Source organism: Urocitellus parryii, chromosome 6 (assembly GCF_045843805.1).
Source record: "Urocitellus parryii isolate mUroPar1 chromosome 6, mUroPar1.hap1, whole genome shotgun sequence".
Lineage (NCBI taxonomy): Eukaryota > Metazoa > Chordata > Mammalia > Rodentia > Sciuridae > Urocitellus > Urocitellus parryii.
The window spans coordinates 162,081,974-162,370,331 of NC_135536.1; the positions used below are offsets into that span (position 1 = coordinate 162,081,974).

The 288,358-nt window shown below is 37.6% G+C and overlaps 1 protein-coding gene across 1 annotated transcript; it reads right to left on the reverse strand.

The window, feature by feature from the left end:
• Positions 1 to 1,295: 1,295 nt before the first annotated feature.
• On the reverse strand, positions 1,296 to 138,187 carry Sptlc3 (serine palmitoyltransferase long chain base subunit 3). The gene is made up of 12 exons (XM_026397657.2): positions 138,041 to 138,187; positions 102,319 to 102,504; positions 84,130 to 84,284; positions 83,360 to 83,508; positions 68,819 to 68,943; positions 66,848 to 66,941; positions 52,325 to 52,430; positions 44,556 to 44,775; positions 36,766 to 36,892; positions 12,350 to 12,485; positions 6,985 to 7,114; positions 1,296 to 1,580 (listed from the first exon to the last, which is right to left on the reverse strand). The coding sequence occupies exons 1-12, from the start codon at positions 138,155 to 138,157 to the stop codon at positions 1,467 to 1,469; spliced, it is 1,659 nt and encodes a 552-aa protein (XP_026253442.1). The 5' UTR covers positions 138,158 to 138,187; the 3' UTR covers positions 1,296 to 1,466.
• Between the last annotated feature and the right edge of the window lie 150,171 nt (positions 138,188 to 288,358).

Genomic DNA, 288,358 nt, shown 5'->3' on the forward strand with positions numbered 1-288,358 from the left:
GCTTGAAAGCTTGGGCCCATCTGTGTCACACAAAGCCAGATCTCTCTTGAAGTGATTTGTTTACAGTGTCATTTGATGGAGTGGAATGTTCTGTAACTCATTCGAACTGTTACAGAAGCTTGGCTAAAAGGTCACCACTGCTCTTTAGAGTTTCCAAATCTGGGCACCATCTGGGAGCTTGTTAAAGATAAGGTTTTCCACTGGTTTTTTCCATACCAACTAGATCCAATTAGCAAAGGACTAATTTTTCAAAGAAGAATATGTTCATATTGTATGTGTGTGTGTGTAAGAGAGAGGGTAGAGAGAGAGAACGAGAGAGTAAACAAATAAATTACAGTTAGTTGCTTGAACTTGTGCAGGCCCACCTTGCATCCCATCTGAGTATATGTGCCAAATTTACAGTATTATTTAATAGGCCTGAAGGGGTGTGGCAGCCTTGAAGGGGATGAGAGAATTCAATGTTAAATGTCCTTCTTGAATCAATACATTGTTCAAGTGTAGTCTTGGGAGTCAGTTCTAAAGGAGATTGAATCTTACCTTTTACTCAGAATTCAACAGGAAAATGGCACGTTATTCCTTAAAGTAATAAAGGCTGTGCATGCTAAACATTCACTCTGTATGGCACAAGCAATATTGGAGTAGTTATAATTTTACAGTTCTAGTCTAGGCCTAAAGTTGGCTGTGCTTGCTTTCTGTGCCCTTCTTTATGATACAAGAGTCTTGAATTTTCCCAACCTCAAAAACTCAGCTGTAAAATCATAGAAGGGCAAGAGGAAAAGGAAAAGTTTCCTTTAAAGACGCCTCCAATTGCTGCAGGCCAATTCTGCTCTCTCCCTTAAAACGTTAACTGTGTCTTTTGACACTTGTCCTTGGAAAAAGTCCAAATGTGGCAAATGGTAGAAGCAACATTTCTTTACCCTCCTGCCTGGAGCTTCCCATGATGTGGATGAGTTGTAGCTAGAACTTTTATGGGTGGAATGAGGAAGTCAGCTACTCCAGCTACTCTCCACAACCCTTACCATTGTCTGTAGATGAAATACGTAAACATACAGTGAGATTGTGGAATTCACCATCAAAATCCTCTCATTTGATTGGAACTCCTGAAAGGTTCAGAACCAATCAGGCTGCACAGTAGCAGCTAAAGCAGACTCATTGCCATTAAAAATATTCTTAGAAATGTGCATGTGGGTATACGTGTATGTGTGTGTGTGTGTGTGTGTGTGTGTGTGTGTTTCTAGCAGATACTTGGGAGAGGAGGAGAAACTTAAATCTGGAACCATATTTTCATTTTTGTAGTCACATGTTGAGACATTGAAAACACAATGATGTCTCCCTCAGTTCAATTAAGCTGGTCTGAAAAACAAAATTGTCCTTAGGAAGGGGGAGAAATCCATTTATATTCCTTCTGAGGCAAGGAGGGAGGTCTTTCTGGCAAAGTCTTTATGTTCCATCCAGGACCAGGAAACTTAATCGTCAAGTTCAAAGCTCATTTCGTCATTGAGTACAGGGCGTGCTGACTTCCTGTGCCGGGAATATTTCAGGTGCAGGAGATCACCCATTTCATCAAGGGCTTCCAAAACCTGCAATGAGATTGCCTTCCGTCAGTTATCTTTAAACCCCTAAGTGGCTCTGCGTTGCAAAGCTCAGATTAATGACAAGCTTCACAAAGACTCAGTCTAATTTTGCCAGCTCCTTTGATTTTAAAGAAAAGGAGCAAGATCCATATCGTCAGGTTGTGGTTTGTAAGTCCTAGAGGAATGTTAGATGCTAATTCATTTTATTTAATGGCCTAACTCCACATTATGAATGTTTATTTTATTTGAGGAATGTGAGGAGAGGAATAAAAACAGCTGACCCATCTAAAACCTTTAAGGATTTATTTAAAATTTAATGACTTACATATAACCTTGTGGAAGAAAAAGATAAGGTTGCAGAATCCATTTGAGGTGTGTCTTCATGACACAATAAACTAATCTGGCCAAGAACAAAATGGAACATTGTGGGAGCTAATTAGCATCACCCTCAGTCCTCCCATGCTTTAACTCTCCCCCCAACCCCTGTTTTTAAAAACGCATCTCTTTCATTTCCACATTCCATGGAATAATGCAACTTAAACCCACAAGGATCCAACTCATTGGCTGTCTAGATATTTATAAATTTCTGTCTATCTATATTTATAATAATGGTATTGAGCACACCTTTCCAATCTTTCTGACTTATTTTATTTTATTTTTGGTGCTGGGGATCAAACCCAGGGCCTCAGGCATGCTAGGGAAGCCTTCTACCACTGAACCACATCCATAGCTCTAAGCCTGTATTTATTAACCTGCCAAATAAGGGAGAAAAAAAAAAACAATATTAGGATCTACTCTATAAAAGTGAGAGTGCAAATTATTAACATTAAAGTGAATGATTAATGAGGCTTATGAACTTTCCTGTTTGAGAAGTCTTTCAATAGCAGCTAAAGTATTCACTAACATGTTAAGAGAAATTTATTTCTTGTTGATAAGGTTATGTGGTTTAAAATGTTCTTTCCTATTTCTTCTAAATTTCTTACATCAAATATATATACTAAGAAAAAGCAGCAAAAGTTGTCTTTTAAATGACTTTTTATTTAGGGTAGTTTCTATTGATCTTTGCAGATGGTCATGGGATAGTTCAGAGATTTGTATAGAGGAGTACCTGTGCTCTTGTGGGATATATGTGACAATTTTGGAGAACATGGGACGAAAATATTAGGCGTTTCATTCATTTTTATCTTAATATTTTTAACTTCTATTTTTATATCTGTTAAATAATGTACATAATATATTGGGAATGCATACATAAACTATTTAAATAGCTTATGTTAAAGTTCTCTGATCCAAGACTATCTAAAATGCACCCTACTCAAAGACAGGTTTCTTCAGCTTGCTGCAGCATGGGAGAGCAAAGCTCCAGAGCCAAGGACAACTTAATGACCTGAAGTTTGGACGGGCTTCTTATTGCATTTGGTTTTGTGCGTGAGAAGATTTTAAAGCAGCAGAGACCAGCCCAGTTCTGGGTTGGATGCTGTGAAGTCGCAGGAGGAGTTCACCAGCTGGTTATTAATTTATAACCTTTATCAGGCAGGTGGAAGGATTAGGTGAAGCTAGAGCTGTCATCGGAAAAGGAGCAGCTTTCAGTCAGAAAGGGAGAGCGAAATCATTTTGTGTTTTGTCCTAAACATGGTCTCTGGCCTCACTTGGTTTCATATTTTCGATATTCTGTGATGTTTCAGTTGCTGCGTTAAATGCCCTGGCTCTTCAACAGGTCAAATTTCACTTTTTTTCTTAAACTTATATTAAAGAACTGCTCAACATTTTTATGAGATGGATGCATGATCTCAGGAGTTTAGAGCAGTCTGAATAGATGCTGGCTCATTGCTTCTTTCACACCACATATTCCACAGCAATGAAGAACTTTTGAAGAAAAATCACAAGGGTATACTTGAATACTTCAATGCCCTTTGGTCTGCAAGAAACACAAATTAATCTCCTGTTGTCCAATCCTTCCTGTCGCTTCTGGGAGCTTGCTTCCTGTCCATGTCCTCTTGTCTTCTGTACCTGTAGGATTCCCTCTTCACTCTCTTCATCCTTCTATGTGTAAACATGTACATGTCTTTCCCCATCTTCAAAGGCTTTTCTTAGTTCTAATTTCCTCTATACCTCTCTCCCTCCCCCCTTTCTCTTTCCCTCCCTTCCTTCCTTCTTTCCTTCCTTCCTTCTTTCCTTCCTTCCTTCCTTCCTTCCTTCCTTCCTTCCTTCCTTCCTTCCTTCCTTCCTTCCTTCCTTCTCTCTTTCTCTCTCTCTTCTCTTGGGATTGAACCCAGGAGTGCTTTATGCTAAGCCACATCTCTAGTCCTCTTTATTTATTTATTTTTATATTGAGGCAAGGCCTTGCTAAGTTGCTGAGCTCTCACTAAGTTGTTGGGCTGACCTCCAATTTGCCAATCTCCTGCCTCAACCTCCCAAGTTGCCTTAATTTTCTTGAATTTACAACCAAACTTTTTTTTAAATACTTGCCTGCTCCTTCTTATCACTGTCTCACTCCATTTAAAAGAAGCAATATATTAAAATTAAATTACTGGAAATATAGACTCGTTTGAGAGAACCTGGAAAATATAGAAGGATATAACTCTTGTTCATTGCTGGTGGGACTGCAAATTGGTGCAGCCAATTTGGAAAGCAGTATGGAGATTTCTTGGAAAGCTGGGAATGGAACCACCATTTGACCCAGCTATTCCCCTTCTCGGTCTATTCACAAAAGACCTAAAAAGAGCCTGCTACAGGGACACTGCTACATCGACGTTCATAGCAGTACAATTCACGATAGCAAGATTGTGGAATCAGCCTAGATGCCCTTCAATAGATGAATGGATAAAAAAAATGTGGCATTTATACACAATGGAGTATTACTCTGCATTAAAAAATGACAAAATCATAGAATTTGGAGGGAAATGGATGGCATTAGAGCAGATTATGCTAAGTGAAGCTAGTCAATCTTTAAAAAACAAATACCAAATGACTCCTTTGATATAAGGGGAATAAACAAGGACAGGGTAGGGACGAAGAGCTTGAGAAGAAGATTTACATTAAACAGGGATGAGAGGTGGGAGGGAAAGGGAGTGAGAAGGGAAATCGCATGGAAATGGAAGGTGATCCTCAGGGTTATACAAAATGACATATAAGAGGAAAGGAGGGGTAAGACAAGATAATACAAATGGAAGAAATGATTTACAGTAGAAGGGGTAGAGAGAGAAAAGGGGAGGGGAGGGGGGATAGTAGAGAATAGGACAGACAGCAGAATACATCAGACACGAGAAAGGCAATATGTCAATCAATGGAAGGGTAACTGATGTGATACAGCAATCTGTATATGGAGTAAAATTGGGAGTTCATAACCCACTTGAATCAAACTGCGAAATATGATGTATTAAGAACTATGTAATGTTTTGAACGATCAACAATAAAAAAAATAAAGACAAACAACAGAGTTTACCTATCACATCAAAACCTGGAGTTAGTTTGGTTATTAATGTGTCACTTAATCTGTTTTTATTGTGTATCTATTATGTACTGTACACTGATTTAGGTCCTGAGGGGATAAATGATAAAGAAGAAGGAGATGATCACTGGTGTGTGTGTGTGTGTGTGTGAGAGAGAGAGAGAGAGAGAGAGAGAGAGAGAGAGAGAGAGAGAGAGAGAAAGCTCAAGCTATCTCCTTCATCCTGTTATTCTTTGTACTATTTCTGTTCTTTACATTCCCCTAGAACTGTCCACTACAAGAAACACTGAGTTGCTATGAATTATTAACTCAAGATGTTCTTCTCATCCCTCACCCCACTTGAAGTTTCTTAAGTTTTGGGAGAATATTTTAATTCTCCTCTTCCTCCTCAAAACTCTTTCCTCTTACTGTGTTCAACACTATGCTAGCCCGTGTCTCTCCTGACTGCTCTAGCAGTGATCCTTGTGTCCTGGGATCATGTACTTCACAAGAATTTGCTTTTTGCCTGTTTACCCTTGTTTTTCCCTGGACAATTATATCTTCTACCTTGTGGAAGAAAAAGAATCCCCAATTCCTGAAACTACAACAGTTTCAGCTTTGCACACTCCTTTAAGTTCTAGAATTGATTTCCTCTTCCACAGACGGCCCATGGACACGTAATCTCAACAAGCGTATATATGAGTTTACTCCCATTGAAGACTTGCTGATCCTTACTGAATACCTTAGCTCATTTAACTAATTTACCATTCTGTTCACCAGGGTTAGAGACCTTGAATTACCTTTGCTCTTGTTTCTTCCCATACATGTTCTGCTCCAGTCATTTGACAGATATTGACAATTCCTGCTTTTGTAATGTCAGTTCATAGATCCATTGTCTTCCTGCTGTCACAGTCATTGTCATTTCTTGTTTTGTTCTAACCCCTCCATTTTAGATCCCTTCCTCTCGCCTCTTTCTTCTTCAACCCCTTTGTCACTTTTCTTTCATAGTGACATGATAATGCTGTTCCACTGGTCAGAAACCTTGAATCATGCCCCATAATCTTTATTAAAAAGACTCAGCTGAAAAGTCACTTTACCTGTAAATCTTCCCCCATTATTATAATTAATCCCCACCTTCAAGCTCCCACAGTGTTATTTACATATCTCATCTTTACAATTTATTCTGTCTGATGTTATCATTAGTTGTTTATTTGTATCTACTCCTAGACTTTTATTTTTGCTCCAGGGTTTGTTCATTGTAACTACATTGATATTATTAGATCATTCCACTAACCCAAACTGATTGAGATGGCTTAGTTCTCTGATATTACTCATTAATATAAAAACTGAAATCAAAGGACAAAAAAATGCAGTTTTGAAATTATTTCCACCTGACTTTTATCTGGCTGATGTCATATGCGTCTGTCCTTGTTTGTTTTCCAATGTATTGCTTAACTGGGTCCTGTTTTATGATGGAAGATTTAGTGGCTATGAAAATATCAGGATACAGGTAGTTAATGTTAAAACAGCATGGAAGGGGGCTGGGGTTGTGGCTCAGTGGTAGAGAGCTCACCTAGCATGGGCGAGGCCCTGGGTTCGATCCTCACACCACATAAAAATAAACAAATGAAATAAAAGTATTGTGTCTAACTACACCTAAAAAATAAACATTAAAAAAATAGCAAGGAAGGTCAGCTTTCACATTGCAGAACAAGTCTATAGCACATTTTGCCTATTTACTTGTCTGTTCTATGAAACCACAATACTGACTTGACTCACCTTTACTAAACTGATTTTTTTTCCTTCAACTGAGTTGATCACTTTGTTGGGTATTGTTGCCATACCCTAGGTTTTTAGCAGTGAGTTTCATCTGTCACTACCCAAGAAAAATTCAGAGAATCCCAATCTGGCTCAAGAAAACTACATGTTCAGAATCCAAGGTGCCACAAGTAGACTCCCATTGGCCTGTGGGGTACTTACTGTGTCCAACATCTCCTGAGTATGTGCTGCCGAAATGCAGAACCTAGCCCGAGCTTCTGCGAGTGGAGTAGCTGGAAATCCAACGACGACCACCCCGATTTTTCTTTCTAACATATGCCTTGCAAAAGCCCTTAGGAAAAGGGGGAACAGTTAACATAAAGGAGACAGAATTATCCTGATCCCCACTGCCCAAAAGGAACATGGAAAATTGATTTTTCTTTTTTATAATAACAAGTAGATTTAAAGTTATTAAGCTCTGTTAGATGCAACTGAAAAGAGGCGGGTGGTCATTTGATATCTCCCATAACTAAGTGTGTAGTATTATGGGGTTATTATGGGGTCTGACAAACACATTTGATAATTGTGAGCACTGAGTCTGTTGTGAGATTGAGCAGAAAATGTTGATGTATATGACTCTGGTTTAACAAGACTGAATTGATATAAAACCTTTAATCTGCTGGGTTCCTTGTATTAAAAACACCTAACACATTACAATTACATTAGAAAGAATATATATTAAAGGCAAATCTATATGTTTTAAAACACTTAATACCAGTAAGTTATATTTGTTTATTATCATTTGAAGATCAGGATCTCAGGGTTTGTAGAATCCAATCTCCAACCCAACATTCCCATTCCAGAGCCAAAGATCATATTTTACATAAAATCAGAAATAAGAAATAGCAAGGGTCTCATTTTTTTTAAGTGCATGAATGAACATATGCAGGTATGCTCTGGGATAATAAACCCATTGACTGGGATCAAGGAGAATCAGGCAGGAGGGATGCAGGGTAAGAAGTGAGCACACAGAGAAATTCATGGGCAGATAAAGCTCTTTGATGCAGGGTAAACCTTTATAAGCTCTGATTCCTTCCCTTCATCCTTCTAGCCTTCTTTTTTCCTAAAGCTAATCTCAGTAACAATTCTAGAATATTAAACTCAAAGTCTGTAAATTGCTTGTGCTGAGAGCCAAGGTCAGATAAAAAGGCACATACCCCCAAGTGAGTCTTTCCCTGCTTTGGGCTCTGTTGCTCTCTGCAGGAAACCTTAATTACTGAGTGGCTCTACCCATAAGTAAAGTAAAAGCCTCAGATCTGTTCTGAGCATTAAGAGTTTGCTGGTATATTATTTTAGGCTGGATACTGACAGAGCCACAAAAACCTACAGTCATAACTCAGGAAGAATTTAGAACCAGACATGGAGAGTAAGGCTGCTTGCCCATTCATCTGTCCTGCTGTTTAGAAGTCTGCCTTTTGGTTGCCTCATGCAGAAAGCAGGTTATCAAATGAAGCAGTGGAGATTGTGAGACCTACAGGACACACGGCCTCTCTGGCCCCCTGGCTTGGGCAAGGCAAGATTAGCCCTTTGATTTCTACTGTTCTGTCTCCTTCTTGATCACCCTATGGAAGGCTGCCCACGGAACTGCACAGGATGAGAGCTCATAATTGTCTGAGAAACAAGTCAAGTGCTTTTATTGCTAGAGTACAAACCACCTGACCCATGATCTCAGGCCAATTTTCGGGCCCCAGAAGACCATTTTCACTGTCTGCATGTTTCCCTTTGTACCGAAGGAAGCAAGTTTTGCCAAAAATGTAGAGCAAAATATATGACTCTATTGATTCATTAGGCTAATTCAGGGTCTCCCTGGAGCACTTTTGACTTGAAAACTTATACTACCACAGCTAATATCCTTATATTAATATATATGATTGCACTGAACATTTTATATAATGAGCTTCTGGGTTTTATTCCCCAAAGCAAATTAGAACTGGCATCTGCAGGAAAAAGCTAAACTGGGTGAAATAATAATGATGATGATGAAGATATGATGAACATTAGCATCTTACTACATGCAGCATGACCATGTCTTGTGTACCACATCTTGTGTTTCAAGTTCAAGACAAGAATTGTGGAAGGAAAATACAAATCCTCCCTATACCACATACCAAATATGAACATTCTTGATTATTGAAGTGCTCATATCATGGGTGACATCACTTTATTCTAGATGCCATAGATGATTCCAGTAGTAGAGTTGTAACAGCACTTTGTTCAAAAGGATAACTAGCTAGAGATTATCCTTTCATTTGACAGAAGTGGTAATATGGAGAAACCACAATGTTTTAATAACATGGAAGGTTTTTAAATGTGTAAATGAAAAAAGTGTTTTCTACACTGTCTGATACAATTAACTCTCTGTTTCTCTGCATATAAACCTTCAATGGAAGAAGTATCATAGAAAGGAACAAAGACAGCCAGTAAAATAAGCTCTTGCCAGCAACTCCTAGTTGCGATTATATTTTCTTTCTAACTTTTTCTCAGTTTCTGTAGGAAATCCAAACAGATATTTTTCTGTCACAGTGACTGATTTCTTTTGAATGACCGATGATGGCATTCAAGAGAGTTAAATTTATACTCTGTTTCTTTAATGAAATGTGCATTTTCTCTTATGGATTGAAGCTTGAATGGCTGTGTATTCAAAAGTGCTCAGGTTTAGGAGGCAAATTGAATTCTGAGCTTTGCTGCCTACAACCTGTGTGAGCCTTAGAAAGTGGTTTCTAAACAGTTTCAACTGACTGTTGTGTCAGTATCCCACCCTCAGTGGTTAAACTCATCCGTGATCACTGAGGTCAAATACCCTTGTTTGGCATATAATCAGAATTAAGCAATTTTAGCTTCTCCTGGAAAACAATCTTCAACTGGAATGAACACAACACTTCAACATATCATCCAGTGCCCAATATAGCATAATTGATGCAAGATCTTTACCTGCTAATTTTTCTGGGAGTTCCGTTTTTATTAATGTAACCAAAATTGCAATAAGCATTCTGGAGAGTCATGTAACCACAATGACTCATCATTGTACTCAATTGAAACTAATAATCATCATTATGATAAAAGAACAACAATCACAGCAGTAATGATGGCTATCATTGACTAAATGCTTATAGTAAAACAAGAACTATGTTAAGTGCATCATATACATTATTGATATTATTAATAACAGCTAACACTGTTATGTAAGAGTCAACATGCCAAATGCTGTAAAGAACTTACCTTGTTTAATCTTCATAATGATTTTAGGAAGCAGGTATTTTTATATCTCAATTTATACATAAGAAAACTAGGATTTCAGAATGTTGGACTACTTTTCCAAGATTCCACAGATTCCTAAGAGGCAGTCAAAACTCTTTTTTTGATTCAAAACCACTCACTATGCCATACAGCATAAGTTTTACATGAGGCATATTGTATTAGTGACTACTTGAACTGGAATGCATTTGAAGAGCTAGCTGGCTATTGTGCAATAGGGTGACTATAGACAATTATGTACTCTATATCTCAAATAGCTAGAAGAATTTTGAATGCTTTCACCAGAAAGAAATGATATTTGAGGAGGTAGATTTGTTTTTGTTTTCTGTTTTTTTTTTTTTTTGTACTGGGTATTGAACTCAGGGGCACTCAACCACCGAGCCACATCCCCAGCCCTATTTTGTATTTTATTTAGAGACAGGGTCTCACTGAGTTGCTTAGCACCTCGCCATTGCTGAGGCTGGCTTTGAACTCACTATCTTCCTGACACAGCTTCCCTAGACACTGGGATTATAGGCATGTGCCACTGTGCCCGACTGAGATAGATATTTTTAATCTGATTTAAACATTATATAATGTATATTCATATACTTAAACATCATGTGATACCCCATTAATATGTACATATGTACATTTTTAATATATATAACAGTTAAAATTATATTTTAATTAGTAGAAATGCTTTTCTTGCCACTTCCCCTTTTTTCCTATTCACAGACTCTTCTCTTTAGGTTGGTTCATTTGTCCAACATGTTGAGATCCTAATTCTGGCTTTCATGAAAGTGAGAACTACCTAGCACACTCCTTTATGCCGCCACTCCAGTATTGTGCACTGTATCCCCAAGCAAGTTTATTTTGGGTGCCTTCTTTTGTGCTAATGATCAAATATTAGTTACATAAGAGCTAAGTTTGGGATTTTCCTTCTAGAACATGCAATTCCCGAGCCACTTTGAGTGTTTTGTGTGTGTGTGTGTGTGTGTGTGTGTGTGTGCGCGCGCGCGCGCCTTCCAAAACCATCTGCTACTGGGAATTACTGTTGTCATCCTCCACCCCACTGCCGTAGAATGCCTTGGTGTGTAACATTTCTATAGCACTCTGTCTCCTTGGATGCTCCATGCATTGTCTTCCTGAACCAGATTCATGAAGAGAAGGACCAACTAGTGGTTCTGGTGTGGCATGCTAAACAACTGATCTTTGTGTTTTAACTGTTATTTCGTCATGGTGAAATGACACCAGAGCATGCTTCAAAGAATCAGTCTTTTGGGAACTTTGAACTCAACCCTGCTCTCCCTAGTTTTCAACACTGGTCCCCCACACCCTTTTCACTGGTACTTTTCTATTGCAAATGTCTGTCAGTCTGTCCAGACTGTTAGAGAGTCAAACAGAAATTTCCAGTAATGGCCTTATGTTGGAAGGGAATTTGGGCTCTTTAGAATCTAAGAAATATTATGTTGAATATTATTTTCTACCCTATGCTTGGTCAAAGACACCAATAAACATTTAGGAACATTTTAGGTTAACTTCTTTTTAACAGAGAGGTAATTAGTCTCACACAGGTTGAAGCATGGCTCCTGTATAAAATTGTCTAAGCCATAATGAGAAAAAGTAATTTTTTCCTCTAGGTAGTTGTTGCCAATGCTCAATATTTGGGTTGCGAACAGCAGAAAACAACCCCAAATAGGCTTACAGCAGAGGCATTAAGATTTGATGTTAGGAGAATGAGCTTTGTTGTGAATCTAGGTTTTGGATTTTGCTCTTAGTTTTACTACCATTTGATTTATATGACCTTGGGCAAGTTGTTGAACTTCCCTCAGCCTCGGCTTTCTCACACCTGAATGAGGATGCCCACTTCTGAGAATGGTCATGAGAGTTCAATGGGACAAGGTCTGATTTGTTTTGATATTGATATTGAGAGAACTAGGCTTTGCAAGTTCTCCCCAAGAAAGACCATGGATTAGAAGGAGGCTCAGGATCATTCTTAATTTATAGTGCAGATAAGTGACTTCCCCCAAATTTCTAGAGCTTGAAGATGGTAGCAGGGAGAGAGTTAGTTGGTCCTTAAGCATCTGACTCCTTTATTATAAGACATGTGGAAAAATCTCTGCTATGTCTGGCATGTGGGTTCTGAGAAGTTGTATAAGTGAGTTCTGAATTTAAGTACCTTTTTCAAATGCATAATCTAATAACTGCAGGAAAACTGCAGAGTGTCAATAGCACCATCTTAGGTCAGCTTGGGGTTCAGGTGTGACTCCAGGAGTCCTCAGATACTTACGCTACTTTACTAGGCATGTAAAGGAGCACAGGAACAACAGGAGACTTGTCATTGCCATAGATAATGAATCCCAGTTCCTTCAGCTTCTCTCGGAAGTATTTTGTGTTTTTTGCAAGTTGCTGTATTCTCTGCAATCCTAAAAGGAGACAGGTGTGAAATCCATCAACTTCCATTGAGAAGAGGGAAGCAAAGGTCAACTCAATTTGGCAAGCATTTCTAAGTCTTTCTGTAGGCATGGATATTAGTTGGGAGAGAAGGGTGGGGAAATATCTCCTGGTGAGCAGGTGTGGACAATTTTGTGTGTCTGGAAGACAGGATGAAGAAGAGGTGCTGCTAGGTATTGTAAGCAAGTAACGCTAAACAACTCATCTTTGTGTTTTAACTGTTATTTCATCATGGTGAAATATGGTTGGTGCAAAGATTAAATAAGTTACTAAGGCTAGACTTCAGGGCTAGTGGGGAAGAGGGGGAATATTTATTTGGTGTGAACTCTGTGCTAAGTGCTTTGAACACATTAACTTAGGAGAATCAAGTGTGATAAGAAGTACACACGCACACACCCACGCACACACACACTCATTGTTGGTAAATACATTCTAGCCAAATTGAGCTGGCTTATTAAATTACCCCTCATGTAAGTCTCTAATCAAAGGTTGCCTCAACCTGGTTTTGAAGAAGTAGTGTATCCCTGGACAAAGATTACTCCAGCTGATATCATGGTTGTTTTATGAAGTACTTGGTGGCAGTAGGAAAAAACAAAAAGAAAAAAAGAAAAAAAAGGTGGGGACCTCTCTTTTCCTAAGGCTGGGGGGGGGGTAGGGGGCGGTGGGTAGCAGGGAAAGACAACAAGAAGAGTATGTTTCCGCCATCCCTCCATATCAAGGTCTTTCAAGCTTTAGTTCAAAAGCTTATTCTCTGTCCCAAGTATGTGTCCCAAATCAGGGGTCAAACATGTAAGACGATAAAGGGAATTAAAGAGTAGGAGAAGTTCTGAAAACAACTGCCTACTCCAGTCCTGCCTCCAAGTGGTAGGTGAATAAAGCAGAAAGAATTAGAGAGTGTGTGCTCAATGAAAATGAAGAGGGTTGAACATTTGAGTCCCCTAGATTCAACCCAGTGTTTGCACTTGATGCAGTGTTGCTGGTCAGTGGGAATGTCCTTTGACAGTTGTGCTGGTTGCCGGTAGCTTTCCTCCATTCTGATTGTTCTGACGTTCATTCAGACTGAACCAGAGGTCACACTCTAGAAGTTTTCCAACAGTCTGAACGTTCAGTCATGGATGTTTTGAACTCTTTCGATGGAAAAAGGCTAAAAGTGTCAATAAACATGTCAATGGGCGTCATCTAGTCCCTCCTTAGAAAAAGTGGTCCCAGATTGTGCTTTCACAAAGGGTTGAGCAGTGAGTATCTTCTGCTGAGCATCTTTCCTCCAGGGGATCGTGATATTTGTATAGAGTTAGCCCTACCTGTCCCTTTGGCTACAAAGGTTAGCACGAGGTCCAGGATTGGTTGATGGAAATACTCCATCCCTCTGATTATGGGCTCAATGATGGAACAGAACCTGGGGCTATTAGGCTCTCTCTCGGGATCCATTGAGGAAGAAGTGAAAGGACAGAGTAGTCCTCAAGGTACATCTTTGTTACCATGCAAAGGAAGCTTGCTTGAGAATAGTGTTGGCTCCGATGAAAGCCAAGGCACAAGGCAGAGTTCTTGGGTGGCATCATTTGAATACTTGGGTTCAGCCACGATGAAGTTAGGCCATCCTTTGGATTTCCTTGTTGTGTGAGCCAATAAATCTCCTTTCTGTTACCTTCAAGCAAAATGTGTCCTAAGTGATACAGGTGGCCATTAATTGGATCAGGTGGCTTAAAGGACAATAATAATATAAACAACAATTATAGCCCACACACATCTAATGTCACCACTGTTGTAATCACTTGATATTTAGTAACTTATTTAATCTTTGCACCAACCATATTACACATGATGGGTAGCCAAGTAATTTACCTGAGTTCACATAGTTGGTAGATAGTCAAGCCAGAATTTAATCCAGAGTTTAACCCCAGGCAATCAAATTCTAGAATCTGTGCTATTAATCTCAACACTATAGTGCTCTGCCCAGGAAATGGATGGTGGCCATATCTTTTTAAGTTTAATAAAAATCTCATCTCTGCCAGCTGTTTAGGTCACAATTACATTTTTATTCATTTCTTCATTTTTGTAATAGAGACTGTTGAAGGATTGAATCTTGAAAAATTTTTTGACAACCTCAAGTTTTTAAGGGGTTGGGTAAAACATCAAGGATTAGAAGCCAGAGCTGCTAAAGGGGAGAACTAGTGAACCTCTTTCAGTTTGGGTGGGGGCCTGAAGCTCTGCACACAAGACGTAAAGATGGAACAGTAGAGTAGCCACTAAAGAGTACTTTATCCAATACTCTGACATGTGTTTAGTAGGTTCTGTCATTCCCCAAATACTTCAGATCCTCCTTTAAGACTTTTTCTTTGCTCATCAGACACAAATGGACTTAACCTGTGCATCTTAATGTGCTAACAACATATGCAGAGGAATGGAGATTTTGTTGAGCAGAACATCAACCAAGGAGCAGGATGTTGAATGCTACAATTTTCTGTGCTCCTTTTCTTTTCTTTTCTTTCTTTTTTTATTCATGGTCCAATTTCATCAAGTTCCAAGGTGAACAAGCACAACTTGGAAGCACACCAACGTTACAATGGATAATAAGAGCTGTCAAATTCATTTGTATGAACTTTTCTACAGTGGAATATGGAAAAAAATTATGGTTTGAAAGTCTTTCATGGTCAGGAAAGATATCATTCTGTTCTATTCTTTTCCATGCTTATTTTCTGTTTTATCCTTCCTACAACTTCAGTTTAAGGGAGATCCTTTCCCAATTTTGCTAGTTCCTACCAAGCAGACTGTAAAGAAGAATGTATCTGGTGTATTTTCTTTTTTTAAAAAAAAGTCTCAATTTTTAAAATATTTTTTTTAGTTGTAGTTGGGCACAATACCTTTATTTTACTTATTTTTTTTTTATATGGCGCTAAGGATCAAACCCAGGGCCTCGCATGTCCTAGTGAGCACTCTACTGCTGAGCCCAAACCCCAGCCCTGGTGTCTTGTATTTTCTCAGGGCATTTGGCCTTTCAATCCTACCATCCTGGCCACAAACAAAGGAAGGAGGATGACCTTGACCTGAGTGAAGTCCATTGAGCATTAGACAAGGAGCCATGAAGTAATCTGTCAAAGGAACCTTGATAAAGGCATGATAAATATGAAGTAGACCAACCAGGTCTCTAGCTAGTAGAGTGTGGATACAAAAAATTTAGTGAGAACTGACAGCTGGCAGTAAGAGTGGAAATTGAAAGACAGAGAGAAAAGCTTATTAGCAGAATCTGCAAAACAGAGTAAGCCATTGGTTGGCAAGAGCTATGGCAACCTATGAAGAAGAAAGGTGGGAGGTGCAAAGTTAGATGGTAGCAATAGAAAGAGAAGATACAGAAACAGAAAAGGCTTATAGTGTACTGGGGAAGGTAGACATGAATCAAAGAATCACACAAATAGATATAAAACTATAATTCTAATAAGTACTGTAAAGAAATGTTATGGGATGTTATAAAAGCTCACACTAGGGAGGTTGGAACAAATCTGATACATTCAAAAAATGATATGAGCTAGCAAGTGTTAATCAGAGCAAAACCCTGAAAAGAGTATGCTGGTATAAGAAATAAGTACAATGGTACCATGGTTTGTAGGAGAACAGAGTGGTTGAGAAACAAGCAAGATGTGGGATGTGATTGAGTGTGAAGAAAGATATGTCTGGAAACATGGAAGATTGTCTAAAAAAAAGGGAGGGGGCATCTGAGACTTTAGAGATCAAATAATCTCATGTTTAATGGTTGGGAAGAGGAGGCTGAACCTAAAAGGGAGACAAAACAGTAGCAATCAGAGAAGAAGATACATCAGAAGATGGAATCTATTGGATTCATCAGTACAGCAGTCATTGAAAACCTTTACTTTGGGATTCCCAAATGGCATGTAGGTTTACAGAAACAGTTGCAAGTATGGTTTCCTTCAATGCATGTTTTAGTCAATTTTTCTTTTTTTTGCTGCTGTGACCAAAAGACCTGACAAGAGCATTTTAGAGGAGGAAAAGTTTATTTGGCCCTCATGGTTTCTGAGTTCCTTAGATGGCAAACTCCATTGCTCTTTGCCCAAGATGAGGCGGAACGTCATGGCACAAGGGTGTGGCAGAGGAAAACAGCTCAGGACAGGACACCAGGAAGCAAAGAGTGACTCCTCTCACCAAGGACAAAATGTAAACCCTATATAGCCCAAAGGCATGTTCCAAAGACCTACCTCCTCCAGCCACAACCTACCTGCCTACACTTAACCACCCAGTTAATCCTGATCAGGTGATTAACACACTGATTAGGTTAAGACTCTCCTAACCCAATTTCCTCTCTAAACTTTCTAGCATTAAAAAAAAAAACCTTTGGGGGACATCTAATACCTAAACCATAACAATATATTTTCCCACTCACTTAACAAAATAATATAACATTCCCCCATCTTCCAATTCTAGACTTGTGAAGTAAACATAAAGGATCTGAAGAGGTGTACAAATTCGTACAAGTTCTGTTGCATAGAAACAGCCTCCTTGGTGTTTAAAAAAAAGAACAGTTTTGTAATATCTAAAGAGCCCCGTGGAAACTCATATGTGTATAGAGATCAGTCTGTTTGAAGATAAAAACTAAAAATTGGGAAGGAGAATATTTACTTAAAATGTTCATTCCTACATCAAAACTCTGTTTAGAGAGATAAGAACATGGGGCAGAGGGAAATACTACAGGCAGAAGGAAAAAAAAAAGAGGTAAGATTTGTTATAAAGGTGATTGAAATGAAGTCACAGAAATACATCCCAGCCACCAAAATTTATTCCATATGTCCTGTCCCCTTGTGTGTTCGGCTCTTTTGTTGATCCTTAGCTGCACAATGAATAGATGACTTCATCAGGCTGGGTCTGATGACTCCTAAATGTTCCCCCTCTAAGACTGGAAGGATTTCCTGGCCTGGAAGTGCCTGAATGACTTAAATTGCTTTTCCCAATGGCATTATCTTTGCACTTGCCTATAATGACTCATCTATCATTGGGCTGCTCAGCTACTTAATTGGCCCCGTCTGTCCCCTCTGCCTTGATTAACCCAAGTAACTGGATCATCAGCTAATGTCACCACTTCAGTGCTTCTAGATCCTTTGGAGGCTTGACCAAATAGATCATAATATTGGCTCCGGGGATATCTGACTTGTAAGAGCTGAATGTTTTTGTTCTCGCTCTGTCTTTGCTATCTTTGCATCAGTTATTAGCACAGCACGGTTGACAAGCCATTATGACACACTCTGTGGTCACCATGTTTCCTCACATAGGTCACTATAAATGCTTTTGGGGTCTTTGGAGTTGGCCAAGATACAACTCCTTTCTATTACCTATTATTGCTCACTCTTTAAAATTGGAAACATTTGCATTCTCTCTGAGGGCCTGGGGGCAGAGGAGAATTTGTACATATAAAACGCTACTCATCTAGACAGGATGTGGGTGATTTTATTAATTATTTTGTGCTTTGAGATCTTCACTTGAAGAGTGCTTTGCAAAAATGAAAGGAATATTTGGCACAAATCCTTTCCTATAGTATTGGCCACTGACAGGATGGTACCTGGGCACTCGGGAGAATGTGTACAACAATAAAATCCTCTTTGAAATGCCAAAAATTCCTAAGAGATTCTTCTTCCATATCTTACATGGAAGTTAGGAAAGGTCCTTACTCAGATAGGAGAATAAGAAGATTTCTTATGCAGACTTCTGGAGAATTTATGTGTTTATTTTACCTAATTCTAGGTTCTCTGAGGAGGCTGTTGAGTGAAAATGAACAGGCTTTGGAGTTAAATGGAATGGGAATCAAACTCTACCTCGAGAACATAAAGCCTTGAAATCTCAGTGCTATCTGTAAAATAGAGATAAGCTTATCTCATAGGAAGATTGGGAGAAATAAAGGGATTCATGAAGGAAAACTGCTCAGGACTGTATCCAGCAAGTGCTCAAAAAGTTAATTATATATTTTTTAAATAGAAGTAGCCCTCGGCCTCTTCAGTGGCACCTTGGAATCATCTGGAGTGGTTGGAAAAATCCCATTGCCCAAGCTGTACCCCAGGCCAATTGAATCAGGGTCTCTGTGGATGAGACTGGGCCATGAATTTTGGTTTTCAAAAGGTGAATTTTTGTGGGGGTGACCTGCTCCCCTGACAGCTACCTGCTCCCAAGTACTCAACATGGAATCAGCCCCCCCCCCCCGCCCTGCACTGTCAACCTCACCTCTTTCATGAGGGTGGATAAAATCAGGGAAGAACCCATTCCGGCTGATGACCTGTATGTTGCTGTTCTATCTGACCAGATCTCTAGCCCTGTTGGCTTGAGAGATGGGCTAGGTTAACAGAGGCCAAGAGTGCTTTAACCTTCCCTCCAATGCTGTTAAAACAAAAACAGCTGGGGCAGAGGAAGGAAAACAAATAAAACACAAAGCATCTTACTACAAAGCTTTGCAGTCCCCTAATAAAAACAATGGTCTGTGGTGTTTCCAAAACTATGTTTGGGACAACTCGGTCTCCCAGAGGGCCAGAAGGAATTATGGACAGTGGAAACTACCAGAATGACCTATCTTAAAAAAGGAAAATTTCTTCCCTGTAAAACCATTGGTATGCAAAAAAAAAAAAAAAAAGAGAGAGAGAAAGGCATTTCCCCCTATAAGTTAAAGAAGAGACGAATTTGATGAGCTTGTGGGCCAATACCAGTGCCATGCTCACTTTCTAATGGAGGAAACATATATGTACCCAGAATCCACAGGATGTATACTAGCTTATTATTTCCTAAGCTCAAAAATGGACAGAAATATACACGACTTATACCCTCCTTAAATTATTTATCACATCACTATTGTCGAAATACAGACTAAGACAATTCAAATATGCTGCTAGGCAGTATTGTTTGGAAAATGTACTCCTTGTCTCTGGAGATGGGAAAGTATCATTCCATAAAATATTTATCACCACTTAAGAAGTTCATATTTATGAAAAATTAAGCCAGAGAAAATCAAATTGATATTAAAGAATGCCTGCAGTGGTCTAAGAATGTTCTCTCCACTTCTCTGCCCATGGTGTCCTTGGCTGCTCCCCCTGGCATGGTGTTGGGGTACTGGGGAGAGATCTGGGAGTAAAATTTCAATGTGGCAGCAGGAACCCAGAGTCTGTTATTTTAAGTACTGGACACCAGACAGGACATTGTGTTTCCAACACACTTGGGGCAGAGAGATCTCGGTAAAGATCAAGAGGCTACAGAGCGGTGAGAATCATAAGAATCACATTAGCAGTGACAAGCTTCCCAGTGGGGTGGAGAAAACAGCATTTGGAGTGGTTTGCTGAGAGGAACGCACATTTTTATCAGGCACTGAAGCTCTCCCTTTTGATGTCGGGATTCCAAGGTTACGGCATGTTTTATAGTCCCATACACATGTTCCAAGGGCTCTCCAGGCTGCTCAGTCATGCCCCTGTGGAATGCATGCAGGAGCTGGCTGGTCATTAGAGTGGGTGGCTGGACGTCTGCATGGACAGATTTCAAGGGCCCTGAAGAAAACCCTGCTTTCACCTCCCCACCAGCTGCTCAACAACATCCTTAGGGGTTTAATCCACAAGGAGGGTTGAAGAAGGACATGACTTGCATACCTACTGTGAGCCAGCAAATGGTGTTTATGGGTCCCCATTACAGATGAGGAAACTGAGGCTTGGAGATGACGAAAGAATTACTCAGATGATCTGGAAAGGGGCTGTGCCTGAGACACAGTCTGTCCTTTGGAAAAGCTGGCTAATTCATTCAGTATGATCTATGAATCCCATGACTCATGGATACATACATTTCACATGTGAAAAGTTCTATGTACAGGAGCCAGGCCAGCTGCAGAGGTGGGAGTAGAAGCTGAAAAAATTCTGAAGACTGTTTGGAAAGAAATGCTCTGATAGAAGACAGTATAGATATCCAATAATATACCACTGAAAATAAGTACCCTATAACAGATATAGATATTCTCACTGCACTGTGTCATGAATACTTACTGAATGAATAATAGAGCCTAATATTAATTTGCATTTAAGCAGAGAACAATTTCTTAGCAAGTCACCAATTATGGAATTTTACACATTAAGGGAGGTAATTTGAGAGGAAAACCTTCTGGAAACCCTTGTAAATCAGTGATTCTTAAGTAGAGGGATACACCAAAGCCTTCTGGAATTTTTAAAATTTATTTTACTTAATTTTTAGAATATATATATTAGCCTCCCTCTGCATATATTCTGTTCTAGAAGGGATGTTTATAAAACAACTCTCTGGGCAATTGTGGGGTGTACCCCAATTAAGAACCATTGCTCAAAGTGAAAAATTATATCAAAGTGGTTGAATCTCTAAAAGTAATGGTTGATCATAACTGAAGACATTCTGTGATAAAGAATTTTTGCTGGGTTCCATCTGTCCCTTTTTCTATGAAGATGAGCAAGTCACTCATCATGTCTGAGCCTCAATTTACTATTAGATGGGGATGACAGTGATAGCTGCTTCATGTATTTCCTAGGACTTTGAGGAGGAGGATTAATTTAGCATCTGCTTATTTAGAACTTCTTATGTGCAGGTGGCTATTGTTTAGCAGACGACTGAAAGACGAACACATTCACTATTTACAAGAAGCTTATAAACTAGAAAATTTAATACATTCATAAGAGTAGGTGGAAAATCAAGTGCATCATGAAAGAAGTATTGAGAGTTTAGAGGTGGTTAGTTCATGTCTTGGACACATAAGTTTGGTGGGGGTTATAGCAGGAATGGTAACTCACTTGCCTAGAACATTTGGATTAGAGTCATGAAAAGATTACGGAGTCAGATGAGTGGGAGCTGCAATTTCCACCCTCAGAGTCAGAATTTGGGAATGGGTAGTGGGGAGCAAAGGCAGCATCATAAGCTGAAGACAGCATGTTCTGAGGGGGGTTAGGAAGATGAAGCTCATAGTGTATCAGGCATGGATTCAGAGAAGGGAAAACCTAAAGTACAAGCTGAACAGCCAGAGTGGTGCAAAAGTCCAAAGTAGGTGAGGAGATACATGTCAATGATTGCTTTGATTTGTGACACAAAGGCAAAGGACCCATCTTGGGCTAGGTAACCTGGTTAATCGGTCCCTTGAAAGAACTCTGAGAAGTCATGCAAATGAAGGCAGACCCTCTTTGGGGCATCCAACTACATAATTAAAAATTATGTTTCCAAAGCACTTGCTTGGGAGAAGTGCACTGTAGAAGCTCCCAGAGGGGTGGGCAAGGGGGAAATAGATGGAAAGAACTTCACTTTGGCTTTTAATAACACGACCACAGACAGATGATCAAGGATTGTGAACCCAGTTTCCTGGGTTCAAAATCAACACTATCCTTTTGGGCAAAGTACTATATCTTTCTGTAATTTGGGTTTCTCAGCTGAAAAATGGGAATGATGATGATGATAATTAATAATAATAACAATGCCCATTTAAGACTATTATGACTATTAATATTAAGCACTTAATAGAGTGAGGGGATTCGATTTCTAACTGGTCCTGTGGTCAATGTCACTACAGCCTATCAGGCTGCCTCTGTGCCCTCCTAGGTCTTTTTAGTGTGTGGACTATGTCCCCCAATACCTTTCTATCTCCCAGAGTTTAAGCGTTCATCAGAATCACTTTTGTTCTAGGTGCTCAGGTTGAATCTTATGATGATCACTGAGAATCTAACTATATAAAGTCGTCCCCCTTTATAATGGGGTGAAAGCTTTCGGAACATGAACCAATAGTTAGCACCTGTCACAGGAAGCCCTTAGAGGGGACTCGGCTCTTCCAGAAGGAAGAGATTTCAAAGAGAGACAGGAAGGGATTTAAAGGGAGGGAGACTCCATTACTGGTTTTGACAACGGTGGGGCCAAAGGTGAGGGATGAGAGAGGCCCTGGCTGACAGACAACAAGGACATGGGGACCTCAGTCCTACAACCCCAAGAATCGAATTCTGTCACAACCAGTTGATCTTGGAAGAGGATCTGAGTTTCAGATGATAGCATAGCTGCTGGCACCTTGATTTCAGCCTCATGAGAGTCTGAGCAGAGAACACTCTGTCCCCAGACTCCTGACACAAGGAGACTGATAATAAATGGTCATTGTTTTAAGCCTCTGTTTGTGGTCATTTGTTATGCAGAAATAGGAAGCTAATACATTCCCTCTATCCTAAACACACACACACACACACACACACACACACACACACACACACACACGAAGGGCTTTCTCAGGCAGGAGTCCACCTGCTAAATCCTCCCCATCTGTGGCAGTTGAGGTAGCTGGTTTTCATAACAAAAGTCTCCAAACCAACTTAGTTAAAACTGAGACCAGGTTGGGAAAAACAAAGAATCACATGCAACACCAGCTCTGGGAGATGCCACAGAGGGAATTGTGTTCTTTCCTTTTCCAGTTGCATTGAGGTAGCATGGAATTCCATGCACGTTACCTCACAACTCTCCCACCTCAGAGGCCATCCAGACAGAGGAGACAAATGAGAAGAGCAATCTTCAGTAGGAGTCATGATGTAAAAAGATCTTGTTTGTAAGATGGCTGGAAGGAAGTGGCCACACTATCCTTCGGCCCCCCATGCCATCTAAAAAACAAACAGGTGGGGCTGGGGATGTGACTCAAGCGGTAGCACACTTGCCTGGCATGTGTGTGGCCCGGGTTCGATCCTTAGCACCACATACAAAGATGTTGTGTCCGACAAAAACTAAAAAATAAACATTAAAAAAAAAGTTTAAAAGAATAAAATAAAATAAAAAACAAACAGATTTTCTTGACACTCTTGCTGGGGAAAATTTTTTAAAGGATTCCAAGCAAGTACAGAATTTCCTGGACTGCCATAAAATCCTACTCTTGGCTAACTTTTAGGATGAAGCCAATGAAGGGGTGGAAGGTTCTGGAACAGATTGCTAGCCATTTTTCTACAATCAGGCAAATGTCCCTTCCTAGCTAGGGTTCAGTTTGTTGGTGAATTTTGTGTTTATTGTAGAAACCCAAGTTGTCCTACGTGTATTTAAGAAGCAGTGGGACAGGGGGGCAATGCCTGTCACCTTGATGGCTAACCCTGACCTTAGGTTTTCACACACAAAAAGACCAGGTAGAACTTTTTTTTTTTTAACCCCCCAGCACAGGTGATTAATCATGGGTCCAGGCAGCCCCTCCGTTGAAAGCCAGTGGAGCATAGCACCTGACATCTGTTTTGTATTAGCTATTGCTGAAATGCCAGTGGCCTGAAACCATTTAGAAAACACAGCTTTCTGTGCCCTCTGTCTCTTTCTTAGCCTCTTTCGGTGTCTCCAGCTGGTTACCAAGTGGCAAATATATTTAGTAAGCAGCAGTTAGCGCCTTTCACAAAAATGCCAGGGGCCTTTGATGCCAAGGCCCTCAGATGGTGCATTTTAGGTGGAATTTTCTGTTGATGCCACTTGCATTCATCAAGGGACCTCAAAGAGACAGAACTAATCCTCCCTGGGAGGATTGTTGTGGCTGAGTTTGACAGAGAGCAAAAAAAGGGGGTGGAGGAGGAAGCCAATTTGGTATTCATAAACTCTTTGCTGTGATAAAAAATGAGAAATATGAAAAAAAAAACCCAAAACCTTTTAAAATTGGGTGTTTAATTATCATAGTTTTATTGCTTTGACCACAGTTCTTTTTGCTTCCTCAGAGGAGAGACTGAATTTCTACTGGAGAGTAAAATTGTGCAATAAATAACAGACACCAAGATCGGCTTGATGATGTGGGTGGATATGTGTAGTTTGCATCCCCCAAACAGCTGGTATTGAAGAAAAGCAGTGTTTGATGAGAGAAGTTTGTGACTGTATCTGATGTCAAAAATAAACAGTAGGAAAGCAAGAAAATTCCTCTCTTGAGAGCTAATTGCTGTCACCCAATGTACTCCTTTCTCCCTCCATCCTCCCAGTGCCCTAAATCTTCCCACTTAGTCACTCCTGGTTTTTAAACCTATCAAACTCAAGTGTAAAAATATGTGTGCCCTGTTCCAGGGACCAGAGCAAAGGTTGAAGGTCACAGCTGGAAGGGTCTGGTGCCACTTTCTCCAAGTCCACATTGGTTTAGAAGCAGGGTCAACATCTCATCTGCCAATCTCATGATAAACTTTCCCAAATGATCAGAATGAATGAAATCATCCTGACAAATTGAGTTTAAAATAAGGCATGTGTTTATTTTTTCAAAGTAAATACATTCTAAGTTATAACTCTTTTTCCCTTTGTCTTTTCTCTACAGAATTTACATAAAAGTGGTTGAGTTTTAAAATTAATGAAGTTACTTGAAAGACATTGGATTTTTATTCAATTCCTCCTTTTAATCATTGGATGAAACGCAGAAATTTAAACTTGAGGATATTTTTTTTTTGTTTAAAAAGTCCCACATATGGCACAACATGAATTATATAGCATGAATTTGTCTACCTAGACATAACAACAGAAGCACACAACCTCCAGTGCTTCTCAAAGTAGATGAAATGCTGAAAGTGATGTTGAACAGGATTGTACTTTTATATAGCTCAAGCTTGATATGGAATCTCCAATTTCATTTCTCTGTCTGGGGTCAGAATTCAATCTTTCCCTGTGTCTGGTTACCTTGGTTTGTCAAGAGCTAGGGCTAATGTGATCCACATCAGATGTTCAATACCCACTCCAGCCTGTTAGCTTCCTCTTGGTCTGCAGTCCCAAAAGAACTCAATGAAAGCTGAGTGAACCAGTTGGGGCTAACCCAAAATAAACCCATCCAATTCAGATAATTGGCCTATTATTAAAAACATCCAAAGTACAAATGTGTGTGTTCTTTAAATTGAAATTTATAATATTCTGACAATGATGCCATTTTCTGTTTTATCTTATTTTGACAATAATAATAAAAAAGTCTAAGGTTTACATGTTAATATTTCCAATATATACTTTCTCCCCTCTTCTGGCCCAAAACTTAGAGCTTTTGGAATTGTATGTCATTTTAATTCATTTTTGGGAAGTATTATCCTTGTAGGGATACACAGTACACAGCATTAATAACTTGGCAACATAATGATGTGAATACCTGCTATGTGGTGGGCAGAGTTCTGTCCCACAAGCAGAAAAAGAAACCAGAAGTGGATGTATTAAAAGTCAGACTAGTAACCCTCACGGTCCCTATAAAAGGAAGAGATCCAACTTTAGTCCTTTGGACTTTATTTGCTTTTGTTTTTTTATTACTTTTACTCTATTCCAGTTCAAGAGCTTATTTATTAAGTCAATATAAAAAAATTGGGAACAATCTAAATATATAATATATGTGTATCTTACAGTTAGAAAGCCTGAGGAAAGCAAGTCCAGGACTGAAGTTAACTACCGTGACAAAGGCTGGATACCGATTCATGGGACTCATTTTCTACTCCTAGACAGATAATTAACCTCATTTTCCCAGATTCCTTTGTGGTTAGGCAAAATCATGTGACAGAGCTATGGCCAATAGAATTTGGGCAGAAATGTGCTTCTCCAGTCATGGCCTATGAGAACAGTCCTCTATGCTCCTTACTTTTTTGGTGGAAAACGTGAAAGCCATATGTGACACTGGAGGAAACATAAAATGGGAGGAAGCTAACTAGATTCCTGGAGGAGAACAACTGGCTCAACAGGAACACCAATTTTGGATTTCAGATGAGGAGAAAGTGAATTTCTATTGTGTTAAGCCACTGATATGTTGGGTTTTCTATGTTTTAACAACCAATTGTAACTAATGCTGACCACACAAAGAAGGAGACTATGAAAAGCTACTAAGAATTCAAAACCCTAATGCTCTTTACCTTTTCTTTTTTTCCAGGGACTTGCACATACTAGGTAAGTAGTCTATCACTGAGCTACACCCACACCCCAGCCCATCTCTCTTTTATTAGCTGTTCATTGTGAAGTGTAATCTGCATTTTTCATGGGAATTTTAGTTTCTTAGCCTCTCATTACTAGTCACCAGATTAAGTCATGAAAACAAGTAGTTTCTTGATTGAAAAACATCCAAAGTACAAATCATCAAGAAGGGGGAGGAATTGGAGAGGGGAAGGAAAAGGCCATTTTGAATGGTTATGAATCAATCCAGTCTATTACATTGCAGAAATATACACATCTGGACAGAGAGGATTAAGCTGGTGCCCCCAGACCCTGCTGATTATTGTGCATAAAAAGCTCAAATGGACTTTTGAGTTTTAGGTAGTGTCTTCATAGGAAACCTTAAGTGAAGGATTCAGTGAACTACTTGGATAATTAAAGGAAGAACTCCATTTTTTTCCCTGCAATTTGGGCAGTATTAGCTTGAATTATCCATCTTACTCAACTCATTTCTCTATCTGATGGTATAGATAAACCCTTACTGTACACAATGTAAAATCATTCATTTAGCAAAATTATTGAAAAGTGAATTTAGATTTTGTTTCATGCATGTACCCATCTATGAAGTGATTCAATATTTGAACCAAAATGATTTATAGGCCACCTCTAAAATAAGTTGGAAATATCTATAAATGGTTTAAATTCCAAGACTTGTAGAGGAATTTTGCTTAGTCCAAAATCTAGCATTTGGTATCCATATTCATTCACATATTTAATTTTCAAAGCACAATTAAATAACAAATTACTGCCTATTTGGAGGGCTGGATTAGGGGTGTATATAACTAATAAGAAGAAAAACCTTCAGAAACTGGAGGGGCAGCAGAGGATTATTTTCTGACTGGGGTTATCAAGATAGTGTTCAAAAGGATTAAGAGGGGTTTAGGAGATGAAGAATGGGGGTAGCAGGTTGTGGGGACAGATGAGAGCCTACCAGATGGAGGACAAACCCTGAGCACACCCAGGGAGGTATAAATGCCTGGGGAATAGTTGATGAGATGTGGCCAACCTTACACTGAATAAGGTCATTCATTCAGCCAACACACGACTGTAAAGAAAAATAGTTTCGTTGTTTCCTCGATTTATCATGTAAGCATAGGAGATTTTATTAGCAATAATGCAGGTGTAGTCTGCTGAAATAAGATATTATACATTAGGAAAAAGAATTTTGTCTTCATTTTCTTTAGGAAGTAAATTTTCACTGCTCTTTTCCTTTCTACAGACATTAATGACCACTCAATTATAAACAAATTATTTCCATGCATGTGTTAGCAAAACTGATATCATGATTTAGAAAGTTGATAGTTATTCCATCAGTGTTAACACTGAAGTAACAGTTGAGACAGCTTTGATTAAATCGTAGACATTATGGTTTTTCCTGTAGCCATTTCTGTGAAATAAAGAATGAGCTAGTCAATGGAGTAATCCAAAATTAATCATTAGCCTGCTAATAATAGCTAGAATCATTCCAATTATTCCTGTCTCTGGTTAACTCTTTATTTAAAAAGATATTTTTTAATGCAAAATTCTAAAATATCCAAAGATTTACATCTTCAGATATATAGTTGTGCAGATTTTAAAAGATACACATTAACAAGGAAGCAAAATGCTTGCTAATATAGTAGCTATTTCAGGGATAATGAAATTGGAGGTATAACAAGAACTTAGTATCCTACATTTAGTAGGTGTATTAGGTGGAGCAGAACTTTCTTAAAACAGGCTCAGATCACTTCAACACCATGTCTTCAAAATTGTAATCATCATGGCAGGACAATGATCAGCCAGAAGGAGGGTGATAATTATAGTGCAAAGTCAAGCAGATCCCACATAATTATTGGAAAAGCCATTCTTTCCAAGTTACGGATATGAAATATCGGTCATAATTTATTCCCATAATAAAGCAACACTTAGCAGTGTTGCCTGTTAGGGATCTCCTTCCTCAAACATTCCCTTCTACCTATTGAAGATGCACTGACATGTTAACAATTTTAAATAACTAATGTGAATACCATTCTCTTTAACCCAAGGAACATGAGTTAGTGAAGAAATGGCAGCATCTCTGTGAGATTCCTACTATCAAATTGCATAATACAATCAACGTTGTGACCATGAAGGGTTATGACTTTACATACTTCAAAAAGTTGTATGAAAGCACAAGTTTTAGGGATGGCCTGTTGTAAGGAACATGCACTTCATGTGAGCAAAATCCTCTTTGTTAGTCTCGATGCCTAGATGGTCACAGGTATTGAGGAGGATAGGCGAGATTCCTGTAGCAACTGAGTGAACAGGGTTTATATTCTGATTGAAATAAGGGTTCAAAGATATGGATCAAAACATGTTTCATGCTTTCCTTTTTCTGTTCTAGCAATTTTATCCCCTGTATGTCCTCCCTATTCTATATCTGCTAGGCCTCCTACCTCTGCCTGCATTGGCCAAAATTCTATCTTCAGTTCTTGTTTCCTTCTGCAGACATACACTTATTTCTTTTCTTTTTTAAATATGGAAATGTGGTTCTTAAACATGAGCCTGCATCCCCTAGAGGGGATTCTGACCGTAGCCCTTGAGTTTCTGATTCAGAAATGCCTACTGTAGTTCTAACAAGCCCCAGGTGATGCTGATGATGCTAGTCTAGGGACCATCCTTTGAGATGGCTCCCTGCTATCAGGCACTCCTGTCATCATGAAACTTGAAGTGATGATTGGAGACACATAGGCAGCTGCATCCATGGGATTACAGTCTACATGTAAATATAATGAGCAAAACTAGTTATGGAAACGGGCAAGAATTATAAGTCAGAGGCTGACCTTGGTGAGCAAGTTTAGTTACTTAGGCATCTGATATTAAGTACTCAGTTTTTCTGAGGAAAAAAAAATGTCCCCAAGTCTTCTGAGGAAAAAGAAAAAAATGGCCTCAAGTATTTTATCAGCCTCTTCATCATGACACAATTTCTTCTTAATTCAACTTGACTCTATATTGAAAGCCTATTATGGGGCCAGGCACTGTGCTGAGGCTAATGATATAACCATGATGATTTGTATCCACAAGAAATTTACAACTTATTAGTGCCTGATGGGAAGGACAGAAGGAATCCAAGGTGATTAAGAAGCATTGGCTCTCAAAGAGTGGTCCTTAGACCAGCAGCATTTCCTGGGCCTTATTAGAACTACAATAAGTATTTCAGGCAGAAATCTCTGGGGGTGGGGTCTGTACCTCCACAGGTAATCTTGATGCAGAATCATATATTTATATATAAAACATTTTTTATACATATTTTTAAAACAAGGAAGGGTACTTGTGTAAAGGGAAATGCAAAGAGAACAGAGGCTGGGATTCTGGCAAATATCAACAGGAAAAAAAAAAAACCCTGCAGAAAAAGGGAGGGAGACAGAAAAATAAGAAAAATCTGATTGAAGAACATTTTTTAAAAGAGAACGATGCAGAGAGGTCAAGTACAATCCAGCAAAAGGAGCAGGAGTGAACTTTGAGATGGCAGAGTCCATGGGGCAGAGGGGCAGAGGACAAGCTGAGAGGACTGAAAACAGAGCAAGTGGACAGTTGTCTGTTTTGAGATTCTCTGCTATGGAAGGAAAAAGGGAACAAAGGGCAAAGGGAAGGCTTTTTAGGATAAGCAAAACCAACAGGTTTTTGGTTGTGAAAAGGGGCCAGTGCCTTCAGAAGGAATTAAGTAACAGAGACTTAAAGGAGATCAGAGTTGTTTATTTGCCGAGATAAGAGGGAGAGAAAAATGAAGAATGCTATCTTTCCATAAATATTTGTGGAGAATTGGTGCTTGCCAGGCACTGCTCTTGGTATAGTGAATGAATGACATAGACAAAGTGCTGCTTCTCTTAAAAAGAGAAAAATGACAATAGGCAGACATCTGTCTACCTATCATCTATCTGTATCAAATTTTCAGTCCCGCATAAAATGCCATAGAAATTAAAGCAAAGCAAGGAAAATGAGAGAGAAAAGGAGGGTGTACTATTTAGGATAGAGGTGTTCCCCTTGAAAGACTGATTCTGAGCAGTGATGTGAGGGAGAGGAGAGGAAAGAGTGAGGGAATGGACCACACAGATGCTGGTCAGAGGAGCAGTTCTGGGGGAACCAGCAAACATAAAGGCCTTCTGCAGGAGATGCTCCACATGATCCCAGAACTCCAAGGTTGTTGGCTGCCTGGCTGCCCAGAGGTCACTGAATAAAGGGAATTGTGGGAGGAAGTATGAAGGGGGCCAATCCACTGAAGGCATGAAGGCCAGTCTGCTTCTTATACTGGGTTACTGGGTTTTTTTTTTTTCTTCTTCTTTATTTGGAACTGGGGATTGAACCCAGGGGCCAGGGATCCTTTACCACTGAGTAACATCCCCAGCCTTTATTATTTTTTATTTTGAGACAGATTTTCACTAAGTAGCTTAGGGCCTGGCTAAATTGCTGAGACTGGCTTTGAACTTGTAATCCTCCTGCCTCAGTTGCATGCATCTGGACCTTATACTGAGTAAGCTGGGAAGCTGACAGAAAGTTCTGAGTCGGGGAGTGGCATGGTCTGAATTATGTTGTTTTCTTCTTTTAAAGTACCACATATTCTTTCTTGTATGGATTTTATAAAAAAAAAGTCAATTAGAATGTAGAATAGCAATTATGGAGCGAGAGAAAATAGAGGAAGGTTGGAGGATGGGTACCCAAACACAAATAGAAAGAACAAGCTCTAGTGTTCTATAGAAGAGTGGGTGGGGGAGACTACAGTCCATAATATTCTATTATTTTATGAATAACTAGAAGAGTGGAGCTCAAGGGCTTTAAACAAAAAGTAATGATATGGAGATAGAAATGTTCATTATCCTGATTTGATCAGCAATCTTGCATACAATGTATTGAGATATTATACTGAACTCCATAAATATGAAAAATTAAGTGTTAATAAGAAATTCGCAAAAGTTGAAGGATATATAAATGTTAACTACCCTGATTTGATCATTACCCACAGCGTATAGATATATTAAATTCTCACATTGGGCCCCCACAAATTTGTACATTGAAACTAATAATAACAGGGATGATTTTGCTCTTTTGAGAGCAAACCATAAAAAGGCAAAGGTAGAGTGGAGAGAATATTCAAGAGGCTTCTCCAGTAATCCAGGTGAGACATGATGGAAGGAGTGATGGAGAAGTGAGAAGTGACCAGATTCTGAAGATACATGTTAAAGGAAGTGCTGCAGTTTTGCTGATAGAGTAGGAATCAGGTGTGAGAGCAAGGGAGAATTCCAAGATGGGCAAAAGCTATTGGAAAATTTGTGAAAGGAAGGGGAAAACAGCAAACAAGTTAAAAATACTGGTAGCTTTATTGTTTACTATGTATCAAACATCACACTATGTTCCCTATATCACATCATTTGATCTTCCTGACAACCTCAACTCTCAATGCAGGACGGAGGTGAAGAGAGGGCAAGCAACGGTTATGAAGCAAATGGTAGGCCAGGCCCTGGGCCCAATGCAGTCTAGCACAGCGTGTACCCCTTTATTCATCTATGTGATTCAATCTGTACTTTTTATGAGAAGTGAAAGGTTATTCAGAATTGGGAAAAGTGGGTGTGGAGAGGAATGGTCAAGACTGGAAGCTGAAAAAAAAAATGTTGACTGATGAATTGAAAACCAGGCATCAAAGACTTAAACAAAAGAAGACAACTGTTGACAATGTTTTCTTTAGGGGAGAGGTCTGTAGTTTGTGACTCACCCTCCTATGGCTGCTTGTGCTATGTCTAGATGAAGAAAGATGCTGAGCTGCAATCTTTCTGGACCTCTCCAAGAGTAATCTCAACCACTGAGTGATCCCTTCAGCTGCCACAACTGATGTGGAACTGATTCCGGGCTCCTAGTCCTATGAGATAAACATCCCCACAATCTTATTTAGCATAAACACTGACCTGAAATCGAGCAGGCTGGCAAGATGGAAGTTGAGTCATGACATATTTATTAAGCTGAGCACTGAGTTTGACACTCAGAGGAACACCAAATTAATTCAAGACACATTTCTTGCCCTTAAGGGGTTTACAGCATGGGTTTGGCTGAGGGACCACCCAACATCCATTAGGATGGGGAAATCAAATCTCCACTTTGGGCTCATTGCATTGCACAGAGTGACAGGCCAGGAGATTAAACCGGTCTTGGTGCATATGGAATGCACACCCGGCCTGCAGCCCCTCAGCCTGTGTGCATTAACTCCACCAGCAGCCTGGCTGCAGAGTGAAGGTGGCTGTTTGTGCATAAACATTGTCATTTCACTGGGACTGCTATTTCATCTTTGAACCTTGGCATCAAAGGAACACTGACCTTATTCCTGTAGCTTGCCTTTCTTTGAAGCGTATGGCTTTGCATTGCAGATTAAAGTGAAGACATTCATCAAGGAACAGATCTGGCCAACCGCTCCCCAAACTCCACCAGAAACAAAGCCTTGAAAGGCTCCAATCACAGTTGCAGTGGAGTGGGCTGAAGATGAAGGCTTGGAGCCAGGCTCCTCTTTCTCAGATCCTGTAAGTCAGCTCTAGCATGACAGTGCATCCCTTTGAGTGTTGGGCAACTTTACCCTGAAAGGCAGTCTGTCTCTGTAGAAAGGGGTAAGCTAATGCAATATTCCCAACCTGTTTCTGTTCATTTTCTTTAAAGCAGGCATTGTTGTAAATGAGGCCAGTGTGATCATTCACTGTGTGCCTTTGAACTCTTCAAAAGATGTGCCAGGCAGAACCACCTGAAACTTGGCTGATGATTCTGTCAATTGAGTTTTCTATTGCTTTCCTTTGTTCATTTATTTGAAAGAAAACTTTCCTATCTGTCTTCCTATTTCTGCTATCTTGGCTCTAAGAAAATAGACTATACACACAGAATTCTCTGTTCTGTTTTTTTTCTCTTTCTTTCATTCTTTCTTTCTTTCTTTCTTTCTAAGATGGCAAGAGGAGTAAAGTGAGAAACTTCAACTATGAGGTTAAAAATAATAACCAAATAATTGCTTAATCATAAGATTGAGGGAAAGAACCAAGAGAAATAGTTCCCACCTCAGGGGAAGAAAAATTGATGATGGATGACTACTGAAGGGCAAATTATCATATCTTCAAATGAAATCTTTCTGCAGATCTTCAATTCTGATCAGATAAACAGTGAGTTCTGTCTGCAATGAAGGGGTAAAGCAATCCAGAGGAGGGAAGGAAATGATTGTAAAGTTGTATACATATAAATCAACTGATTCTAAGAACAAAGCACCAAAGAGTTTAAGAAATTAGTGAAAATCCCTGCTGAGACTTAGGCTAATTTTCAAAATAACGTTTTCCTAGTTAATCATCTTCAAAATAATACCAAAGGATAATTTTGATTATTATGAGACAAGTCACTTGCATTTTTGCTTAAATCTCAAATAATTGATTTTCCATTAAGAAGTGCTTGAAGTTCAAGAAAAAACTAATAGAGCTTTGTGGAAAGCCAATGGTTTCAGGCCAGCTTTTTAAAAAATTTGGTATTATTCATCTATTTATTTATTTTTGTGGTGCTGGGGATTGAACCCAGGGCCTTGAGCGTACTAGGTAAGTGCTCTATGACTGAGCCATACTCCCAGCCCCTGAAATGTTTTTTTAAGATAACTTGACACACATAGAAATGAATGTAACTCTAAATAGCTTTAGTTTTTAAAGGCTGAGAAATAACTACTTATACAATCACCATATCTCTTTTTTTTGGGGGGGGGTACTGGAAATTGAATTCAGGGATACTCAACCACTGAGCCACATCCCCAGCCCTATTTTGTATTTTATTTTAGAGATGGTCTCACTGAGTTGCTTAGCACCTCACTGTTGCTTTTAACTCAGGATCCTCCTGTCTCAGCCTCCTAAGTCACTGGGATTCAAGTATGCGCTACCACACCCTGGCCTAATCTCCATATCTCTTAATTTACCACCTCCTCTTTTTGGGGTATGACTATGTGACCAGTTTTTGCCAATGAACTATAAGCAAGGTGATAAGTATCACTTACAGACTGACCTCACTTTCTCTCTACTTTGGTCACCATAGAGGCCATGAGTCAAGATGGCCAAGCCTGAAAACGACCTGAATCACTGCTCTATAGACAAGAAGTGTGCCAAGAGTTGTCTGATTTTATTAGCTTTGTTTGGTGCAAGCAATAAATAAAACTTGATTTTGTTAATCCACTGAGATTTTCAGGGTTTATTTGTTATGGTGTGTAACTGAGTTTATCCTGATTAAGGGTCAGGATAGACATCTAGTCCTACTTTCCTCTGTAGTAAGAATTTTTCCTACGGCATCCTTGAAAAGTGTTCAAATACTTCTTGAACACTTCAGTAATAATAGCAAATAACAATAATACACAATTAGATAGGACTTATTATTGTTTCCAGACACATTTAAAATTATTCAACATGGATTAATGTACCAAATTCTTATGAAACCTAGACACATAAATGTTATTTGCCTTATTTTACAGCTGGAGGAACTGAAGCACAGAGAATCTAAGTAATTTTCTCAGGGTTGAAAAGATAAATCGCTTTCCTAAGGCCACACAACGCTAAGTAGATTCTAGGAAGTAGATTCAACTATCTTCAGCCTGTAAAATCAGGACTTCCTATACTGGGTTTGAATTTCCTTTTTGCAAAGAGCATTTAACAAGATGCAATCCCAGGGAAGACCTTAGAGATCAATCAACCACTAAATTTTATAGGAGGAAGAGAAATTATCAGAAACCATTCTTCAGGCCATTTTCCTGATTTAGGGGGAAAAATGTTTTACTTTGTGGTTTCCAGATAAGTATCCTGGGGAGAACTACAGCTTAATAGAAGGGCCGCAGTGGCTATAGGTCAGAATGTATGGAGACACCGCTTTAACCAGACCAGCCTTATTCTTCTCTGCTATAAATGAGGAACATAGATTTTTTCCTTATCTGAAATGCTGTGAGCAGCAGTGTTTTGGATCTCAGATTTTCTTGGATTTTGGAATATTTGCATATATATAACGGGATATGTCGAGGACAGAACTAAAGTCTAAACACAAAATTCATATATGTTTCACATACACCTTATACACCTAACCTAGAGGTAATTTTTTAAAAAATATTTTTTAGTTATAGATGGACACAGTATCTTTATATTGTTTATTTATTTTTATGTGGTGCTGAGGATCAAACCCAGTGCCTCACATGTGTGAGGAAAGTGCTCTGCCACTGAGCCACAACCCCAGCCCCCTAGAGGTAATTTTATAAAATATTTTTAATCACTTGCTTTGACTATGTCCTATCACATGAAGTCAGGTATGGAATTTTCCACTTGTGGTATCATGTCAGCTCTCAAAAATTTTGTTTCAGATTTTAGAGCATTTGAGATTTCAGAATTTCAGGTTGTGAATGGCCAACAGGTCCTAGGTTTCTGGTAAAACACATATCTGAGTAAGTATTCTGCTGCCTTTAATAATATTTAAAAAGGAGGGATATCACCATGTATCTACTGAAATAGGTTTGGAAGTTTGCACTAAACAACCCAGGGCTTTGGACCAGCTGGAAGGAGGGACAGAATACAAGAATTGCCTAGCCTAGTGGCCTGTTCTGGGATCAGTATGATTTGCTACTTCTATAAATGTGCTTACTAGCTTGCCTGGCAGGGAGAGTTGCTTTACTCATCATTGAAGTCCCCACTGGTATGTGACACATAGTAAAAACTCTATAAAAGAGGTCTGAAAGATAGAAGGACAGTTCCAAGAGGCTTTGATGAAACCATTCTTCAAAAAGAAATTCTTCAAAAAGAAGATTATATTCATTTGGGTTGAACAAAGTAGCCAAATTTTAGATGAGGTGACCCGATGACAACTAAATGACAAATAAATGACTGGAAAGCTATTGTGTGTGTGTTTCCCCATAGGTCCTCAAGTGGCCACTGGTGGCTTTCCCTTGCCTAACCTCTGCCGGAAAAAATACAAAAGCGTTTCAAGAAGTGAATATTAAATAGACTAATTTGGTCTCTGGGAAATACAGGAGACAGAGCTCAAACATATATAGGCAAACACACACACACACACACACACACACACACACCACAATGTTTACTTCATTTTAACATGGGTCACACAAAATTGTCCAAATTTGCTAATCATGTTAAAGGGTGAATTAGAAGATTTTCTTTGTTTAACAAAGGATTTGTGCGTGTACATGTGTGTATGTATGTGTGTACTGACAACAGCTATAGTATACTTGTCACCCAATTTGATTTACAAATTGGACTTCATAAGACAAGGATGTGTACTTGAGAAGGAGGCAGATTGACAGAGAGGTTTGAGAGAGGAGTTCAAGAGAACTGTGCTCTTTGAAGATGCTCTTACCTTGTGTGGTCCCGTCCAGGCCCATGATGAGTTTCAGGGATCTGATGATTTGCTCTGCAATCGGGGGGCTCATGGATGTTGCATAAACAGCACTATGTGAGTGAACCCGTAAATAATCCACAAGTTCCTTAAAGAAAAGAGGAAACCAAAAAAGAAGGCAAATAAATATCAGTACTGGTGGTGATTATCAAATCTAGTTCCATCCCCATTCATTGCAACAAAAGATATTTTGATTTTTTCAGCTCAAAAGATGAATGTGCTCTGGTTTCCAATGGGGATTGCCAATTGCTTATTTTTTCTATCCCTTTTTTCTTAGTCTTTCCTTCAAACACCTATGAACAGTATAAAGGGGAGGGTGCTACAAGTTTGAATTAAGATCTTCAATTTAAAACCAGATGTATGAAGGAAAAATGATTTCTGAAACACTTCTGAATGCCTACTACATATGAGCACCGCCTGCCTTAGTATTCAGGAGTATCCAAAGAATACAGGAAATAGTTCTTGCCCTTGAGAATATTACATATGATCATGCTTATGGAAGTGGAAGGGTACAAGAAATAATAGATATGCAAATACATGTATTTTACAGGGCTACAAGATGCATAGGAAAGAGAGAGGCTGCTGGTAGATAGTTGGAATAGATTGGGAAGCTTCCAGTGAGAAGATGGGATCGATTAAGCCTTGAAGAATGAAGATAAACAAGAAAAGAAAACTTGTAAGAAATGGGTGGCACAAGGGAGAAATCAAAGGTGCAGAGAGGCAAGAGAGCAGAAAGCACGTATATTTGATTTGTTAGCAAAGAAATTTTTGTAATTCTTTTACTCCCTGTACCCATACATCTTTGCAATCCAACTTGGTAGGCTCTGGGCTGGCCTTGTGAATTGCTTTGAGAAGTAGAATGTGGCAGAAGTGATGGTGAGCTAGTTCTGAGCCTATGCCTTAAGAGGAATTTTGTTCTTTCAGAACCTTCTTAAGCTGCCATGCAAAGGAAGTCTGAGCTAGCTGGCTGGGGGATGAGATCATGTGGAGTAGAGCAATGCCATTTCAGCAAAGGCCACTCCAGCCATCCAGTGATCAGTTGACCCAACAGCTGACTGTCACACAAGGACAAGTTCAGATGAGACCAAAAAGTAGCCCAGTCGAGCCTAGCCCATATTGTTTATATATAGAATTGTAAGCTAAATACACGTGGTGTTTTAGTCATTAAGTTTTGGGGTGGTTTGTTATTTAGAAAAGACTAACAGATACACATTTTTTGTAGGCTAGCAGAGAACTAGTTAGGTAGGGATAGTGGAAAATTAAACCAGGGTACAGGATAGGACCAGATAAATGCAGATTGTGCCTTAGGCCATAGAGACCTATTGGAATTTTTGTATAACAATCTTTGGAGTGCTGAACCATTACAGAATTTTGGTTTTCAGGGGTAGGAACAATATTTAACCCACATGCCTAACTTCTGGGGCCAATTATAAAGTCCCAGGAAAGTTTGCTGAGAGTCCTAAGAAGTTCCAAAAATCCAATGCCACAATGGGGAGGGATTCAGAGCTGGTATTTGCATGTGCTCAGCTTGACTTCACTAGCACATGGCCTGGGACTCTCTGGATGTCCTATAGAAAAACTAAGGCAGTTAGTGGTAACTATGAATTAAGAGTGAGGTCTTTAAAGGATACACCATTTTCTCTAGGATATCATCATAGCTTAAAATTCCCTTTAAGTCTCTAATTATTCCTTATGGCAGTGAACTGGGAAGAGCTCTTAGGAATGGAGATCTTTTGTTTTTGGGTAGGTCCATATCCTTCTAACCCTCCTTCACTGGTCATATAAATATTCCCCCCTCTGAGCCTGGGAATGGGCCCTGCCTCTCATTTTCTCATCTTTTTTTGGGGTATTTGTAGGCATTTTTTTTTTTTTAATTTACGAGTATTTTGAACATTTGAAGTTCATCTTCCTCAGTAAAGTGGCTGGTCAGCCTCACATGTGGTGTGTGAAGGTTAAATCAATAGGTGATGACTCTACCTGGCCTTTAGGGGGAGCCAAAAGCTCCATTCTGTCCTTCCTGCATCCTCCAAGGTCCTTCATTCTCTGCCTTCCTCTCTACTTTCTTCCTCCTTCTTCTGCACTTTAAATGGTTTATTCCTTTTGGTTGTTTCTTCTTTTCTTCCTAGGTTCTTTCTTTCTCTCTTCCTTGGACTAGGGTTACTTTCCCCCCTCTTTATTTATTTATTTTTTTCATTTCAATTTTTCCATTGAAATGTTTTTTCCTTAGTATTTTCTTCCTTCCTTCACTTTTTTTCATTCACTCTCTCTCTTCTCCCCTTTCTTCCTCTTCCCACTCCTTTCTTCCATCTTTCCTTCTAGACAGTGTTTGCCAAAGACTTGCTCTGACCTATGTGTGGCAGTCCAAGAGGGAAGGGAGGACAGATAGGGACCATACTCTGGTCCCTGGCATCTATTACCCATGTTTATGATGAAAGTTAACTTTACGTCTATTCTGTTCTTTTGTGAATCATATCAGTTTGGTGAAACTCTTTGGGAGAGTTTTCCTCTAGTCAAAGAGCATGTGTATGATGATGTCCTGACTTAAGGCATTAGCCAGGTAGCATTCAGGAAGTTCACTTTGGGGCATCTGGTATACCTCTAAAAGAAAGCAATCATTTTCCAGGTTGCTACAACCAGGCTGCCCTTCAAGTTCTGTGTCCAGCACCCCTAGGGAGAACCGGCAGGGATTTTCTTTCTCTGTTTAGAGCGAGTACCTTCTCACAGGATGCTGGAGGAACCAAGTAGGAGAGAGTGGGTGGGTCAAGCATGTAACATGGATGGGTAGAGGAGACAAAAAGATAAAACTTTGCAGATTGTCTTTATTTCAGCTCCATCATTTTGCAGGAGGTAATGTCCTAAGGTTATGTAACTACACACAGATAACCTCTCACCACAAGCCAACGATATTCAGCTCATGATCTTCTTTCATGATAAGAGGGGTGGTGCAACAGCAGTGAAAAGAAAGAAAAAGAGTGGCATTCTAAACAAAGGAATACTCAGACATGAAGACAGACTGAATGACTCTGAGGAGAAAATGGGGCTAAAAATTGATACCATCGATAATGTATATGCATTTCCTATGTGAGGCTCCATTTTAAGAACTTTGTAGGTGTTTAACTTATTTGAGCTCCACAATAACTCTATGAGATAGGTACTGCTTTTATCATCATTTTACAGATGGGACCACTGAGTCACAGAGAGGTTCAGAAAATTATTCACAACAGATGGCAGAATGAAGATTTGAATCCAAAGAATCTAGTGCTGGAGTCCACCCCATCCTTGGTATTAGACTCATTATCTCTCCAAATCAGACCAAGAGTGGGCTTAGTTTAAGGCGAAGGAGGGTCCAGGAGAGCACAAAGACCAATGAAACTTTTATTTATTCTGTGATACTCTCCTGATCCACAGAGATTGTCCCTTTCATGGGGGAGATGGGAAAGAATTCTGGATATACACCAGTCTACAGTGTCCTAAACCACAGCTTGAATTCTGTCTTTAAACCTTTCATGTCTATTACTATTGTTTCTTCAAAGGAAAGAAAAGCTTGTTGGGAATAGGGATAGAGCTAGTACACTTTCCTGAAATCCACAGAAGTGGGTATTTAGCAGGGGTCCAGCACATCCTAATTATCTAGTGGAAGGTAGAGGGATTTCAAAGATGCAAGAAGGATAGCAGGACTCCTTGATGTATAAAGGGAGTATAAGCTGCATTCTTAGGAACAAGTATAGCAAATGTTCCTGGTCTGAAGGGCACTGCTGACCAAGACCAGACAAGGAAACAAAGCCTCTTTTGCTTCCCACTGTCCCCAACTCCAATTTTCTTTCATAAACTGACAATTTCACAAGCATTCTCAGTTTGAGTAAGTAGCCCATCAATACAACACGAAGACCTTCCATATTACATTATTATTCCTTTGGACTGAGTTCACTTTCTCTCAGTCTGAGTTTGCTGATGAGGGTTAATTTGCTGTGCGGTTCAGAAAATGGGAGTCTTTAAGTAACTTCTGGAGAGTGTCAAGGAAAGCCTCAATTCTTGCTTACTGGTTCCCTTTCTTTCTTTCCACACCCCCCATTGGGCTCCTTGAGCCATGAATTAGGCGTTGGCTTTGGTCTTTTGTAAGGTTAGTCTGGGTAGTGTCTTTCTTCAGTGTGGGTTAGAGGTCTGCTCAGAATGAGGCTTCTAAGTCCATTTGTAAGTTCAAAACCCTGATTATTTTCTTTACCCATAGGCCTGGAGTTCAAGGACAAGGGTGGGTTTTCTGGAGGAAATCAGACAGGAGGCTCTTAGAATAAACATCTTGGTACTCATTCCATGACCCCTATTTACTTCAAAGGGCTGTTAAATACACCCAGGGCAGAGCTGGCTTCTGCAAGGGGCTTGCCTCCTTCTGGCATGCAGGCTGCTGGGGCTAATGATCACCCCAAACTCTGCTGCCCTATCCCACTCTCCTCTTTCAGAATTTCAGCCCTGCAACCTATCAGTCATGAGGACAACCTTTGCTTCATTCATTTGCCACTTTCTGGCCAGCCTTTGGAGGCTGTGGAAGCCAGTGAATAGCAAAGGCATGCAAGGAGTCTGCAGATCTATGCCTGGAGAAAAACTGAGGGTCTGCTGTGTGCAACACATCTTCCCAGCAACTGGATAAATAAAACTTAAAGAAAAAGAGAAAGAAAGAAACGAAAGCAGAAAGAAACCTAGCCCTATCACCTCAGGCTTTCTTCAAAGAAGTCATTCATAGCATGGAGCTCTGACATGGGGAGGGAAGGGATTATCTGACATTTCATCTAAAAGGTCTTAAAAGGACAGGGTCCTCCAAATGGACTGTTCACTCTGTATATATAGCAGCTCCAAACACCATGTGAACAAAATTAAAAACTCTTGCAAGCTTTTGAGAAATTGCTTTGACAGTTTACCTGAGGTAGGGAAAGCAAGCCACAGCCCAGAAACAATCTCCAATTAGCAGAGATAAATTTGTAGGACATTTGTGAGGGGAAGGCTGAGACCCAAACACAACCACTATTGTCTGTGGTCCTACCAGCACAAAGCCAATTTTTCTCAAACAAACAAGATATTGATTTCTTATATGATTTGTTCAGTTACTAATGTATAAAGCTGACCCTGACCCATTCTTCAAGGATTTCTAGAACTTCCCAAACACTGTTTTTGGGAATATCATCCTTCTACATGAGTAATGCCATTTAAAGAGATTTCAGAGCCATATATTTTTGTCTTTTTTCAAATATTTTTCTAGATTTTTGTATTTGCATGATTATTTTCCAATTTCAAGATTTACTAAGAACCCAATAACATTGAAATTTTTTAGAGTTTCAGAAAAATGTCAAGACTAAGAGTGTGCACTTAACTTTTTTATGGTTAATTTTGTAACCATTAGTTTTGAATCTTAGATTTATTTTGTAGTCCCCCCCCACCGCCTTGAAATATATACTTCCAAATATCCAAAGTTTCATAAACTTTGAAAACTGTGCACTAGTTATTTAAATAGATGAATAGAAATATTTTTTCAAATAAAAATTTTTACTATTTGCCCAATCCTATGCTCTTTTGATTCAAAAGCATAGTTTAAAACAGACTTTAAAATGAAATTGTTCACAAAATTATATAAAGTTTAGGGAAATAAAATATGTGACCTAAGTAAGAAGTACATATAATTTTAAATTAATATAATTAAAAATTATAAAGATATCAAGGAGCAGATACATAAATTGTATTCCTTCATGGGCTGTTTAGGTTGGAAGGAAATAAATTTATCTGGATTTATTACGGTCTCACCCAAACTGTTCCAGACAGATATGTGTCTGACTAAATTTAAAATCATCAGAGAATGATCCACACACGCAGTTTCTTAGGTGTCCTCTGCTCTCTCTCCAGGTCTTCCAAACTACCTTATGTATTCAAGATTTCATATCTTGCTGGTTTAGGGCCCTGGCGGATGAACCTCTGCCAAACACTCTCTAATTCCTGCTGCCATCTAGTGGTGAATTCAGAGACTGCATGTAACATGGAGTTTGGGGACAAAAGAGGAGGGGAAGGAGAGAAGGGGTGTGCATGAAGCAGCTTGCTGGATCCAAATATGGTGAACAAAATTGAATTTTCAAAGTGCAAAGATATGAACAAATGTAAAAACTTATTCTGCAATCCTAATTAATGTAAATAATTTTAACAGCTGCCTAGTCTCTATCCCCAAATGAATAGATGTCATGTAGGCAAGAGTACCTCCACTTTTAAATATGGCAACTGACTTCAGGATGGAAAGTGGGAGAAAATCATAGCAAGCTGGTCCTAACTGCAGCTAATCACAGGCCTTTGTTTAAAGTGGGTAACAAACGAAGACACTCAAAAGAGAAAAATGTGACATCTACCCAATTTGACAGCATTTCAAGGATCTGCTTGCTTCAATTTATTCAGGTGCCTTTGGCTCAGGAAACAGTTACGCTTGGTTACAAATTTTGTAGCTCAGACTGCTGCTAAAGTAATCACAAAACCACAACCTCACAAAGCAATGTAACCTGGATGAGGGAGCTTCTAAATTTGAGACCTTCTGATCCCACTGCTGTGACAGTTAGGGAGGGGATATTTAACCTTTCCCTAGATTTAGCTGACATTTGTAAGAATCTGAGCCTCTCCTATGTTTTTAGCATTAGTCTGCTAATTCCCACAGGCCAGTAGAGGAGGATGAAAAACCATGCTTCGAGCACCGGAAGAAAGCAGTACTTACTGAAGGGTAAAAGACCACTTTAAACTCTGAACATTTTAAAGCATCTGTACATCTCATGGCAGGGAGAGTGGCTAAAATGAAATTTGTTATTTTAAATCACAGACTTTCACTGCTCCTACCAAGAGGCTGAGCTTGTGTTCCTGCTGGTCATAGGGGAAGGGAATTGGGAATTTTAGACAAGCTATAGATGCCACCTGCATGCATTAGTTTGGGGCCTGTGGTGCCATGAATGCAAGGTAGAACCAAACTCCATGGTCACACAGTCAGGTGTAGGCTTGTGTGAGATGACCTGCAAGAGTTGGATAAGGCTGTATGTAAGGAGGTTGACAACTCACTCCCTGATCCGGGGAGTTTGAATATTTGATTTTCTTTTTGTCCCTCTTCTTTTAAAATTTCTTTCCAATATTTGTTGTTGTATGTTTACAAACGCCTTGGTGATATATGGGCACTCAAATATCAGGGTTAGAATTCATTTAATCATCTAATCACATCAAATCAGAACCTTTTTTTTAGTTATATAGATAAGAAATTAGAGAATGACAATATTTGGCCTATCACTTATCCAACAACATGAGTAAGTATAGTTTTGTAGACAAAGTGTCTTAAAAGTCTGTTCCTGATCCTGTCATTCTTTAGATCAACACTTTTAAAACCCATGGGGTCAGCCTCTTTAATATCTGTCTTCATTTAAAATTTAGATTTCAATTATAGATTGAAATTCACTCTAAAAGATCCCAGATCCTACCCTGGAGAATCTGGATCCTCTGTACCTTGTGCACACTGCTAGCATTTCTTTTTTTCTTATTATTATAATGTAATCATTCACCCCAGGTTTCTCTTTATCACTGGAGTGTGAGTTCTAGGATGTTCCAGGCCTTGCCTGGCTCTGAACAGGTTACAGAGATTAGACAAGACAAGGTGCATTGAATTGATACCTTCAAAGAATTCAGAGAAGCCCTGCTGACATGCTTCGGATGTTCAGGGTTTAAAAAGACATAAGGAATCCCTTCCTTACCTTTTTTCCAGCTATATAACCTCCAGAGGATCCAAAGCTTTTGGTGAAGGTGCCCATGTACACATCAACATCATCAGGGTTCATTCCAAAGAATTCTCTGACACCCCGGCCAGTTGGGCCCAAGGCCCCAATACTGTGAGCCTCATCCATGTAGAGGTAGGCCTTGTATTTCTTCTTCAGAGCCACAATCTGGGGCAGATTCACAATGGAACCTTCCATGCTAGGAATAAAATGCTCATAATCAAATGCTCATAATCAACAAATACTTTCCTGTGAAGCTCTATTCGTCTCTCTTCTAACCATCCTAGATAGCCTGTTCTGACACAACTAGGGGGTGTCAGGGACATATCATTCCTTTCTTCTCAAGGCATATATATATTTTTTAAAATAAGACAGTCCTCTCAATCTTGTAAGGGTGGTCTGGCACGTCTAAGCTACTTGAGTAAAATAATTTACATTCAATGAATTTGAACCACTTTGGGTTGTTACAGTTAATCTCCAAGCCAACAATTAACCCACCTTATTTTTGATCCAGTTTATTTGTAAAGCTGATTATTGTAACTAGACAGACCATTTTTGGCTTCTAGGTATTCTACTAGTTATAAATTGCTCTATGATGACCCACTTTTTATCCACCTGCTTTTGCCTGTTTGGCCAGGCCTGTCTGACCTAAATTAAGTGCGTGGATTTGCCAAAGATTAAAAGAAGGAATTAAAAACACACCAAAAACCGACTTAATACATCATGGCATTGATTATAGCATAGTAGACAATCCCTAGGACCTCTGTTCAGTACTCACTACCCATCAAAGTCTTATTGGAAGCATCCTGTGGAGTTCCTTCTTTCTGTTCCTTTTGGGCAATGAAACGATGTTGAGCAAGTGTCAGAATCCCCCGAAGGGTTTAAGTTGTGTTCCCTACCAGAGAGTTTCTGATTCAGTAGGTCTAGGGTGGGGCTTTGAATGTGCCTAAGCTCCCAGGAGAGCGGACACCAGTGGTTGGGGACAACACTTGGAAGACAAATGCTACAGAGGAATCCTTTTGCTTTAGACCTAAGTATTTTATTTTTCATGGGATTGTAAACTGCAAAAACACTTAAATCTTCCAACAAAGGGAAAAATATAATGTCAATCAATAAAATTAAAATTTATATTTACATGTTTTTTTTGTTGTTGTTTGTTTGTTTGTTTTTTAGAATTCCATGGGTTTAGAACTTTGGACTTTCATCCATTCTCAGAAAACTGTGGGCTGTATCTACACTGCACACAATTTCGATTGCCCTGACAGGCGAGTTTCACAAAAACACTCAAACTCAACATGCTCGCCACACAAAGGAGCTTGTCAAACAATGCTAGCACCCCTTTAATTTAGTTCAAGGACTAAATCAATTCAATCAAACAAAGTTGAACTACTGCTTCCTTTATAATCAGTTTATTAGATTAAATTTAGTGTATTTAAAAAAAATAAGCTTATATGTGAGGTTGATTGGATCACAGTAGTGCAGCTGGTTGCATAGTTATCCAGACCAAAGTAGGTGGGTTTGAGGAGAGTATGATTATCACTGAGCACAACATTTGTGTTTTTTGCAAAGTTACTTTGGATGTCTTCTCTTAGGTAAATTTGTGAGTTAATTCCAACATTTTCTTAGGTTGACTGCTTGTTGAAGCTGTCTGCATGGAAGGGGAGGCAGGATGGCCATCTGACTGCCGAAATTTAGACCATGGCCACTAGCTGGAAACTTGGGCAACTTATGTACCATTCTCTGCCTCAGTTTCTTCCTATGTAAAATAAGCATGACAATGGAGCCCTCCTCACAGGGTCTTTAGAATATAACTAGAAATCGTGCTTGTAAAGTGACACACAAGTGCTCAGTGAATTGTTATTGTTCCTGGGAGGAGGCATGTAGGAGGAAGTGGTTGCAATGAGGTCTAACTTGGAAAACTGGGAGCTCTTGACAATGCCCTGCATTGAATCTTCTAGGAATGAGGCACGTGGGTGTCATTGTGGGTGTCAAATATAATAAATGGCATTGGGCCTTTGGAATTCTAGAACTTTCTTCTCATCTTTAAAATGTTATAATTTGGTAACACAAATATGCTAAAAATATTTGACATGCCACAAATAGCAGTCCTTTGTTCTGGAACGGGATTTGACAGGAGGCAGTTAATGTTGAATAGTGTTTATAGACACTCTCGGCAGGTAATTAACCATCCTTCCATGGGGCTAGTCTAGTTGATGTTAGGAGCCTGCCCACCTGGTTTATATTTCTTCCTCTAAGATTAATGACTGTACAGTACTGCTGATTTCTGAAGTTAATGCGGGGCACACATAGAGTCCTAGGGAGAACTCAGCTGTTTTCATTTTCTCAGTGTGATCATATTTTAATTGAACCTTTTCTTTTAGTGGGATATTAAAATCTTGCATAAAAACTATCTTATTATCATGAATTATTGTAAAAAAAGCACCCAAAACAACAAAGAAGAAAGAACAGCATTTTGTTCTTTGTAAAGGAAAGATTATATTTTTAACTTCAATAGAAGAAAAAACAACTAAAGTGTAACTACAAGTAAAGATAATTCCATCAGTTAATTTGAAAGCTCTGTGCAGGGACTTGAATTATTCTTAAACCAGCAAGTCAGTGAATCATTTCTTTATATATTTTCTATTACATAGTGTGTATTAGCTAAGTGACAAGACTCCCTTTTGAAATCTCCCTCTCATCACCTTTCTCTCCACATATAAACCATATTATCCACTGGCAGGATTGGAAATTAAACCATTGGTTGGCCAATTTGCATGTGGAAAAATCACCCTGGTGGGTCCAAAGATGAGAGGAGGTGGGTAGGGAGAGAGTTATGATTAAAAATAACTATTCTTTCATTATTATTTGCTTTTACATGTTTAAACCATAGAGATATAGGATAGTGTTTTACCATTAAAGTTCTCAATTCTTAATTTATACTGTTTTGGAGAGCCAAATGGATTACTTAGTCTATTCTTAAATCAGATGGCATTCTGAGACTTCAGCATAAGTTTATATGTGCATTTTTTTGAAGTTTGGGCTCCTCCCATGCTAGTTTAGGTTCCAGGTTATTTGGGATATTTTCCTTATCTAGTATGTTTTTAAATAATTTTGAGATTTCTGAACCACCACGAGTTAATAAGAAATCTAGATTTCTCAGAGACAAAAAACCCTACAAAAATATGATTTTAAAACAATAGGAAAATGCAGATCAGAATACTAAAATAATACTATTGCATTATAATATGTACATAGGTATATGGAAATCATGGGATCATAAATCATAGATTTATTGAGACTTCAAGTTTCAATCTCCCCATTTTATAAAGAAACTAAAGTCTAGATAGACTAGTTGTAAAAGTTGAAATGAGTGATCTTGGGTTTCCATGGTTACTTCCTTGGATGTGGACAGATGGGCTGACTCTTGTGTTTCTATTGAGCCTTTGTCCTACCAAGGTCACCTGGGTTTAATCCTAGCTCTGCTTTATCTCATTTATCTGTCTTGGGGAGAGTTATCTAGGCTTCTCAGCCTCAGTGTCTTCATCTTCAAAATAACCTCAGGGGCACTGAGAGGATTATTCAAGACTGCATTTGTGAAATACATAGCAAGGAGCAGACACATGGTAAATTATGATTCCATCCTCTGACATCTGCTCTTGGTGTGAATGAAGTGCAAAGAGCTTTGCGGCCAATATATGTTGCAACTTACTCAATTGTAAACAAATATCATGAAGAAGACAGCCACTCTGTGTGGCCTTTCTATGGGACAGGCCTCTGACAAAGACCAACTTATATGATCTCATTTAATACTTTCAAAATAGCTCCTTTGAGGGTACATAGTTAAAGGCAGCCACATCAGGATTTGAACCCAGGTTCCAGACCTGCCTATAAATCCTGACTCTTCTATATTATATATAAAAATAAAATAACACGTACAGTTGGTGACATTAATCATAATTGATATAACTTAATAATTATTATTATATTACTTTTGTGGAGTTTTTTTGACTCTTTAGTCTTGGTACCTAGTCTTTTTAAATCTTTTATTTTTAAAATTTTATTTATTTATTTATTCTAAAAAATACATGACAATAGTGATACCTCTCAGGAACTTTCTGATTTGGCCGACTGATCTTTTTTGGCATTATGAAAAATATACGATATGTGAGCTCTTTGTGGTGGGGGTACTTTTTCCATGTTGACAGACCATGAGCAAGAGAAAAAAAGAAAATCCTAGAAGTTAAAATTCAAAGGAGGCTTTGAGAAGGCATCACCTAGATCCGTGTTCATAATACACCCCTCAAAAGTGGAAGTACAGTTGTAAACTATTGATTTTACATTTCTAACTTTGAAAAATCCTCTGGGAATGATTCCATGTTTTGGTGATAGCTGAAAATTAGAACCCCTGTATGAATACTTTCCCATTAAGGTTTGCTGAAGAACTCCCCTTAGGCTAGCCTTATTTTACAGATGAGGAAACTAAGGCTCCATGTGGTATTGGCATTTTCTAAGAGGTGCCCTGATTCCTGTCTATAAATAAGACCTTTCGGGCATCCTATCATGTGCAGATAGGATAGGAGCCTCTTTGTTAAGAATGTCTATGTCAAGGGGAGACTTCACTCTGCATAAATGCCAGGTTGATTGAGATGCTATGGTAAACTGCCTCCAACAAGTACAGCCTGCAAGTATTCCTATCCTTGTGTACTCAAGTTGATTCTCTTATCAAGAGACAAGGTCTAGGGCTGGGATTATAGCTCAGTGATAGAGCGCTTGCCTAGCATGTGAGAGGCACTGGGTTTGATCTGAAGCACCACATAAATATAAATAAATAATAAAGGTATTGTGTCCAACTACAACTAAAAAAAATTTAAAAATATATATAGGCAAGGTCTATTTCACCTTCTTGGAATCTGGGATGGCCTTATGATATGATTTGGCCAACAGGGCATGACAAAAGTGATGCTGTTTCAGTTCAAGGGGCAATCCCTTAAAATGATGGCAGCTTCTGCTTTTGCTCCTTTGGAAGCTAGTTGTTGTGTTGTAAGGAAGCTTTGGCTAAATAGTCAAACAGAAAGAGAATATATGCAGAAAAAGCCATGTGAAAGAGAATAAGGCACCCAAGTCAACAGCCAGTACCAAGGGTTAGAGGTGTAAATGACATAATTTTGGATATTCCAGTCCCAGCTGAACTCTCAGTTGAACACAGTCCCAGGAAGAATCCAACATAGAGCAGAAGTACTGCCCAGTTGGTTCAGATGACCCAGGTAGAATGGAGAATAATAAATCACTTCTGTGTAAACCATTGTGCTTTGGGGTGATTTGTCACATAGCAATGGACAACTGAGCAGTTACCATTGCTAATGCAACCTAAATTATAGGTTAATGCCACACTGGCTTGGAGCCAGAAGTCCACACCTGGCTTGCTTGTCCTTCTGATATCATGGTAGGACACAGGCCCACATACCATTAACAAATTCTTCAGCTGAAATGGTTTCTCTGTGTAACTAATGAGAATATTTGACATTAAAATGGTGGTGGTACTCTTAGTTTCAGCCATGGTTAAAATGCCTGAAACTTAATTATCCATCAGTAGAATCTAGTTCTGTTTATTTTAATCGATTTCAATTACTCTAGTTAAAGGAGATGCCTGGTGTGCTTTCCCTTGGCCCATATATACTCCCACTAGTCCAAGTCTGAATGACAGGTGTTTGATAAGGGCTGTCTTCTTCCTTTCCGAGGCTGGCACTGGCACACATGACACAAGGAGAAATAGCTATACTTGAGGTTATGACACAGAGTAAATATGAGATTGCTTGTTAAAATTAGCAAGTTTAGGATTAGTGAAGAGTTCATTATTCTTGAGCAGGGTTTCTCAAACTTGGCATTACTGCCATTTTGAGCTAGATAATTCTTTGTTGTGAGGGAAGATGTCTTGTGCATTGCAGAATGCTTAGCAGCTACCCTAGCCTCTCCCCACTAGATACCAGCGGCATCCTATTGCAAATGTAGTAACTGAAAATTGCCAAATATGCCTACATTGGGGACAGTTGAGGACCACTAGTTTAGAATCCCAAAGACTTCTGTATTAGTGCCACACTGCTGGGTAATGTGACCTTAGGAGGTAATGATAGGTGATGCAGGAAGTAGGCTATGAGAAATTTAAAAGCCTCCTTTGCAACCCCTCACTAGCTCTGGGAATATTCAGAACAGCAGTACTTTGGTAGGCAAGTACTAGAGTTAAATTTTTAAAAAAAGATATCATAATTATCATTATTATTTTAAATATGGGAGAATTTGCCTGTTTCTAAAATGGATGGTAGTGTATTTCTTTAGTTATTTGTTTCTCAGTTGTTATGGCTTGAATCTGAGGTGTCCTCCCAAAGCTTTTGTGTTAATAAGGAATATTCAAAGGTGAAATTATTATATTATGACAGTTGTAAACTAAACAGTCCATCCTGGTTTGAATGGATTAACTGGGTGGTTAAATGTTGGCAGCTAGTATACGCCTAGAGGAGGTGGCTCACTGGGGGTGTGTCATGGAAAGGTTTGTCTTCCCTGCAGCCCCTTCCCATCTCTCTCTGCGTCCTGGCCAGCATGAGGTAAGTAGCTTTCCTCTGCCACTTTCCTTCCACCATGATAATCTACCTCACCTCAGGTCCAAAGCAATGAGGGTGACCAACCATGGACTGAGCCTCTGAAACTGCGAGTCTCAAATACATTTTTCTCCTCTAAGTTGGTTTTGTCAGGTATTTTGGTCATAGCAACATAAAGCTGACTAACACATTACTTATGTAAGAGAAACACGTGCAGGGATTGATCAGACTAGCCAGCTGAAGGTAGCTAGTTCTTAAGCCTCCTTTGCAGTCATACTCCTCCTGGTTGGAAGGTTAAACAGCCTTTCTTTCCTTTTAACATTTTTCACTTCTCTATCATTATTTCATAGTAAATCTCTCCCTTGAATACTCTAACATTAAGATTATTTGAGAATTGATTTAGGTAGGAATTGGTACCTCCAAGATAATATTTCCTTGGCCTATGGATTAGGAAACCCAACAGCAAAAAAAAAATGCTTAGATGTGACTTTCATTTTAACAATGGTAATTCGTTTAGGTAGAGAATGAAGCGATTTATATCATAACCGGAAATATAAAAGTACAGCTATGAATGGCTTAGTGTTTGCCCAACTTAAAAGGAGACAGAAAAACTTGATCCTGAGCATATATTAAAATGTTAAGATCATCACACTGCCATCCTCCCTCCTCCCTTGGCTCTGGAGAAAGCTTTTTGTCTTCTGATGCCAGTCACTGAACGTGAAGTTGGCCAAATTCAGAAAGCAGCTGGTGGTTGAATGCACTGGCTAGTTAGCGGTATCAGGGGCCACTGATTGAAATTAATATTACAGAGGAAAGGCAAGGAACATTCTGATGTTGAGTAACTCAGTCACAAAAGATGTCTAAAACCCCAGGGCAGGTAAAGGTAGTGGAAAGAATCAACACAAATTAATTATGAGAACACTTTTGATGAAGGCTTCAAGAGCATGTGAACCTCCAAGGTGTTCCACCATATGCAAAATGTCACTGAAAAGATGGAGACCCAAGGACTGACAACTCCCATAAGTAACTCTGTTTCAGGTTTTTTTTCATAATATCCATACCTAATTTGTTTCTTCATTTACCTAGGAAAGGTCAGTTTTCCCCTATCGATCATCCCTTCTATGGGTGTTAAAATGGCTGTGGTTATTTACATACCTGTAGATGCCCTCTACCAGGATGAGAATCTTCTTCCAAGCTCTGCGAGTTCGAGGCTGACCATAGATGATAGCTTCTCTCAGGAGCTTCTCTAAGTCTTCTATATCTTTACATAATCAAAAAAATTAATAATAATAATAATAAGATAGATAGATAAAGAGAGAGAGAGAGAGAGAGAGAGAGAGAGAGAGAGAGAAATTGAGTCATGAGAGGGTTTTTCTTTCCCTTCCTCATTTTCTCTCCTAAGAAGGTGTCAGATAATTTAGGTTCACACTCAGACTTGAACTTTCAGAGAACTAAGTTAGAATCAGAGAACACCAGGGACGACAGAACTCTATTTCTTAGTAAAACTTAACTCTCTTGAGATGAATAGCTGGATTTGTATGAGTAGGCAGAGTCAACCCTTACTGAAGGTGCATGGTTTCCAAGGCTCTTAACGGTTTCTTCTGCTACATTAAAGAGCTTGAAATTCTACATTTAATGCATCTCTTAAGCTGAAGCTTGTTGTCAGGTTAAAATGACCTCTGAGAGATACAAGTAACTCCCACTCAGGTATTGTGCAGACTAGTATACTAGGATTTAGTTAAGTTTTCATGGTATGGCGACTTTGCTGGTAAGGGATCTCACTTCCTATGCTGTGGGACTTGATTTTTTTTTCTTGGTACCTGGGATTGAACCCAGGGGTGCTTAACCCCTGAAACACATCCCCAGCACTTTTTATTTACAGATGGATTCTCACTGAGTTACTTAGGGCCTTGTTAAGTTGCTGAAGCTAGCTTTGAACTAGGATCCTTCTGCCTCAGCCTCCTGAGCCACTGCGATTATAGACATGTGCCATCAAGCCTGGTGGGGCTTGATTTTTGACATCTTTCAATCTTAGAAATTTCAAAACTATAAGAGGGTAGGATAATTAGTCCTCCTTTGTAAAATATATTTGCAGATTCTGGACACATTAATAATAGCTCCTGATTATTGAGTCCTGTATGTGTGCATTCACCCTTCCAAGCCCATTCATTCTTTGTTAAAGTTCATTTAATCTGCATAAGAATCCTCTGAAGAAAGTACTAAAAATTTGTCCATTTTATGATTTAGGAAACTGAGGCACAGAGGGGTTTGGTAAACTACCCAAGGTCTAGATCATACATGGCAAAGTCAGGATTTGACCTCATAGTCTGTATTGTGATTCTCATTTGTGACTGCTACCCTTACTGCTTTATGTGAAAACTATGTGCTATCTTCTCAAACTCCATGATAATGTAGAAAGAAGGAGGAAAGTCCAGCAGATCATCCTTGTTAACATTTACTGACAAATATAATTAACAGTGCATTTCATTTATCTGCAATTTGATGTAGATGGCTGGGCTTGGGTTGAGAGATTATGATGAACTTGTCTATCAACTCAGCTATTCGGTGTGTGTGTGAGCGTGTGTTGGTGTGTGTGTGTGTGTGTGTGTGTGTGTGTGTGTGTGTGAGAGAGAGAGAGAGAGAGAGAGAGAGAGAGAGAGAGAGAGAGAATCATCAAGTACATTTGAGCAAAGTACATTCAATAAAGGTGCCTTCATCTGAATAGGAGTAGGCTTGGATAAATCAGATTTTGCTGGCTCAATTTCAGAACATTTTTGCAAAGGAAACCTTGGTTTCTTTGTGTCTCACAACCTGTCACCAGCACCAACATACTATCTTGAGCTCTGACATTCAGAAAAAGTATATGACATGTAACTAGGAGCATTATGTTCTAGAAAGCGCTCTTGGAAATCCAAGACTTAGCTCTAACACACTCTTTGACATCCTTTGATCTTCTTAAGAAAACTCATAATGTATTTTATGAAGTAATGAAGAAATGAAGAAATAATTCTTCATTCAAATAAATAAGGCCTTACATATTGGCAAGAGCCCCTTTTTAGTGTTTCATCAATCACATTTGGCATCATATGTGAACCAACAGATAAAAAAATGTCACTTTTATTTCTTTAATTATCCAGAGACTAACTTTCTGGGTGATACATCTGTGTAGTTACAGAATTAATCAATGGTAATGATAACATGGGAATCCGTGAAAAAAAGAAATGAAAGAGATGGTAGATTTTCATTTTATTTCATGCCACTTTTTTTTCCTTTTGTCTGCAAAACAGGTTTAATGATATGCCTGGCATCAGTATCGTTTCCTATGCATCAAGTACGTCCTAATTGCCAAATATATGGGGCTTTTACAATTATAGGCTTCTTTCCCCTCAATCCTGTCCTATTAGACATACGAGTGGCATTTGATATAATTCAGCCTGTACTTAGCTTTAAGTTTCTCTCCTCTAGTATTTGGACACCATTCTTCTTTGGTTTCTGTTATCCCTCTTCCCACTATTTCTAGTGTCCTTCATAGGAGCTATTTCTTCTTTCTACCACTGTTCTTTTTAATGTTCATCTCTTGTCTTTTACCTTGTCATTTATTTGCCAGTGGTCTCCACCCTCAGTGTGAACAGAATACAACATCTAGGGTTCTGATCAGTATGCAGACTCCTGATGTTTCTATTGAGATTGACTCTCTCCTGAGAGTTGGTGTGAGATGAGGCCCAGAAGTTTGCATGTTTGGGTTCTTAGAGCTCTTGGATGCTTAACTGCAAGCCAGATCTCTGTTCTGGGTTACAAACTGGTTTTCCAACTTTATAACTCTTTAGACAAATCCGTGGGTACCTCAAACCCAACATTTCCAAGATGGAACTCATGGCAGATTGCATTATTAGACTTATTTCTCACTTTCCCTTCATTTGAGTTTTTTGCTATATGACTTTGCCATTTTTTCCTACTAAAAAGGTAGACAACCTGCCTCTTGACTGGGGTTCAGCCAAGTGAATATCTTGGGTTAATCAAGTGTAAAGAGGAGACAGTTTGCTAGTTCCAAATACAGGTTGGAAAAAGGCCTCATATATTTCTATTCTTTCTCTTTAGCTTCTGCTAGTGTCTTGATAAAAAAAAAAAAAAAATCCCCAGGCTAGTCCACTAGTCCCGGGATGGTCCCATAAAAAAATAAAAGACAGGCAGGGTTTAGTTATCCCAACCCTCCTACAGTCTCAAGTGAGAAATAAGTGCTGATTTTTATGTGCTATTGAGGTTTTTAGGTTATTTGTTATAACAACAGGGACCTTATACAATCTCAAAAGGCCCTTTCTAGTTTAGCCTCTGCATATTTTTCCGACATAGTTTCTCAGTGTTCTCCGACACAGTCTCCAAGCTCTTCCTGTTGTCTATCTGAAGAGTTCCACTCATCATTCAAACATCAACTCAAAAGTTCCTGGTCAATAATGGGGCTTTCTCCTTAGTGCCCCTCACGACTCATCTATTCTTCTTTTAAGCACCCATTACAAGACTAATTATTGATTTTCATATCTCTCCTCCTTGGAAGACAGGGGCCTTCTCTTCTGTATCTTTCTAGCCAAAGTCCAAGTACAAATATTAGGGACACATCAATATTGGATTATTGGATCGATTCTCTTTTCATAAAAGTAAAGACCACTTTTAGATATAAGTAAAATTATTAGAAAGGATAATTGCCAACTGTCTGACAATTCTTTAATCATCTGTGCTTTTGTTTTTGTTTCAAAGACAGGTCTATCTCTTCTGAATGTTTTTTTTGGGTGCATGTTTTATCATTAACCACTAGATGGCAGCCAAGGAAACAAAAAGTAGCTCTGTCAAATTTTCAAGGGTCATCAACCCTCACTGGTGTTGTTGTTGTCATTTATGCTGTAGACTGAGTGTCTAAAATGTTGAAAGAACTCATGTGATTGGAGGAACTTGTGTCCCTTTTCTCCATCTACGGGAGGCTGTTAGCCTCTGAATGAATAAAGACATGCTCTATTTAAGGGATGTTTTTCCTTTCCGGACTTGAAATTTGGAAGTTTTGTATAGAAATGATACATGATGCGGATGACTCGAATGCCATCCTTATAAAACTCAGCTCAAGTGAACTACATTCACAGTCATTTTAAGATGGATATTGCAAGATTTTGAAAAAAATCTGTAAATCCACAGGCTTTTTCTTTCCCCTTGAAAACGTCATATACGCCCTCTACAGGGCTAGTTTTAAAATGAATGCCACTAGACCTACAGAGAAGTTTCTCTCTTCTTTTAATAACAAGCAGAACATGAAAATAAGCCATTAAGTGACATGATACATTTTATGCCTTTTTCCCAATGAAATAAAAAGGATTCCTAGTTCCTCCAAAACTGTGCCTCATCATTTGTCACTTGAATAGCAAATTCCATGAAGAGAGGCTTTTGGTGGACTTCACAAAACCCCCAGTGTGCACATAATGTATTATCTGCATACAAAAAAAAAAAAAATCAGAGATTTTTTTTTCCCTCCTGGTTTCCCCTGGGAGGGACAAAATCACTGACCTAGAATCACAGAAGTTGGACAGGGAAAGGGATGACTTCACTCAGCCTGAGTTCTGTACCCACGTCAGCCTCGCTTGGGCAGTTTCCTCTCCGGTTCTGCAAGTCTTGCTCTGCAAGTCTCTGTGTGTCAGTTTCAAACCCGTAGGATTCAGGGGATTGTGATTTATGTTCTGTAGACCTTGTGGGATTGTACCATTTCCCAAGCCACCTGCTAACATCTTCGAGGGATCTTTAAGTAGTAATACTTACTACGTCCCTTATTCTAGCATTATGTTAATCCTTACAACAACTCTGAGAAACAGGGAAGAATGACTAGGTGATTTTTTTTTTTTTGAGAGCAAACTAATGCCAAATTTGTTTAGAAAAAAAAAAAGTCCCCCAACAAGCCCATTTTTGTTGTTTTATAAAACTTGTAGTTCCAAGTGTTTCTTATAAGAAAACTCTGAGGTGTGGAAATTCAAATAAAGGAATGATTTTTGACACTATCAAGGCACATGACACTATTGTACAAAGTTGTTGTAAAGTCATAATGACATACTATGTGATTATGATCATTCTAAATTTGAGCATCAACAATGCTTTAGATGTTACTCACCACAAAATCTGACTCACCAGGGAGGTTTCTTTTGCTCTGTGAAGAACCAAGAGGATGGACCTGACAAGATGGTTGTGAATATTTAACTATCAAAAATGAAAACGTGGAGGCTATGGTCCATGGCTGGTACAACAGGCCTGGTCTTTCACAGATATGGTCAACTGGATTGCTGAATTACTACATATCTGGAATAATCCAAAGATGTGTTGAAAACTGCAATCAGGCTTGGATGACACATATACTTGGCAAGCCCGAGCCTGTACCTGTCCTTAAATTCAAAGCCCTGATAACATCAGCAAGACTGCTAGATGTGCGAAAGCTGTAGATATGATCTTGAGAAAAGAGAGCATCTGAAAGCATGGGCACCAGAATCTTCCAAGAGGGGCAGACTAGGTGTAGTTCCAAGTGTATCTTCCTGAGGATGAGAACTGGATGCTTATTTCTGTTCCTTTTTTACTGTAGAGTGACAACACCATTCCTCCTCCCATATTTTTGCCATTTGTCTCCTCTTGTGGATTTTCGCTTCCACTGAAAGCCTGGATTTTGTGTGAGGGCTTCCTTCATTGCCCATTTCTATGCCTTGTCTCTCTTTCAGAAGAAGGAGATCCCGGTTTCCTGCCTCCTCTTCCTCCCCTTTGTGTATGTTTCCTGGTGTGGCTGGTGGCTTATCTTTTATCACTCAGGGCTTCTCAAAACCTATCTCCAGCTGCATTAAGACATTTTTTTAGGAATGGCATGGGCATGGGGATTGAACACAGGAGAGCTTTACCACTGAGCTTCATCCCTACATCTCCAGTCTTTTTTTTTTTTTAAATTAATTTAATACAAGGTCTTGCTAATTTGTTGAGGCTGGCTTTGAACTTGTTATCCTCCGGCCTCAGCCTCCTGAGTCCCTGGGATTTCAGGCGTGCACCTCCTTGCCCAGATAGAGATAGATGCTTTTTGGTTCTTACTCCACGGGATACTGATCAAAAACATTTTCACATCTGCATAGGATAGGCACTCAACAGATATTTTATAAATTAAAAAATGGATAGATGATAATGAATGAATGCTACTCTTTAGTGTTTCTCCTCTCTTGCTCCTTGTTATTACTTTTTTTGTTCCCTTGGAGATTTGTCCAGTTTAATCCTTTAAGATTCAGCCTAAGTGTAGGATAATTATGAGTAGGTATTTAAATGTGAATGATAAAGAAATTATTCTTTTATGATGGTGATAAGGAAGATTGCCCCCCTCCCCCTTGTTTAGTCTTTTGGGGAAAAATCATAATGGCTAACTTTGACTAGCAAAACAAATATTTTTCTGAAAGTGATTTTTATGGAGTTTATTTTCTATGAAATCACTGCGAGTATTCTTGGTGCACAGAAAAGTTGGTGCCTTTACATTTTAAAACATATTGGGCAAATACGTTGGTACAGATTTTCTTAGCTCTGGATTGAACCAAAGTATTTGCCCAGGACAGATGTCTTGGGCTTAAATCCCAGCTCTGCCTCAAACTAGCTCTCTGTCTCTAAGCAAGTCACTTCACCACTTTGTGCCTCTGTCTCTTCTCCTATAATAAAGGGGAAATAACAGCAGATGCGATGTGGTATAGTTGTGAGACTAAAATTGTAGTGCATATAAAAGGCTCCTTGTAGCAAGCTTTCTATATTGTTAACTTATGTTAAAAGATTATCTAGTTGAGGATCCCAAGTCGGACCTGGAGATCTAAAAGGCCATGACTTGCAAAAGAGTGCAAGCAATGTTTATAGGTTTGACCTTTCACGCAAACAACTTCATGACCCCTCCTTATACAGAGGAGGCAGTGCTCAGAGTTTTCCAGCAAACACTAGACTCTTTGTTCTTCCTCCTCTTGGCCTTGAATTGCTGCTAGGTAGAATTTTGGTTCCTCTTCATTTTTTTTTTTAACCACTCCAATTCTTGGCTCACTTGGATTTCTGATCTCATGGCAACTCTCTTAGCAAAGAGACATCTTCTCTTCTGCAAGACTAGCTTAAGAAATCCTTTGTGACACACTTGAGAATAAAGGCTGCTTGCTCCAGGTGTGGTCCTGCACAACAGCATCAGACTCAGCAGGGAGCTCTTCAGAATGCAGAGTCTCAAGCCCCTGTCTAGGCCCATGAAATCAGAGCAGTGCTCTACCACTGAGCTATATCCCCAGCCCACAGTCTGCTTTTTAACAGGACCCCCAGATGCCTCATCTGCACACTAAAGCTTGAGAGACTTGTTCTTGACTCTAGATCATATGTAATTACCAGTAATGTGAGCAGGTTGAGGGAAGAAGTAACTTAGTCTTGACTTCTCCAAATATCAGAAGAACACGCTGCCCTTTCCAGGGAGTTAAAGCCTCTCCAGGGTTTGAGATCTTCAAATGCTCAGGGGGTTAATACATTCTGCCCAGAAAATGTGTTTCCCAAAGTTGCACAAGTGTCCCACAGAGGCTTTTGCTCATTTCTTCAAAATGCAGCAGAATCACAGTGGAAAACAAATGTGTTGGTTCCTGGGTAGATCTGGTTCCTTAGCTTAGGCTGCAAAATAGCTGCAGAGTGTTTTGGGGGACGCAGGGAGTCAATCTGAGGATGGGCTATTTCATTGAAGCTTCCTACAGTACAAAATGCAAGAAGATATTCCTAATATTTAGCTGGCAAGAATTCAAAGGCCAAACTGTAGCATTCTGAGTGGAAATTTAAGCAACCAATAGGATAGGACTCCAATAGCCATTACATTGGAATGGCTTTTTTTTTTTTTTTTACATAAGGGGATACAGTTTTCTGGGTCCTACAAGTGATCTAGCATTACTGGACTCAAGCAGAGTTAAGAAATGCTGTGGGTGTTCTAATGTTATCCTTCAATGTCAGCTCCTTTTTGCAAACACAGGCCATTCTTTGTACAAGAACACTTTTTTTTTTTTTTTTTTTTACTGTGGACACATACATACTTGGCCTGAGAAATGAACAGTCCTCAATTCATCCCAGATGGGAATTGGTGGATAAATACCCCAGCTCCCTCCCTTATCAGGTGGGATAACACTGAGGTATCTACACTGGTGCTCAGATCTCCCTGAGATCCTAGTAGGAATTGTCCACTGTGGTAATTTACTCCACAATGCACCCTGCATTTGCTGCCCTCTCTTCCCTGTCTCTGTCAGCAAACTTCCTTCAAAAAGCTAGATAGTAATATTTTAAGCTTTATGAACCCCATATGGTCTTCATCACACATTCTCCTCTGTTAACTATACAATGTAAAATTAAAATGTAAAAACTGTTGTACTTGGTGGTACACACATATAATCCTGGCTACTTGGGAAGCTGGGCAGGAAGACTGTAAAATCTATTCTAAACTTGCAGGGGTAGGTTATACAGACATCCCCTTCAGTATATTTAACAATGACATATTACTCTTACCTAATATTATCTAATATATTGTTCATCTTCCAATTTCGTGCATTGGCCTGGAAATCGCTTTTATAGCATTTATTCCCATCTCTTACAGAATGCATTCTAGGACCAGGAATTGCACTCAGTTGTCACAGCTCTTCAAGTAGACTCTATTCTGGAGCATTTCTTCAGCCTCTCTTTGTCTTTTATGCTATTGACACGTTTGGAGAATATAATTTTATTGTTTTAATAGAGCATTTCTAATTTGGGGTTGTCTAACAATAAGATTGTGTTCTGATCTGCATCCTTTGTATGTAAATGATGTTGAATCCTTCTCAGGTGTCACATCTGGAGACACACAATGCTCACCTGTCCCTCACTGATGAAGTCACTTTTTTCTTTTCTTTTCTTTTTTTTTTTTAGCTGTCCCTGTCTCCTTTGATTTCTCCCTGGTATAGTTACTATGTTCTCTCTTGAGAGTAATTTCAGTGGAACTGTTATCCTGGAATTGGAATCTAAAGGAGAAGATACTAAAATAGCTGCATGTCTGGCATGGGCTGGGTCAGGAGGAGCAGGTTGAACTACTTTGTATCACTGAATAATCGCTGAGCAGTTGAAACTGGCAGAAAGATAATCTGTGGCTAGATAAGATTTATTTAAATTTTTAAAATAAAGTTGCCTTGTAAGGCTCTGCTTAGAAATCTTCCCATTGCATGGCTTTTGTTAAATTCTTTGTTTTGCAGTTTTTGTTTTAATATTTTCTTTGGAAATTGATGTGTTTCCATTGTGGGCATCTACTTCATGTATCTGTGGACAAGAGAAGCCTTCTTCATAAACTTTGTGAGATGCGAAAGTGTTGGTCTTCTCTTCATATTTCAACCTTGGACAACAGTGCAAGAAGTACTTCAAGTTACCACCCCAAAGGCTCCCAAGGTCAAAGTCTACATTTCTTGGCCATGTTGCATTAGTTGGTAGGAAACTGTGTCTGAAGAAGTCAAAAAGTATTAGCCAAGCTGCATTTTACTTCCTGACCTATGTTTCACAGGCTCTCATGATTTCTGTCCTCATGCAGACTAGGAAAGGCTTGTCCTGATAGCTGAAGTTAGTCTCCAATCTGTTCCATTTGGGGTTCTTTGCCAGTGACTGTGTGGTGTGGATAACACAGTTCTATCTGCTCCATAGAACTTACTGGAGGAGGAAGTAAGAAGCCATACTTGAGTGTCTGACTTGTGCCTCAGCAATGGTGGCCAGAGAAACTGTGTTAGTTATCTATTGCCATGTAGTAATTTACTTCAATTCTATGTGTCTTAAAATTAATATTAATCATCTTATAGATTCTATGCATCAGAAATTTGGGATACGTGGTTGGGTGATTCTAGCTCAGGAAACTTATGAGGCTGCAATCAGATGTTGGCTGGAGTTAGAGTCATCTGGAGGCTCCAGAGGTCAGAGATCAGTTAGAATGCCCCATTCATAAGGTTATTAGTAAGGGTCCTCTCTTATTCTCCGTAGGCTGCCTAAATGTCCACACATGTCCACATAAGTGACCCAAAAGAGAATGAGAAAGGCAGAAGCTACATATTTGAATCTTAACCTTATTATTTTTATCTGTAGTCTATTGATCTCATTTGTCTACTTTGATACATTGCAGAAAAGGACCACAAAAAAAGAGTAAATAATAATAGATGGGGATCATTGGTGGCTGTCTTGGAAGACTGATACCTAAATAGCCTTGAGATGAGTAGAAATAATTTTGGAAGTTCTCAACCTAAGAATGTTAAGTGTCTGAGTTGATGGATATGCCAATTACCCTGATCTGATCATTGCACATTATATACATGTATTGAAATGTCATACTGAACCCCATAAATATGTACAATTAGTATGTATCAATTACAAATAAAAAATGAAAGCCTTAATCTGAAGACTAGGAATGTGTGATGAGGGCTTAATGAAGTTTGTGCTTAATCTTCCAGTTGGGTATGCATGTATATATATATATATATATATATATATATATATATGTATAATCTATCTATCCATTAATCAGTCACTTAAATTATTTATCAGCTATCTCTATAAAGCCTCCAAAAAAAAGACTAGAAATGACAGAATTTGGTATGAATTTTAAACAATAAGAAAATGCAGGGTAGAAAAAATATAGGATGATACTGTTTGGGGAACAAATAATCTTGATTTTTCTATTCAATGTTATTCAAAGCTTCAGCTTAATTCAAACTTGATCTCTGTTTCCACCTCTGAAATATGAGAAGGCACTGGACATATGGCAAGACAACTAAATGTCTTGAGAAAAACCAGTTCACCCATGGAAGAGCATAGCATGAAACAGAAATTCCCAGGCACCTGTTGTTGCTCCTTGAAGTACATACATCTTAGCTGGCATATGCACCTTAATGAGTCTACATTAACAGGCTGGATCTTAGTTTTTAGCTTCTTCTCTAATAGTTTGGCCCTGCACTCAGGTCACACTGGAAGTCTTGCACACACAAAATGGTTCCTCTGATTAGAATTCTCTTAATCCTTTAAAGACGATTGCAAAATGCAACCCATTTCATGCAATACAAGGTGAACTGACCTCAGCCTTTTCTATTGTCCCTTAGTGACATGATGACAACATGAGGATAAAAATACTAACAACAACACTGCAGCCTTAAATGATTTAGTAGTAGTTCCCATTGCCAGGCACTGTGTTCTGTGTTCTTCAACACATTTTGAATTAGTATCAATAATTATCCTCAATGTTTGAATAAATACATTGAGAACCAGGAGTTTAAGTAATCTGTTTAAGATCATAGGCTAATAAGCTGTAGAATGAGGACACTAATGCTTGGATCAAAGCTTATACTTAAAAAAATCAAATCAATCTTAATTTTTTATATACTACATGATATACACTATACTTTTAGGTACAATTTAGATAGGATACTTTTAGATACAATTTTCTCCTAGGAAATGTACAGATCTTAAGTTTGTAATTCAGAGTTTTAGTAAGAATATAACCATTACCCCAATCAAGATATCACATCTTTCCATCACTCCAGAAACTTTCTTTGTGCTTTTTCACATCAGTTCCCTCCCATACTACCAGAGATGGGCGTGTTATGATTTTGTCTCCATAGACTGGTTTTGTCAAGTCTTATATTTGCTATAAATACATTGACAGAGTATGTGTACTCCTTTAAAAAATTTTTTTGTAGTTGTAGATGTACATCATGCCTTCATTGAATTTGTTTATTTTTATGTGGTGCTAGGGATGGAACCCAGTGCTTCACACGTGCTAGGCAAGCACTCTGCCGTGAAACTGTAGCTCCAGCCCTGTACACACTTTTGTTTGATTTATTCCCTTAGAAATTATTTTTCCTGAGAGTCATCCAAGATGACAGTATCTTGTTTATTTTCTAATGTTTTCTATGTATGAATAAGTTAAAAAAAGTGTTCCTATTTTTCTGCCAAAAGACACTTGAGTTATTTCCAGTCATTAGTTATTATGAATAAAACTTCTATAAACATTCTTATACAAGTCTGTTTGTAGACATATGCTTTCATTTCTGATGGGTAAATAATTGGTATGGAATTTCTGGGTCATAGTATAGGGGTATGTTTAGCTTTGTAAGACTTTGTCAAAGAGTTTTTTGAAGACACTGTTCCATTTTATACTCCGCCAACAATGGGTGGGAATTCTAGTTGCTCCATATCTTTTCTAACAATTGGTGGTGTCATAATTTTATTTTAGCTGTTCTTGTGGGTGTGAAAATTACTGTGGTCGAAGCCTGTGCTTTTAGATGTTGCCTGATGCCATCCTGGTTCTTTTATATTTTGATCCACGGTATAGCTGCTTGTAAACATACCTGCCTGTCCTACTAGATCATATGCTCTCAGCTAAGATATTATCTAATTATTTTTATAGTCCTCCAAAGAACTCATATAGTATCTGAATCAAAATAGTTATTCAGTAAATGCTCATGGCATTTTAGGTTGGGACATTGTTTCTGTATTATTTTTACTCAGAATTTATATCAGAAGTGTAAAAGAGTGGTGAGAGGAAGAGTTAGTATGTGGTGAGTACCTGGTGATACTCCAAGGCACACTGGAAAGATCCAGCATCAACTCAAATAAACGGAAGTTTAGAAAATAAGATTGTAGGTCTTATGGTGCTCATTATGCATCATAATCATTTGTAGGTGCCTTGGTCCTAACCCAGATATTTGGATGTAGCTGATCTGAAGGTAGGTACAGTCATTAATCTTTCAAAAATATTCTCTAGGTTCTTATATTGTGCAAATAGGGTCATGGCCCACTGCTCTCAACAGAATGGAGTGAAGAAATGAGAGATTAACATTGGCCATGATATAGTTCATTTGTTCCATATAAATAACAATATGACTATTTCTCCTTCTGGAAGAGAGATTATCATGTTAAACATATACATGGATGAATCTGCAGTTAAATAATTATCAACAATACCCTTTATTTTCACAGTAAGGCAAAGCCTTTGATCACCAATTATCTGTCATGCTAAAGATTTCACAAGGGCCTAGTATACTTGAGCTATACTACCAAAAGAATTTGCTCTGGTCTCTTCACTTCTGGAGGCCCAAAACATGTGTGCCTCTGGAAAAAAAAAATCAATATTGTTATCACGAATTCCCAAAACTGCCAAAATAATTTGAGTCTGGATATAACAAATGATAATAAATCAAACAGAACTGAAGGGATTTAACTTGGCTTATTAAAGACTAAAGCCAAGTTTGAGTGTTTGATGCAAAGTTAAATCAACGAGGTCCGTGTATTTTGAATGGCATCTAGCTGGACATTGTAGATGAGCCATTAGGGCTCACCATCTGCTTCTTCTGGAGGGCCTGACCCTAAACTTCACTCCAAAGATTTACCTTCAACAGAAGCTGAAAGTGGTTCAGTAAGGCATAACCAGACCTCACTCCACGCCCCTAGTCAGTGAGAGCAGGAGCTTTTTAAATTTGAACAGCTCTACAAGGTGAAAAAAGAGGGCTTACTTGAGAATACTCCTATGCAGTTTCTTTCCTTTCTCATCAATTATTTTTTGGTTTGAGGTTGCTGTGGGGTGAGCAGAACAGAACTGGGAGCATTCTTTCTCTGCTTTCTATCAATTATCTTTGTTTTACTTCTTTCTATCAGTTATCTTTGTTTTACTTTTGCTACTTTCTTCAAGGAAGAAGTACCAAGCAAGAGAAACAAGGAAAAGTGGAGGGGAAAGGGAAGTGGTGGAGAAAGAGGGTTGGAAGGAAAAAAGAGAAAACCTTGTTTGTGTGGTGGTGGTGGTGGTGGTGGTGTGTGTGTGTGTGTGTGTCTGTGTATATGTATGTTGTGCACTCAAAAATAAAGGTCTCTGATGACAGTGCATTAGAATCCGAACCTTTGAACCAGGAGATCCTTGTTGATCACATAGTTCAACACCCTCAGTATACAGATAAGGAAACTGAATGGAAAGATTAAAGGATTTACACAAAGTGACCTAGCAAGTCAAGGGAAGAGCCTGAAGACATCTCAGGTGTCTACCACCACCTACCTTTTTTCAGAGTGTTTCCTAAGACTAGCCATGTCATCTCATCAGATCTTTAAAGAAGAAATAGCTCTTTGACTTCTGACCACTCAACCTCACAACCCAAACTGACCCTCAAAGGACATTTTAATGAAGTTGAATAGTTTATGGGGACAGTGTCTGAATATGGAAACTAGTTGTGGGTGGGAAGAGCGAAAGAAGGCATTACACTACAAAATAAGCTCACTTTTTACCTGGCTATAAATAACACGAAACTTAAATCTTCACACTTGCCCACGGCAGTTTCAGGAAGGGGAGATTTATAACTCTCTGCTAACCCACCATCCTAAGAGATCAATCATGTCTTCAAAGACCACATTGTAAGACCACTAACAGTGACACTAATGTGTTTGGGTTACACTTAGCAATCTGGATGTTTAATACACTCAGCCATTTGTTCCAGGTCACCAGAGGTTAACAATCCAGCTGTGAATATAAAGACAATTGCTCTTCATTAGGAAAATTTGCCAGTTTGAAGAGCAAGGACAAAGCTTTATCAATAATCTCTCCTTTCATCCAGGAGCAAACCAGTACAAGTTGAAGAAACACACAATACTCACTGTTATGTTTGAAGGGCCTTATGGTTGCACCAGAGAGTCGGGCCCCAAGGACAATAGAGGTGTGGTTTAACTCATCACTTAAAATGAGGCATCCCTATGCAGAAAACAAGCACATAGAATACAAGCCAGTATGTAAAATGAAGGGAACAAGAAGACACTCTAAAACCTATTACAAATTCCTAAAGCCTTCTTAAATTTTCAAAGGCCAAGAGATTAAGCTGGTATCTCTATGAATAAAATATTGATAGCAGTAAGCTCACAGAGAGGAGAATTGCTTTAAGAGATTACATCTTGATTGGAACATTTACACATAGTTTGCAACAGAGAAGTTCATCCAAGATCTTGGTTGAGCATCAGCTAAAGTCTAGAGGATTGACCTTCTGACAGGAAAACCTATCTGTTTTTCAGACGGTTGTGGACCTTCTGGGGTGGCTTAATCCATTCTAGATTATTTGAGATGGTCCTTGAAAATCAGGGCTCCTCCAGCAGGATGTTTCAAGCTCTCACGCTGTGATTCTCATTCTTCCACAGTGTTCACATGCATAGAGACAGAAACACCACTGCTCTGCAATTAAAAACCTTGAATTTGGAAACGTATGGGTGGCCATCTAGCCTGAGATAAGTGAGAAAATTCAGTCGAATTTACTGCTTATAAAATTACTGTTTGTAAATTTCTTTTTTAATTCAAAAAAATGTCTAAATTGTAGAACTGTTTAAGCATACCAATGACGCAGTGATGAATTATATTGGATCTTTGTCTTTGGTGGCTGCCTAGACCACAGAAATGTGTTCTCTCCTACATTTTGGTACTCTTACACACAATGTGCTTTAAGATTTTGAGGCAAAAGCCAACAGAATTCTCACATTTCCACACTGTGGGCATGTGTCTGAGACAAGTTAAATTTTTTTCCATCAAAACATTTGAAATTTATCATAATCCTCATCTCTATATCCTTTAGCCATCTTCCTACAAAATCAGAATGCAATTATCATACCCAAGACGTCCCACATTTACAGAGTACTATTATCTAATACATAATTCAGATTCAACTTCTCTAACTATTCTAATACTGTTCTAATATATTTTATAGACATTATCTTTTCTTTTATATTTTTTAAAGCTGAATCCAAATCTAAGGTCACACATTGCATTTAGTTATCATTAGATATCTTTAAAATATCAATATTGTTATCACACTTATTTATGTAAACTAACCAACTATTTCCCATTTGTCTTAGGAACAATTTCAAACATTCCAGGATGTTTTACACTATAAGAATTTTTGTGATTTGAAACCTGCCTTATATCTCTAGTGTCTTCTTTGGTAATTATTATTGTTCTATTTCCTCCAAATCTCTATAATTTGTACATGTTGTCCCTTCTTTCTTGACTTAAAGAAATAACTTATCTGATAAAATTCTGTTCTCATGCCACCACCTGCAGAGTTGACAGTCTTTCTCAAGAAGACTTTGAAACAACTCTGTAGTGTGTTACTTTTTATGGTATTCCCCGAATTTTACTTAGTGTATTGTTTCCCCACTAGACAGTCAAATATATAAATTTTCAAGGTGCAAGCTTTGTTCATCCCTCTATTGTATCTGGTCTCATTCCATGACACAGTAGATTTTCAATAAATGGCTCACTAAATGAATAAATGAATGGATTGTATAGGAAAAATATTTTGTCTAAATAAATGCTTAATAAATATTGCAAATAGGGATTCAAGAGTCTAAAATTTTGACCTTGCTGAGTCATCACTGATGTTGAAGCTTCACCCACTATTAGGTCTGCAATTCTATAACCAGGAACATCAAGGTGAAGAGATCTGCTGTACTAAGCTGGCAACCTACTAAAAAATATGAATCTCCCTAAGAAAAAGATCATTTCAGCCATACCTCTATCAAAGGACCTGCTCAGAATTACAATCCATAGGAATATAGTAGAAGTCATTTGTATTAACAGATTCTCACCTTTCCAACTAGTGCAGGAATATTCATTGAATTAGTTGCAAATCCCATCCCAAAGACCATTGCTGCTTCTACATTCAGAAACTTAGCCATAAGGTCCTCCAGCTCTTTGTGCTTATCCAAGGTACCTGCATATGGAATTAAATGAAAGTGATTTTTCTCTTTGCAACAAGCCCAAGAATGAGAAATCAAATTTCAGTCAATACACATTATCTGAAGACCTGTACAAGACTGTGCATTGCAGGGATATTTGTCACAGTTCCAATATAGAAAACAACCCAAATGTTCATCTACTGTAGCATGGATAAATATATTGTGGTGATATTTTTATAATGAAATATAACACCAAGCATAAACTACTGCTTCACATAACAATGTACAGAAATCTTTCACAAAACACATTGCTAATAAGTCAGACATTTAAAAGAGTGCAGGCTATGGAAATCCATTTATATAAAATGGATAAGCAGACAAAACAGACCTAGACTGGTAGATGTTTTTTTGTTTGGAATGGGAGAGGAGAGTTTTCGAGATTCCCTATTTCAAGGATTTGCGTGCTAACCACACAGATTTGTTGGTTTTGTGAAAATCCATTGTGATATATACTTATGATTGTTCCACTTTTCTGTATGTATTCTATACTGCAATAAATTTATAAAATGTACCACAATTCCCCCCATATCTGACAATTAATTAATTAAATTAAAACCTCCTCAGAGATTTCCTCCCACACCTAAATGCAAATAGATCCCATGATGTCTATAGATATAATATATATGTATAATTTATTGAACCTTTGGGATGTGCTATATACTATGCCAAACCTGTTATTTAGATTATCTTATTAAATCTTAGGAGCTCAGAAGTGTAGGCTTATTACTTTCCAGATTAAAAAACTGAAGTTTAATGATTTCATAGGTCAAAAGCAGAGACCATCTATATTAACTCCAAAATTCATGTTTTCACCTCTCTATAACTTTCTGTGTGCTTGCTGTCTGACAGCTTCTTAAACATGATTCCTTCCTGTCTTGCTGATAGCTAATGTTGATGCTACTCATAATTCCTACATGCCATAACTCATTCCACTGTTGCTGTACACCATCCAATGGAGTTGCCACAGGCTGCCTGTAGGTAGTGCAGCCGAGGAATTGAATTTTACATTTCGTTTAATTGTAATTAATTTAGTATTTAAACTGAAGCACTGTAAAATATTTTTCACTAAACAAAACTTTATTTATTTTGATAGGATTATTTTTCAGATTATTCATTCAAACGTTAGTGTATATATTGAGATGTTCTATAAATGTAAAAAAATATACTTTTTTGAAGTCTTAGTACAACAATGAGTATAAAATAGCTCATTCAGATATTTTATATTGATTACATGTTTAAATGATAAATTTTTGGACATAGTAGGTTAATTAAAATATGCTATTCAATTAATTTTAGTTTTTTGGGCTGGGGTTGTAACTCAGTGCTAGAGAGCTTGCCTATCACAACGTGTGAGGCACTGGGTTAGATCCTCAGCATCACATAAAAAGTAAATAAAAGTATTACATCCATCTACAACTAAAACTACGTTTTAAAGATTAGTTTTAGTATTTATTTATTTGTTTATTTATTTCTTTATTTTGGCAGTGATAAGTATGGAACCCATGCCTTTGAGCCATGCTAGGCAAGCACTCTGCCACTGACCTACCTCCCCAGCCTTTTGTTTTTTAGTTTTAATGTGACTATTAGAAAATTTAAAACTACAGGTTTTGCATTATATTTTTACTGGGCAGTATTTTATTTGGCAAAAGAGAAAAAACAGACATATGCCATAATTTTTTATCCACGGGCTGTAGGAAGCTATTGAGATTTTAAGTGACAGAAATATTGTTAACATACATAGTTCCTTCAACCTAAGGATAAAGATATTTACTATGCAGAGTGGAATATCAGAATTCTATTTAAATTGGTAAATTAACTTCTTTACTACAACTGCATCATTGTAAGTCCTTAGAATAGCCGAAATGTCCTGTTAAGCAATTAAACAGACAAGTAATTATGAGATATGGGTATGTCTAAGACCATCCTACCGCTAGTTCTGGTTTTAAAAAAAATGTGTGTGGGGGGAGGAAATGTAGTGGTTCATCTGTGGTCTCCAGATAAACCGGCTTTTTTTTTTTTTCTGGCTTTCCAGAAAAAATTGGCAGAGCATAGTGAAGTAATTTTAAATAGACCAATTTCTATGAACAGATGTCTAACAGCTGTGTTATGAGGGTCTTGCATCTAAAAATTCACCTTTGCTTATACAAAACAATATCCCCCAAATCCCACCATCATGGAATGTCTATTTAGTGTTCATAGCTCAGGTTTTATAAACAAATTTGAAAGAGTTCCAGGATGACTGGACATTTTCCACGTGAAGAAGACATGAAAGTTAGTCTGGGATGATCTGGGGTAAGGTCAAATTTGCTAAGAATAATAATAAAAAAATACAATTTTTTTTGTATTAAGTTAGTGCTGCTTTCTTCTCTTAATTCTTATTCAATAAATAAAAAGGCATTATGAGTAGAGCTTAGAAACAAAGTAGTCACTAGAAACTTGATTAGCTTCCTTTCCACACACATTGAAGCCATCCTCTATTTGAGTAAAGATGTGAAGCTGCAGTCCATAGTCCCAGCACTAAAGATGTTCCAGGAATTATATTCAAAATTTTGTCTTTGGTATACAAATATTGACTCTTTAAATATCCCAAGAGAGCTAACCTATAACCCTAGATGAAGGTACAAATAAACCCATAGTAGTGTTTATTTTTGTTTCTCTCAATGCCATTTTAGTTTGTGAAGGTCAATAAAAGCTATAAATTGGCTTATGACAATGCATCTCCAAATTGCTATGCTATGCATATATTGACTCTTATTCTGATGGTTTATTTATACAGTGTGATACTCATAACCTGCTTCATGAATAAACATATTCTCTTGCCAGTTCTCTAAGCAATATTTTAATGTGCCAAGCACTAGGTTCACTTCCATTAGTCAAATTGATCAAAATTAGATTCAGGATAAAATATCAACATTCTGTTGATGGACTGTACACTCCTGCGGGATTTTCACTGATACTAATGGGCTTACATGCATTAGATAGAACATGAAGATTGCTGGTCTTCATACTGACATATTACCATAGATTAGAAGGAAAGAATGTGGGTATAGTTAATAAGCTTGCTTCCCAAAATTACCAATTTTTCCTTTGTAGCATGTGTGAAGATATTTTCCAAATTGCGATCATAGTCATTTTGGTTCTGAATGTCCTATTTGTGACTGTTCCCACACTTGGCCTAAGAGCAGGCTGACATTTATTATGGGGACCTGCCAGTTGTCCCATCTAGCTGTTCCAATTATGCTATGGCCATGAGTCCACATCTGAGCCACTTTGCTTGAGCCAGGGATTCCTGCATTCAAGTCAGTATCAATCCTTCTGCCTAAAGGATTCTACCTTAAGACTTTGCTCCAAGGCTTTTGTGTACTCTGGTTTCTTCCTTCCCCACTGTGTTCAGTCTGATGGAGGTTATGGAGCCACGATGCCTCGTGAATGATTTGTTTCTCCTTTTCTTTTTGTGGTGCTGGAGATTGAACCCAGGGCTTCATGCATGGCCAGGCAAGCACTCTACCATGGAGCCATATCCCCAGCCCAGTGACTGTTTTTCTGGCCAACATTCAGAGAAAGAATGAAAGGAGTCAGATATGGTGTCTTTTAACTGTCACACTGAACATCAGACCACTGCTGCTGTGTTCAGAGACCTTCCTTTTAGACAAAGTCTGGTAAAAGAGCAGAAACAACTTGGAACTGCCAATTTATTTTATTTTAAACAAACCTCATCTCTTGGCAGGTTAACGTGTCAGGAGATAATCAGAATCAAATGTAAACAAGGATCAAAGGGAGATGTGGACATATAATTATGGTGAAACTATGGTAAATAATACTAAGGAGAGAAGAACTTTTAAGTAGAGAAAAAGATGACTTCTCCCTCACTTTCTTTTCTCATTTTTTAAATAGTTTTTAAACATTTATTTATTTATATTTTATATATGTGCTATATAAATGTGATGTTTGATAAACATGCAGATATTGAAAAGCCAACATTTACATATTCATAATCTAAAATAGTTATTCTTTTCATGTGTGTGTGTGTGTGTGTGTGTGTGTGTGTGACAAGAGCTCCTATAATCTACTTTTAGCAAAATTTCCAAGTATGGTATGATATTGTTAAATTTAATATACCATGGTGTATATTAGATTTGTAATTATGCTCATCCTGTATCTGCTACTTTGTATGCTTTGATCTTCGTCTTCCCTTTTTCTGTCCTTCTATAACCACTGTTTTATTTTCTACTATGTATTTGACTTTTAAAAATAGTCTACTTATGAGTGGAATCATACAATCTTTTTCTTTCTGTGACTGACCTATTTCACTTAGTGTGACTTCCAAATTATTTGATGTGGTTCAAACATACAGAAAAGTTGCAAGAATAGTAGCAAGAATTCCAACATACCCTCCACTCGGATTCAGCATGTTTGACATTACAGTGATGCCTACTTCATGGTCTTCTCAAAGCAAGAACTATTTTTTATTTAAATTTTTTTGATGTTGTTGTAGATGGACACAGATCTTTATTTATTTTTTTTTCTGTGGTGTTGAGAATTGAACCCAGTGCCTCACACATGCTAGGCAAGCGCTCTACCACTGAGCCACAACCCCAGCCCAAAGCAAGAACTCTTGATGGCTGCCAGCCTAAGGCATGCCAAGCATCTGTATAATTTTAGATAAAGAGTCATTGTTATGAATACTATAGGACAACCAATTACTAATATGTAGTAATTATTATATATTACATACACACATACATACGTGTACTTTCTTTGAACTATTTAATGAACTACAGTCATAATTTCTTAATTAGTCTAAATAGTTCAATGCATGCTTCCTGTAAACAAGAAATTCTCTTATATACCTATAGTACTGTTATCATTGATACTGTATATATTATCTATTTTACAGCCTTAACTCAGATTCGATTCTGTCACTATTAAAACCCATCACCAAAATAGAAAAGTAGAAGGAAATGGAATGAAGCAACTTGTAATGAGTGCTTACAAATGTGCTGTGATTAATTATTTTAATCCTTACACCTGCACACACTCTATAATCCTCACACCCACAGATGCTTTATTAAAGTAGGATATTGTTTCCTTACTTTACCAAAGAGTAAATAGGCACAGGGGTGCTGTTACTCACAAAGAAGCAGAGCTAATAATACAGGCCATCTACTTAACTATGTGCCAATTTACCATACTGAAACATTTCAAGGTTTACCTTGGTTAATTATCACAGAGCTATTTGAGGTTAGTACTAGAATTAGTCCCACATTACAGATGAGAACATAGAAGCTTGAAAGTTTAGTTCACTCTCAAGACTCCTTAGAAGCTCCAAGGTCACACAGTTGAAAATCTAGAGCAAAGATTCAAACTCAGCATCTTTGACTTTAGAGTGACACCTTCTTCATGTCTTCTCAAAGCAAGAACTCTTGATGGCCTAAGGTGTGCCAAGCATCTGTATGCTTTTAGATATATAAAGATTAATTGTTACAAACACTATGGGACAAATTATTGAAATACTAACTATGCATGTTCCCCTTAAATAACCTTTCCCTGCTTCTCTTTGAGTAGGTGGTCAGACACCACTTTTGCTTCTGGGGAGGTTCATAATATAGGATCCAAAGTGGAAAGTTTCCTTCATATCTTTAGAAAAGCTTACACAAGTTGAAAGGATTTCATTAGATGTACTAAAAAGAGAAAAATCAGAGTATCTGAAGCAGAAAGGGTAAGAGAGATTTGATCAAGGCTGGGATCAAGGGGTCCATGCACATCTCTTGGTGGTAGCTGCATGCAAATGGTTATAAGTTTCCTGAAAGTAACTTGAACAACAGACTCTGGTTTCTATTTTCACTAGACACTCCCAGAGCTCCACATGTGACAGAAACACTGGACTGCTAGACCACAAAGATTGTGTTGATAGAAACAGTGGACCATCAATGTTGAACAATGTCATCTTTGGTCCAAAGATTAGGAGACAACCCTGATGTTTGGGAGCTGCAATGATATCCTAGAATCTTCACTCCATCTTGAAAAATGAGAACCCCAAAATGACTAAAAATAAAAGAGCCAGATTGGGGCTTGTATTTAACTTGTTAAAAAAACAAACAAACAAACCTTAAACACTTCTTGCATACTTGAGTTTGTGATACACATGACCTCTTTATTCATTAGCTATATGACCTTGAGAAAGTTTAGTGAGACTTTCTGAACCTTGGATTTCTCTCTCACTAAATTAAACTAAACTCTATGGACATTGTGCAAAAACCCAGTTATCATTCTTTCTGTATTTTACTTCAATTTAGTGGCAGAGATATAAGTCTCAACATGGTATGTGACAAGATGGATATATTCTATGTTATACATTAGCTAGAGATTAATATATAGGCTCCTATGTGCTCTTCAGTTCATTGGAGAGTTTATTCTTCTCCTTCTTAACTCAGGAAAAGACATTCAAAGTATATATGGTGTCCAGTTTGTCCTGAAGGATGATGATTGACACATGAAATAGGTAAAAGAAAAAGAGAAGAACGGATAAGTTTTGCAATTCAAGATTTTTCAGATTTACTAGTCAACAAGTGAGAAGTGAAGTGAGGTCATACAATTAGGTTGTGTTCTTTGTATCAGAAGAAACATAGGTGTTAAATAATCAGAAGTGACCTCCATTATTACCAACATACATAATTCTTGCATTATCAGGAGGATACAAAATAAATGGATAGGCATTTCTATCAGGTTTTTCTTTTCTATCCTAATTGCTCCTCTTTCCACAGATGATTGCACCAATGTGAGAAATTAGTCTTGAAGATGTCTTTGGTCTCCCTCAGGTTGATAACAGTGACCTTAAAGGATGTACGCAGGTGCAGATGTTCATTAAAACTAATCTGCATTCTTAATGTCTTTGGAAGGAAGCTAAAGCTTAATGTATTGCTGATATGCACTAAATTTGGATATCTGGTCCATTGCTGTTAAATGTAGATTTTTCTCTCCAAATCACAATGATAGCAAGTACTAGCTTAAAGTACTAGCAAACATTTTATAGAGGTTCAGAGAGTTAATTATTGAGGCTTTGATGGCCATATGGTTGCTATTGCATCTAGTCAACTCTGCCACTGTAAAGTGACAGTAGTCATAGACAAAACATAAAAGAATGAGGGCGGTTGTGTTCCATGGAAACTATTTATGGACACTGAAATTTGAATTTCATATAATTTTCATGTGTCCCAAAGGATTATTCTTATTTTCATTTTCCCAGTGATTTAAAAATATAAAAACTCTTAACTGCAGGCATTGCAAAACCAGGGAGCACCTGGACTAGGTTAGCGACCCTTGATCTAGATGGCTTCTGGTTTTAGCTTGAACAGTAGAGAACAATACAAAGAGCTCTTCAGTGGGACTCAAGAGAACCCACGTCTAGTCTTGACTTTGCTACAGACAGACTGCAAGAACACTGATTGCTACATCATTAAAAAAAACCAAAAAACCAAAAAAACAACTCTGGACTTCAGGTGCCCCATCTTATGGTATTTTTTAGGGCAGGGAGGAAAGGAGGGCAATGATCTACAAATTCTGCAGTTCTAGGAGTCTCAACTTCTGTTGTCATCCAAGGTATTACCTTGTTGGCAAATATTATACTTACATAAAATTATTGGCACATCTCGTTGAATCGTGCTTGCTTGGCTTTGTCGAACCTGCAGAGCCAAATTCTACGCTTTTCTAAATACCCCAGCTAGTTGAAATTTGGCTGGACTGTAATTTCTATCACTGTCAAAACTCTACTAGGTCTCGGAAAATTGTCAAAAGGCTTTCAGAAACCAAGATATGCTTTCATTTTTCTACTCCTAAAAAAATTCCTCTGAGAGTCCCCATTTCCTTAGAAATATTATTAAAGGAAAATTAAGAGGCTTGAGAGAAATGTAGTAAAATCTCATTAATTAGAATGTACAACAATTTAGTCTGAGCAGAATTGGCGTTATTTATGAAGAAGGCTTTTGCTACGTAAATTAACTAATTGGAGTGGGGATGTTTATAGCTTATTTAATTTATTTAATTAAAGTGACTACTGCTTAAAAACACTTGTAGCATTTATTTTCATAAAAATGTGTCCATTAAATTGCTTTTCAAAGGAAGCAGGATCACTACTTGGTAGCAGTTTCTTAGAAACTTCTTAGTCATGAAGGAACTCAAAGGGCCTATGTTGCTATTTATTTAAAATATGCTTTAATTTAGACATTTTAAAAATTTAGCCTCGCCCTTTATTCAAATTTCAGGTTAATGAAACTGTACATTCCCTAGATTTAGCTACAAATCTCTGAGAAAGATATACGAGAAGAACCTTGATAATTGAATTAAATGATAGCAGAGAATGTGTTAGGAAGATTAAGTTGCAATAAGAATGAGTAAAGTCAGTGTTCTCAAACTGAAAAAATAAACATTTCAGTAAAGTTGTATATAATCACTCGTGTAAAAATCACACCTGAAACTCTATAGACAAGAATCTTCTATTACATCCAGTTGCATGGATGCCTAAGTCAACATGTAAATTTTGAGGTTTGGAACATGAAAGTATTAGAGGCTCCTTGAAAATCACAAAATTGCAATTACAGTTTGAAGGAATGTCCTCAAGGAGGCTATCTTTAGGCATGCCTACTATTCAGGCACCCCTCGTGAGAAGCAAGCGTGAGGTTTTCCTTTACAAGGGTAGAAATATCACAAGCTGGGATGAGCTTTCATTGTCATAAGAATTAGTCTTGTGGTTATTCCATGAGTTTGTTTTCTTAGAAGTGAACTTATGACTAACAGCCCTGGATGAAATGAAGGTAGCACAAAGGACTAAGAGATTATAAGAATGAAAATTATATGCTGTTACTTCACATCTGTTCCTCACCCTCAGGTGCTCAAGGAAAGAAAGTCTAAGAAACTATACACCCTGGTAGAGCAAAAGTGTGAAAGGAGGAAGAAGTGAAAGAAAAGCTTCTCTATGGTTTTCCTGAATTTAATCTTTCCTGGATTTGGAAATCTAGACCACAAGTATGTGTCCAGAGATGTTCTGTGATCAAAACTAACTTGCGGTGCTAACTTTTGGCGTGTTTATTAATCTACTTGCAATTTTTAGTTTGCAGACTCTGTTTCCCAGGCATACCTGGTGTTCATACAACACCAAGTGACTTTTGGAAAACTTTTGACCAATTGGGTAAAGAAAGTTAGCCATGCTATATCATTTCAGGTCCCCAGAGCAGCAGTGTCAACATGGAGGGGAATCTCATTAGAAATGCAAATTCATGGGTCCTATTCCAGATCTACTGAATTGGAAGCTGTGTTAAGTGGAACCAGAAACCTATCTTTTCTGAAGCCCTGCAGGTGATTTTCATGTGAGCTAAGGTTTGAGAGCCACTGTTTTAGGTGGAAGGAGACATACTCTCTGCTCCACAGCCCCTCAAATAGACAGCGAACTATGGTCTGATTCAATAGCAACATCTTGGAAGTGCAGGAACTCTCTTCATAAGACTGTGTCTAAACACTCAACTTCATTTAGGCTCCTGTTCTTTTTTTTTTTTTTTTTTTTTTAAATCTGGTGCTGGTGGTTGAACTCAGTGCTTCAGTCATACATATCCCTGAGTTACACTCCCAGCCTTCTTCTTCTCATTTTTTTGTGATAATTTTGAAAATAATTTGCCCAAAGAATATGGTATGCTTGTGAAAAAATGAGAAAATATTACAAAATAAATATAAATAAAATGATATCTCAATGTCTTAGTCTTTCTTCACTAATGGGCCAGAATATTTTTCATAGCTCACTGGCCACATTTTTTTCTGGTATTTTTCCTAAGTTGAGTAAACTTTATTCTTTAAAAAACTCTTCTACTACTTAACATATCAATTTCATAGGCTCACTGGCAACTTATGTACGTTCCACTTTGGGGAATTTAATGAGATTTCCTTTGTGGCATAATTTATAGTAAATTTTTGTGAAAATTTAATAACTGTTCAAAAAGATGAAGTACACAGATATTATGTTTTAAGGTTTAGCATTCAATACATAGTTATTAAATTAACATTAATCACTTGTAATTACAGGTCTTCATTTTCTATATCTTTTTTCTTGCAGTTTTTGGCTAATTCAATTTTTTCTTTTTTAGTTGTAGTTGGACACAATACCTTAATTTTGTTTATTTATTTATTTTATGTGGTGCTGAGGATCGAACTCAGTGCCTCGAACATGCTAGGCAAGCACTCTACCACTGAGTCACAACCCTAGCCCCTGGCTAAGCATTTTTAAGGATTGAGATTTATGATCTTCTATTACTCTTTCATGTTCTATTTTTTTCTTTTGTTTCTGTGGACTGAATATAAATTGACCTTATGCTTTTTGAAGGCTTCCACAATTTCTTATCCCTTTAATTGCTGGTTGTACACACACCCACACACATAAACAAAATCCACACATGTATCTGTTGTGTTATGTGATGCGTAAAGGAGGTGTATTTATCTTTATTATTATTTTTATGATGTGCATCTTTTATTCTGTTTAATGATTCATAAGTGAAGCTTATTTTGTGCTTTGTTTTCTGTTCATATTTACACCAGGCATTTAGTCCATTTGTTTATTTATTTTTTAAAGTTTCATCTTACTCTTTATTTGAAACTCAACTCATGTGAAGGAAGAACAAGCAATTATGCATTGTTTTTGCCTTAGGGGTTGCTGCGCTCTTTTCCATTGCTAAACCAATTTAGTCAAATATCTTCTAAGTAGAGAAGAATTAAGTTGTTTTTGAATACAAGGAAATTCAAAGATCAAATGTGGAAATGTCTTGCATAATAGATATTACTTATTGTTGTTTGATATTTAAAACTCAGACATTATGAACAATTTGCACAAAATTCTCAATCCCAGTGCTGAAAATCTAAAAGTCTATGTAATTTTAGAATCCTTTTGCAAATAGTTCTTCTAGTGACTTTCCAGCCACCATGAAAAGAGTAAATTGAGCCCAGTTTCTTAAAGCTTTGATAAGTTGTTAGGCCTAGAGTTCTCTATTGCACATCTTTGATGTCACTCACAAATTTCTAACCTTTCACAGCACTTGAGCAATATATTTAAGAGAAACTAGACTGTCTCTATGTAGCTACTATTAAACTTGCACATGTAGCACATAATTTGAAAAGGAGAGCCAAGATCCAGGAGCATCAGAGAAAAAAAATCACCAATAGAAGATATTAATAATTTTAAATATTTTAGATATTTTAAATACTGGATTATGACTCCAAAATACCATTCCAGTCTGTCTCATAGTTAGGATTTGAAAACTATGCATTTTCTTTTATCATCGTCCTGCACAATGTTAAATTGACTCACAAGAGAATTGAAATCTCCCTTAATTCTGTATTCCATTATTTTTTAAGGTGTATTTAAATAAAGAGCAGTACATTATTTCACATCTTGAAAATGGCATTTGCATTTCTCTATGTGTATTTGTGGGAATGTATCATTGCCAGCTTTATTTTTGGCCTTAGTTCTAACAGGTGTGGGTTTCAAAAGCAACTACTTTCTTTTTGGGCTTTCATCACTTTTTCCACTGGCCTGGCCTCCTCTTGGCCACTAGGGGTGTGGTGCTGGTGGTTATTGTTAGTTGCGGAGCAGGCTGAACAAATGTTGGCTGCAGGGTAGCCTGGCCACTCGACCCTCACCCGTCTGGTTTCTTATCGCTTGTTTGCCTCAAGTCTGAACACTCAACCCCACTCAAGGCTGAACACTGGACCCTCACCTGTCTGGCCCAACAGAAACCCACATCTAACCCCTGCCCTGTCTGCCTGAAGACAGAAGATGACATCCTTAGCAACTACTGTATGGTCCAATCACTGTACACCAACAAGACAGCTTGCAGACCCAAAGACCCCATTAGATTTGGGCTATAAAAACTCTCTTGGGGGGGGGCCCTCTCTTGCTTTCTCTTTCTTCTCTCATTTTGCGCTCTCTCTCACTCTCCCTCTTATTCTCTCTCTCTCTCTCTCACTTTGCTGCCCCTCCCCCCTGCATGCTACCCCCCCCTCTTTCTCCTCCTCTTCCTCCTCCTCCTTCCCTGTTAATCAGACACTGCCACAATAAAGATGTCTTGGTTGCTCTGAGTGTCATGGTCACTTTACTTTCAGTTATAGCAGGGAGGTAGAAACCAGGTATCTGGTTAAGACCTATCTTTATACTTTTCATCCTTTGTAATAACTTTAATTTAATAATATTTATTTTAATTTACAGCACATAGTTGAGTTTGGGTTTTGGGGCCAAATTTCAATTTTCCATTCAGTAGGCAAATCTGTTGTTAATCCATTTGTACAGTTAAATATTTTCTTTAGCACATGTTTTTCAAGAGTTACTTGAATTTCTTAGAATAAATGTCTTTTGGAGTTCTACTATTCCAAATTGTTGCATGCCATGTTAAGATTATTATTTATATTGCAGAATACTTTCAAAGTCCCCTCTTATTTACTCACTTCTTGACTGATTGCTTATCTTTATGTTTCAGTCCTTCTATTTGTCTAAAATTTGTGTGGGTGACTTCTCTTTTGGGTCTGTCATTATGCACACTTGGAAACTATTGAAATCTCTTCTTGGAACTTGAACTTGAGTGTTGCAAGAAGCAGGTAAATATAAAAGATTAACAATTCAAGATATTAGTAGGCAGAGAAAGAGTTTAGGCTGTGATCAGTAACAGATGGAAACTTCATTTCTGCATAGTTTCTCTGGGTTTGCTGAACCCATGGAATCAGGGATCCTTATTCTATATCTACTTTCCTTTGCAGGTAAACCATAGCCAGTGTCAAATGCCTTCCTTCAGATTCTGCCAGCTATAATGGCGGAGTGTTCTATCTCACTGAGTGGAGGGGTCATCATCTCTAGGACTCTACTTTTGCCTGGTCATTACGAACCTGATACTGGATGTCACCAGCACCAGAGGAAACATCCCTAAATGTTTCTTACTTGTGCCTCTTATGGCTGGGGTATTATTCCATTCTCTCTCCATCACCAAATGGGGCATCATGGGTGAGTTAGTACCAACCCTGTTCCCACAACCCACCAGCATCCTGTTACATCTCCAGCTCTCATGCTAAGAAAGCTTTTCTCTGAAGCTGTCTTTCTTAAGAAATCTGAGCAATCACATTAAAACTGGAGCTTTGGCTATTTGTCAAATGCTTGCTTGAATAAATAAAGTTACATTGTGCAATTTGAATTATTTGTTTTACTGTTCAAATAACTTTTGATCTTTAAGCCCTTATACTAATTATCTAAGAGGGGCATGTGATCCATTATTCATTAATGGTAAATCCCTTTCCATCAGACTTCTCACTGATTCTTGGGCAGGTTCGGACTAACCTGGTAAATTTTGCATTTGTCCTCATGATGGAGAATCATAATAGTAGAGAAAGCTGAACTACTGAAATATAGGGTGGTTAATGAACCACTTGGACACATCACTTAGATAACATGATATTCAGTTTGTTTTAGAAGATGGGAAAATACCACCCATGCTGCTTACAGTACAGGATGTTATTATTTATTTTTTAAGGGGGGTAACAGAGATTGAACTCAGGGGCACTCAACCACTGAGCCACATCCTCAGCCATATTTTGTATTTTATTTAGAGACAGGGTCTCACTGAGTTGCTTAGTGCCTCATTTTTGCAGAAGCTGACTTTCGAACTCTTGATCTTCTGGGATTATAGGTGTGCGCCACTGAATTTTATTTTTTAAGGAATAAGTGATATGATACATGAAAACAATCACCACCACAACATACCAGCTATTGCAAAGCATTCTCCAAGAGCAAGTTCACAGTATTTTTTCTCCCTGCCGTTGAGAGGAGTGGAAGTTTCCTTATTACAAATTTTATTCCTTTGAATAAGATTTTTATTTTTTATTTTTTTGCTAGAAGATAAATAAATAGGCAGTCTGTGCCATCTTGTCTATTCATTTATCATTCATTCATTCAACCCAACATTCCACAAGGCTAGTCCCTCTCCTTATGAAGCTTATGTTGGAGTAGCAGAGACAGGTTATATGTAAACATAAAAACAAGATTATTTGAATCAGTGATGAATGTTAATACTAAAAGTGAGAGAAAAGACAGAAAAGGATCTGTTGGAGGAGGCACAATAGTTGCTATTGTAGAAATATGATCAGAAAAGTTATATTTTCACTCACACGTGAAAATTAAAACACATTTAATAAACCACCTGGCAATAGCACAATGCTTGAAATTTTCAAAAAGACTTTTATATCCCTTTTGCTTTTTGAAGTTTATAATAGTGATTTGAGGCACATAGTCTAGATACAATCTCAACTTGAGAAGTAGTCACAAGGAATCTGAGACCGGACTGGATGAAATTCCAAAGTGGTGGATGCACATACCCATTTCATGTCTGGTGCTGGCCACACCTGAGCCATATGTTTCTAAAACATCCTTTATTGTCTTCATAGACTCATTGTATTTCACTGCAAGCCCAAGGAAGTTATAGGAACCCATGTTGATGACATCTTTGATGATTCTTCCAGTAAACCTATAGGGAAACAGGCAAGTGAACAAGGAGGACTATCTCATTTAATATTCTCCCAGTGCCCAAGAGACTGGGATTTGGGCCTGGCCCAAATTATATGTTTTCTTTTTCTTTTAAATTGACACTGTTTTCAGCATATCATGGCTTATCCTTAGAGGAAAGCAACCCATAATGAAGTGGAGATGAGCATTAGAGAAAGATATCCTGGGCCATGGTATACTACTCACTCCTGATTTCCCTTGGGCAATTGCTTTCATGAAAATCATGCTCTGGTTCAAAGTCCAAGAAGAATTTCTAAAGGAACAAGAGCTCTGTCACCACTGTCCCCATTAGGGAGAACAGAAGGGTACAATTTGACAGGAAAGCTGAAAAGGGTTTTTCAAGGCTGACTCTGTACTTCTGACACAGGGTTTCACTTTAATTACATTATAAATAAGCCACCTTTCCAACATAATTACTGTGACTTCCTCTATTGGCCTCATGAGAGCTGCCAAGGACTGGATGATGAAGACCCCAGCTACCTTTGTATTGGGGGTTTTTCAGATCTGTGATCTGGTGCCCATGCTAGAATTTCTTGAAGGGATTTTTATTTTTCCACCAAGCCCCTCCAGGTGTCTGCCTCACCTAAATGTCCAGTTATAGTCATCAGATACCCTTTCCACCACATCAAAATGAGGCCCTGGAGCACTGCAGATGGGCCGGTTCCAGTTGTCTCTGATTCTCATGTAAAGGTTCCGCGTGTAAAAATTCTCAAAGTCTTGATACAGGGGCACAAAATCCTGCAACAGAGGTAGACGGTTAGCTTTGGGCTCTGGGTTTTTAATTTAATTTTATTTCATTTGCAGTTGAGGGCTGAGAGAAGACCTGGGAGAGCCCTGCAAACCATCCATCTGTGGACTTCTGTTTTGTTCTGTTTTGAGCAAGAGTCAGTGGCTGAGGAAACGAATGGGGCCCGCAAATAAAACCGTAAGACCTCTCTTCCTAAAGAGCCTGTCCTTTAGTGGGGAAAGGGGTGTAAAAATGTGATAAATCAGGGTAACAAAGAGGACAGCACCATACAAAGCAAGTCCCAGAACAAGTGGTGGAGACAAGGAGTCCCTGCGGTGTTCCCAGAGAGAATCATGGCTGAAGGGGAACGGCAGGTATGTGTTTATGTCCAGACAGTTTAGTTCGGAAAAAAAAAATGGTTGAGATGATAATTTGGCTTTAACTGTTTTTGAATGTCTGTATTCCCCTTTACCATATTTTTAGATGAATGGATGGAATTGAATTATTGGGCCTATTGGCAAAACTGCTGATTGGCAGGTGGCTGGCTGTCATATTGCTGAGGGCCTGGAAACTGGGCTGAGAAACTTGTGGGACACCAGCCAAAGCTATAGCACTGTGTTCCTGTATAAAATGTAACTCATGGCTGGAGGGATCTGCAGACCAGCTGAAGACATGTCTGATTTTGTCATTTGACTTCTTCTAGTACATGCTAGGCAGAAAATGCAAAAGTCATGGCTGTGGTCTAAGCAGGCATTCATAGGATTAGACCAGGAGCAAGCATCCCATCTTGCTGAAGGAATCAGAGAAGCTGATTAAGTGGGAGGGACGCTGAGGTGGCACTAAGAAAGAATGAGGGTATTATGATTAGGAATATTTGGGGGAGATTCTCAGGGTGGATGAGTTTGTATGCTAAAATATGGAGAACATTTGAGAAGGATGAATAAGGAGAATACATCAGGTTTATCCTGCCACTCCTTGCTCTGAGCCTATATTGGCTCTTATCTTACTCCAAGTCAAAGCCAAGGCCCTGATTTATTTGGCTCTGGTTACCTCTCTTATCCCATCCCTTCACTATTCTCTGTTGCATGGATGAGGCTGAAAGGTTACTTTGGCAGAGAAAGCAGGAGCCTCAGGCTTCTGCATGAGGAGTTGAATTTTGTTCTCTAGGTAACAGGGAGTTACTAAATAATTGGGAGTGAGTGTCTCATTTGCTTTCCTATCCTCTTGAGTTCTTTGCGCTTCTTTCCCTTATGAGATGGACAGCAGATTTCCCAAGGGAACAAAGATCTGGATGATCTTCTTGTGCCACTAGCTAGCCCACTCATTTTCAGAGCTGTTCCATTCTGCAGGAGAATATAGAGAATACACAAGTCTTTTTTAAAGTCTTTAAATAAAAAATTAATTTTAAAATTCTGATTTGTTATATATGACATCAGAATGCATTATAATTCATATTACACATATAGAGCACAATTTTTCGTATCTCTGGTTGTATATAAAGTATATTCACACCATTTGTGTCTTCATACATATACTTAGGGTAATAATATCCATCTCATTCTACCATCTTTTTTACTCCCATGTCCCTTTCCTTTCCCTCCCACCCCTCTGTCCTATCTAGAGTTCATCTAATCCTCCCATGCTTCCCCTCCCAACCCCACTATGAATCAGCTTCTTTATATCAGAAGGAACATTTGGCATTTGTTTTTTGGGGATTGACTAACTTCACTTAGCATTATCTTTTCTAACCTCTTCCATTTACCTGTAAATGCCATGATTTTATTCTCTTTTATTGCTGAGTAATATTTCATTGTGTATATATACCACATTTTCTTTATCCATTCATCTACTGAAGGGCATCTAGGTTGGTTACACAATTTAACTATTGTCAATTATACTGCTATAAACATGATGGCGCTGTGTCCCTGTAGTATGCTGATTTTAAGTCCTTTGGGTATAGACTGAGGAGTGGGATAGCTGGGTCAAATGGTGGTTCCATTCCCAGTTTTCCAAGAAATCTTCATACTGCTTTCCATGTTGGCTGCACCAATTTGCAGTCCCACCAGCAATGTATGAGTGTACCTTTTCTCCCCACATCCTTACCAACACTTATTGTTGTTTGTATTCTTAAGAACGGCCATTCTCACTGGAGTGAGATGAAATCTTAGAGCAGTTTTGATTTGTATTTCTCTAATTGCTAGGGATGTTGAACATTTTTTCATATATTTGTAGATTGATTGTATATCATATTCTGAGGGGCATTTGTTCAGTTCCTTGGCCCATTTATTGATTGGACTGTTTGTTGTTGTTGTTGTTTTTGGTGTTTAGTTGTTGTTGTTGTTGTTTTTGGTGTTTAACTTATTGAGTTCTTTAAATACCCTAGAGATTAGTGCTCTATCTGATGTGTGAGTGGAAAAAATTTGCTCCCAAGATGCAGGCTTTCTATTCACCTCACTGATTTTTCTTTCATTGAGAAGAAGCTTTATAGTTTGAATCCATCCCATTTATTAATTCTTGATTTTAATTCTTGTGCTACCATGAAAACTACAGAAATTTTTTTTTCTAAGGAAAAAAATTAAAGAAGAGCTTAGAAGATGGAAAGATCTCCCTTGTTCTTGGATAGGCAGAATTAAAATTGTCAAAATGACCATATTATACAGATTTAATGCACTTCCAATCAAAAGCACTATACAGATTTAATGCAATTCCAATCAAAACCTCAATGACATTCCTCAAAGAAATAGAAAAAGCAGTCATGAAATTCATCTGGAAAAATAAGAGACCTAGAAGAACTAAAGCAATCATTACCAAGAAGAGTGAAGCAACAATCAGATATAAAAAACTGAATTGTGCTCTATATGTGTAATAAGAATTGTAATAAATTCTGCTGTTATTTAGTTTTGTTTTAAAAATCCATAATGTAAAAAAAAATTAAAAATTATAATGTGAAAAAAAAAGAAGAGTGAAGCAGGTAGCATCACTATACCAGACCTTAAACTATACTACAGAGCAATAGTAACAAAAACAGCGTGTTATTGGCACCAAAATAGACTGGTGGACCAATAGTACAGAAGAGAGGACACAGAGACTAACCCATATAATTACAGTTGTCTTATATTAGACAAAGGCACCAAAATGTACATTGGAGCAAAGATAGCCTCTTTAACAAATTGTGCTGGGAAAACTGGAAATCCACATGCAACAAAATGAAATTAAATCCCTATCTCTCACCATGAACAAAACTCAACTCAAAGTGGATCAAAGACCTAGGAATTAAACCAGAGACACTAAGCCTATTAGAAGAAAAAGTAGGCTCTAATCTCCATCATGTGGGATTAGGCCCAAACTTCCTTAATGAGAATATACAGGTCTTTTATGGAAGGTGGCCATAGTTAAGCCACAGTCCTTTGTGTCACATGACCCTTTGGTACTCAGTGATAATGACATCATTCCTAGGGTTCCCTATGGAAATCCCATTATGGTATTCTGTACAAAGAAATTTCATAAACGTACACGGTACTATTACATGTGAATTTGAAACTCTACTGGTTACATTTCAAAATTTCATACCAAATGCATTTTTTTCTAAATAGCTGTGGTTTAGGTTTTATTATCATTTTAAATGATGAGTTTATGGTAATTATATGATCCTTTTACATTCTCACGGGAAAAAAAGACATATTTTTGAGACAAGATTGCATACTCTGGAAAATTATTTGCAAACTATTTCCCCTTTGATTAAATATTTTTTTCAGACTATTTACTGTTGGTGGATTATTTCATGTCCCATATGTTATTTGTGTCCTTCTATTCATTTCAAGACTTATTTAAAATGTGCCATATAAACTTATTTTTTTATGAGGAGAAAAAGAGTAAAAGTAGGTCTGCAGGTAATATTTTTGGGATCTAAGTAGAATTACAGTTTGGAGTGTTTTGATAAATCTTACTCAAAATAAAGCAAAATTTGATTTTGGAGAGAAGGATAAAACCAAACCATTCTGTCTATAAAATCAAAACAGAACTAATTTCAGATTTGTCACCCCAGGATTCACAAGGCAGCAGGGATGGAGAGGACACGGATCACAGAACTCAAGTGCCTGCTTGACACATCAGGAAAATCAGACCCAGAAAGAGGAGTGGGTCATCCTCTGGCTTCACTCCCTCTCCCAGGAGAGACTGCAGAATGACCTCAGGATTATTCAGATTCTCTCTAGCGTACCACTGGTGACAGAAATATCTCACCGACAATATGTAAAACTCTGTCCAACATATTTCCAGTCTAGAGCAGGAGTGTCTACTAGTCACATGGAGCTCTGCATTGATGGGAGGAAACAATGTGTAGCTTCCCCATGTCCTGCTTTATGAAGCTACATCATCATTAGTTTCATTTTGTTGCATATGAATTTCCAGTTTTCCCAGCACCATTTGTTGAAGAGGCTATCTTGGCTCCAATGTACATCCTCCCACGATTTTCTCCCTTCTGACTCAGAGATGTAGAATCTGTACCATGTGGAAATGGGCAGTTACCTATTTATTGAAACACAGGCTTTGAGGACAAGTTAGAGGGATTCACACCTATTGTGTGGGGGGGTCAAGGAAGACTCCCTGCTGGGAATGATCTTCACATTCAATAACAATGTTACAGATTAGGTACTTGTGCCTTCCTTGTCACAAAAGATAGGTTTTTTTTTTTTTGTTTGTTTGTTTTTTTTATTACCACAGAGGTGTATTTTTGGGTATGATGTAAATACTAACCCAGATCTGACACACAAGTTCAGCAACCTACATAGTCCTGAGATGGACAATTGAGCCTTGGCAGCCTCCTTAGAATGGAAGATCTGGTCTGGGAACAAACTGGCTTGCTTTGGGGCATGTTCCTCTTCTCCCCACACATGTGGCTTCCTGCCTCTGCTTGGGTGTGTTTTCACTCCACCCCATTCCTGTGAGCAGCAGTGAATTTTCTTCAGGAACAGCCAACACCTCTAAAAGGTCAATGTCCTCTAGTCTCAGACAAGCTTCCCACAGCAATATAACTACACCAGAAAATGAAGCTAGACTTGATATTTCAAAGATAGAAACATGGCAACAGGACATATATTTATCTATACATTTAATTTATCATGGCTTACTCACTATCTTTGTTTATCTTTCTGACACAAATGGATAAATGTGATAGGTAATTCTAGGTCATCAAGACACAACCATTTTGTGGGGGGGTCAGGTGTAGGAAAGAATGAGTCCAACCTAAAAATATAGCCAAAAGAAGGGCTTTATTTCTTCCTCAAGGTGGCAATCATTGTTTTTTCTAACTTTAAACTTGGATGGTCATCTATCATTTTCCAAACACAGTAGATGTTTCCATCCAACTGTTGTGGATAAATAGTTGAAAAGTCAGAAAACACTGCAAAAATTGGAAGTTGGAATAAATTCTACTATCGATGCTTTATTCAATGAACAGGGCTTGGGGTTTATTAGGAAGTGAAAAGAAGAAATTCACGGTCCAAGTATTGTTGCTATATTTGGAAGCAAGTCTCTCTTAATTGATTTAATTACATGCCTGTTAAGTACCAAATAGAATCATAGCTTTTTAGAGAAAGAAGTTCATTATAAAACACCATTTATTAATTTATGTCTACATTGACACTTCTTTTCTCACCTAATATTTATTTTTATATCTTTACTTCCTTTTGAGAAATATTACCAGAAAGCTCAGAATAATAACAGAATATGCTTGTAATTTTCTTTTTGTTAGTAAGGTAATTTTAGTTCTTTGAAGCATGAGAAACTTAATTAATTAAAATAAATTAATTTTTATATTAAAGGAAGTAGGTGATATTATGGTTTGCATTTTAAATATCCTCCAAAGGCTCATGGGTTAAAGAGTTGGTTGCCAGACTGTGGTGCTATTGGTGGGTAGTGGAACCTTTCAGAGGAAGGGCCTCGTGGGAGGAAGTGATTGGGGTTATGCTCTTGAAAGAATATTTGGAACTGAGCCCCTTCTTCTATGTGTCTCTCTCTGTTTTTGCTTCCTAGTCACCATGAGGAGAACAACCTTGTATCATGTGCTCCCTGACATGTTTTTCTGTCTCGCCTCAGACTCAAAGCAATGGGACCAAGTGATCATGTGCTAAAATTTCTGAAACTGTGAGTCAGTTTACTTCTAAGTTGATTTTCTCAGGTATTTTGTCACAGCAATGGAAAGCTGACTAACACAGATGGGGACAGAATAAAGATGACAGACTCAGTACTTATATGGATCCTTTCACTCCTATAAAAGTTCTATAAAATGAGATAAAATTAAACATTTAATAAAGCCAAATGTAGTTACAAATGCCTAAAAGGATTATAAAAATATCATCAATAAATCAGAAGAATCACAAAGGACAGAACATAAATAAAATCTAGAGAAATAAAACCATAAGATACCATAGTTTGAAACATTTTGGGGAAGAATGGTATGAATATAAATTAACTTCAGGGTAACTCCAAGTTGAGAGTAAAGAGCTAGAATAAGTTGATATTCAGGGAAACTAACTGGGAAGCTAGATCCCTTTGCTGGCCTAATAAATAAGTAGCAGTAATATTGTCCGGAGGATGAAGCTTTGTGATGGGCAGTAGAAACTAAAAGGAAGAGCAGTGCCTCAATATATAGAGACATAACAGAACAGTGCATGTATTAAAAGGATAAAACAGTTCAAGAGTATAATGGCTATAGCCCAAAAGAAAATTAATAAGCTTCAATATTAAATTGACTAAGTTTCCTAGAACATAGTGGAAAAAGGGACAAAGAGAAAAGAAAATATGAAAAAAAAGTTAAGGGATATGATGGATTGATACAAAAGATTCAATGTCTCAGTAACTGGCATGACAAAATTCAAACCAGGCAATTAAGGAGATGAATAGAAGGATGAGGAAAAGAAGGTACAGTAGGAGAAGGAAGAAAGAGTGAAATTTTCTAGAGATGAAGAAAGGATTGAAAGGTAAGATATAAAGAGCCCATCAAGTACTGTTTAGAGAAAAGGAATAGTTTCACATCCAGATACATCCTACTTCAACTCCAAATCTCCAAGGGTAAAGAGAAAAGTCCCAAAAAGGTTTCCTATAGGAGGTAAAGCAGTTTTTACATAAGGGAATAAGAGTTAAATTGCTTTAGACTTTTCTTTGATGACAATGGTAGAAAAGATTTTGAGGACAAATTATTTTGAACTTAAAATCCTATACTCAGCCAAATCAATAATCAAATGATAGAAACATAGAAACACATTCCCTTATATGTACACTGTCATGGGTTTAATAACCACAGACTTTTCTGAATAACTGAGAGGATATTATACTGGGTTTCAAAATATACCACAAAGTAATAGTAATAGCAACAGCATGGTACTGTCATAAAAACAGACATATAGGCCAATGGAACAGAATAGAGAGCCCAGATATAAGTCTACACATTTATGACCCATTGACACAGGTGCCAAGAACACATAACGGGGAAAGACAATCTCTTCAATAAATGGTGGTGGGAAAACTAGATGTCCATAGGGAGAAGAATGAAACTGGAACCTCATCTCATGTCATAAACAATGAACTCAACAAGAGGTACTGGGGACTGAATTATAACAAGATATTCCTTGCTTTTATAATTATGTCATGAATAACTAAAAAGAACAAACAAAAAAAGAACTAAAACTGGATTAAAGAATTAAATTTAAATCCTGATACTATAGAACTACTGAAATAAAACAGGGGAAAAGTTTCTTGACATTGGTTTATAATATAAACTAACTTCAGGGTAACTCCAAGTTGAGAGTGAAGAGCGAGAATAAGTTGATATTCAGGGAGACTACCTGGGAAGCTAGATCCCTTTGCTGGCCTAATAAATAAGTAGCAGTAATATTGTCCAGAGGATGATTTTTTTTTTTTGGATATGACCCTAAAAGAACACCAAAAAAGAAAAAGAAAACATAAGATTATGTCAAACTAAAAATCCTCTGTTCAGCAGAAGAAATAATCAACAGGTGAAGAATCAACCAAAGGAATGCTAGAAAATATTTTCATACCATGTATCTGATAAGAGATTATTATCCAAAATATATAATAAACTCAACTCAATAGCAAGGTAACCCAATTAAAAATAACAACCCAACTAAAAAATAACCATAAAATGGGCAAATAAACCAAACAGATATTTCTCTGTGAAGACATACTAACTGACTAATACGTTTATGAAAAAAATATTTAGCATTATGAATCATCGAGGAAATAAAATTTACCACAGGAAGATACTACTTCACACTTGTTAAATTGACTGTTATTAAAAAGACAACAGATAGAAAGGGTTGATAAAGACTTTGAGAAAAAGGAAACTTATGCTTGGTGAGAATGTGAATTGATAACAGCTATTGTGCAAAACAACATGGAGTTATTAAAAAATTAAAAATACAACTACTATATAATCTAGCAATCTCGCTCATGGATAAAATTCCTAAAGAAATGAAATCAGTGTCTATAAGAAGTGTATGCATACTCATCTTCATATTGTCATTATTCACAATAGACAAGCTATGGAAATAATCCAAGTGTCCATCGCAGATAAATGGAAAAAGAAAATGTATATGTACATGATGGAATACCATGAAGTCTTAAAAAAGAAGAAAATCCTCTCATTTGCAACCACATGGATGAACCTGTAGGACATTACAATAAGTGAAATGATATTAAAATATAAATTAAAGAAAAACAAAGAAATGGACCATGGTATAAAGGGAGAAATATTTTTTTAAGAAAGACAACAATGTGTACATAAAACATAATGAAGGCAGAAATAAGTCTAAAATGAGTCAACAAAATGATAGGTTTAGTCATATGGAATTGCTAGTGTGAGACCATTTTTAGCCTATGAAAGCAGTGGTTTAATATACTTTAAGTAATATTTAATGTTATTATAATATAGAAGCTTTAGTATTTGTTTAAAATCAATATAGAGGCTGCTTATAAGAGGCAAACATTCTCTGAAAATTGTGAAGCATGGAAAGATAGGAATGGCTAGTGAAGAAAAAGTAGATGTATAACGATTAAAACCAGGCAACAGAGTATATCTTGAAAAGTAATGTATGAGGGAAAAATCCACCAAGAACTGGTAGAACCAGGAACTTTTATGTATATGAGAGTTAACACTAAAATACATATGAAAAAGGTATTAACACACATTTATTGAAAACGTTTGAGTAGACAAAAAGTAAAACTAGAGGACTTAACTAACACAATTAGCAAGTATCTTGTAATAATCACCTACTAGATAACCTACATTTTTTTTTGTGGGACACGAAAAATTTCAAGAAATTTTAATTCACCTATATGAGAAGCTATAAAGGAGAGAAATCATTAAAGTGGTACATTTGAGATTAAAATATGAAAATATCAATAGGCTTTCTACATGCTAGCAATAACTAATTAGAAGATGTTATGAAGAAAAAAAGATAATCTCAGTAATACCATAAAAAATTGTTCCAAAAAAAGAAATGGTGAAACTTTTATTAAAAAAATATAAAACATTTTTAAAAGAACATTAGAAAAACATAAAGAAATGGAAAGAATTTTTCCAAATGAGAAGACTAAATATTTTGAAGATTTACATGTTATAAAGTTAGCTTATAGATTTAATGAATTCCCAGTTAAAGTGACAAGCTCTTTTTCAAAATTCAATACTTGACTAGTTAATTCTCAAGCATACACAGAGGGAAAAAAATCTAATATTTACTTAAAAACTTACAGTTATCTAAGAAATAGACGGATTGATCAATATTTTTTGACAGTGGGTTAAAAATATATAGTTAATGATACTGGAACAACTAGAAATATCTTTAAAAATTAGTCCTTGTACTTTTCACAACACATAAAAATAAATCTAATGGATTTGTGCATACATATATAAAATAAATACCTGACATCATAAAAGTATTGACTGAAACTGTAGGAAAATTTATCAAGACTTTAGTTGAAAAAAGGACCTTCCTAAACATGACTAATCTCCCTCTTCTCAAAGATAAAAAACAATAACAACAAAGAGAACATAAAAGAAATGTTTGAATAGCCATTAGAGGTTTCGCTAGAGGTTTTGCACCACAGAGCCAGTTACTAAAAGAAATGTTTGATACAAATGAGCTTATAATTTGTATACAGCTAAATAAAATACAGGTCAAGAGCCAAGAAACAGAATTGGAAAAATATTTAAAATACTCTTAAAGAATAAATGATCCATATAAGGATAGAGAGAGTACTGCTAAATCAATAAGAAAATTTAATAATATTTTGAGCAAAGAATTTAAATAGACAATTCAGGAAAAATAAGTATGAATAAATAAAAATTATGTGAAAAGAAGCTTAGCCTCATTATTACTCAGGAAGATGTGAAATAAAATATGAATAAAAATGTTCTCCCATGATATTGGCAAAAATTTTTAAAATAATGTTGATAGTATCAATATACCAAATGTGGACAAGGAACTACACTCAGCTATTAATCACTTGAGTCTTGCTCTGCAAGCTTTTCTGAAAGACAACTTGTCAGTTTCTCACAGAAGTTAAAGCATGCATTCCTTTGAGGCAGAAAGCTACTACTAGGAACTATCCTAGAATGATGCAAATGTTACTCATTGACAAATTATTTACAATAATAAAAAGGGATCATAAATAAATTATGCTATATTCATATTATATAATACAACCATAAAGCTACTAAAAGGAATGAAGTAATCCTGTATTGGCCTGAAAAGATATCCAGATATATATTATAGTTAGGTTTTTAAAAAAGAAGTTAGTTATACAGCACAGCACTATGTGTAATACAATCTCATTTGTGTTAAGGAAAGGATAGGGTGAATGCAAAGGAAAATAAGTGTAGTGAGGTGCACTAAGGGACTGGGACACAGGAAGTGGTTGCTTTTACTCATTATTTCCATAATAAAAGGAAAAGGGAAAAAGAAAAAAGACCAGAATTTGATAAGTGGCTCTTTGTTAAGGCAGTCATAATCCACCTATTCCACTGCTTGGCTTTTGACCATTTAATGTAGTCCATCCTTCCCACTTTCCTATATTTCCTGTTGCTGAATAAAGCAGAGGGGTCTATACTGTAAAAGAAATAAAAAAACCTAATTTGACTAACTTTTGAAGGTGACATCAGAAATTATTTGTACATAGGTATCTTCTATATAACATTAATTATAATAAAAATATACTGTCAATTGCATTATAACTAATATATAGTATATACAATGTATTATATACATGATATATATATATTGTATGTGCATATTTTACATATATACATGTTTTATATATATGTATATGTACATACACATACATATATACATATGTGTATATACACACACATACATACACACATATATATCTCCAAGTCAATTCTGGATTCTGCATGTACTCATTGTGAGAGGTTGTGATCTCATTTAATTGATGATCCTAATGTGCAAAATATTTTTAGAACTTTAATATTTTGGAGTTGTCTTCCCAGCCTATGGGATCTGCTCTGATGGATGCACTAATAGAAAATCTCCACCCCTATGAGAGTGGATTTGATTTTAGGCCCGAACATATTTGGAACCAACCCTGGTAAGGGAGATGGGGGATTTCACTGGTCAGTGATTACTACTGCATTTAAAGGTATTTGATTCTTTTGTGATGCTTGAGTCAAGGAGTGAGGGAATACGCCACACAAATACCTGAGGGAGGATCACTCAAGGTAGAGGGAAATGGGAGTGAAAAATCTCCAAGGAAGGTATATGTAGGTGATGCTTGAAGAAGAGCAAGGAGGTCCTAGTGTTTGAAGTAGTGTAGAGTAGGGGAGAGTTGTAGAGGAAATGAAATTACAGACACGAGGGGGCTGTATTCTGCAGAGCCTCAACCTTCTGTGGCTCTTTGTCCACGTGAGTCGGAAAGGCATGAAAGGGTTCTGTATAGAGTTAGGTGTTAAAAGAATAACAGTGCTTGTCAGTTGAGAGAAGGTTGTAGAGTTCAAAAGTAGAAACTGGGTACATAAGAGAAGGTGCTAATGAACACAAACCTGGAGGCAGCAGTATGGCAAAATGTAGTCTGATAGATATATTTTAAACATAGAACTATTATTATTGCCTGTAGATTTGATAATATATAAAATGTATTATATACATGATGGGGTCAAAGAGAGAAGTCAGGGATGACTTCAGCCATTTTTGTCTAGAGCACCTGGACTGGTGGAGTCATCACTGACTAATCTGGGAGAGATTATGAAAGGCACAGGCTTGGAAGGGAAGCTTGAATGCAGAGTTTGATTGTGTCAAGGCTAAGGGATTGCTGATGAATGGGATCTAGTTCACAGGTGGAGGGCTGGCCTGGAAGGGAGTCCATCCACCTTCTCCGTGGAAAGGGAGTAGAAGGTGAAATATGTAAGCACAGGTGTCAGTAAGGAAGTGGTGGAGGAGAGTGTGCAGGTGGGAGTTCTGGCTTTCTTCTATTTTTTCAGTGAAGTAGGAAACATAATTATTTGCTGAATGTCAATAGGGCCAAGAGATGTTGGAGGCTTGAGGGGAAAGAAGGTAGTGACTAAATGTACAAGGCAAGGCAGAGTGATTGGCAGGAGGCACTGAGCCACCTTGGGCCTAGTGATGCTGAATTTAAAGGGTGATTGGTCATCTTAAGCAGGGATGTGCATCAAATTGAGGGTGTATCAAAGCTGTGGAATTTAAGCTGGATACAAGGAAGAAAAAGAGAACATGGGGGAGTTTAGAATAGAAAGAAACTAAAATCAAGGGACATAGACTCTAGGGATGAAGTAGGATAGAGCAATTTGGAGGTGATACTGAAGACAAAAGTTGGCAAAGACAAATTCCTGGGGCAGATGAATAGATAAGGTTGGCACTCATGGTTGAGAAGCTCTGAATCTGTATTTTCAACTGCTAATATGGATTGGTTGGCATCCAAAAAACTACCAAAATAAAGTATAGATGGGCTGGGACTCCATTTTACGGAAGTGACGGTAGAATAGCTGTACAAGTGAAAGGTGATGAGCACCTAGAGGCTTCGTGGGATGATGCTTTTTTTATCTGATCACAGGTGAACTTCAAATAAGGAATCTCTAGAATAGAAGTGCTCGTCAAACTTTAGTGCATGTCCACATCATCAATGATCATGTTAAAATAAAGGATCTGCTTCAGAAATGCTGGGCTGGGCCTGAGAGTTCTAACAAGCTGTCAGGTGATAGCACCAAATTGGATCAATATGTGGTCCCTGGACCAGCAGCATCACTTCTCTTGGGAGGTTATTTAGAGATACAGAATCTTGATGTGACAGAATCTGCATCTGAACATGACCATCAGATAATTTGTGTGCCTAGTAAAGTTTGAGAAGCATGGTACTAAAGTATTTGGCTGCATGTGAAAATCACCTGGGAAATTTGCCAATGATTGTTTTGTCTCGTCAGGCAATGCATTCTGCATTCTCAGCGACCAGTTTTTAAAATGTAATACTCCTTTCCACTAAAAAGAACCAGGGATGAATGGGAAAATAGCATATTTCCTGTTTTGAGCAAAAGACTTCAAGATGTGCCTCAGATAGTTCATTAACAGGAAGCAAGAAGACTATTCAAAGGATAAAGGGTCAGTCTGTAGGCATGATTGAGAATAATCAAGTCCCATCAGAAGGAATATAGTGATCACAGTTAGTCAGAACCTGTCACTCTAAAAGTCTCTGAATCATTTAAGGGTTTCAAATGGGAAAAATAATAAAAGATATACCATATAAAAATGTATGCCATCAATCAATGTGAGCATATTGATTGATGCTCTCAACCTTGTAAAGATCAAACAGGATGGAAACCATTTATTTTGTAAAGAAATGTAAATTATCAATTTATTTAAGGCAGGGCCTTCCCCATATAAAGTGGGTTAAGCAGTTCTTGTAGCAATTTGGAATGCTGTTAAAGCATAGGCTGCCCACAGTCCCTCCTTCAGGACTGACTTACCCATTCTCCTAGTTTGCTGAGGGCCATTGCCAAGTAGGAATGACGCATCGAAATTTCCTTGCCAGTGCACCCCATGTTAATTGTGGTAGTGCTGGCATATCTTTGCTGATGGTGTCACCAGTGATGCAATTTTTCCAAAGGAGCCATCAATTGTCTTGGTGTTGTGGCATTTCTGTATCCTCCTCCCTTCTACTAGTGATGGTCTAAAATTTGGGGGCCAACAGAGGTGAGGCAAAGAACCTCACCCCCCGACTGGCACCAAGGCTAAATTTGGGGGCCAACAGAGGTGAGGCAAGAATCTCACCCCCCCACTGGTGCATAGGCCTATCCACAAGTATGGCTGTATGCTGGACCAGTAGTCAGTGACAGGTTTGATCCGATTGCAGTGGTATCAACCTAAGACAGGAGGCTGACGCCTAGAGGTCAGTTTTTCCCATGACGGGTAAGAACCATATGTTGAATTGGACAACCTACCAGGCACGGTCCTTAAGCCACATTGCTTGTTGTTTAATTAATCAGAAGCGGGGAGATGCTGAGGGCCATTGCCAAGTAGGAATGACGCATCGAAATTTCCTTGCCAGCGTACCCCATGTTGCTTAGAGGAAGGACTCGTGGAAATGGACTTGCCTTGGAAATTTGCTGTGACATTGCATGTATGTTTGAGAAAGGTGACCCTGCTCAAGGACCAGGGTGGATCCAGGTTTAGGGTGTATCCTGCAGGTTTTAGGAAGTATCCCGCTCCTTGGGTTTAGGGCGTTCTTGATTTAGGACAATCTGGGTTTAGGGCAGTTCCAGGTTTAAGGTTATTCCTGCTGGGAATAGGGCGTATCCTGCTGCCTGAGTTCACGTTGAGTTCTCATGGAATTCAGAAGGTATTTGGGATAAAAAGCCTGGGGGAGTACGTGTATTTTGCGGCAGAACCTGAATTTCCCCAGAACGTGTTTGTACAGGGCCGGTGTGAGTTCGGGAATAAAGGATTGCTGTTTGAATCTACAAAGCTGTGAGTGGCTCTTGATTTTGTGCCCAGCAAAGACTGAGGCACTAGTTGTTGGAAGCATTGGAGGCTAAAAATTTCTCTGAGCATCACCTGGGCCTGAAGGGATCTTCCTCAGCCAGGATCCTTAGGAGCAACCCCTATCAATGCCAAAGTTCAAATGCCCAGCCTCCTTCCCACAGTTCAGAATGACTCTGAAGAGCCTTTTTTCTTCAGAGCTCCCTGTGGGGCCTTTCTTGGTTCTGTCACCATCGTTTGTCAATATAAGATGGATCTGACACTGCCATTCACATGTCAATCCAAGCAAGAAATCTGGAACCTCCCTGTATTCCTTCTCCTATCTTACCTTCCACACATTCAGCCACCAAGACTTGAAGACTTTCTAAATGTCTCTACAATGAGTTCCCTTTTGATTTGCTTCCTTTCTTCCCTATTTTAAGCACAATGACCTCTTTTCTAAGCTACCATTAGCTTTCTTTGTGGTTGCTTTGTTTCTAGTCCTGAATTGGAATTCCATCCCTGACATGTACTAAATTCTTGAAGTTCATTTTTTTTTTCATTCTCTCTCTCTCTCTCTCTCTCTCTCTCTCTCTCTCTCTTTTTTTCTTTTCAGACCTGCCCTGGGAGATCTTGTTGACTTCTCTGGCTTTGATTCATGTCAGTATGCTGAAGACACACTGAAGTTGCCATGGTGTCCATCTGAGACTTTTCTCTCATGGTCCAGATCTCTATTTTTAGTTGCCACCTCTTCTAATTCAACTTGGCAAAAAAGGAATTGACCAGTTTCCCCCTCCATCTGGATATTTATTCTCTATTTCTCATCTCATTAATGACACTACCTTGTGCCCATCTGCATAAATGTGAGTGTTGCCATTGATTTTGTCCATCTTCCTAAATTCCCAGGTCAAATTGACCATCTCTAGCTCCACTTCTTCTAGATCTCTTGGCCTAATCACCACCCCTACTATTACTACCTTGGTTTCAGTATAAGTTTCTTGCCCAGGTTTTCATTTCTATGTTGACTTTCTGCAACCTATTTCTCATAGTACAGTGAATGATCTTTTTACATATACCAATTTGCATTCTTCTGTCTGAAGTTGTTCAACACTTTCTCGCTGTTTCTACAATATATGTCCATGGCTTATAAAAACCCATTATACTCCAGCCCCTGCTTGCCTCTCAGTCTTCCTCCTCACATACTCTTGCTCCCACTCACAACACTCCAGTCATTGGAATTCCTTGAATACACAATACTTTCTCTTACCCTGGACCATCTTGTCCACATGCCTTCTCCCTAAAGAATCCTTGCCCCTCCCCACTGGGTCTTGCCTCACCCTTTGCCTTACTGCTTGCTCTTCAGTCTTCAGATCTCACTTCAACTTTCTGTCCCTCCCAGAAGGCTTCACTGAGCAGAAGGTTCAAGTTAGGCATGTCTCTTTCCTCCCCTAATGCTGTTGCTTTTTTATAATTTAGTCTCTGAGTGCAGGAACTATGCCCGACTTGGTTATTCTGGTATCCCCAGATTGTAGCACAGTCCACAGCACAAAAACCCATGCTCAAAAAGAAACTGGCTTGATTAATGAGTGGACACACACCTTGGCATAAGCAATGCCCTCTTTTGAGAATGTTTTCCTTTGCATCCTTGCTTACTTGGCAAACTCCTGCTCCTCAGTCAGGCCTCAGCATCAAGACTTCCTCATTTCCTAAGAGAGTCACAGGGTAAAGATCCCTGTGAGCCACATCTCTGTTCCCTAGCATCACTTTTGAGCAAATGGATTACTTGTTTGTATACTGGAATTCAAATTTTCTGATGGCATGCCCTATATTTTCTTCTATGTAGATCACCCCTAACATGTGCTAAAATATTTGTAAAGGTCAACAGGGATTATAATCATGGAACTGAGTCTGATTTTCTTCTGAAGTGATACACTTCGCTTAAGGAAATTCCAAAAGAAGTGATCCATATGATTTATTCATGGGTGTGTTAGTGTGATAAATGTTTATCTTACCAATGGTAGTACTTGATAAATCACATGAGTTGAGAGTCTCTTGTTACACTGACATTCATGTCTCACCTATGTTCATGGCAATATTCACAATATCCAAAAGCAAGTTTTGGAAAAAAGAGATTCATGGCATCATAAATATTTTGAACCAATTTGAAAAATGTATTAACACAATGCAGGGTTTTTTGTAGAGCTCTGAATATTTTCCAGGTTGTTCTCTAACTCTTTGCAAACACCAGATGATGTAGGCTTTTATAGGTTAATTATAAAGAGTGACTACATCAGTGGTTCTAAATCATGGCTGATTTTGTATCCCATGAGACATTTGGTACTGTCAGGAGGAAGTTTTGATGATCAAATGTGTGTGTGTGTGTGTGTGAGAGAGTGTGTGTGTGTGTGTGTGTGTGTGTGTTGTGGAGGGCAGTGATTAATCTAGTGTGTGAAGGCAGGTATGCTGTTAAAATTCTTACAATGCACAGGGGAGCCTCTCACATCAAAGAATTATCTAGTGCAAAGCATCAATAGTGGGAAAGTTGAGAAACTGATGAGATGAAATTAAAATATTATATTTCATTCAGATATACTTTCCTATTTCAGGATAGGGTGTAACTATTCAATCTATAGTTAGAAGATGAGAGTATGATCTCAGGTGTCCTTACTCTTATATTTTGATGTTTTTATCTTTCAAGTGATATCTTTTTCCTGACATATATACATATATAAATTAAACATTTAAATGGATAGAAGAGCTTACATTCAGTGTCTGGCAATTAGCAGTTGCTAAAAAAATGTTTGTAAAAACAAATCTATCAATTTCTATGCATGTATGAGCTTGTAAAGAACCTACTGTATAAATATAAAGCTCTAATTAAAAAAAATCCATGAACACACAGAGAGTGAGGTTTAGGGAAAAGAAATTAGTAGAATTTACCCTGAATAGTTCCAGACCATCTAGGTCTTGTCTCTGCATCACCATTTCTGAGAGCATTTCGGAGCAGACAAGGACACAGATCCAGGGAGATGCATATACATACCTTTTGTTCTTCTCGCTCTACGGCTGCATTGCATTTTTCTATTCCCCAGTTTCTCAAAAAGTCTCTGAAATAGCCAAATAAGGTTCCAATTCCATATCCCATGTAGGTGAAAACCAGAACATGAAGAGGTGCTTCCTCAAAAGATTCAACAATGAGATTTTCATAAAAATGTGGCTTCCCATTTTGCTGAAAACACAAGAAAAAACCCAAAGATGAGTAAGTCTCCGTTACAAATATCCCGTCATACTTAAAAATTTGGGTTTTTGACCTTTTATATTTTAAATAACATATTTAAGATGAAAAACTGCTTGGGAAAACTGGAAATTGATCATTGAAGAGGAGAAACAGAAATATAAAGTTTACTTCATAAAGTCTAATGAAATAATTGATTCAAGAAAAAAAAAACTCAACCAATGAAATGAAAACCACTAAATGAAAAGTTAGCAGAATAGGGTGTTCACAAGATGCCAAAGCACAATCCCTTAAATTATTCCTTAATCGCAAACCTGGGGTTAGTTCTTTAACCATGTAATTAAAACACATCACAAATATTGTAACAACCAGATACTCTGTACTCTTTTTTTTGATGTAATAATGAACACACAACATCACCTATGAAATTTGATGTAATAATCAACACACAACATCACTTATGAAATATTTAACCTGAATTTAGTCACGCTCTTATATCTAATGTCTTTTACAAGAAATTATAATTATACAATAAATGACATTATAAGAAAACAATGAGATAACCCAGGATGTGAAACTTTCTATATGATAATTGGCCTGGTCTATTCAGAAAGTCAATTCTCATTAAAAGAAAAAAAAAAACAGGTAGAGAGGGTAGACTTAAGACAAAGAACAACCAAATTGGATTCTATTTTTAAATTATTATTATTTTTTTGCATGTGTGTGTGGATAAAAAGGTGAAAATGCTATGTTTTGAACAACTGTGGGAAAATTCAATATGAACTATAGGCATTGTTAATTTTGTTAGAAATGGTTGCAATATTATAATATTTTAATCCTGTAGATGCATGCTGAAGTATTAAGGGGGAAAGTGTTATGACAACTATAATTTTCTTTCAAATTGTTCATTCAAATTGCATGTACACATGGAGCAATTCTAGAAAAATGTTAATAATTGTTGACTCTGGATGGAGGTTATATGGGTATCCTTTATATTATTTTCCTACTTTTCTATATGTTTCCAATTTTTTATAGTAATAAGCTAAAAAACCTTTTTCTTCTATTTTAACATTTCTATGGACTGTTAGCACTAGACCATTCTGATTATTATTTGCTTAGCAGACAGTAACATAATCAATAGTTGTTCAATGTATGAGTGAGCAAATGATTTCTAATGCTGATATTTAATTAATTTTTAGTCCTTCATAAATATTTATATATTCATTTATTATTTCCTTCAGTCTATATTAGTCTATTTGAAGATTCCCTATTTCTTAAGGAAATGATCCATGAAAAAGCCATTTGACCACTTGGAATGTTAGTCTTCAGAGATTTACAAGCATCAAATATCTACTAATATTTAATGTATTAATTTAGTTTACATATGCAAACTAAATTAACACATTAATTTAGAATGATGTATTATATTAAGTAGTATTAAATAGAAATGCTGTGTGATTTAGTCTCTTGGAGTATTTTTTGCAAGGCATACAATAGATGAAAAAAATCTTGTAGATAAACATTTTGATCTCTACATTACTTTTTTTTGAAATTGGAACTTTTTTTTTTTTAACTAGAAATGTACTAGAAATGAGTTCTAAACTCAATTGTAACATATGAAACTATAAAATTTCTTGAAAAAAAAGCTTCACAACATTGTTTTTGGTGATTATATTTTGTGATATGAAAGCAAAAGCACAGGTAATAAAAGCAAAACCAGACAAATGGTAAAAATCAAACAAAAGGGTTTCTTCATATCAAAGGGAACCATCAAAAAAGTATAAAGGAAACTTACAGAACAGGAAAACATATTTGAAAAGGGCTAAAAGTAAAAACATAGATGGAACTCACACAATTTAAAAGCAAGACAACAAAGGCAACAAAAATAAATAAATAACCTAATTAAAAAATGTGCAAAGGTCCTCAAAAGTATTTTTCCAAAGAGAACATGCAAATGCCCAACAGACGTGAAATTTTGTTCAGCATCACTAATCATCAGAGAAATGTAAAGGAAAACCATATCTCATATTTGGTAATGTAGCTGTTTTCAAAAGAGTATGAGATAACATATTTGGCAACAGTGTAGGAAAAAAATTCCTGCATACTATTGATTATGAATTGGTATAATTAATATGGAAAACAGTATGTACATTTCTCAAAAAAATATTAAAAATAGACCTAATATATAATCCATCAATCCCATTTCTGAGTGCAAGAAAATGAAGTCTGTGCTTAGAAGATACATCTGGATCCCCATATTCATGGAAGTAATTTATAACAGCCAGTATATGGAAATAACTTGTATCAAACAATGAATGGTTGAATAAATAGATCATGATACACCTGTTCAACCAATTTTCTACAATGAAGCATAATTCCTCTTGTGCTTGAAGGTCAATGTGATAAGGGACAAATTACAAAGAGCAAACAAAGAGTGACAGTCTTGGAACAGAATTTTGGGTCACAGTTCTTTTATGGGCACTACTCAGAACCTTATTGTAACCTGCTCACAAATAACCCTTTTTGGCTGATCTAGAGGATGGCTAAGTTATATAAGTGCTTGTAGGGCAATAAACATGTAGGATGTTCAAGGTCGGCCTCTGAGGGTCAGCAGATTTTCTCTTTCTCCTTTCCTGCCCACATTTCATCTCTAAACTCCGCATATGCCCAAATAAAATAGAGCATTTCCCATGAAATCCATGGGTACTTTCTGCTTGAATAGGCTCTGAGGCAAGCTTCCTCTCTCTTAGTTGAACAGATAGTTCAACTAGATGTAAATAAGGCCCTCCGTTGGTTGCACAGGCTGGGCCTGGGAAACTTTGTTCTTTATTCTCCCTTGACATGTTTTATAACAAAGGAGAAGTTTTCAAAGTTTATCAGCCCCAAATAATGTCTATTTTCCTGTCTTATTTAATTTAAATTTTATTTCACAGCAAGAACATGAGAGACCTTCATAGAGAACAAAAAATTTTCTTGGTGTTTTCCTTAACAGATGGAAAGTGACTCATTTACCACATTCCTTTATTTAGAGTTGAAGTCAGTCACACCTCTTGGAAAGGATTTCTCAATGTGAGATTGGATAGTTATTTTGAAATACGGGATTTTTGTCCTATTAAAGTAGATGAAGCATAACATCTTGCTTAATAAGTTTGTATTAATTAAGCATGCATCATTGCTGCAGACACAGCACTATGATCTGTAATACATGGTGGTTTGTTCTACCTTTCCTTACACATCTTTCAAAATAAACAGAGCTTAAGCCACCTTGCCCAGAGTGATTAGTCACTTGGAGCCTGGTGACACCTTGAAGTTTGTTTTCTTCTTGCACTCTTATCACATCTGGATATAAATAGGTGCTTGGACCTACTGGGAGAAGCAGATGATTTATCTTCCACTCAATTTGTCAGTTCCTTTGCCAGTTGTCATAGGCTAACATGAAAGGTGATATGAAATCAGTAAATACAATCTTTCTCCCAGAGTCAATGGTGCAATGGGGTGTCCAAAGTCCTATTAAAGTGTGTGTGTGTGCAAATGACCATGATGTACTGATAATGTAAATGACATATGGAAGACACAAATGCGATCCTATCACATTAAGTGATCAGGAGTGCCTTTCGGAAGGAGGTTGAATTAGAGTCCAGCCTTGATGGAGCATAATGATGGAGAAGATGTGCACAGGTGTCAGGCTGCCTGGGCTTAAATCCAGGCACTGATTTCATTTGCTGACTATGTGACCTTGTGCAAATCACTTAGTTTCCCTGGATGTTAAATGTATCAAGGATAAAATGGGACCAACAAATGTTACTTTGAAAATTAAATAAGATATACATGTGCAACATATTTACTTGTTGCAAATCTCATTAAATATTAGAATTTTCATGATATCTTCTGACTAGAGATGACTGTTGAAGCTGTTAGAATGGATAGTGCTACTTTTAGAGAAACCTTTTGGGAAGGAGAAAAGAGAAGAGAATATATGCACACACACACACACACACACACACACACAGTCTTGTTCAATACCTATACATAGGGGGCATTAGAAGACTGAGGGTCCAGTAACAAGACAGAAAGTGTAAGAAAGAAGAGAGACATGCAGGGGCTCAATAGTTATTGAGGGTTGAAATAGATCACTGTGTATGGGGAGTCTCACAAGACAACTTGAGCAAGTGGTTTTTATCAGCCTATTATAACTGCCATTTTATTAGGCCAACAGGATTTAAGAAGAGAGAGGCTGGGGAGGTGATAGGGCTGAGAGTTGTTACTAATCATCAAAGAAATGTAGTGGTGGAGAACGAGACAAAGAAAATGTGGTGGCTTTGGATACTAGTAGTGATGGGAGATACTTATTTTGGAATAAAAAAAAATAGTGTCTTTTGGAGCTGAGAAAAACATTTCATAGATCAAGGTTAATTGGAGAGAAAGGTAAGAGATACTGTAAGTTCTAGAATGAGATCTCCTAAGGAAGATGGAATGAGGAGCCCACATGACTATCCTAACCATAACAACACACCATCTCAGCACTTTGGGGAACTTGGGTTGCAGACTCTGGTTCTGCTCTAGGTTCTTGGGTATATAACAAAAAAATGAAAAGGGTTGGGGATATAGCTTAGTGGTAGAGTGCATGCTTCAAAATAAATTCAAAAGACTGAGAAAACCAAGAGAATTCTGTTGATTTACCACCCATTCACAAGTAACCTATTGTTGTCAGAATGAGGTATCCCATGTAACATGCACATTCATTCCATCATGCTGCTGGGTCATTCCTTGGAAAGGAAAGTCCAGATGAGGAGGCTTTCAGGCCTTGGTCACTCTACAAGAGCAGAAAGTTCAGCATGATGTTGAAATGCCAAAGGAACCCCAGAGCACTGGAAATAAGGAGATCATGTTCCTTTCTGAAGTGGACTACATACAGAGTTTTCCACATTATGATCAAGAATTAACATATAGGTGCTCCTCTGAGAACACAAACTTTCAAAGATACTGGCATTTGGGGAATGAATCTCCACTTACATTGTACAAGTGAAGTTTTTACAGGGATGCAAAACTACTGCAAAATATGTGGAATAAGAGATTTATTTTAAATATTGTACTGTATCAAGATACAGAAGCTGATTTAAAAAAAAATAGTGGCAGGAGAGACCATTTCCCTAATGGTCACATAAAGAACTCCATAGATGCTTTTTAAAAATTAAAAAAAAAAATCTGATAAAATAATCAAAATGAAACTTTTTAAAGTGTCTGGAAATTGCTTTAAGGGCATATAGCAAATGAAGAAAGGTCTGTTCAAGATGACCTACTGAATAACCTAAAAGAGACTGTGAAAATAATGAGAGGCTGTGAAAACAGTGAGAGACTGTGGCACCAAGCCGTGACCCATTCTCTCCCTCCACTCCTCCACCTTCCAGCTCAGCATGAAAAAATTTCCCTTCTGAGCAGGTATAGCTAAGTGGATGGGGCTTCCTCTCCCCTGATCCAGTCCAGGACTATGATACATTCCCTGAGAGAAGCATGCCTTTCTTATCACCCCAGGTCTATTTTGCAGAGGCTAAATTCCTTGCAAGTATGTCTGAGAGATTGGGAGTTCCCTTCTTCCTCTGAACACCCACTCTTAAAGTGGAACCTCTTCACTAGGCTTGGCATGCTGGAAATACTGCAGCCCCAGTTGTCCTTACCCCAGCTCACTAGCAGGATATGGTTTCTGTGGAGGAAGAGGAAAACCGGAAGCTACTGTCCCACCCACATCCCTGCTCATAAAACTCTGCTCATGTCCCATCTAGAGAGTGAGGCCACATTCTGCACCCAGCTCAGAAACAGTAGCTTATTGGCTTTGCCCAGGAAGAAGGATTGATCATAAAAACACAGATTAGTAAAGGATTCACTAAGGGAATTGATTGTATTTGGAATGGAGAGCAGGAAAGTGTAAGGCTTCAGGATACCTTTGGAAACCATGGAGATTTTGCTGGTAAACAATTCAGAGGGGATTGGTTCTTCACAAAAACAAGCTAAACGGTGGGCAGTTGTCAGTTCATTAAAGAGAACCAGGGAAATAAGCTAAGAAGAGTCCTCTTGGGGTCAGAACCTCAAAAAACTGGCCTCAAAACACTACTTATGTCAAGGATCATGAATTTGATTGGATCAAATTGTGGAACAACTTGTGCCCCAGGGTACTGTCAAAACCAATAGAGCCAATAAATAGTGGAGACCAGCTGCTGGGACTGATACCAATAAAAGCAGATAGCTTAACAGATTAGGGAAAAAGATAGTAAGAGACTTGCTACAGCCACTGTCATTCCAGGGTAGATAGTAAAGGCTGCATTCTCTAAGGAGAGACTCTGTACTGTGAGTTAAATAGATGAGAACAGCTCAGCTATATCTCACTGAATTTAAGTTTGTATAAATCTGAAACAATTTTGAAAAGTTAACACACACACACACACACACACACTATTTATGTTAAGCCCTAGAATCATCACAAAGAAAACATTAAAAAATATGAAAATCATTGAAATATATCCATTGTAGAAAATTGCCACACTAGAAAATATACATGTCATGGAAAAGAAAGCACTAAATGAAAATAGGGGAACAAAAAGGACATGAGTGAGACATACAAAAAGTAAAAGTTAAAGTGGCAGACACAAATCCAACTCCTTTAATCACAACTGTAAAATTATGGATCAACCAATTCAATCAAGTGGCAGAGTAACAAGCTAAATAAAAACAAAATTAAATCCACCCATATGTTGTCCACTGGAGACATACTTCATAGTCACAGATCCAAGTAAGTTAAATTGGAAAGAATGGAAAAAGATCATAAAAACAGCAATCAAGGGCTTGGTACGTAGCTCAGTGGCAGAGTGTTCACATAGCATGTGTGAGGCCTTGGGCTCAATCCCTGTACCACTAAAAAGAAGAATAAAATTTAAAAAAGTAAACAGTAGCCCTAAGAAAGCTGGATTGGCTGTATTAATAAACTTTAAACCAAACTGTAATCAGAAGTAAAAAGGGGCATTTTATAATGATAAAATGGTTAAGCCACTAGGAAGATGTGATAATGATAACAGATATGGGATATTTAAGTTTATCTGAAAGGTTTGTTTTTATTGTTATTTAACTTTTTAAAAAAAATTTTGGATTTTAACCTAAACCAAGCCTCAATGGGTTGCCTGTGTTAGCTAATGCTCTGCCAGAAGACACAAGGTGCTCACAATAGACTGCAAACTGACTATCCATTAGAAAGAGAGATGTATTATAGAGAGATGTCCAGAGTACTGTGGGAATTGGGAGGAAGATGTACCTAACACTGGCTAGAACATGGAGAAAATGTTTTATGAATCAGGGGATAATTGACCAAAGGCTTGGGGGATGAGAGTAGGGAAGATAAGGGCAGTGGCAATGGATAGAAAGATCCTTAAGATATAATTGAGAGCTTCAGGAGAGATATTCATCACCTTTCTCTTGGACCACTGCATTTACCTTCTGTGTGGTTTGTTTATTCTATACTGACTTCTCAATTCTGCATTTGCTAGATAATTTTATCCCTAGCTATTTCCAAAGTGTTCCCTAGATAGAGATGACCATCAACACAAAGGATGGTCATCCTAATACTGACCTCTGCCGCCTCTGGAGGATTTGCAGTATACAGAAGCTGGGTTGTAAGAGCCAGAGGAGAGAACTTTCTTGTTCATTACTGCATCCCCCTGTGTGCCTCTGGGCTTATGCATGATGCTGAACAAATATTTATTGAATCAACAAATATTTGCTTATATGACATATATGATATACTTGGTAGACATCATTATCCAAAGTACATGTATGAAGACATGAATTGGCGTGAACATACTTTATATACAAACAGAGATATGAGAAATTGTGGTCTATATGTGTAATAAGAATTGGAATGCATTCCACTGTCCTGTATTTAAAAAATAAAATCAATTAAATATTAAAAAATAAAAAAATTAATGTTTAATAAAAATACTGAAGTGAAAAACAAACTTTGGATAGCCTAGTATGTGTATCAAATGTGTTTTCCACCTTTTATATAAATTTACCTATGCCATGGCAAAAGCTTTCTTTGGAAAGTGTTAGTTTCAACATAAAGCTAAGTTGCTTAAAGCAGAAGATAATGCCCAGCCTGATTCCCATCTTCCATTTGTTGTATGCATCATTAAACTATGTCCACTTCATACCCTGCTTTTTATACTTTCCTAATTTTTTTGTGTGCTGTCACTTTTCTGTAATTTCTGCAATTTTTTCCTAGCTGTACTTCCTGCTTTTTATCTATCTATATATCTATTTATTTTTGCCTGCTTTATTACCAGCTCTGCTTAAGACCCAGCTCTGGCTTCACTAAAAAGATCCAGGCTAAATATTCTTGCTGCATGACACCATCAGTACAGTTAACTTATTGTTTTATAAAACTATTTTGACAACATATTAAAAGACAAGTCATTAAATAAATATTTTCTATTCATTAGAAAGAGAACAGAAAATAAAAGATAACTTGCAAAAATAGTAGCTTTCATTATCTCACACAAAGGACCTTCAAGTATTTTAACACTACTGTTCAGTGTGGCAAAGATTTTGGTTATTCACCAAATCCATTTTTTTTTCTCTTTTCTCACAGCGAGGCTACATTTTCCACATCCCTTCTATACAAATGTAACCATGTGGCTTAGTTCTAGCTAATTAGAAATGGGTAGATGTGAAATGTGCCACTTCTGCACCTGGACAATAAGTCTCTCTGTTCTATTGTCATCTGAATATTGACAGCCAAGGTGACCTTGGAAGCTACACATTAAAAATTGTAGGGCCTTTGTTTGCTGATCCCCTGAAAAGTTTTGCAGAGCAGAGTCTTCTCCACCTTTCTCAACTTTCTATTACTGACAATTTGACTTAATATGAGTGAGGTAGATATTTCTATTGAGTTATGCCATTGAGATTTGGTAGTTTACACATTATAAAACTTAGTACCTTAATACATACATACAATACAAATATTGTTAAAATTCTTGTACTCCAGAGGATAGGAGAGTAGTGTGTGCTTAGCAAGCTGAGGTCCTGGATTTAGTTCCCGCACAAATTGATTTTTTCCTCATTTTTAATCCTTGCTTAAAAGGGTTTAGAAGAAGTCTGAGAAGAAAGTCACCTCTTCAAAGAAACTTCTGCCTCAGGACTCACCTGAGCTGACCAAAATTCTAGTTTGAGTCTGGGAAAATGTAAGCCAGAAAACTCAAAAGATTCAATTCTTGATTTAATAAGCATCTCTTGGTATTAAGTAGTACATGTTGGAAAATGGTACATTGCAAGTTTGAGGCTTCAGTGACACTAGAAGTTGGAGATAAAGAGACAGGTTATAAACAGAACTTTCTATATTAGCTACTCCAACCCTTTCTTTTTATTGATGAGCCAATTCAGTATTTGAGAGGTGAAGTTGGTTTCTCGTCATCACTACTTTTAGTTTCATTCACCTGATAAGTTGGCTAGTAACCAGGGCAGTCCATGAGGAGAGCCACAGACTTCAATAGGTACAACCAGAATGGTGAGTTGAGAAATTCACAGGAGCAACATGATTGTACTAAGTGGGTCTAAATGGAGCCTTAGTAAGATGACCAGTGAATATCTTCTGAAGGAATGTGTGAATGAGGAAGAGCCAAGACTGGGAAACTTGGGAGAGGAGAGGAGGAAGGAAATTCCAGGAGAGGAGACCTGGCTTGAACATTCATTGGTTTGAAATGAGGTCCTAGGACCTTGAAGAGACCTCTAGCTGGATCTCCCATCATACATACTTGAAGATGAGATGCATACAACCCCTTGGAATTGAATATGAGAAAGTTTTCCCATGGCAAGGTAAGATAGACATTCTCTTTTAGGTACTGTGTAAGAAAGTTGTGCCATCATTGGAATGCCACCTTATCATAACTGCAGAAGGAATGCAAGGCACAAAGATCTGTAAACTAGAACCTACCTGGGGAGGCAGCTAGGGTGGAGGTGCCAAAGTTTATTGGACATGATTCAACTTTGGAGCTGAGTGGCTGTCATTCACCACCTTGTAAGGTTGCATTCTTTTGACCTGGCTTACAATCACCTGGCTCACTTGAGGAACAGAGAGCTTTTATTAAGTTGGGCTGATTAACCAGAAAAAACAATGCAACAGTTAAATATCTCTGAGAATAAATACCACATTTTTGACCAATTATAATGTGCTATTTGAGAATAATGTTTATCTGTAAGGTGCTCAAAAGCTTTTATGGACAGTACATGGTATTCTTAAGAATTTATTTATTTATTTGCATGATATCCCTAAGAATTATCTTCACTTAGTAAAAATGATACAAGGGTGTTAAGCAACTTGGTCAAGATTATAAAGCAGAAAAAGCCAAGACTTTGAATCTGTTATCTCCACAACTTGAGAATTGAAGCCAGAAGGAAGTATGAATTTAGACCTCTGAGACAAGACAGATTGGAACATATTTCAGAAATAAAGTAACCATGGGCTGAATCTTTTGTTTTCCCACTAATAGCTGCAAACACTCTTTGGGAAGATTGACTGTTCTGTGCATGAGAAGGCATGAGGAGATTACTCAGGTAGTCTCACTAAAGATTGCATCCTCATCAAGCTCATATGTAGTGGAGAGATAAAAATGCACACACCGATTATGACTAGAAAGCAAAAAGTATCCCAACATCTAATCAAGTACCATAGTGGTAGCTAAAAGGAAATAAGAGTTCCGTTATCATTTCATATTTCAGCACTTTTTCATTGATTGATTCATTCACCCATTCATTCAACACACACATAGAGTAAGATTGAATACCTACTCTGTGCCAGCTTTTGTGCTGGGTCCAGGTGACACAGAAGTGAGCAAAAGGACACAGCTCCTGACCTCATGGTCTAGACCTGTGCTGTCCAATACAGAAATCATTATCCACACGTGGCTAAGTTTCTTTTAAACTTAACTAATTAAAATTAAATACATTTAGAAATTTAGATCCTCTCTTGCACTAGCCACATGTCAAGTGTTCAACAGCCACATGTGGTTTGTGGTTACTATACTGGAGAGGACTTAGTAGAACATTTCCATCATTGTAGGAAATTCTGTTGTTCAGATGTTTGAGAATTATGGCCCAGAGGCCAGATTTTGCCCACAGCCTGATTTGGTAAACAAAACTTTATCAGAACACGGCTATAAACATTTGTTCATGTTTTTTTCCAAGGCTGCTCTTGTGATATGATGGCAGTGTTGAGTAACTGTGATAGACTGAATGGCCTACAGAGTTAAAAATATTTACTATCTGCCCCTTAGCAAAAAAAAAAAAAAAAAAAATTGGGCAATGTCTGGTATAGATAGAAATACAAATGTAAAACAATACTTACAAAAAGAGAGATGGTGATTAAGTAAGGATGCTGTGGAATAGATAGCATACGGATCTGACCTAATTCACACAAAGGGAAAGGCCTCCCCAAAGAAGATGTTATTTAAAATGAAATATAAAGAATTAGTAGGAGTTTAACAGGAGTAGAAAGTCTCTCCAAAAGAAAACGGAGCTTGGGGAAGTGGAAGAAGGAAGTGAGGGATAGGTGTGGCTGAATGTCAGTTCCACGACAAGGGACTCTCCACTTTGTCCATTGATAGTACTCTAGCACCGAAAGCAGCCTCTAACAGGTAGAAAGTGTTCAGTAAATATTTGATGAATAAATGGATATGTAAATGAGCAGTCTGAGGTTATGCAGGACAGGTAAATCAAGTTATGAATTGCTGCCTTGATCCTAATAAGAGAAGCCACTGATGAATTAAAATAAATGATGGCCTGATCAGATATGCACTCTCAAAAGTGCCCTAAGAAGGTGGCATGGAAAAGGATATTCATGCAGATTTCACATGCAGTGATTCATGGCAATTGGTGGAAGAAAAAGACAACAAAGCCAACTTGCTCAGTTGACTCTGGAATTTTGACCCTCTGACTAAAAATCAAAAGAAGAGAGTCTCCAAACTGTACAGAAATGAACCAACCGAGGAGGTTTTGAACATCACAGTGTGGCATGCACTGTGGCATTTCTTCATGGTGCTGCTGGGCAGCCATGACTCATAGATGAGTTATAAGGAGGGTGGGGCTCCTGAGTCATTTGGCTGAGTTCAGTGAACTGAACTTGTATTAGGAACAATGTTTTTTTCCCCACTCTTTGAATCAAAATGAACCAATTTCTTCTTGTTCCTAGTTGATGCTGAGCTGCGGTTTTTGGTTCCCACCCCAAACTTCCCATCCCCTGGGGCTAGACCAAACAAGGTCTGCCATTCAGCAGCACGCAGAAGCACAAATCCTTCTGACCCAGAAAGTCAGAAACTTGCCAGGGAGTCAGCTGCTGCTTCTTTCTCTGTGTTGGTTAGGAACTGACTCTTTGTTGCACATACCTCTTGCTTTCTCTACCCTCCTTCACTGCCTGTCACTCCATATAATCTGGATCATCATTTGAAGAGATAATGCCAAGTTGAGTGTACATAGATTCACTTTGTTATTCACAGAAAGCAGCACATGTTGTTTTATTTTCCTTAAAAACCTTTCAAGTCCATGAAAAATAAGTATAATGTCTCCAAACAGCCAATTCACTAAGAATAAAGCACTATGATTTATTTTGCTGCTTCCAAGAAATCTGGTATCGATGGCAAATAATAGAAAAAAAGATAACATCTCCCAGAACAAGCCTAACCTTGACTAGTCTTTACCTGTACTCCAGGATCAACTACTTTAGCAGATACATGCATTTTTTTTAGCCTTATTAGTTTTTGAGCCTGAAGTAATGGCTGGGTGCAAGGCCTAAGTCATTTGATTGAGGTACTCAGACCTGGGACCTAAGGATAGCATGCAATGTTATACTTAGTGAAATAAAACTGATATTTGTGACTTATTTTGATGGATTAATAATTACTGGCCAATTATTTTGGCCAGTAGATCATTTTTTACAGATTATCATGTTCAGTACTTTTATTTCTGAGTATAATACTGAGTCAGTAGACATTTTATTCCGTTGCATTGGTTAAAAAATTAACCAATAGGAGGCATGACCCCTTAGAGAACAGGCATCCTCTCTTGTCATAAACTCGCAATCCTGCTGTGGGATTTTCCTAAGCACCCTAAATCATTCCCACAAGCTGACAAAAAGTGTTAGTGCCAAAGGCCCCAAGAGGGTTTGTTCTTGGATCTGTGATGTCCAAGGATATATTGTGTAGAGGTTATTTTGAGAACTTGGGCAAAAGACTACACCTGTTTGAGTCTCTGTTGCTTCATATTTAAAATAAAATCAAATAGCTCTACCAATAGTAAAAAGATATGAGTGTTAAAGATTGGGTCCCGGGTATGAATTTCATATTCTAGTGAAGACTAAAAGCAAAAGGGATTCAGTTTTAAAGGAAAAGGAAACTGTAACTGTGGTGAATTTTGACTTGGGGGTTTGTGTTAGTCAGCTTTTTAACACAATGACCAAAATACCTGACAAGAGCAACTTAGGAGAGAAAAACTTTATTTGGGGCTCACAGTTTCAGAGATTTCAATGCATGGTCAACTGATTCCATTGCTCTGGGCCTAAGGTGAGGCCGAGCATCAGAGGTGGAAGAGCATAGCAGAGAACTGTTCTGCTTGTGGTGGTCTGGAAGCAGAAAGAGACAAGGAAAGGGGCTGCAGGAAAGATGAACCCTTCCAGAGCATGCTTCCAGTGACCCACCTCCTCCAGCCATGCCCCACCTGCCTCCAGTTACCACCCAGTCAGTCACTCAAGCTAGGATAACTGATTAGGTTACAGCTCTCATCATCTAATCATTTCACTGCTGAATATTCCTGCATTAACACAAGAGCTCTTGGGAGATTTGTATATCCAAACTATAACATTCTGCCCTGACCCTCAAAAGCTCATGTTCATCTCACAGTGAAAAATGCATTTAGTTCATGTCCAAGAGTCCCCATAATCTTACAGTTACAGCACTGCCCCAAAGTCTAAGTTCAGTGCCTCCTCTGAGGCTCTTAGCTGTGGCCCATATAAAAATTAAAAGCAAGTTACATTTATTCAATATACAGTGACACAGAGTAAACCTTTCTATTCTAAAAGGGAGGAATAGAGGCATTGAAAGAAGGGATAGGACAAAAACAAGACTGGAAACCCAGCTGGGCAGAGTCCGATGGCTACAACTCCCACTTCTTGGCACATGGTGGCAAGATGCCATCTTTACAAGGCTCATGCAGCCCCATCCCTTTGGTCTTGCTTGTTGCAGTTCTCTTCCCTTTTTCTAAGCCTGGTTCTCTCTGTACCTAGCAGCTGTCCTTTGCAGACAGTTCACTTTACTCGTATCTCTTAATTCTTGGGGTCTCCATTTCAGCTTGGGCCTCAACCTCATAGCTTCACGCATCACCCTGTCAGAGGCAGCCTGCAGGGATTCCAATCCTGCTACATTTTTTTTCCAGGCCTCCCAGGCTTCCTTTGAAATATTGGTGGACATCTTTAGGAACCTCCTAACTTTAGCATCCTGCATTCCTGCAGAACCACCACCACATGGTCTGCCACCAACTCAGGCAGCAGCTGAGCTCCCTAGGATCATGATTGCAGTAGCCTCTGAGTGTCTGGATGGATAGACATGATGAAAACACCTTCTAGGTCACCCTGTGCAGGAAGGGTGCCCCATGAACTCTTCTCAAAGGAATTTTTACTTTAACACCCTTGAGCCTGAGATAGGAGTCGTATTGTCAATTTTTGAGATGCTTTTCCATTGTTTCTGTGGAAAAAAATACTTAAAATTTCTTTAGTGCTGATAATTTGTTCAACCAACATATCTTCCTTGCCCTCAGTTTTACATACACTTTTCTAGCCAAACTGAAAGTTTAAAAAATCCTTCTGCTCTGCTTTTCACTCTTGATTCTCACAGTAAACTTGGCTAAATGCTGCCAACAATTTTCAAGCCACCTCTTGAATTCTGTACTACCTTGGAATTTCTTCCACCAGGTTAAGTAGTCCATCACCTTTACATTCAACCTCACAGAAAGTCTCAAGACATGGGCAAAATTTCGACAACTTTTTTGCCATAATGTAACATGAATGGATGGCCTCCAGTCCAAATCCCACTTGAGTTCTCATTCCTCTCTAAAATCTCACAAGCACGGTGTTTATTGTTCAAATTCCTATCTGCATTCTGGTTTTCTGAGTGCCCACCAGACTCACCCATTAAGCTCTGCTGATGACATTCTAAGGCTTCTCTAGCCTGCATCCCCAAACTTTTAAGAACTCTTACCACAAACCACTTCCAAAAGCTTCTGAACCACATAGTCAGGTTAATCACAGCCATGATCAATTTCTGCGTTAGCCAACTTTTCATTGCTGAGACCAAAACCTGACAAGAATAACCTAGAGGAGGAAAAGTTTATTTTGGGCCCATGGTTTCAGAGGTTTCAGTCCATGATCAGCCAACTCCATTGCTCTAGATCTGAAATGAGGCCGAGTACCATGGCAGGAAAATGTAGCAGAGAACAGGATCTTTGCTTGTGCCAGCCAGGAAGCAAGGAGAAAGACAGGAAGGGGATACAGGAAAGATGGACCCTTCTAAGGCATGCTTCTAGCGACCACCCCCTCTAGCCAGGCTCCACCTGCCTGCAGTTACCACCCAGTCAGTCCACTCAAAGTTAGGATGGATTGATTGGGTTAAAGTTCTAGTAGTTTTAATCATTTCCCCTTGAATATTCCTGCATTAACACAAGAACTTTGGGGGAACACCTCATAACCAAACCATAATAGGATTTGACAAAACATAGAACCAATGAGGAAAAACAACCCACTCCTATTTTTGTATCCTTCTGTCAGTTATTATAATCATTCCCAAATGTTCATCTGCAGCTCTATGAAGATATTTGCTAAAATTTTTGCTGATTCATGGGAACATTAGAAAATAATATATATGCACTTATTTATATAGTATATTATACATACATATAAATTATATATATATGCACATATATGCATGCATACACATTATTTTTCTTAAGGACTATCCATTAATCAGATATGATGTCATCATTAATTTTTTGGTTGACAAACCATTTTTTTGTGTGGATGTATAGTTGATGATGATAGCAGATCATGGGTTATAATTTTTCAAATCATGGTTAAAAAAAAAGTTGGCACACTAAAATTCATTTTAAAAAAATCTGACAGTTTTCTAAAGTCTGAATTCCACTGGGCTGAATCACTAGACATCAGCCTTCTGAGTTTTGACACTTTATGAATAGAAACTTCTGGTCCTATTGAAAAACATATCAATAATATGTAAAAGAAATTGTAGATAACATGGTTTCTGGAGATCTGAGATCCTTTCTGCCATTATTATTTTAATGCTTGAGAAGATTTAAAGCGAGATTTCTTTAGGATTAAATATCAGAGTTGGTGGCTTAAAAATATGCCAAGTTGCAAAAACCCAAGGGTCCCTACCATCCCGCTGATGTAATTAGCTTGAGCAAGCTCAGCAATGAGTAAACTAATTCATTTTCCCTTGCTCTGTCTGAAAGCAAATCTTTACTATGTCATGATTTTAAAAAAGGAGTTGAAGCTGATCCAAGACTCAGAGGAATGTGATTTTAAGGAATATCCATCCTATGTAACATAAAGACATGAAGACAAAGGTAAATAATTTTTAAAGAGAGATTCATAGGAAGCCTGGCTTTCTGACATGCCTTGTAAAATATCTTTATTGCCTTGATTTGGAAATCTAAAATAGAAATCAACATTATTCTTTCAGTCTTTTAGAATCACATTAAAAAAATTACTAATCCTGAGCCCCAAAGTTATTTTTCATTTCTTTTTTTGAACTTGCATATGTGCTAAATTAAAATACTGAAGAACAGAGACTGATTTTTTTTAACCTCCTACCTATTCTTATAAGGAGCAGCTGATGGAGTTTTATATACTAAATAAATGCTTGACAAAATGTCTGCTGCAGCCAATCCTTCAAGACATTCCTGATCTTAGAGTCAGCATGTGTGGGATTATTATCCTGCTCTGTTCCCATTATCCAGATGACTGTGGTCTCTCATTAGTGAGCCACAGCTTTTTTATCCTTAAAATTTACCTACCAGCATCAAACAACTCACTGGACCATTGAGGATCCAGTTAGGTTCTGGATGTAAAAGTGATGTATAAGTGATGCATAAAGACGATAAGGATCATTATAGTTAAAGGTGATGGTTAAAGGGATACAACTTGGTTATGCATCCTTAAGAATTGTTTTCTTTGTTTAAGGTTTCCCAGAAGCAGACTCTTATAAGGGATTCATATGTAATCTGTTTATTTAGAAGGTGATTCCAGGAAGCACTGGTAAAGGAGCTGATAGGAAACAGGGAAGGGAAGGAATCCCATAAATGATATTCTGTCAAGGGAGTTACCCGTGAAGGAAGCTGGAACTCTCTTCCACTAGCGAATACTTGAGACAATGTGGGACACACCAGTATTTATCCTCCAGCTTGCATTGAGAGCTGCTCCTGGGGATGCTCATTCCCCAGCACTTTTTGCCTGTTTCATATTAGGGCAGAACATCTCCAGAAGGTCAGAGAAAGTCATCAAACAGAGGTCACAAAAGTTGGATGTTGGAAATGAAGCTGTGTACACAGAAATGGAAGAGCTAAAAGCAGAAGTGGATATGGCACTGAGAGGATCTCCAGCTATCACCTCGATGTCATCACTACACTTCCTTAACACCTAACTTCCATTGCTCTGTATGATTACACTTTAATGTTCAGTTTGTTTTCACTTGAAGAATTGTTGCTATTTTATTCAAGTATTTTCTTCACAATGTACTAAAGGCTTCTGCATCCCAGTATGAATCTCTTTTCCTTATACTGTTTCACCAAAGAAGGAATAGGGTTAGAAATAAGACAGATTTCTACAAGGGCCAACATTAATAATAGGATACATTAATGACTTATCTCTGGAATCTGGCACTATTCTGAGGCTTTGCATGTATTAGCTTATTTACTTCTCACAACAGCCCCCATAAGGTAGGCACCACTATTACTCCTATTGTTCATATGAGCAACTGAGTCACAGAGACATTAAGCTACTTGCTCAAGGTCACAGAGTTTTCAGTGTGAAGCTGGGATTCAAGGCTAGAAAATGTGAATAGAAAGCCCTGCTCCCAACTCTATGTCATGATTTGAGTTATTAGTGCACAAGATCTGAGGAGTGCGGTAACAAGTTATGTGATTGATATTAGGAATCAGAAGATCCTGATTCTATGACTTGCTAGCAGTATATGAATGATTATATTATCTTTTCAAAGTTTGATTTCTTTTTTTCTGAAAGTATTTTTTATTTGTTCTTTTTAGATATACATGACAATAGAATATATTTTGACATATTACACATATATGGAGTATAACTTCCCATTCTTGTAGTTATATATGATGTGGAGTTATACTGGTCATATATTCATATATGAATAATAGGAAAGTTATATCCAACTCATTCTATTGTCTTTCCTGCTCCCATCCATCCTCCCTTCCCTTCATTCCCCTTTGCCTAATTAAATGAACTTCTATTCTCCCTCCCTACACACTCTTATTGTGTGTTAGCCTACACTTATTAGAAAACATTCTGCCTTTGGATTTTTGGAATTGGCTTATTTCACTTAGCATAATATTCTCCAGTTCCATCCATTTACCAGCAACTGCCATAATTTCATTCTCCTTTATAGCTGAGTAATATTCCATTGTGTATATATGCCACATTTTATTTATTCATTTATCTGTGGAAGGGTACCAATGTTGGTTCTATAGTTTAACTATTGTGAATTGAGCTGCTAGAAGCATTGATGTGGCTATGTCAATATAGTATGCTGATTTTAAGTCATTTGAGTATATGCCAAGGAGTGGAATGACTGGTTCAAATAGTGGTTCTATTCCACAAACTTTAATTTCTTACACGTGAAATTTGAAAGCCTGTTGTTAGAATTAACAATGTTTTAAAAGGGCAAATACAGAGTAGATCCTCATGTGTGAGGACTTTAATTGTTATTGATTCTGTGACTTGAGGTCCCAAAACAAGCAGAAAAGGAAGCTTTCTAGATGTGGCTTTTATTTTGGGGCTGTCTTTACTTCTGACGAATGCAATTTTGAAGTATCAATTTTGAAACTGCAACTGGAGGAATTTGTAACTGCAGATGCCACTTTGAGACTCATCAAATAATTACAGTCACTGATTTTTCCCTTAACAAGTTGAGGTTTCAAAAAAAGGTGCAACTTGCCAGGTTGGATCTGGAATGGAAATCAAGAGACTGGACATCAAATATTGGTATGACCTTGAAGGTAATCACTTACGCTTGCTGATCCTTGGTTCCCATGTGTAGGAAGACAGGATAGAAGGGAATCGTAAGGATTTCCACACCTAACCTCTCTTCCTACTATCTGGATTATACTAAAGACCTAAAGAAAAATAGCTTTTGATCCTTTTGGTATTATGGGTATATAATAGGGATGTTTCTCTAGTTGATTGCCTTCTAGTGAGCCCTTCGTTTACCTGATTAGATGCTAATTTAAAGGTTGACTATCTTTTCTAGAGATTAAACCCCTTAATATTAACTACAAAGTTTTAGAACACTATCAGTCAAAGCTGTCTCATGAAATCTTATCTAGTAATAACAAATGTTATTAATTAATTGTTATATTTGAGTTAAAATTTACATGCAGTGAAATACACAGACTTGAAGTATACCATTGACTCAAGTAAAAAAATACTGTGGTCAAATATGGACATCTGCTTAGCAATATGCATGCTAAAGGTTTTAGTGATAAATTTTATTGATTCTATAATTTTATTTTAAATGAGCATAATATATGTATTGATTGATGGATTAAGGGAAGGATAGATGAGTAAACATGATAAAAATAGAAAAAAAACTTGTAGAATGTGAGTGGTAGATATATGATTATTTCCTATAGAATTCTTTTGCAAATTTTCACAATAAAATGTTGAAGGAAAAGGCATTTCATCTAATGATAAAAACACAGATCCTGGGACCAGTTCACACTGCTAAACTAGCTACTTAGTCAATTAACTTTGGTACAGCTCAATTTACTTATCTAGAAAATGTGCATAGTAATACTTTAACCTCATAAGGTCAGTTGAGGACCAAATAAGTTAGAATTCCTAAAGTTATTAGCATGTAATTCAATATATAATTTCATTAAATAAAATTTTAGAAAATTATCTCATTTATGGAGTCATTAGTGAAAAAAGGGATCAGGCTGATTTTTCTCAGGCATTCAACTATGAAAATGCAGAGTTTTATTAGTACCCGATGACAGGCCAATATACCCTGGGGGATTATCCACTTTCCCCTTTAATCCTGATATATTTTATCTTCTGCTAAGAAGTAACAAGAATTTTTGGAATGAGTTAATAATGTTTAATTTCTATTTTCATTTTCTTCAAAAAATTCCAATTGCTTAAAACATGCTTCCTGTCTCAGTCTTGTAGTACATTATATATAATAACTGGAAAACAATATAAAAGTGGGTAGCTACCTAGTCACACAAAACAATCTAAAGATTTAACAATTTTCACAAAGACAGTCATAGTTAGTATCCATGTTCTTCAATAAAAGTTAGAAAACCTGTGGATTAATTAATGAGAGGTAATATTGCTTAAAGGTTATAAAGAAAGCTGCATATAGTCTGAGCAGAGTAGCAAATAGAAATTTGAATTAAAAAAACAGGATTAAATAAGAGATTTCAAACAACATATTAGAAAAAAATGAGTAGTTTTATTCATTTACAGATATTATTGAACACCTACTATGTACAGGCTCTGGTGTAGGTGTAGAAGATTCATGAATGAATAAAACAGAAATCCATACCCACAGGGAACTCATAATCTAGAGGTGGAGGCATACAATGAATAGGAAAATATATTACTGTGTTTGTGTGTGTGTGAGTCTTTCTATGTGTAGGCATGTATGTGACTGTGTGTGTGTGTGTGTGTGTGTGTGCATGTGTGCACACACACAGATCATATTAATTGGTAAAGAAAAAATACAGGAGCTGGGCACGGTGGCACACATCTGTAATCTCAGTGGCTCAGGAGGCTGAGGCAGGAGGATTGCAAGCCAGCCTCAGCAAAAGTGAAGCACTAAGCAACTCAGTGAGACCCTGTCTCTAAATAAAATACAAAACAGGACTGGGGATGTGGCTCAGGGGCAGAGTGCCCTGAGTTCCATCCCTGCTATGCCCCCAAACAAACAAACAAACAAACAGGGAAGGGACAAGTAAAGAATTTTGCAATTTCATTTCTTTCATTTTCAGAAAGGATTGTGAACCTACGTCCCCCAGAGCATGTACTGAACTAAGACTTGAAAGGAAGGAAGGGTGAACTTTTGGATGTCCAGGGAAAGGGTGTTTCAGGCTCAGGTAAGAGGAAGTAGGAATGTCACAGACCAGCCAGCTCAAGGAGCAGTGAGGTGCTGAAAGAGAGTGAATTCAAAGGAAAGTAGCAGCAGATGAGTCAGGGAGTACCAGGCCCTGAGGCCTTAAGGTTAATGTAAGGATTTTAGCTTTCACTCTGAGTAAATGCTAGCCATGGGAAAGAATTAGGCAGAAGAACGGCAGCTGTGGATTTTCTTTCAAACAGGATCTCTGGTGGCTGCATTGAGAATGGTCTTAGAGATGGCAACAGACAGCAGGGCAAGGGTACAAGCAGAGCCTGGCACTTTTAAAATATGTCTAGGAATTCTTTGAAACTGTCCGCATTGAGAGGTAGGATGGTCCCTTCCCCAGACCTGGTTATCTTGTTTGAGACTGCTTCAATCCCGTTTAGTCCTGGCTTGTCTAACCCTTCAGCCATCATAACCCAGGTGCCATACCTGGGAGTGAGGACTCCAAGTTGGAGGTGGATCATTCTGGCACAGTTCTTCCAGCCCTGCCAATTAAGTCTTCCCAACTGAGCCCGCCAGACATATAGAACAGGGAAGAGTTGTCTCCACTGTGCCTTTTCAGAATTCCTGACCAGCAGAATCGATGAGCATAATAAAACAGTTGTTGTTTGTGCCATTATGTGTTGGGTTGATTTGTTATAGAGCAGTAGATAACTGAACACAGAGAAAAGAGATGGAGCTCCTGCACTAATCCAGGCAGGAAGTAATGATGGCTGAGACCAGAGGGGTTGCTGAGAGAAAGGTTAAGGAGTGTTCAGATTCTGGATCTGTTGTGAAGGACGGATTACGCTTTGCTGACAGACTGCATGCAGAATATGAAGGATGAGAAAGAACAGTCATGAATGATGCCAAGGATGTTGGCTTGAGCCACGAAAAGAATAGAGCTGCCATTACTCAGATGAGAAAGACCGTAAAGTAAACAGGGTTGGGGAGGGAAGGAGGAAAACCAGGGAATCAGTTTTGTAGGTATTAAATTGAGAAGACTTTTGATGATCTACTATGTGTGTGTGTGTGTGTGTGTGTGTGTGTTTGTATGTATGTCACACAGTTAGTTGGAAATGCCTATTATCTCTCTCTCTCCATATATATGGATTTTATATATTCATATATATATATATATATGTATATAACATTACATATAAATAGTAATGAGACAATATTAGATCATCATGAGAAATGTGTGGTTAGGAGAAAGAAGAAATACTGGGATTTAGCCTGGGGTCAGTCCATGGTTTGTAGGTAAAGAAATGAGACGGAACTCTAACAGAAACTACAAAAAAGTAGCTATTGATACAAGAAGAAAAATCTAGAGAGTTACATCCTGGAAGCCAAGAGAAGAAAGGCTTTAAGGAGGGGTGTATGAGTCTGCTTGTCTCTATTGAAATGATACACCTGAAGTTGGGTACTTACAAAGAAAAGAGGTTTTGAAGGCTGAAAGCCCAAACACATAGTGCTGATCCTGGCAAGAACCCCTTTGACTGCACCACCTTATGGCAGATGGCACCACAATGATAGAAGCACGTGTGGGAGGAGAAGAGATCACTTCCAGACAGGGGGTTGCAGTGAGATTCAGGGGTTGGGCTCATTTTTTTTTAATGGATACTAGTATTGCTGTATGTATATATGTGACTGCATGACCAATGTGATTCTGCAACCTGTACACTCAGAATAATGAGAAATTATACCCCATTTGATTCAAATGTGATGTGTCAAGATCATTGTACTGTCATGTGTAACTAATTAAAACAAATAAAAAAACCAACTCTCTTTTATGTGAACTAAGTCAGCAAACTGACTTCATGAGAACTAACATTCATCAATTCAAGGGCATGCCCCCAATGAACTGTTGACCTCCTACTAGGCTTGACCTCTGAAGGTCCCAGTTTCAACACAAACATAATGAGGACCAAGGCTCTAATACATGAGTCCTGGGGCATAAGATCAACCCATATCCAAACTATAGCAAGAAGGGAGAGAATACTTGTGTCAAATGCTGCTGACGGCCAAGAAGAATGAAGATCAAGAAGTTACCTACCATTGGATGAAGAAATTTAAGAGTATAAGACTATCATTTATTGAGCACCTATTATATGCCAGGCATTGTACTGACCACTCTTATGATAGTAGTAGAGGTGAAAGAGATGGCTGTAGGCTTTAGTAGATAATAGTTATCATTTATTGAGTATATACTGTATAACATATTTACTGGTAATCTGTCATGTTTTTTATTATTTAAATCTTCACAATATCTTTGTGAGGGTTAGATCAGAGGCACAAAACTACCTGCTCAATATGGCACAACTAGTAAGTGGAAGGCTTGTGAATCTCACTGTATCTGAGGTCCTTAAGAAGTTTTGATTTACCTGGGAAATTCAAGGGGAACTGTGGTATGAAAAACTACCACACAAATATCCATCTTGGGAGTATAGTTTTACTCAAAAGTTTTAAGTGAAGACACAAAAGTACTCTTGTAGTAAAGGAAATATAAATTTATTACAGAGTAGAATGCAAAATTCGAGTATAATTTTAAAATAAATGTTTTACACACAGGGAGTTTATGGACTGATTTTCTATGCGTGGTTTTCTGTCTTTGGTGACTTTCTGTGACGCCTTCACCCTACATCTTCTCTGAGATAGATAATTTGTTGGTACTTTTGGCTGGGTTGTGACTATAGGGTTACCATAATTGATAAAGACATTTCAGCGCTAACATTTATATCCTGGGGGTCTGAAGACACGAGGGAATATATGAATTCTGTACATAGAAATTTCTGTGATTATAGACATATCTACTTTTCTATAACAAGTATCTGTCAGGTTCTCAAAGCTATCCCTGACCTTTCAAAAGCTAACAACCACATGGCAGAGGACAAACAGCCAAATATAACTTAAGGTTAGAAGGATTATCGGGGTTTACACATAGTTTTCTTGTTGGACAACGTCTGAAGGCCCAGTTAGGCCAGATCTAGAGAACAATAATGGTGACCAGGCTTTGAGCCTTCATTGTCTAACAGAAGGTGTTTGTGTCATTTCCTTCCAAGTCTAAAAAAATGGGGTTTGGCCAATACATTTTGCCAAGTTTATGACATTTTGATGATCATTCTGGGACCTAATGTTTAAAATCAGGCTTAGCCAAGGAGATTTAGTGCATGAAGTTATCATAAGGGTCCCTCCAACCTGCCCATTCTGGGACCAGGAGTTAAACATGAAAACTCAGGAAAGCAAAGATGGAAGAATTATCTATGGCTTTTTTGAAGTACAAAGTAAATCTGAAGTGAGGGGAGCCAAATTCCTAGAGCCACTTTTTCTTAAATATACATGAGAAAAGAGGATTCTAGTAAGAAGATTAAGAATATTTCAAAACAAAGGCAATAGATTCTTTGCAAGTAGTTGAATATCAATTTACGGCTAATGGTATTTCCAAAGAGAAAAAGACTTCTAGAAAACATTAACGAATAAGTAAAATTAATTTATGATTGGCAGATATTAAATATACTTAACAACATGTTTTCTTTTAAATAACACAGTTAAAATATATCAAATACATTTTAAAAATATCTGTTCTTTTAATTAATGAACACGTTCTCTTGAGCCAACTCCTCATTCGCAGAAGACACAACACATTACAGGCCCTGTCAGATTGAATAAGTACACTTCATGTTTGGAAATATCTAAATGATCGTGCTTTTTGCATTGATGGTATTTACGTTCATTGTATTTGACTTTTACAGCCAAACATTCATCGCTGGGTTAAGAACTTAAGCATACAATCTCTTCGCCAAACAAAATAAAACAGAAGTTTACAGTCTAGGGAAAGGCATCATTGCCAAAAACAGATGGCCAAAACAAACTCTTCCCTCAAAAAGTAAATGCAAGCACTGGAAATAGTTACAAAAAAAGATTGCAAAATGACTTTTGTAGGCATTTGAAAGAAATATAATATCCATGTGTGGGTTTCTGCTGCTTAATAAACTACCGCTAAATTTAAAACAATAAGCATGTGTTTGCTCAAAAAAACCAAAATCCGTAATTTGGGTAGAGCTCAGTTGGGGACATTTTCTCTTTGTGCCATGCAGTATCATTTGGAGCAGACAGAAGCTAGGGTTAGGAGATCCACTTATTCGAGATCACTCACACCATTTGAGAGTTGGTGCTACATCTCAACCGGGAACACAGCTCAGGATACTTGTTTTCTTTCCACCTGGGCTCTTCCTGGGGCAATTTGGGCTTCCTCCAAACATGCTGTATGAGTTCCAAGATTCAAACTGAAATGTTTCTTGTGACTGAACCTCAAAAAATCCCAGATTGTCCCTTTGTCGCATTCTATTGGCCTAGTAAGTCATTAGATCAAGACAGATTCAATGGGGGCAGAATTAGATGTTATCACTCAGTGGGAAGTGATCTACGTCTAAAATTAAAAAAAAAAAAATCTACATCTACTTCTCATTTTCACATTACATATCTAAAATAGCCGTATTTCCAGGAAATACTGTGCAAAAGGAACTGCCTATTCAGGGAGACCATGTGCCCTGCAGAAAGTTTCTGAAAGTTCCAGGTGTTCTAAGTGCGAGGCAGCTTATCCCTTGAGCCCAGATAGGGCTAAATCTGAGTCCAGATGACTCAGGGTTCCATTTATTTAACTCAAAAGTCCTTTAAAATGAAGCATGGGAGGTAGTCAGTTCACTTGATACAATTTGTCTATGAGTGGGAAAATGTTGCACATTAAAAGTTCTGATATGCAACATTTCAGTGTCATTTGTGAAGATGAACTCAAATTTTAGTGAAGAACAAAAAGGCCAGCAAGCAAAACAATCCATAATGCCTTTAATTCACACTGACTCTGACCTTTAATACTGAATCCAATTGGCCTGCTCTCTGTGGAAGTAGGTGTCAATCCTATTCCTAATCATATGTTGCATTCAGAGAAGCCTGAGAACTAAGGAATAAAAATTTAGGTTGTAGAATTGGGCAGACTTGACTTCCAAACCTGTTTTAATACTTATAATCTGGTGATCTTGGTTAAGTTCCTAAGACAGTTTCCTCACTGACTTAATAAGCCGAACAATAATACCTCATAGGACTGTTGCAAAATGATGATCATAAAACAGTTAGAGTGCCTAGCACTTTGAAAGAACTCAATACTCATTAGAGATTATTATAATTATTATTTCCTTTTTTTACCTCTCAATGCTTTTCACTGCAGTATAGCTTGTATTGGGAATTGAAGCATTGTGTTCTTTGATTCTGTGGTTACAGGAAATACTAAATTCTTTTCTTATGTATTGATACTTTAGGCAACTGGTTTCATATTTGGTTCTTGAAATAAGAATCTCTAGGTCTATGGTAATGGCACCATGGGACCCTGCAATGTTACTGGGAGTAAAAAGAAGTTGGGCTAGCATAGATAGTCTCAAGTTTATGTCCCAATTTCCTTCTGGCTGTGTGAACTTGGGTAAGTTAATTATGGTTTCAGAGCTTCAGTGTCCTCATCTATTCAAACATGGCTAATAATATCCACTTGGCAGTACAATAAGAGAATTAAATGAGGCAAATTATACAAAAGGGCCCGATGTATAGTATCTAACAACAATCTTATTCATTAACTGTACTAATTATAATTAGTATTTCTAAATTTACTCTAATTGGTATATATGACAGCAGAATGCATTTTGATCCATTGTATATAAATGGAGCACTAGACAAAGACGTCAAAAACATATATTGGTGAAACGACAGCCTCTTCAACAAATAGTACTGGGAAAACTGGAAATCCATATGCAGCAAAATGAAATTAAACCACTATCTCTGACCATGCACAAAACTCAATTCAAAGTGGATCAAGGACCTAAGAATTAGACCAGAGACCCTGCACCTAATGGAAGAAAAAGTAGGCCCAAATCTTTATTATGTCAGATTAGGTCCTGACTTTCTTAACCAGACTCCTAAAGTGCAAGAAATAAAATCAAGAATTAACAAATGGGATGGATTCAAACTAAAAGTCTTCTTCTCAGCAAAGGAAACAATAACATGAAGAGAGAGCCCACAGAGTAGGAGAACATCTTTACTACATGCACATTGGCTAGAGCTCTAATTTCCAGGATATACAAAGAACTCAAAAAACTTAACACCAAAAAAAATAAATAACCCAATCAACAAATGGGCTAAGGAACTGAACAGACACTTCTCAGGAGAAGATATACAATTGATCAACAAATGTATGAAAAAACTATACCATTATTCTTATGCTCATATAAATAACTAAATCATTCAAGCTAAGTTTCAAATTGCTTTTGTATTTTTTAGACACAAACTGGAAAAGTAGATTTTTCTTTCCCTTCTCATAAAACCTGATGTGAGCATATAACTTCTCTAACTTTCCTTTCCTTCTTCCTTTTTCTTTTCCTAAGCTTTTATGTCTCCCTTAGTATTTCCTTCATATATTTTGCCTGTTATTGTTTCTTTAGTGTTTAGATTTTTTCTGTATTGATTTCCAAAACTCATTTATGTATTAAAAAGTTTACATTTTGTGATGTACATTGTAACCATTTTCACAGTCTGTAATTTGTTTTTTGATGTTTTTGACTTTTTTTTGTTTTTGCTATGCAAAAAGACAGTTGATTTTTGTGTAAAGATAATTCACATATAAATATCATTTAAAATTCAACATTTTTTACTACTTTATGAATTGAGGTTAACATTTTTAAGTAATATTTATCTATTTGTATACTATATGAAACTATTCTAAGTCTTTTATTGCATAATAGGGTTTATTACTAGTTATCAATGCTAGTTACCTTTCATTATTATTCTTTTAATTTTTTTTCTGTTTATTCTTCCTTTTCATTTTTCCACAAAAAAATTTAAAGTCTGGCTCAAAATATGGTGTCTTACTGGAATCACATGAAATTTATTGATTACCAAAGGTAGAATTGCCATGTTTTCATCTTGAGGCTACCTATCCATGAGTATTACATGGATTTCCACTTATTCCTCTGTAGCATTTGATATTCTCTTCAAATTAATTTGCAACTTACGTCGTCTTACATCTTTTCCCAAGTCTTTCATTTTTCTGGTGCTATTGTAAATGTTTTTTTTTCCAATTACATTCTCCAGTTGATTTTTATTCATTATCCTTTCTGATGTCTTTTACCATATATTGTTCAATTTCCTAAGATTCCATGGTTTATTTTTTCTTCTTGTTAGAATGCAAAGGGAGTTATGATGGTGACATTCAATATGGATATATTGTTATCTCCTTGCCAAGTTTAGTGAGTAAGTTTGTTCATGTTGCTCAACAACATTATCCTGTCTTCTATGATGATTAGCTCAATAGTTAAGGGATAATTCACAAACTGTGTTCTAAAAGTCATCATAAATTAAAATCACAGTCAGAGAAAACCACAGCTAATCACATCAATCCTCTTCTAAAACCTCTGTTACTCACAAATTACTATGGTTATAGTAGATGCTCTTGGTGGTACAGCCAGACCCTCATGGGTTCCGGTGATGTCTGGTGTACCACAACACTGACACATGAGCTTGAAGGCTTTCTCTGACCACAGAAGTATACTCAGCCCATGTGTAGGAAGGGTAAAAATGCTGTCTCTGGGAGTACCCCTTACCCAATAAAGGACAAGAGATGGTTGATAGAAATTTTGTTCTCATTGTGCCTCAGTTGAGGAAACTTTGAGGCATGTTCTACACCAACTCCCTGAAGTGGGTCCAATTTTGATGTCTTGAGTGACGTTTTGTCTTCCCAGCTAGGTCAGTTTCCCTCTCCTCTTTGTTCCCAAGCATAGTGGATATATCTCAATTGTATTGGACTCTTTCAAAAGATGGTTACATTAATCTTTCCAGTCAGTCACAATCTTTACCATTTTAACTTCGTTGTTCCTCCCACGAAGAAATAGAGTCTATTTCCCCTCCCTTTTCATCTGGGTTGGACTATAACTGACGTGGATGACAGAATGTAACCAAATCATTTCTGAGTATGAGATAACTTGCAGTGTCCATTTATATGCTCTTAGAAGAAGACACCCTGTAATAAGTTAGGGCTATTCTATGGACTATTTAGAGAGCACATAGAGGGATGTCCTTGTGAAGGTGCCCTGGACGACAACCAACAGTAAAGTCTTGAACACTAAGTATCTTGGATACTTGGTGGTATGAGTTGGAAATAATTTGAGTTATTCCCACATGGCTCATGTGTTGGAAGATTGGTCCGCAGGGTAGCGGAGTTGGGAGACTGTGGAACTTACAAGAGGAGAGGTAAAGCCTACTGTAATGTTCTTAGGTCAATAGAACTGAGCTGATGTAGGCATCATATATTTGAACCTCCAAAAGTGTGAGCTAAATAAACAACTTTTCTTACAAAGTCACCTAGAATCATTTTGTTATAGTACCAAAAAACTGACTTAAAAAAAGAAATTGTTGTTCAGGAGGGGGATGTAAATGTAAATACAATGAAAAATGTGGAGGCAGCTTTGGAACTGGGTGACTGGAAGATGTTGTAACACTCTTTAGTCATACTGACAGTGAGACCTGGGAGCAAAAGGAAGCAGAAAAGAAAAATTTGAAAATCTCATGATTTAGTGAGGAAAGGAGTAAAAGAGCATAAGGGTGTAGTGGAGCAATCTCTTGGAAAAGAGATTATCATGGATAAAAGGAGACCATGAGGCAATTCCTGGAGGTCATCTCAGAAATCTTCAAGGCTATCTCTCCCATCACAGGACCAGAGGCACTCCAGGCAAATTTGCTCAAGGGACCAAGTCCAGAGCTCTCTTCTAAGGCATATTGCCACGACTGCTTGAGGATTCTGGCTTTCTGGTAAAGTGCTTTGTAGCCACTGCAGCCGTGGTTCAATTAGGCCCAGGTTTAGTTCATCCCAGGGACAGATCTTGGTGTCCACAAAGTGTTGATTTTGTAGACATACAAAATGCAATAGTTATGGCATCTTGGACACTTACCCTGAGATTTAAAAAAAAAAAAAAAATTCTTAAAGGCCAGGCAGAAGTGTGCTCTGGGTCAGAACAGTCCCTGATGGGGTGATGCCTAATAAAACCATGGGAGTAGAACTGCCCCTAAGAATCCCCAGAGGAATGGCTACAGGTGGTGTGCAACACCTGCTAGGGAAAGCTGCAAGCAGAGTGCAAAACGAACCTGAGAGAGTAACCATGTGGCCTTTGACCAGCAAAGCTGTAAGGGCGGGGCTGCTGGAGGCTTGGGTGCCTACCTGTCTCTCTATGTGCACAAGATGCCAGACTTGGAGCTTTAAGATTTAATGTGTTCTGGGCTGGGTTTTGGTCTTGCCTTGGAGTGATTACTCCTTCCTTTTGGAATAAGAATGTTTAACTTATCTTCTCATTGTCATTGTATCTTGGAAGTCTATTACTTGCTTTCTGATTTTATAGGAACTCAGAGCTTTGAGAAATTTGCTGTGTGTCTGGCCTTGGACTTTTGTGTGATGCTAAGATGAAGTAAGACTTCAGGACTATTAGAGATGGAATGAATATATTTTGCATTGTGAGAAGCTCAATTCACAATAGCTCGACTATGGAACTACCCTTGGTGTCCCTCAAGAGATGAATGGATAGAGAAAATGTGGTATATATACTCAGTGGAATATTACTCAGATTTAAAGAAGAGTGAAATTTTGGCATTTGCCAGTAAATGGTTGGAGTTGGAGAATATCATGCTAAGCGAAATAAGCCAATCCCACAAAACCAAAGGCCACATGTTATCTCTGATATGCGGATGCTAATTCACAATAAGTGGGGGGAGGGGGGACTAGGGAAGAATAGTGTCATCTTAGATTAGGTAGAGGGAACTGATGGGAGTGGAGGGGAGGGGATCTGGGGATAGGAAAGATAGCAGAATGAAACAGACATTATTACTGTGTGTATATATGTGACTGTATGACCAATATGATTCTGCAACATATACACTCAGAAAAATGAGAAATTATATCCCATCTATGTATGATATATCAGAGTGCATAAATGCATTCTATTGTTATGTATAACTAATTAAAACAAATTTTAAAAAATTTTAAAAAAAGAAAGAAGGGCACAAGCCTTGGGTGCAGGGGTGGATTCCATAGTTTGGAAATGGCTTGAGTTTGTCTCTCTAGGGTTCATGTGTAGAAAACTTGGTCCCCATGGTGATGGAGTTGGGAAGTAGTGTGGAAAAGGTAAGAGGTGGCCCAGTGAGCAGTCCTTAGGTCATTGAGGGCATGTCCTCAGAGAGCATTGTGGGACCCCCAGGATCAGTCATTATACTTTATGATGTTTCCTGTGCCCTCTCTCTAACAACTCCTACATTCATCTCTGGGATTCCTTACCCTTCATTTCCTCATTTGTCCCCTAGGAATAAACTCCCCATTTTATCTGTCATTGTCAATATTTCATGCTTCAGTTTGAGTCCTTTTAGTTCCCCAAAGCTGCCCCTATAATCCCTACTTTATGCTTCCCTAAAAAGTAGTGGAAAGGAAACTGGCGCCGGAGCAACACGAATTTGGGTTTAGATTTGGGCTAGGCCACCTGTGATTCTGTTCAAGGTCCTCAATGATTTATGATTCTTCATCATTGTAAGGTGCATGATGCTGCCACTTCATGGGGCTATGTGCTTAGCCTGGTCCTGGTACCTGGCAGAATCTTGATATAAGTCACTTTCTCCCCTGTCTCTCTGAACTTCTCTGTGCATACCACTAATTTGCCCTTAAATCATACCTGCTTTATGATAGCTCTTGTCCTACACTATCATTTAACTTTTATTTGGGGGAGGTAACAGGGATTGAACTCAGGGCACTCTGCCACTGAGCCACAACCCCAGCCCTGTTTTGTATTTTATTTAGAGACAGGGTCTCACTGAGTTGCTTAGTGCCTCACTTTTGCTAAGGCTGGTTTTGATCTTGTGATCCTCCTGCCTCAGCCTTCTAAGCTGCTGGGATTACACACATTTGCTACTGTGCCCAGCTCATTTAACTTTAATATGAAAAATATGATAAATGTTTTCTCCTAGTAGGTAAATTATAAACTTATTTTTATCTTTACATGTCCCAAGGATAACAGATTCTTATTAATTACTGGTGAATGAGTGAATGAAAGATAGTAAAAGCAACTAGCTCTAAGGACCTACAACTCCATACCTGGTAATATTACAATATTCAGTTCAAGAACTCCATAAACACTGGATTGTCTCTAACTCCAGGACTTTTTGTTTTTCAGAAAAGGAATGGTTAGAGGAAAACCTCGCTATTTTTTTCTTTATCCTATAGAATCAATTTAAATAAGAAAATGCAGAGCTCATCCTAATAAAAATGCATATCCAGAGGCACACAGTTAAGACCAATGAAAACACAATGTCTACTGCCCAAGGTTCAGGTTTCCGAATAAATGCATGTAGCCAGGTCAGAAATAATTAGTGCGAATTAAAAAGCAATTATGGAGACAATATAATTCAAACTAATTATATGAAATTAAGTCAATAGGAAATTATAAGAAACCTCGTGTTTATGGATTAAGGACATTAAAGGCCCCTTCTCTATTTTCCTTGGACTTGCTTATGAGGAGGGAGAAGGAATCCTTTAGGATAACAGTGTTCTATTAGAAGTCAGATAGAAGGACGGATTAGCAGTAAACAAAGAAATAGATCTAAGCACTGTTGAAAACCACTGTCAGTGAATCTTCAGGTTAAATGGGGTTTAAAGAAAAGAAGAGGAGGGAAAAAATCAAACAGGCAATGTGATAGAACAAAATAAATAAACAAACAAACAACTTCAGAAAGGAACTATAGAAGGTTCCCAGAATGTAAAGTGTGTGGTTCCTTGCAAGCCTGCAAGCCAGAGTGAGGGGGTTCAAACCTGGCTACATTGGAACGAAAGGAAGGAGGATTCCCAAGCTACTGTCTAACAGGGATTTTCAAATTGTTATGCCAAACCCTCCATCAACAGAACCTTAAAGGATCCCTCAATATAAAAAAGAGATAACTCTATTTCTATATGGTTGCAAAAAAAAAAAAAAAAAGCTGGTAGAGAAAGGGTGAGGGAATTTTCAGAGAAAGTGGAAGAATTTTAGATGATGTTCTATCTGGAAGATGCTAAGCCTGGAAGAAAGTATTTGTAAGACCACTGTCTCAGATATGTGTAAGGTTTTTGTTCGAGACCTAGTTTGTCAAAGGGCCTATGGGATGAAACTAGTAACTGAGGATCATGATAGTAAAGACAACATCATTCACATCATGGAAGAAGAAAATGGGCCCTTTTTGCTGTATTACACTGGGATCTCATTGGGGTTTATTCTTTTTGGAAAATATTTTTTAAGCTGTAATTGAGGCTCTTGGTGGAAGCCAATTTCAACTTAGCAACACCTAAATATATCTTAGCCAACAGGCTCTGGATGGCCCTTCAGAAAGAGCTGTCAGAAAAGACAACAGCAGCCCTTATATTTTTGCCTGCTATTAGGGAAGCCTCAATATTCAAGGTTTTTGGTAGTCTTGTAGGTACAGTTGGTAGGAAATCTTTAGGATCTTAAAGTCTTTCCTTACATAGCAGTAACTATAACATACACAAAGTCTCTAAACTCAAACATTAGAGTATGGTTATAAAACTAAGAGAGAAAGGGAAAACAAGTTTTGAAGGCATTTGTTTTCAAAAAAGAGCCCTCAGGGACAGAATGATCCAGAAGGTGAATGGGTGAATGGTCAATGAGATACAGACATTTCCGGGACAAGGAACATTTTGGGCAGTGATCTGAATGCACATTGAATGAAGAATACATGTTGATATTATTGTGACTTTCCCCATGCTAATAGCAGAGAATGAGCACTTTCTCTTTACCTTGCTCATATACTCAGTTGGGAGAGGTCAGGCCTGAGATTCTGGTAGATACTTCCCAGGCTAGGGGAATGTGAAAAGGGGAATACATTTTGGGATCACACTAATTTTTACACACAAACCAGACTCTATAGTGCCTCCTGCCTCTTGCAACTGGACCCACAGATTTAATTCAATGAATGGAGGACTGGCTCCAGCTAGCTCCATCTGTACTGTGATTTTAGAATAATCTGACCTTTCCCCTAGGTGAATGCCGACACCTTAGGATGACTGAATGATGGAAGATTGCCTGGGGTTCCCTGTGTAGCTTCCCATTTCTCAACAAATAAGGCTACCTGTTTGGCTACTTAAGTTTGCACCCAGGGCTGATAAGCTCACCCCTTCTGCAGGAGCAGAGTGACAGGGCATTGTGTGGGAAGTGTGGAACTGTGGAACTGCCTTTAAACAAGAAACTCACAGATCCAGGCTCCTCTTTGAATAATTTCTTGAATTCTTGCTCCCCCTTAAACATTCCCTTCCAACTTTCTATTAAAGCAAAAGTAAAAGCAGAAAGAAAAAAAATAAATAAAAGCATCAAATCTGGGTGGTGGTGGGGTGACCCTAAAAAGTCTGTTTTAAAGACACTACTTTGGTTTCTGCATGCATGTTACAGTGAGCCACACTTTCTAAAATGTTTCAGGAAGGAATTTTTGTGATGCCAAATTTCAAAAGACTGCACTCAAATCAAGTTGTCTAAACTCTGACAATGCTCTATTAAACACCCAAAACAACTCGCCTTTCAGAGACATTTAGCAAGTACCAGGGAAAAATGCCATCTACATCCCATAATGGGAGCAAAATTTCCTTTCATTTCTTCTTTTTCCTTCTGAAGCATCGTGAAGGTAACAGGTTTCTGGATGGACTGCAATTTAGCTGAAGAGTCTGAACCTTCACAGCCCTGCCCCCTCAGTGCTTGAGAGAAACTGAAAGTGTAGTACGTTAAGTGTGTGTTTTCGAAAAATCTAAAGCTGTGTGGGTCTCTGTGTGCTCAGTCTTCTAAAGAGAAAGAATTCCCTCCTTTTTTTTTTTTCCACACCTAAACTTTTTGGCAGCCGAGCTTGTCAAAATACTAGCTGCGATGAGAAGCCCAGACACATCAAATACACTTCACCAGAGGACTTCCGAGTTAGCCTCAAACAGCTTTGCAAAGACAGTATTGAAATGTGCAGAGCAAGGGGAGCAGGGGATGGCCTCTTACCTGGGCTTCTTTCATGATTCCATTCTTGGTGCCGTTTCCACTTTGCGAGCCATGGCTGGGGTTCTTGTGATTGTGAAGCGTCCCATTGCAAACAGCACCACCTCCAGGATTAGCCATTTGGGGGAAGTGATGGAGCCGGCAGAATCCCCTTCGGAGGTTTCCTGGAGCTTTAACTTTTAAGTAGGCGAGGGGATGGGATAAAGCTCTTGGGGCTGAGCCCTTAAAGGAATCCTACCAGTCAGGCTTTTCCAGAAGAAGAGCAACAACCTATCTTTTTGCCAGATCTTTGAAACTGAAAACAAATGGTCACCTTTATACACCTCGACTCCAGTCAGAATGTAGATTCCATGGCAACAGACCTGCTTCCAAAATTACAAAGGAAATTGGCCATGCTAGCTCCTCTAGGAGACTGAGGAAACTTGGGGAAGAGAAACCCAGTAGCAAACTGTAAGGAGGCGGGCAGGGAGGTGGAGAGTCTTTTAAAGACACACACACACACACATTGCATACCCAGCACACTCACTGAGTCTTCTAAGTACTGGACAGCTGGTTCTGAATTTACCTCTTTCCTTCATTGTCGTCTGTCTTCTGCATGTAATTACTGTTGTTTTTTTTTTTTGGTTGTAAACCAAGCTCATAGGTCACGACTTCTCTTTGCTGTAAAATAAAATTCAGAAGTGGTTGCCAGGGACTAGAGGGATGTGGGAATGGGAATGTGTTTAATGGGTACAGGGTTTCAGTGGAGCAGAAGAAAAATTTATGGTGGTAGATCATTGCACAACAGCGTGAAGGTACTTAATGCTGCTGGATTTACACTCAAAAGGAAGGAAAATGGTAAATTTTATGCATTATATACTTTACCATAATAAAAACAACACTCAAAATCCCTGTAAATATATGAACATATGTAACCAGATATAATGAGAGATCATAGGAATTCCAGTAAGGACCAGTGTAACTCCACATCATGTACAACCACAGGAATGGAAATTTATAGTCCATGTATGTATTATATGTCAAAATACATTTGACTGTCATGTGTAATTAAAAAGAACACATACAAACATTTTTAAAAATTAAAAAAAGAACTCCAGTAAGATGGAAATCTGTGAGACCGAATGTTTGATTTCTCATTATTCACAAATGTATTATCTTTATCATGTGACCTTGGTGGAATCATTAACCCTCTTTCTGCCTCAACTTTACTGCCTATAAAATGAGACAAAATGTTTTTGGTGGACTTGTGTCTAATAGGGCATTAGGAAATAAAACTGTGGCTGCAGGTTCCCAGTCCCCAAATACCTCTCGGTTTATTCATTAACTCCTTTTCTCTCGATACACCAATTATCAGAGGTCTGTTTCTTTCTCTCATCATCAAATGGCACTGTAGTGGCACGCTTATTAGAGAGTGTTAATCATTTACAGCCTGTTGAGTCTGTCCAAGCCCACATTCGTAGTTTTCCTATGTTGGAGTTGGGAGAATGATACCCCAAAGTAAAGGCCTTAGAAGTAAAGCACCTCTTTTCCCTTCGCCTGACCCTCTGTTTTCTACTCACCTTTATCCCCCACTTCCCCCAAGGAAAGCCATAGAAGCTAGAATTTCTGATGTTCAAGATAGTTGACAAAAACTAAAACCCCCTTTCCCCAAGGTAAGGCATAAACTTGAAAATAGGTTCTGATTTCCTTAGATTTTTGTTTTGAAGCCAAACAAAAATAAATTCTCTAGTTTACCGTTTTCTGACAGTAAATCATAAGATCTCCATTTCAGGAAGGATCCTGCCCCCCATACCTAGGGAATGGAATGCTGCAGAGAGAACAAGAAGAATCTAAATGTATAGGTCTTGCTGGGTTCCCCCACTCAGTATAAAATAGATAGCAAAAACAGTATAAAACAGGATTATTCACCCTTAATCTTTGGATCTGAAGGCTCCCATGCCATGTAAAACTATGATCAGATATATTTATATTTGTCTCTTATTAATGTGTCAATACAGAGATATACACCACCACCCTATCAGGAAGGGGATTGTTCCCTTTTCTGCCTGAATCAAAACTTTTCTGACATCAGGTACTTAGCAAATAAACCCATTTATTAGATCAAGAGATACAAACAAACCATATATATATATTTTTTTATCTCGCCTATTTCTAAAGCCTCATTTTCTAATTCCAAGAGAACTTGTTTGGGGTTTAGGGGTTTATTTCTTTTCCAAAATAATGTGGCTACCAGAAGAGGTGATCATCATGCTTTCTTTACTTCTTGACCACAATTTTCATGTGAGGGTCCCCATTCTGCCCATCCCAAGGAGTGCTGGAGGAATAATATTAAGGTCTTTGACCAAACGGTGAAATGGAATAAATGTTATGTGTATCCATCCCAGTGTGTATCTCCAAGTTAGAATTTTATTGTATTTCTCTCAACCTCTGTCATCAGAGCAGAAGGAACTTTTCACTGGTCTCCTTTTTCCATAGCTGTTACACTGGGTGTTGGGAGCTAAACCCTTATTGGCTTATTTATCTCTAAGAATTACACAATGGAAAGATAAAGAAATAGGAGTGAGTACTGATTGCTGGTGGCCTGACTGCCTCTTGTTACTTAGAAGGACAAGTTGAAGACATTGTATTATTTTGACTGAGCTCTATTGTCTTATACAAAGATTGTATTATTATTATTATTATTTGGTACCTGGGATTGAACCAGGGCATTGAACTTGCTAAGCACGCATTCTACCACTGAGCTACACTCCAGCTAAAAACTATACATACATACATACCTACATACATGTGCACACATATTTTTTTTCTTTTTCCATGTTTTTTTTTTTTTTTTTGCAACATTAGGAATTGAACTCAGGGCCGTGCAAATGCCAGGTAAACACTTTAATGTTGAGTTACAACCCCAGCCCTTCTTTAAAACTTTATTTTGAGATAGGGTCTTGCTAGGTTTCCCCAGCTGACCTTGAACTTAGAATTCTTCTGCCTCAGCTTCTTGAGTAGCTGGAATTTCAGGCTTTTGCCACTGCACCCAGCTCCAAAAGCTATTTTTTTGAATAAAGATTTTGTGATAAAACTAACTAAAGTGAGAGTGTTTCTTCTTTTTTTCCTTCCCTTTCCTTTTTTACACTTTTCTTTTTTTTTTAAAACCCCTCTCCTCCCTTCTTTTTCTTATTTCTCTGCATTTTCTTTTTACAAGTGGATAAAAGACATGCATTTAAAAAATATATCAATGCTGGACTCAAGGAGCTTCCTAAATTATCATCAAATTATTGGAACAGATTGAGAATGATTGGCATTAGCTCTTCTGTAAATGTTCAGTACAATTCTTCAGTGAAGTCATCAGGCTCAAGGGTTTTTTTCTCAGAGACTTTTAATTTTCTGATTCAGTCTCATTACTAGTTATATTCAAGGACAGTTCCCTGGGTAATGTTGGGCTGATACTGTTCTCCTTGATTCTTGCTTGAAGTTATCAAGAAAGAGGTGGAAATGCAAAGACACTACAAGAAAGAAAACTAGAGGGCAAAATCACTTATGAACATTGATGCAAAAATCCTCAAACTAGCTGACCAAATTCAGCAGCACGTTTAAGAAATATAAATGATGACCAAATGGTATTTATTTCTGGAATGCAAGAATGGTTCAACATTTGAAAATCAGTCAATATAATATGTTGTATTAACAAATGAAGGGGAAAGCCACCTGATTGTTTCAGATGATTCAGAGAAAGTACCTGACAAAATTCAACATTCGTTCATAATAAAAATACCAAAAAGCTGGGAATGAATGAAACTCAGTTTGTTCTTTGACTAACTTTTAGGTAGGTGAACTAAGGAAAAAAAAAAGAGAAGACTCAAATTACTTAAATCAAAAATCAGGGACATTACTACCAATTCCATAGAAATATAAAGGATATACTACCTCAACTTTATGTCAATAAATTTGAGAGTTTGTGTGAAATAGGCAAATTCCTTGAAAAATGCAAACCACCAGTGCTCTCAAGAAGTTTATATCCCAAACAGTCCTGTATCTAATAAAGAAAGTAAAACTGTTCTCTTATTATTTCTGTTCATTGCTGTAGTGGAGGATCAAGTAAAGGCATCCAGACTGAGAAGGAAGAAGTTAACTTTATCTGAAGATGACATAACCATCTATGTACAAACTGGAAAACACTTAAAATGCTTCTAGGCCAATATTCAAATATAAATTGTATCTGTATATACTAGCAACAAATACAAATTTCTTATGTAATTTATAATAGCATAAAATATGAAATATTTAAGGATAAATCTAAAAGAATTTCACTGAATCTATGAAATATTCATGAGATAAGTTAAAAAAAACCTAAATAAGTGGAAAGATCTACCATGCTCCTGGGTTGAAACATTAAATATAGTTAAAATGTCAAAACAATAAAAATAAAAAAATGTATCAAAATACAGCTGAAGTCTCCTTCACTACTTGTCCCACCTCCCCAACCCCAACTGCAAATCTAGATATTCATACGTAAACCTTTGGGAACCACCTACTATGAGCTCTCACTCTTGAACATTTGCTATTTTACTTGCTATATTGGAATATGGGCATTGTTGTGTTCATGAAATCATATTAATCCAGCACTCTTTCTGCATCAGCTACTGCTGGCCTGTGTAATCACTGGTGGGTCAGTGCTTGGCATTATCTCCAGTCCCAGTAACGTGGAGTTCTCTTAACCTGGGTAGTAGCTTTTAGTTTAAGGATGGGGATGGAGGTAACAGACTAAATACTGAGAAACATCTGGTCTCTTTGAATAACTAAATGCATTTCAAATTGAGCAGTAAACTCAACAAATGTTTTAAGAATGAGTGTTTAGTGGGTTATTTGCTAAGTCCTTGGATTCAACAATGAATAAAAACATACACAGCTCTACCATCTTGAAAGTAAGAGTTAGCAGCCCCTGCTTAGCTTCTACTGAAGTTATGTCATTATTGAAGATAAAAGTAAATCTGTCCATTAGTGACTAAAGGTGAAGTTAATGTTAGCAATGGATTTAGATTCTCTGAAGTGACTTTTTTTTTTTTTTTTTTTGCCCAGAAGTCTGTTTCTCAGCTCTTGATGAAGCAGACAGAAAAAGAGATCACAGAGTAGGGATAAGCAAGAAAGGGATGTTCAGAGGCTGAATAGTACATTCTGGAAAATACTCTTGAAACCTGTTGGAGATAAAAAGTTGAAAGAAAAGGGAGAAAATGAGCAAAACGAATGGGGACAATCGTGTGGTGTATAGAGATCTATTGATTCTCAGTGACTCAATCTTTCTCTGATGCTGATGTGGGAATTAATGTTCCAACAGGTTAAGTGACTTTTTCAAAGCCACAGGTATAATGTGTGGTGGAAGTAGGTCATGAACTCAAGAATCTCTGGGCCCAAAGTGAATTTCCTTCCCCTGACACCATGGTACTGTTCCTTCAGCTGTTGACATAAGAGCCATCAGCCACCAAGGCAGAAACTGTTGTGACATGAGTGATTACATTGAATTGACCAAACCATGAATAAAAAGACACTCTCAGTTCCCTGCCCTAATCTGTTAAAATCTGGCAATCTATTAAATAGGTACAAAGAACTAATGACATTTCAATATCTCCTGACAATATTTACATGGATACATTTGAATTTTCTGAAGAATTTAGAATGAAAAAAAAATGTTCAATGTAGAGACAATTCACTTCCAAAGATTTTTCAACAACAGATTATAAATATAATAATGTAAGATCAAACTATAGATGACCAAAAGTTAAATCTGCATTGACCATGAGGTCATTGAAATTGAGAAAACCCAGAAAATGACCATGTCACTTTTTTTTCCATTTTCAGGTGGAAATTTTAAGTCTTTGTCAAGATCAAGTTAAATTTAGTCTTCCCACCTCTGAGTTTTGTGCAGAGGCATGACTGGGAAAGTCATGTACATATTGATTATCACATAACTTTTCCCTGAAATGGACTATATTCATGATTCCAGACTCTACCAGTTCCTCATTCATATTCTCTTGGGTTAATTGGATGTCCTTGTGAGATAGTCCCCTTATAGGTTGGCAGACATATGTATCTCTGTATCTGAATAGTGCATCTGACCACAGGTGTCCCCTGTTGGTAGTGTGGGCCAGGTGTGCTGAGTTCACATTCCTGGGATCAACCCTCAACCAACAAGGCACAGGAGTTGATGGTTAAACACCCTCACAACCCCCACACCCCCATTCTTGTCTTCTCTATGGGATAATTCTGAGGTCTATTCATCTTCTCTGGTGTGTTCATAATCAATTCCCAGCGACCTTGTTACCCTCAGCAGTAACCCTCTTGTGAAATCATCTGTTATTGGCCGTCTTCCCATACTTGTTTGACTTGTCCACTCCTCCCCAAAACACCCCTCAAATAAACTACTTGCACCCAACTCCTAGTCTCAGAGTCTGCAGGAACCTAAATTAGGACAATCAAGTCCCAACTGATCCCTCGATCTGTAGCTCAGAGATTAACTTGAATCTTTTGAATGATATTGATCAATATTAGATTGCTCCCAAATCAAGAGAAGTATCATATCAGAAAGCTCAATATGTTCATTGAATAAAACCTCAATAAATTCAGGAGAGAAATAGGAAATCTGCACTCTTCTGTCTTCCATAGGAAAAGTTTGTGGGATACATAAGGAGAGAGTGTCTACAATCTTAGGGAAGGAAAATCATAAACTTACAGTATCATAACAGCAGCACACATTTGAATTAAGGACAGACTCCAAAAAGTCTTTGAAAATATGTTATTTTTTAGAATAAATTTTATTGGTTGAAAAAAATAAAACTAACATTATCCTTTCCTTAATGTTTTCTTTGAAAGACTCCTTTTATGTTTTTAGCTAGCAAGAAATGGTAAATGGAAATGAAATACTCAGCACTTTTATCAGTTTTTTTTTACTGCTACTGTAGCAAGTTGTTACAAATTTAACAGCTGAAGTAACATAAATTATCATTTTGGAGCTGTGTAGATCAGGAATCTCACTGGTCTAAAATCATGATGTCAGGATGGTTGCAATCCCTTCCAGAGGCTCCAGGGGAGAATCCATCTCCTTGGATTTTCCATCTTTTAGAAGCCACCCAAATTCCTTGGTTGAGACCCCTTCCTCCTATCTTCAAATTAACATTGCTGCATCTTTGGGATATCTTTGGAATATCTTTGAGTCATTTGCCTCTGCTTTTAAGAAATCATGTGAGCCGGGTGTGGTGGTGCATACCTCTAGTGGCTCAAGAGGCTGAGGCAGAAGGATTCAAAAGCCAGCCTAAGCAAAGCAAGGCACTAAGCACCTCCATGAGACTCTGTCTCTAAATAAAATACAAAATAGGGCTGGGGGTGTGGATCAGTGACAGAGTGCCCCCCAAAAGAGAAATCATGTGATTAGATTGTGAGTATCTGGACGGTCCAGAAAAATCTCAGAATAGTCTCAATGATACTTATAAAGTTTATTTCATCAGCAAAAATAATTTATTTAAATTATCAAATAAAATCGTATTTATTTATGGTACACCACATGGTGGGTTTTGTTATACATATACGCTGTAGGATAACTAATGTGTGAGTATGGTAAGAACACTTTTCTTGTAGCAATTGTCAAGTATATATTTCATTGTCAGTAACTATGGTCATCATATTGTACAATAGGTCTCTTGAATTTATTCCTCCTGCTTAAGTGAAATTTTGTGTCATGGGTCCAATATCATGTAAAGTCCTTTTTGCCATATAAGGTAAGGTATTCATACGATCAGGGATTAGAATTTGAACATGTATAGGGAATCATTATTCTGCCTACCACAGTACCTATTGCCACTAATGGTAAGTGTGCAAAAAGTCACAGAGGGTGTCTTTATTTAGTTTATTTTTCCTGTCATTTCCTTTTAAATAATGTGCATTTAAAAGTTTTTCATAGTTTATTCCAAAGTTGAGCATCTAAAAACTTTTTTTCCAGCAAATTTTTATTGCAATCTATTTTATAGAGACAAAGATACACGGTTTAAGTCTACTACTCAGTGAATTTTCAAAAGTGAACACACATGGGAATTGTCACTCAGATCAAGACATGGGAACTTTCTAGAATCTGGAAGCCCTCTTCAAGCCCCACTCTCACTCATTACTTCCTATCTCCTAAAATAAACCACTATCTTGTTTTCTGTCATGCTTGATTGATTCTGTCTCATAATTTAATATGTATGGAATTATAGCATTTATTTTTAATGTCTTCCTTCTTCTACCTAATTATATTTGAGAATGTTTTCTGTACTCTAGCATGTAGAAGTAACCTATTTATTCTCAACAGTCATATAGTATTCCATTGTATTTACACACTGTAATTTGTTTATCCATTGTATTGTGGAAATTTGGGCTGTTTCCTATTTTTAGGTGTTAAAATTATTGTTAGTGAGTTTTCTAGTATGTTTTTGGGTAACTGTATTTACATATTCCTGTTGGGTATGTACTTAGCAGTAAAACCACTGGACATAGGGTGTGCATCAGTGTAACTCTGGAAGATATTAATAAAGTTTCCAAGTGGTTGTGCAACTTTACACACCAGTCAATGACAATTGGCATGGTCAGTGTCATTAATATTTTAACCAGTCTGGCAAATGTGTAGTGGTATCTCACTAAGGTTTCTTATTGTTATTGCTATTGTTTTTAAGGTAGACTTCACATATGATGAAATGCACAAATATGAAGTTGAAATTCAGTGAATTTTGTTAAACCCTAAACTTGTTTGAGAAGGTTCCAAGTCATTTAATTGTGAATTTGCCTCTGAAGAGGGGTTTGGAGATTAAATCCCTCATGGTTGAAGAGGGAAAACAGTATTTACTTCCTGTCCCTCCTCCCAGTGATAGGTGTGACACTCAGGCATAGGCTTGCACATATATAAGGTCAGTGGAATTAATGAAGTTAGTATGAGTTCCCTTCTACTTCAGAGGCCATTTGCCTTCTGACCTCAGGGTCACTTGGCTGGAAAAGGGAAAGTCAGAACCATAGCTTTTGAGTCCCAAGAACATTTCAGAGAAGCCTGGCATCAGAGTCTGATGTTCTTCTCTAAGGTCTTGCGGCTGGTGCCACAAGTATGTCAAAAAAAAAAAAAAAATCATCCAGACCTCGAAATCCACCTCTTTTTCTTCTTCTTTTTGCTCATTACATTCCTGCATGAGTCATGTCCAATGAGGTATTTATGGCATGGTTGAAACTCGTTCCCCTCATGCCCCTGGCACACACAGGTTCTGATGCTTCTCATTTAGCTTCACCATAGGAAATATACCACAGAGTCCTAATTTTCCTGCAAGTAAAGAAGGTTGGAAAAAAACAGTCAGCTTGTAAAAAGATGCAGGCTTGTAAAAGATGGACCCATCCACCAAGACTCCCTCTGCAGCTCTTTTCCTTAGAGGCACCACCTGGGAAGCAGAGCAAGCCCCTCTGCTGCTGTGCTCCTGTGCCCTTGACGTGTCCTTTAAACCTGGAAACGTCTTTCTTAGTCTAGTCTGCCAGAACATCCTGTTCTACTGAAAACCTGCTGTTACCACTCATGCGTGTCTCTGTAATTCCCCTAAAGACTTCTGTTTTGGAACCCCAAAACCCAGAAGAGTTTATTATTATTTTATTTCTCTGTATTTTGCTTTCCTTCCTGGTTCAATGAGAATAGAGCAGCCCAACAGCTTGGATGAGGGGAGAGGAGAGAGAGATGATGTGTATCAGTTTGTATGTTAGGATAATATTCTACTATAATCGACCTGCCTACCCATCCATCCTTGTGGCAAACACAGACACACAGCAAGTGTATTGTACGACCACAGTGTTTGGAATGGATGTGATTTTAGGCATTTCAAATAGTTCCCAATCAGCTACATAAACATATACACTGTTATACAACAGATAATTTTGTTTAAAACTTGTTCAATACTTGGGAAGAGGCAAAAAAAATACAGAACATTTTTTAGTGGAGGGCAAGGACATAATCTAGTGAACTTTCAGGAGATCATCTGATGCTTTAGGTGTATGTACCTTTTCTGTTGACTGTTTTACAATTTTTAAGGGATAGAAGTTAATGTGTAGAAAACTGATAGAAATACTAGTAATCCTTGTGGATAGCAATGTAAATGAAATTTTACTACTGGAAATAGAGTTGACTTCTGCCAATTTGATAAAATAAACCTAAACAACTTTATATTCTATTTCCCAAAGGATATGACACATCTTTATGTCTATTAAAAAATTCATTCTGTATTCCTCTCTCTGTATACATCTACTTATATTTTTCCATCCTTCAAGTTCAACTGTGAACCAGTCCTTGCATATAACTGTTGATTAGTTAAATGAATAGGATACATTTTTTGACATATTCATTTTAATTTGTATGAAAGTCAAGTGTTTTCACATTTTGAAAATTATACTGTAATCATTTGTAGTAAAGGATGTTTCTTTGGTATTTAAATTGCCCCTTTTATCCTCTCCTTTCTCTGAATATCTCTCAGGGTTTTTCCACATTCAATCTAGTCTTTGCAATAATATTCACAATTAATTTAGATAATATGATTTCCATGTTTTTACACTAAAAACTGGCGAGGCTCAGAGAAGGATCTTACAGTTACTTATTACTATGCAACACTGTTGGGTTTCCAATGAATTCCAGCTTACTCCCACCCTTGGTGCCTCCTGTGTGTCAATCTGGATCATTTTAAAGTCAAAATTGCTGAGGATTATACAGTTCTTTTTTGTAAAAATATTGAAGACACTGTGCTCCTTGCCTTTTTAAAAAAGACAATTTGTTCATTTTGGAGATTTAAATTCAAGGCAAAATTTTCCCCCTCCCTACATTATAGAGGATATTGAGTATGCATGTCAGTTGCATGAAGGAATGTATGATATTTATGAGGCTAATAACCAACAATTTGTTGGCAGAAGAAAGGCAAGAATATGCAAAATAAAAAGTTCATAAAATTTAAAAAATGATTAACAGGATTATTTTTTGGTTCTTTTTAGTTATACCTGACAGTAGAGTCCATTTGATATAATTATACCAGCATGGAATATATCTTATTCTAATTAGGATCCCAGTCTTGTGACTGTACATGATGGTGAGATTCACTGTGGTATATTCATATATGAAGATAGGAAAATTATGTCAGATTCATTCCACTTTCTTTCCTTTTCCTATCCCTCTACCTTCCCTTCATTCACCCTTTTCTAACCACTGAACTCCTATTCTTCCCTTCCCTCCCTTATTGTGAGTTAGCTTCCCCATATCAGTGAAGACAATTGGCCTTTGGCTTTTTTTGGATTGGTTTATTTCACTTAGCAGATAGTCTCCAGATCCATCCATTTACTGGAAATGCCATAAAGTCATTCTTCTTCGTGGCTGAGTAATACCTCATTGTGTACATATATCACAATTTGTTTATCTATTCAATTGTTGAAGAGCACCTAGGTCAGCAATATTTTTTTTAAAGTAATAAACAAAACATCACAACTAGTGGTTGATGATCAAATGAATTATTCCTCTCCTTTGTGGAAAGAACTAAGTATAGAAGATAATGTTTTATAACAGGTTCAAAGTTGGTCAATTTATTTTAACTATTTTCCCTTTTCTCTCCTTTCCAAACCACAAAGTAGCTGTGATTCAGAGCTGAATGGTAAAGCACATAGGGTGCTTCTTACGTAAGAATTCTTGCTTCAGACTGGCTTGACTTACTATTCTATTTTCCTTTCCTGAACTTGTGATTCATGACAATTCTGCAGAGCTGCAATAAACATTTTTTCCTTAAATTTCAACATGTAGTAAATGTGTTAACTAAGTAGAGGTAAGGGCAGGACAAACTATATAATTTGTGGGCCCCATAAAAATTGAAAGCTTAAACTCCATGTGTAAATAAGAAACAACATGACTAACACCCCGAAGCTTCCTGCACATCCCTGTTCCAGTCCCTACTTTGCAGAGGGTGACCCTGACTTCTGAAAGTTTTCATGGTCCATTTTATTTACATGGTGTGTGCTTTCTCTCTCTCTCTCTCTCTCTCTCTCTCTCTCTCTCTCTCTCTCTCTCTCTCTTTTACATGATGGTGAGATTTTTCCACATCACTACATGCAGTTGTAGTTTTACTATTGCTAAATTGTATTTATTTTATAAAAATCTTAACATAGTTACTACTATTGGCTTAGTATCATTTCAGTATAATTTTCCAAATTGCACATCTTACACACACATATACACTCACTGTGATGAAATCAGTCCGCTTTGAATAGAGGTGGGAAGGGACACCAACTGGGTTTTGAACTTGGAATAGATGCCAATTTCCCAGAAACAGCAAAGTGTTAAGCTTCCAGAAGATATTGACATATTTAATCATACTATTTTCTCTTCCAAATGATTATTATTTTTTCCTCTCTCTCGTGAACTCATGCATATAACTTTGACTGGTGGCATGCCCAATCTACATTTAACCTGTTTTTCAGGTTCTGGGAACCTGACAGCTTTCTCTTGTTCCATTTTCAAGTTATTTGGTTTCCAGTTCTTGACATGCTTTCATGAGAATGATCATGGAGAAATCACATGCAGGTGACCTATGATAAAACTCTCAGAAATGAACCACAAGACATGCTTCAGTGATACCTTAGCTTTTCCAATGCTAGGATATTTTATCTATGGCTTTATTAATAATGTTTTTGAAGTTTCTTGGACTGTACTTTAACCCCTTTAGTTTTTAATATAAGAGCATTATTAATAGATAATTCACATATCCCTTTAATTTACCAGTTTAAAAGTATACAATTTAATGATTTTTAATATATACACAGAATTGTGCAAGATTAACACTATCAATTTTAGAATATTTTCACTACTCCAAAGGAAACCTCATATCTCTTAGCATTCATTCCTCATTTTCTCTCAACTTATACCCCTCAATTAAGGACCCATTAATTTGCTTTGTATGATTTTGCCAATTCTGATTTCACAGAAATGGAATCATACAATAAGTGGTATTTTGTACATGACTTATTTTACTTAGCATAATATTTTTGAGGTTCATCTACATTGTTACAGATATCAGTATTTTATTCCTTTTTCTAGATGAATAATATTCCACTGTATAGATATACCACATTTAGTTTATCTGTTTATTAGTTGATGGACAACTGGATTATTTCCACCTTTTTTCTTAGTATTAATAATGAAATTTTTTATATGGACATGTTTTTATTTTCTTGGATTGTATATTATGATATAAATGCGTGGGGTTTTCTGAATGCTCCCATAGTCCTTGGACAATGACAATATCTTTTGTTAAAATATTTGATCTTTTATCCTTGGTTCCTGAAGCAGCTTCAGATGAATTTAGAGGTGAATGCCTGTAATCTCAGTGGCTCCAGAGACTGAGGCAAGAGGATGGCAAGTTCAAACTTAATGAGACTCTGTCTCTAAATAAAATGCATTTAAAAAGTGCTGGGGATGTGGCTTGGTGGTTGGGCACCTGGGTTCAATCCCTGCTGGTATGAAAGAAAGAGAGAGAGAGAAAGAGAGAGAGAGAAGAAGAAGAAGGAGGAGGAGGAGGAGGAGGAGGAGGAGGAGGAGGAGGAGGAGGAGGAGAGGAGAGGAGAGGAGAGGAGAGGAGAGGAGAGGAGAGGAGAGGAGAGGAGAGGAGAGGAGAGGAGAGGAGAGGAGAGGAGAGGAGAGGAGAGGAGAGGAGAGGAGAGGAGAGGAGAGGAGAGAGAGGGAGAGGGAGAGGGAGAGGGAGAGGAGAGGGAACAAGCTTGCTTCAGAGAAATATGACAGTAATAAATGTGACAGTGATGTTGGGTTGCTTCACACCTAGGAGGCAAACTCAGAAAGTGAAATCTGTCTGCCACTGCCCTTCTGCCTTTCTTCCTCTGATCTGCTACCCTTATCCTGTTCACCTCAAGGCAGGATGGAAACTAGAATTTCTGTTCCCTAAGGCAGGTCACAGAAACAATCAAAAACATGTACTGCAATTTCCCCCAACTTGTCTGCCTTGGAGCTGGCCATAAAGAAATTCTCTGAACTATCTTGTCCGATAGTTGCTCACAAGAATCTTATTTCAGAAGAGGTCTGGCCTCATAGCCAGGAGGAAGAAATGCTGCATAGGGAACAAGAGCAGTGTGAACAGACAGGCCCTGCTGTGTCCTCACTCAGGTTATTGGCATTAGATCCTGCCTGTGTTGCCTGGTCACATTGGTACACAATTGTCCCTGCTTCAATCATGTTTACGTAATGAGGTCTCCATAAAAACCTCAAAGGGCAGCATTCAGAGAGCTTCCAGAGAGCTTAGCACGTGGTTCCTGGGAGTGGTACACTGCAGAGGGCATGGAAACTGGAGTCCTCTTTCCACAGATTTCGCCCTGTGCATCTTTTCAGCTCTACCATTTGTAGAATCCTTTAAAATAAACTAGTAAACATAAGTTAGTGTTTTTCCTCAGTTCTGTGAGTCACCTGAGAAAATCGATCAATCTTAAGAAGGGCGTTGTGGGAACCCTAATTTATAGCCCCTCAGCCGTAGAACAGATCATAAACTGAGGCTTGCCTTTAGCATCTGAGGTGGAAGGGAAGGTAATCTTAGGACTGAGCCGTCAACCTATGGAACCTGATGTCATCTTCAGGTAGATAGTGTCGGAGTTAAATTAAATTGAATTGAAAGACACTCAGCTGGTGTCTGATGCAGAATTAATTCCTTGCTCCCTGGTGGTGCAAAGTCATCACATCTTTTTGGGTGACAGATGATCTATGTTCTGAGCATATAATAGAAGAAACTGAGGTTGAGTTGGTACATTTTTTTTTCTTGTTATTATCAGAGGTATATATCTAGAAATGGATTTTTTTTGGTCATATGGTGGCTCTATGTTTAACATTTTTAATAACTTCCAGAGTTTTATCCAAAGTGGCCGTCTCATTTTCTGTTCCACCAGCAATATACGCGAGTTCCAATATCTCCATGTATTCACCAACACTTGTTATTATTTTAGAAAAGTAATCCTGATGACAAACCAGTCAACAATTTTGTATATGTTTTTGGAGATTGGAATTAATACTTATTTCTTGGCATGAGATTGAAAAAAAATATTTTAAAGTAAAATTATTGTTTTCAAAGAGCATGTAGGATATGAATATCCTTGAAATCAACCACACAATAAGAATGTTTGGTGACTGATTGGCATCTGGTTATCTCATCACCCCAAACAAAAGGGTTCTAAGGTAATCAGTCTAATGCTGTCTACTTACTCATTCTGGGATCCAGGCTAAGAATTGTGGAGGACGACAACCAGTACAAGATAACCTCTTTCTGTTTAAGATCTTAAAAATGGGAGGGAAGAGATGCATTAAGTGATAAAATAAAAATGCATGTATCTTTTGGTCCAAACAATCTTATCTTTGAGAATCTATCCCATGTCACTTATAGTACCAAAAGACTCAAATACATGGATATTCAATGTATCAGGTTGTCACCGCACTGTTTGTAGTAGAAAAGTTGACAACCACAAAAAGATACACATTCATTAAAAAAAAATAAGAAAGAGACACTTGGACATAACCTGAATGTCCATAAGCTGTGCAATGATTGGGCAAATGGATTACATCTACAGAATGAAACATTTTACAGGTGTGATAAGGAATGACCTTAGAGGTACAAGTTGGACTTAAAGGAGTTCTCAGGAATGATAAGTGAGGCTGGTACAGTGGTGTGCGCTTGTGATCCCAGCGACCCTGGAAGGCTGAGGCCAGAGGATTGAATGTCTGAAGTCAGCCTCAGCAAATTAGTGAAACCCCAAGTAACTTGGCAAAACTCTGTCTCAAAATTAAAAAATAAAAAGGGACTGGGGATGTGACTCAGTGGTTAAGTGTTCTTGGGTTCAACCCTGGCATTAAAAAAAGGAAAAAAAAAAGAGATTAATAAGTGAGAAGAGAAAAGTTGAAGAGGAATGTGAGTTGTGACTAATATGAAACCATTTTGTTAAGATACTAAAAAATATCACATACTTTTCTGGAGTCATGGAGAAAAACTGATTCCCAAATTATCCTGGGAAATAAAGGGATAAGTTTTTAAACTTTTTCTTAATGGATATTTCCATCAGTGACTTTAAGTATAGGTGCTATTGTACAATTTCTCAGAAAAAAAGACAATAGAAGAAAGTATAACTTTTTAAAAGTTGATGATTTTGCCAAAGCACTTATACTTAAATCCTGAACAATATAGTCTCTGACATAAATTGCTAAGTCTAGAATTATTGCTAATGTAGCTGTTTCATTTAATATCAAGAGGCATATAAGAATGTATAAATTGGGGCTGGGGATGTGGTTCAAGCCGTAGCGAGCTTGCCTGGCATGCGTGCGGCCCGGGTTCGATCCTCAGCACCGCATACCAACAAAGATGTTGTGTCCACCGAAAACTAAGAAATAAATATTAAAAATTCTCTCTCTCTCTCTGCCCCCCTCACTCTCTCTTTAAAAAAAAAAAAGAATGTATAAATGATTGTGAAGAATCTAAGTGCTTCTAGAATACATGTAAAATCAATGAAGAATATTTATTTTTTAGAATACTCATTTAAACGGAAGGAAACCCTCAATGTTATACAAAATCACATACAAGAGGTTGTGAGGGGAAAGGGGGGGAAAAACAAGGGAGAGAACTGAACAACAGCAGATGAGGTAGAGAGGGAAGATGGGAGGGGAGGGGAGGGGAGATAGTAGGGGATAGGAAAGGTAGCAGAATACAACAGTCACTAATATGGCATTATGTAAAAATGTGAATGTGTAACTGATGTGATTCTGCAATTTGTATTTGGGGTAAAAATGGGAGTTCATAACTCACTTGAATCAAATGTATAAAAGATATGTCATGAGCTTTGTAATGTTTTGAACAACCAATAATAAAAAAGAAATGATACCAATTGAAAAAAGAATACTCATTTTTAATACATTGAGTAATATTTTTAATGTTTGATTTTTTTGAAAAGCTAAAATTGCATAATATCCTTCATTTTTTTTTTACTAAATATAACATTTTCCTACAGGTTGTCCAAGAACAAGAACAACTTTGTGAATTAAACAAGAGTGAGAACCCTCTCTTTCAGACATCTACAAATTTCTGATCCTCACTTTTAGGAGTAAGACACTTAACCAGCCCTTCTTCTGTTTACTTCAAATAGGGTGGGGCAGAAACTTATCCTAGCATCCAGATAGGCTGCTGGCATTTCACAATTGTTAAACCTCTTCACACCAGCACATCCTGCTTTCTTTGAGGGATGGGGCTCCCATCAGCCTGTTTCATGATGACAGCTGAGATGAGACAATGTTCAATATCTCTAGCAATTAGAAAAATGCAAATCAAAACTACTCTAAGATTTCATCTCACTCTAGTCAGATAGTAGCTATTAAGAATACAAACAACAAAAAGCGGTGCAGGATGTGGGGGAAAAGGCACACTCATACATTGCAGGTGGGACTGCAAATTGGGGCAGCCAATATGGAAAGCAGTATGGAGAATCCTTGGAAAACTGGGAATGGAACCACCATTTGACCCAGCTATCCCACTCCTCAGACTATACCCAAAGGACTTAAAAACAGCATACTACAAGGACACAGCCACATCAATGTTTATAGCAGAGCAGCACAATTCACAATAGCTAAATTGTGGAGCCACCCTAGATGCCTTTCAGTAGATGAATGGATAAAAAAATGTGGTATATATATACACAATGAAATATTGTTCAGCATTAAAAGAGAATAAAATTATGGCATTTGAGGGTAAATGGATGAAGCTGGAGAATATAAGTGAAAATGGTTAAGTGAAATTAGACAATCTCAAAAAACCAAATGCCAAATCATTTCTCTGATTTAAGAATGCTGATCCATAATATGCTGGAAGGGTGGGCAATGGGTGGATTAAATGAACTCTAGATAGGGCAAAGGGGAAAAGGGAAGGGAGGGGGCATAGGGATAGGAAAGATGGTGGAATACAATGGTCATAATTACCTTAAGTACATGTAAGAAGACATGAAGGATGTGATTCTACTTTGTGTACAACCAGAGATATGAAAAAATTGTGCTCTATATGTGTAATATGAATTGTAATGCATTCTGCTGTCATATATAACAAATAAAAAATTTTAAAAAGAGAATAAAATCATGGCATTTGAAGGTAAATGGATGGAGTTGAAGAATATAATGCTAAGTGAGTTAAGCTAACCTCCAAAACCACATGTCTTCTCTGATATAAGGATGCTGATTCATAATGGGGATGTGGGGGGAGGATGGGAGGAATGGAGGAAATTTAGATAGGGAAAAGGGAAGGGAAAAAGGAGGGAGCATGGCGGTAGGAAAGATGGTGGAATGAGATGGACATCATTACCCTAAGTACATGTTTGAATACCTCCCTCACATACACACACAAATAATTCTTGATTATTCAACAATCAAGGATACATGAATAGACTAGATAGAATACCTCTGTGATGCACAGAAATTGGCTGTCTGAGCCCAAGGGTTTATCTCAGGCAAAGGTCCTAAGATTCATGCATTCTTTTTGCCAAAAGTTCTGACAAAGGACCTGCCATAGTTAGCCAATGGGGCTGATGGAATTTTTTGGATGCATTGGAGAAATCAGTATCTCTGGGCACAAATATGGTTAGTTTATTTTTTTATTGTGGAGAAAGAAACATATAACATGAAATCTATCCTGTTATCAAAGTCTCAACTGTTTGAATCTGTTAACATTTTTTATTAACCTACATTTCTTTTTCAGTGTTTAGAGAGCTCTGAAATGTGATTTTTCACCTGTTTATCTTTCGAACCACCGGGCAAATACTTAGAGTGTGTATTATGCTATGTTATAAAGTACCTGGATTACAGAAAAACAGGTTATTGCTTTGGATTTCAGGGAACATTTGATCTAACACCCCCTTTCCTAACCACACAGATTGCCCTTAGCTATTGAGAAGGCTTTGTTCCCAAAGATTGTTTATAAGTAAATTTGGAATCAGTATTCCAATATTTTAGGTAATGAGGAGTCATTTTAAAAGGACAATTTTAATTTTTAGTTGATGTTTTTTAAAGGAAGGCAATTGTCATAAAAAGGAAATATATGGGCATTGCAGTTTTCCATTTTATGTAATGATATCTGACAAAATTCTATGAGGCAGAAAAAAGTGATATCTTTATTCTCATTTTACACATTATAAAATTGAACCCCAAGAGGTTAAGAACCTTTCCCAGGATCTCTTTCTGGGTCTGTAAAAAGAGTTACATACATCTTTTTATCTGGGAGTATGAGAGGCAGTCTCCCCTACTCAGTATACATGGGGTGGGGATAATACTTCCAAACACTAAGAGAACACTAGGCAATCGTTGATTCTGTCTAGGTAAGGTTCAAAACTTCCCTAGTTTGGTAATTCCGTTGGTGTCCTAGATTAAAGTAAGAAGGTGTGGCATTCCACATCTAAACTCCCCTGTTTCTTATTTTATTAGATCAATTGTTTGTGGTTTGTGTTAGAATTTTTTCCTGAATAAACACACTCTCCAAGGGGAAAAAAAGAAGAAAAAGGATATGTGTGTGTGTGTGTGTGGGGGGGGTGTTTGTGTGTGTATGTGTGTGTGTGTTTATAATTTATAATGCATAAGTGTGTGTGTAAAATTTGCCCAAACATACATGCATTTGTAAAGGTTAACACTAAACAAGGAGGTAGTAAATGCAATATTAATAGAGGTGATTTTTAAGTATAAAATGCTTAAAGGGTAGATGTTTTCATAGTAATAGATGAATACATTATGCATCTTCTAGAACCTCTTTGATATTGGTCAGTTTAACAGAAATTGATGTATCTTATTTTCAGAATCCAGTGACATTGATTCACTTAAATAAACTATGATTTAATATAGTTGTGAGAGGGCTTCCCTAGCATGCACAAGATTTTTGTATTCTATAGCCAGCATAACCACAAAGAAAAAAAAATTACTCTTCTGATCTTGACTGTTGCTATTTATGAAGCAGTTCATAGAGAAGTACATGGAGAAGATGCAGGAACAGCCACCAGAAGACTACATGGGTGGAAATCGTATTTTATAATTTACTAAGCTGTCAAATTCCCCAAATAGTCTTTTATTTTTACACAGTACATTTTTTTTTTACCTCACCTATAATTTAAACTGTGTTCCAACATAAGAACAAATAAATAAGTCAACCTCATGACAAGAGTCATCTAACAGTATTTTTCTGGGTTCACCTCAACCACAATGCAAGAATGACAGCTTTTCTCAAGTAAAATTGTGTTAATATATTCTCCATGTGACTTGGCGGGAACAATTAGCCAAGAGCAGCAGGGCCAGTAGACCAGGACTTTGCACCTTCAAAACAAATATCTGCAGGGCTGGGGCTGTGGCTTACTTGCCTGACATGTGTGAGGCATTAAGCTTGATTCTCAAAATTGCATATAAATAAAATAAAGATCCATTGACAACTAAAAAAAATTAAAAAGAAAAACTACAAATATCTGCAGCCTGGAGATCATGAGTCAGCTGCCTCCATAAGAGGCACCCAGCACCAGCACCAGGGTAGTCATGGCCACGTCCTAGCGCTTAGGTAAGGGACTACTTAGCACAATTCAAGCACTGTCTCCTTTCCCAGCACAAGAAGATTTATTAGCCTAAGGGACATGAGATTTTACTTTTTTACTTGATTTTTATGAGAGTCTGTATCTATCCTCACGCCTCCAGCCTCCATGCGAGTGCATCTCCCTTACTGTTCCCATCTGCAACACTGCTCATTACCCTTAAACCAAAGGTGTTGCTTGGACAGATCTCTGTCAAGTCTGTATTTGTGGTCCTACTTCCCAAGTCCTCCAAACGTGTCCAGATACACTTGAGTAGAACACAATTTATTGTCTTGGAAGAACCAGCCTGGGAGCCACAGTGGCCATGAGACTTGGAGAGAACAAGCGTGGGAGGTTTCCATTGTACTCCTCAGTATTCCAAGTTCTTATCGGTGGGACTGCTGCCTTATCAGGTACATGATGTAGAAGAGAATTTTTATTGATGCTTTTGCACCTTAACCTCCTGTATTTGCCAAGGAGGACTGATTTCATTTGCAATTCAGTATCTGTTTGGGTAGGCGTGCCTGTGGATTTCACTTGCAGAGTGGAGGAGAGAAAGATATGAGTCTGGAAGAAACTGGTTCCACCCAGGGCAGAAATGACTTCTTGCTGTCTCAAGGATGGAGAGCCTCATGTACTCCACCTTGAACCTTTTGGACACCATGCCATCCATAGCCTGCATTTTTCTTTTTAAATGCTTAACTATTCCATCAACTCCTATCCCCCCAACTTCAGTGGCACTGATACATGAGCTTTGAAATAGTTCTTTAACATTTAATATTTAAAAATACCTGCCAGATTTCCTTTCCCATGTGCTCACTGAGTTTGCATTCACAGCAAACTTCTTGCTACTTTTACAAATGATTTTAGATATGTGTTGTTACATGTAAGTCCTAAGCATCCTTATCACCATTGCGCAAAGTAACATTATTCTAAATGTGACATGAAGTCATAAGAATTCCTGGGCTATCACTTGACTCCTCTGAGCTAATTCTTCTTCTCCTTTTTTTTCTTTTTCTTTTTTTTTTTTTCATTCACTGCAATCACACAGTAGGTATGTGCCAAATGAATGAATGGATCTCATTATACTTATCTATAAATGGGGGTGGTTGGAGTAGCTTATTATAAGGTCCCATTCAGCCCAAACATTTGCTAATTCTTTAAGTTTGAATCATCATACTTACTCTGGATACTGTAACATACACTATAGAAACAAACTAGGCAGGATAGTACTCTGTAATTAGATTTCTGGTTCAAGTAGATATATATATTTAAATATATAAATATTTAAATATATATATTTAACGTCATAGGATGAAGAAAATTTGATACATATAGCTGGCTTTAGGATAAAAGTAATTTCATTTAAAAAGGTATATACATATTTATATAAAATTCCTTTTGGAAAAAAAATATGAAAACAGTGATTTTTTTAATGTGTTGAACTGACCAAAGTGTAATTCAATATTTGCATCAAGCATTAAAAACATCTGGATGGCTTCATTCAGTCATTTTCAAGGTGAATTGGTTATGTCTTAGACTGTTATTTATATATATGGCGAGAAAATCTGTAGAAATGTTAGTGATCTGGTTCTGATTCAAGATGCTTATATCTAATGTGTGACAAACTATAGCTTCAGAGGAGACAAATATGAGCTTGAATTTGGGATGTGACACACTGCTTACTAACTCTGAGCTCTTTACCATTCTGAGACTCAGTTTCTCTTTCTGCATAATATATAATAAATTTACAAGTTTGTCTGTTTTCAAACTTTAGGGCACTCTGTGGTATATTTATTATACTTTTTGCCCAACTAGAAATTAAACCCATAGTGTTAAATTTAGTGCCTATTATTTAAACATGTAACTGACCTACTGTCTTAACATACATTCGTCTTATGCTTTCTGGCTTTTCAGACACTATAGATGAAAGGGGTTTTTAATTCATGGAAGTGAAAGGCATGCTAATGGAAAATTAAATATTGTCCTTAAAGAGAGAACAAAACCCCCGGAAAATGGCTCAGAAACAGTGTCAGGAACTCTGAGCGTTTAATCTTCTCTCAACTAGAAACAGGTCATTAAGTATGGTATGCCAAGGACGAAGGAGAAACAGGAGTAATAATTATTGGTATGAATGGAAGATGCCTTCAGTGATTCTGAGACTCAAAATCACCATCCACCACTACTGGGTTGGAAAGCTCTGGACAGAGCAAAAACACAAAGAGCTCTTGACCTAGTGAATCCTCATTGGGTCTACCAGGCTCGTGCTGCCTTTCCCTCGGTATCAGTATGGAAAGTCTCCAGATGCGTTGTGATAAATTGTGCAATCTAGAAACAAGATTGTGTCCCCCAAGTCCTTAATTAGTGCCATTTTCATCATCAAGTCCCTGGGTATCAGTTTATGGCTGGTTCTTTTTCTACTGCGATTGATCTATTATGAGAACCCAGAAGCTGGAAACAGAAATCTGATGTTTCTGCACGATTTCACACACAAAAAAAAATCTTCTCCATATTCCTAAAAGGAAATATACATTTTGGGACTTTAGTCCAATAGTTTTGAGAGATACCTCCCTATGGGTGAGCCTAGTGCTGAAAGGCTCATTCCCTGAATTTCTAAGTAGAGATTCAATGCCACAAATAATATGAAGGAAAGGCTTCATGGTGAGGCCCAGCTGTGAGTGAGTATGGGCTTTGGCATGAATTCAAGAAGCCAGTTGGAGTCAGAGCTGGCTCATCAGATTAGGAGGGAAGGCCACTGTAGCTGAGATAAGATTTATCCTAATTAAGCCTTTTGGGGAGTGCCTTGTTTCATTTCCTGTGCTTTGTTTCTGTTTGTGGTTTGTGCAATCCCACAACCTGTACTAAGTCCTTTATTGTGACATATCCTGATGGATACCACACATCCAGAAATTCTTCTTTTACAAAAAACAAACAAATAAACAAAACAAAACCAAAACAAAGAAGATAAGGCCAGAGACTTAGCAAGTTCAGCAGGAAAATTAACTTTTTTTGTTGTTGTTGTTTTTACACTTCCTTTTATACTATTCCCCCCCCCCCCTTTGGCCATTGCAATCTGAATCATGTAGCCAAGTGTCTCATCTCCTCATTTATACGTAATTCTGATAATTCTGCCTCACTGTAGTGCTCATGTATCGGTATCTCCTGTGAGTGAATGAAGGTATATTTCTGAACTGTCTTATAAGGAGCCACCAGCCACAAGTGGCTATTTAAATTTAAATCATTTAACATTAAGCGGAAATAGACATTCACTTCTTTAATCATGAGTTACATTCCAAAGGCTCCGCTGCCACAGTGTGCCAAACTGGCTTCCATATTGGTCAGTGCAAATGTGGAACATTCTATTATCACAGAAAGTTTCTTAGCAGCAGGGAAATGTTGGGTAAAGTTAAAGTGGGTTTTGCAATCTTTGCCAAATTAGATACATTGAATGGCACTACCAATTGAAACAACAACAATGTTGGGTGGATTATTTTAAAAATATTGCCTAAATGCTTCATTGTGCTGGCATTAAAAAAGGGAAAGAAAGCAAGGAAGGAAAGAAAGAAAAAGGAAAGAAAGAAAGAATAAATCTGAAGTGAGAGCAGGAAGCTGTAAATTAGGTACATGCCACAACTGGAGCTTCCCCAGGAGTTTCTAAGAAGCTTAGGGACACCTGATCTTCTGATGGGCCTTGCAGGATATAGGAAGTAAAAGATGAACCTTAGAACAACACAAAATGTTAAGTGTTCCAAAAGTTCTCATAATGCTTGGATCCTCAAGGGCTGAGACCTTGGAGGTAAGGTGAATTAGGGAAAACCTCACTCTGCAGATAGAATATCAGTGAAACATCTGTTTTGACCTTGGTGCTAGATTGGCTGGTGGGAATCTCCTCTAAAAATACACAATGGTAAAGCAGTTCTCATCTGGGTTTTAGTTCATGTTCAGATTGCCTTGTATCTGGAAAAATTTCAACAAGTTCACTTAATTCAGGTGGTGGCAATTTGGTAATGCCTTTGGGCACCTGGCAGACAAAAATGCTTGTTTTGTGAAACCTCAAATTTGAACTTACATTAAAAAATTCCCACATACTGGGCATGGCAGTGTATGCCTGTAATCCCAGCAGCTCAGGAGGTGGAGACAGGGGGATTGCAAGTTCAAAGCCAGCCTCAGCAACATAGCAAGTCCCTAAGCAACTCAGCAAGACTCTGTCTCAAAATAAAAAATAAAAAGGGCTGGGATGAGTCTCAGTGGTAAAGTGTTCCTGGGTTCAATCCCTGGTACCAAAAAATTCCCAGATGAAGTTTCAAGTAAAAAGGAGAAGCTCAGAGTTCAAACTTTACAATACACAAGGAAAGGAGATATCACTTATGGAAACCAGCAGAGAGCAAAAGAACTGGACAGACACAGAATATAAGATAATGTAAGAAATTAATTTGAAAACAGCTGAGATAAATAATTTCCAAGAATGTACAATTAATTAATGAAAGCTGTCTCAATGTCAAAGGGAAACCTGGATATAATTAGAAAACTTCACAGTATTTATATTTATACTTAAAAGTCTCCAAACATAGAAAAAAAAGCAGCCCTAAATTTTCAGTGAATTCTAATAGCCATTTTTTCATAAACAGTTCCACTATTAAACATTGTATTCCAGAGTATAAAAGAAGAGAAATGCTGTCTTTCTCATTGATAAAACTATAGTAACCTTGATACCAGATACTGACAAAAACATTATGAGAAAGAAATTATAGGGTTATCTTACTAGCATAAATAAAAACATCCTCAACTAAATATTAAATTAAATCTAGGAAGTACAAAATTGATGATATTTATCATTGCCAGTTTTTGTTTATTTCAGCTTAATGTTATAAAACTCTTCAGTATGAGTCATCTCATTAGTAGGAGAAAAAATATCGGATCATCTAAATGTAAGCCGAAAAATCACCTGACAAAATTCACCACCTATTCATGAAGACACTATGTAAAACAGGCACAACCTCTCAACAAACTATAAATGGAAGGGAACTTTTTCAATCTGATAAAGAGCCTCCATATAAATGTACATCAAGTATAATACAAGATTGATAAGAATGAAAGCATTTCCTGTATGTTTAAGAGCAAGAAAAGATGCCTGTGGTTATAATTTCTTTTCAAGTTTGAACTGGAGCCCATGTACAATTTCAGTGATTTGGGAGGCTAATGCAGAAGGATTACAAGTTTGAAACCAGGAGACCTTGTCTCAACAAAGGGGGAGGAGGTGCTGCAGGTGTAACTCAGTGATAGATTGCACCTGGGTTTGATCCCCACTACTGAAAAAAAAAGTATTATACCAGAAGGATCAGTAAGGTATCTGAACAGAGAAAACACAATTGACATCATTCATGGATGATATGATTGTCTATATTAAATATTTTAAATAAAAATATTAATAGAAATAGTAGAATTAATTGATTATCCATAAACCAGTAGTGATAAATTAGGTAAAACAGTTTAACAGATATTATTTAGAAAAAATAAATGTAAAAATGTCAAATATTTAGAGGTTAATTAAATAAAGGATGTACAAATGCTTTGTGGAAAAATTATTAAGATACATTTTTAAAAAAAAAACATAAATTAAGTGAAGAGATAAACAATATGCTTAAATGTTTCAATAGAACAAAGATATAAATTCTCACCAAATTGAGAATTTAATGCAATTACAAGCAAAATCCCTATAGAGTTTTCAGGCATTGAGAAGATGATTCTAAAATTATATAAAAGAACAAAAAAAGAAAAAAAAGAAATGAACCAAACTCTCCTGAAGAAAGAACAAGGCACAACAACTTTCCTTATCAGAAGCAGAGAACTTATTATTACATCATACCAATTGATAAAGTATGCTATTCGTGGCGGGATAGATATATAGTCCTGCAGCACAATACACAGCTCAAAACAAATTTTGCCTAGTGGAAATTGATTCTTGGAAGGGCAAGCATGAGCCAGGTTAGTCCAGGCAATGCTGTACTAACAAATTGTTCCTCACACTTCTCACAGTGTGAATCCAGTGTGAGTTGTGTGGGTAGATGAGGGTGGGGCATGTACTCTGCTCCTCAGAATCACTCAGGGGATCAGAGATTGAGGAAAACAAAGACTTCCTCATCTTGTAAGTGTACCTTTAAGAATTTTATGGCCTTTTGTTTATTGTGGCATAGAAGCAAGAGTGAGAGAGACATGTTTCACTCATAAACACTTTGATTTAAAAGTGATTTTTCAATTGCTTACACGTGGTCCCATGTACTACAAAGGAACTGGGAAATATGGAGGACCCTAGGAGACAACAGGGCTAGTAAATATTACTGTTAGTTAGAGACAATCATTAGCAAAGTGAGAGACTCTTTACTAAGTGAAAAAAAATCCATGTTAGTCTGGTAGATAAAAGGTCAAGGGGTATAAGCAAAACTTTTCACAGAAGAGAATATGAAGATGGCTCAAAAAAAAAAAACCATGTAGTTATGCTGCAAATTCCTTGTAATAATAGAAATAAAAATGAAACCCCAAATAAGACACCATTCCACCCTTCTTGATGCTAAAGTGTTTTTCAAAATTGGTATACCACTATATCCCAATAAGCAATGCATGAAAATTCTAGTTCCTCCACATTCTAATCATTGTCAATCATTTAAATCTCAGCAACTTGGTAGGGTGGAATGGTGTTCAGGACAGTATCATTCATAAGAGCCCCAAAGTGAATATGACCTATTTTTTATGTATTTATTTTTTGTCATTCTGAGGATCTAACTCAATGTCTCACACATGGGAAGCAAGCACTCTACCACTGAGCTAAGCCCTAGCCCAAAATGACCTAATTTTTATGAAAGGGTAAACTAAATCAGAAAATGGAAAGTTAATATGCAATTCTATGTAAGCTTAAAACCAATTATGTTACATGCACATATAACTTACATTGTATATACCTATAAAACAATAGATACCACATATAAATAATATAGTCAAATATTGATGGTAAAACTAAGAGCTAGAAGAATAAAAGCATGGAAGTTAAAGAACTAGGGAGACAGAGGGTTGTAATCTGGAAGAAGTATACAGGGAAGCTTCTAAATATTGCTAATTTTTACTGTCTTAAATTGGGTCATGTATACTTTGTTTATTTATTCATTTATCTATTTTATATCTATCTATTTATTTATTTATTTATTTGGTACCAAGGATTGAACTCAGGGGCACTCAACCACTGAGCCACATCCTCAGCCCAATTTTGTATTTTATTTAGAGACAGGGTCTTACTGAGTTGCTTAGCATATTGCTTTTGCTGAGACTGGCTTGGAACTTGCCATCCTCCTGCCTCAGCCTCCTGCCGCTGGGATTACAGGTGTTGTCTGCAAGGTGTGGCCATATTTGATCTTTTAATAGTGGTAAAAACTTGAAATTCAGTAAAATGCCCAGAGACATCTAGGTAATAATTGGCAGTTATAGAATGTCTATCCAGGACAATTGGTTTCTTCAACGTACTTTCTTCCTTATGCATTCTAAGAAACAGTTTCCCTTTTTACCTTTAACTCAGCCATCCATTCTTTTTACTGTCTTCCAGAAATCTGTGGACATCTCTTGTTCTCAAACTACAACTCTAGTTCCTTTTCTCTTAATTGTTTTAGGATAACACATACACACAGGTAGTTCAAGGCACAGAAGAGAACTTAAAAAAACATGGCAACTTAAGAAGATACAGTGTCTATAAAACAACAACAGGATGCTATAAAAAGAAACAAAGTTCATAACAATTCTTTCATTAAAAAAGAGAGAGAGAGAAAGTAATTATCAAAAAACAGGGTATTTCTGGGGACGTGGCTCAGTTGGTAGAGTGCTTGCCTCACATGCACAAAGCCCTGGGTTCAATGCCTAGTGCCACGGTGTGTGTGTGTGTGTGTGTGTGTGTGTGTGTGTGTGTGTGTGTGTTGGGGGGAAGGCAAAAATATAGGGTACGAAGAAAGGGAAACAGAAAGTTTTAGAAAAACAGCAAAAGACACAAAATCTATCTAGGAGATCTAAGCGGCAGCAGGTAGTGTTGATAGAAAAGATGAAATAGAGGAGTCTAAATTATCTAAGAAGCAATATAAGGATATTTTTCAGAGCCCAAAGGAAAGAGAATTCTTTAAATATGAGGATTCACATTTAGATCCTAATTGAAATATGAGAATACTAAAGATAAAGAGAAGACCAGCTATTTTTGGCAGTAGAATTATCATTGGAAACACTAGATTCTTAAAAAAAAAAAAAAAGCAATCAAAACAGGGTGTAATGGTTAATTGTCAACTAGATTATGAGGCTTATGGGAGTGTCTAGAAATGATTGGCATGTGGGATAGCCAACTGAAATGAAGACCCTCCTTAAGCACGGGCAGCACTGTCCAATAGGATAATGGCTTGGATGGAATAAAAGTTGGAAGAACAGGGAAGCAGCTGCAAAGGCAAGCTCCATTCTTCTTGAATAGGTTCTTGATTGCTGCTGTGATCCTCTGAGGATGTCGGACTCTTGCTTCTTCATTCTTCCAAAGCAGACTCTGCCAGTGATTCTCCAGAAACCTTAAGTCTTGTACTAGGGTAGCACTGTTCATCTGTCTTGTTCTGGGGCTTCAGCCTCTTGGACTGTGCAGCTGCTGGTTGTTCCAGCTCTCCACCCTATCCAGCTTCTTCTGCTTGCATAAGCCAACCTAATAAGTACCTTTTTAAAAATTATACTTCCAGTTGATTCTGTTCCTCTAGAGAAAGCTGGCTAATACACAGGGTCTTAAAATTTCTGAAGAATAATTATTTCCTTGCCTATCATTCTTTCCCTTTCCTTTTATTCTCTTCTGTCCATCAGTCCATCCACTTATCTATTCACCCATACATCCACCCATATATCCATTCACCCATACATCATATTAACTCATCTTTCCTGAATTTCCTTTTATTGTCCATGCATTTCCCAAGCGGTTTCCTCATAGAAGTTGCCATGTTCATTTTGAACAGATCTGTCAAATATTTCCACTTAAATCAGAATTACATTAATAGCTCTTCTACTATGACATTTTTTAGCTCTTTTCAAATCTTTGGTACTTTTGACCTTTTCGGTTAATTTTTATCAAAATCAATTCTATAGTACACATTTTTCTGAAACTTGATTTTTATCATTTAATATGTCATAAAAATATGGATCTAATTAACCCTACTTATTAACTGCCTAAGAGTTCCTTGAAGGGATTTAACATAATTTATTAATTCATTTGCCTCTTATATCACTCCATTTGTTTTCAGCAACCAAATTCTAGCCTCCCCAGGTAGTAGATATTCAGAGAAGTGACAAATATCTAGAGTGGGAGCTGGGGAGATCCAGATTGTTAGTGTATCTCAAAGATTTGCACTGTGTGTGACACTTGCCACTCAATCAACCCTATACAGAATCTAATTCCTGCATATTACTATCATCTGATTATCACTGAAAAACACTGGTTACAGTTGAGCTTACTCTGTAGAGAGAGGTATATGAGTTATACATGGTGCAAGGCTGTATTTTCCTTCTCAAATGGACTTCCAACTGCTCCTTTATACTCCCCTAGCAAGTCACTAAAATGACAGATTCTATAGATTTTTATCTTTGTTTTGAACATGAAATACTATTTCTGATTCCCCCTACAGGTAAGTATAGACTTAGAGTTTATGTGGGTGAGAGATGATGAATAATAATTTTAATTTTGCTTCCTAAACTGATAGCGTAAAGTCATATGCTACATTTTTTTTTAACCCTGAACTTTATCTACCCAAGAGATGGAAGGACACACTTCAGTACGCACTAATTACTTCACAGCATGAGAAATAAATGCAACAAAATCAGTTTATATTTTTGAAGTGAACTAATGAATCATAAACTTAAATGAAAAAAAAAAACTCCTTAAGGCTATAGTAAATACTTTTAAATGTAAATATATGATATTTGAGATTATCATTGGTCTTTTGCAGCAGCAAGACTAAAATTCTTTTAATGTTTTTAGTTTTTGGTAACAGGAATTTAGTCCAGGGGTGCTCAACCACTGAGCTACATCCCTAATCCTTTTAACAAGCATTTTTAAAATTTGAGACAGGGTCTCGCTAAGTTGTTTAGGGCCTGGCTAAGTTGCTAAGGCTGGCCTTAAACTTGTGGTCCTTTTGCTTCAGCCTTCTCGGCCACTGTGTCCAGCTTAATTTTCTTTAAATACACTGCTGCATTTTCTTTTCCCATTGATTTTTCACATAATGTAGCATTTGCTAAAAAGACCATTACTAAATTATTAATTTTATAACAATTGTTAGCTCTTACAAAATCATTAGGTCAATTAAAAAAATCTAAGCATACAATTTTATTTTTAGTATAAGTTTTGTTGGTTTTATTCTTCACCATTAGGCTTTTTGTTCAGTCATAATTTCTGTTATTATTAATTGTGATGATTCTTCAGGTATTAAGAATATTTTGATTTGTTATTTTTTTATTCTTAGGAAGGGTGAGTGAAAGCCTCATTTTCAATGACCTATACTTTTTTTAAAAAAAACTGAGATGTGATTAGCATAAAATAAAATGCACAAGTATCACATGTTCAGATGGATGAATTTTTGACCATTGTATAGTATGTGTAAATACCACCCCAATTAATTAATATTCAGAATACTTGCATCTTCTAGAGAGTTCCTTCCTATTCCTTCCTATCCCACCCCTTTTTCTGTTACTATTTGATTTCCATTGTTTTAGGTTAATTTTGACTGAGTTTGGATTGGAAATAAATGGATCCACACAGCAATATTCTCTTGTATTGGGTTCCCTTTACTTAACATACCATTCTTGAGATTTAGCACATCATTTCTGCATCAGTCCTTTATTCCTTTTAGTTGTTAGGTAATATTCTATTTTTAAAAATACTCTACAATTTTTTATCCATTTTTTTTTCTGATAGACGAGTTGTTTCCATTGTTACTATATTTTGAATATGGTTGCTGAAAATATTCCTATACAAGTCTTTCTGTATACTTACATTCTCTTAAATAAGTACCAATGGGTGAAACTGCAGGATTATCAAGAGGTGAAATTACTGGGTCATAAGGTAAAGTTAAACTTTACAAGAAATTGCCAAAAACCTTTTAAAAAGTAATTGTTCCACTTAAATTTCAACTGGCAGTACACAAAGGTTCCAGTTGTTCCACATCCTGGCTGATATTTGCATTTTGAGATAACTAAATAGTTTCCTGGTGTTCTACCTTTTACTTTTTAAATTTTACAACTTTTTCCCACTTTGATGCTTCGCCCTGTACCAGGCTCACTAGTCCAAGGCACAATACCTATGAGATGATATTCAACTCACAAGCTTCCCATGGTTTACCAGCCACAACTTTAGCATGACTGGGAAGGTTCTCTGTGATCTGACTCTATTTTAAATTTCAATTTTTATCTCTCAATCTCTAATATGAAATTTCCACACAGCCTATGTTCCAGCCAAACTGGCTACAGCTGGCTGTGTCCCAAACCTGTAGGGTGATTCTGCCTGTATGCTCCCCACCCCACCCCAATCCTTCAGCTCCAGAGCCTACCCATTCACAGGACTCAGCTCAGGTTGCAACCTTCTGTGACACCACACTCCCCCAAACATGAAAGGGAGCTTCAGAACCCCTTTAGAGTTGGATTTTTGCCTTGTTTTAGGACATTTAAAATATGATCATTATTTGTTGATACATATTAACTGTATATATTTATAAACCTCAAAATACCTAGAAGAGAGAATCTTGAACGATACAGATATGAAAAAGAAAGTGCAAGATGATAGACATGCTAATTACCCTGACTTGATCATCATGCAACACATAGCACATTTTATTGTAGTTCATTTGCTGTCTGCCTGGAGATCTCCTAGCTGCAACATCCTTTGAAGGTGAGGTTAACACCCCATTTCTTCCCTGTTCACAGTGGGCTCTCAATAATTCTTAAAAGTCCTGTTTTATTTATCTATTTATCTATCTATTTATTTATTTATTTATTTACCTGTGGTTGCCACTTCTTTTTAAGTGGATTTTAACTGGGTGTTGAAAATGAAATACACACCCTACCCTACTCTTCAGTTTGTCATGCTCATTATCTGATAATGATTTGTGCCAAGAACACATACTGAGGTTTTAGTGTGAGCTCTGGTTGTCTCCATTTTTCCCTCTCTGTTATCCCTTCTCTTCTTATCATTATAAAAAAGGAGCCAGTTCTGAATTTTATTTTTTCTTTTCTTTCTTTTTTAACTTCAGGGTGTTGTGTATCTGAGAAGCTATTGAAAGGAAATATTTCTTTCTGTCTTCTAAGAATGTTTGGGGTTTGAGTACTCCTTAACACTATTAAAAATGATTGAGGACCCCAAGGAATTTTTATTCTTCAATGGCTTTGTGTTCATTTTACAAATCTCCTTAATGGTTTAATAGAACACAGCGGGTATATTCTATATTTTGTTTTTGTTTTGTTTTGGGTACCAGGGATTGAACCTAGAGGAGATTTATCATGGAACCATATACCCAGCCCTATTTTTTATTGTTTATTTTGAGACAGGGTCTCATTAAGTTGATTAGGGCCTCACTCAATTGCTGAGGCTGACCTCAGACTTCCAATCCTTCGGCCTCAGCCTCCTGGGTCGCTGGGATTACAGTTGTGCACCACTTTACCTGATAGCACTTGTTATATCTTGATATCACCTTAGTAACCTTTGGAAAATCCCATTTCACACTTCCAAAATAATGAAAATTGCAAATAATTGCTTTGCATCATAATAACAATAGTTTTAACATCAAAGGTTTCTGTGAGAGTTTTGGGGATCCCAAGGGATTTTATACCACACTTTGAGAACTGTGGATTTATTTTGAAGAAATGGTATAGAAGTCCTTAATTGGAATGTGTGTAATAGGGAAGGGAAGATGCTGTTGATGAGGAAAGAAGGGCAAACATCCTTTGGCTGGAGATGGAACCTCCATTCTGCGGGTGGCTGTGCCATGGGAGGATGTAGGCAGAACTTCTTCAGGGATGCTCATGAGGTCTATCTAGCACATCTGCACCCTAGGATTGGTTATCAATCTTGGTAAAACTTCCTAAGTCCAAGTACAGCCTGAAATCTCATAGATGTCAGGATCCAGGAATCAGGATAGCTGGGTCCAATGGGATTCCTTTGGTAACCAAGGTTGATTGGAGTGCCCCCCCCCCAATGTGATATACAAATTGGGTTTACAGTAAGCACAGTACCACCCCCAGAGGGCTCTGAAACACATGTAGAGAATTTTGGTTGTCTTACTGATCAAGAATTCTGATGCAAAGCCATGGAGCTAGACATCCAGCTCAATCTGTGCATTTAAGATTTCCAGTGGCCCCAGACTTTCCTAAGAATGAAAAGCTTAGAAAACAATTTAGAATCTAATTCTTTGTACCATATGCACAGAAGGCATTTCTGCATAATTTTAATGAATCATAACTTTCCTAGAAATAAATCATAATATAAATCAAGGAAAGGTGAAAGCTGGGCATGGTGATACATGACTGTAATCCCAGCAATTCAAGAGGCTAAGGCAGGAGGATTGCAATTTCAAGGCCAGTCTCAGCAATTTAGTAAGGCTCTAAGCAACTTAGACCCTGTATCAAAATAAAAACTAAAATGGGCTAGGAAAGTAACTCAATGGTTAAATACCCTTGGGTTCAATCTCCAGTTCCAATTCAGTGAGTGAATCAATCAATCAAGGGAAGATTCTGTTTTTTCCTGTTATAATTTAATCCAGATTATTTTACCGTTTTATAAAATATCACCATTAAGACAAAAATACTTCTGTTCATTGACTCTTCACTACTACAACCTGGACCAATCTGCATTTGGAGCTGTGACATAATATGAGTAGATTCAACCCTCAAATCATTTCATAATATCTTCTAATTTAATAACACTTGAACATTTGTGCAATTTTATACATTCATATATTAGAAATTTGCCTTTTTAATTTGTATTATGGTTTTAAATAATATTGATGGTTTTAATGATTTTGTGGTCAACTAGGTTATGTGATCTCTGAATTTTATGTCTGTGTTGTATGAGACTTTATAAGAGATTTACTATAAAAAAGGAGTGGTAAATCTGATGGGTTTGAGAAAAGGGAACCTTCATATGACCATAGGTAGGGACAGACAGAGAGAGGGAGAGAAGACCAATAATGACTACAAACCAATAATGACTACAAACGATAAAATATTATTTTACTTATGTTTTTCTTTAAAAATTACATTTATCAGAACATTTAATGCTGAAGATCATCATTTATTTTGAACTTCTATTTCTGATTCTAGCCAAACCTACAAATGTAGCTCAATAGTCCTGGATGCTCAGGACCTTTGTCACCATTCATAGATGCCACTATTTCTAGTTCTGATTCTGCAGCACTAGCCAATGGGCCAGAGACACATGGCAGCTCTAAATGGTTGAGATGGGTGATATTATGGCCTGTTGTAACCCTTTAGCTGGGGGGATTTATACCCTCTCAAGCAGTTTTTTATCATATTTTCACATAGATTATTTAAAACTTGCTTCAGAAAGGGTTAAGTGGAAGGTTCTGGAATCAGACAGGTCTTGCTTCTGTCTGACTTACTAGTTATAAGAATATGAGTAAGTTATTGAAGACTTTCTGAGTTTAATTTTTTAATTTATCAAGTGAAGATAATATTAATTCATTGAATTATGACAGTTAGATGAAATAAAGCATTCAAAACTTGTTAGAGTCTTTCTCATTAGCACAGCACACAGAATTCCACAACTCCAATTCTCTTTAACAATTGCTAACAATGTAAAATTTAAGAGAGTCTGAAGAGGACATTCATACTTTGGCCCCTTATTACCCACCTTCTGGAAAGGACTGCAAACAGATGGGTCCAGGCCCTGCTCTGGATTTGCCAAGAAAAGAAACACTATCCTTATTGTCCCTGAAAGCCACCCCATCCCCAGACTTATAGAAGAATCCAGACAAGTGGGAGTATTCATAGGAAGTGTGAGCATCAGGTTAGTGAAGATAGTGTTCTGTTAAAAGGGCTTTCTTTTTTGTAATGCCAACTGATGGGGTCTTGGAGAAAATCATTCACAAAGACTAGGGATGCTTGCAAAAAAAGGAAGGCAGAATCTCATTCCCAGAGGGACGTCTCCCAAGGCATGCAGGCTTGCCCATCTGCCTGAAAGCCTAACTGAAGAGGGAATTGGCAGAGAAGACAGATGGGCAGGAGACAGAGCAAGGATGATAGAAATGTTTGCACACCACATTTGGAATGCAGTTTCCTCTGGTGATATGACAGAAAGGAGCTAGTGTCATCTTTTGTCATTTCTCCACCAAAGATGGCTGCTAACAGGCTTGAAGAGCTCTCAGGGTAAGTGACATCTGTAGTCTCTGTTTCTGATCCCAAGTATCCTGAGGTCCTCAAAAGTCCTTTTGTTCATGAAAGGGAGGAAAAAAACAATTCCAAGGGATAGAAAAATCCAAACTGACTAATCTTAGGCTGACATCTTGTGGCTCAGCATGATATAGACACTTCACTAAGGAACTATTCCTCAGACTAGCCAGCAGGTGGGAAGAATGGTGTCCTCGAGGATGCAAGGAAGAAACAAAAACCAATTTATTTAATTTTTGGACAATATGGTGATATTCTTTAGTTGAACTTTAAAATATATCTATAATAAAGTTAATATTTGACAATAGTAACTATGGGTTTAAATTTATTTTTTATTAATACAAGTGTATGTAAAAACTTCAAAAAGTATGACTTACTCCATTTCAAACCAATTTCCACTATGAGAAGCCCTGTCTTTTACTGTCTAGTGGTCTGTGATAAGTGCCCTCTGTTGATGCCAGTAGGAATTTCTGAGAACATGAGAGGTGCTGCAGTGTTCTATGGGCCTACCTGTGTCCCCAGCACCTCATGTTCTAGATTGAGGTTCAGTCCCCCCATCTCTCTCTCCTTTGGGAGTCTGAGATCCCTTGTCTAACATCATTATTTCCTCTGATCTCTTTCACCAAAAGCTATGAACCAGGATGCTTCATGCAAGCACAACTTCCAAAAGATTATGAATGAAATTTAGCTGATACTTGAAGAGAACATAAGGAAATTCCAATGCAAAAAAGGAAAACTTAAAAATATGATTCCAGCTTCTACTTTCCTATAATTTATCAAGCTGCCTATTCTCTTTGATTTCTCCTTGAACTGCAGCTCCTAGCACACTGCCAAGATCCTGGAGTCCATATTTTTACTCCCCAAAGAGTCTGATTTTAATGTCTCTGGAAGGAAAGACTCAAGTCCTGCCTCAGGCCCCTGCCTCAGGAAGCAAATCATCAGTCCACATTATTAACCTGTGCAAGGATGCACCTATTCACTGTGATGCTGGTCATGTTTGTAAAACAACACCGTTAGTATCTCACTTTGAAGCATTTAAATTGAGGTTACTTTTCCAATGTCCAGAGTTTCTCAAAGAATAATGGACTCCTGTTTGATCTATATCTTATGATAAAGGTGGGTTTACAAAGATAATTTTCAAAACCAGCAATTCAGTCCCCAGTCTGGATTTTAGTTTCCACTCTCAGAGTGAGACATATTAAAAGAATCCATTTTAAAGCGGAAGTTTCTTTTTTGATCTCACTGTACCACTATTGCTAGTGGGAAGTAGGTAAAACTCTTTAGTCCTCTAAATTAGAACATAACTTCATTTAGTGAGAACCAAGTGAGATAATTAAAGTTAAATAATCTTTAAACTGGAAAGGATCATACAAACATAAATGTCTGTTGATTTTTTTTTTTTACTGCATTGTTTTTAACTCAGTGCTTCTAAAACTGGCCAGAGTTCTTCAGTTATAATGCACAGTTCTCAGTAATGCAGGAAGATTGGGGTGGGGCATATGCTAAAGTTATTCTTTATGCAATTTATATTAATTTATATGTGTATGTGGAATTGATATTTTGAAATATGTTTATATGTTTTTTTTTCTGTTTTCTGTTTCTGACTAGTAGCCTTATCCTCAGTCTACTTGAGCATCCATCATCTGGGCAGATAGGTGAGGTAGGGGTGAAAAGTGGGTGGATGGGGAGAGGTGAGGTTTGCTATAGCAGAAATCCAAAGAGAATAACAAGACTTGTAAGGTTGTTGCTGTATTTAACAAGACTTTTGGATGTCCTGCTATATTATGATAGAACAGATTTTCAAATGCTCTTCTAGGTCTGTTCTATCATAGAAGATAACTGGTCTACAGACTCAGGTCATAGACTTTCTTACATAGACATGAGATGCCTCTACCACCCAATACCACTAAGGGAGGGGGAAATGAATATGCTATTGAAAAAGAAAAGTTCAATGGAATAGGACAGGATTTAATATAATATAGAAGAAAGAAAAGCCTGATGGTTACTGCTTTAAACATGTAAAATAAAAATAGAAAGGGATATGTTGGTGGGAGGATGAACATATTCTTTGCAGAAGTTCTTATTCCTAGAAATGTGATATAGACAAGAATACTGGGGCAAGGGCTGCTTCCCTAGAAGCACTAGATAAAATGCACAGGCTTCTACACTCTGCTCATGACCACCTCCAACAAAGAGATGAGCAACAGTTCTCCTGTAGTGGCCAAGACAGACTTAGGGAGATAGGTGATTAGACATTATTTGACATCCCTTTCAAGAACTATTTCCCATTTGGGTCCTTGAAAGGAAAACAAAAATTATAATGATGAAAGCACAAGGGAGGATTTGACATTGGGTGTTCTCAGACTGTAGGTAGCTTCTATATGCTATAGGTGGGACATAGATGTTGACATAGACCTCTGAAGGGGAAAAGAGAATTGGGATCATGGTTAAGGATTTTGCAGAAGGATCATTATGGTGGAGAAAGAAGCACCATCTTAGAACTGTCTGGGCCAGAGTCATGATCACAAACTGGTAAAGAGTCATAGCACCATTCAGAAATGTGCTGATGTGGGGCCCAGTCCTCAGGAACAGCTGGTCCCGCCCTGCCATGCACTGAGAGTGACACAGACAAGAGCAAAGTGTCTTATTTCTTCTTTAGAACCAGTGTGGACTCTGAATGCAGATCTGACACCCTCTTCTCAGATCACAGAGACTTCAGCCCCACACTTTCCATGCTGAGATATTTTCCTGTTGAGGGCAGAGAAAGGAGAAAGAAGCATAGTCTACTAGATACGGAATGGGCTATTTAAGCATTATCAAGTATAAATTAAAGCATCCAAATAAAAAAACTTGAAATGTGAAGTTTTCCGAAATTTGAAACTTATTTGAGTACCATCATCAGGGCACCAATGCAAAATTTCATATCTGATCTCCTGTGACAGGTTTCAGTCGAAATATGGGTACATTAAAAATATATGAAATTATATTCAGGCTAGATATATGAGGTGTATATAAAACACACATGAATTTTCTGTTTAGACTTTTTTTTCTAATTATATATATATATGCAAATATTCTAAATCTGAGAAAAATCTTCTGGTCCCAAGCTTTGAATAAGGGATACTTGACCTGCAGTGAATTGGATTTTATCTATTTGCACACTCCAGGGGTAGAAACAGGAAGGTGACATGGGGGAAGGTTAAGGGGTGCTAGTAATGTTCTATTTCTTGCTCTGAGTGCTAAATTCTTAAGTTTGTTTACTTTTTGAAAATCCATTCAGATGTGCACTTAACATTTGCATATTTTCTTATATGCAAGAATATGTTATTCTTTAGCAAAAGATTTGCTTGTAAATTCTTATTCCTTCGCATCTATTTGCCCATCCATAAGGACCCACACATACATCCCAGCAGGTGGTTCTTTTAAAAAGCAAAATATCAATTTTAGAGAAATAAAGATGTCATCTTTTCTCCACACATGAGTTGAATATGAGTAAGAAGCATGTGGCTTCACTTATGAGTTTTGCTAAAGAAAACTTGTCAAAAATCCACAAAGACTTTTCATTTCCATAGGGAAAAATTTAGGCTAGTGCTATATTAAATACTATCTAGAATAGCAAATGTTGTAGAATCAATTTCATATGATAGAAATTAATGAGGAGATTTAGTCATTATAGTACCAGATCTGTATACTATCATAGGTGTTTGAGAAGTTGAAATATATTTCTTATATTTTATTGTTACTTTTTGTATTTTGGGAAACAGTGCAAGTATATACTTTCCAATAGATTTGGAGACCTTTAATTAACTTTAACAAAAACCTTCCTGGAACCATGTCAGTAGTCTTAGAATACAGAGGCATAGGAGGAAAAGAGAAATAAGAAAGTGGGTCAATTGCCCTTTAGCCATTGTAGAATGTTAGGCGAACCATGTAACCTCTCAGGCTACTTCCTCACAAGTGAAATAATCCTCAAATCTGCCCAACCCACCATCTTGCAGTGAGAATAAAGGAGATGTTGAATGTTTAAGTCCTTTGTAAACTATAATAACAGGACACTCTTGACCATTGTAAATCTGTCTTAAGAAATGAGGGTCATAATATGTACCGACTCTGTAAAACTCCAGCGGTAGCTTCATATTTCCAAGGGCTTTGGTACTTTATCTAATGGTCTAAAGGAAGTAGCATTGGTCATGTTAAAATTTCACTGGTTCCTTATGTTATTTAAAAATTTGTCATATGAAATGATATATCTCTAAACAGTTTGTGCTATCTGAAGGCAAGTTCTCTGTGGGTTATGATACATAGTGGATGTAGGATAATTACTTTTTGCGTTCGGTCCTGCGCAACAGTTGCTGACACTTCTGGTGCCCCTTGTACGCCCTTCTTTCAAGCACTTCAGTGAATTCCCATATATTGTAACTACCTGTTCCTATGGTGCCCTGTCTGTGTGTTTTTCTGGTGAGTGAGACTGACCGTCCCTAATTATTGGGAAGTGTCAGAGAATTAACACCCCTAGAAGCAGCACCCAATGAGCATTCCAGCTTCCTTGGCACTGAAAAATGATGACACTGGGACTTGTGTCCTACAATGACAGCAACCTCTTGCTCTATGGTTGATTTCCATACTTATTAAGGTGACTTATCTTCTTGTCTCACTTCCCCACTGTCCTGCTGGTATTTTCTTCATTTCCCGGATACACTAGTTGCATTTATATCCCTGTTTCAAGGTCTGCCTCTGTTGAATCTCAAACCAAGACAAATCCAACAATATTAGCTACAATTTTGGATCCTTGAAATTGAATTTGTTGGTTTCCTTATGGGTTCTCCTTGGGTTCCTTGAGTTCAGAAGCCTTTTTTTCTCACCAGCCATGCCCTGGGCCATTAAAAAAAAAAATGTAAAACCAAATTGGGAAAGGAGCATTGGTTTATTTCAGTAGGTTTATGTTCACTTGTTTATTTTCTAAAACTGCTATCGTTTAGTGTCATCTGGGTTGCTTCTCCTTTCTGAATGCTAATCCTTCAGAATTCAGCATAATTTCAAAGAAATAAACTTAGAATGCATTAAAGATAACAAAGATCCTTTGTTTCCTTAAGGAAACAAACTGTGAAATTTCTACATGCTAATTTGTCATAGAGGAATGAGACATCTTAATGAATGAAATTTTCTCTCTCAGAGATCCTTCCCATCCTTTCTTTCTCTCTCTTCCTTTCATTCTTCCACATTCCTTCCTTATTTCCTCTCCCCTCCTCTGAATCCATTTTAAAGGAAGACAAGTATCAGAAGACCCCTTCAGAAAACTATCACAGTAAGATCACATTCTTAGCTAATAACACACCTTTCAAAATCTTTTTTTCCCCCTTTGGTATGTAAATACATTAAAAGACAATGATTTCTGAGTATTTCATGTGCAGAAATTCTGCTAGTTAGACTGTTCTTTATTGAGACGATTTTTTTTGTCTTATAATTTGAGATCTCAAATAATTTAGGTGCAAATGCAGATGTCCTCATGAAGAACAAACATGCTGGCTTAATTAAGACACAGGAAGAACAAATATTTTTCCTCAAAATATGCCATTTCTTTTCTTTTACTGTTCCCCCTCCCTTCTTCTTTTGAATATTATGGTGGACTCCATCCTTCTTTGGGTAGTTTCACCGGAGAGTAAAGTCTGGCTAATAATCACTTAGAACTGACCCTCCATCACCAAGTGTTCACCTCGAAACATGTTTTCTTTGTTTTGCAAAAGAGGAAGAGAAGACATTCCATTTTTCAATTGAGGGACTTTGGCCTGTAACAATGACACCAAGTTTGAGTGTCTCTTTATAACCGAAATTCCAGGATGATGAAAAATTCCTTATTTTGTGCATTAAATAATCCAAGTTGATGTTTCAAGAGTTTAGAGATCTTTTGGGACTAAGAAACAGAAGAAGCAAGCTCCTCTTGTTACTGTGGCTGTGTTCTCAGGAATTGCAGAATCAGATTTAGCCAGGTATGGTGGTATATACTGATAATCCCAACTACTCAGAAGAACAAGGAGGATCAAGTTTGAGGCCAACCTCAGCAATTTAGGGATACCCTATCTCAAATTAAAAAATTAAAAGGGATAGGATGTGCTCCTGGGTTCAATCCCCAGTACTGGGGAAGAGTGGTGGAAAAAGGAGTCATTCATGGTCTCATAAAGCTTCTTCTATAAAATTCAGAAGGGGATCAGACCTTTCAGAGTCCTTGAATTCCCCCTTTGAGGATTAGTTGGTAGTGTTTTATGAAGGTGATAGTACCTCTAAGTTTCTGTGGGGAAAGGCATTTGCCACGAAAACATAGGGATATGTGGCTAAATTACAGTTTTGTTGCCGTGAGCTTATTTTTAACATTTATGGCCTGAATTTTTATGTCTTTGCAAAACAATTTCTACCCTTTTACTTAATCAAGCATGTTTGTATAGCACTCTTACAAAAATGCCACTTTCTGAAATCTGCTGAACACATAGGGGCCCTTTGTGAAGAGGGAATCAGTCAGCCTGGGGTGAAAAGCCCACTCTCTCTGCAGAGCATTTTCCATTGGGTGCAATTTAAGATTCAGTGTTCTTCAAGTGTTAATATTAGTGTGTTAGTGGAAAATGGCACTTCCGATAATCTTCATGAGCTTGAAAGCTTTATTTCATTTGATTTGACCACAGTTGTAAAGATTCTTAATCTTTTGTTTATAATTTGGGTGCATCTCCATATCCATCAAACATGCTTAATATAACACTTTTCCTCTAATGGGAAGTATAAGAAAATTCTTTAGTGCTGGGGAAAAGTTGATATTTTGATGTTTCAAAAAGGTACTGTTTTTTCTCTGTTATTTCATACCTCGAGAGAATTTCTTTATGATTCACAACTTAAAGAGAAGAAAGTGGAGGGTATTAAAAGCACATCACCCACTGAAAGTTACCTTGTTCAAGCTAGGAAAGAAATGGAAGTTAGAGAGAATGGGATTACCTGTCTTCTAATGTTTAATTCAGACTTCCTCTGTAGTTATCTAAGGCCCTGTGAGCACTGGAAAAAACAAAGACTTTGCAATTGTCTGGCTCTTTCTTGGACAGGCACCTTCCAAGATGAACCCTAACATTTGACTCTCTTAAGGGCATATCACCGTGTTCTCAGTTCCTCTTCTCTGAGTTCTCCTTTCTCTTGTGTCACTCCTAAGATCATATGCTCTGATCTCTCTCTCACCCAAGCATTTACACAAATAAAAGACGAATATACATTATTTATCTAAAGACTTTCAAAACCCAGTTTTGAAAACCTAATACTATTATGTGTTACAAGAATGTTGAAAAATATGGAATTATATATACCACAAATAGGAATGGAAATTGTCATGACATGTGGAAGAATATTTTCTCCCATCTGGTAAAATTGAAAATTTACATATTTCCAATGATGGCTCACTTAATGTTTGCTATAGCTGTAAAATGGTGACAATAATTTTATCTATCTCATAGGGTTCCAAGGTGGGGCGGTAGTGATGGGCAGCACAGTGGTGTAGGGTTGATGTGGAAATAAAATGATTTAATATATGTAAAATATATAGATATTACATATTTAGCTCTTAGTTTGGTACGTTTTATTATTATTATTATTAGTAGTAGTAGTAGTACTTGTAGTAGTAAAGTTATTATTATGAGCTTCCTACCTTAAAGAAACTCTTGCAATGCCCACAAGGAAAAATGCACATTAATGTTCATAAAATAATATTTGTAATAGTAACAAAAATTGCAAAGAACCTAAATATTAATAAAAATGGAATGTATAAAGATATGTTAGATTCATGCAATGGAATATTACACAACAGCTACCTGTATCAGTATGGATCTATCTTAAAATGTAATACTTATTAAAATAATTTGCTAAAGAGTACCCAAATATAATACCAGTTTCATGTATGCCATTGTTATGGTTTGGATATGAGGTGTCCCCCAAAAGCTCACATATGAGATGATGCAAGAAGGTTCAGAGGAGAAATGATTGAATTGTGAGAGTCTTAACCCAATCTAGCTACCACCCAGTTAACCCTGATGGGATTAACTGAGTGGTAACTAGAGGCAGGTGGAATGTGGCTGGAGGAAGTGGTTAACTGGGGGCGGGGCTATGGGGTATATATTTTGCATCTGGAGCTGGAGTTGCTCTCTATGCTTCTTGACCACAGTGATGTGAGCCACTTCCCTCCGCCACACACTCCGCCATGATGTTTAGCCTCACCTTGAGCCCTGAGGAATATAGCCAGCCTTCTCTGGACTAAGACCTCTGAAACTGTGAGCCCTCAAATAAACTTTCTTCCCCTACAGTTGTGTTGGTCAGATCCTTTAGTCACAGCAGTGAAAAAGCTGACTAAAACAGCTATAAACAATACTTTATATTGTTAGGGATGATTATATACCTAGAAAATTATTAAGATAATTATAAATTATATATATATATATACATATTATATATATAGTAACATAATCTTCAAAATCAATAGAATATTTATTTTCGGTAGGGATAGATCATAGTGTTCTATGGTCAGGGATGAGATCACTTGGGGCTTCAAATGGATTAAGAATATTTCACTTTTCAAATTGAGTAATGTGTAAATAATTATATTTCACTGTATCATTCTTTATGTCCTTCAGTGAATTTTAAATATTGTACAACAAAGTTTTTAAAAACAACAAATAGCAAGAATAATGAATAAGTATCATATTCAGGGATTAGCTTTTTATACTTTTACATTTACTGGGAACAATAATTGCTTGTTAATCTGGAAAGGTCCTTTGATTTCAATATAAGAAGTTTCATGTAATCATGTCTTAATTCAATTTCAATCTTTGCTAAGGAATTGAAAACAAGTGAAATCCAAAAGCAATTAAAATATTCATACACCAAACATTTGTTACTGGCTCCTCAGGGTTAATGAAGGCATGATTGTTTCCTTGATGTTAATTACACCAATTGAGCATAAATAAGACTCCAGTGAGACTATTCATTTATTTTCACTGTGTCCTCCTGTGCTCCCCAGCAGCCCATGGTCCTCATGCAGGTCGGTCCTCGGGTTTTGTAACTCATTGTCCATTTGTGTTTGGACTCTTCTCATGCTGTGGCCTGAATGTTCAACACCAATTTCCCGTATCAGCACTTTCTTTGTTTTTACTTTCAAAGTTTCTAGAGGGCTGGCATTCAATTCCAAACACCCAGCACATCCCCACATTCATCCAACTGAAATTTAATGACTGGCTTCTCTATGGCTAGCACTTTACTAGACATAGACTTTGCCATAAATTGAGTCTTTAATAAACCACCCCATAATATGCTGGCTAGACAGGACAAAAGATGAAGAATAACATACCCTGAAAGACCTTCATCTGATGCGAAGAGCTTAGGGTGTGCTGTCTTTACCAGTCCTGCTTCAATTGCAAAGTGTTTGTGTCTGCTATATTTTTAAATGTTACCCCTAAACCTGAAACTTTTTATAGTGTTCTATAATATAGGAAACAATTGTCATCCATAATTAATACTAAAAAGTAAAAGGGCACATCATTAGTCACAAAGAATGAGGATCAGTTCTCAGTGAGCTCAGATTCTTTTTATAGTGAGCATTAGTTATGGGCTCATTTCAAAAGCAGTCTCACAGTCTCAGACACCGTGACTTAATTGTTCAAGACCATAAAAATCCAGGGGAGTTAAGATGGAGCTTGTTGAAAGAGCATTTCCAAAGAGCAACTGGGTGTGCCAGCGCTGTGGCCGTGCCGCGTGACCACAAGTGGGGTTTCTGAAGTGGAAAGTGCCTTAGGAGAATCTCTGCAGCCATGGTAAATGTTTGTTTATCTTCCTCATCAGGCAGTAAGAATGGCTGTCAAAAAGATTTCTAACAATGAGAATATGGGAGCTGTCATTCCGTGATCGTCCAGTTCCAGGGACAGTGAAATTTCTACAAAACTCCCATGTAAATATATTCAGCTTTGCAGTTTTTTATGGTTTCTGTGGCAACTATAAAACTTGACAGTTGTAGAGGGAAAGCATTCGTAGTACACAAATGAATGGGCATGGCCATGTTCCATGAAGTTTATTTTCATAAAGCAGCAGCGCCAGATATGACCTGTCTGTAGTGGTTGCTTAACATTAATCTAGATGGATCTATTTTTTTTTAATTTAATAAAAAAGAACACTAACGAGCTAGCAAAGTTTATGCTCTTGGCATGGTCTAGAAGAAGAATTAAGACTAAAAGAGTAAGAAAGAAAATAAAATATAACAGTAGCATTTACTAAAATTAAAACAAGCACACATTACAGCACTATGCATTTTATAAGAACTACACATAATAAAAGACATATAGTAAATGTATATGTTCCTTTGGGGAATGTTAGTAGAAAAAGAAGTGGGAAATTGGAATGAATAAATAAAATAAAGGAGATGGTTTTGAGAGATCAGTGAATATATTGTTCTTTGATTGGAAATTTTGGGAAACTCAGCCCTCTGTTGCTGAGTTTCTCCACATACCAAGAAAAGATATATTCAAAATAATACAAAAAGACTTGCTCGAAATGATACAAAAAGAATAACAAACTTTCTTTTTTGACTTGAACCAAAATTAAGACAACTGTGTTAAAAAATATTTCTTGGATATAGATAATGACAACATGGCCTCGTCATGTAGTTCTACTAAATATTCTAATTAATAAACATTTATTGAATGCATCCTAAGGGCAGAGTAGTTTATCATGGAACGATTTTGCAAACTCAGAAAAATCATCTAAATATCACTTCTGAGAGTTCCCCATAAGTGGGGGGAATATAATGGTTGAATCAGTGAGTTGCAAGGTGTAGTCTGTGAATCACTGCTAACCAGTGAATAATTTACTTCTGTCTTAAAATAGGCTTAATACAGCAACCAAGAGCAAGTATTTGGAGACTTTTATTGCCATTTGTGTTACAACATCTAAGTGGAGTTTCTTTGTTGAACAGGGTATAGACCACGTCAAAGACAAGACATAACTGGGAGGAGTTACATATAACTGCTGAGCAGAGTAGGGCCGTGTTCTAGAACAATTACCCACATTAACAGGTCTGTGACTGTGCTGGAGGTGGTGGCACAAGCCTTTAATCTCAGCTATAGGGGAGGGTGAGGCAGAAAGATTGAAAATTTGGGGCCTTCCTGGGCAATTTTTGAGAACCTGTCTCAAAATAAGACTGGGATTGTAGCTTAGTGGTAGAGGACTCCTGGGTTCAATCTTCAGTACCATGAAATCCAAAAAACAAAACAATACAATACAAAATAATAGCACACAGTAGAGGTTTGTGAGAGATTATAAATCAAAGTAATGTTTTCTTCATATTTTTTAAAGTACTATACAGTTGAAGTGAACTGTGCTTAGAGAAATAGTAAAACGTGTATCCCATGAGGAATAATAAGTTAGATTTAAGATTATTTTCCTTTTGGGAAGCAATAATGTGGGAGCCGATCAAAAACAATTGTTAATGTGTTTGGAGGAACTTGTTGACTGACGGGAAAGTTCAGTGGAGAATATTTGAACTATGGAATCAACTCAGTTTTTCTGCAAGGTAAGTGATTTGATACTGACTTTAAAGACAGTATTGGACAACTGGCTGCTCTTAATTGTCTAATTTGTCTTATTTGTCTTTTTGTGTTCTTTGTGTGGCCTTACAATTGCTTTGAAAGGAAAAAATTAACATGTCTTTCCATGGCAGATAAGACTGAAGGGCAAAATCCCAAGTAGAAGCTTGAAAGAATACAATTCCATGACTTGACAACAATTATCAAGGAAGTAATTGGTGATCTTGATATTGCACATCTGCCAAGGTTTATCATCAAGAGCCTCACCTTACATTTTCATTATTTTCTAACAAAAGAAGATCCATGCCTAGTGCTTATGTATATAGATCTCATTCTTTTATCTAGAAGGTGATTTATTTTTAATTATTACAATTTCACAGGAAAGTCATGTAACTGACTATCATTAAAAGATTAATATATGTGTATATATGTATATAAGTAATATATATGTGTGTGTGTATATATAGCTATTATAACCACAGGCCAGGACGGTAGGACACCTCAGCTCCGTGTGTTGGTTCAGAAGTGCCTGGAAGTGGGACACTTCCAGACCTTACCTTATGAATCTCTTTATTGGGTAGTTTATTTGTATCCTTTAAAATATCCTATATAATAAACAGATAAATGTTTCTTTGAGTTCCATGAGCCATTCAAGCACCTTAACTAAGCCTGAAGAAATGATCCTTGGAACCCTAATATGTAGCTTCTCAGAAGTTCCAGAGGCCTGAATCTGAGAGTGAGGTGAGGATAGACCTATGGGCAGAGCCCTCCTGCTGTGGGATCTGATAGTGGATAAGGTCAGAATTAAACTGAATTAGAGATGCCCAGTGTGTGTCCATGGCAGAATTGCATATTGGTGGGAAATAACCCCATCCACTTTGAGATGCCAAAAGTGGTTTGTGTTATGAACATATGGTAAGAAAAACTGAGTTTGAGTTTCACTTTGTTTTTCTTTTATATCATCAGAGAACAGAGGGAGGGAATCATATTCTGAATGAAAACCTAAAATAAATGACTTGACTGTTTAGTCTATGTGACTGTAACTTTCATAAAAGGAAAAGACTAATAAAAAGCCTTTTTTCCTGATTATTTTTCCTGATTATTGCACTGCACAGGTGGTGTTCCTGGCAGGAGGTTCAGGCCTCTGCTCACGAAGTCGCAGCCTGGGAGAACTCTGCTCTCCAGGGATGTGCTCTATTTTAAGACAGTCCTACCAACAGCAACCTGTTATATAGATGAATCCCCTCTTGGGTCTTCTCATTTCTCTGATGAATCCTGAAGACACAGAAATGTCTGGGCTTCCCTGAAACTCCATACCTCTCTCTCTAGGTTCCACAGTCTAAGGTCCTTTCTTTGATTCTTCCCATTGCTTCTGCCATGATCCCAGATTTGGAGTAGATCTTTGAACCTCTCCTTTCCCTATCTATGCCTTTAGTCTTCTCTTGCTCAAGTCTTTCCCGGGCCTCTGTACTCTGTTCTGCTCATCACAGCTGCATATCTGAGCTCTTAATTCTTAAGCACATAACAAAACTGGCATGAGGCCTAGTAGCCATAGCATTTGAGTCTTGTTTACTATCATCATGGAAACTTCAGCCAAAAGTTCTGGAAGGTGCTTCAATGGGGTGAGCTCAGATACTAAGGCTGAACAACAGCACAAGCCTCTGACCCCAAACCATCCTATGTTTTTTGGGTGGCCTCTTGGACCCAGCTCCCCTTGCATCCTGGGAATGAGCCCTGATTATTTTCTCCTGAAATATTGTGACATCATCTCTACTGAACTGATGGAGGTAAGACATCTGAAGAGAAATAAGATCTGAAAGGAGACTAGCAGTGTTGCTGGGTGGGTCTCTCTGTATAGGATCAGAGGTGGGTGAGGTCAAGAGATGGAGTTCAAGTGTGGGGTTGGGATGGGGAAGCTTGAGGTCTTAGGGTTGCATTGTGACCAACCTAAGGCAGAGTTGGGATTGGCCATGCAGGCACAGGATATTGAAAAAAGGCCACTTGCCAGGGCCTGAACCCAGTGGAGAGGCTGAGCATGAAAGGATTACACCTGAGCTCCTTATACAGGTCTCTTTCATGTGGGCCTCTCTCAAGGACACCTTCTTATCTACATCCTTTTATGGATCTCAGAGTCAACCATGGCCTACAGCTTCCTTATTCCTCACTCCTACCCCAAGCTTGCTTGTCACCAGCTTCTCTTAGTTGTCAGCAGCCATAGTCCGCCTCTTGGATTTACAGAATGTTTTTCTGGATTCCTCCACCCGCTGTCTCCATGTCTTTGGTTGACCTGCTGATTCTTCTCTGTGCATCCTGTCAACTTGGAATTCCAGATCACTGTGATGGTCATGACCACATGAGTTTTTTTTTAGATCAATATGCAGAAGAGAAATGGTTTTATCAGAGTCACCAGATAAAGTTTCATAGCAAGGCCATTTTGAAGATGACACTATGAGGAATACATAAGTTCCCTACCACCAGAGTGTGAGGGTACCATAAAAACACTGTGATTTGCAAATTCTTGCAGGAGGTTGCAAAGGCTGGTTAGAAGAAAGGCCTGAAAAACATGGCAGGATCTTAGCCTAGTTTAACCTGGTCATGCTCCTGGCCATCTGGATGAACTGCCAATGGCTTTCAGAGAAAGGTGTCTTGCTGGTCCCTCCTGAAGTGCTATAAGAAACAAATGCTGGGAAACTTTGAAAAATGAGAAATTGAATCCACAAGAGAACCTTGAAGAGAGCAGACCCCAATAGAGAAAAGGGAGATTGCTCATAGGAGGAAAAAGCAAGCACTGGAACATGTCTCATGATGGAGGAGTTCTGGCTACAAAATACTGTAATTATTTCTGGTGGATCAAAATTAACCTCTGTAAGAGGAAGATAAGATGTTTTTCAAAAATACATGGAGAAGATAAATTCATGTCATCTTGAGAGAAACCCAAACAGTTTTTAGTAGTCAGATTATAATATTTTTATAAGACAATATATGGTGCTTTAAAAAAAATATAGAGCTGGGTAGGGTGGCACATGCCTGTAATCCCAGTGGCTCGGGAATCTGAGGCAGGCAGGTTGTTAGTTCAAAGCCAGCCTCAGCAATGGCAAGGTGCTAGGCAACTCAGTGAGATCCTGTCTCTAAATAAAATACAAAAAAAAAAAAAAAAGGGAGGAGGATGTGGCTCAGTGGTTGAGGGCTCCTGAGTTCAATCCCCAGTACCCCTTAAAATAAATAAAACTTTAAAAACTATAGAGATAAAGAAGAAAAGTGAATTAAATACAGTTTCTGTTAGGTGTAGGGCAGGCTGAACTAAGTTGTCTGCAGGGTGGGCTGAACGAATGTTAGCTGCAGGATAAGCTGGGCACTTAAACCCCCCTCTGTCTGGTCCTTTATCACCTGTTTGCTTCAAGTCTGAATACTCAACCCCACTCAAGGCTGAATACTGGACCCCCACCCATCTGGTGCAATGGAAACCCACATCTGACCCCTGCCCCATCTGCCTGAAGGCAGAAGATGACACCTTAGCAACTACTATATGATCCAATCACTGTACATCAACAAGGCAGCTTGCAGACCCAGAGACCCCATTAGATTTGGCTATAAAAACTCCCTCCTGCTAGGCCCCTCAATCTCTTTGCGCTCTCTCTCTCTCTCTCTCTCTCTCTCTCTCTCTCTCCTTCTCTCCTCTCTTTCCCCACTCTCTTTCTCTCTCTCTCTTTTCTTCTCTTTCGCACTGCTGCAATAAAGATCTCTTGGTCTCTCTGAGTGTTGTGATCACTTTCAGTTTTAGAAAAACATTTAAGAGAAATTAGAAAAATAAAATGATAAATTCAATACTCAGAGGAAAAGTGGTGGTAATGGTGTTCTGTTGAACAGAGTATGAATTTCAGACAAGGAAACTCCTGTCACCATGACATCAAGAAAAAGCAAGTCTACTCAGTAATAATGTCTAATTGCAGACAAAAATATGAAAATTGCCAGGCACAGTGGTGCATGCCTGTAATCATAGCAGCTCAGGAGGCTAAGACCAGGAGGATTAGAGTTCAAACGCAGCCTCAGCAACTCAGTGAGACCCTATGTCTAAATGAAATATAAAAAGGGCTGGGGATGTGGCTCAGTGGTTAAGCACTCCTGGGTTCAATCCCTAGAACGAACAAACAAAACAAAACAAAACAAACAAATATATATATATATATATATATATATATATATATATATATATATATATATATAAAAATTGTTGAAATTGCAAAGCTGGCCAAACATTTTCCTCTCCTAGCAAGAAATGAGTTACTGACATTTTTTAGCAAATAGAATTTTAATTTCCCTTGTTCAGCACCTTTTGAATGAGATTTATTAAGATACCCATGAGTATCAGTTCCTACTCTCTGACAGCATCCACTGCAGGCCAAAGTCCCACTTCTCTGAATTGTCTCCCAAATTGTCTCATAAAACCCCATATCTTTCAAGTTTTTTCTAATACCTTCTGACTGTGATAGAGTACATAATTCCACATAGTATGTGTTTTTACTTATTTTCATGAATTCAGTCTTCTTTAGCCATAGCAGTTTCCATGTGTGGGTCTTTGCATATGAGATACTGACAGAATGGAGGCTCACCAAGATTTAGCTGAAACCAGCTAAAACCCCTTTTTGCCTTTGACTGGAATACTGGACCAGCAAGAAAGTGTATACCCAAGTCTTCTTTATTTCTATAGTTTTATAAATTTTTATTTTTTATTTTTTTTTGGGGGGAAGTACTAGGGATTGAACTCAGGGGCATTCAGCCAAATGACTCAAAAGCAAAGGAAGAAATGAAGAACACCAGAAAGAGTTAATATGTGGTTAGATACAAAATAAGTATATTTCTTATTTATTGAGCTCTGGTATTTTATTGAAGTTTTCTGTGTTTGTTTTATTTTATTTTCCTAATTATAAAGTCCTCTGGTATTTTGTTTATCTGATCATCTTTGTATTGTTCCTCAGGAAACTTGTTTTCTGTATTATCATTATTTTCCACAATCACTCTGCCTGTCTAGTGTCATGTGTATTGTCTATGAGCAGAAAATTTTTTTAGGAAACAAATTTGTACAGGCAACAATCAACAGACTCACAGATACTGAGGGGAAGATATAAAATGGACCTTAATGTGTGTAGTAGAAAGAAAAAGGAGAGAGAAGAGAAGAAACCTATTTGAATAACAGCTAGATATTTCCAAATTTTAATCAGAAGCACTAACCTTCACATCCAAGAAGCTTAACAACTCTTAGAAAAGATAAATGAAAAGAATTTATGCCTAGACATTTTGTAGTCAAGTTGTCAAAAGTTGAAAACAAAGAGAAAATTTTTAAAGTAGCAAGGAAAAAAAATAGTTTATCTTTCAGAATGGAGAAATCCTCCTTATTGGCTGACCACTCATCAGAAGCAGTGGAGACAAAAAAGGCAAAGAATCAAAGCAAAACAAGACAAAACAAAAGATCTTACTAAATCATGACAGCAGACCCAGAAAAACCATCATGAGAAATGTGAAGGCAGCTGGTGGAGATGGCACACATCTGTAATTCCAGAGACTTGGGAGGCAGAGACAAGTTGAAGGCCAGCCTCAGCAATTCAGCAAGACCCTCAGCAACTTAGTAAGATTCGTCTCCAAAACGAAGAATAAAAGGGGCTGGGGATGGAGCTCAGTGGTAAAGTGTCTTTGAATTAGATCCTCGGTACACCTCTCCCCAATACAAGTAAAAGGAAATTAAAGATATTCTCAAACATAGACTGAGAAAATGAATTGATACCAGACTTAAAGGAACTTACAAAAAAAAAAATCTGAAAAAGAACTACAAAATGAATGCTTTCAGACTGAAAGCAAATGATGTCAAACAGTGACTCAAAACCAAAGGAAGAAATGAATAACACTAGAAATAGTTAATATGTGGTTAGACCCAAAATAAGTGTATTTCTTATTCATTAAGAAATTAATTGTCAATGTTGTGCTAATGACAGTAACAACACAAAGAAGGGAGGAAATGAAGCTAAATTGGAGAAAATATTTTGTATTTTATTAGAATTGAAATTAAAGTAGGCCGCGATGAGTCATGTTTCACTTCCTAGGGCAGCCATTAAAAAACAACATCAAAAAAGTTTTCAAAAAAAATTCACAGAATTTTAAAATGTTAGAGAAAAAATATTTTATGCCAAAGAAGGTCATAAATGAGTATAAAGAATAAAAATGACAGGGGCACATAGAAGACAAATGACAAAATGACAGATAGGAATACAATCATATGACATCAATGTACATGGTTAAACATTCTAAAATGTCCAAGACTGCCAGACTGGATATAAAACATGATCAGACTAAATATCCCCTGTAGGGCACTCGCCTTATATTTAAGGATACATATTGAAAGTGAAAGGAAAGGGATGCCCTCACGTAAAAAGGATTCTATACCATGAGATAAATCCAAATAGGATTTATCTCAGGATGGCAAGGGAGGTGTAACCGTGAAAGATCCATGAAAACAACCTACCATTTTAATAGAATAAAGGACACAAACCACATTATCAATAGACTTTGGAAAGGCATTTGCAAAAACCCAACACCCACACTTGATAAAAAAAAATCAACAAAATGGTCTGACAAAAAGAATGTCCTTATATTAATAAATAATAGCTATGAAAGAAAGCACATATAACAGAATATTTAACAGTACAAAAGTGTCATTTTTTTCCCTTAAGTTTGTGAAATAAAGAAAGGATATCCACTTTTATCAATTTTATTTAACATTACACTACAATTTTAAACTGGTGAAATGAAAAAAATATATAAATAGAAAAATAAAACCATACGATTTCTTAAGTAAATAGTCTTCATTCTAAGATGCCAAGATCCTTTATATAGAAAATTTTAGAAGTTATAAAGGAGCTTATTAAATTTATGGGATACAAGTTCAAACTACAAAATTAAATTGTGTTTCTGCATACTAGCAAATAATCCAGAAATGAAATAAAAATTTCATTCATAATAGCATGAAAAAGTATAAAATAAAGATAAATGTAGCAAGACCTGAACAGTGAAAATTATGAAACATTGCTGAGAAACACTTAAAAGATATAAATAAGTGGAAAGATTTCATATTCACTGATTGGAAGATTCAAAATTTTCCAGATAGTTATTCTTTCTAAAGCAGTTTACAAATTCAAAAATTACTAAAAACATACCAGTAGATATTTTTGGTGGCACAGACAAATTTATTTGAAAATTTACATAGAAATTAAAACAACTTAAATAGGGTTCTGTAGTTTTCATTGTATAAATCTTTCACCTCTTTTGTTAGGTTGATTCCCAAGTATTTTATTTTTTTTTTGAGGATATTGTGAATGGAGTGTTTTTCCTCATTTCCGTTTCAGAAGTTTTGTCACTGATATACAGAAATGCCTTTGATTTGTGCGTGTTGATTTTATATCCTGCCACTTTGCCGAATTCATTTATTAGTTCTAGTAGTTTTTTTGTAGACCCTTTTGGGTCTTCTATGTATAGAATCATGTCATCTGCAAATAGTGATAATTTAAGTTCTTCTTTTCCAATTTTTATGCCTTTAATTTCTTTCGTTTGTCTAATTGCTCTGGCCAGTGTTTCGAGAACTATATTGAATAGAAGTGGTGATAGAGGGCATCCCTGTCTTGTTCCAGATTTTAGAGGGAATGCCTCCAATTTTTCTCCGTTCAGAATGATGCTAGCCTGGGGCTTAGCGTAGATAGCTTTTACAATATCAAGGTAAGTTCCTGTTATCCCTAGTTTTTCTAATGTTTTGAACATGAAGGGATGCTGTACTTTGTCGAATGCTTTTTCTGCGTCTATCGAGATGATCATATGGTTCTTATCTTTAAGTCTATTGATATGGTGAATAACATTTATTGATTTCCGTATATTGAACCATCCCTGCATCCCAGGGATGAATCCTACTTGATCATAGTGCACAATTTTTTTGATGTGTCTTTGTATCCGATTCGCCAGAATTTTATTGAGGATTTTTGCATCTAGGTTCACAGAGATATTGGTCTGTAGTTTTCTTTCTTTGAAGTGTCTTTGTCTGGTTTTGGAATCAATGTGATGTTGGCCTCATAGAATGAATTTGGAAGAACTCCCTCTTTTTCTATTTCCTGAAATAACTTGAAAAGTATTGGTATTAATTCTTCTTTAAAGGTTTTGTAAAACTCCGCTGTATACCCATCTGGTACTGGGCTTTTCTTGGTTGGTAGTCTTTTGATTACTTCTTCAATTTCATCCATTGATATTGGTCTGTTCAAATCGTGTGTGTCTCCTGACTCAGTCTGGGCAAGTCATATGTCTTAAGAAATTTATCGATGTCTTCACTATCTTCTATTTTATTGGAATATAGGTTTTCAAAATAATTTCTAATTGTCTTCTGTATTTCTGTGGTGTCTGTTGTGATAGAAGTAGAAGAAGATCTTAGAAGATGGAAAGATATACCCTGTTCATGGATAGGCAGAACTAACATCATCAAAATGGCGATATTACCAAAAGTCCTCTATAGGTTTAATGCAATGCCAATCAAAATCCCAATGGCATTGCTTGTAGAAATAGATAAAGAAATCATGAAATTCATATGGAAAAATAAAAGACCCAGAATAGCAAAAGCAATTCTGAGCAGGAAGAGTGAATCAGGTGGTATAGCAATACCAGATTTCAAACTATACTACAGAGCAATAGTAGCAAAAACAGTATGGTACTGGTACCAAAACAGGCGGGTGGACCAATGGTACAGAATAGAGGATACAGAGACTAATCCACAAAGTTACAACTATCTTATATTTGATAAAGGGGCTAAAAGCATGCAATGGAGGAAGGATAGCATCTTCAACAAATGGTGTTGGGAAAACTGGAAATCCATATGCAACAAAATGAAACTGAATCCCCTCCTCTCACCATGCACAAAAGTGAGCTCAAAATGGATCAAGGACCTTAATATCAAATCAGAGACTCTGCTTATGATAGAAGAAAAAGTTGGCTACGATCTACATATTGTGGGATCAGGCTCCAAATTCCTCAATAGGACACCCATAGCACAAGAGTTAACAGCAAGAATCAACAAATGGGACTTACTTAAACTAAAAAGTTTTTTCACAGCAAGAGAAACAATAAGAGAAGTAAATTGGGAGCCTACATCATGGGAACAAATTTTTACTCCTCACACTTCAGACAGAGCCTTAATATCCAGAGTATACAAAGAACTCAAAAAATTAGACAATAAGACAACAAATAACCCAATCAACAAATGGGCCAAGGACCTGAACAGACACTTCTCAGAGGAGGACATACAATCAATCAACAAATACATGAAAAAATGCTCACCATCTCTAGCAGTCAGAGAAATGCAAATCAAAACTACCCTAAGATACCATCTCACTCCAGTAAGATTGGCAGCCATTATGAAGTCAAAAAATAACAAGTGCTGGAGAGGATGTGGGGAAAAGGGTACACTTGTACATTGCTGGTGGGACTGCAAATTGGTTCAGCCAATTTGGAAAGCAGTATGGAGATTCCTGGGAACACTGGGAATGGAACCACCATTTGACCCAGTTATTGCCCTTCTTGGTCTATTCCCTGAAGACCTTAAGAGAGCGTACTACAGGGATACTGCCACATCGATGTTCACAGCAGCACAATTCACAATAGCTAGACTGTGGAACCAACCCAGATGCCCTTCAATGGATGAATGGATTAAAAAATGTGGCAGTTATACACCATGGAGTATTACGCAGCACTAAAAAATGACAAAATCATGGAATTTGCAGGGAAATGGATGGCACTAGAGCAGATTATGCTTAGTGAAGCTAGTCAATCCCTAAAAAACAAATACCAAATGTCTTCTTTGATATAATGAGAGCAACTAAGAATAGAGCAGGGAGGAAGAGCAGGAAGAAAAGATTGATATTAAACAGAGACACGAGATGGGAGGGAAAGAGAGAGAAAAGGGGAATTGCATGGAAATGGAAAGAGACCCTCATTGTTATAAAAAACTACATAAAAGAGGTTGTGAGGGGAATTGGAAGGAAAAACAAGGAGAGAAATGAATTACAGTAGATGGGACAGAAAGAGAAGATGGGGCGGGGGATGGGGATAGTAGAGGATAGGAAAGGTAGCAGAATACAACAGTTACTAGTATGGCATTATGTAAAAAGGTGAATGTGTAACCGATGTGATTCTGCAATCTGTATTTGGGGTAAAAATGGGAGTTCATAACTCACTTGAAACTAATGTTTGAAATATGATATGTCAAGAGCTTTGTAAGGTTTTGAACAACCAATAAATAAATAAATAAATAAATAAATAAATAAATAAATAAATCAAAGGAAAGACAGTGGAATGAATCTGACATAGTTTCCCCGTGTACATATACAAAAACCACAGTGAATTCCACCAAAAAAAAAAAAAAAAAAAAAAAAACTTAAATAGCCAAAACAATTTTAAAAAGAATATGAGTATGGATGCCTGGCATGCATGAGGCCCTGAGTTTGATTCCCAGCACACCGCCCCCATCCCCTTTGTACACACACACACACACACACACACACACACACAGAGTTTTGGAGGATTACTTATCTGCTTCTAAAACTTACTATTACTATTAATCTCCACTAACATCATGGTATTATCACAATTATCACAGGTCAGGTATATAGATCACTGGAAACTATTGGAGAGTCTAAAATAAATACTTAGATTTATAGCTGAATGAGTTTTTTTTTTTTTTAACAAAGGTGCAACCTCTTGAACAAATAGTGTTGAGACAACTGAATATCCATGTGCAAAAATAGAAAAAAAGAAGAATGACACTTAATTTGCATTAATCAAAAAGTTCACTAAAAGTTGATCATAGACCTGAATACAATAGCCACACTTTAAGCTTTCAATAAAAGAAAGGGGAAAATGTTTATTATTTTGGACTGGGAAAAGTTTTCCTAGATACAACATCAAAAACATGTCAATAAAAAATATTAAATGAACTTCATAAAAATTAGAAAGTTCACATTAAAAAAGATACCATTAAAATAACAAAAATACAAGACACTCATTAGTAGAAAACAAATCATGTATAGACAATCATATAGAGACTTGAATTCAGACTATAGACTCTTTAAACTAAACAAGATGACAACTCCAAAATATTCAAAAGACTCGCATAGACATTTCACCAAAAAAGGTATAAAAATGGCTAATCAGTCTAAGAATGATGAGTGCATTATAATATAGTAAATGTTATCTACCGTTATGGAAATTCAGATTACAACCATTATACAGTTAGGTGTGGTGGCACAGTCCTGTAATCCCAGTGACTCAAGAAGCTGAGGCAGGAGGACTGCAAATTCAAAGTCAGCCTCAGGGATTTAGCAAGACCCTGTCTCAGAAAGAAAAGACTGGGGACATGGTTCAGTGGCAAAGCAACCATGGGTTCAATTCCCAGTACCTAAATACTAAAACCCCACTACTATATACTCACTAAAATGACTATAAGGAAACAGACAATGATGGTATAGAGAAACTGGATATAGAGAAACTGGAATCCTCGTGCATTGTTAGTAGGAGTGAAAAACGGCAGAACCATTTTGAAAGACAGTTTGGCAGTTCCTTAAAAAGTTAAACTGATCATGAAACCCAGCAATTCCACTTGGAATGTACCCAGCAAATTGAAAACATGTTTGTACAAGGATGTATGTGAATGTTTCTGAGGAGCATTATTCAAAATGTCTGAAAACTGGAAGTGATCTGAATGCCTACCAACTGGTCAGTGGTTGAATAAATGTGCTGTATCTACACAAGGGAATACTATTCAGTATCTAAAAAGAGCATATGACTGATACATGCTAAAATATGGATAAACCTCCAAAACATTGTGCTAAGTGAAAGAAACTAGACCAAAAAAAAAATTCCACACATTGTAAAATTCTATTTGTATGAAATGTCTAGGAAAGGCAAACGTATAGGGGGAGAAAACAGATCAGCGTTTGTCTAAGGCTGGGGTTGGGAGAGGGAATTAACTGCAAATGGATATGAAGAAATTTTTGACTATTCCTGTGGCCTTGGCATCCCAACAGACAGCATGTTCATTTCTGCAAGCAAGTACTTTTTAAGAGAAAGAAGAGTGCACACACAACTCAAAGTCACTTCCCATTTCTTTCTCTTCTTTTCCCCAGAGTTGGTGCATACCATGGTCCTGAATATTTAACTTCCTGTTTTATAGAGTCCTGTGCAGTGATGATATGTAAACTCATCTTCCATTTTTTAAGCCTTCAGATCAGTGGTTTTACTATTAATGCCCTTCTCAGGCCCCCTTCCCCAGGCTATCCTACATTTATATTTTGCTGCTTTATACCCCATAGGTCAGCTCCAGGAAAGGTCATAGAAAGTGGACAAAAGTCCCTTTGGTTGAAAATTACTGGATCGCTTAACTGTTGGCCCAGTGGCACAGTGAGAGATTGACAAACAGGGTCCTAAACCTGTCTGCTCCCATGGAAGGGCCACCGCCCAGGCTGATTCTATGTAAAGCTGCTCTTGCTGGAACAGGCTGCATATCTTTGAAGGCAGCAGTCCCAGAAAGCAAAGGCAATTTTTTAAGTTGGGAGACAGTCCAAGCACAGTAGGTCCCAGAAGCCAGGTGAGTATTCCTGCACTCCTCCTTTAGCGTCTTGATGTCATGGCCAACACAGGTCACAGCAGCATTTACTTTACTTCTTCCTTCATCAAAGGGCAGGTAGTTTAGTTGGTAGTTTCTTGGTCTTTGCTTAACATAAGCTCTAGTCCAGTGTAGCTCTCTTGGGGCAGCCACAGCTGGACTTGTGTTCATTCAACGTCAGGGAGATAAGACTGTCCTGACTTCTTTCAACTCTCTAAATTCTAGAACTCAGCTCCAGGATAATTGATATCTGGTAGAAACAATGTGGTCAAGGAAGGCAGACTCTCACCAGCCCCAGGGGATGGATATGACTGATCCAAAAGAATCATGGCATCCCCACTCCTCTTGCTGGTAAGTCAGAGTCAGAAGATGAATTTCTGACTGCTCAATTGTAATTGTAATATGTCTGCTGGGGAGATTCTTTTCCATCCTTACAAAATCCATGGGGAAAGAAAAGCTCCCCATTTTTTTTTTGCCTTCACTATAGCAAGATTGATTCTTGGAGCTACTGCAGGCATCTTGCACCCAGGAGGGAAGGTTCTGCAGATTCATTAGGGAGCACAGGTTGCAAGTGAGGAAGTGATTTTTACCCTCAGAGGTTCCCAAGGCTGCTGAGCCAGCCTAGGAATTGCCTTCATTCACTGTCACAGGTAAACTGCAGTCTCTCTTGTACATATGACCATTACTGGGGTTTCTGCCTTTGTGCAGGAGGCACCAACAAATGCAAATACTTGTCCTGAGCAAAGACAATGCCCCCTGACTCAGGGACTACAACCTGAAGAAAGTGTAGGTCTTCCTGAGACTGTGAAAACTGTTGTAAGCAAAGTCCCTTTAGAGGTTACTAGTACTCATGTGAATCCATTTTGATTTGCTTTGTGTCCACAATCCAAAACAACTGTTCCTCTGCTCAGAGCCCTAAACTGAAAACAAAACACGAAGGAAGAAATTAGAAGGCCAGCTAAAATGCAAAAATGGCTGAGCTTAGGCTGCCATCTTGTGGAGGAGTCTGAGAAGGCACCAGGCCAAGAAGTGATTCCAGGAGTTCCGGCATCTCTTGAGGAAACTGTCTGCAGTCTAAGAAGTTTTCCTTCATTCTCTTATTACAGGTTAAACTTACTCAATAGTCTTTTTGATTTAGCTATCAGGAAGATAATATTTTAATTGTAATGACTACAGACAAATTTGTTTCTGGCTAATTGTGACTGATTGTGCTTTAATGTTAATAATCTATTCACTTAATATCAGTGGATGACCCTTTTCTTTAAATGACCAACTAATGGCAGCTGACTCGAGTGATTTGTGTAATTTTAACTAGAAACAAGCTGAGTGTTCCTCATCCATCATTTTCTTAATGAGTAGGATAGTGGAAGTGTCTCGTTTTACATAGATAAGAACCAAGCAATGCTCACAGTTACAATGAGCGAGGGGTGGATAAGCAAGGAGTTGAGCATAGGCCTTCAGATTCCAGGGCCCAGAGATAGAACTAATGATCATCACTTCCTTCCAAAGCATTTAATCTTTAAAAGCATTTAATCTTTAAAATCACCTTAGGAAGGGTATTTAAATGACTGCTTTGTAAATGAGAAAACAAAACAAGGGTCATGGAGTTTGGCTCCCTTTGAATCGGAACACGTCTCCACTTCTGAACACCTGTTCACTTGTAAAATTCATCTTTTTTTCTACTTGCACTGGTAGAGATAATCCACCTGGATTTGCCCTTTGTCCCATGCTCTCTCCTATGTTAACTCCCCACCCCACCCTCACATCTGGACTGCCATGAAATTCTTGTTAACATCGTGGCTATGTTTCTCTTTAAAATATGAATCAATGCAGAATTATTCTTTTTTTCTAATTAGGGACATTTGCATGATAATAGATGAAGAGCTCATGAACACATAGAGAGCCTTTGGGATTTGAAGAAAGCATGTCAGACTTTAAGACATATTTGAGAGGAGGACATTTGGGGGCAGGTAAACAAAGACTTCCTGTAAATAACCTAACAAAGACAGTTCTGTCCTTGTCAGCCGAGGGCATCCAGACATCAAATTACGTATCTGGTGTCATTGAAAATCCAACTGAAGGCAAACATTTATTTGCTCAGCATCCTAGATGGGTTTACCAGCGGACCAATGCAAATGCCACCTGAAAAGAGCTGAAAGCTGATCATAAGACAAAGGGATTTTTTTTACTCACCTCACATTTTGAAAAACAATATCTTCATAATTCCAGAAGGAGCCAGAACATTTTAATTCCAATGAACTTGAAATTTTCATTTTTTCTGAAAATAAATGTGAAGATCAATGGCCAATTAGCTTGTGAACAAAGCTTTGTTCTCAGGATAGAGGAAAACTTTTGGGATATTTATTGAGGGCTGGACTAGCAGACACCATACTATGGACTTTTTCTAAATTATCTCTCTTAACTCCCAGAAAGCCACCCATGAGATAGCATTGAGAATCTCCATTTCACATGCGGGAGAATTAGTTGTTAGAGGGATCTAGTGGCCTGTCTGAGGTTAATCAAATGGCTGGGATTTAGATGATTTTGATTCTAGACTCAAAGCCCTGAATATGTCTACATCCATAGTGATGGTTTCATTATTTGCAGTAAAACAAACTATGAACTCTGAGCTTTTTATTTTCACAATTGCCCTCCTCTCTCTGTGGCAAGTGGGTATGAATGATAAATGGAGACAGTTCAACTTCAGTTCCTCTTGCTGATTATAGTGGTAACCCAGGTTCCCCGAATTATGGGAGACTCCCTCCCTTTACTGTCCAATGGTCCTGATCCTAAATATGAGCTTTCCATGGGTGCTAGCAGGTTCCTGAAAACCCTGGGGAATGGCAGAGTTTCCTAGAGGCTCCCTTGTGCCCATAACTCTCATGTTCCAGAGGGAGGCTCAATCATTCCCTTCTTCTCCTCAATCCTTCCCTCCCTCCAAACAAGCAAAACCATCAATTTGCATCCTACCAACCTCAAAGGGGTCAAGAGTGTCCTTTGTTGTGAAGATGGTGGTCCTTTTTAATTTTTTTTTTAAGGCAGGGCACTTCCTTGAAGCACATACACACTGCATATAATTTACCTGCGGGGGGCTTCCCAGGGCACCAGGAGTAAAGTTACATTTTATTATCATCTGAACAACCGAAAGGTAAAAATATCTCCTTGGAAAAACACAGAAATTTCCCCCTAATACAAATTTCTACCAAAGTATGTCAAGAAGACCAGTTTAGAGTGTATTCCTTTTCTGTTTCACATTGTAGCTCTACATTGGCAAATAGCTTAACTGCTTTAAGCCTTCAAAAGAAGACAGTAAAACATATCCCACAGGATGTTGTAAGGTTAACACAGGCGAAAGTTCTTTTTGTGTGTGTGACTTCCCCATTCTATTCTACTTCCCCTGAGAACATTTGCTTGTTTCAGAGGGGGGAAAAATAAAAAAAGAAAAGAGCAGGATAGAATTAAGATCGATTAGGCTTATTATAAAAGATATTTAAAGTGAAAAAAGGAATATTCAGTTCTTGGCATGAAATAGAGCGTTCCTTTCACACCTCTTGCAAGAAATCTATACAGATTTATCTCCATTTTACCCCACACAATGAAATTGGAAATCAGAATCTTGGAAATCAGTTTTTTGAGGGGCCAAAAAGCCTTCTCTAACTTTGGAGAATTTTTATCAATTTTATTCCAAGGTAGTGAACATGCCCCTTTTGGTTCTGGCTACTAGGATAGGAGATAGATGATCCAAATGAAGGAGAGAAGTACTCAGCTAGTAGAGTTAATGCCCTAGAGTAGAAGGATATGTCATGGAAGGGGAATTTGGAAGATTCCATCTTATAGACTATGGTTAAAGAAAGAGAGATGGAGAGGGAGTGGTGGATCTCTTCCAGGGGTTGACTGTAGTGGTGAGGCCAACTGAAGTTCTTCAGCTGAGTGTGCAGCATCCCCAAAATACTGGGGCTGGGCAGGCTAGAAAGAGCACACTACATGAACTCTAGAAGCCTGTATTTCTGCATGTGACTATATCCTATATGGCATTAGGCAATAATGCTGCTTTAGGGGTAAAAAAACAGGGAGTTAGAGCGATTTATCTGGCTTCCCTTCTAAGATCAGTGCCAGTTTCCCAGATGCCTTAGCTACAAGCTGAGGAGGTCTTGTTTAAACATGATGCCATCTTGTGAGGCAGAAAGAGGGAGAGTGGAGTTTGGGTATGCTATGAACAGGTCCCCCATGCTCTTCCATGCCTAACTTCTCTCCCCAGTGAAGGAAAACAGTTGAGAGAAAGGTAAAGTGTCTTTCCAGATGGTGTCCCTATGGTGGGGCAAAAAACATTCTTACCTGGATGGCTACAAAATGACCACATGAGCCAGAATTCCATGAGAAGCATGATAGTATTCCTAGGGACTGTGCTGCGGGGATTCAGAGCAGTGTTTAGAAGTGTCATGAGATTCAGTAAGCAGTGACAATTGATGGGCTTTGATTAGCTATGACGGCCACCGATGTCAGCAGCTGATGACAGGAGGATAAACCTCTGTCCTAGAATATACCACCAAGAACTCTGAATGCAGGTGTGAAAGTCTGGATCACAACCTTCCCACCATCTTGACCAAGACGGGGCACCTGGGAGCTTCTGGGGTGCTAGTCATGCTGTTTTTTGATCTGGGGCTGATTATACAGGCATGTTTACCTTGTGAAGATTCACTCAGACATACATTCATGATTTGTACACACTTCTACATGTATATTATTCTTCAACACGATGTCTTTATGTGAAGTGAAAAAGGTCTATGTTCTCTTTTGCATGGAGAAGCAAGAGAGAAAAAAAGAGGAGGTATGTCTTGAAAATAGAAAGGGCACTCATGGAGTAGAGGAAGAGGATCGGGGGAGAGAAGAGGGGAAGGGAAAGAGAGGTATTAGGAAATAAAATTGAACAAATCTTGTTCTATGCATATATGAATATGTTGCAATGAATCCACTATTATTTATAATTATAATGCAACATTAATCTTTTTTTTAAAGGTGACTTAAAAATCTATACAGATTTATCTCCATTTTACCCTACACAATGAAATACAGTGAACACATCTGCTGTTAGGTAGTTGTGAGAGATCTAAGGTCAATTCTAGAAAAGTAAAAAATACATCATTTTATCTGCACATTTAAGATTAATGTGAGTAAAAAACACAATCTGCAAGAGAAAGGGTAACCACCCCAGCAAACCCAGAAATCTCCCCAAATGTGTGATGGTCATATCAGAAGGAAAATCTCAAGCTCTATATTTAATTTTAAACCAATATTAGTCAAAACTCTGTAGATTAAGTTTCAGGCTATGAGATTCAAGAACAGGCTTAGGAATTATTGTAGATACTTGATATCCCCATAGATTAATTGTGTTTTGAAAGAAATTTTGTCCATTTTTATTGGTATTTTTATATATTTTGAAACTGTCACACAGTTCACAATATTCCTAGAGGTCTTAAGCCAGCTTTGACTAGAGTCTTCCCTGACCCCAGCCTGAATCTTCCTTGAAATAGCCTAAAATTCAGCAAGATGGGTAGAAGATACTTGTAACTAGAGCAAAGAGGATCCAAGTCAGAGCCCATGCATGCCCTTTTAGCATTTAGAAAACATTAGATGAATTGCATAATTTCTGCAACTGCATAATATAATTCTGACTTTATCCAGAGGTAGGTCAAATTTCACGGGTTGAAGGAAAAGCCTTGTAGAAGAGTGAACTCAAGTCAGACACCAGCTGTAAGCCTTAGAGTTCCAGGCCACTTGGACTTTTGACTAACTGGCTATAAATTCTGGGGTTCTTGTTATTCCCTGAAAGTTTGATAATTCATTGGAATGTGTCAAAGGACTTGGAAAGTGCTATATTATTGTTGTCATTTTTTTTAAGGGCACAAAGGAGGAGCAGATAAAGAGATGCTCGGGACTATGTCTGCCAGGGTCCTAAGTAGGAAACACAGTCCCACAGAATCCTCCTAACACAAGAATGTGCAATTGTCACTCAGGTAAACTCATTTGAACTTCAAGTGTCCTTATTTTAATTTGTGGCTTCATTATGTAGGCATGATTGGCAATCAATCATTTGGCCAGTTTCTGGTCCTCTCTACTCCCATGAGAAGGGGCTAATAATGCAGCTCAAATCTCAGCCCTATAATAGCATTCTTGGTCTGTGAGCCCTGAATAGCTAGCTGTGCCCTGAACTATATAGAATGGGTCCATCATAAGTCTCCTTTTTAAAATAAACTCAAGTGTAACCCAAGGGCCCAACACCAATGACATAGCCATTCCAAGGGGTTGGAGAATTCTTTCTCAGAACTGGAAATAAAGACAGTTTTTTTTTTTCTTCTAGTAATGTAACACGCTATTTGCTCCACTGGTGCTGATATGAGGCTTCTGTGAGACGAGGCCCCCTTATCATGATTTTAGATCCATCTTGAGAAATGAAAAGACGCCCTCTGTAACTTGACTGGAGCTTCATAATGTTCCCTTTGGACATCTTTCTAGAGCATTTAAAGGCAAGTGGAGTTGGCCATAAAAAACTCAATTGTCCCCTTACTACTGGAGCTTCATAGTCTTCCTTTGAAGGATACGACACCTATGTGTCTGTCAGGTGCTCTGGGTAGTGTGAGGGTGACTTTAAGCTTTTCTTACCTCAAGGCCTGGCCCAGCTCCATTTCCTTTATAGACTCGGTTCACGGGGCTGCTTTTGCTGGCTCCTACCTGCATCTCTTTTCCCCGAGGGCTTTCTGTGGCACTAAGACTGTTTCACCCACCACCAAAGAAACTTATGTATGCCTCTTCCCCTCATCCCTGCAGCCCTGGTGTGTATACTTCCCAGTTCCCTCTCCCCTCATGCGAGTTAATTCTGAGGCACTGTGTTCTTCACTCATCTCCAGATGTCCCCTGGTCATCCTCAGTGGCAGCTGGTTTGACAAGGAATTTTTGCCCGGTCCTCTCCCCTACTCCTCTTCATGGTGATTCCTTTATTCCCCAAGTAAACTACATGCTCTTAAATTATTGTCTCAACACTGATTTCAGGGGAAACCCACACAAACACAATGCACAATAATGATTGTGGGTATATTGTCTCAGGTGACATACGTGCCTGAGATATGGAATCATGTTCTCACAACCACCATGTCACATAGCCAATAGAGCACATAGAAAAAACCTTGAGGAAGCTTGGTTCACTTTGATCAATGTGTATGTTATGGCTCAGATATAAGGTGTCCCTCAAAGCTCTTGTGTAAGAAAGTTTAGAGTGAAAAGATTGGGTTAGGAGAGCTTTAACCTATCGGTGCATTAATCCACTCATATGGATTAACTGGGAGGTAATTGTGGGCAGGTAGGGACTGGCTAGAGGACGTAGGTCATTGGGTGTTTGCCTTTCGGGCATATATTTTGTTCCTGGTGAGCAGAGCTCTCTTTGCACCTTGACCTCCATGTCCTGAGCTGCTTTCTCCCTCCATACCCTCTGCCTCATCTCCAGCCCAGAGCAAAGGAGTCAGCCATTTATGAACTGAAACCTCTGAAACTGTGAGCCAAATAAAATTTTCCTTTTCTAATTGATCTTGTCAAATCTTTCGGTCACAGTGATGAAAAAACTGATTAAATCAGTGTGTGTTTTGTGTGTGTATGTGTGTGTGTGTGTGTGTGTGTGTGTGTGTGTACACAGAGCTACTTTTTTCAAAACTACTTATTATTTTAGCTGTGTCACCTTTTCCCTTACTGATATCCTGATTATTGCTATATCTATTCTGATACTGTGGAGGTTAGTATAGCCCCAAGGAAGTTTAAAATGTATTAAAGAAAGAAAAAAAATGTAGGTCTCTTTATGGAGAATTAACAGAGTTGTTAGCATACCTGTTTTCAGGGAGAGCAGTGATTTTGTAGGGATAAGGACACTCTCCTTTCATGTTTTTTATGTTTTTCCTGCTGTTTCTTCACTCCCTGGTCCCTCTCCTTTCCCTTTGCTTTTCGTCCCTCCACATTCCTCGGTCCTACCAGACTTCTCACACCCCTCACATACACTGTAAAATGAAGACAAGCCTGAGCGGTTCCTCTAGACACTATCCCAGGGCAAACACACTTCTGCCTAATGACATACCTCCTGATATCTTAACCTCACACTAAATTATTTTAAATGTCATTGTCTTCTGAGGAAGGATCTCAACTACTCTTAGTTAGAATATTCTCGAAAGAAGCCACTGGTATTCTTAGAATCATGAACCGTAGCTATAAGTCCTGGCTAACTCAAGAAGGTTTGGATATCATTTCCCAATGGAGAACACATACAACCTGGCTTGATCAAGACTCAAATGGAGAGAGGGATTTTTTTTTTAAATGTACAAGTATTCTTTGATTCTGGTTTGGAAATCACAGCAAATTCTATCTATCTTGAAGTGATTTCATGGAAGAATAAGGACTGGTTTATAACAACTAAATAGCTTGCAAACCCTTTCAATGCCCAAGGCTCTGCCACAATACACATTTACTTTACTTTGGGAAAGATGGAGGGAGAAGACACTATTCCAATATTCTTCTATCACTGAACCTGAGTAGTTTGACCGGTAACACAGACACCAAACCCGGGCTTCTCCTTGAAACCAGAATGCCAGGCAGAGAGGATGATTTCTTTCACTATTTCCCATTAGAGAATCTTTGTTGGTTATTTGAAAAGCTCAGATGATTTAAAAATGGGTGGAACTGAAAAATCAAAAGAAATGAGTCTTTTTTTTTTTTGAGGGAGCAGTAACTGTTGATATTTTTACTGGGTTTCTGAGATCAGAGGAAGTAGTTCACAGCCAGTGACAATTCTTAAATTAATTTCAGTAAGGACCCAGGATTTTTATAGTTCTGAAATAGAGGTCATAGTAACTTAATTTTTATCAGTGAGGAAAAGGAGTTTGCCATGAAAACATAAAATGCACAATTAAAATGCCATTTATTTTGTTGTTAGAGGTTACTTTACATTTTATGGCCTAAATTTGTTTTTTGAGCAGAATGGTAACCATTTATCCAGTCAAGCCTGTTTTCATTGCTTTACAGAAGTGCCCAAATTTCTATTACCCACTGGATACAGAAGTGCCCAAATTTCTATTACCCACTGGATGCAGAAGGCCTTGGCCCATGGAAAGGATCTGTGGTAGCTGTGACAAAATCCTTCTTCTTACACCTTGGGGACTCCAGTTGGTCCTACTGTTAGGTAACTACTTGGTCATGAATAAGTGAGCAGGGAAAAGATAATGAAGGGTAGTTGAAAGCACCTGGAAGATTGGGGTTTGGTATATTAAAACCTCCCCCAGAATTAAGAAAAAACTACTATTCCTGAGCCTGATGCCATTCTCTTTTGTAACCTTGTCTCTAGGACCCTCCTCACTCATCACTGGAAACTATGTTACAACACCCAATCACCTGATAGCAAAACATCAAGACTCTCACAGAACTTGCATAAGGAACTGAAAATTCCTGAATTGAAGCAAAAAACAAGGTGACTTGATTTCTTTAAAAACCCCTTCTCTATGGCCACCACACCATTCTCTCTTGGAGGTGGTTCATGTAGTTCCTATGTTGTCAGTAAGGTGGGCTTGGGTGGGACTCTGGAAACTTTCCTGGGATCCCAATAAAATCGGAGGGCAGGAGGACATGCTGTTCTTCTCCTCTTTGGAAGAACCCACTTTTCCCTTGAGAGTGTCCCCTTTCCCTTTTCCCATCCTTCTAATAAACTTATGCCTGTTGCTCTGAGTGATGAGTCTGAAATCTTTCTGACTTGATCGCAAGAATAGAGGGCTGGGGATGTGGCTCAAGCGGTAGCACGCTTGCCTGGCATGCGTGCGGCCCGGGTTCGATCCTCAGCACCACATACCAACAAAGATGTTGTGTCCACCGAGAACTAAAAAATAAATATTAAAAAAATTCTCTCTCTCAGAGTCTCTCTCTCTCTCTCCTCTCTCACTCTCTCTTTTAAAAAAAAAAAAAAAAAAAAAAAGAATAGAGGTTTAAAGGGGACCTCAGCGCTGCCTCAGTTACCCAGAAGATCCTAGCTCTGTAATACCACTTTGAAGTTTCTAGAGACTTTAGAGAGTAAATACTAACAAATTAGGGAAAATTGGTGTCTCCTGTGGTCTAGTGGAGTTACATTTCTTTCTTTCTTTCTTTTTTTTTTTTTTTGAAGAGTGTGTGTTTGATTTGTAGCGAAGGCTTTTTAATCTCCTTTGTTCATAGTTTGGGTGTGTTTGGCCATCGATCAAGCACACATAATAAACATTTCTTCCTCTTGCAGGAGACAAAAGAAAATGAATGAATCCTGGTGGAAAGTGATAACTTTAGGTTAAAAAGAATGTTATTGATTTCCTCCGTGCTATTTGAATTATTCATAATAAAAAGGAGAGAGCAGAGGTGCTTAGGGACACCCCATTTATTGAAAAGTCATAATGTTAAAAGTGGGGATGAATTGAGAGTTGGAGATAAAGGAATTTTCCTTTCTCTGATCTTTAATTCAGGTATCCCCCTGTAGTCTTTGTCAGCCAGATGAGCCCTGGGAAAAGAAAGAATTAGCATATGTATGATTCTATGGCTTGGATGGGTGCGTATAAGACTACCAAGTAGGACAAGAGAGCTTCATTTGGGGTATCTTGTGTTTTTGTTGATTCTTTGACCATCTTTCCCTCATTCTTAAAATAGACTTGCTTTTACTTTGATTTCTTTCTCCTTGTGTCTTTTCTGATTTATCTTCCAAACAATCAATAAATATATCTCTTTACATTTTCTCCTTTCTCTCTCTTTATGTATACACACACACACACACACACACACACACACACATACATATATATGTAAATTTTAGTCTGAGAATACCAAGTTTTGGTGAGAATGTGGAACAACAGGAGCTTTCACATACCCATCATGGGGATATAAAATTTTGCAAGTGTCCTGGGGAAGAATTTGGTAGTATTTCATAAGGTAGGAAATTCCATAACCTGGTAATTCCTCTCCAATTTTTTTTTAATTTTAAGGTGAATTTGATAGTTGCATCTATTTCACAGAAGTATTAGAATTAGATGAGTTAATTACTTTAAAACAAACAGACTAAGAAAAGTTAGCTCTTATTCTCAATAGCAGCAGTTGGTAATAGGAATAGTATCTGTTATGGTTTGAATATGGTTTGTGCCCAACAAAACTCATGTTGAGCCTTGGTCCCCGATGTGATGTAATGGTGTAGAAGAATGATGGGTCCTTTAAGAGGTGTTTGGAGTCATAAGGGATCCATTCTTATGAATGGATCAATGTTTTTTATTGTGTTAATGGTTTTAGCTGTTGATGGTGTTCAGTGACCATCTGTCTCTTTGCATGTGCCCACTTGCCCTTCTGTCATGAAGCATTCACCAGAAGTCAAGCAGATGCTGGCATCTTGTTTATAGTCTTCCAAAACCATGAGTCAAAATAAACCTCCTTGCTTTATAAATTATTCAATCTCAGGTATCCTATTATAGCAACACAAAATAGACTAAGACAGAATCTTTATTATTCTGTTAAACTATATATACCTATATATTCTGTTAAATAAACTATATATTCTGTTAAACTATATATAAAATAAACTAGAATATTTGTGCATATCCCCCAAGGAGACCTGCATATAATGCTTAGCATATCATGGTTTAAAATATCAAACAAATATTTTAAAATAGTTTATATATTTATCTCCATATATATCTGAAGATGAATTTAAAAATCTAGCTCATTGAAAAAAGCAAAGATAAAAAAATTCTGTGAAATATTTATATAATGGACTACCATACAGAAGGTAGAGTTACTATTAGGGATGAGCCACAAAAATAGAAACATTTTTAGAAAAATAGAGTAAATTTTCAGTTATACTCAAGCTATAATATGCAAATAATACGGTATATACTGTTTTCTACGTCAGTGTTTGGAATTGTACCAAGGGCTTTTTATATGTCTGGGCAAATACTCTACCACTGGACATCATCTCTAGTCCCACTAAGTATACTTTTAAAGGGATGATTACAAATGTCAAATGTTTTAAAAGTTAAAAAAGAGATATGGAAACAATAATTCCCAAATTAGGGATTGTTGATACAGAGTTCTATAATTAGAAATGGGTTTTCAATTGGATGTTTTTTAAAAATTACTTAAATCAGATATTTCTTCTGTTGTTCTCTATGTGTTTTGCTGTATCTTAAATATCCTCCCTCTCCAAAAATAATAACATAGCTACAGAAAAGAATGTATAGCATGAATTAGTGAATCAGGTGTTTGTTTCTACATTTGCTGTCTATATATTTAGTTATTAGCTTAGTTAGACCCTGCAAATTGAATATTAGAAAAGTCCAAAAACGTTTGGAAGACCTTGATCTATGTTATGATTTAGATATGAGGTGTCCCCCAAAAGCTCACCAGTGATATGATGCAAGAATGTTCAGAGGCAAAAAGATTGAGTTATAAAAGCTATGCAGTAATCAGTGGATTAATCCACTGATATAAATTAACTGGGTAGCAACTGTAAACGGGTCAGGTGTGGCTGAAGGAAGAAGGTTACTGGGGGTGAGACATTGGGGTTTATATTTTGTCCCTGATGAGCAGAGGTCTGTCTCTGTTTCCTGGCTTTCATGTCCTGAGCTGCTTTCCTCCACTATACCCTTCCACCCTGATGTTGTGACTCAACTCTGGCCCCACAACAATGGAGTTGGGCAACCAAGACTGAATCTCTGAAGCCGTGAGCAAAAGGAATCTTTTTCTCCTTTATGTTGTTCTTGTCAGGTATTTCGGTCATAGGGATGAAAAGTTGACTAAAAAAAGTCTGTTAAGATTGGATGAAAACCACACATACTGTCAAAACTTATATCAAATGTTTACTTGTGAACAAATCCAGAAAGTTAAAGAAGGCAGGATAGTTGACCCGAAAAGCAGTACATGATTGGTTTTGCCAATCAAAGTGCGCTTAATTTCTTTGTCTGCCTTGAATTTAAATGATTTTGTTATTCTGTGTCCCTAGGGCAGGTCTAGTTCATTTATGTATGAACTATTTTTATACTGCTGTCTGGACGGCTTTTATCATTTCATGTCAGCAATCTCTCTAATATTTATATTTCTAGAGGGCAGAATTCTGTTTGAAGCACATAGTAGAACCCACTCATTTATTCAACAGATATTTATTGAGACGCTATTTTATGCCAACCATTGCTAGACACTGACTTAAGTCTTTCAAATTGAGTGTTTGATAAACACTGAATATTCACTGTCCAAATGAATGATGTGACCTAGATGGGCCAGAAAGATAGAAGCAAAGATGCTCTCTGAGTGACGTCTTCCTGATGCTATGAGCTTGATATCTTTTAAACTCATTAGGCTCTCTTGAGTTTCGAATTGTTGGTGCTTGGCCTATTTTTAAAAAGATCCCCCAAACCTCAGAGTCTTTTACAATATGCTATGGTTATTCAAAATTATTAATAAAAATATATTACTTTTACATTTTCAGTAATGGTTCTGAAGTTAATTTGCCTTTTCACTTAATCTGGATACTGAGTTAAAAACAGTTTTAAAGCCTTCCTGGGGCTTTATTATTTCAACTCATAGTCCAGGAAAGCTGATATGGAGCCACACTGCATGTTGAGGAAGTATTTCAAACGACTGAATGACTTCTGCAGGTACATTGGGTGCAATAAGGTGTCCGTAAGTGGAGTTTCTGAAGTGGAAATTTGCCTTGGGAAAATCTTTGTGGTTATGGAGATTTCTGCAGATATGGTGCGTGGGCGTGGTGGTTTGTCTCCTCTGATTGGTTTATGTACAACTTCCATCTCTGGCATGGCATCTTTGTTCTTCTATTTGTATGCACCCACAGAGTTGATGTTAATAATAATAATAGTAGCCATTATCATTATTATATTTGCTATTATAGGTAAGACTATTTCAAGTATTGCCATGTTCCAGGTCTGCTTCATTATTTTAAGAAATTTTCCATTGATACATACTGACTATACATATTTCTGCAGTAGAGTTGATATTTTGATACATGAATCTGATGTGTTTTGACCAAATGAGAGTAAGGAACATATCCAACATTAATCATCTTTGTGTTGGGAACGTTCAAAGTTCTCTCTCTGAACTATTTTGAAATATACAATAAGTTATAATTACTCTGATTGCCATACTACACTACTATAATTTTGCACTAATGTCTCACCCTTCCAGCCTCTGACAACTACGGTTCTATTCTCTACTTCTATAAGATCAATTTTTCAGCTTTCATGCGCACCAATTTTTTAGCTTCCCCATGCAGGTAAGATCACATGGTATTTGTCTCTCTGTACCTGGCTCATTTCACTTAACATACTGTCTTCCAGACTCATCCATGTTCCAGGCTTCGTTGAAAGTACTTTAGGTTCTTCCAGCTCAGTCTCAGACCACCTGGGACACTATTATGTCAGGCTGTTGACTCATTGCAATAAGGAAGAACACATATTTGAGAAAGTGCATGTATCTTTATCAAACAGAGGAAGCAACTCTGTTTATTCTTGGATTTTGGAGAAAGATAAAATTTAGCTGAAGTAGTATACTAATAGTCACAAAGTGAAGCAGAACTGTGTGTAAGCGGTCAACAACATGATGTCTGTGTACAAGTGGACCCAAGGTCAGTCCTGTTCCCCAAAACACCAAAGTTAAGGCAGATGTGAAATATTGTAGTCATATCCTTTTTCAGAAGGTCTGTGAGTGAACTGTATGTCCAGGCTGCTTTCTATGTAAAGGTGATCAATTCTCTAGGCAAGGGTGGGAGGCATTCATGAGAAACCTTGAAAAGCAGAGTTGACTCATAGCCAGTCAAGAAATGGAGACCACATTCCTGTAAGTGTAGGAAGCTAAACTTAGTCAAGAACCGGAGTGATCTTAGGCTTTCCCCGGAACCACCAGGAAGGAAGGGCAACACTTTGAATTTCAGCATTCTGAAATCCTTAGCATTGGAATCAGGTGATTCCACTCGGATTTAAGACCTACAGACACTGTGAAAAAATAAATGCGCATTAAAAAAGGAAACAAAACCCCATAACAAACATACAAATAACAGGGATGTTTAATTTATACCAATTTGATTTGTTAACTTTGCATCTAGTTTTGTCTTTTGCCTGTTGCCCAAGCATGATGAACAGCCAGACAGAATTTTACTTTTTTAGTTCAAACTAATTTTCATTTTCTCAAAGTGGTAATATTTTAATTCTCACAACAATTCTATGGAGAAGAAAATATTAAAGCTCCATTTGAGAGGTGGAGAAATCAGGAGTGATCAGTTGTATATTGGGGAGGAGAAAGGGAGCATAAAGAGTGGTACCAGGTTCTAACCAGGGCTATTTATCTTCAAAACCAAGTATTTAACGACTGAATTGTTGTGCTAAGTGAGCTCTTAGATTCAGGCCAAGGGCACATTTAATCATAGCAAATGGAAACAGAATTCCTTTTAGGGAAGAAAACTTGGTTGCAAACATTTCCCAGGACAGAATGTGTGAGTTGGGGTTAGTTCATATGATGGCACAAATAGAAGGGTCAATTGAGGTGCTCCACAGCTGCAAAGGTTTTGGTACTCGAGTTCACTCACTATGTAGAAGGGAGTGCATATGTGTATAGCATTACTCAGCTCTTGCAACAACACTATGATCTATGGAGAGTCCCATTTTTCAGAGAAGCAAGTTGTGGCTTGAAGATGTAAAGTCTTGTGGGATTGTATATAAGGGGTGGACTTGGATCTGTGCCTCAGATGCCTGTCTCCAAAGTCTGATTTCTTAACTATTTTGCTGTACTATAATACATGAGAATTAGGAGACATAGGGACAAAAAAGTGGGGGCTAGGATAGGAATAGAGGCCATAGGATGGCCATACCGCACTGCAAGGGTATAGAGGGTTTTGAAGCTCAGATGGCAAATATTCATATCAAAGTTGTTTGCACTGCTGTGATATGAACATCTCTCTTCCAACCTGCTTACATAGAAAGGTCTTGTGTAAATGAGATTTTTTGGTAGTACAGGTGGGAATCAGGAAAGAATATGAATTCCACATTTGGTTTAAAAAGAAAATCATGAGGTATATAATGGAAGATGTATAATTCAGAAGCAATCAGAAGCAGGCACTAGAAAGAAATAGAAGAACAACACCAAATCGTTGTACTTTGGGGGGGGCTGGCATTTGGAACTACCTAGGACGTGAAAATAAGTTTTGAGTCAATCTTATCTAGTTCTTAAGGATCTGGATCACTTTAGTTGGCACTCAGATTGCATATCTGCTAAGGAGTTTCAGAGAGAGCAGCCTGAGGGTTGAATTCACTCAAATCAGTAATAGGTGATGTATTATAGCATAATATCAGGTACATGATAGTCCCTGGATAGATAAATATTTATTGAATAAAAATAACAAGTATAGATTCATGACCAGTGGTTTTCAAACAATAATTAATGGGTAAAAATTAATTATTTTATTTTGATGTGTTTGTAGAGAATCAAGAAACTCTTTCCCATCCCCACACTATTTTTATCTTTATCTTATGACCTATAGTATAGAGTGGATGTGGTTGCAAATGCCCTTTGACACTTAATGCATGTGTCATGATTAAGAGCAACAGATTGATCAAACAGCACTGTTGGATAAAATTCTATAGGACTGAAGTCAGTTTAATGAGATAATACACATTAAATGCACAGCACAAAATCTCTCTTGAAGAATGTTTATTCTTTCCTTCATAAATGTTTACATTAAGCATTTTCTGAAATGGAAAACTTTTAATAATGCACCATAAATTTTAAATGCCAATTTTCTGAACGTATTAAACCATTTTTTTCCTTTTGGTGATCATTCTTATGAACATTCATTTACCCCACAAGTATTTATTTACTGAATGCAAATTTCTGGGCTCTGATGCAGAGATTATCTTAAGTATAGCTAGCTCAGTGTTCTTGGTTGCAAATAAGAGTCCACTCTAGTAGTTAAATAACAAAATTAACTTATTCCAAGAGATTAGATAATTCATAGCATATGGAGGATAAAATAATTAGGAATGTAATCTGTGTAGCCAGGAATGATGTCCAAATGTTACCACTGACTGCTCAAGGAGAGACCAAATTACTGCCTTCAAAAGGCACTAACCATACATTTCACCACAAGAGCCGTGTGTGGTGTTATCTCCACAACTCCAGAGACCTCTATCTGAGATAGGCATTCTCTTTGCTACAGTCAGTCACCTTATCAGTGAGTGAGTCCCACATGACAACTACTTTCTCTTCCAAATTCACTTTGGTAGTATGTAATTGGTAAAGTTAAGTTCACATGTCCTTGTTTTAGTTACAAGGAGGTTTGGAAAAGTTGATAAGTGAATTCTAACTTCTGTTGCAGGGAGACAGACTTAGAATATGGAAAATCACCCAGACATGGAAAGACTACTCAAAACATGCTGGGTAACTATCTACATGACATCAGCCTACCACACCCGTGGAGTATTACAGTGGTAGAAATTATCAAACCATTATTTGGATAATGATGGCACTGCTCTAAAGGATATTAGCTTACCACCCTGGTCTTTCTTGGTCTTGTCTCTGTTAATTTTTAGCTCTCATTTTTTCCTATTGCCTGTTATAGGAAAACAAACACACATTTATTTTTTTTATTGGTCAAGATAATATTGACTACAGTTTTTGAGCTTCTAATATGTTCCAGGCTTTATGCGAGAGAGCTTTACATATGTTTTGAATTACCTTTTTTACATTCCTATTTTCATCTTCTTTAGTGCTGGGAATTGAACCCAGGGCCTTATGCAGGCTAGGCAAATGTTACATTGCTGAGCTTCACCTCCAGCCCCTAATATTTATTTTAGATTTATTTTTCATGAACCCATGAGATATTATTCTCCCAGCCTTGAATGTTATAGGGAAGGAAACTGAGTCTACAAGCAGTTAAGGTTACCTTCCTGAGATCTGTGAAAGGAGAAAGAATAAGTGAAAGAGGTGAAATTTGAGCCCAAACCCTAAGGACTCCAACCCTTGTGCTCCTCCTGTCTATTAGGTTAAAACTTTAACCAGTAGGCTAATGAATTGTCCTCCAGGATGAGTGATTACCTAGAGGTCACCTGAGGGATATCTCCTTCCTCTGCCAAGGAAGTAAATTGTTTTGAATTCAAAGAGCTCATAAGAGATTTTAAAATATGATGGAACCCCTTTGAGGGGAAATAACAAAGCAAAACAAAACCCAGCTGCATTGTGTGTTTAGGTTATTCCTTTTATTTATATATGTAATGGTAAGGGGCAGCGGGGGTGGGGGGGTAGACCCAGGGACAATTTACTACATCACCACCCTTTTTATTTAATCTTGAGACAGTGTTTGGCTAAGGTGCTTAGAGCCTCACTAATTTGCTGAGGCTGGCCTTGAACTTTTGTTCTTCTTGCCTCAGCCTTCTGAGTTGCTGGGGTTATAGGTGTGTGCCACCATGCTTTTTTTTTTTTTTTTTTTTTTTGGCGGGGTTATTCTTATGTGAATTCTGCATTAAGCAAATTGGGACTCATGAATTTGTTACAAATGCAACCACTCTGCTCTAATTCTTAAGGATTCAGGAATGAGTAAGTCTCAGTCTTCACCTTTGTGGGTGTGTGAACAAAAGGGATTGTAACTACGAACTCAATGGATTTGGCTTGGTCCATCTCTTCTAGTAACTAACTGTCTAGCACTGTTCTTAACACATCCCCTAATCTATGACTTTCATATTCTCCTCTACTATATTAGCATATATAATTATATGTATATGTATTTTTTAATTTATTGTAAGATATTGGCTCATGGGATTATGGAGGCCTAGAAGTATATGATCTGCTGTCTGTAAACTGGAGAACAAAGAAAGTGGGTACTGTGATTCAGGGGATTGAGAGCTAGAGCAGGAGAAAATCAAAGGCCCAGCTCAAGCAATCAGGCAGAGAGTGAATCTAGCCTCTTCCACCTTTTTGTTGTACTCAGGCCATCAGCAGATTGGATGATGCCCACCCACATTGGGAGGACCATCTGTTTTACTGTTTGCCAATTTAAATGACAATCTCTTCTGGAAGTATCCTAACAGACACAACTAAAAATAATATTGAGTCTGATATTTGGGCATCTCATGGCCCAGTCAAGTTGACACATAAAATCAACCTTCACCTTTGCCAATGTTACAGAGTTGGGGCCTTTCAAAAAACTGAGGTAGTGCAAAGATCCCCCTTCAAACCCTGATTGCTATGATCAAGTCAGAATGATTTCAGACATGTTACTCAGAATAACAGAAATGCATTTATTGAAGGGTTAGGGAAAAGGAAACGGGATACTGTCAAGGGAGAGAGTTGGTCCTCTGAGAGAGGAGAGAAACAATGTACCTCTCCTGAACTCAAATTTTATTGAGGATCCCAGAGAAGTTTCCAAAGAGTCCTGCTTAGGTCTGTCCACTTCTTGACTTTTGACTGACAGCAAGATGACAACAGGCTTTCAAGTCCACACTGCCATGACAACTCTTTGTCACCCTGGCCCATACTGACCGGTTCTAATTGGGTTCTTATTCATTTCTATAGGTTGCATGGTTAGGAGGAATTATCCTTATGTTCCAGAATCTGGTCTCTGCAAAGGGTCCCAAAAGTCTTTGCCTTCAAAGTAACTTGGGTTCCTCTTATCAATGTAATTTCCTGCTTGCATTTCCTTACATAAAACAGGTAGCTTTCTAAGGTCTATGACGTATTCTGTCCCCATAGACCAGGCAGGGCTGCAGGTAAATTGCTTTTTGGCAAAGAAAGCACGTGGGGGTCAGCTCAGCAGGCTCCTCTTATAGAATTATTCTCTTAATTTCTTGTTCCCACCATCCTCCTCTGTCTTTCCCCTAACACCAAGGTCAAATAGTGAAGCCATAACTTTCATTCTCTTTCCTCTTTTAAACTTGGTTGATTTTATAGATTCATCTGTCACCCTATTACCTCATGTATAAAAGCTGAACACAAGTGAGTGTCTGTGGTTGAAAGAACAATGACCACTATCTATCTTGAGGAATCATTGTAGATACTCAAATCTGCCGGAGGAAGTGTCAGAGGAGTTGTATTCTTCTTCCTTTATTTCCTAATTCTCTGGAAATTTCTAATTCAATTTATAAAAAACGGGAACTTCCTGTAGGTAAGACTATTCTGCTGGTTTTTCAGTTCTTACTTCTTAATCTTTTTCTTTTTTTCCAACCGTGCAACCAAATGTCTTCTCTCTTTACAGTGGGGTCTTTCTAACTTCTGAGATGTGTCACAGTGCTCTTTCTCTAACTACCGTCTGCTTCCTTGCTCAGGATTGACAGGCTTAGTGCTCTGTGCTGTGTCTGCCTATGGTTTTGTATTCCCCAAGTGCTGGCAATGTTTGTTTGACACTGTGCTGTGCATAGCCTATGTGTAACCTGCCAGTGTCAGCCTGGCTCTACTTGCCTCTGATAGTAGGATTTGTTTCATTTTTCTCCCATATTTGGACACCTGGGGCTCTTGTCGATCCCCCTGCACTTGCACAGAGCAAACAGGCGTCTTTTTCCCTGGCTCCTTTTCATGGTGCTGTGGCCAGGCTCTTCTGACACACTGAGAAACATTGGGTGACAGCACAGTAGAGAGGACAAAGCTCTTGAAATGGAGCTGGGCTCATTAGCAGTACCTCCTCTCGGGGAGCTCTACACAGGGCTGACATCTTGGTAGATAGAGAGGCAGGATAGAAACAGGCCCCAAATTATTTCTGAGTGTTACTCCTGGCAGAAATGCCCCACACCTGACCTCAAGCAGTAGCCTGCAAATTGGCCTTCAGAGTTCTTCTCTGTGGATGGAGAGAGACCAAACACTGCAATTAAGGTGGGGCCAGGCCTTCAATTATCCTGTTGCTTTTCTACTGTTCTGGTGGCTCCTGGGTAAAGGAGGCTCTCTGAAGCAGTAGAGGGCAGCCCTTGCTTGATTGCTTTGCTCAGGGGGACAAGCTGCCACTTAAGCCTTGGAAAAGACTTTATATTTTAGAAGAGCTACTTTTCAGACAGTCTTTATATGTTTATCATCATTATTCCAGGCTGGAAGGTGAACCCTTCTTTATGAATGAAGGGGGGGGGGGAAGAGGAGTCCCCTGTAAGGACCTGTGATTGATTTATATTGAACCTTTGGGGTTTCATTCATTCATTCAGTAAATATTTGTTGAGGGTATACATGTGCTAGGAACTCTTCTAGGTTCATTGTAGTATTCACTAAGTGATCATATTAAAGATCTTGCTTTCTTAGCACCTGCATTTCATTCATTGACATACCCAAAAGGAAATGCTTCCCCAGTGTAGTGAAGCAGGGCCACATGGCCACATCAGAGTACAGTGTACATTTATGGTTAGCATGGTACACTGCCAGACTTGCTGTCCAGGAGCCTACAAGGTCAATGTGGATAGAGATTCCTCTCCACATGGTAATGACCTAATATTGACCATATTTACTGTCAGTTCCTTGTATATGCAAATCTATCCCTCTACCAGAATAGCTCTTTTTATTTATTGTTGTGGACCCTGTTCTGGGAGCTTCTGGGAGGTGGAGACTGGGTCTTGGTCACTTTTGCTTCTCCAGGGACTAGTTCTGTTTCTAGCACATAACAGGATCCTGGAATATAGTGGTGAACTGTGAATAAATGCAAATTTTTAAACAAAATGGATCATCTGTTGTATGGCTTTGTATTCTCATTACTTACCTGTGCCTGGTATATAGCAAGTGCTCAAAATGTTTGCTAAATGAATTGTTTCAGCAGATCAGGAGTTTTACCTAGAGTCTTATGAAGTAGCAGTTTTATGAAAAAACAGTAAGCTTAAGTATCCCCCAAATGAACATATTTCTCTTAAAGCAGCTTTAGAAAACCAAATGCTCTTGCATTCTAGAGGGAACAGAGATATTTTAATTTTATATGCAATGAGAGGAATAAGACGTTCTTTTACCATTTTCCTCTTTCAAAGCCAATGCATTCACATATAACACTGATCTACCAGTTATTTGGAATGAAACTAAGCTTAAAGCTATTTCCTTGTTCCTCTGGCTTCTATTTCCTGTTGAAAGAAAAGAATCTGGATTACCAATTTCAAACTTCAAGTTGCTGGAGGCCCAGTATGTTGAGGAGGCAGCCATGCAGGCAGGCAGAGTCTGTTCACTCAATTTCACTGCCATGACAGTTGGCCGTGGCAAGTCGGCTGGCACCAGATCATCCGCAAATGATGTTCTTCTATAGCTGTAAGGCCACTGCATTTGTCAGCTTTTTGTCCCTGTGACCAAAAGACCTGAAAAGAACAACTTAGAGCAGGAAAAGTTTATAAAATAAACTGAGGTTTATTTCAATAAGTCGGGTTTATCGTATCAGAGGTTTCACTCCATAGTTGGCCAACTCCCATGTTCTGGGTCTCAGGTGAAGCAGAACATCATGGCAGAGGAGGATGGTGCAGAAAATCTTCTTAGTTCATGGCCAGGAAGCATGAGAAGGTAAGGCCACAAGAACGTAAGGCAATGTGTAATCCCCAAAGACATGTTACCTACTTCCTCCAGCCATGCCCTACCTAACTACAATTACTACCAAGTAATTGAAATTATTTATAATTCCACTGATGATGTAACAGCTCTCATAACCTAATGATTTCACTGGAGAACATTACTTTACCAGATGTTTTCCAAACATGAGCTTTTCGGAAAGCACTTTATGTCCAAACCATTAAAGCCGTAGAGTGACTGCATTGCCTGGTAATTTTGCAATTGCAGGAAATGGAAGCCCAGGAGAGGAAGTTTCTTGCTTAAGTGTACATAGTTTGTAGCTGAACTAGAAATTCATTCCTCTACACTCTTAACAGTAATTCTCACTCTTTCAACACATTTCACAAATATTTACAAACCACTGAATAAGTTTCCTATAAATTTCTTGAGCATAATGGCTGCCTCTCTTCCCTTACCAAGGATTCAGAATCCTTGGATCTTTTGAAGAATGTGACAGGATGAAGAACAGAACAGAAAGGATCATTTTCTGATACTAAGGATCAAGCTTTACACATCCTGACTCATCCCAACAAGACCGCAATGACAAACAAAGGGGTTCCTGCCACTTCCATGCATTACATAATAAGGGATGGTGTCCTTGATAACTTATTTTTGTTCCCAAAATAATTCTCTCAATTTCTTTCTTTATTTGTGATGCTAATTTTTTTTTAATTTTTTTCTTTTTAGATATACATGATGATAGAGTATATTTTGACATAGTATACATACATGGAGTATATCTTATTCCATTTATGAACCCATTCTGTGGTTGCACATGATGTAGAGATTCACTGTGGTATATTCATAAATGAACATAGGAATATTACATCTGATTCATTCCTTCATTCCACTGTCTTTGCTATTCATAACCCTCCTCCCTTTCTTTCTCTTCCCTTTCCTTTATTTCCCTTCCCTTCCCTTCTTTCTTCTTTGTTCAATCCAATGAATTTCTACATGTTTCCCGCCTTGTGTGTTAGCATCCACATATCAGAGAAAACATTTGACCTTTGGTTTTCTAGGATTGGCTTACTTCATTTAGCATGATAATCTCCAGATCCATTCATTTGCCAGCAAAAGTATTATGGCTTTGTGTGTATATACCACAATTTCTTTATCCATTCATCTGTTGAAGTGCATCTAGGTTGGCTCCATAGCTTAGCTATTGTGAGGTGAGCTGCTATAAACATTGACATAGCTGTGTCACTGTAGTATGCTGATTTTAACTCCTTTGGATATATACTGAGGAGTGGTATAACCAGGTCAACCAGGGAGGTTCCATTTCTAGTTTTTAAAGGAATTTCCGTACTGATTTCCAGAGTGGTTGTACCAATTTGCAGTTCCACCAGCAGTGTATTAGTATACCCTTTCCTCCGCATCCTCACCATCATTTCTTGTTACTTGTGTTCTTGATTGTTGCCATTCTGACTGGAGTGAGGTGAAATCTCAGTGTAGTTTTAGTATGTGTTTCTCTATTGTTAGAGATGTTGAACATTTTGTCATATATTTTTTGAAAAATCTCACTAAGTACCTGTTTAGTTTCTTTGCCCATTTATTGACTGGGTCATTTGTTTTCTTGGTGTTATGTTATTTGAGTTCTTTGTATATCCTGGAGATTAGTGCTCTGAGGTGCAGGTGGCAAAGATTTCCTCCCATTCTGTATTCTCCTAATTTCTAAATAACTAATTTCCCATGCTTAATCAAACCACATAGCAGAACATGGGGCCTCATCCAGACGCTGAGGTAGAGGCTGATACTGGCAGGGAAGGGGTAAAATGGATGCCCAGGAGTCTTCTGTTCAAAATACACCATGAGTCTATGTTTAACCAAGACCAACAGGTCTCATTGTTGACAATTCTATTTTCAGGGCACAGTTTCCTTCTTGTTCTTCAAAAGTTTGCCGTATTATATATGTGAGGCGATCCCAGGAGAGACCTGTTTCCTTAATTCTCTATCTGTTACAGAAACTAGTTTTGAATGATTTAAGAGAAAGTAGTTCTTTGGAAACTACTTAGGGACTCGTAGATCTGAAGGCAGGGATGACTTCGAGATGCCTGGAGGGAGCAGTGTAGTTAGGAGGCTGCTACAGGACTGAGCATTTATTGGTTTAATATCCTTCATCTTGTCTCTCTGATTAAGGTTCATGTTCTGCTCTGGGACTGTCGGCCAGGTCCAGTTCAGTCTTTTGTTTCAACTGGGTGGTTTTAGATCAATCAACCAGGGCTGTGATCATATCCCTAGTTTGAGTTTCCTAAAAAGGAAACCATGATACAAGGATTCAAGTACAATATTATATATGGGAGGTGACCCAGGAGAGACCTGTAGAGCCCGAGAGAATGAGACAGAGCAGGGAAGAAGTCTGGGAATTGGTGCCTAACCAGGCCAGCTACCAGCGTGTGCAACTCCAGCTTAATCCCATGGGGTAGGGGGGACTTGGGGAGCCTGTGTGGCATCTGCAGCATATTGTTAGTCCACCCACAGGTGAGGGTGCTGGGATCTATATCTATCAGCTGTCATAAATCACTGATTAAAAGCTGCAAGGGGGAGGTTGTGTCAATCAACATTAAGAACTTCTTGTGTGGTGGTCTCAGAAAGAAACGCAAAGGCTGTGGAAGCCAGAGGTATTTATCATAACATGATGTATCTGCTTCCTATTAATGACCATTATTTTTCTATAAATTTATTAACTACAAACTTAGTGTCAAAAATACAGATTAATTTATAATACAGTGGTCAGAAGTCTGAAATCAAGGTGATGAAGAGTTGCATTCCTTAGGGGAGAATATGGTTTCCTGTTTTTTTTTTTTCTTTCTTTCAGATTTTAGAGTCAGACTCCATTCCTTGGCTCATGGCTCTTGATGTCATCTTCCAAGCCATTTGGGGTACCATCTTCTCCTTTGCTTCCCTCTTCTTCTATTGTCACCTGGCTTTTACCTCTTCTGACTCTGAATCCTTCTGGCTTTTTTCTTATAATGATCCTTTGGATGGCATTAGGCCCACCCAGGTGATCCAGGGTCATCTTCCCATGTCAAGATTCTTAATGCCATCACATCTACAAAGTCCCTACGTACCTTTTTAAGAAAACACATTCACAGGTTCCATGGATTAGGATACAGACATCTTTGAGGGACTTCATTTGGATTTCCACACACACTTGGTAAGTTCTGAGATTGGCCAGTCTTTATCCTGGGCAGAAGGGCACTGTTGGGAAGGGGTCATGATCACTGAGCAGTTAAGAAACAACAAATACCTCCTACAGAAACACACTTCCTCCTTGTGTCATAGAATAAGTTGTCCTCTCCATTCTCTCTACTTGGTTGTAAAACAAAGTCAGATGAGGAGAAACAAAAGGTTCTGCATCTTTGATCCCAGCCTTTGAAATGCTTAGAGCCCCAGTCTCAAGTGCCAGTAGGGGTCTCACTGAAGTTCTCACAAGATTCTCACTCTGATTCCCACTTGGCCCAGAGCAGTTCCAATTGGGTACTCCCTCTTCTCCTTGTCCAGAACACTTCCCAGTGAGAGTTTGTTTGCATTCACTTCAACGATCACCTCCAAACTGATAACTTGACCCCCAGATCCAGTACCAGGCACATAATAGAGTTCCCTAAATATTTGCTGGAAGAAGAAAGGGAGGAAGAGAAGGCAGACAGTGATGGAGCCCTGGTGTGTGCATGTGTGTGAAGCTATGTGTGTTCATTTCAGCTCCTCTGACATCAGGTTGAACCCTGTGCATAAACCAAGAGGTGAGACCGGCCTCCAGTCCTTAAGCAGAAGTAAAGGGCACTGCAATTTATTTTGGGTCAACACTCAGCCAACATAACAAATCCTCTCTTGTCCTCCTTCCAAAGTTGCTGATGCACAGAGCACCTAGGGCAGGAAGGGGAGCCAGGAAGCTCCCAGACCTGACCTATCCTGAATTTCTGTGCAGAGCCAGCTCCCAGCAGGCGGTGAGAACAGAGCCAGCAAAGTGCTGATGCTATGGTGGTTGCTGATGGACCTCTCTCTCTGAAAGGGCTGGTATTTCCCGAATGGCTAAGTTTCAACTGCAGGACAAAACGATTATTCTGGGTTACTCTGGGAACAAATTATAAGAATCATTTTCCCAAATGCCCTTTCTTGATAGAGTTTCCATATAGTCAGAAAAAAAATGAAATCTCCTTCCATCAATTCTGCTGGTCCTGGTGTGGAGCTCCTAAGCCCCTCAGAGGCTCCCACATCATACCTCCCTCTGCTCAGTTCTCCACACTCATCACCATCAATCACTCTCCAGACCTAACCAGGGCAATCCTGCTCCTACTTAGGGAGCTAAATGAAGCATGCCTAAGCAGTGTGTGTTTGTTTATAAACATAGAGCTGCTGTCCACATACCAAATTTTGGCTAATGATAGTTTCTAGTACATATGACATTCTGGGTGAGGGGAAAAAACAAAACCAAACCACAATTCTCCTTCTGCCTCCCACCCTTTGAAAAACCAACAAAAACACAATATCATGTTGCAAACTGTTCTTTTTTTTCTGTGGTCTAGATACTATGTATTATATGGGAAATTCTGAGGAATAACCAACTGAAGAAAGAAGAAATTTTTCCCATTGCATTTTCTGTGGAAACTACATTTAATTTTTTTTTTTTTTTTTTTTTTTTTTTTTTTTTACTACTTGGGTTCCCATGATACTTTCTGGATGTCAGCTAGGTCTTTGACTTATGTGTTTGTTCTACTTGTTTGACCAAAGGAAACCTAAAAAGGAAATGAGTATTTAAATAATTTTCCTTATGCCATAAAATAGGCTAGATATAAAACAAGTGTGTTAACCCAAAATCCTCACTCTGTCTCCTCTAGTGATTTTTTAAAAATGTTATGTTTTTTTCTGGGCACAGTGGCACATGCCTGGAATCCTAGCAACTTGAGAGGCTGATACAGGAGGATCATCACAAGTTAGAGGCCAGGCTCAACAACTTAGTGTGGCTCTAAGTAATTTAGTAAGACCCTGTCTTTTAAAAAAAACAAATATATATATATATATATATTTAAAAAATATATAAATGGGACTGAGGATGTAGCTCAGTGGTAAAGCATCCCTGGGTTTAATTCCCAATACAGAAGAAAAAAAAAAAGTTCTGGTTTTCAAAACCATCACAATGCAAGGACATTTTGCTTCTCATCTTGGGAAAGGACATTCAGGGGTAAGAGTCTAAGAGTGGCCTGTGTGTGGTCTCCTGCCATTGTCTGCCTCAGTCAGATGCCTCTGAAGTCCTTAAAAGCTGTTTCCAATCTCTGTGGGGTGTGGCCAGAGATTGCATCTACCTTGACTTTACCTCTTACTGAGTTTGTAAAAATTTAAGTGCATCAGAATGCTCTCCAGCACGAAACCCTACCGAGCGAGATGAAGGTCTCTAAAGGATGTGGAGGCGGGAGCATCACCTTGTTATGTGGCAGTTCTCAGGAAAAACACTGCAGCCAGAGCAGGTGGCTGCACAGGGCTACCCCTCTAATGGCTCCCCACTGTTCTTGGGATAAAGTGTGAGTCCTTAGCCAAAGGGAAGCATACCTTACATCTTTCTGCGTTAGATTTAGTGGTAAATGCAAGAAGGCTCTCTTCTTCAACAGTCACATACCTAACAAAGTCTAGTTCACCATGTAATGTGTCTATATTCGCCAGTGTCTTTGGTTCAGAAGGTCACCGAGCTTGTCGAATTCTTTTTATTCTCTGACAAAGGGCAATTTTTGAAGGCAAGTAGGTGGTTATGTGTGAAGGGGCAGAAATAGTACAAGACTGAATAATTCGGCAACTATCCTGTGTATAAGTGAAAATCTCTAATATTTTCCCCAGAATTTGGCTTTGTACCCCTTAAAAGGATAGCCTTCTTTTCAATGGGAATTGTGGTTTTGGGGATTCTGATATTAAAAATTTTAGCATTCAGGATTTTAATATTTTGGGATTGTGATTTTCAGGATTTTGATCTTTTGGTATCTTAGACTTTAGGGATTTTACACATTAGGAATTTTGATCTTCGGAATTTCAATGTTTGTGATTATGGCATTTGATATTGAGTCTGTCACTGTCTGATCTGAATGTTTACAATAAATCATGAAACTCAAGAGATCTCCTGGAAATTCTACTTCTTAATTCCTACCATGATGAAATTGTATAATCAATGTCTATCTCATCTAACTGTGTATAGGTTATGAAGAGGAAGAGTCCATTATTTTTCATTTACAGATTAATCCCTAGAATTTAGTGAAGTTCTTGCTCCGTAGCCGATTGTCTGTTGGAAAAATGAATGGGATTGAATCTAGTTAATCTTCAGTTAACTAGAATAGCAGGCAAAGGCGTATAGTCAGGGAGATTTGGGAAAGCACAGATCACTTGTTCAGGTCAGACTATAATTTTGTGGGAAGGGACTTTGAACCTAGAGGCCATTCTGAAACTTGCTTTGTGTCCATGGTCAGGGAGAAAATCATTTCAAGTGCCTGTAAGGAAAATAAGAGCTAGAATTTCCAGTTGGTGTAATTAAAAACATGCACCAGAAATGGCCACCACCTGTCTTTTGGGCTGGTCTTTACCATGTGTAGGTGGGTGAAAATTGGCCTTAGTTTCTTCTCTTTTCTTGGAACAGAATCATGTCTACTCTTGTGTGTTTGAGCTAAGGTGGTCTTAAGTCAGGTAACATCGCTACCAAAAAAGTTGAAGAGCATCTGCTGCAAATCATTAACCACATCTAGTGACAGACCTCATACACTTGCTGTCCTCCACCCTTGGGGGTGCCCATGTAGACTGCTGGCTCTTACACTTAAACCACTCAAAACCTTCAAGTAGGGATGCATATCACTATATGTTGTGATTCACTTCCAATATTTCTAGGGAAGAAGAAAGCAGGCCTATGGCACCCAGGATCCATTAGGTGGCTGTATTGCCTTTCTTTCCATAATAGATGTTTCTTCTCCCTGTGCAAGCCATGAGCTTTGCTGCTCCCCCACCTCCCCCCCCCCAGTTAGTCTCAAATGTGTGGGGAACAAACACCAGGAAAACCAGAGTGAGGCTCTCTATGTTAGATCCCCGTGGAGAACATGTTATTCAGGTTTCATCACACTTCTCTGTCAAGTAGTGTGAACAGGTGCTGGAAACTTCCTTTTGGGCACAGATGGGGCTGAGCTTGCTGGATTCCAGACTACATGGAGATAGTGGCATCTGATGCAGAAGAGGCACTGGACCAGTTGTCAGGAGACCTGGTTTTGCCCTACCTCTTACGCTAATGCTAATTGAAGATAGGAAGATCGCATGATGTGACAGTGAGGTTGTATCATGTGTCTACAGTTCTTTCTTTCTTTCCTTTCCGCCCCGTCCGGGTTCTCCTTCCTTCTCCATTGACATTGGGGTTGGTCATTTGACTTGCTTAATGGAAGGTGGACGATATAGGAAGGTAGTTACAAACTAAGGTTCCAAGGGTGTCATCTCTCATACTCTCCTGCTTTTGCCAGTCCCAGGAGAACTTGCCCTGGTTGGTTTCTGTAGTTTCCCGATTGAAGCCCACAGGACTACTGGACAATCTATGCACCTGTGATGTGAGCAAGAAATGAATGTTCCCTATTGCAAGTCACTACGTTTGGGGGTTACTTGGTGGTCAGCATTATTGTAACAATATCTGATTAATGTAAATTCTTTAACATTCCCAAATTTTAGTTGGATGCTTTTTTATATGTTAAAAGTATGATTTGCACACAATAAAATGAGCAGATTTTAAAGTTCTTACTTTTTTGATGGGACAATTTTATACATTCATATAATTACCATCTTCAATAAACTATTGGTCCAGTGCCCCTGAGTTCAATCCCTGGTTTGCTCCCCCCTAAAAAAAATCCAGAAAAAACCCCTCCTGACCACTTTCTGTCACTATAGCAAATCCCTTTGTGCCCCTTTTCAGCAATTCTCTCTCCCCCATTGTACAGGCAACAGACTTTCTCACTTCTACCACCCTATTTATTTTGCTAGTTTTGGGGATTCATAAAAATGGAATAATACAAGAAAGTCTCTTTATGTTTGGTTTCCTTTGATCAATATTATTTCTAATTCTTTTAAAATGAATTTTTATTTTCAATTGACATAGCAATTGTGTGTATATTTTTGGGTACAGTGTAACCTCCCAATACATGTACACAATGTGTAATGATCAGATCAGGATAATTGGCATATCTGTCATCTCAGACATTTATCATTTCTTTTTTTCTTGAGCGCATTCAAAAATTATCCTACTTATTTTGATATATTTAATTAATTGTTGTCAACCATAATTATCCTACCATGCTATTAGAGCAGTAGAAGATATTTCTCCAACTGTACCCCTGCACGTGTTCAGCATAATGTTCTTTGAGAATTGCACATGTGTGTGGATTAGTAGCCTGTTAATTTTATTGCTGACTAGTATTGTATGAATATACCATTTTTAAAATATATTTACCTAGTGATAGATATTTGGATTGTTTCTAACATTTTACTATTGTGGATAAAGTTGTTTGCTTTCATCATTTGTCTTCATTTCTCCTTAACAAACACCTAGAAATGGAATTTTTGGGACAATTGTTTTCCAAATGGGTTATGCCATATCACCTTTGATCACAATGATTTAGAGTTCCTAGTTCCCTCAAAATCCTTGTTGCTTAATTTTACCCCTTCTGGTAAATATGTGTAGTGAAATCTCACTGCTCACTGTAGCTTTAATTTTCATTTTGCTGATGAGTAATAGTGGCAAGAATCTTTTCATGTGTTTGTTGGTCCATGCTGTATATTTTTTCCCATGTTTTTTGTCTTCTAATTGAGTTGTTCTTATATTTTCTGGATATAAGTCCTTTATCAGATATATATACTACAAATCTTTTCTCCTTGATTGTTCTATCAGTATCTCCTTGGTTTTGAAATCTCTGATTAGGATTGCGGATTTGACTCTTTTCTCCTTCAGTTATGTCAGGTTTTGCTTTTCATGTTGTGAAGGTCTCTTATTTGATACATCAATTATTTAGGATTGTTGTTGCCTTCTAAATGAATATCTTCTTTCATCATTATGAAATTTCCCTTTTTATCTCTTACAATACTTTGTGTCTTGAAATTTGCTTTGCCACATATTAATAGAGCCACTCTGGTTTCCTTTTATTTAACTCTTTGCGTGTTGGATTCTTTTCATTTTCTCCCCTTCCAGCCTATTTATGCCTGTATTTAGAGGATGTCACCTCATTTTAAAAATTTTATTGGTTTGTTCTGATTTTTTTTTGTGTGTGTGTGTGTGTTGCTGAGGTTTGAACCTAGGACCACAGTACCATGGAGTTATATCCTTAGCCCTTTGTATTTTGAGACAGACTGGTCTCTAACTTGCCATCCTCCTGCCTCAGCCTCCTGAGTTGCTGGAATTAGAGGTAAGCATCATTGTGCCCAGTATTGAGGATTCACTTTAGTTGGCAATGAGTTGGGTCTTGCTCTTTCTTCTCTTTTGTCTTTTCAGATTCTCTCTGCCTTTGAATTATCTCTGTGACAACTGATCACATTTTAGTTGAACTTAATAAAATTATTGCTTTTTCTATTTTAAGAAAATTATTGTCGTGGTTGTGTTTATACCTGTTACCTTGATATTCATTTTCTGTTTGTCCAATCTGTTCTTTTTTCCTCTCTCTTGTCTTTTCTTGCCTTGTTTTGGGTGAATCAAGTACTCTTTTAGTATAATATTCCATTTTATTTCATCTGTTTTTTTTCTTAGTTATATATCTTTATGCCAGTTTTAAATGGGTGATCTGGATTATAATTAAAAACTAAATTAGAAGAACTTATTTTCACATGACTTATTCTCTCATTACACATTGTAAGAATTTCATACAAATATCACTAATACAGTAGCTTTTTTTGCCCTGTATGCTCTGGTTATCATTTATTTTTGCATTATATGCTATAAACTATACATTATATATGTTTACTATTTTTGTTTTAGTCAATAGGCTTTTAAAATTGTTAATATACTACAGATAATATAAAAAAGTATTTGATGCCTACCCTTTCTGGTATTCTTTTTCAATTATTATTGATCTGAGATTCCATTTGATATTTTCCTTCAGCCTATAAAGTGTCTTTTAGCATTTCTTGGAGCTCAGGTTCCTATCCATAAAAAAGTCTTCCTCTTCCCACCATTCTGGATGAAGAAAACTTTTGGGTCTTTTCCCTCCTAGACAAATCTTTTTGTGTTGTTTATTTTTCCCCTAGATTTTATTTATTTAAGTTACTTAGTATCCTTAGCTCTCTGATGAGTATAATAAATCAGAGGGTTTTTTTTTTATTGCTTTCTTGGTTAGGTTGGGAGTGATAGTGTTTGGCAAAAATTTCTTCATCAAAAACACAATTCGGGTATTCCTATTTTAAGGCAAACAGTTTAGATTCCATTCATTTATTCAGGAAATAAATATTACTGGGAGGCTCTCCCAAAAGCATAGCAATCCAACCTATACAGAAAGAAGGATGAAGGTCTTTCAGCAACTTCTTAGGATAAAGTTTACATCATTAATATGGCCCTGGGCATTCCACTCTTTGCACTTGTCCTTTTTGATAATTGATAATTCTAAGATTTTTTTTTTAAAGAGAGAGTGAGAGAGGAGAGAGAGAGAGAGAGAGAGAGAGAGAGAGAGAGAGAATTTTTTTTTTAATATTTATTGTTTTTTAGTTCTCGGCGGACACAACATCTTTGTTGGTATGTGGTGCTGAGAATCGAACCCGGGCCGCACGCATGGCAGGCGAGTGCGCAACTGCTTGAGCCACATCCCCAGCCCCTGTTTTGTTTTGTTTATCATTTGCTTTCTTGCTGAATTATCAGCTATGTAAGGGGATGGTTAAGTGCATAATTTCTCCCTATCTCCCCACCTGCTATAATGGAAATGACTTTTCCTTTTTTATTCACTGATCCTTTCTCTTGATGGAACCCAAAGACACTGCCTTCTTCCATGCTCCCTTCCAAAATCCAAATAGTCCTAATTGGATGCCCAGTAAAAAAGAGGTGCATGGCTCATTATTCAACTGTTTCTGGGTTTGAATTAAGAATGTAGATGACCCCACTGCCTGTGATTCTTTTTGATTAGTAAGTACTTTTGCCACAATGGTTACTAAATATTTGTAAATCACCAAATGGAATAATTGTATATTGTAGAGTGTTTAACTTATCGTCAACACTCAATATATATGTGCTGAATAAATTCAGGTTCTCTAGAATGGTTGCAAGGGATGGCAGAGATTTGCCAGTTGCCATGCTTTCTTCTATTCAAAGGGTACAAAGGTAAATAAGGCACTGTCTCTAGCCTATCACTGGGATACATACATATATACTGGACATCCACATCCTTCCATTCCTCCCTTTTGCTCGGGTCATCACTCTTGATGACCAGACATGCTACATTCAAGTGTATCCTAATCAGACTTACTGCATACCACATTTTTTGCTTTCCGCATTATTGTCAATGCTCCCTGATCCCACTTTGATCACTGAGAGACAAGTCCTAGTAAGTAAACACCCTTTTCTTCTTTAGGTAGATAAGTATAAGCATACTTTACATAGTCTCTCAGGATTCCATCCTAAGTAGATGGAGTCCATTTGCCTTCAGTGTTGATTGGCCCAATAATTACCCCTTGGATCACTTTTCTCTCCTTTTATATTTTCTTCTTTCCAAATTACTCACTACTTTTCTCTGGGATCACTTCCCAAAATAATTTCCAAAGTGCAAGCCTTGTATCTCCTTTATGGAAAATTTCAAGCTAAGATGATCAAACAAATAATCAAAAAAATATAGTATGATCAGTGTATTAATAGTCATCAAGACCACTAAAAGAGAAAGAGAACTGAAGAATTCTTTACAGAAAAATTATATTTGAAATAGCCTTTAAAAATAAGAAGTACGGCAGACAAATGATATGGATCGAGGTATTCTATGCTGAGAGGACAGTGAAAGAAAGCAAAGATGGTATCCAGTCTCCAAGATGGCACCCAATAAGCCCCCTCCTCGCCAGTACTCACACCCTTATCTAATGCCCTTCTCTTTTCACATTGTGCCAGGATTGAGCTGTGCAGCCAATAGAATATGACAAAATTATTGGTTTGGCTCTTCTAAGATTGAGTTATAGAAGACTTGAGCTTCCATTATGGGCTCTGCCCCTGGTGGGTCACTTTTTCTGGGGGAATCCAGCTGCCATGTCAGTAGGACATTCAGGCTGCCTATGGTGAGGGCTACATGGTAAGAAGTTGATGTCTCTGGTCAGTAATCTGTGAGGAGCTAAAGCTTATCAACAACCATGTTAGTAAGCTTTGAAGCAGATTTTCTGGCTCCAGTCAAACCCTATGATTTCTGATGTTCTGGCCACCAGCTTGATTTCAACCTTGTGACAACTCCTGAGTTAGACTCACCCAGCTAAGCTGTTTCTGGAATCCTGAGCCTCAGAACCTGAGTGACATAATAAATGTTTGGGATAATTTGTTATACAGTAATTAATAACCAATGCATAAAGAAATTATGAGAAAACACTCTGTACTTTGGAATTGCAAGTGAGTTTTTATGTCCTTTCAACTCCAAAAGAATGATTCCATCATCATTTGGGCCAATATTGTTGAGAATAAATGATTGTCTTTGGAGACAGACTACTTACAAGTTCTATCTCGGGAATACGCTAACTTTGTGATCTTGGGCACTTTACTTGACTTCTAAACTTTAATTTTTTTTGTCAGCAATATGGGATTGGAATTCATATCTGTCTCGAAGAATTTAAAACGTTAAATGTGTTGGCACATGTAGATATTTTATTATGGTTCTTGTATGTGATAAGCAGTCAATAAATCCTAGCTATTTCTGTGCTTGCAACATGGTACCAAGTCCTTCAGTACAGATATAGTTTATAAAATAAGGTTGCAGCTTTCCATTTTCTGGTTTATTTGTAGGCTACTCCTGCTATTTTCAAAGATAAATTCAACAAAAACTTTCCTTTTTTTTTTCTTAATCAACTTAGTTCAGGAGTCCAAGAATTTAAAGAGGTAAAGGTATACTCAATACCTTTAATTAGTAATCACTATTACATTTCCCCATTGTGCCAACAGAAAGGTTGACAATAATCAGCTGGTGAAAGGTTAATTAACTTAATATTTTATAATTCAGAGCAGGCTGGACTATACTTCAAAACATTATATTTGGGGCAGAGAGCCTTATGTCCAAAAAGGAAAGAAAGAATAATTAATCCAAACTACACTGAGAACAAACAAACAACAAAAACAAGAAGAGAGTTGACAAACAGCTCAGCTGGCCTTCCTCTTTTTCTCAAAACGTACCTTCTCCTGAAGTGGAGGCTGGTACTGGAAGTGCTGAAATTGTCCACTAAGAAATGGTTGTCAGCCAAAACTCTTGGTGGGCAAAATAGGTGGGAAAACTGGTCAGTGTGCAGAGGCAGGTTTAAGGTCACATTAGCCATTGGACAATGTCTCTGGCTGCCTCCAGCTTTTCCTTCTGCATATTTTGTCATCTTCTGACTCTTTCTAATTCTCCTTAACACTCTGTAGTCTGGTAGGGATCTTTATTTATTTATTTATTTATTTTTGGTACTGGGGATTGAACTCAGGGGCACTCAACCCCTGAGCCACATCCCCAGCCCTATTTGGTATTTTATCTAGAGACAGGGTTTCACTGAGTTGCTAAGCACCTCACTGTTGCTGAGGCTGGCTTTGAACTTGTGATCTTCCTGCCTCAGCCTCCTGAGCCACTGGGATTATAGGTGTGAGCCACTGCTCCCAGCTTGGTAGGTATCTTTTCTCTGTTACTTTTACTGTGTGAACTGCTGATCCTGAGGCATTTACATGTTAAGTTCCTCTGTCCTCCTAAAGGACAGTTGGGGAAGATTTTAGTCCAGGCATCAGTGGACTTCTCAGAAGCAAGAGTGTCACTCAGGCAGACTGTTAGTAAGAACATCCTAAAGGACCTTATATCCCAGAAAGGCAAATCCAGACCAACAATGATGTGAGCCCAAGTGAAGATCACAGCCCACAGGGAATCAAATGGACATCTGTAGTTATTATGAATTTCAGTTGATTTAATGGACATTAGGGAATTCATTCTAAGGAGAATATTCCCCTTCCCCCTGCTGTTTTTAGTATCACACTTATAGCTTGGGCATCTCTGTGTCATATTTTATAATCATATCAAATCAACTTTATAAAGAAAATCACATCAAATCATCCATATAAGGAAAGCATTCATAGCTGCCTTAGCTTGTTTCCCAGACTAGCTGTGACTATATCTGGGACTTCTCTGCTTACCCAGAATGTCCAGTATAATGCTAGTATGTCCTGGGGAAGACATATGGTGGCTTGATGAATCAACAGCTCAGGAACACATGGAAAAGCACTCAGCTTTTCATCTGGACAAGGCAGAATTCAAGATATTAAGTGGAACTTGAAGAAATGGTATTTACCTTGTGTCCAGGACTTAGGACTTGAAAAAGGAGAAATTAAGGCTCTCATTTTACGACTTCCCTTCCCACCTTTATATCTTAACCTTAATTCAAAATCTTCTTGGAAGAGAGTGCTGGAAAACCATGAAGACAAATGAAAGGAGGGTAAGGGGGATGAGTGGAGTCCAGGGAGGTTTGCCCTGCAGGGGTTCAATGGGAGATCTGCAGGGCTTTGCATCCTAGCAGAAAGCAGTACAGCAGCTGACAGGAGATAGGCAACCCTTTGTGGTTTGAATATATCCCCCAAAGTTTATGTGCTGAAAACTTAATCCCCATTGTAATGGTGTTGGGAGCTGGAACTGGCAGAGCCTTCACGAATGGATTAATGTCATTATCGCTACAGTTGGTTAGTTATTCCAAGAATGTGCTTGTTGTAAAAGTAAATTTGACCCAGTCTTTCTCTTTTTCTCTCTATATACTCTATTTCCCTTGTACCTTTTGGTGTGGCAGGAAACAATAAGGAGGTACTTTCCAAATGCCTGCATCATGTTCTTGGACTTGCATCCTCCAGAACCATGAGATGAATAAACTTCTATTGTTTATATATTATCAGTCTCATGTTGTCTGTTATAGTGGTCTCACTTCTCAGCTTTTCCTCCTATGGAAGCATGAACTCTCTGAGTTTGTGATAGAAGTACCTTGTTCCTTTACCCATCTCTGTCTGGTAATCTTAGAAAGGATAATCTCAGGGCCTAGGGATGTCTTTTTTGACTGATCATCTGGTCCTCCAACCAATGCCATGAAAAATCTATACTGTCTTGATAACACCAAGGAGAATGTATCATGCCTAAATGTGTTTTTGTGTGTTCATCAACACTTCTGAGGCACCAGCCTAGTAGTACAGATGTTGCATCCAGACCCCAGAAGCAGGGAGTCCCAGACTTGATTATGTCACCCTGGTTAGGTTCTGCTAATTCTTCTGATTGATTCATCAAGCCCACTTGTGTCATTCGGGGGCATCATTAGGTTAGATGAGCTCATTCTCCCCTTGCTCCTTTATCAAAGTTGAGATTTACTCTATATCAGTTCTTTATATAGATCTAAATTACACAGGGACAACAAATGCATTTCTGTGTTAGACATCAACCTCTGGAATTAGCTAGATTTATAGGTCTTATTTTATCAAACTTGGGTCATGATCTGCAATTTTCTCACCCAGCTTCATCTGCTCAAGCGAAATCTAGCCCATTGTAAGTTATCGTTCCTACCGCAAGAAAAATAATTCTAAGTAGAATTTATAGAAACTTGAAATACCACCAAATTTTTGCTATTATGTAAACACAGCTATGGGCTCATAACATAAACCTCCACAAGCAGATGTGATGAAATGAATCATCAGGTAAGCAGTATAATAAAAAAAAGTTTCTGCTCATGTAATAGTATCAATGTGCTTGGCATGTGTGCTTTACACATATTAACTAATCCTCAAAACAGCTCTATGAAATAGTCTTTGGTTTTATAAAGTTCAGGGAACATACTGAAGGTGGATGGTGGACAGATTTGGGAATAGTACTTCTGGGTTCCTGTCATCTTAACTGTCCTTGGAATCGGTTTCACTACATCTGTCATTAGCCAGGAAGGCATCAGAGCCTATAAGCTTTGGAGTTACCTAGTCCTGGATGTGACCTCTGGCTCTACTTCTTTGCTGTGTGATTTTGGGTTGTATTGCTATATCTCCCTGAACTTTGGTTCCCTTTTTTGTCAAGTGAGGGCGATTCTATTCTTCTGGCAGAGTTGCAATGGAGCAAGGTGAATTGATGGGTACCATGAAGTTTCCCAGCTTACAGCTGTTATCCTCTGACTTCTTCCTCCCTTCTGCCTGATTCCCTTTCTCTCCATCATCTTGCCTACTGTTTATTTCTTGCACTGTTTATTTCTTGTGCTTCTCTAGAAGAAAGGTTACATCTGCTTCTAGTCTGTAAGCCCATTTGGTGATTTAGTTCTTTCTTCTTAAGTCACAAGTATTTCCTTTTGGGATTGACTAACTTCCTTAGGCTGGGATTCCCCAAGCCCTTGGGGACTCACTCCATCCTGTTATTTTGAACATCCTGCACCTCCCAACTCAGGCTCTACAATCTCATGCTGCATCCAAGAGCAGCCCTGTAACAGCAGCCAGACAAGAGTCAGAGGAGGTTACTGGATTCTAATTATAAACAAAGAAAACCAGAGTTGAATACTTAGATTGGAAGGGACAGAATGGCAGCTATTTTAAGGGTGACCCAAACTGACAAAAGGCAGGAAATTCAGGGAGGCAGATGCTTTATCAAACTTGCCTTTGTATGCTTTTTTATTTTTTTAATTTTTTTTTTTTTTTTTTGCTGATATATTTCTTCCCTTCAAGGCATTGTGAGCTTCTAGTTTCCGAATTTTCATTTTTAAGGCTTTCATAGAACATCATACCTGGGAGACTGATGGACTCCTTTGAAACTTAAATAACCCAAAGGAGTCATCTAAACCTCTGGGTGGAATATGTATTCATGCATTTTTAAAAAAAGGTATATTACATACATCAGAGAGTTAGATGGCTCATTAGGAAGGATTTGGTAATTCAGGATTTTAATGTGCTGTCCATGGACTAAGCTTACTGGGACTGTACTAAGTCTGTTTTATTTTATTTTCCACAATAACATCTAAAGCTAAAGCATTTACACAAAATCAGTGACTAATCGTTTGCATAGTTTCATTTTTGAAATCTGAGCCTGCCTCAAGTTAGATGAAAACTATGTGAACCTAAAGCCAATATACTTGCCACAAAAGTTAAATAGCCTTGGAAAAAGCTTCTTCTTGTCTTTTACTTTCCCTCCTTTTTTCCTTCCTTCCTTCCAATTTATAAGTAGGCTGAGAAGGAGTTGATTTAACTTTTATCTCTGCAGGATTTTCCATGCTTGGGGACCTGCAATACAACTTTTGAGATTTCCTCCTAGAAAACAAACTTATGCTGGCTTAAGCTATATAAGTGCTTATTAATATTTAATTCTTTGGAATATTAGTTATCTTCTCTATTTTTCAGGATTAAGAAAAAAAGAAAAGATGGTGTTGAGCAGGATTTCCAGGGAAGCAAACTAAGTTTTGGGGAATTACATACTAAAGGGATGAGAGGAATAATCAGGTGGAGAGAGAGAGATAAAATTTGACTTTCTGTACCTTATGTGGATTTTTTTTTGGTGGGGCGGCGGATACCGGGATTGAACTCAGGGCACTCAATCACTGAGCCACATCCCCAGTATTTTTTTGTATGTTATTTAGAGACAGGGTCTCACTGAGTTGCTTAGGGCCTCGCTAAGTGGCTGAGGCTGGCTTTTAATTCCATCCTCCTGCTTCAGCCTCCCCTGCTGGGATTACATGTGTGTGCCATCACACCCCGCTCTAATATGGATCTTGAGGATCCTAATTTTTCCCGTATCCTTTCTCACTCCATCTGTCTTCTTCAGCCAAAGTTTGTAGATACAAAACACATTTCTCACTTTGTTGATACACCAATTGGCCATATTGAAGTATCTAAACATCTGGTGAATCCACACTGAGTATCACTTGACATTCACATTCTGGATCCTAGACAGCTTTGGAAGGAAGTGAGCTCAGTTCTCACCAGGAGAGGAGCAGTCTCTCCTCTTACAGGGGAGAGAACAGTAAGTGAGGGGCTACTGAGAACCTGAGAGCCACAGGTCTTACTGTGTCTCTGTGACTTCAAGAGATTCATAGTTGTGAGAGAAGATGCAGTGCATGGTGGATATTTTAGAGCAGTATTTAAGAAGCAACATAAAAGACCTTCCAAGCTATGTAATACTCAACTCTGGATAAAACACAGGAAAACATTCTTCATATGGAATAAAAAGTCTGAATATTGCCTTCTCCAGGTGTTCTTGAAACTGGAAAAGTTTTTTTTTTTTAAATTTCTTCTGTCTTACAGTATTAGAGAAAACATCATGTCATGGAAATAAGAAAGTGTAAAGGGGAACAATTTATCAAACATCTGCTATGTGTCAATCAAGCTGATCACTATGATAAGTATTTTGCATACATTAGGTATTTTGTTCCTCACTATCCAGAAAGGTGATCATTATTATTTGTTCTTATAGACAAAATAGCAAGTCTCAGAGTGAGAAACTTATTCATGGCATCATGCTGGATCCATAGTTCTTGTTTTGGTTTTGCATCTAGCAGGTGATACCTGCTCTAACTGACTAACCTGTATTTATAGGTCTCATTTCTACTTTTTAAAATGAATCAGTTGGATTAAGGCTTTTGTGTGTTCTGGAATTTTCTGGATTCTGATATTCCAGATATTTTTTTTAGATTCTGTGATCTCTTGAAGGGGCATAGATTAGATGGTTCTGGATGTTCCACACAGCTTTTGAACCCCTCTTGCAAAACAGGCTTTGCATGGCCCCTAGCCCATGGGAGAACTCAAGGTAGCATCTGTAACCTTCTCTGTAGAGATACAGGAGAACTACAGCATAGGGGGATTTGTCCTTTTCTCTTTAGGGAAATTGAGTGCTCAGACTACATCTTTTGGAGAGCAATGAATTAAGGGATTGCAGATTGCTTTGAATATGAGATTTGGTTTTGTACCCATAGTGAGATTTGTAGTCAGCAAGTGAAATAACCTCTTGGTAGCTTCTCAGCTGTTTCTGACTCTCTTTCTGACCTAGACAGGGTGCTGTGTCCCTCTATCTTAAGACTTTATGAAAATTGTTTAGCTTTCCTTGCCTGATTTCCACCTGTTCTTAGTTCTTTCTAGTCTTCTTAGTCTTCTTCATAAATCTTTCTTTTACCTTGCCTTCATTATTTTTTTATAAATCTCTCCTATAAATTCAAAGATTACTTTGCCATTTTTAAGACTATGAACTGAGTGATGTGCTCTGAATGAAAAGTCATAGTGAGTCATACTTTGTGAGACATAAAAACAACATCACTTGAAATAACCTGCTCTTGCAATTTTAGATGCCTGTGATATGAGCAAGCATCCCCATTTGGAACCCTCCTGGAGTAAATTCTTGTAAAGAACATTTTCTGCAAATGCTATGGACTTGGTTTCTGACAAGTCCCGCTTATAAGCTTCAGAATAAATACAGAGTTCAGCTTTAGCTTTTTTCTTAACCAATCATTAATACATTATCAAATAGCTCTGTCCCTTGTGTGACTAATCTCTTTTATCTTTGTAAAGCTTGTGTGAGGATTTTCTCTCTTAAATTAGAAAAGTAATATATTTATAGATTAATTCATTTGTGATTTTGCTAATTTCTGGACCAGGTTCGTTTATCTTTTATAATCTGCTGGTGGTGTTAGAAACTTTACGGCAACGTTTAAAAAAAAATTCTATGATCTCAACTGAAAAGCACAGAAGAGTTATTCTAAGCTAAATACTATGTTGGTTACTGCATAAGACATAAAGATTATTTATTCTCTCAAAAAAATTAACAGTCTTTTAGACAATTCTGCAGGTTGCTTCTATGAACAGCATGCTGATATTATGTTGCTAGAGTTCAGAGTTAAGTGGACTGCAGGTTATTTGAGGGGTGTGGAGGTGAGATCATTAGCTGCTTCCTATCTCAGAGGGTTGCTGCCTGTGGGCACGCCATGTTCTGTCAAGACCTGGAAATCTATAAATGGGCCCATTTTCTTCTTGCTCTGATTATCATGGAGGAAGAATTCATACTTTTATCAACGACTAAATCTTGTCCTCAAGTTCTAGCAAATATTTTCTCATTACTTCAAAGGATGTATAAAACGAACAGCTCTATAAATATTAATGTTTTGTTCACATGTTGTTTGGTTTCTCACTCACATGGTTAGCTCTCCCTTCTGAAGTAATCTCCTATTGTTGCCTACAGATGTCCCCCCTTCTCATAATCTCCCTTTCCTCTGTCCCTATTTGAAATTTCCTTCTTTCACTCAAAATCAATTCTGGGACTTCTAAAGAGAACAACATCTTTTCTCTTTCTCTTTTATTTTGCTCAGGTAATCTAATCCATTTTTATACTTTTAAATACCATCTTGTAATGATAGCTCCTAATTTTTTTCCAAATTAGATCTTTCCTTTGGACTTTAGTCTTAATAATCCGCTTGTTTATCTGATATTTCCATTCAGATTTCTCACAGACTTGGGAGACATAATCATCCAGATGTACAATTTTCATCTGCTGCAGATCCCAGTATTTTCTAACAATCAACTGCCCAGTTGTTCAAGCCAGATGTCTAGGTGTTCATCCACAATTCATCCCCTCCCTACATCTGATCATCAGTGGTCCTAGTGGATCTGTTGGTAACTGTCTTAAATCTGACTCTTTTTCCTCATCTGTACTAGTATGCTCTTGGCTGTGGTCATGATGAACTGTGCCTGGATTCATGCAACTGCCTCCTGTTCATACTCTAGTTCAAGCTCCACACCGCAGCAGTGATCCTCGGAGGCAAACGTCACAATTCTATTTCACCCTGCATACATCCATTCTATATTACTCTTTTTTTCCTTCTGACATCCCCCCAACCACATCAGGTTAAAAATTAATAAAAACCCAACAAACAAAACAAAGAAACTAAAAAAAAATCAAAACTCTATGGTTTACATTCCTTCTCCTATGCAAATACACATAATCATTTTTATTTGTTATTAAGGATTCTGCATTTTTGCTCTTACTTCCTATGTCATGGACTACCTTAAGAATTTTTTAGAACAATGTTGGCTTCTTTCACGAGTAAAAAATATAGGAAATATTTTTTGAGTAATCAAGTGTTTATCTCATAAAAAAATAACATAAAAGAATTGAAAGTCCTTTGAAAAGTGGGAAGATTTCTGACAACATGAGATGCTCTTGGGAGCATGTGAGGGAGAGATTAAGCAGGACTATTTGTGAGCATACTGTTTGTTTGAGGAAGCGTGAATTGTTTTGGCTTAGCTGTGATAATAGTGTTCAAGCGGGGTACACAAAAGATCCCTGGAAAGATAAATTGATACCTTATGCTGTGCATCTTTCAATACATGATTGAGAAATTGGTATCTGGTTCAAAACAAGAACTCGGAAGACACTGATGAGATTTTGAAGGTAGATGTGATGCAGTTTATCTTGTGCTGTAGAAATGTCAGCCTGGTTCTAGTGGCAGGATTAAATTGGGATGGATAGAAATGGATTGGGATGGGCAAGCCAGAAGTGGGAGAGGCCCATAAAGTGGAACTTCAGCAGATGAGAGCTACTGAGAGTTTAATCTGCAAGTGAAACCCCTGAGTCACTTTCATTTGCTTTAAATATCTTTAAACTGGACTAAATATCTGTCTGCATTGACCCAGTTCTCTCTCTGATGTAACACAGATGCCACTGGCCCTTTGGATATTTGTTTCCCTGATCCTGCATCTTTTCTTCATTTTTATCTTCTCTTCTGGAGGTCACCTGTTTGTCAACATCCTCCTAAAATTGCTAGGCTCAAAATTAAACTCATTTTTTTTTTGTTGTTGTTGTTGTCTTTCTCATTCAGGCTCATAATGGCTCTGTCCAAATTAGTCATGTCATGTGTCTGTTTACTTCATCCAGTATACGATGTGACTATATATAGATATAAAAGCAATGCTCTTGATAAACAAAGGATGTCTATAAACAATCCCTGGCAAGGATTTAAGAATTCTTTGCTTTTCATCTATTTGTCTTGACAACTTAGGGTTTTGTTTTTGTTTGTTTGTTGGTGTTAGTGCTTTTTAAATGTCTGACTTTGTCTTTTCTATTTTCTGAAAATCATTCTCTGAATATGTCACTATTTCATATGTTTTCAATAAACGTTGTTTCTGTTGTAGAGAACATCAATACTGTTTGCCTAAAATCTAGTGATGGTAATGAATTCATTCAATAAGCATTTGCTGAGGACCTGTCAAATCCAGAGATTGTTTTAGATGCCTCAGATATATCAGTGACCACAATAAATTAAGGTCCCTGCCCTCCATTCACCATTATTCCATGGGCATGAGGCACTCTGTGGATACCAGGTATGAACAGAAGAATATCTATTTTCACTGTAACGATGATGTCAAAGTTACTAATTCAAATGGAAGATGTTTCAAGGGTGGCAGATTCTGTAATATAAGATGAGAATTTCTGGTCTTTATCAAGAGTCTCCCCATAAGTGGCTCCCACCTTCATTTAAATTTCACCATTACTTAGGGGAGGAAGAGGTGTTAGCCTGGCTTGAATACAGAAATAAATTGATGTTCTTTCTCACATTAAGTTGGATAATTTAAAAATTAATATACTGTGCAGATCCCAGTGCCTAAAGGTTACAGAGGCTGACTGGTGAGCTGCAGGCATTTGAGTCTGCCAAGCAGAATAAGAAATAGATAAAGCTAAATTACAGACCTATTAAAAATAAATTAGTGGTGTCGAAAAAGCAAATTAAGATGCAGATTATCAATCTAATTTCAGGGTCTCTGATGAGTGTTAATGTTTAATTCTCATATTTGATGAAGGCATCTATTAATTAAAATATTTATATAAAAATGAGCTTGTACAAGGTCTTTACTTCAAGAGGGACTAACTTCAGTTGATCTAATTTTTAGAAGATGGCCTTGATTTTGTAGCAAAAGGCAAGAGTCTTTATGCTGTTTAAATTAGACTCCATTTTCCAAAAATAATTTTGCTAGCTGGAGAGAATATTGGCCTCACTTACCTTCACTTCCATTTCCCTCTATTATTTTCCTTTATGTCTTGTGTGACCAATTCCCATTTGGCCACCCCTGTTCCCTTCTATTCTATGGTCCTACTCAAAGCAGAAGTGGTAGCTGAGGACCCAAGCAACAAGCTGTGTTCATAACTGATTTGGGAGAGGGTGAAAAAGGTCAAATGAATAGAGAGGTCATGCATGAGCTGGTTAAGGGAAGAGGCATTCAGAGAAGTGAGAGGGCATAGCAGCATGCACAGTCACTGAGCAAATGTATAGGAAGGAATTCCGGAAGGATATGAAGTCCTGTGAGTGTTAGTGAGATATGGACCTTCCAGATATGATGAAAGAATGTATCATCATCATATAATTTACTATCTGGGATCATTTTGCTTTCTTCTGGTTAGCAATTGGTTAAAAGTATTTCTACACATGGACTATAAGAATAGGCCAAAATGAAGTTAAACCTTTCATAGCTATTCCTCTTATACAACCTCTGACCAGGGGTCAGAGAATAACTCAGCCAGGAGGACACACAGAACTGTGCACTGTGCACTAGCCCATCTGGAGTTAAAAGAACTCAAATTTGCAGCTCTGGGATCAATGGAGCAAAGGAGGCCAATCCTGCTGCTGCTATGTCTTACTGTCCTACTTTGGAGCAGAAATGAGATTGAGTCAGAGGCTGAAATCAAAGCAATTCTTTCCTCCCAGCTGCCTGTCTTTCTTGGCTCTAACTCTTGCTAATAAGAATAGGAAGAACCAGGGAAAGCAGCATGCAGATTTTTGGTCCTTTAAATTCATGTTTTTTAATTGAAAAAGTTATACAACACATAGGAAAAAAGTAAAAAAGAAAATTTGATAAAAGGATAGATACAGAGTACAAAGCAAGTCTTTTCCTATTCTCTGAGTCCAGGTTTGATTTCCACAAACGAAAGGAATTTTACACAGGAAACTGGAAAAAATAATAGATAAATAGCGAGTGTGACATGTAGACTTGACAAAACATTGAATATTTTCAGGTTGGAGTGGCCAGTGTCAAAGGATGTAATCAAATGACCAATGCTTCCATATTCTCCCAAGGAACAAAGGACTGCCATAATAGCAGCACAGAACTCTGGCTTAGATGGACACTGATCTTATGTCAGAGGCCTGGCACATTTATAGTCATCCCCCACAGTGGCATGGTGGTGGTGTTAGGGAAATGGCACCATTTGTTCCTGTCATTTGTCTCTGGGGAAATACTAGGCATACCTTCCCAGGCAACTCCATTGGGATCCTTGCCCAGAGAATGCAGGAAAATGGCTTTGCCCACTCTGTGAGTTTACACAGAGAATGTTTAGGTTAGTACTTTATTTATTTATTTTTTTACATTGTCTATTTAACAGCAAGAACAGTGAAGAATGTGTGAGCAACTTATTGATAGCTTGTTAGGTTCCAGATATAGATATATATTCTAACCTGTTATGTTCCAACTTTATTTTAATTCTATCTCTCTGTGTGTGTGTGAGTGTGTGTGTATTTACATGTGTGTGTAGGTTTTATTTTATTATCACTTGATGTTCTTTCCTCTCCCCCTTCTCTTATTCTTATTTGTTCATGGTTCTGGAAGGATTATTTTTTTGTCTCTCTCACAGCACTGAGTTTACTTGTGGGGAATGGCTTATTGCCTGGCAGGTCCCAATTTTTGTGTCAAATCTAATGATCTCAGGCTGCCCTGCCCATACTTTTTTATTCTTGGATGTTCTCTTTGAAAGGTGAGCCAAAAAGGATGAATGGTATGGGTAAAATAACCCTGCAGATGAGTCATGTAGCTAATAGACTACAGTACTATTTGTGTTCTTTTTTTGTGCCTATCTATATTTCTTTTTTATGTCTATGCACAAAACTAATGCTACTGCTTTGTTATGATTCTGAGATGTCAACATATTTTTCAGCAGATTGGCAGGTGACTCAAAACACCTAAAACTTTTCCTACCTGCAATTTCCTGAGGGATGCTATGATTTTAAAGTAAAGGGACCATCTCTCTGAATTGCTATCTAAAATGTAGAGATTGCTCTAGCCTCTGTTTTCAGCCTCTTATGGGATCTTGCATTACTGCTAGAGGTCATGGTTGATATCTGACAGCACTCTATCCTTATATCCTGCTCTTTGCCATTGCCATTGTGACAGCTCATTCATCTCTATGGCTCAGATGTTTGGGTCACCATGTGCCCTCCAGTCACCAAACTGGTGATTCTTAAAGAGAGTTAGCCAAATTGAGAAGACTAGTGAATTCCCTTGTCCCTCTGGATCCATACCCTGCCTTATATATGCTCTAGGAAGTGACCCCTGACATCTCTAGTGGCTTCCTGGTTTCCTGATGAGTGAACTGGAAGGAGGTCTTGGAAGGAAATCACTGGCTTGAAAGAGACAGGTTGGAGCCCCAGCTTTAGGCAAAGCAGTGTGGCTACTCCTGAAGATGCAGGCCTCATCAACAGTTTGCAATACTCCTTCTTCCCCAAACCTCTACTAGGTTTCCTGCAGCTGCAAATCCCTGCATACTTCACTGGCTGAGTAAACCTGGCCCCACCTCTGTGACTAGTCCTTTTATTAAATATCTTCCAACCATGGCTTCTGTGAGTAGCTGTCTGTGTTCTGAGAGGACACTGAGTGATCCTGACATCACACTCCTTAGGCAATTGGTTAAGCTGTGGCTTCCAGTTGGCAGCAGACTATAGAACAGGCTGAAGGTTTATAAACCAGGAGGAGGGATTGGCCTCTGAGAGTCCTGAGCTAGGATCTGAAGACCTCACATTTGGATTTACAAATGCATGCATACATATTTATATATGTTTATAAGTACATGTACTTACAAATATATGCATTTATGTATAAAATACATTTATATTTTTATAAATATATATTTTATATATTTAATCATTTATTGGTGAGTCATGTTGGGATTTAAGCAGTAAGATGTCATGTGACGGATGGCAGCATACTTGTGATCTTGAATATGGGATCAGAGAGATGTGGATTGAAATCACAGTTTTGAGAATGTCTGGGTGATCAGGTGGGAGCTGGTTGTGGTCAGCACTGGTCCTGGCAAACAGAGAGGTAAGGCCCACACTGGTCTCCAGTTCCCGGTGGGGTAGATGGATTATCTGCTGCATAAGGACAACTATGCAAATGGGTGGGGTCCAGAGCTCCAGTCTACATGGTGGCAGTGCTCTGGTATCTGACTGTGGAAATATTGTAGCTGGCTGGCAATGAGGCCGGGCCACAATAGGGAGATTCACATTATCTCTCATAACCTCCAGGTGGCCATCTTCAACTGACAGGTTGTTGGGCAAAGTCACCATCACCCAGGGCAGCGTCCTGCACAACATCCAGGCCGTGTCGCTCCCGAAGAAGACCGAGAGTCACCACAAGGAAAAGGGAAAGTGAAGGGAGGCCAGCATCAGGTAGTTGCCCACTCCAGCCTGAGTGCCTGAAAATTCAGCAAAGTAGCAGGTTACAATATCAATACCCAAACATTAAACGCATTCCTATACATCAGTCATGAATCTACTGAAGGGGGGATTAGGAAAACTACCCCATTCACAATAGCTTCAGACAAAATAAAATGCTTAGGAATCAATCTACCAAAAGAGGTTAAAGACCTCAACAGTGAAAATTACAGAATACTAAAAAGATAAATTGAAGAAGGGCTTAGAAGATGAAAAAAAAAACCTCCCATGTTCCTGGATAGGCAGAATTAATATGTTCAAAATGGCCATACTACCAAAAGCATTATACAGATTTAACACAATTCCAGTTAAATCCCAATGACATTGTTCATAAAACTAGAAAAGGTAATCATGGAATTCATTTGGAAAAATAAGAGAACCAGAATAGCCAAAGCAATCCTTATCAAGAAGAGTAAAATAGAAGGCATCACAATACCAGACCTTAAACTATACTACAGAGCCATAGTAACAAAAACAGCATGATATTGACACCAAAACAGACACATAGACCAGTGGTACAAAACTGAAGAAACAGAGACAAGCTCACATAAATACAGTTATCTCATAATAGACAAAGACCCCAAAAACATTCACGGGAGAAAAGATAGCCTATTCAATAAATGGTGCTGGGAAACTTGGAAATCCACATGCAACCAAATGAAATTAAACCCCTATCTCACCCTGCAAGAAACTCAACTCAAAGTGGATCAAAGACTTAGGCACTAAACCAGATACCCTGCACCTAACAGAAGAAAAAGTAGGCTCAAATCTTCACCATATCAGCATAGGATATGACTTTCTTAGTAAGACTCCTAAAGCAAAAGAAGTAAAATTAAGAATCAACAATGGGACAGATTCAAACTAAAAAAAATTCTCAGCAAAGGAAAAAAATAACATGAAGAGAAAGCCTACAGAATGGGAGAAAATCTTTACCACATGCACCTCAGATAAAGCATTAATATCCAGGATATATAAAGAACTCAAAGAACTTAATACCAAAAAAACAAATAACCCAATCAATAAATGGGCTAAGGAACTAAACACACTTCACAGATGAAGAAATACAATCAATCAACAAATATATGGAAAAATGTTTAACATATTTAGCAATTAGAGAAATGGAAATCAAAGCTACTCTAAGATTTCATCCCACCCCAGTCAGAATGGCAATTATCAAGAATACAAACAACAATAAATGTTGATGAAGGTGTGGCGAAAACAGTACACTCATACATTGCTGATGGGGATGAAAAAATGGTGCAACCATTATGGAAAGCAGTATGGAGAGTCCTCAGAAAACTTGGAATGGAACCACCATTTGACCCAGCTACCCCACTTTCTGGTTTATACCCCCAAACTTCAAATTAGCATATTACAATGATGCAGCTACATCAATTTTTATAGCAGCTCAATTCACAATAGATAAACTATGGAACCAATCTAGGTGCCCTTCAACAGATTAATGGATAAAAATATGAATATATATATATATATATATTAATGTAATACTACTCAGCATTAAAGAATGAAATTATTGGTGCTGGGGCTCTAGTTCAGGGGTAGAGCACTTGTCTAGCATGTGTGAGGCATTAGGTTTGATCTTCAGCACCACATATAGATAAATAAAAACATAAAAAATACAACAATGTTATAAAAAAAGAATGAAATTATGGCATTTGCTAGTAAATGGATGAAGGTGGAGAATATCATGCTAAGGAATTAAGCCAATCCCCAAAAACCAAAGACTGAATGTTTTCTATGATATGCAGATGGTAATTTACAATGGGGGATATGTAGGAAAGAATAGAATTAATTCAGATTAGGTGAGTTAATTCAGGGGAGTAGAGGTAGGGGAGAAGGTATGGTTGTAGGAAGGATAGTAGAATGAATCAGACATTATTACTCTATGTGCACATGTAACTATACATCTGGTGGGATTCTGCATCATGTATAACCAGAGGAATGAGAAAAGAGCAGAGGATATGACTAAAGTATCATAGAGCCAAGAATGCTTACTTCAAAGTAGGCTTTCTTGCCACAGTCTTGTCTATTGTCACCCCTACCCTATATGTGTCATGCACCTGTGACACACATACACACATTTGGTGTTTTCTTTCTGAATCTACCTTGACTTTAGCCATGTCAGAAAAGTCTAGCACCAAGGAGTGCAGCCTGATGGGAAACTATGGTCAATTGGCAATGGGTCAACTTGGGGCTGGGCTGAACTACAACTCCCAGAATTCCCTTTCCTGCCTTTCCTGTGTGGTGAAGATGAGCCAAACCCCACTCTGGAACTGAGGTAGAATAGAAAAAACAAGAAATAGGTAAAAAGGAGACATAAAAGAAGGATAAGGAAATAAGGTTTTATTTCATAAATTCTGCACACTTTTTGAGGCCTGTCACTCCTTTATATACTTTCTTTCAGACCTTTCACTCCCAAATTTTTGGGAAATCGGAAAATTGACCTGTGCACTATGAATTAGTTTCTTTTTCTCAATAAATAGATTAAGCAAAGATAAATAATATATTTAAAAAAATTATAATGTAGGGGACTTTCTTGTGCTAATAATCAGATAATGAAGACCACATCATTCTAGGGATCCTGTTATTGCCCAAACCACCATAAACCATTTTGAAACCACCACACTGATATCACTACTTCAAACCTTCCCATACCCACCCTGTAACAAGTTTCCCTCCAAAGAAGAGCCGGGAACTTGAAAAACAATTCTTTCATTCTCAAGATGACCACATTCTCCCTTGAATATGTATCTACTTTCTTTCTTGTTTTACTATGTTTATTTTTAAAATTAATTTTATTTATTACATAAATGGAGCCCGACTTTTTATTCCTCTGGTTTTATATGATGTAGAGTCACACCATTCGTGCAATCATACACATACATAGGGTAATAATGTCTGTCTCATTCTACCATCTCTCCCCACTCCCTGCCCTCCACTCCTTCCCCTCTGCTCAGTCTGAAGTTCCTCCATTCTTCCCTTGGCGTCCCCCCCACCCCATGATTATGGGTCATCATCCACTTATTACAGAAAACTTTGGCCTTTGGTTTTTTGGGATTGGCTTACTTCACTTAGCATGATATTTTCCAACTTTGTCCATTTACCTGTAAATGCCATAATTTCATTCTTCTTTAAGGCTGGGTAATATTCCATTGTGAATATATACCACAGTTTATCCATTCATCTATTGAAGGGCATCTATGTTGTTTTCACAGTTTAGCTATTGTGAATTGAGCTGCTATAAACTGTCTCTACTTTCTTAAATAAACCTTTGTCTATGGCTCTGACTGGTGCATGCTAAAATTTTGTTGCTTCACATAAGCCAAAGACTCCACTAGTCCTGAGCCCAGTTTTCTCTTCTCTCTAGGAACTCCTCAAACCCTACTGCAGAGACGTCTTTTCTCCCATGACAGAACTGTTTTCTGGCTTGTACACACTGTCACTAATCTTCTGACTCCCATCAGCCAGGCCTGAGTGCCTTAACTTCCCAGGGTCCTGCTACAGCTCCCCTGACTCAGACACCAGTGTGTATACATTTATCTTCATGATTGGGGCGCTCAGCTTTCATAGAACACCTCGCCACTAAGGTCAGAGGTAATGAGGACTGATGAAGGTTTCAGATCATGTCTGTGGTCTCCAAGTTGTATTTGTGAATTTCAGTTTGTTCTTGTTCTTCCCTGGTCCTCTTCCTTCCCAGCTGCCCAATATCTTGGGGACTTCAACCTCTAGCATCAAATCTACAAAGTCCACATGTGCGCGCGCGCGCGCGCGCGCGCACACACACACACACACACACACACACACACACACACACACTTATAGACTCTAGGCATATAGAAACCTAGCATTGGCATTTACTTGAAACAGAGATGAGATGCATGTGTGCCCTCAGCATGGTATTATACCAACCTCTGCTTTCCTTTCCTGGACACCCATTGGGGGCCAATGCCGGATGTAAAATGAAAGCACAACAGTGTCAGGAGGGCAGGGCTTAGGGGATTTCAGGAAGAAGCTAACCGTGGGAACCTGGCCTTCTGCTGTGATGCAGGTATTCCCAAACGTGTATTTAAGACACATTCTCTGGATGAGGTAGGGCAGAATAATACATGGAGGCATTTACCTTTCTTTCTGTTTTTTTTTTTTTTTTTCTTTCACTGAATTTTCCCATTTTCCACCCCAGTCATCTGGATGGCAGTTGCTTCGGAGGAGAGATGTCTACAGCAGGACTGGGAAACCATAAATAGCCTACAGATCTGCCAGGCTTTTGTGTGATAAAACCCTACTCTCTCAGGGGAAATTGAACATTTGCAGTTAAGAAAAAGAAGAAAACCAGAGCTCGAATCTTTGCATTAGAAAAGCATTCTCCTTGGTGCAGGACTGAGAGAAGGGAAAAATAGTTAGTTGGTAAGGGGAGATCTGGAGTTGCCTTCCTACAGTTGCTTCTGAGAGGTGCCAGAGCCCTGGAGGGACAATGGCCATGCTTTATATTAGGAGACTAGACCTTGTGCAGCCTTAAGGAAAGTTCCTGGATTTCCCCCCACCCCCTCCCCCGTGTAGATCACAGTCAACCAAGGTCTTTTGGTTTGAAGATGCTTCTTGACCAGGGGAAGACCTTTTCTCTAGTACCTGAGAGCAAAACCCTTGTACCCACACCTTTTCCTACCTCTTACACACCATGACTCAGCACAGACATATTCCACCAAAATTTTGGAATAATAGAAAAAGGAATGATAAGAGTTAGCCCGTAGTATGCAGGTACTATGTGCAAGCCACTTTCCAAATGCATGATTAATTATTATGAAATACTTATAAGGGCTCTTAGCATTTTATAAATTCTAACTAATTTCATCATCATGCAAACCCTATGAGCTGGCATTTTGTATCCAATTTTACAGATGAGGAAACTGAAGTCACACAGCCAGAACACAAACATGGATCGTAGCTCTAAGATCCATGCTTGAGTGGAGATAATCAAAGAAAGTGATATTTCTTTTTGCGTAACTGTACTTGAGCATATACTCACATCAGCTTGCATACCATATTTTGCCATTAGTGTATTTTAGGTTGGCACTCCCACAAATGGGATGACAGATCCACCTTGCCTAGAGGTGAAAACAAGAGGTGTGTGTTCACAATCCTTTGACAATCTAGCAGGGGTCATAAGTGAATATTTAAGATTCTCAGAGGGATTATCTATGGCCTAAACTGCATAATGCTCTTAGCTAAGTATCTGGAACACAATAAGCCCCCAATAAATATCAGTTGCCTTAATGATAATGATGACAATTATGGTTATTATCACCCCAGAGAAGGCTGTTCAAGGCCAGTTTTCCAGCACAGAAATTCTGTTCCTTCAGGTCTGAATCCCACTTTCACAGAATGAGATTTGTCTGAGATCATCACTGCGAGTATCCCACCCCTGCCATGAATATCCAGTGTCTTTAAATTTTCCTCCCTTCTATTGAGAAGGGATACAATCTGATCATCTAAATTAGGCATTTGGTGTACTAACTCTTCAGAAGTATTCACATTTAAAAGGAGATGACAGTGCTTAACAAAAAAGAAAGCTTATTTAACAATGTAACACAAAAATTCCCTAGATATTTAATAATGCAACAGCAGAATTCAATAGCTGTGCTACATTGAGATGATCAAGCTTACCGACACTGCTCAGGTCTTAGCTTATGATTAAATGCTTTCTCCCCTTGTCTGGCTTCCTTTTTATCTTATAGGAGGGATGGGCAGTATGGCCCAAGCATAAGATATGGTTGCATAAATGTGGACAAAAATGAGCACTGAGGACAGACACGATTTTTTCTTTAGCAAATCTAATCTAAGATATCATAACCTCTGCTTGGAAGTAGCTTTCTTTCTACAGAGAAAAAAATTAGCTGGCTTTTTTTTTTTTTAATAGGAAGCGCTAGTGGAGGTAAAGTTTTCTAACAAGAACTGCCCCAGAAGCTACAGGTGTATATCAGAGAATGCAGGCTCACCCAAGCATGCTTGTGGGTTTAAAGAAACATCATCTTTGGAGAGGAATGACATGAATGAATGAGTCTCACTGACACTAAACTCCCAGTGGATATTGCACTGATTGGTAAAGACCAATTGATTTATGTGATCCAAATGAGGACAGATAGTGTTAACATCATTCCCATAGAAGTTAGCATAGTGCCTCAATCACACGTAATGGTCAATAAAGATTTATGAGGTCAGCAACTATAATGTATAAGGTGTCAATCATAGAAAGACTGCCAGTGAGGAAGTTAAGGTGTCCTGAGTTCTATTCATAGCACATCTTCTAATTGATGGTGTGACCTTGGCTGTGTTCCTGAGACTTTCAATCTCTAGATGCTTCTTTGGTAAAATAAAGAGGCAAGGCAAGATGATACCTAGAGTCCTTTCCAGCTAGATAAAGTATAGCAATATGTTCTGTGCTTATACATCTCATTTTCAAATGCAATTTGATACTTAAGTTACTCTTCAGAAAAAATCTCACATTTACCCTGCTCTCCCACAGCAATCCACCTGACACTTATTGATTGCTGAGTTTCAGATGAAATCTTTTCCATGCTTCTAATTGTAACAGGTTTATAAAAAAAAATTCTCTTAGTTTCTCTCCTGTACCATATATTTCTGCAAACAACAGGTAGAAAAAGGTAGAAATAATATGAGTTTTGGTGGCAAGCCTTTAATTTTTTTTTTGTTGTTTTAGAGGAACTGTTTGTAGATTCTAAGCTTCCTGAAATTTTGACATTTGTGTTTAAAGTTTTTTCTTTCTTTCTTTCTTTTTTATTCATTGAGCTTTTACTACATTGTCTAGTCTGGTTTCTAAGTTCTGGGATTAAGTGATCCTCATGCCTTGGCTTCTCAAGTAGCTGGAATTATATGTATATGACACTGTGGCCTGCCCAGTGATTACATATTTTAATCTTTTGTCTCAGAACTTGAATCTTATCTATTTGAAATTTCATTTTAGGTAAAATTATTGATAATTAAACTCCTCCTCTCATTCTACTTCATCACCCTGAAATCAAATAGTACAATGATACTAACATTTCTTCTTTAATATATTCTTTTCTGTTAGTAGAAAAATATTAAGTTTTAAATTTGATCTTGTATTAAATGTAGAGAAATGGCAATGCTCAGCTATTTCTCTTCCCTTAAAGAATATGTTCAAATGCCAGCTCTTTGTGAACTTTTCTTGACTATTTGGCTTGCGACAGAAACATGAGAAATTTGACAATTGCAGTTTTTTAACGGCCCATCTTAAAGGTGATAAATAAAATGAGTTGACACAGAATTCATCATCTTGATGTGCATCTATAGTTTAATGGGAGACATCAAGCATGGGATGCTATAGTGTCCCTAGTGTTTGACAAGATCCTGAATCTGGGTGTCCATGGCAAAGCAATGAAGCTGTCAGAGAGTTTGTTTTAATGCCACACCCACCTGTCCAACACACAGCTGCTTCTTACAGAAAATCAATAAACTGGGTCTCAGAAGCCATGAAAACTACACAACTCCACAAACCAGGACCAAAGCTAAGCCAGGACTTATACAACCATGAGAGGAGAAAAATAAGGGTCTGAGAAGGAGACTCATTTTTCCCCCCCGTGGGAGGATTTTCTTTAGGTTATATACACTTCTTGGATATAATAATAATAAATCATTCTTGGACTTTTTTCACATTAAAATCATGTTGGCATGTATTGCCTTGATTGATCTCTATGGTGGTCTAGGTAAGAGCCATGGAGTGAGAGGATGCAGTTGGAGAGTGGCTAGTTATGTTTAGTGTCTTGGCCTGAGAGGGGTTACACAGGTAAATTCACTTCATGATATGTCAGCTGTCCATTATAAGCCATGCACTTTACTGGGCTTCCTCAACAGACTCCTAAGGAGAGAGGGGTGAATCTTCAGCCCCAACTCTCACATCCTGAACCATGTGCTTTGCCACTCTAAATGGCTACATGGATCTGAGAACCCAAGAATTTTCAGTGTGCAATGATAATGGCTGGTTAACCATGCTAGAACCTATTGAGGGGCTAAAATAAGATTGGAAGAGATTTACAAAGGCTAAGATTTTAGGGTTTTAAGATCCAAATAGTGAGGTTCTCACTGCGATGTTGACTTACAAGAGTCATTGCTACAGGTGGTCAATTAACCCCATCTTTTCCATCCAACTGTTCATTCTGTGCTTTCATCTCAGAAAATGGCATAGCCTAAAATCTGGGAGTTGTCCTCCACCCCTTAATCTCCTTCACACATAATCAGTCATTGCCAAGGACAATGAAAATACCCTTTTGTTAGCCTCTACTTCTCTCTGTATCCCTGATTCTATCTCCCTTGCCTTGGGTTATTTTTCCAGTAGCTTCCAAATTTTATTCTAAAGACTCCATTGCAGATACAATGGTGGTTTTACACTTAATCCTAATCCTAATCCTTCCTATTTAAAACCAATTCATTACTGAAAAAAATACATATTCCTTAGCATGGCTCTCACATAGGTATAATAGTCATGCAGAAAATGCATAATTTATAACATACAGCTTACTTGAGATGAATTTACCCACATGACTACTACATAGATACAGAGCCTTCTGAGTGCTTCCCTCTAGTCAATATAACTCCTCCCTCTCTAGGTAATTAATGTCTTAAATTTTAATATTATCATCAGTTTTTCTTGTTCTAAAACTTCATGTATGTGGAATTCTGAAATACATATAATTTTATTTTTCATTTCTTTTACTGAGTAATAAAAATATGATTGTGAGATTTTTCTATATTGTTGTGTCTAGCTGTAGTTTTAAAATTTTTTATTTCTGTGTAGTATTCCATTGTATACATGGAGCACTACTTAATGTCAATGCTACTCTTCTTTTTTGGAGGGGCCTTCCTGGGATGGAACTCAGGGACTCTCAACCACTGAGCCACATCCCTAACCCTATTTTGTATTTTATTTAGGGACAGGGTCTCACTGAGTTGCTGAGTGCCTTGTTGAGGTTGACTATGATCCACCTGCCTCAGCTTTGATCCTCCTGCCTCAGGCTCCAGAGCCACTGGGATTATAGGTGTGCACCAGCATGTCCAGAAATGCTACTCTTGCTAAGTATTTGTTGTTTTTAATTTTAATTCTTTTCCAAGTATCAGTTCTATGAGCATTTTGTCCCTGTCTTTTGGTATAAACAAAGACTAATTTTTCCTGAGTTCATATTTAAAAGTAATAGAGTAGGCAAATCTTTGATTTCATAGGTACTCCCAACAAAACAAAACAAACAAAACCCCGAAAACCCACCAAACTTCCAAAATGGTCTTACCAAATTCTTCTGCAGTGTTTGTAGATTCTAAAACCTACAAATCTCCCAACCTCACCCACAACAGGCATTATCAGTGATTAGCCCAGCTGGTGGTTGTAAGGTAGTGTCAAAACACTGTGGTTATAATTTTCTTTTTTGTACTTTAAGAACGTTCGTTGGTCACGAAGTTTTTTTCTTTTGTGAATGCCAACTGCAGTCTCGTGCGCACTCATTTTTTAGGCGATGTTTCTTGCTTTCATTGATTTGTAAGTGTGATTTGTCAAGTACACACACTGAAAATGTCTCTCTTGCCTACAGGGCTTACCTTTTCACTCTTTTATTGTGCCTTTTGATGAACAGAAGTTCTTATTTTTAATGTGACTCTATTAGTCATTTCCTCTATAGTCACTATTTATTTACTTTGTGCCGTTTAAATGAAAATTTCTTCTACCTTGAAATAGACAAGACAGTTTTGGATATTTTCTTGTAGATGTTTCCTTGCTTTTCCTTTCATATTTTAGACTAACCATCTATATGTAACTATTTTTATAAACACCATCACACTGCATTTTAATTATTCTTTTAGTTATCAGTCTCTTCAACTAGGTTCCAAAGAATTAGGAGGAAAAATGTCAATGGCACCTTTCTAATTTTCAGTAGGGGAAACATCTGTGTGATGTGTAGGTCCACCCACCACTTTTTTGGGGGCGGGTCCATTTTCTTTGACACAATATCTTTATTTTTTATTTTTATGTGGTGTTGAGGATGGAACCCAGTGCCCCGCGCATGCCAGGTTAGCATGCTACTGCTTGAGCCACATCCCCAGCCCCCTCCCACCACTTTTAAGCACTATAAAATTTTCTTACTTTCTTAATTTTCCTCTCTGGTTTAAATAACTTTTTATAGATTCATTGAAAATTACATCCAGGGCTAGGGTTGTTGCTCAGTGGTAGAGCATTTGCCTAGCATGTGTGAGGTACTGGGTTAGACCCTCAGCACTGCATTAGAAAAAAAATCAACAAAATAAATGTATTGTGTCTATCCACAACTAAAAAAAATAATTAAAAGAAAAAGAAAAAGAAAATGACATCCTACGGTATTATTGTTGGGTAAGAATGGTAGGGTCTTGGAAGAGGATCTAGGAATATTGTAAAGGCTAGATGACTACTTGCACATTGAACTCCATATAGAAGGAAAATTGCACAACACTCAGTCTTCTATCCAACATGAGACTTCTTTGTTTGGAATGTCTTCTGGCTTGTACTGGTGTGCTTTCAGTATTGTGGTTGTCAGTGTTGCTTTCAACTCCAAGTTAAGGAATGTTCAGCAGAAGAGAAAACCATGTGACCATTATTTAAATTATCTATTTCTATATTTATTTATTTCCAGCAGTTATTCATTTAACTTTTTCATTTGAATTTTATATATATATATATATAATATGTACAATATCCTATATATAATATATACTTTTTTAAGTTAGGTAACATATTGTGTTCAAATATCAGAAATGAAATCAGAGAAGACTCTTTTATACCCCATGTCCCCATCTACCCACTATTCTTGTTTCCTTTGGGTTTACTATCTTTATTGATTTTATGTGTAGCTATTATGAGCTGCATAATAAATAAGGGTGGATGACTGTGAAAGTATTTATTTGGAAACAAATTTGTAGGTATATGAGGTTAGTAGGTATGTGGTCCTCATTATCCATCACTCTGGGGTAGCAGCCAGGGAATTAGAAAGCTATCTGAATCCATTTTGTACTGCTATAATGGAATATTAAATGCTGGGTAATTTAAAAAGAAAAGAAATTTATTTTGTCTTATGGTGCTTAGAGGTTGAGAAGTCCAATATCTGGGTGTCAGCTTCTGGGGAAGAACTTCTTGCTGTATCATCCCATTACAAAAGGCAAGGGATTGAGAGAAGGCAAGAGAGGGCAAGAAAAGGAGCTGAATCCATCCCTTATCAGGATCCCACTTCTACAATAACTAACTCACAAGATAGTGACATTAATCCATTATCTAATCACTTCTTACAAGTCCCACCTCTCAGCACTGTTGCATTAACAATTAAGTTGCCAATACATGAAAATTGAGAGACCAGCTGTTAGATGTGTGGAGATTGTGTGTAGCTTTTGGGTAATGGGTTGACTCCCCTTTCCCTGGCATGATCATCTAACTGGAGTCCAAGCCTAGGCTAAAGCTTTGGGACAGTAAGTTCACTGATGTATCTCAAGACTGAATGCTGCACCTCTTTGTTATTCCAGGACTAATTGACTTAAGTGGACAGTTGTTATGGAGTCCCATAGGAGGTCATCACCTTTCTTGAGGGGTCAGTCTACAGGAAATGAACAAAGTTAAACTTCACCTCTCAGCTCATTCCTTATCCCAAGGGCTGGATTCTATCCATCATCAGTCATGAACCCATACCATCTTAAATCTCTAAGACCATAAGCCTTGTCTCTAGTGTGGTTGTGACCTGAATAAGAAAATGAAAGGCTTGAGTAACACTTGAAGCCCTCTCCTAACAGAGTTGCTCAGAAGTCCAGCTTCCAGTCAGAGGATACATTCCAGTTACTGTGGGTTGGAGAAAACACTTCTTTATACTCCCATATAGAAAACAATAAATATTCTAGCCTAAGATGTCCCCATCTGGCCAACAAATAATTAAGTCAGTCTGTTGTTTAAAATGACCACAGAATTTAAGTTAATTTGTTGGGTCTTTGAAGCAAGGAGAATTTTGTGAGTTACTTAGTTGAGATACTTCACAGATTCCATATTGCTGTCATCAGCACCATTAACCCCCACCTAGGAAAAAAGACCACAATCAAGTGTGTGGAATCTCAGGCTGCCTTCTTGGGCAACTGTGGATGTGTACTGCTCAGATGTCTCTTTAAGAAAAACCTGTTATAAGCAATGCAGATAGCTGATATAGCCCAGCTGTAGCACCTTCAAGATCTGTTGCAGCATCTGAGCTGAGGTCACACTGTTTTCAGGCTGTAAGTCAATCCTGAACAACATGGAGATACTAGGACCTGAGCTTTTCTACTCAATATGGGACTTTCCATGGTCTTTCTTTGTACTGGAGCTCCCTGTGGGGTGGCTCAGACTTTCTCAGAGATGTACAGCAGTCTGAATCTCTTTGGAATCCTCCTTCTTTCTTTCACTTCTCCATTTAGGGGTGTCAGACCTACATCATGGTATGAAGACACTCTCTCATTCCTTAGTCTTTTATAGTTTTTATTTTCAACACATTTCTTATGTTTCTAACTCTGTCTTGTTGTCTGCTCGTATTATATTCAACTGGGACCAGAATATGGAGGCTGCTGATCCACATGAGAATAGTGACACAGGAAAGTCACATTCACCAGTCTGGAAAGTATCGGATAAAGTTTGTGGGATCAACCAGTTAGTGCCCCTTATTCCCAATGATGAATATAAGCAATGTATGGAGTTGTCCAAAGTTAGCCTCTGCAGCAGCAGTTCAGAGGTTGAGACTATGTAATTCAGGTCTGTGGAATTGATATTAACCTATTGGAATAACTAAAGTGAGGCTGTCATCTTAGATAAAGGGCCTTCTTGGCCTTGAAATTCTTGTTAGACAGTAGGATCAATTGGATCACTGGCAAGTAATAAACAATGTAACTTGATGGAATATGCTAGAATAATGGGGATATTAGATGTGGTGTTTCAGGAGACCGAGGGAAGTCTACCAACTCTTCCTAAGACCCTCAGCAACATGGAAAATGCTAAGTGTGCCTAAAACTAGAGGCTGTAACTGGTGGAAACATGACTAAGAATTCATGGTGGCCTGGGTGACGATTTTACTGAAAAAATCTAGGTGCAACACAAGTGGCAGGCAGCAGCCTCTTCATTACCACCGAGCCCACTCCTACTTCCTGATGTTTTACATATTTCTGTCCTGCCAGGTAATTATATATTTTTTTTTCAAATTTTAGATAAGTGAGAGCTTATTTTTCACCAGAAAATCATAATAAAACATATTCTCATTTTTAGATCACATAGCTTTTCATTTAACAATATGTCCATGTCATTTAGATAAAACAAACAATCCCTGTCTTTTCTCCATCCCTGTAGGCAATTTCTAAGATGAAAATACTTGACAAGCATGAAAAGACTCTACAAGGATGGCTTACTTTGTCTTTTTCCTTTCTTAATTTTAAATCTCCATTTGAGAAAACAGATATTGGATAAAATAGACTAATATACTTTTAATCTATTCAAGTATGAGAAAACTGTTTTTTTTTTTATCATCAGAAAGGCTTATAGCACCTGCCTGATTCAAGTGGATCTTTTAACTTGTGTGTGTGTGTGTGTGTGTGTGTGTGTGTGTGTGTTATTGATAATTTAATCTAGGGCTTCACTCAGGTTTATATTCCCAACCCTTATTATCTTTGTTTGTTTGTTTGTTTTGGCACTGAGGATTGAACCCCAGTGTGCTTTACCACTGAGATACACCCCCCAGCCATTTTTATTTATTTATTTTTTTAAATTTTAAGACAGGGTTTCACTAAGTTGCTTAGGACCTTGCTAAGGTATTTAGTATGGCCTCAAATTGTGATTCTCCTGCTTCAGCCTCTCAAGTAGCTGGGATTATAGCCATGTGCCACTGTGTCCAACCTGAAATTGATCTTTTAGAACAAATTAATTGACAAGATACTCATTGATCAAAAGTCACTGTGAGTTCATGTAAGTTCAGTAATGTTTTTGATAGTTTGTTTTATGACTTGCAATAGTGTATATGTATATGTATGTGAGACATGAACACATGTTGGCTCATATAATATTCAGGCCACAATATTTGGTGTCCATCTGGAATATTAGAGGCCTCTATAGTTACAGAAGCAATTGATATATTGTTTTGATGATTGACATAAGGCATTCTTTTAAAGGGAAGAATCATATTTAGGAAAATGCCTTAAATATCTTCTTGGGATGGAAGGAGAAACCCTGAACTGTGAGGCCAAAAAGAGTAAAGTTAATGAAGGAGAAGAACAAATGGTTCTGGATGAGACAAAAGAGAGGAATTTGTCTTCCCTCTGGTGAGGCTGGTGTGAGGAGGACAGAGGCTGGGAGCTTGGTGTGGGGTCAGAAGTAACCATGGGGTGATTTGTCTAGGAATCACTCCTGTGTGGTGGAGACTGAGGGCTTTTGAAGAATGAGCATTGCTAACTTTGTGGATTTTCTTTACAAGACCTCTGTAGAAGCACTTCCTTTAACTGCACATAAATCTTCAATGACGTTTACCTAACACTCAAGTTGCCTGGTGTGAGAAGGCTTCTTGTGGGGCAAAGATAGTTTATGTAGGGAAGCATCACGATTCATAGGCTGAAAAAGCACACAGGCAGAGCTAGAGTTGTCTGGAGAACACAAAGTTTGGACAATCTCAGAAATCGAGGGAAAGTTTTTGGAATGTACAGAGCATGTGTAGAGGGAGAGTGATAGAGTGTTGGAGATGTGTAGGAAAATGTTGGCTGGGGCTGGGGCTGGGGCCCCATGCGTGAGGCACTGGTTCGATCTTCAGCACCACATAAAAAAAAGTAAACAAATAAAATATTATGGTCCATCTACAACTACAAAAAATTTAAAAAAAAGAAAATGTTGGCTGAATCTCAAAGTTCTCAGCTAAACTTTAGATATCTTTCTTTCACTTGTTAAGTATTTATTGAATACCTACAACATACTAAATAAGGTTACAGGTTCTGGAGATAGATGTACAAACTATATTATCAGCCTGTGTAGAGCTTACATTCTAGTAGTGAAGACTGTTAATAAATAAATGAGAAAGAAAAGATGTGCAATGTCCATTATTAAGATGCTCACTAAAAGAACAAGGCAAGAGAAGAGAGTTGTCTTTGGAGGTGTCCCACCCACCACCCCAATGCTGGGCCTTGTACATGTTAGACAAGTGCTCTAGCACTGAGCTGCACCCCTAGACCAGAAGGTACATTTCTATAGACAGTAGTCAGTAAAGGCTTTTTGGAGCAAACCTGGAAACAGATCTGAGGAAGATCATGAATAGCAAGAACAAAGGCACTAAGCTGCAAAGTTGCTTGAGCTTGAGGTCAGGGTGGCTGTAAGTTGCACTGAATGAGTAGAGGGGAAGCTGTGAGTGAGGGCACAGATGTGCTGTACCCAGTTTACAGGGGTCTTGCAAACTTAGGAAACAACTTTGTGGTCTATATGTGTTGTGCTGTATATGTGGTAGGATCCTCTTGAGGGCTCTAAGTAGGAGTGTGATGAACTTTTTCTGATTTACATTTTTCAAATATTTTGGCTGCTGCATAGAGGATAGTCTGTAACACCCAATGATGGAATAAGGAAATCAGTTAGGTCCACTCTAATTGTCTACCAGAGATAAGATTAGGGCCTGAGCTAAGGCAGGGGTTATTGATGTAGTCAGAAGCGTCAGCTGAGGCTATGTCCTGGAAATGATCCAAAAATCCACTTTTAGATTCAATGTGAGTTGTACAAATTTAATAGGGTCTTTGGTAAAAATAAGAAATCAAGGATAACTGCAGCTTTTTAGGTGCCATATTCCAAACAATGAGAACCATTCAGTGGAAGTGTTGACTTTAACACACTTTCTACAAATCATCTTTAAAAAAGGTAAATTTGGCACCATTTTCACTTGAAAATTATGCTTTGATGATTACTGTGGGTAAAAGTTTGTTTTATGATGCACATATGATATAGTGTCTAATCTTGGTGGGTGAAGATTTCATAAGTTATTTATCATTTAGTGTTGGTGAAATAAATGGTAAAGAGGACAGCATTACAATATTGCAGAAAAGACTGGCTCATTTTCTCATCAACTCCTTGGTTATTATGGTTTTTATATTAACAGAATGCTAAGTAAAATAGAATGAACATGATGGTAATAATCAGGAATTCTTATAGATGCTATAAAGGTATGTAGTATTATTAAAAACTCATTTTAAAAGTTAGAGAACTGCAGTTCAAATCTGAGTTTTGTCTCTTTTTTTAATCTTTGGGTATTTGAGGAATTCACTTTACTGTGCCTTAATTTCAACATAGGTAGCACAAATTAATACTACTCACTCAACAGTTTCAAGGAGTTGAAGTTGAAAAGTCAATGTCTACCATAGGGAAGGACCCAGTCAAGTTTTTATTTTTCAGTAAATATTTATTTATATCAATATAAAAATTTTAATTATCACATTTTCTACTTTGTCACTCATAATATTTATTATACTTTGAGTGCTGATTAATTCTCTAAAATAGCGGTTCTACTAGCAATTTTGAAAGTGAGAGAACATTTGGTGAAAACTGGAGACAGTTTTTATTGTCATGATTTGGGGGTGTTACTGGTATCTAGTGGGAGGAGGCCAGGAATGTGACTAATCATCCTTCAATACATAGGATAGTCCTCTTCCTGCCTCTAACAATTATCAATCCAAACTGTTGATAACATCAAGGTTTAAAACCCTGTTCTGAAACATAATTGACTCATATAATATATCTCAACTACAACTATATTTTCTGATCACTTGGTTTAAATATTTGAACATGGTGAAATACCACCAAAGGGACATGAGCTTTTGGGAAGCAGTGGTGGAGTGTTTTGGTTTGGATCTGGAATGTTCACCCCAAGTTCATATGTTAAAATCATGATTCCCAAGGCAGCAAGATTTAGAGGTGAGATTTTTAGGCAATGGTAGGATCAAGGGGGCTCAGACCTGGTCATTGGATTAATCCATTTGATGAAATTAATCCATTGATGGCTGAATGGATTACTGATAGGTGGGTCCTAATTAGAGAAAGTTGGTGACTGAGGATGTGCCCTGGAAGGATTTATCTTCTCCCTGGCCTTTTCCTCTCTCTGCTTCCCTGCTATGATGATCTGAGCAGCTTTCCTCTACTACGCCATTCCACCATGATGTTCCGCTTCACCTTAGGCCCAAAGAAATGGAGCTGGGACCATGGACTGAAACCTCTGAAACCATGAGCTAAAAAAAAAATATTTCCTTCTCTAAGTTGTTCATATTGGGTATTTTGATCACAGTGATGAAACACTAGCATAAACCTCTTAGTTGTTTAAAGAGATGCTAGAAAGAAGTTTGTGGTCTGTGAAATATTGGATTGGCACTCAGCATATATTCTCCTTTTCTCTAACTGTGGGCAGTTTTGGCTACTTCATTGATGCTGGGCTCAGTTATGAATGTTTTTTTTTTTTTGCCAATGGAATGTTAGTAGATGTGACAAATAGAAGCTCTAACTGGGGTTGTATGTTTTGGCTTGTTCTTTTCTCTTCTGCCATTTACCATTATTACATTCTCTAAATATCATTTGGTCAAAGGACATAGAAGTACTAGACCATATCCCAACCAAGCCAAGCCAAGTTCAGTTGGCATGCAGACTGAAGCAAAACTGCCTGGGTGTGTCCAGCCTAGATCCACTCAGAGGCAGACTTGCAAAGCTGTAAACATGAGAATAAATGCTAGTTGTTATAAGACACTCAGTCTTGACATGGCTAAAATTATACAGTATTCTTGTGGCAATAATTGACTAATATATGGTATGTTAAGGAGATATCATTTACTAAGTCTATTGCATATACAGTAAACGTAGACTAGTAGGGAATTTCAGTAGTTTGAATATGGGAAGAAAAATAATAACAATAAAATGGTAATGTTTCTAATTAATAACTGTTCCATAAGATGCTTGAGTTGAACATGGCTATAACAGGGCTCAATGATTTCAGAGACATATGTTTGACATTTGCTATTTGAACATTTGGATATTATCATATTGTGAATAAATATTTCTCTAAAGTCATTAGTTCAGGAAAATATGGTTTCAGCAGTGATTGTATTTTTAAAATATTTTTATTTGTTTTAATTAGTTATACCTGACAGTAGAATGTATTTATGCACACTGATAATCATACATAGATGGGATATAATTTTTCACTTTTCTTAGTGTACATGTTGCAGAATTGTATTGGTCATGTAGTCACATATATGCACACAGTAATAATGTTGGTTTCATTCTACTATCTTTCCTATTCCCACTTCCTCTCCCTTTCCTTCCCATCACTTCCCTCTACCTAATCTAAGGTAATGCTATTCTTCTCTAGTGCCCCACCCCATCCCACCTTATTGTGAATTAGCATCTGCATATCAGAGAAAACATTCAGCCTTTGGTTTTGTGGGATTGGCTTATTTCGCTTAGCATGATATTCTCCAACTCCAACAACTTACTGACAAATGCCATAATTTTACTCTTCTTTAAAGCTGAATAATATTTCATTGAGTATACATACCACATTTTCTATATCCATTCATCTATTGAGGGACACCTAAGTTGGTTCCATAGTCTAGCTATTGTTAATTGAGCTGCTATAAATGTTAATGTGACTATGTCACTGTAGTATGCTGATTTTAAGTCCTTTGGATATACGAGGGTCAAATGATTAATAAATGTTTAAAATAAATAGAGAGATAGATTGATCCTGGACTTTCCATAGATTCTCAAAAGAGTCTGAAAACTTCTTTACCCCTTTCATCAAGCAAGATAAAACAAACAAATAAACAAACAAACAAACAAAAAAACCTAAAGCAAAACCAGAACAATAACAAGAACAAAAACCCACTACTAAGAATCCTTAATCCTTAGATTTGGATGCTGTAATATTGGCCCTCTGGTGAAATTTGTGGCCTGCTGCTTTTCTCTATCCTCCTGTCTTTTTCTACCTGTTCCACAGTGCTTATTTGTAACATGTTTATTGATGGGTTTACTAGGCAGAAGAACTTTGGGGGTAAAAACCATGGCATGTGAGCCATCTGTTATAGCATATGTGCTGTTTAGTTGCTCAGTGTTTGGGAGCATGATAATTCTGATTTAAAAGTCTGAGTGGAAAATAAGAATTGTGGTAGCTTAGCAATTGTATATAGGTCTAAATGACTTTGCACTTGTATGTGGGTTTAGGGTGAGTGAAATATCAAAATAAAGAAGTGAGTCAGAACCTTCTGGGTCTGGAAAGGATACCAGAGTGTGAGCAGCCTGGAGAATGGTTTCTGAACAGATGGCAGAATATCTGTTTGATGTTCATAGAGGCTTACAGGGGAACAACTTCTTCTAAGAGAGTGTGATAGTACTGAGCAGGTACATTTCTAAGGCTAGCTGCAGAACTATGACCAACTCCATGCTCACTATTCAATAAATCTAATCTTTTAATTTTGAGATTAGGGTAGATGCATGTGTACTTGTAAGAAATAACAGTGAAAAAAAAAAGAAAGAACAGAATGAACCACTATGTCCTCTACCCAATTTCCCTAAATGGAAACCCTTTACAAAACTATTCTAAAGTATCACAACCTGTTATGGTTAGATATGTGGCATCCACCAAAAGATCATGTGTGAGACAAAGCAAGGTTTAGAGGTGAAATGATTGGGTTATGAAAGCTTTAGCTCAATCACTGAATTAATCCCCTCATAGGGATTAACTGAGTGGTAACTGAAAGCAGGTAGGTTGTGGCTGGAGGAGGGGAATCATTGTGCCTTTGGGGTGTATATTTTGTCCATGTTGAGTACAGCTCTCTCTCTGCTTCCTGATCATCATGTTTTAAGCCAATCTCTTTTGCCACACTCTTCGCCATGATGTTCCCCCTTATCTTGAGCACTGAGGAATAGAGTCAGTCACCTACAGACTGAAACCTCTGAAACTATGAGCCCCAAATAAACAAATCCTCCTCTAATTGTGCTTGTCAGGTCTTTTGGTCACTGCAGGAAAAAAAAAAGAAAAAGAAAACCTGTCTAAAACACCACCAAAATATTGACATTGAATGCAGTCTAGACAGAGAACATTTCTGTCATCAAAGAATCTCTCATCTTGCCCTTTTATGGCTATATCCTCTCTCTTCTACCCAACCTCTTCCTTAACCCTTGGTGATGATAATTCTGTTATCCATTTTTAAATTTTGTCATTTTTCTGGTCATCCTATTTTCCAGTTTTTCATCACTGTGACCAAAATACATGGACAAGAACAACTTAGAGAAAGAAAAGTTTATTTGGGCTTCCTGGTTTCAGGGTTCTCAGTCTGTGGTTGGCTGACTTCATCACTCTGGGCCTGAGGTAAAGCAGAAAATCAAGGTGTAATAGCATGACAGAATAAAGCTACTTACCTTCTGGAAGTTAGGAAGCAGAGAGAGACGTAGGAGCTAGGGACAAAATATGTTCTCAAGGTCATAGCCACAATGACCTACTTCCTTCAGCCAATCCCCTACCTACCTATAGTTAACACCCAGTAGGTCCATTCAAATTGTTAATCCATCAGATGGTTAATTCACTGATGAGGTTACTACTCTCATAGTGAAATCATTTCACTCTTGAACATTCCTTCACTAATGCAAGAGCTCTTGAGGGACACCTCCTATCCAAACAATAGCAGTTATGTAAATGGAATTACAGAGCATGTTATCTTTTGGAACTGGCATCTTTATACTTGGCATAACTCTCTGGAGATTCATTTTGGTTGTTGTGTGCATCAATAGTTTGCTCCATTATAGTGTAGAGTTAATCATTGTGTAGATGTACCATAGTTTGTTTCACTATTCACCCACTGTTAGTTGTTTCCATGTTTTGGCTACTACGAATGAAGCTGCTATAAACACTTATTTACAGATTTTTGTGTAAAAATATTTTCATTTCTGTGGGATAAATGCCCAGGAGTGTAATTGCTAGGTTTTAGGGTAGTTGGATGTTTAATTTTTAAAGAAATTAACAACTATTTTCCAGTGTGGGTGTAAACCATTTTATATCCCTACCAACAATGTGTGAGTGACCCCAATTTCTCTACATGTAGCCCGTCTGTGGTGTATCACTTTTTAAAAATCATTCTGATAGGTATGTAGTGATGACTTATTGTGGCTTTAATTTTCATTTCCCCAATGACTTATCATATTGAACATCTTCTCTTGTGCTTATTTGCTATTTGAATACTTTCTTCAGTGAAATGTCTCTTTTGTCTTTTGCTCATTACATATTTTTCTGTTGAATATTATGAGTTCTTATGCACTCTAGATGAAAGTCCTTTGTCAGATATGTGCATTTTAATATTTTTCTCCCAGTCTGTAGTTTTTTTTTTTCTCTTTTGGATACTGGAGATTAAGCCCAGGACCTGTGCTCTACCACTGAGCTACATCTGAAGCCCTCATTTTATCTTCTTAACAGAGTATTTTACAAAGCAAGGTTCTAATTTTTATTAAGTCTAATTTATCAAGTTTTTTCTTTCTATTAATTGTGCTTTTAGTATCAATTCTAAGAAGTCTTTGCCTAAAAGTAAATTTTATCTTTTTTCTTAAAGTTTTAGTATTATGTTTTACATTTAAAATCATGACTCATTTTGAGTTTTATTTTCTACAAAGAAATTTCATCCAAGAATTTTTCTTTTTCTTTTTTGCCTATGAATGTCCAATTATTCCATCACGCTTTGTTCAAAATATTATTTTTCCTCCATTGAAATACTTTTGCATTTTTTTCAAAATGTCAGTTGGACATAGTATGTGGTCCTTTTTCTGAGTTGTCTCTTTTTCTTTCCATTGATCTATTTACCAATATGCACAGTCTTGATTAACATGGGTTTATAAGTGTTGAAATGAGTAAAACTGATTTCTTATTCTACATGCTTTTTCAAATGGTTTTTAGCTATTTCAAGTTTGTTCACTTTACTTTTCTATATAGATATTACAATCATTTTGTCTGTATGTGCAAAAAGTATTGCTTGGATTTTGATAATATTTGTATTAATGATGTATACCAATTTAGGGAGAATGTCATCTTTGCTATGTTGAGTCATACAATCCATGAACATTATCTCTATCATCACTATTTAACTCTCTTTGATTTATTTCATCAATATTTTGAAGTTTTCAGCAGATGAATCATGTATATGTTTTGTTATATTTATACCTGAGTATTTCTACCTCTCTCTTTCTTTTGAGCCATTGAAATGGTATCACATACTTTATTTCAGTGACCATAAGCCTATGGATAATATGTACGTGACTAATGGTTTTACATATATATTGATATGTGTGTGTGTGTGTATTTGTCACCTAGTATATATTATTCTGTATAATTTCCATTCTTTTAAGTATGTTCAGATTTGTTTTATTGTTCAGATATGATCTATGTTTGGTGAGGTAGTCTATAAATGTCAATTAGAATTCAATGTTTCAGGGTGTTGCTGATGTATTGTATACCTTTACTGATTTTACATCTAGTTGTTATATCCATTGCCAAAGAGGGTTGTTGAAGTCTCTAGTTATAACCCTGGGTATCTCTTTTCTTTTCTTTATTTCTATCAGTTTTTACTTCACATATTTTGTATTTCTCTTGTTTGGCATCCACATATTTAAGATTGCTGTATTTTCTTGGGAGATTGTTATCTATTGTTATATAATGTCCCTCTCAATTTCTATTAAAATTTTTGTTTTGAAGTCAATCTAATTGCAATCAAACTATTTATGTGTTTTTTATTAATATTTGAATGAATTTTTGAAAGAATCTTTCCAATACTTTTAATTTTACCTTATGTCATTGTATTTTAAGTGATTTTTTTGTAAATAGCATATAATTGAGTGATTTTTACATGTACTCTACTAATATCTGTCTTTTAGTTGGTATATTTGAATCATTTACATTACATTTATTGTACTTGTTGCCACAGGTAAGTTTACAGATTTTGGGGGGTTTACTCCTGGAGTCTGTTATTGTCAGAAACTCTTCTGTCTTTCTAGACTTCCTTTTTCTTGTCCTGGTCCTTTGGGTAACCAAGAACAAGTTTATTTATTTGGTCTAACTCAGGCCAAAACAGAAGTGAGAGAAGACCTGAATTAACATTGCAAGGCTAACCAATAGCATTGATGCTTTCGAAACTTGATTAGCATAATTTTGTACCAGTAGCATTGGTTCTTTTCCAAAATCTTATTAGCATAAAACTGGACCAATATTGTTGACCCAAGATCTATATATACTCCATGATTAGCACACTCATGAGGCAACATGCTTTTAGGTCCCCCTCTTCCCTTGTGAGAGTTTTGTCTATTTTCTTCCCATGTGAATAAACCCTTCTTGCCTTCTGTTGTCCATGAATTTCATTCTTTGAATTTGTGAGATAAGAATGTGGGGAGAAGTTCGTGGTGAGCTGTTGGGATCTGCTACACATTGGAGGAGGGCATAATTTACCATTAAGAGCTAAAATATGCCACTCAATAGTAGTGGAGAAGAATCCAGCTTTGCCAGCTGCACACCTCAGAGCTGATGCTAGCAGACATACCTTGTCTTGGTTAACTGTTAACGCTAAAATTGGCTTTCCTGGCTGCAGAAAATTAGCTTATGCAGACCTCTTCTGCTAGCAGAAGAGAAACTCCAGTTTCAGCTTTACCGAAAAACACCTGCTGATATCCAAGATAAATAAATTCCATGCTATGATTATATTTTTTTATGGTAAATTAAGTGATCCATAGTTTGGGAAGATGATAACAAGGAATACCGTGAACCATTTCAAACCAATGTGTTTGAATGTGAAAAGGGGTAACAATCGTCCTTATGTCACAGAATTGCTTTGTGGATTAACTTAAGGACAACATTTACTATAACAGAGTCTTATAGTGGTTTGCTCTGATATTGTTGCTATTGTTACATTATTCAATTGATATACTTTAATGAACACACATAACAAGAAAAAGGAGGTTAGCAAAATTGCTCCAAATTCAATGATTACTTTTCCGATTGTGGGAAAATTCACAAATGTCTGGCAAATTTGTTCCCATAATATAGCAAATATATGAGATTCATAGCACCAAAAAGTTCACTGAATTCTGTGGTTTATGTATGACTGGGAAACTCTTTCCTGCAAAAATGGATCAAGAACAGCAGGGGAGTGCAATGTCTTGCAGGGTTGTTCTTGTTGATTTCTCTTTAGGAGGTTCAGATTGGAAGCTGGAAACTATTGAGCAATTTCATGCCAGTCAGAAGGCTGAAAAGGTCCAGCTAGTAGATGGGGGTTTGGTGAAAAAAAGAAAAGGAGACTGAAAGGTTTATAACATTCTTCAAATCAAGTTACATTAAAATTTAAAGTACTTTAAAGTCAGGATATGAGTTGACTTTTTTAAAACCCCTGACTTGAAGCTGACACAGGGTGAATGTACCATGATGGTTGTTTCTTTCCAAAACTAGTCTACAAAAATGACTAGAAATTTAATTCCCATTTGTACAAAGGAAATACTATCCCTTCTTGGCCTTGGCAGAAGATGGGAATATGAGAACCTTTTCAGTGTTTTTTCATGAGCTTCTCTGACATTTCCTCCAGCAACAATCTCTGCCTCCTCCTTTCACTTTGCATCACTCTGGGGTTAGATCTAACAAATTGTCAGTGTTTCTGCTTCATCCCCCAGGACTTCTTTTTTTTTTTTCTTTTCTCCTTGATAGTCTTCGTGATGACAGATTTCCCTTCCATCTTTCTCTAGCCCCAGATTGTTTTAATTACCACTGCTGTGTTTTGTTAGATGGTAAACTGTGAAAATGGCCTCTGGTTGTTTTGCTTAGTTTTTTTTTTTTCTTTTAAGCAAAACAAAACAAAACAAAGAAACTTGATTGGAGTAGAAGGCAGTGCATATGACCTAGGGATCTATTGATTTACTCATTTATTCATTAAGAAAGGAAGCCGAACTGAAGATAAGAGGTAATTCATCTGCTGTGCTCACCCCATTTTGACTGCAGAGATTTTTCTTAGTTCACCCTCTATTGACAAGAGTGTCTGCAGGGAGGGGGAGAAGCTGAGATTTTGTCCTTCACTAGAAGTTTTAGTTTCTAAGTTACTTGCTTGAACTATTTTCTTCATATGGTCCTGAAAAAGGGGATGTGGGAACAAAAGGACAACATGTCCTTGAACATGAGCCCCGGCAGTGAGATGTGGTCCAGATTGTACGTTGCAAAACTTACATTGAGCCCTTCAGGCAGAGTGCTCAAGGCAGACCCTTTCTTTCTTCTCTAAACCTCAATTTCCCCACTTGTAACATAGGAATAATAACAAACCTTTTTAATCTGCACATGTGTTTGTTAGTATACTAGTATGTTACAGGCTGTGTTATCCATGGTAGCTCTTTTCATTCATGGCAGAGGATCTTCAAGGTTCTTGTTCAACATATTTAGTCTTCACTGTAGTGAAAACTGAATCTAGCACAGTGGCTGGTTCATTAAAGGAGCATGATATGCTGAAGAACTTTTCAAAGTGAATACAAGTGAACAAATGAAATAAACCAATTAGCGTCAAGACAATGAGAGGAAAGGGAAAAATGTGGTTTTTGAAATGATTTCAGAGGTTTTTGATCTCTTAAACATAGAAAACATCTTTAAAAAGAGAGATTATTCTTTGTTCTCCAGAAATAAAAAGACTATTTAAATAAAACTATAAATGAGGTTCACCTTAGAATTTAGGTTTGCTTTGGTGATACCTCTACAAATTTTATACTCTGTACTTTCAGGACTTGGAAAAAAAATGATAATATTACCAATAATGAAAAGAATGAGTGCTTATTAAGAGTTCCTGACTACTTTCCCCATTGCATTATGTAACTTAACTCACTGAATCTCAATTTAGTCGTCATAACAAGGCTACAAAGGAAGCAAAGTTGTTATCCCATATTGCAGATGAGCAAATAGAGGCAAAGGTTGGCAGTGCCAGAATTGGTAAGCTCCTGAAAACAATTCCAATTTTTGAATTTCACTTTGTTCATTTTTCCCCCCATAGAATGATAAAATTCTCTTTGCCTAGCTGCACAACCCTGCCACCTCTATGCAGGCAATCTAAATATGTCACTGTTCATTAGCTATTTGTACTAATGATCATGCTGCTTTTTTAGAATGTCATATTTGACAATGTGCTAAATAGCCCTCTGCTATGAATAGCCTTCTGAATGAATCAGTTTGCAGAGTGGAAGGCTTGTTCTTGTCAAATCAGTTCTAATCTCGACTTGCCTAATCACAAACCTTCTTCTTTTTCTTCTTCTGTTGCTCTGTGGTAATTTAGGATTAACAGTCCTTCATTTAACAAAAGCTGCTGCCTCTAGCCGGGTATTACTACCTCCTTTCCTGGCTTGCTGCTTGGTTGCTCTGCTGTTAAACAACTAACAGCAGTTTCAGCACCAGGGACAGCATATTCTAATGAAGTGGTAATAGAATGTAGAGTCAGACATGCCTTGATTAAAATGGAGTACTCTGATTAAAGATTACAGTCCATTCCCATTTATTCATGCAATTCCAATTTTTCTTCTGGTTACCAAGCTTCCTTTGCATCCAGACAAGACTGCAATGCAGTTTGTGGTTGCTGTGTCTCCAAATAACTTTTAATTAGACATTTAAATTAGACTGGTACTGGTTCACTGAATCCAGAGTTTTTATATTTCTCCAATCCAATTATTAGGTGTTTTAATTCACCAACTCATGGCTTGCCATTTATTTTAATATTACTTACTATGACATTAAAAGTATAATTTCTAAATTTTTCTCATAATGAAAATAAGATATAAATGACCAAAATTAAAAACAAAAATTCCAAGTAGTCAAATGTATAACAAAAAATAAATGAAATTGGCATAAGCCAGCAAGTTCATAAAAGGTAGTTAGTTGTTCTATAGGCAGGTATGGCTAAAGGAGAATCAATAAAAATGCTATAATATGAGGGAACTAAAACATAGGAGATCCTAAGAGATTTCCTTGTTCTTTTTGTCAAGGTTAGAGGGAATATGGGCATTCCTGGTGTAATGGGCTACTTCCTGGATCCATGCCAGTCTCCATTGGCCAGAACTGTGTCTCAGTCATAGTCTTGTGAAGTTTTTCCAGGATGGGGGAGACTTGCTCAGGAGGTGAAGAGACAAATAGATGAATGGAGGAGTATATGGCCCTATGGAACATTTACTAATTCCTTGTAATATTTTAGGACTTGTCCTGGGTGCCTTTGCCTGCTCAGTACTCACAGTATCATTAACAATTATGTACTCTTACTACCTCCATTTACAGAGGACAACTTGAGGCACAAAGAAGTTAATTCATCAGACCATGGTCACACCGGTTGATGCCCATCTGCTTCTTGGTGTGGTAAGTAAGAATCTAATAGCACCCACTCTTTCTTTCACCAGTAATGCAAGGAAAACAACTACAGGCCAAGCAACTGCTGATCCTTATAAAAATACATGATCTTCCTTCAAGGCATTCATTATCTAAGAGTGAAAATAAGGCTCCTTTGTAATTAGTGAAGAATGCGGGACTGGGAACTGAAACACACACATAGGGATGATCAGAGTGTATCCACTAGCAACAGCAACTATGGTCTTTTTTAAAATTCATTTTTATCTGAAGACTTGAATCAGACACAAAATGAAAGTATGGGGAAATATTCAGTGAGACATCATGCATAGTTATCAGTGGAAGAGGAATTTCAGGTACTGGGTGTTCACTGTTGAAGCTGAGTAGGGCCATGTTCCGTCTCTCTTTATCTCCTATAGAGGTTTGTTTATTTAGTTATTTATTTTTTGATGAAGGGAGATTAGGTATCATTCAAATTTAGTCAATCAGATGATCTCTCCCAGGATCCCAAAACACAGCAACTATATATCGTCAGCCATGATAAAGGTGGTATCCTGACTAGGGTTTGACCAGCAGGATGTCATTGCTGTACTTCTTTCTTCCTGCTCTCTGTCTCTCTTTGGACTCCTGCCTCTAAAATCCAACTACCCACTATTCTTTCAGTCCCTAATATTTGTTCTAATATATTTATTATATATTATTTCAATGAATTGAGCCTGTTTCTGAGGTTTGTAATCAATAACCCTCAATAATGTAATACTGTCGACACTGCCTCAGAAAGTCATTTATTTATGGAACAAGCCATAGTCACACAGTGTCCTTTGGGGTGCTGTTGTTCAAATGCCTTGTTGTGAGCTGCATGTCTGAACCTCTTAGTTTTGTTCCTATGTCCCCATATTGGACAGGCATTTGAGATGATAACCACCCTGGCTTTTAGTTCTACTAACATGCATCAATAAGATTTTTGAAGCCAAAGGGATCTTAGAATTTCCTACAGTGTGAGATAAGGCTCTTTCTCATTACTCTAAGAATAGCCCAGCTCCCAAAGCCATTCAGAAATACACAGAGGGAGATATGGCTCGCAAGGTTTGCAATAAACTCTTATTAACACTATCAAAAATAATCTCCTTTTGTCTTGACCTCACTTTAGACTCTCAGGAGGTATAATGGACAGATTTGTAGGGTTTCCTTTTCCCTTTTAAAAGACTAGATAAATGTACCTTTTCTCTCATCAGATTATAAATGCCCAATGTAAATGGAAAGTTCATTGCTTTCCTTGATAACAGATGCAATCTTCCCAAATGTATGCCCCTCTGTCAGAAGACATATGAGATAGACCTAGAGATTGTTTTTGGTTAAAGCTGGCTGAGAATGAGCTTAATTTCCAAGTCTGTACACTTTAACCTTTCAGGTTGATGCAATGGAAAAAAAATGTTTGTATTAACTTTTGGTGAAGAAAAGATACATGTTTTGTTTTTCTGCTTCTGATCATAGTTGGCTGTGTTGGTCCTATTCAGCAGGTTACATAGATTGAAACTGGTCTCAAAGCCCAAGTCTTCCAATGAGATTAATCTCACTTATTTCTCTTGGTGTGCATATGGGTGGTACCATTGGGAGGAAGAATCAGAGACCACTAATATTAATTCTGGTTTTGCAATTGCTCAGTCTCAAAGTGTAGATTAAATAACATAAAATAGAACTCATTGAATGTGTTTGGCATTTAATGCACTTCCACACATGTTCATTTCTGCCATATCCAGTTCTGTGGCCAATAGGAAGCCTTCATTCCAGCACATGGAAAAATGAAAACAAACCTATACTTACATAAAGGCATGTGACTCAGATCTCACAGCTGACCACAACCAGTATTGTCTTTGGATCTTCAGATTTTTTTTGTTCATTCTCCTTTCCTTAAACAAAATAGCAGGCAGGAGCATAGAAAATGAATAGGATTTTAAACCAAAAGACTAGAGCTGTGGCTTCACCTGTGCTCCTTCCCATTTCTGTTGAGGAAAGACTAAATCCTTCATTTTCTCATCTGAAATAGGAATAATAACAACTTTGGGTTGAAATGGGATAATTTTCATGTAAAACCCTTTATAAAATACAAAATAATTGAAATAAAATTATTCTATTATATACTTATGTTAATGATAATATTTGTTATTTGTAGAGTCCTTCCTGAGGATCAGGCATGGTACACATTTTTTTTAAATGTGAAATAAACCATAGAAGACTTCATAAACCTGATTATATAATGTAAGAATTTTTGTAAAAGTTATACCTATGAGCTGCCACTGTGTCCAGAATCAGGGTGCTGTCAGCAACCCAGGAATTGTAAACATGCCTCTTTACTTTTCTTCCTTCCCTAGAGGTCCTAATTATTCTGGTAATTAGGTAATCATCTGTTAATTTTCTTTATATATTAATAGTCATTAGATAATACAGTTTCATTTAGTTTTTTTTTGAACTTTACATCAATGAAATCAAATAGCACATATTCTTTTGCACTTAGTGTCTTTTGTCAGCATCATGTTTTGAAAATTCATCTGTCTTGTTCTATATAACATAGTCATTTATTTCCATCACATATATATTCTTCTGTAGGAAAATATAGTAATATATGTATACCACTGATGGGCATTTAGACTATTTTCATCTTTTTGCACCTATAAACATTTAAATGTATCTTGATATACATATTATGTATGCAGTTCTGTGTATTATATACTTAACAGTAGAATTACTGAGCCCCACTCTGTGTGTGTGTGTATGTGTGTGTGTGTGTGTGTGTGTGTGTGTGTGTGTACTCTATTTGACACTGCCAAACTGCTTTTTAAAAAGTAAATGGATTAATTTGCCCTTTGGCTAACAATATATAAGAATTTACATTGTTCCATATCCTCTCCAAAGTTGAATATTATCATATAAGTTTAAACACTAATGAGTCTCTCTCACATAGTGGTATTTCATCAAGGCATTGATATGCATTTACCTGACTACTAATGAACTTGGACCTGTTTATATGCTTATTTGTCCTTTGGTTTTTAGTGTTTGTTCAAAGGTACTACTTATTTTTTATTGAGCTTTCTTTTTCTCATTGATTTATAGGATTTATAAAAATATAATCTGGATGCAAGCCCTTTGCTGGTTATGCAAATCTTATCCTACTCTTTGGCTCACCTTTTGCATTCCTGTGGAGTCTTTTGATGAAATAGGTTCTACATTTTAATGTTGTCTAATTTATTAATCATTTCTTCTATGCTTAGGGCATTTTGTATTTTGTTATATGAAAGCTTTCATTTCGCTGAATTTGTGAAGATTTTTTAAATATTAAATATTTTATTCTAAATTCTTCCAGGTAAGGGGAGGCCACAACAATGCTCACCATCAGGCAGCTAGTTGCTGATCGAGGAAGGAGAGAAAGGAAATTTAGATTTAGGGATGGAAGCACCCCTTTTACTTTTGAGGAGTTAAGTGTTCATTCATGAAGGCAAAATTGTATAGGAAGGAGGGTAGATTTACAATAGGGCGGTGCTGAGGGAGGGTCAAATAAGTGTTGTCTTCAAGCCCTATTTCAGGTACACAAACAATCAGAACACCACAAAGTGTGTGTGTGTGTGTGTGTGTGTGTGTGTGTGTTCATTTCTGATGCAGGGACTGTTGACAATAAAATGAAAACTTCTAGAGAGAAGAAAGAGCCTGTTGATACAAAAATCTCTCTTCCTTAAACAGAAAATTCACAATGGATTTAAGATGTAAGACATGCCACAACCTTGAAGAAATTATAAAACAATGTTAGAATATTTTTCATCTTCTACATCTAGGAGCAGGGCTCAACAAATTTGTGGGAGTTAAGTTTCATAGTATGCCTGTTCCTCACCTCTCCAAGTAGCATATTTATTAGTGTTTTATAGATTCTTAGAGTTGGACAATCTCAGGTTCGATTCTTTCATTTATCGGAAGGGGATACTATTATGAAAGAAGAAAAGCACCTGCCTATCGTCATGGAGTTCTTCTGTTAAAAAACAAATCAGATATCTGAGTCTCTATCCATTGCTTTTAAAATGCTTTAGGGTGCTCTTTGTGAATAAAATGAAGATGTTTAGAGAGATTCCTGACAATTTTAGATGCTATTAATGATACTGGAAACATCTATTATATGTTTAGAAAAAAAATTGCGGTCAATTCTCCAACTCTATATAAAACCTTAAATTTTGGAAACAATGTGAAAAAGGACTGTAATAATTTTTTAAATGTACAAAAGATTTCAAAAGAGATTACCTAATGGCTAATAATTATGTGAAGAAGGTGCTCGACTTTATCACTTGGAAAATGCAAATTAAAATCACAAGGGAATATACACTCACTATAATGCCAAAGACCAAATAAAACATAAAACAAAAGTTGAATTTATGAAAATTGAATATGGATTCTACTTCTAGGAATGTACAGACCAGCACACATACATGCAACTAAAGTCATGTGCAAGAATATTCATAGTGGAAGTTTTCCTAAGAGCTTTTCTCTGAAAACATCTCTAATGTTCATTAACAATAGAGGAGGTTGGGGCTGGGGTTGTGGATCAGTGGTAGGGTGCTCGCCTAGCATGCGTGAGGCACTGGGTTCGATCCTCAGCACCACATTAAAAGTAAATAAATAAAATAAAGGTCTATCAACAACTAAAAAATAAAAAAACAAACCAACAAAAAACAATAGAGGAGGTAAATGAATTGTGGAATATTTATAACATGGGAAAATGTATAGAAATGAGAAAACCTGCACTACTCTATCAGGTAGCAGTATGAATATATCTCAAAAACATATTTGGCAAATGGAACCAGACAGAAAAGTATGCTAGTACTATTTCATTTATGTAAGATTAAAAAATATATTTATTCTCTTAAATATCAGAATAGCAGTTTTTTTTGGGGGGGGATGTAAATGATGGGTGAGTAGAGCTCTGGTTATCCTCTTAGGTGCTCTGGAAACTATACACAAGTATCCAGCTTTCAGTTTGTGAATATTTATCAGACCATACATTTAAAATGTGTATATTTTAAAAATTTTGTTTTATGCTTTAATGAGATAATCACAAAAAGTTCTTAAATTTCAGGAAAGTTCCAGAAGCCAGCGATCTTAAGGAAAATAACATATAGCCATGATTATGATACCTGAATGTATTTTCCATTTGACATGACATTCCTTCCACTTAGCCTGGCATCTGCTGCACATCTGTATCCCCCATGGCATGCAGTAAGTTAAACAACCCAGACGCTAAAACAGATATGTGTGTGTGTGTGTGTGTGTGTGTGTGTGTGTTTGTGTGTGTAGGAGATGCAGAGGCTGCAGAGGGAAAGAGACGTTTTCAGTTGACATTAGAAATGAATAGGTGCATTGATAATGGAGCAAGGAAGGAGAGAATACGACCATTTTTTGGCTGGACTAAAGGTAGATTTTGCAGTGGAGTCTGGCAGATCATGAATGGGCAGATGCAATACAAAAATGAACAATGGTTTAGACTAAATGCAGGGGACAAGGCCAGGGAACTGTGGAGTCCTTTCCTCCTGATAAACACATTGCTGTCATTAGCTTACTCTGTCAATACTCTATGTAATCCTATCTCATTCATTACTTTTGAAAAAATATCTAAGAGAAAGAGAAAGAGAGGCAACACTTGGAATGTTTTTTTTTTTTTTCTGTACTAGAATGAATGTGAGGACTTGCATTTACAGTAAGAAAAGAAAAGTGACTTTGAGTACTCATAGCATGCCAGGAATATCAACACCTAATCCTCAGCAACCCAAGAAGTGTGGAGGGCTATTCTCATTATTTATGTATGGGGCTTTGGATTCAGAGTTCAAAACACTAGCCCATTGTCTCATTAGTAGTTTAAAGTCTGGTCCAGCTTTGAATACACAAAATGTCTTGCTCTTTCATGTAACCAATTATCCTTTTATAGAAATAGCTCAGGTTGTCCCTTTCTAGTGCTTTCCAAGAAAATGAAAATTCTATAAGGAGACAACAGGCCTGTGATATCTGTTCTGAGAATCTTCAAGGGCTATGGTGAGAAGGTTGATTTCTTAAATGGAGGGACATGCAGAATCCTGAACATCAGAACAGGTGAGCTCTGACGTGTCCCCCCGTTCACTGAGGGCATGTCTATGTCCTTAGTTTTTAGCACAATGAAGATATCCGATAACAGGTCCTCTGTCCATGTTGGGACCTAAATAATGTTAAAGTAATAGTGACTTATAGAACCTCATTATCACTTCTTCCAGGAAAAATTCCCTTAAAATAGGCAGAAATGATTTAACCCTAAAGCATATATCAGTAGCCATAAGATCCTTGAAGTATGGCCAAGAATGAAGGAGCTGATTTGGAATACAAAATACTGTTTTGATGTCCAACAAGTGGAAATTAGGATTTTTTTGTCTTGTAGTTTATATAAATAGAGTCATATAGTGGGTACACTTGGTTCTGGCTTTTTAATCAACACAATGCTTGAAAACATCATTCATATCATGGTGGGGAGCAATGATTCATTGCTACAGAGTATTCCATCATGGATACCCACAATATATTTATTCCTTCAACTGTTTCTGAGCATCCTTTCCATTTACAGATACTATGAAGAATGTTTTATGAACATTCTAGTAGGGTTTTTGTCCTCTCAGAATGTATTTCTCTTGACAGTCTTCCCAGGATTGGAACTGCTTGGCCATAAGGTATGCACCTACTCTAATTTAGTAGGTAACATCCAAAGGTTCTTTCTTTCTTTCTTTCTTTCTTTCTTTCTTTCTTTCTTTCTTTCTTTCTTTCTTTTTTCCTTTTTTCAAATTTATTACATTATTTTGTATTTTTTTAAAAAGAATTTTAACTGGGAGTTCATAACCCACTTGAATCAAATGTATGAAATATGATATGTTAAGAGCTTTGTAATGTTTTGAACAACTAATTAAAAAAGAGAAGAAAAAAAAGAATTTTAACTATCTACAATATTTGAAAATCAGATATCCTGTAAGAGGATTTGGCAAACCAAGAATTGCATTGCCAAATGAAATGAAACAGACTGTAGCTGATTGTAACTCTCTAGTCCCAACCAGTCTCTTCACTTAGTAATGATACTTTCTTTACTTCTCTTTCTGGGTTTTCTTTTCCTTTATCTGTGACTACTGAGACACCAGCAATGAGTATAAGGACCCCAATTCTTTAGGATATGGAAAACCTATTTTCTTGATTTAGGTTTTACCAGAAACAGACCCTAAGATAAAGATGTGAGTAGAAGTAATTTATTTGGCAGGTGATCCCACAAAACATTGGCTGGGGAGTGAAGGATGACAGGAGAAGGAAAGAGACCAATCATATATGTGATGTCAAGTGTGAGCATCCGTAGACTCAGTCCCACTGGGGAATCTTGGAGCCAGTGTGGAACTCACTTCCACAGCCACTTGAGCAAATGGGGTAAGGCTAATTCATGGGAGGAGTGTTTCTGGGAGAGGGCAATCCTTATTCCCCAGGACTTCTGGCCACAGGTACTTGCATCTAAATTTGGCTCTGGAGATATGAGAATTGTCTCAGAAAAACAGAAGCAAATGTTAGCAGTTGGAAACCAAGCACTGACAATATAATGTGGGAATATAAGTAAGTCACCATTTCACATTTCTCTAGTTCACATTTACTCCAAGGTCTTCAGATCCTAGAATCCTTTACCCTAGAATCCTGGTTCCTATAGCCTCCGTACAAATAACTAGAAGTATGTTGCTTTTCATTTACACAAATGGAACTTCTGCTCCCATTTCAGAAGGTGCAGCCACCCATCATCATTACTAAAAATAGCTAGATACTACACACTTATGGCAGTCCAATTCCAACTACCATCCAGCATATCCAGGACCTATTCACAAAGATGCTTTCTTTTCCTCGTTTCCTTCTCATCCAGATACATAACATTTCTGTCTCCTCTATGAAACATATTTTAAAAACTTTAATAATACATTTGCCAAGATAGATTCATCTCCTCCTTGCATGGCCTATGATTTGCAATCAAATAAAATTGGATTGTCGCACAGCTTTTTAAACTGCAGTAAAAGTTTTCTTCAGTTGGGTACCTGTTTGGAGGTAAAGTAGAAATTAATTTCTTCTTTTCTTTTGTTTTTTCTCTAATCTTCAATTTATATTCTAAGGTACTTGAAAAAATAATTATTAGATTCATAGGTGAGAATATAATCTGAGTGAATAAGAGGAGACCTACTTATTTATAGATTCTATGTTGATACACATATGTAATGCAATACAAAAACAAAGGTTATATGATTTTAAATGAGCTCTTTGATAAAGAGCTCTAGGGAAATTTTTCAGAAGATGAATAAAACCCAACTTTCATTTAGGAAATAACACATTTTTTAGCCATCACTTGAGACTTGAGTGTATCTTCCCCAATCATAATAATTCATAAAGGGATACAATTAGTACCAAATCACTTTCCATTTTTATCAAAGAACCCAATGTCTAAAAGGAAATTCTCTGAAACATCAAAAAAATAGATAAAACATTTATAAAAGCTTCCCCTCAAAACTCACTTGAAAATAAAAAAGTTAAAAAAAAGACTTTGTGAAAATACTACATGCAACAGGAGACTTTGACATGGAAGTATTTACATTTCTACCTAGAGAAAGTGGGGACACTTTTCAGTGAGTACTAGATACACTCTGCCTCCCTGTCCCGATTCCCCACTTGGTTCACAATATTGAAAGCAGTTAATTGTTTTGTAAAGTCACCACCAACACTGAAGCAGCCAAGTTTGAACCAATTCTTCTAAAGGAAATACAGCATTAGGTTCCTGTTAGCTTCTATTCACAACATTTTGGCTAAATAAAATTTCATTTGTATTATATTAGTTCACTTGACAATATCCTTGTTAGATAAGCCAGTCTCATCATCCATGAAAACCTGCTCTTCCACATGATCCTTTTCCTGTGTAAAACTTAGTAAGCATTTTTAAAAATTCTTTTGCAGTACATTGACCTATAGAACCTGAAAATTTAATATTTTTCATGCCATACTTTTTTTTTTTTTTTTTTTTTGGCAACATGCAAACCAGCCATCATGAGCTGAGAAAAATTTGACGTTTTTCTGGTCCTGGATAACATGTCTATAAATTTCTTTGGCTTTCAGCTTTACAACAATGCTGTTCACCATACATTTTTATTTTATTTTATTTTATTTTATTTTGGTACTGGTGATTGAACCCAGCGGGCTTTATCACTGAGAAACATCCTGAGCTATTTTCTCTTTTTAAATTTATTTTGAAACAGTGTCTTGCTAAATTGCTTAGGACCTTGCTAAGTTGCTGAGGCTGGCTTTGAACTTGCAATCCTCCTACCTCAGCCTCCTGAGTTGCTGGGATTACAGGTGTTGCACCACCATACCCAGCCACCATACATTTTTACTGGTTGTCATCTTATGAATGCACAAACTTAGTTTCTTTTACATAGCTCCATTACACATTATAGCTATTACTTTAGCATTTTCTGGAGCAATTTCATGTACAGAATTGAGAATTTCTTCCTCTTTTTCCTATATTTTCCATATTTTTGATTAATTAACATTGAATTCACTGCCAGTAGCACTATGGCTCATGTTTGAATGAAATTTGTCTTATTTTATCCATAAGACATATTTAGTCTTCTTGGACTTAGGAACATCCCTTCAGCAGATGCTTTAGACCCTTTTAAAAAGAAAAAATTACCCAGAAAAAAACACAAAGATATTTTAAAAAGTGACACTAAATAGATTATTTAAAAAAGACATGTTTCCAGTAGGAGTTATAAAACAAGCAGGCAGAGTGTTGCTTTATTGGACTTTTGTTTGAAACATGTATATCAGGCAACTGGAAATTTTCACCACTCATTACCTATCAGTGAATGACTGAAAGTTCCATGAATATGGATTTTGGGGTTACTGATTTAGTTTTAAGTTTTAGGTGAATTTATAAAGTTGGAATCCATTAATAATGAGGATGATGTATACTGTTAATGTTTCTTGAAGCTTAATCCTGCAGATTTATGTAATCCAAAGAGATATAAAAAAATTCTTCATGCTTTCAAAAGCAAATTCTTGGAATAGGTGCTTTTTTTTTTTTTTTCCGTGGGTGCTTCCCCACAAAGCCTCTTTCCATGCTAGCATTCCCTTCTCTCTTTTGGCTTCTAGGGTGAGTTTTGTTCTAATACTTAAGTGCAATACCCTGCATGATGTCTTGGGAATATGTCAAGGAGTCTAGTTTCTGAATCTTATTTCTGGTATATTCTCTTTGCTATGTGACTTTTGGCAAATTGACCTCAAGGAACTTTTATTTCCTTATGGCTAAATGAATACAGCAATACTTCTATCCTAGCACCAAATACACATGAAATAAAAAATTAAAAGTGTTTTCATATTGCTCATTATATGATAGTTTCTCTTCTGTATGCAGATCTGAATGTGTATGGTCAGAAAAACATATAAAATAGAGATTGAAAGAGTGGAGTGGATTTGGGAATTACTTTCCTAGTTCAAATCCAAACTTCACTAGTTACTAGCTGTGAAAATATGAAAACAAGGGCTGAGATTAAGTTTCCTCAGCCTGGGTGCCTGAGTACCTCCAATGAACCATTTCATGGCATGAATATGAAATAAACCCATGCTGTGCTCAGAAAATACCACAAGGCTTCAACATGCAATGAGAGTCTTGTTTCATAAACAGATTCAGAGAGTTAGGGATTCATTTTTCTTTTCAGTAGTACAACCAAGTCTTGTCTGACAAATAGGCACAAACCCACTGATCTGTGACCCTTCCTGGAGGCAAAAATTAAGATAGTTACCTAGTTAGGTAGATGGTGAGATTTTTAGAAATTAGAAATATGTGATGATCCTAGGAGACCCAAGTGTGACTGTTCTCTATGTGCATATATATTTAGAGAAGGAGTAAAGTGTTTGTCACAGAAGCAGTGCCTTGAGAGGAAGAAGACTAAAAGAGGAATTTAATCTTAAGTAACATTAGTAAAATTTAAATGTGTGTAAGGGAATGGAAATCATGGGCTTCTAGGAGAAGATTATAGGCAGAGGAAACTGCACATGAAAATGAAGTATAATTGAGAATATGCTGGAGCAATATGGAAACATTACCTCATACTAGGAGAGCATGGAAAACTCTGGAGTACAGAAATGACAGTAAGTAGCAGAACTATTCTCTAGGGCAATTTCTCTCGATTATCATCACTGACTGGTGAAGTGAATGGAACAGAGGGATGCTATACACAGGGAGATGAGTTGGAGGTTCTCTTCTTATATTTCTCATTTTAACTACAAGTAGAATTACAGTGTCTCATACATGGTAAGGAAGGGACACCCTTTCAGAAGCATTGCAAACTAAAGGCAATATATAAAGTGAGTGAGTGTGTCAAAGAAGTTATCATAATGCAGTGTAACACCAAATAAAATAATAAACTGACAAAATAGTAATTAAAACAATACACTATCCAAAATTCAGTGGCTTATAGTTTCATTTTTCTTACTCATGATTCTTCTAGGTAGTTGGAATTAGGTTGACCTTGGTTGCATTCAGCAGGACTTGGGTCTAGACAGCAAGTTAAGTTCATGCCTTTTAAGTTGTCTCATTCTGGGAAGAGGTGGTAGATATCCCAAATATTTTTCTTTCCACAGCAAAGATACAAATGCAAGAGGACAGGCCCAAATACACAAGCACTTTTCAAGTCCTTGCTGAAATTATAAATACTTACATCCCATTGGACAAAACAATTTACATGGATAAACTGCAAGTTAAGGGGTGGTGAAATGCACTTTATCCACCATGGAGCCCTACAAGGTAAAAGTGTTGAGATCAATTTTTGCATCTGTCACCATGGGTTTGGAAAAAAGAGGCACCAAACTTACCCAAGATTTTAGTTGATTGAATGGAAGGCTGTCCATTTTCTTTCTGATCAGTTTCCAGAACAATATGCTATTAAAGTTCAGGTATTTTAAGTCCCACTTTAACTGGAGAATAGAACCAAATTTATTTCCTTTGAAGATTCATGGACTTCAAAGAATTATTTTTAGATCTCAAACTTTTTTGTACTTCATTTAACTGCCTCTCTGTTAAAACTGTCATTGTTCCAGAGTCTCTAGCTTTACCACTGTGAGCTCTGAGGCTTTTGACAAATTACTTTCACTTCACTGTACCTCAGTTTCTGGATATGCAAAATGGACATAATAACTCCACCTGCTTCATGATCCATGAGATGAAATAGGTAAAGCACTAAGCATTATTGAGATTAATTAAGTTCTCCATATGTCTTATTTGTTTTATTATTAACTCATTTAACCCTAACAACAATTCCATCAAGCATGCATTTTTAATAAGCTCCATATTATAAAGTTACTCATCTAATGAGTTAAGTCTAAATCCATCCTGACCAATACCTCCCCATACATCTCCCTCTCAGAGAATAATTGCTTTTATTATCCAATGGAACTAATTTCAGACCATTCTCTGTTTATTTAAGCTCATATTTGTAGAATCCTACTATTATTTTGCAATGCTTACAGGTTTTCTTTAAAAAAATGCTATATTATAACCATACATTATTCTGCTCCTTGCTTTTAATCCATGGTATAGTTTGGAAGTCTTCTGGTATTACTAATGAAAATCCACCTTCTATAAATTGTTGCAAGTAATTCAGTAGGCTAAGTATACTTTCACACTGTTCAACCCTTCCCCTGCTGGTAACTATGCAGGTCCTATCCAATTCTTTGCTATTACTAGCAAGGTTGTATTGGCTACCTTAATGTGATCTTCCTGGTGCACATGAATGTGCATTTCTCTGGGTAAGATACTGAGAAGTTCACTTGCTGGGCCACAGAACGTGCATGATTTGAGATTTTAGAAAGACATTAACAAGCTGCTCTATGAGTTCACTCTTTCAGTGGCCCTGGAGAGGAGGTTTTTTTTTTTTTTTTTTTTTTTTTAAATGGCACCAGGAAAGTAAGAGGTGTTGCCAGGGGTTGTGGGTAGGGGTGGGGTGGCAGTCTGGTGGCAGATGACAAGGAATACTGGGAGAGCAAAGGCCTTAAGAACCACAGGATACTTCAGGCCTGTGTTTGCTTCTTCACAGTTTTCCTTGGTCTTCCTGGACTCAGTCTGGTTTGCAATTCCCAACTACTTCGGGGGCGGGGGGGGGAGAAGCAAAGCAAAACAAATGCAATTCTTTTATTTTATAATGGTCAGAACATTATTTCCCATTTGCCAGTACCCAGGAGGTTTCTGAAA

What these genes read in the sequence shown, in the direction of transcription:
- Sptlc3 (XM_026397657.2), bottom strand. Translation starts at nt 138,157, where the DNA reads ATGGCTAATCCTGGAGGTGGTGCTGTTTGCAATGGGACGCTTCACAAT. An exon ending in GAATCATGAAAGAAGCCCAG is followed by an intron (nt 102,505 to 138,040) that starts GTAAGAGGCCAT and finishes TTGTGTTTTCAG; the next exon opens with CAAAATGGGAAGCCACATTT. An exon ending in GACTATAACTGGACATTTAG is followed by an intron (nt 83,509 to 84,129) that starts GTGAGGCAGACA and finishes GTTTCCCTATAG; the next exon opens with GTTTACTGGAAGAATCATCA.